Source organism: Molossus molossus, unplaced genomic scaffold, assembly GCF_014108415.1.
Source record: "Molossus molossus isolate mMolMol1 unplaced genomic scaffold, mMolMol1.p scaffold_m16_p_12, whole genome shotgun sequence".
Lineage (NCBI taxonomy): Eukaryota > Metazoa > Chordata > Mammalia > Chiroptera > Molossidae > Molossus > Molossus molossus.
In genome coordinates this window covers 17,352,548-17,640,905 of record NW_023425347.1, presented here as the reverse complement: position 1 = coordinate 17,640,905, position 288,358 = coordinate 17,352,548, and the positions used below count along the sequence as shown (strand labels likewise).

General features: G+C 42.3%; 2 protein-coding genes and 1 pseudogene across 2 annotated transcripts; 2 read left to right on the top strand and 1 right to left on the bottom strand.

Moving 5' to 3' along the window:
- The first annotated feature begins 29,266 nt into the window (after positions 1-29,266).
- Positions 29,267-30,980, top strand: LOC118626231 (annotated as a pseudogene).
- A 19,871-nt stretch (positions 30,981-50,851) lies between these two features.
- On the top strand, positions 50,852-70,501 carry NRSN1 (neurensin 1). The gene is made up of 4 exons (XM_036256562.1): positions 50,852-50,923; positions 52,635-52,707; positions 57,969-58,166; positions 68,887-70,501. Exons 3-4 carry the CDS (start codon positions 57,978-57,980, stop codon positions 69,283-69,285), a joined length of 588 nt encoding a protein of 195 aa, XP_036112455.1. The 5' UTR covers positions 50,852-50,923; positions 52,635-52,707; positions 57,969-57,977; the 3' UTR covers positions 69,286-70,501.
- A 20,886-nt stretch (positions 70,502-91,387) lies between these two features.
- Positions 91,388-259,033, bottom strand: DCDC2 (doublecortin domain containing 2). Its single transcript, XM_036257332.1, has 10 exons — positions 258,741-259,033; positions 254,329-254,383; positions 206,347-206,423; positions 206,084-206,215; positions 201,515-201,661; positions 199,865-199,919; positions 188,132-188,294; positions 112,441-112,541; positions 94,360-94,662; positions 91,388-91,492 (listed from the first exon to the last, which is right to left on the bottom strand). The coding sequence occupies exons 1-10, from the start codon at positions 259,031-259,033 to the stop codon at positions 91,388-91,390; spliced, it is 1,431 nt and encodes a 476-aa protein (XP_036113225.1).
- Positions 259,034-288,358: the final 29,325 nt, after the last annotated feature.

Sequence of the window (288,358 nt, the reverse complement as noted above, 5' to 3'; positions counted from 1 at the left end):
CTGATGATAATAATAGTAGCTAGCATACAGGGACTGCCTTTTATGTGGCTGATACTTTATTTTCTCCAATCCTTACGCATATTCTTGAGGCAGCTATTATTATACCCATTTCACAGTTAAGTTGACCAAGACTCAGAAGTTTAGAAACTTTCCCAAAATGACGGAGTGGTAAGGAGCAGAGCTGGATCTCAAACCAAGATGAACCCCAAAGCCCCCAGTATAATGCCTCCTCCGAAAGTCCTCAGATTGCTGCCAAGTCAGAGAAAAGGCAGCAACCTTGAACCTTGCCATTGGTGGCTGGGAAGATAGCAGAGCTCGGACCTTTCGTTCAAATCGTAGTAGTGCCGCTTGCAAGCTCCGTGAGACCTGAGCAAGTTAGTTACTAAACACATGGTCCCTATGTACAAAATTAAGGTGGTTCTTGAGAGAGTTATATAAGATTACATGCTGTAAGATCAACACCCAGCACAAAACAGATCCTGATTTAAAGCTGGTTGAATGATGAATCAAGGAAACCAAAAATAATATGCCAAGAACAGAATTTTCCAAGCTGATGCTTCCATTTCCAAAGAAAAGGATTCCTCTAGGATATCATTAACAGAAAAATATTTCTAATGTGCGTAAGTTTTAATTTAACTTACAAACACTAACTTTACACAGCTTCCCAGATACATTTATCTCATTAAAAGAGGCACACCAGAAGTCTAGTGATTGAGATACTACAGTCCCCTTACATCTCCTGATATTAAAAAGTGCTTTAAAATAAATCATTAGAAACTTTATAAGATTTAATTACTCTATTATTTACTATTCAAATCAATGATGGCTTACAAATGGTGTAGGTAGTCCAGGCCGATTTGGCTCAGCGGTTAGAGTGTCGGCCTGCGGTCCAGAGAGACCCGGGTTCGGTTCCCGCTAAGGGCACGTACCTCGGTTACAGTTTGTCCCCGGCCCTGACTGGGTTGTGCGCATTGCAACCATTTGATGTGTCCCTTTCACGTCGATGTTTCTCTCTCTTCTTACCCTCCCACTCTATCTGAACAAAAAAATGGAAAAATGTCCTCAGGTGAGGATTAAAAAAAAACAAAAATAACAAATGGTGTAGATATATGCCTATTATGTGCTAGGTATATTACATAAGTCTCACCAGGCAACTTTACTCATAAGCTTCACAAACACTACACTCTTGATAATTGCAGACCAATAGTCATCCAAATCCTAGAGGAACAATCGACCTACCTGCCGAGATTTCTTTCATCTATATTTATAGTAGCCATATATCCTGTTTTCCAGTGATTTCAAATATTCTCTCATTATCAGACTATGTCTTTCAGTTTTGAGTTTGGAAAACTTGTTTATGCTATCTTTAATTTAGAGTCAATTTAAAATATACATTTCTCTGAACAAGGAAGGGAGAGGGAAAGAGAAAGCGGGGAGAGAGAGGGAAAGAGAAAGAAAGGAAGGACAGAAGGAAGAAAGAAGAAGGAGGAGGGAGGGAGGAAGGAAGGAAAGAAGGAAGGGAGGAGGGAGGAAAGGAGGGAGGAACAGAGGGAGGAAGGGAGGGAGGGAAAGCCGTCCCTTTTGCCCACACGTGCTATGTGAGGCACACTCACTTGTCCAGGAGATTGACATGTCGGCCATAGGGGATTTATTTACAAGCAGGAACGACAGCCTTCTATGAGGCAAAATGTATGCATCCATCAAGTTTAGCAGTAAAGCCTCATCCATTACAGGTCTGTCTGCCCTACCACTGCCCACCTCCCCACCCCTGCTTTTTTATGTTATTCATGGTCCTTTGTAACACGAAAGCCACTGCTAGATGAGGTGTGAATTAATTTGGTTTTGCTTTATTTATTTATTTTTGCTTGTTTTTGGTAAGACTGCTTTTCCCTCCCTGACAAATTAATTACCCGTGGGTACCAGTGCTCACCATTTCAACATGCCAGCATAATAAATGAAGTGATAAAACACAAGGCTCTGACCTGGAGCCCAGGACAGAGAGCCTGCGGTGGCTGCTCTCCGACATTGTTTTCATCAGCATCAAGTACCACAGAGCACAAGCCCCGAGACTGCCAGCAGAATGGGATTTAATACTGCCATGTGGGAGGAAAAAGCCACAGGAGCAAAGAGCTATTAGAAAGAGAGGCCCCAAGTAACCGGGAGTCTCAGCCTGGAAAGTTCTCCAGGAGAGTTTTTAAAGGCAAAGGAGGAAGAGAGGAAGCTGAAGTAGTGGGATTCTGTTGCCATGGAGAAGCTCCCACCTTCCCTGGGGACAGAACAGGGTGCTGCTGCACCTGCACCGGGCGTTAGAGCTGGTTCTGGGTGCAGCAGCACCCTGTGTTATATTAGCACTTAGGGCTACAGTTTTTCATTATAATTGCAGGAGCTTTTTCCCAGCTGCCTTGCAATTTCTTCTTAATTGTTCCACCTAGATCTGAGCCTCCAGCTGGTTTTAAATGTCTCTAAGGGCAGGAGCCAAGGTGGCTGTTTCATTTGTAACTTTCTACAGTGCTGAGTAGCAAAATAACATTTGTATAATGTCTTACTGCGTACCGATGGCTTCTTGGGCATCAGCCCATGTGTTCTTACCCAGAACTCTAAGAGGTGATGACAGTGTTATAATAAATGGGTTATTATTTAACAGGAAAGGAATAAAGGGAAGACTAGATAATATAGGTATGCCATTGATACAACTTTGCCAGGAAACTGCAATTAACACTCTCCAAGTCTGTTTCTCACAGATCTACGGGGAAAAGGACTAGATAAAGGCAATTTGGACATATGCATGTCCAGTAACGTGTGGGTGACATGGGAAGATGCTTATCTGTCAATCACACCTGGAAACCGATAATTGGCCAGAATAGGCATGGCCACTGCAATGGCATGAGATCTGAATATTTAAATTCCCAAACAAAGAAAGCTCTCTCGGCTCTTGGCCCTCTCTCTGGCTGCTAATATCTAACTCCTGGCTTGCAGGGCTCTCATGCTCCTGCAGTGGCCCACGTGGTCCACGGCCATGTGGCCTGATGGGCTGCATCTAGCCTGATGCCTGCTGCTACACTGGACCCAGCTCCACCATGGAACGGAAACTCTGGACACTGGCCCTGCTTCTAGCTCTACTAAAGCCCCATCTGCCCCCTTTTCAGGACTGAACTAAAGGTACTAGGACTTTGCAACCCAAGGAATGTAAGTCCACAAAAACAAAGTCTTTTGCCTTGTCTTAATCTCCCATGCGAGACGTAGAAAATTCATTTTCTCAAGATACCACAAGAGCCCCACTCCCACTAGTGAGAGAGCTGCACCTCTCCAGTAGGAGTGGGAACTATTATTATCCTGAGTTTACATGGCCAGAGGTCAGCGCACACATGAATGTGGCTGCAATCTGTGGATGGGAAGGCCATTTTGTTAAAAGACTGCTTACTCTGTTACTTTTATATCCTGGATACCTGTAATATATGTATAGGAAATGAAAGGTGAGCTGTATACAAGATAAAGGTTTGATCATTTTAAATATAGAATTTAGTTTAGAAAACCTCTCAGGAGTATAAAAGAATATAACCAAAAAAAAAAAAAAAAATGAGATGATGTGAGATAGACTTTCATCTTCAATTAAATCAAGGCTGCCCTGGAAGAGGAATTTCGTATCTGTCAGCACAAGGGGTTCTGCAATCCTAGTAAATACCAAGCTCCATATATAACTGAATAAGTAATATGTTTCGTACATATATACCCATATGGTGAATGAGAAATCACGTTTCATTTAAGAATTGCTTTACTCACAGTAGTATTTTTAAATTATATGTACTCTCAAATGACAATTCCTAGAAGAATAACTGCTTTCCCATGAGGGCTGTCATATTTCAAAGGGGTCCTGATACAGTTGGTGTTCTCGCTGCCCAGGCACCAGTGTAAGATCTGGGAATGGACCCTGGGTTCCGAGCCCCTTGTGACTCTCAAGACACATGTGAGCAGGTCAGGTGGCTGATTGGAGTATGTACCATAAACATCACTTTACTCCTGACTGATGTCTGACCTCAATCAAAGCTCTCTTCAGATCTCATCTGTGCTATGTTCTAAAGAGACTTAATTCAGGAAAAAGGGCTCATCTAAGGAGAGAAATGGTTGAGAAAATGGCTCATCACCAGCTCTGTCACCTTCGCTTGTCCTGACTGTCCTGTTTGGAACTCCAGAAATGCTCTGGCAGAGATCAGAAACCAATCCTCGTCACCCTCATCAATTGCATCATGATTATCATCAATTCTCCCCAAATAATTCTATGCATGTAATGTAATTTCCATCAAAACCCAGTGTGTCTTCGCATAACATTCACACTGATCCCAGAATTCGTTTGGAAGAGCAAACGGATAGGAATAACCAAGATAATTTTATAAAAGTACATTGGGACCAACCTTCCCAGATGTCAAGACATATGAACAACTATAGAATTATATGGTATTGATGTAGAAATAAGCAGATTATTTGAAAAGAATAAAAAACTAAAATAGATCCATGTATATGTTGGAATTTAATATTTATAAAGGTGACACTGCACATCTATGAAGAACAGATTAGTCAACAAATGATACTAGAAATTATATACTTTCTTTTAAAACAAAAGAAAATTTGTTCATATGAAGATTCTCTATTGATTAAAGATGCAAATATTAAAAATATATGAAAGTGCCCAAAGAAAACATTAGAGAACATTTTTGTGACTTTGTGGGTAGGGAAAATTCTCCTTAATCAAGATGCAAAAGAGCAAATATCACCAAAAAAATAATAAATTTGGCTATATCAAAATTTAAAACTTATATTTATCAAAAGATAACATAAACAGAGTTGAAACATAAGGAAAAATTGAGAGAAAATATTTGCAACATAGAGAACAAAGGAACGTATCCCATGTCAATAAGAAAAAGTCAAACCAGTAGAAAAATGAGTAGCATTTATTATCAGACAATTCACAGAAAAGGAAATGTAAATGGCCAATAAATATATGAAAGAATAATTAACCACACTGGTAATTAGCACTTTAAAAGCACAAATGTTATACTTTTATTTTCACCCACAAGATTATAAAACATTTCAAAGTGTTGACAAGTTTGACAGAGGATAAGGAAAGAATTGCTCTCATGTGCTGTGGGTTAAAATGTACACTGGTGTAGCCATTGCACTGGTCACTGTGCAGAACTGGTTGAAGCAAAAAATGTATATACCTTATGATCTTACATATCTCATTCCTGACAGTTCCCTAGAGAAATATGTACTTACACAAGTGAGCAGTAAAGATGTTTGTTGCCACATTGCTGTGCAAGTGAAAAACTAGAAGTAACCTCCAAGTGGAATGGTCTTTAAAAATATGATGCACCCAACGGGGCAGCAGCACTCCCCAGCCGCCAGCGGCGGGACCTGGGGTTCCACAGAGGCCTGTGCTGTCCAGCAGCTCACAACATCAGTGGGAAGCCGGAGCCTGAGAGAGACTACTGCAATCCAGCTTCCCGCCCGCCGGACCTGCAGGGTGCGGGGGCACCAGAGAGGCCTGTGCAACCCAGCAGCCCATAACATAGGCATAGAGCTGGGTCTCCAAAGGGACTGTGCCATCCAGTTACTCAGGGGACCTGCAGGGTGCTGGGGCAACAGAGAGGCCAGTGCCACCCAGCTGCACACAAGATAGGCTTGGAGGATGTTAAAATGGAGGTGGAGTGAATGAAAGCTACACAGATGATCTCCCAGGTCAAATGGGAATTACACTAAAATAAAAACAAATCCTCAGAAAAAAGTACCATAAAAGCAGCAGGACAGGACCATATAACCAGGGACACTGGTAGGATCTGCCGAGGTGCAAGAGGATGGTGGGCTGGCAGCCCATGGACAGCAGCAGTCTTAGCTGTGAGCAGCGCCCTTGGGGAAAAAAGACCAAGCCCACTCCACAGCGCAGAGAGCCAGGACAGAGCACTAAAATAGCCACAGCCACTCACATGGGGGCTACCACAGAGGAAGGGAAGACTGGGCTGGAACTCTGTGGGGACACCCGGGATTTGGAGGGCACTCAGAGCTTTTGCTGAGTTGCAGCCACAAAGGACAGTGGCAGTGTGCTCCGTCCCAGAGCTGTGGGGAAAAGCAGCAGCCCCCCACCCCTCTGCCTTGGAGAGTCAGCCTTTCCCAGGTGAAGCAAAAAAATGCAAATTGAGGCTCATTAACAACCAGCATCTATCCCACCCTCTTATGCGGAACACCAGGGCTACATTCCAAGGCACTGAGTAACTGAGACTAATAGCCGCCAGGAAAAAGCTAGAGGAAACTGAACCTTTCCTGGGCTTGCAAACCTACCCAGGAAAGTAAGACTTGACAGTGGTGTTTAACGTGGGCCTGCCCAACCCTTCAAAACCCAGTACAGTGAGCCACAAACAGCAGAACACCAACACCCACAAGAAAAATTTGGCAGGCTCCAAAACACACTGAGATAACTAAAATGGTGAAACAAAGAAACAAATCCCAAATAAAAGAACAAGAGAACTCTGTCGAAGATGAGATCAATGAAATGCAGTTAAGCAAATTATCAGAGGTAGAGTTCAGAGCTATAATTTTGAGGAAGCTCAACAGCATGAGTAAGGACATCAGCACCATGAGTAAAGATATAGAAACATTGAAAACTAACCAGGTGTAAATGAAGACTGACATAGCAGAAATAAAGAACACATTGGAAGAACTAACCAGCAGAATAGAGTAAGCTAAGGACCAGATCAGTGAATTAGAAGACAGGGTAGAAAAAAATCAACCAATCAGAAAAACAAAATGAAAAAACAAGTAAAAAACAAGAAGATAGCTTAAGAGAACTGTGGGACAACTGGAAACATAATAACATTCACATCATAGGGATCCCTGAAGAGGAAGAAAATGGGCAAGGGTTAGAGAATATATTTGAAGAAATAGTGACAGAAAATTTTCCTAACTTGGTGAAGGAAGAAGGCATTCAAGTTCAAGAAGCACAGAGAGCCCCAAGTAAGAAGAACCCAAACAGGCCCACACCAAGACACATAGTAATTAAAATGCCAAAAGTTAAAGACAAAGAGAGAATCCTAAAGGCAGCAAGAGATAAGCAACAAGTTACCTACAAAGGAAACCCCATAAGGCTCTCAGCTGACTTCTCAACAGAAACACTACAGGCCAGAAGGGAGTAGCATGAAGTAATCAAGGTCATGAAAAACAAGGATCTGAATCTAAGACTACTCTACCCAGCAAAGCTATCATTCAAAATAGAAGGTCAAATAAAGAGCTTCCCAGACATAAATAGGCTAAGAGAATATATTAACACCAAACCAGCACTGCAAAATATGCTAAAAGGACTGCTGTAGTTAGTAGAAGAAATAGGAAGAAAAATATAACCAAACTAAACAAAAATGGCAATAAATAAGTACATATCAATCATCACCTTAAATGTGAATGGTTTGAATGCTCCGATGAAAAGACAGAGTAGCTGATTGAATAAGAAAGCATGACTTACATATATGTTGTTTACAAGAGACCCACCTCACAACAAAAGGCTCACATAGGTTTAAAGTGAAGGGATGGGAAAAAATCTTTCAAGCAAACGAAAAGCAAAAAAAAAACTGGGGTAGCAATACTCATATCTGATAAAGTAGATTTCAAAATGAAGACCATAACTAGAGACAAATAAGGCCACTATATAATATTGAAAGGATCTATTCAACAGGAAGATATAACCTTGGTAAACATATATGCACCCAATATAGAAGCACCAACATATATTAAAAATCTTCTGGAGGACTTCAAAGGAGAAATCAACAGCAATACAATCACAGCAGGGGACTTCAACACCCCGCTGACATCACTGGATAAATCCTCTACACAAAAAATTAACAAGGAAACACGGACTCTGAATGAAGCGCTAGATCAAATGGATTTAATAGATATCTACAGAGAATTACACCCCAAAACTGTAGAATTCATGTTCATCTCAAGTGCACATGGGACATTCTCAAAGATAGACCACATGTTAGGGCACAAACTAAGTCTCTGCAAGTTCAAGAACACTGAAATCATATCAAGCATCTTCTCAGATCACAATGGCATACAACTAGAAATCAATTGCAACAAGAATATGCGAAGACATTTGAAAACACGGAGGCTAAATAGCATGTTATTGAACAATGAATGGGTTACCGAGGAGATCAAGGAAGAAATTAAAAACTTCCTGGAAACCAATGAAAATGAACACACAACAACACAAAATCTATGGGGTATAGCGAAAGCAGTTCTGAGAGGGAAGTTCATAGCACTACAGACCCACCTCAAGAAACAATAAAAATTTCTAATAGATAGAAATGTATAGCAAAGGACCAGTAGCCTGGTCAGTGTGGCTCAGTGCTTGAGCATCGACCCATGTACCAAGAGGTCACTGGTTTGATTCCGCATCAGGACACATGCCCAGGTTGTGGGCCAGATCCCCAGTACGGGGCATGCAGGAGGCGGCCAATTGATGTTCTGTCTCAACGATGTTTCTATTTCTGTCTCCCTTTTCCTTCTTCTCTCTCTAAAATTAATAAAAATAAATAAAAAATATATATATATATAAAAACACCAATAAAGATACATCCAAAAATGTCAAGAGTAACTACCTCTCAGTGGGAGAGAATCAAGGGGTTAAGCATGATTGATAGTGGGGAGAATGAATAGCTTGAAGGGAACTTTGGCCTTAACTGTAATATTTCCATTTTCATTTTACAGGGACAATACATTTTTATATAATTAAAACGATCTAAGACTAAAACTATTACTTGGTATTTACTGAAATTTTATGGGTCATAAACTATGCAAAGTGCTTTATGTGAACTATTTTATCTCAAGCTCAAAAGAAGCCTATGTGTGTTATTACTCCCATTTTACAGGTGAGGAAGTTTAGCCCAACAGATAGTAAGTTATAGTTCTGACTGGCCTCACATTTTGCTGCCTTCTCTTGGAGTGAATTTGTGGGGTGCTTAGGGATGTCATGTCTCTTTGCCCATGAATAAGTCTTTCTCTAGAACAGAGGTCAGCAATTTGAATTGCTGGATCATAAAGTATGTACATATTCAGCTTCAACAGATTGGGTGAAATTGACCCCCAAAGTTGCTGTACTAGTTTACATTAAAGCTGTCAATTTTCAGAGGAGGGGACTCTGGACCAGGAATCAAAGGTTAGTCCTAACATCCCAGGTCACTGTCTCACCCACTATACTATATCTTATCACGGAACTTCCAGGCACAGACTGATGTTTCCCAAATGTTGCAGTTTATGGAGCCATGATTAACATCTGTGAAGGGAGAGTCAAAGGCCAAACAGTGTTAATTTTCCATTCAAAAGACCCTGCAGCTACTGGCAGTGGGTTCTAATTGGGGTTTCTATTGAAGAAATTATTTCCTCGGTGATTTATCACAAAGAAATGAGACAATGAAGTCTCATTTGGAAACACTAATGAATTATTTAGTGCAGGCCAAGCAAAAAGAAAACATGACCTGCGTTAGCCTTATCTAAGGTAGGAGAAGATATTTTTGAGGAAACAGACAAAAAAGAGTAGAGGATGTGGGTGAGTGGAGGGTTTCCTACTAAGACAGCTCTCGGCATGGTCTCCCTCATTCTCGTGGACTTCCCATCCCAGTCTGTTCTGTACCATCTCACAGGTAGATCTTGGTAAAGTTCCATTTGCTCAATCTTATCCCTGTTTTTCACTAACTCGGGGAATAAGGATAAGGTCCCTAGGATGGCATGGAACTCTCCTCCCACTGGTTCCTCCCTTTCTGATCCTTGTCTTCATCCTCCCACAGAAACGGGAGGTGGCTCAATTTCTGGCCTTCGCGACTGTCTTCTTAACGAGCCTACCCCACTGGTACTTAGCATCACATCACCTCTGCGCAAAGGGAGACTTAACTCAGGAAACTAGACCCAATTTGTCTTTAACAATGACCCAGGTATGTCCAAATCTAAACCCCAGCACATTCTCTATAGATTTCAGCTAAGTTTGGCAGCAGGGTCAATCGTGAACATGTTTTATTTCTGCTTGTGTGATGAAGAGAAAAATGTCACAATTTATAGCAGCTGTTTATGTCTGCAAAGGGAATGAATGTAAAGATATTTCTCTGCAGGCACACTTTCTGAAGTGGTGGTCTGCCACTAAAATGACTCACCAAAACAACACAAAGACGAACAACTATTTTGTAGCATCTACCAATCTCTGTGGTGTAAATATTCCTATGATGGCCAATTTCAAGCTACCAATAGGCCCCAAATTCCTGAATATTTAAACGATCAGCTCTTTCTAGCCAGCCCTAGTCAACTCCAGCATACAGCAGACTCTGATTGGATTCTTTGAATAGGGAAGTAAGTCCCAGAGGTAGAAAAACAAATAGCAATTGAATGAGTCTCTCTGTTCACTGAAGCTAGCAGCTGACTCAAGCAATTACAGCAGTAAGTAGAAAAGTCTGGGGAGGAGAGGCAGCCAAAGAGAAATGCCTGTGATGGTCTCCTCCACGAACTTTAAAAATCAGGCATGGTGTGTCCGTTTGATGTAAGTGATTTGCAATGTTATAATATAACTTCCCTAGATAACGCCGAAGCTTCAGGTAAAGTCAGGCTCTCTCTAGACTCTGTGGAGATAGTATCATTGGGAGCAAGAGCATGCCAGATGTTTCCAGCATAGAGCAGTATGAAGGGGAGAAAGAATAGCACACAGAGGGTTCTGGGGCTGAGACAATTTCAATAAACCGGATGAATTCAATAAAAGCAGATAAACAGTTAATAACTGCATTCATCCAGAACTGCCCCAGAGGGATTGGAAGCACCCTACCGCCAGAGGAGACAGGTTCAAGTGAATGCCCTTAAACCTTGAAAAGCCATGGTGACCCGCAGTGGACATCTGTATCACAGAGTCCAAGAAAATGGCATTCTTTCATGTTGCACCGTATGTATCATGTCAGACACAAAAAGCAAAGGAGGTGGTGGGGCAGACTGGAAGAGTCAACATGGCCACGTCAGCTGACATAAATCCAGCAGAGAATAAAGCTGGAAATAAACACAGGCATCATGAAGTTGCGTATGAGCAAAGACATTGGCCAAGAGGTGCAATGACAGATCTGACCCCAAGTCCAGGAGGCAAGCACAGATGAAGGAGGAAGAGGAGGGAAGCATTTTCCATATGGGAAAATAAAATTCTGTGTCCAAAATGTCAGTGCAGTCGAGCAGGAAGGAAAGTCAGTGAGCCCGAAATAGATGAACTTGTAGGGCCAGGGACGCAGCAGGAGCAGGAGGGGGAGGCTGGCATCCTAATAAATGGCTCAGGAGCTAAAGAGACAGCTTTCCCCAGGTGGCACTTGGGGACTTTGATTGCTGCTCACCGAGACAGCAGAGGATGCTCTCTGCCCACGCACAGTGCTCCCTCCTCCACGTGGGTGGGCAAAGGCCAGCCTGGGGCCTTGGTGGCTGGAAGGAGGCAGGATCCACAGTCTGCGGCTAAGGCTGTCAATCTCCTCTGGTGACTTTAATGGTCTCTCAGCTCGGCTCTCGGGTTACATGTCAACACTGTAGGCTACAAACTTCCTTGATTAAACTACAGGTGGACGACAAGCCATCATCTTTTGTCATTTTTTCCTTTCTGTGGGAAGCCAGTTCTCAAGAGGACGCTCCTGCCAGTGGCCCCGTCTAGTTCCTCCCCACGTAATGAGCCTGCTGACTCTCATGGGGGGACTCTTTCTCACCTTCGGAAACCATAAAGAAAAACACAATGTAACAGCTTTGGTGATGGGAAAGGAATATTTTACTGAACAATATGATCTGCAAAACAAAACCCAGGAAGCTTTACCGAACACCAAGTACCGGAGGAGGTCAGCTAGAGCCGCTATATTGTAGGCCGGGGACATCACCTCTGGCTGAGTCCTTTTGTCCCCTTTGCACAGAGAAGAATGCACTCTGGGACAATAGACTTAGGAGAGAACTGATGGTTTTGAAATACGAGCACATCTTTTCTCTCATGGGAATAAACTGTTTTGGTCCTCAGTGTTGCGCCACTCAGGAAAGAAGGAGCTTGGTGATTAGCCTGCTGTCTGCATGCTCAGAAGTTCTCACACAGGCAGATACACCCTGGAATTCACCTTGGAGGTTTTATGACATCTCACTCCGCTCTAAAGTTGTGATGCAGAGCTCAGGGATGGCGCCACGGGAGGCCTCCTGAGTCGACTGGCCAACTACCGCTGCTGAGGAAACTAGGCAAGAATCCGAAGGACCAAACCATCTTTCAAAGCCGACAGTCCCCCTCAGCTCACTGGCGCCCCCTAACTCTGACCCCAGTCCTCTCCAGAAGGTGTTCCTGCACCCAGGCTCACCCCTCCCCGACTTCAACATGGCAACACAAAGTGATCTTTTTTCAAGAACAAATTTATTTTGTTGCTCTATTTAAAGCTGTACAGAAGGTTCCACCCTGGCCAGTGTGGCTCAGCAGTTAGCGTCAGTCCATGGACCAAAGAGTCTCAGGCGATTCGACTCCTGGTCTAGGACACATACTTGGGTTGCAGGTTCAATTCCCAGCCCTGCTAGGGGTCGAGCAAGAGGCAACCAATCTATATGTCTCTCTCACATCGATGTTTCTCTCTCTCTCTCACCCACCCTTCCTCCCATTCTATCTATTAAAAAAAAAAAAAATCAATGAGAAATAATCTTGGGTGAGGATTAAAAATAAATAAAAATGACAATAAATTAAGTAAATAATGCCATACAGAAGTTTCCTATTGCTATTAAGATGCCTTAATAGCACGATTTGGCCTCTCCCTTTATCCTTCCATCCCTCTACACTGTCCTCGCCACCTCCCGCCCTGCGCCTGCCCTGTCTCTGTGCTCCAGCGACATGAACTTCAGGTCCCATAGAAACCTCCTCTCTCTCATCTCTGGACCTCACATTTGTTGTCCAGTCTGGCTGAGACCATGACCCCTTGCCCCCGTGCCTAACTAAGTCGGATTCACTCGTCCTAGTCAGATGTAGTTTACTCTGGAAAGCTTGTCTTCACTCCAAGGTCTGAGTGAGGGACTCCCAGCTCCGGCCAGCATCTGCCACAGCCCAAATCACCCATTCATTTGTCATGCTCTGATCACCCGTCTGCTGGCCATGGCCGCACTGTCCGACTCTGCAAAGCCAGGCACAGAGCTTGTCTGCTTCACAGATACATCTACGGCACCTAGCAGAAAGCCCGCACACAGTAGGTCTACAGTCGTTATTTACTGACTATATGGAAGAAAATAAGAAGCACTAAGTATAATGCACTATCCCAAGTAAAGTTTAAAAAAGACAGTGACACTTGTGTAAAACCTTAACATATTTTCTCAGTCTACCACAGATGTTTTAAATATTTTGCAAATGTCTCATAACTGATAATTAGGGGTTTGACAGACAAGGGTTTGTTCACGACCTCTGAGATTTCCATACGAAAAGGGCAAGGAGAGATGGAAGAAAGAGACAGGCCACTCCTCTCCAGATGGTAGGTGAGATAAGCAACGAAATCCACACACCTGATTTGTCTTGGGAGGCTGCAAGATGAGTAGATACAATCAACCCTTGATTTTTCCGCGCTCGATTTAACGGACAAAATTTCCGGTCCATATGTCACCTGTGAAAATTAACACCTTGTTGATTTAAAAATGCTTTTTCAAATTTATTTATTTATTTATTTATTTATTTATTTAATCCTTACCCGAGGACATTTTTGCATTTATCTTCAGATAGAGCGGGAGGGACAGAGGGGAGAAGAGAGAGAGAAACATTGACATGAGAGAGATACATTGACTGCCGGCCACCCACACAACCCCAACCCGGGCGGGATAAACTGCAACCGAGGTACATGCCCAGGAAACTGAACATGGGACTCTCTGGTCCACAGGCTGATGCTCCAACTGCTGAGCCAAACTGGCCAGGGCTAAAAATGCTTTTAACCAAGATTTTCTTATCATTAAACTGACAGGTTATTTTTTTGTTATTAATTCACTACTATTTTTAACAAATTTTAGTGAATAGGCCATATGTTGAAAAAAAAAAACACTGTAGTATTTTCACCAACATAAATAAACATTACATATCTACAATTACAGTCTACATATTTAAATCCAAGAGTCATCACTCATAGACAATGTTGGGTGAATAATTAGCACATGATCACAGCACATCACGAGTGGTAATTCGTTCTGTTGTTGTCTTTCTGCAGCAGTTTTTTGTTTGTTTGGTAATCCTTACTGAGGATATTTTTCCATTGATTTTTTTTTTTTTTTAGATAGAGTGGAAAGGAGAGAGGGAGGGAGAGAGAAACATCAATGTGAGAGAGACACTGATTGGTTGCCTCCTGCATGACTTCGACCAGGGCTGGGAATCGAACCTGCGACCCTTCAGTCCACCGGCCGACACTAACTGCTGAGCCAAACCAGCCAGGGCTCTGCAGCAGTTTTAATGCTTCCCTCCAGTGTTCCGATGTGCACTAAGCCAGCCACTCCCCACCTGTGTGCATTTGTTTACTCACAGTGACTGATGAATGCACTACACCTATTCAGTATACATTTATAATTACTGTAATACACAGAGAAAACTTTTATGTGAAATTAAACGTTTCATACATACTTAATTTTAATTACACAAACATGTCTACACAATAAATACAGATACACTAATTTGTCAAATTTTTAACATACACATTGGGAAAAACTACTTTATTATATAACGGACTTTTGGCTTTAACAGAAAGCCCCCGGTCCAAATTAGTCTGTTATGCCAAGGTTTTACTGTACTGTACCTGCCCCCCAGAAGCTTAAAAGTTTGATAGCCATATGGCTCCATGGTTGAGCATCGACCCATGCACCAAGAGGTCACTGGTTTGATTCCTAGTCAGAACGCATGCCCAGGTTGTGAACCCAATCCCTAGTGAGGGCATGCAGGAAGTGGCCAATTGATGTTCTCTCTCATCGATGTTTCTATCTCTCTCTCTCACTTCCTCTCTCTCTCAAATCAATAAAGGGAAAAAAATTATTTAAAAAAAAGTTTAGGTAGTGGCCTTACCTGAGTTCAGTCACATATACCATCCAGATGGTCACAATGCCACGTTGATCTCTCAGTCCCTTTGGAAACCTATTTGGCAGTTTCCAATAAAATTAAAAATACATTGACCAGCAAGTTCACTATAGTACCCCAAAGAAATGGAAATGTATGCAGATGTTTATAGCATTCCTACTCATAATAGCCCAAACTGGAAACAACCCAAATGTCCAACACCTGGAGAATAGATAAATAAGTTGTTGTCTATTCATATGATAGAATGCTACTCAGTAATTTAAAAGAATGGTCTGCTGACATATATGCAATAGTATAAATGAATGTCAAACTAGTATGTTGACTAAAAGAAACCAGACACAAATGAGCATATACTGTATCGTTCCATATACGAGATATACAAATACAGGAAAAACTCATGTATTGTGACATAAGTCAGAAAGGTGATCAAAGTAAACATTGTCTAGCCCTGGCCAGTTTGGCTCAGCGGTTGAGCATCGGCCTGAGGACCAGAGTCCCAGGTTCGTTTCCCACTAGGAGCACGTACCACCAAAAAAAAAAAGGAAAGAAAGTAAACATTGTCTAAAGGGTGCAGCAGGCTTTCAGTGGGCGATGGACATTTTACATGTTTTATTTGGGGTGGTAACTCTATAAGTGTATACAGTTGTTCAAATTGATCAGATTTAACTCTTAAGTTCATGAGTTTTATTTTATTTTATTTGTTGTTTATTTCTCAATTTAAAAAATAAGCCTTATTTGCCCATTTGGCAAAAGCAGCTTTGTTCATAGTTCCTAGACCTTCCCGGTCTGTATAACTTGACTACCTAGACGTACTTCCTTCTACACCCTTCATGTGCCCGGACCTCTAGAAGAGGAACTTCCAACCATCTCCAGCCTTTGAAGAGAGATATGGTGCTTGGAGAAAGCAAGTATCACTATCCCGCCTTACACTAGGAAACAGAAGTACAGTGGATTATGAAACTCTCCCAATATCTCGTAGCTGGTAAATGATAGAATCAATACTCAATATCCGACTATCTCTCTCTAAAGTTTATGGTCTTTTCAATACTCCTATGACATCTTCTGTATGGTAGATACTGCCTGAAAATGCAGTGCCGTGATTCTGCATGTGTATGCCAGACAGAGAGGGGTTCATGTCCCACAGACTTTCTCAGGGAAAGGGAGGGTAATGCCCATTAACAGGGAGTAAGGGAAGATCTAATCAAGAATAAGAAAAAACATATCCTTGAAATGTATCTAACAAATAAATTGTTTTTCATAAATATGTTTTTATTTATTTTTATTTTTTTGGAGAGGAAGAGAAAGGAAGGGAGAGAAAGTTAAAACATCAATGTGAGAGAGAAACTTCAATCGACCGCCTCCTGCACGCCCCCTACTGGGGATCAAGCCCAAAACCTGGGCATGTGCCCCGACAGGGAATCTAACCTGGACCTCTCAGTCCATGAGACTACACTCAATCCACTGAGCCATACTGGCCAGGCTTAGCAAACAAATTCTAACATCCAAAATATATAAAGATCCCCTACAATTCAGCAAAGAAAAATATTAACAATCTATAGAAAACAAAGGTGGAAAAATATGAAATGGTAGTTTGTGAAAGAAATAAAAAAGCCAAAAATCAATCTCAGTTTTGTTAACAAGAAACACAAAGTAAATAATGAAATATGAATTGTGTCCATACGTTTGTCAATGTCTTTAAAACTGATAATATCCTATGTTGACAAGAATGTGGGTTATTCATCTACACAATGAAAAATAGTATAGTTTGGTATAACCGTTTTGGAAGATTAGACAGTATCTTCTTTTGACAATTTGACAGTATCTATCAAAATATAAATCAGCCCTGGCTGGTTTGGCTCAGCAGTTAGTGTCAGCCTGTGGTTCTAAGGGTTGAGGGTCCGATTCCCAGTCAAGTGTGTGTACCTGGGTTGCAGATTCAAAATCCAGCCCCAGTCAGGGTCATGTGGCAGGCATCCAATTAATGTCTCTCTCTCACATAGATGTTTCTCTCTTTCCCTCTCCCTCCCTCCCTTCCACTTTAAACAAACAAACAAAAAAAATCAATGGAAAAATATCCTTGGGTGAGGATTAACAACAATATAGATATATACCATAAATACCCTTCTACACAGTTCCATTTTCATCTCACAGAAATGTAAACAGATTCACAAAGATACGTATACAAGGATTTTCATTAAAACACTGTTTGCAATGGGAACAATTACAATGCAAATGCCCATGAAGAGGGCACTGATGGAATAGGTAATGCTAAACCATGTGATAAAATATTACACAAATGTTAGAAAGAGTCACATGGTCTTAAAGTTGCAGAGAACGGGCAATACTTGGAAGGTTGCCCAAGATCAATAGCAAGTGGATAAAGCAAGCTGCACAAAATAGATAAAAAATGTTTCAATTTTTATTTTAAAGTGAAGTAGGCAGGAGCTAAACTATACCCTGGACAATGATTCCTGATTGACTAGACCTTCAGGGATTAAATAAGGTTATGTAGTTGAATGTAGTAAGAATTCAAATGCTGTTTGAATTTGAATTGTAAGCAACCAGCAAAGGGAAGAGATGTTGATTCTTGGCAGGAATCCTAGGAGTTGAGACTGGTCCCATCTTGATAACCCATTAAGGTATAAATGACAGCACTAGTTTTGATTTCTTTAGCACTTTAAAAATTATAAACTACTTTCACATATATTCTCTTTAGTATGCTCATCAATTTCTTGAGGTTGGCATTGTCATTCTCATATGGTGATGAGGAAATCTTCAGAAAGGTTAAAGGAATAAACCATGTCAACTTTAGAGAAATAGAGATCAAGTCTGATCAATTCCCCCACAATAACCCAGGCTCCTATCACGGTATATCACACACAAATGCACACACACACACACATGCACACACACACACATGCACAGTGCTCAAACATTTATTTAATATGGAAGGAAGGAGGGAGAGAGAGAGGGAAGGGAGGTGAGCAAATCACCCCCATGTCTTTGTTTGCAGACAGGATCTCTTTCCATTCAACTCCACCACCAGCAGGAGATAGGCCGATGGGAGATGATTAACAGAAACAGATCTCAAGAACGAAAACTAAAACACACAGCAGCCTCAACTCCACCTCCTCCAGCGGTGAAAGCCAAACCCTTCAAGTTAGACGCAGTGGCTCTGAGTGCCACTCGGGTACAGACGCACCAATGCCCACAGAGCCCTCAGTGCATCCCAGGAGAGTCCCGGGGGCACTGCAATTCCGTGGGTCCCTGCTCTCCTCCTCCTGATGTTTCCTGCATCAAAATATGGTGGAATGGGGCAGAAACCTGGCTTCATGTCTCTGTTCTAACCTTTATCCCTTTCATGGACTGAGGCAAGTCATGTAACTTCTCCAAGCTTCTTTCCTCGTCTGTAAAGTAGGGATGCTAAGGATTGCTCCACAGCGGGTTTATGAAAGAATAACGGGATGATGCAAGTAAAGTGCGGCATCTGCTATGTGCAAACACTCAACAGATGCTCATAGTTTCTAATTGTGACGTGGTAGGGTAAATATCAAAGAATGGCCACAGAAAATCTGCAGAGAGCACATTAAACAAAGATATATGTATGCAAATATGTGTGTGTACATTTGTGTGTGTGTGTGTGGCTAAGGAGAGCAGGGAGACGGGGTTCTGAGAAGTGGGTTCGTGTTTTGATAACAGGGCTATTTCAAAGAAGCTCTCTGGAGAGCGGGAGTCTCGCACTGTGTACTGCCCTTTTGGAAAACCATCAAGACAATTCCCAGGCCCAAACCAAAGACTGGTGTCAGCCCAGGTATCTCTCCCCTGCGTGAGCAGCTTTACTAACATCCTTTCATACACATGGGTAAGACGAGGAAACCTGTAAGAAGAATGCATTCTCATTGAGGGCTTGCTGATTCATCCTTCACCCCCACCCCCAAGTGCTGATGTTTTGCTACCTGATGATTGTAAGTAATGAGAATGGAGGAGAGGAAAAATGGCGGCGGAGTGAACGGAAGCTACACAGACCGTCTCCCAGAACCAAACGGGAATTACAACTATAACACAGACAAATCGAAGGGAAAAAGCAAAAGAAAAGCAGCTTGGAAGACCATATAACGAGGGACACTGACTCCATCCCGGTAGGCTTGCAAAGGCGCGAGACGGGGGCTGGGAGCCCATGGTCGGCAGCTCGGCAGCGGCCTTAGCTGGGAGCAGCACCCTCGGGTTACACTCCCAGGCGGCTCCACAGCGCAGAGCCGGACAGAGGCTGAAACAGCCACAGGCACTCACCTTGGGCTCCGGCAGAGGGAGGGCAGACTGGACTGGAGCTGTGTGGGGACACTCGGGATCTGGAGGGCGCTCAGAGCTTTGGCTGAGTGCAGCCACTCAGGACGGTGGCCACATTGCTCCTTCCCAGGGCTCTGAGAGAGGCAGCAGCCCCTCCCTCGGAGATCTAACCCCACCTTGTGGGCCACTGAAGTGCTAATTGAAGCTCACTAACGACCAGCATCTGCCCCACCCTTGGGAAATCCCCTTGTGCTAAGCACCTGAGGGAGCTTTTCAATCAACAGACAACCCAAAACTCATCAAGTAACCTAGACTGCTAGCCTCCAGGCAAAAAGCTAGAGGATAACAGTACCTTTCCTGGGCTGGCAACTTTAACAAGGAAAGTAAGACTTGACAGTGGTGTTAAACGTGGGTCCTCCCTCGCTCATCTAAACACAGGAGAGGGAGCCACAAACAGCAGAACACCAACACCCACAGGGAAAACTTGACAGGCTCCAAAGCCCACAGTGATAGCCAAAATGGTGAAACACAGAAACAGAAGCCAAATGAAAGAGCAAGAGACCTCCACAGAAGATGAGATCAATGTGGAGCAATTAGGCATGTTAACAGAGCTAGAATTCAGAGCCATGATCTTGAGGAAGCTGAACAGCATGAGTAAGGACATAGAGACACTGAAAATAAGCCAATTGGAAATTAAAAACCAACAAGAAGAGATAAAAAATGACATATCAGAAATGAAAAACACATTGGAAGGTTTAAAAAGCAGAGTAGAGGAAGCTGAGGACCGGATCAGTGAATTAGAAGACAGGGTAGAAAAAATCAACCAATCAGAAAAACAGAAGGAAAAAACTATTAAAAAACAGGAAGACAGCTTAAGAGAACTATGGGACAACTGGAAACGTAATAATATTCGCATCATAGGAGTCCCCGAAGAAGAAGAAAATGAGCAAGGGATAGAGAATATATTCAAAAAATAGTGAGAGAAAACTTCCCTAATTTGGTGAAGGAAGAAGGCATTCAAGTTCAAGAAGCACAGAGAGTCCCAAGTAAGAAGAACCCAAACAGGCCCACACCAAGACACATAGTAATTAAAATGCCACAAATTAAAGAAAAAGAGAGAATCCTAAAAGCAGCAAGAGATAAGCAACAGGTTACCTACAAAGGGAACCCCATAAGGCTCTCAGCTGACTTCTCACAAGAAACACTACAGGCCAGAAGAGAATGGCATGAAGTAATCAAGGTCATGAAGAACAAGCATCTGAATCCAAGACTACTCTACCCAGCAAGGCTATCATTCAAAATAGAAGATCAAATAAAGAGCTTCCCAGAAAAAAAAAAGGCTAAGGGAATACATTAGCACCAAACCAGCACTGCAAGATATGTTAAAAGGAGTGCTGTAATTAGCAGTAGAAATGGGAAGAAAAATAGAACCACACTAAACAAAAATGGCAATAAATAAGTACATATCAATAATCACCTTAAACGTAAATGGATTGAATGCTCCCATAAAAAGACACAGAGTAGCTGATTGGATAAGAAAGCAGGACTCATCTAAGTGTGGTTTATAAGAGACCCACCTTTCAACGAAAGACTCATATAGGTTGAAAGTGAAGGGATGGAAAAAAATTTTCCAAGCAAATGGAAAGCAAAAAAAAGCTGGGGTAGCAATTCTCATATCTGATAAAATAGATTTCAAAATGAAGACCATAACTAGAGACAAAGACGGCCACTACATAATTTTGAAAGGATCTATCCAACAGGAAGATATAACCTTGATAAACATATATGCACCCAATATAGGAGCACCAAAATATATTAAAAATCTTCTGGAGGACTTCCAAGGAGAAATCGACAACAATACAATCATAACAGGGGACTTTAACACCCCGTTGAAAGCACTGCATAGATCCTCTAGGCAAAAAATTAGCAAGGAAACAGAGACTCTAAATGAAGCACTAGACCAAATGGATTTAATAGATATCTACAGAGAATTACACCCCAAAACTACAGAACACACATTCTTCTCAAGAGCACATGGGACATTCTCAAAGATAGACCACATGATAGGACACAAACTAAATCTCTACAAGTTCAAGAAGATTGAAATCATATCAAGCATCTTCTCAGATCACAATGGCATACAACTAGAAATCAATTGCAACAAGAACATGCAAAGACATTTCAACACATGGAGGCTAAATAGCATGTCATTAAGCAATGAATGGGTCACCGAGGAGATCAAGGAAGAAATTAAAAACTTCCTGGAAACCAATGAAAATGAACACACAACAACACAAAATCTATGGGATGCAGCGAAAGCAGTTCTGAGAGGGAAGTTCATAGCACTACAGGCCTACCTCAAAAAACAAGAAAAATTTCTAATTGACTGTCTAACCTCACAACTTAAAGAATTAGAAAGCAAACAAAAAGAAAACCCCAGAGCAAGTAGAAGGAAGGAAATAGTAAAGATCAGACCAGAAATAAATGACATAGAGACCAAAAAAACAATTCAAAGGATCAATGAAACAAAGAGCTGGTTTTTTGAAAAGATAAACAAGATTGATGGATCCTTAGCTAGACTCACCAAGAAACAAAGAGAGAGAACCGAAATACACAAAATCAGAAACGAAAGAGGAGAAGTAACAACCAACACCACGGGAATACAAAAGATCATTAACAACTACTATGAACAACTATATGGCAACAATTCGACAATCTAGGCAAAATGGACAGATTTCTAGAAACACACAGTCTCCCAAAACTATTCCCGGAAGAGATAGAAAACTTGAACAGACCAATAACAACTAAGGAAATTGAAGAGGTAATCAAGATTCTCCCAGCAAACAAAAGCCCAGGCCCAGATGGCTTCACGGGGGAGTTTTACCGAACATTCAAAAAAGAACTAACACCCATTCTCCTTAAACTATTTCAAAAAATTCAAGAAGAAGGAAGACTTCCAAACACGTTCTATGAGGCCAGCATAATTCTAATTCCAAAACCAGAAAAAGACACTACGAAGAAAGAAAATTACAGGCCAATATCCCTGATGAACATAGACGCCAAAATCCTGAACAAAATATTAGCAAATCGGATCCAGAAATACATCAAAAATATTATTCACCATGACCAAGTGGGATTCATTCCAGGGATGCAAGGCTGGTACAATATTCGCAAATCAATAAACATGATACACCACATAAACAAAATGAAGAATAAAAACCACATGATCGCCCTGGCCGGTTTGGCTCAGCGGTTGGAGTGTCGGCCGGCGGTACAGAGAGACCCGGGTTTGGTTCCCGCTAAGGGCACGTACCTCGGTTGCAGTTTGTCCCCGGCCCTGGTTGGTCGTGCGGGTGGCAGCCACTCGATGTGTCCCGTCACATCGATGTTTCTCTCTCTCTCTCTTCCTCTCTCTCCCTCCCGCTCTATCTGAACAAAAAATGGAAAAATGTCCTCGGGTGAGGATAAAAAAAAACCCACAAAAACAAAAACAAAAAACCACATGATCATATCAATAGATGCTGAAAAAGCATTCTACAAAATCCAGCATCCATTTCTGATAAAAATGCTCAGCAATGTAGGAATAGAGGGATCATATCTCAACATAATAAAGGCCATATATGAAAGACCTACAGCCAACATCATACTCAATGGAGAGAAACTAAAAACATTTCCATTAAGAACAAGAACAAGACAGGGATGTCCACTTTCGCCACTCTTATTTAACATTGTACTGGAAGTCTTAGCCACAGCAATCAGACATGAAGAAAAAATAAAAGGGATCCAAATTGGAAAGGAGGAAGTGAAAGTGTCATTATTTGCAGATGACTTGATATTATACATAGAAAACCCTAAAGACTCCATCAAAAATCTACTAGACTTAATAAGTGAATTTGGCGAAGTAGCAGGATACAAAATTAACGTCAAGAAATCGACGGCATTCTTGTACACCAATGATGAACTCACAGAAAGAGAAACTGAAAAAACAATCCCATTTACCATCGCACCAAAAAAATTACGATACCTAGGAATAAACTTAACCGAAGAAGTAAAGGACCTATTTGCAGAAAACTACAGGTCATTGAAAAAAGAAATAGAGGAAGATATAAAAAAGTGGAAGCACATACCCTGTTCATGGTTTGGAAGAATTAATGTCATTAAAATGTCCATACTACCCAAAGCAATCTATAGATTCAATGCAATCCCCATCAAAATACCAACGACATATTTCATAGAACTAGAACAAAAGTTCATATGGAACCAAAAAAGACCCCGAATAGCCACAGCAATCTTGAAAAAGAAGAACAAAGTAGGTGAGATCACAATACCACATATCAGGTTATACTACAAAGCGACTGTAACCAAAACAGCCTGGTACTGGCACAAGAACAGGCATATAGACCAGTGGAACAGAACTGAAAACCCAGTAATGGACCCAAGGCAATACACTCAATTAATATTTGACAAAGGTGGCAAGAGCATACAGTGGAGTAAAGACAGCCTCTTTAATAAATGGTGTTGGGAAAATTGGACAGCTACATGCAAAAAAATGAAACTAGACCATCAACTTACACCATACACAAAAATAAACTCAAAATGGATAAAAGACTTAAATGTGACCCGTGAATCCATAAAAATTCTAGAAGAAAATGTAGGCAACAAAATTTTGGACATCATACGGAGCAGAATCTTCACTGATACATCACCTAAGGCAACAGAAATAAAGGAGAAAATGAACACATGGGACTACATCAAACTGAAAAGCTTCTGCACAGCAAAAGATACAATCATCAAAATGGAAAAGCAACCCACTGTATGGGAGAACATCATTGCCAATGATGTATCAGATAAGGGGTTAATTTCCAATATATATAGAGTGCTCCTACAACTCAACAAAAGGAAGACAAAGAACCCAATTAAAAAATGGGCAGAGGAGCTGAATAGACACCTCTCCAAACAGGACATACAAATGGCCAAAAGACATATGAAGAAATGCTCAACATCACTAATCATCAGAGAGATGCAAATTAAAACAACAATGAGGTATCACCTCACACCTGTCAGAATGGCCGCCATCAACAAATCATCAAACAACAAGTGTTGGCGAGGGTGTGGAGAAAAGGGGACTCTAATACACTGCTGGTGGGAATGCATACTGGTGCAGCCGCTATGGAAAACAATATGGTGCTACCTCAAAAAGTTAAAAATTGAACTTCCATTTGACCCAGTGATCCCACTGCTGGGAATATACTATAAGAAGCCTGAAACACCAATCAGGAAGAATATATGTACCCCCATGTTCATAGCAGCACTATTTACAATAGCTAAGATCTGGAAACCGCCCAAGTGTCCACCAGTATACGAATGGATAACAAAGCTGTGGTACATATACACAATGGAGTACTATGCAGCGGTAAGAAAGAAGGATCTCTTATCCTTTGAGACGACATGGAGGGACCTGGAAAGTATTATCCTAAGTGAAGGAAGCCAAGCAGAAAAAGACAAATACCACATGATCTCACTTATATACGGAATATAATGAACATAACAGTCTGAGGAATACAGGAGACCCAGAAACATGGAAGTAGGGTACAGACTGACATCCCTCAGAAGAGGGGGTAGGAGGGAGGGAAGAGATAAACCACAGAACTTATATGCATGTATGCATGACCAATGGACATGGACAACTAAGCTGGGGACGGGGCGGAGGTGGGGTGGGGTGGGGGGTGCCAATGGGGTAAAAAGGTAAAATATCTGTAACAAAAAAATAAAAAATTCATTAAAAAAAAAAAAAAAAGAAATGAGAATGATGCCACAATTTGAGTTCTTTCGCATCTCAGTCATATGTATGAATCAAGAGTCTATTCCAACACCGCACCGAGGTCCTTCACATTGGAGATGTCTCCTTTAGCGATTTCGCTCCGAGTCTATAATCACCGGGTGAATAAAAAGAAATAGCTTTCCTATCATCACTCTCAGGTCCCACCTGAGACTTCGCATTCCTGTTGTTGCGGGAGCAGCGCAGATCACAGGCGCTCAGCTGCGCTTCCCCCCGGCCGTGCAGAGCCTGGGCCGCGCTGCCTTTCTCCTCAAAACCATGGAACACGGCTCTTTAAAAATGTCTGGGAGTGGGTCCGGGGGAAAAAGAGGAAGAAAAGATTTTCCAGGACATTCCAGCATCTCTCCCCAATTCCACACCAGCCCTTGCTCAAAAGCTGAGCTTTTCCCCAGCAAAATGGCCCGGGCTTTTGGTTTCTTTCCCGAAGAGAGAGAAGAGCAGGGACGCACGCCAGCGGCCTGTCCGAGTTCGCCGAGCGCGCTGGGCAGGGCCGTGCTGCCGGGGGCTGCCCATGGCTGCCCGTGCTGCCCATTCTGCCCAGGAAGGGCTCCGCTTGGGCGCGCGGCCAGGAGCCCTGTGCCTGTTTGAAGGCGCCAAGGGCCTCGTCCGCGCACACGCAGGGACACAGAAAGCCACAGGGCTGCGTGGGGGGGGGGGGGGGGGGGAGGAACAGCTCCGAGCGTTGCTAAGGTGAAGGGAAACCCGGGTGGCCCCTTCCGGGGGTCTCTCCATGAGCGGTCTACTCACTGGGAGTCCCCCAGGAATATCCCCGACAGGCCCACACAAAAGGGTCTGGGTTCTGCAGACACAGGTAGATGATTGTTCTAATGCTGTGTGGAACAGGGAGCACAGCACCGCCCTGGCCCTTGAGGAGCTCCAAGCTCACAGGGGTGGGGAGCCTTCTTTCCGCCCAGGGCCGTTTGGATATTTATAACGTCATTAACAGGCCATACAAGAGTATCAACTTAAAAATTAGCCTGCTATGTTTGGTCAGGCTAATTTGGTGCGGCTTGTGATGGTAGCTGGAATTGATTTCGCAGGCCTTACACAGCCCTCGGGCCGGATGTTCCCCACCCCTGGAAGGTCTGCCCACATATCTGCTGCTCACCTGGTTTAGGCTGCTTTCCAATGGCCCAGAAGTGACAAAGCAGGTGCTGGCCTGAATTCTCAGGGCACAGGGGATGGAGTTGGCAGGGAGCACACAGAAGGGCTCCCCAGGGCTGGCAGCACCGACAAGGGGGACCATCTTCTTCCGGTTCTCTGAGGTAGAATGAACAGGGGAACAGAAAGTACCCTGCTGATGATGTTAACTCTACATTCTGTCCTAATTACTTACTATAAAACTGCTATACAAATGTCAGAGGCTTAGGGGATGGCCGGTTCGCAATATGAGCCTCTGCTCACCCCTGTGAACAGACATCAGCTCCCAGCCCTGTCCCTGAAGCCACTTCTCTGATTCAAAGTGTGATTGCTCAGCCAAGGAGGATTGTACCGAGGAATGCACATGCTATCCGTATAAAAATAAAAATATGCTCAGTTCTCCAAACTTGACCAAAACCAAGGGTCATCATATAACTTTTTTCAGTTTGGTAGCTATTTTACTTATGCTACGTCCATAAAATGGAATAGTATATAGCCAGTAAAAATCAAATTTAAAGAATGACAAAATATGATACTCTCTGCCATGTCTTGAATTGTGTTGCCCAAAAAAGATATGCTGAAATCTTAACCCTTAGTACATGTGAATGTGACCTTTTTGGAAATAAGGTCATTGTAGATAAATTAAGTTCAGATCAGTTCAATTAAGGTGGGTCCTCATCCAATATGACTGGTGTCCTTACAAGAAGAGGGAAATGCCAGTGAAGACAGAGACATGTGGGGAGGATGCCATGTGATGACAGAGGCAGAGACTGGAGAGGTTCAGCTGCAAGCCAAGGGACGTCAAGGACTGAAGGCCACCACCAGATGCCAGGAAGGGGCAAGGAAAGCTTATACTCCGAGTCACAGAGGGGACACGATCCTCCCACCACCTTGGACTTCTGGCCTACAAAATATAAGAAAATACATTTCTGTTATTTTAAGCTACCCAGTTTGTAGTACTTACAGAAGCCCTGAGAAATGTAGACAATGATCATATACTGTTAAAAAGAACACAAACTCTTACTGAGTACCTAGTGAGTTAATATTTTTCACCATATGTTTACTAGTCCTCTTCATTTCTTACATGAATGTTCTGTTCACACACTTTCAGGGAAAAAAAGTCTTGAAATTGAGAATTAGGCAGCACCCCAGCTCAGGGCTCTGGGTGCTCCAGGGATAACCACTTGGCCAACCCAAGTCTCTTTGCTCTACTCTGAGCTGGAACCCAGTGCTCTGAGGGTTAAAATCTGATCCCCTCTGTTGTTCCCTTCCAAGGTAGGGTCTGGCCACTGACTTAAGCTTTGCCTTTGGCATACAACATATTTATTGCAAAATTATTTAGCTTAAATAACTTTCCATGTTTTGAACACATTTCTTGTTCCAGAACTTACAGAATTAATACAAGTACAATAGCTTAGGAAAATTAAACATGTCATAAATTGCCTGATTGGCTCTTAACTGTTGTCGGGGTCCTTGCTGAACATTGTTGGATGTAAGCTGTGTCCAACTGGGCAGAATGTGTATTTCTTCCCTAACCCTTCCCTTCCTCATGCAAGCCCTCCTCAAACCCCCACACTGTGAAGTAGGAATGCATGGGCATGAGAATCTGCAGACTTGGTCTTTGTCTACAGCCCTGCTCTCCTTCCACAGCAAACCACAGCCTCTTTCCCTCGACAGAGGAAGCTGGCCACAGGGCCAGGCAGGTGATGAGGGGGCAGGGCATCGTTTTACAGGAGACACGTATATGGGTATGGATTTCCACACTAGACTAATAGATCGTGAATTCAGAGTCATGGTGTACTACTTATTTTTGTATTTTCCCAGCTTGTACCTAAAATGGTACATGCTCAATGTACTCTATGTTTCTTTGAAAAGGATTGTTGAGAGCTTAATCTGGACCTCTTCAGCCTGAGTGGGACAGGGTAGAGGGACATGTGCAAAGAGAGGCAGGAATAATACATATATCCTCATGGTGTAGTATTTGGAGTAGTTCAAAGAATGTCTCCCAGGTGAGGTGACCTTTGAATTGGGCCTCGCAAGATTACTATTGTTCTACCGAATGGAAAGTAGAAATGATACAGAGAGTAGCAGGAGATGGTATGCGAGCACGTTTTTGGAAAACTGTAATTTGCTTAGAGTGGCTGGAACATAAGGCAGAAAAAGAACCCTATGGATACTTGCAAGAAGTTGCAGTGTTTTTCTGTATTAACCCTTCATAAATAATGAGCATAATCATTTTACTGTGGTATGTCCCCTACTTTAACTCCAACCAGTCTTTCATTTAGCAAACATACTGAGCATCTGTAAAACTTGGGGCTCTTTGTTAGAATTCAGTATCTGGCTTTACAAATGTTTTGTAGATGTTTTATCTAGTTTGCCTTAGTACTGATCCTTATAAAACAAGCTAGACATTGCATCTTTAATTCCATAATATTGTCCCACAAAGTCTGCATAAATAGTTGATAGACACTGTTGTTTAATGAATGCTTTTGAAATGAGTTATGCTAACTTCAAGTGGAACCATAATAGAAAGAAGAGTGCTAATAGACAGAAAGAATAAATATTAACAAAGAAGACCTAGAAAGGAAAAAATATTAGTGCTAGGAAGGAAATAATTAGAACTAAGATTAAAGGAGTCCTTAGAGGATGTTGAAAAGCAAAGACTCTTAGGTATCGATGGGAAAAATCTTAGGTTTAGATGCATTTCTAAAAGCCACCATGTAAGGACACCCAAGTTAGGGAAAAGGATGCACAGGACTCTACCATTCTTTCTATTACCAAGGTTCTAGGAAGCACATAGCAATACTATTTTTACTCATCCTTGACTAACTAACTAGAGCACTATTAAATACCCCCAAATCTGTGGTCCTGATGCCCAAGTTCTGAGCCCCCTGGCAGAAGGCGAGATGGCAGTTCCAGCCGCTGGACTAACTCCTCAGTACTGGGCGAATTAGGTTAATAGAATTTCAAAGCATGAAAAAAATCATAATATCCTTTCTTCTCTATTTCCAAAATACAATGTCCAAGTTCTGGGCCAGAGGACACTGACTAGATTGTATTAGGTATCCACATTCGTTATTTCTGACAAGCCAAGTTAACCGCAGTTTCTAACTTGTGCAAATCAAACTGCTTCTCCAATTTGCTGCTCCCTGATAAGAGACACAATCTCTCAAAGTTCCATTTCTCCTTTATGGTCTTGGTGGTCATATGGGTGTCACAGTAGTGACATATAACTCTCATGTAATGTGTTTGTTGCATCATGTTTGAGTGGACCTTGGGCAAAAGATGACTAATGACGCCACCTCCTCCTTCTGTGAGGGGCAAATGAATCAGACACCACACCAGGAAGCAGTGGAAATATGAATCAGTGTCATACTTAAAGTTTACCTCTAAATAGTGATAAAATTGTGCAAAAGTTCCTCTAGGCATCATCATTGATTATCTCCTTTTTTAAATTGTGTCCCCATTAAACTTTAATGTCTTGACTCTTGTTGATTCTCCCCCAAACCTATTGAATTACTGCATATTATGAAATGGATTTTATATTTCACTGTCTGATTATTTTGGAGGACAGAGTACTCTATTAAGGCATTTGGACATCTGATGAAAAAGTAAACACCAAGCTTATGAATAAGATATGTCTCCATAGCAGCAATTTAAAACAGAGGAAGCCTTTGGCACTCATTCCTCCACAAAGGGGAGAAGCTGCTTAACACAGGGTCTACCGTTTTGCTACATGGACATTTTTAGGGCATTTGCATCCAGCTGGCAAAGCTGGAGCCAAGATAAGCTGAGGGGGAAAAAGCTATAGCACAGAAAACTGGCCTTTGAAATCTTAATGCAGAATAGGGATGCAGCCATGGAAGACCTCACTCCGTTAAAAGAGACCGCAGATAATAACTCTGAGTTCTCCACTCCAGTGTCTTCAGCAGAGAACACAGCTCATTCACGGTCTCTGTTTTCTTCAGCCATCCTAAAGGGCACGTAACATCATCCATCTCTTCCTTCACCAGCCACAGTGTCCTAACGCAATTCCCCTGACGCATCCACATATTCTTCGCTCTTTGACTATAGCAGTTATAACAAAGAGATGCTCAAAAATGCCGTGGGTGCTCAAAGACTTGGTTATTCAAAAAGAGTCTTACACATATAGAGACCCAATTACAGAGTTTCCTGGATGCTTATATGTAAATTTTGACTTTGCTGAGGCTCAGGAAAAGCAGAGAGAATGTGAATCTGTGCTTGTGAATGACTCCTTGGTGGCTTATCTTGAGGATTTTATTGAAAATGCCTGTCTCTTCATATTTGAGATTTTTTGTCACACATCCACCAGTGTATCAGCATTAACATGTTGGTAGATAAATTGAACATGACTCCAGAAGAACCTGAAAGGTGGATTGTAAATTTGACTAGAAATGCAAGACTGGATGTCAAGTTTGATTACAAATTAGGTCATGTGGTTATGGATAACAGCGCCATTTCATCCTATCAGCAAGTGATTGAAAAGACCCAAACCTTTCATTGGGAAGCCAGATGTTGGCCATGAATATTAAGAAGAAACTTAATCAGAAGAGTAGATCAAAAGCTCCTAACTGGGCAACTCACGACTCTGGCTTTTAGAGCTACCTCATTAATAGTATGGAGTAGTATAAGTAGACTAATATTGATACTGAGAGTGTTTATATTTGCCATTATAAAAAGGGGGAGAGGGGTTGTCCACCTTTAACCAGAATTTTTTTTCTGGTCCCATTGCTATTGTAGCCATTTTCTTTGATGCTCTCAGGCACTTTATCGACCAACACATATAAACAATTGCCAACCTCTCATGAAGAAATTAACTGATAAAACTATACACCAGAAGGTAGTACTCTGGAATACTTTAGAAAATAGATAAAAATTGGGAAGGGGCTTTTTTGAGCAATGAGCTTCCCTGGAGCCCAGGAACTCACAGCCAGTTCTGTGTCACACACAACGCCCTCCGCAGACATGACGTCACCCAGGCACACCTTCGTGGATCACCATCGACTTTTAATATGAGTCAATTGTCTATAAGTCAGCTCAGGACCTGCCAGCTTTTCTTATGGCTCAAAATTGAACACCTGAGTCTGGAATGATTTTAGAAACTGCCTAAGGCTATAAAAGTGAGCCTGAGAGATATGAACCTGGCCCAGGTTTCCCTTCATAATAAATCAGAAGGTTTCCAGGTTAGCAAAGGTTTAAAACAAAGGGAATCAACACTTTCTTTCCTTGCATCAAGCAATGGTGATAAGTGGAATCACTAGAGGACCTCGCTTTGACTCTATGCTTATATTTCCCCTCTCACTCCTGGTATGATGCCAGAGCTGTGACTTGAGTGACAGTGGAGGTGAATTAGGACAATACCCAAAGACTAGTCTAAGCATAAAGGTGGGCAGAGAATGGCAGCACAAAATCAGCTGAGTTGCTATGTCACTCCATTCAACCACAGAACCATTCGATACGCCATGCAGCAAATATGCACGTGATTAAACATTCCTGGTAATTAAAAAAATCCTGGTATGCGTGGATTTTTGGTGCACACCTCATTCCTCCGGAGGCCGGGCCAATCCAAAGTTTGGTGGCCTCAGCAGCCAGTGTGAGGTAAAGAATTCCTCACCAGGTCAGAGGAACTGAGATCTGTAGGTATATTGCCATTTACACAACATTCAACTTGATTGCAGTAGGAAGGCCAGGTCTGCACTCTTCTTTGTGACTCTAAGAGGAGTTTCATGTTTCATCAGTCACATCCTTCCTTTTTCTATTTCTTGCTATACTATCAAGGCTTCAGTGCAGCAGGCCTAGTTATTCCCTACCTCAGAAAGCAACCAAATGGGTTTTAGCTTTTTGAGAAACAACTAAAAAAACTCTTACCTGTATCTCATATCTATATCTATATCTATATCTATATCTATATCTATATCTATATCTATCTATACACACACACACACACATATATATATTTAAATTCTCACCCAGGGATATTTATTTATCTTCAGATAGAGTGGAAGGGAGGGAGGGGGCGAGAGAGAGAAAGAGAGAGAGAGACAGAGAGAGAAACATTGACATGAGAGAGACATATTGATTAGGTGCCTCCCACATGTCAGCAACCAGGGCCAGAGAACAAACTGCAACAGAGGTACATGTCCTTGAATGGAATCAAACCCATGACTCTTTGGTCTGCAGGCCGACACTCTAACCACTGAGCCAAACTCACCAGAGCAGTGTTTGAGAGATATTTTGCTCCTACTCCCAAACATCTTTTACACATTCATGCCTATACAGACTGCCATGCTTAGCCAATATATGCACATATTTATTGACTTCTATCCTTTACGCTGAAGCCATGATATAATGACGTCTCTGTAGTGACCACCACAAGGCATACCTGAAACCTGTATTGAAAACAATACAGAGTACCACATACACCAATCTATCCCACTTCATTCTCACATGATACCAACTGGTTATAAAAGTTTTTCCCTCCAGCCCTGGCCGGTTTGGCTCAGCGGTTAGAACGTTGGTCTGCGGTCCAGAGAGACCCGGGTTCGGTTCCCGCTAAGGGCATGTACCTTGGTTGCAGTTTGTCCCTGGCCCTGGTTGGGTCGTGCGGGTGGCAACCACTCGATGTGTCCCTTTCACATCGATGTTTCTTTCTCTCTCTCTCCCTCCCCACTCTATCTGAATAAAAAATGAAAAGATGTCCTCGGGTGAGGACGATAAAAAAAATAAAAAAAAAGTTTTTCCCTCCAAAGATTAGACATAAGATTAAATCTTAACACATCATATCTCTATTTTCATAAAAAACTTAAAATTTCAGAATGCATCAGTCATTATTATTACAAAGCAGGTATTGAGCGTGTGTTAGGAACAAATATTAGAAATACTTGAGAAGCTTCCAATCTAATTGGAGGAGGTAGGACATAAACAGAAAGAAAGAAAGAACCCAAGGTAAAAACTCATGTATTTCTAGAGCTATAGGGGTCCACAGTAGGTAATTCTCTAGTCCTATCTCTGAATGTCCTCCCTGTACTCATAAGTTTAAAAATCTCACTTATGTTTTAAGATCCAGTTCACTGGCCACATTTTTTGCAAAACCTTCCCAGATCCATCTGATTTATCCTCAAATCAGAAGTAATTTATCAGTTCTTTCAGCTCCCACAGCAGCTTATGTTTCCTAGGATACATTCTACCTTGTATCCTAATTATTTATGTGCATGTCTTATTTCCAGGGCCAGATGAGATCTGGGGAACCAAATCTATTTATCTTTGAATATGAACATCACCTAGAAAAAACATTGACCATAATAGGTAATAAATATTTGAGGATTTGATCATGTTTTATAACTGTCATTTGCTGGGCCATCCCTTGGAATCCCCTGGGTCCCTCATCTAGCAACTACAAAAGTGATAACCAGCAGAGCAGGGGTTCCAAGACGCTGCATCAGTTCGGCAGCTGACATTCATTTCGATTGTTCCACGCTCCTGCCAAACCAGGTATTAACATTGTAAATATCACCTGGCAGACAATACTTACTTGTAGGGCTCTGACAAGAAACAAATGTCTTACTATGCTTCCCGATACCTTGATGCTAATTTAGCATCTGATAAACTGCGTTCTATGGGAAAGAATTCAGAGTAATGAATTATCAGTAATTGGACTTTTAAAAACAAGTGGAACCAGACCTCCATGTTGAAGAATATGAAGAGATTGAACAAGCAGAGTTAGTTGGAGGAGGACACTCCAAGCATGAAAATGAACTCAAACAATGCTTTGGAAGCAGATCTTTGTTTTGATACATAATTCATTGTTGGCTACAGAATTTACAGAGCCTAGTGTAACAAAAAAATACAGAGCCTCTTGTCCAAAAAGCAGAAAAAGCTTTTTTTTTTGTAGTTTTTCTCCTGACCTCTCATGGTGTGTTTTTATTTGCTATTTAATGATGTACCCCACTGAGCCCAGGATATTCTCTAGAGGAATGCTGACCCTCACAGGTGTCCAAGGCTCTGCTCAGCACACAGGGTACCTGTGCCTGAACCTAGGCCTCCCTGTCTCCCCATCAAGCCCAGGGAAGGAACAGGGGAGCACGTGGCCAGGACTCTGTCCAGGAAAGGTGGGGAGACAGCAGGAGGTGGGAGCACTATAAGCCGAGACCCACTCCTGCTTCAGGTTATAGGTTGAAAGACCTTGGTCATGGCAGCAGATCCTGCGGTGACTGTATACCGGCTCCAGCCCCTCTTGGCTATGGTCCCCTGGAAAACACTGTCTTGGACAAGTACCCTCAAACAAGACAGCTTTTGTGAGGGCCCAGCAATGTTTAATTTACCTACTAGGCTTCATCTATAAAACACAAATTCAAAGATAAAATTATTGAGAATTTCAAGATAGCAACCATGGGGCATTAAACTCCAAGTGTGGGGCTAGCTGTCAAGCACAGAGCCCTGGGCCACTGCACTGGCTGCATGCCCTTGAAGCTGGAGCTGTATGTGTCCAGAAGTCTGGAAGCAAAAGGGCCAGATGGAAGTGTGGTCAGTGTAGGCAAGGGGGAGAATGGGGCAGCAGAGGACAGATAGAAGGCGTGGAGACAGCCACAAGCCATGCCATGCAAACCTAGCATAATTTCTGTATCTCACAAATCAGTTACTTTGGCTATCCAAACAAATTTAAGCAACAGAGGAACTGTCTTTTTGTTTTTTTGTTTTTGTTTTGTTTTGTTTTGTTTTTTTATTTATATAGAGAGGGAGGGAGAGAGAGGGAGAAACATCCACGTGAAAGGGACACATCGAGTGGCTGCCACCCACACAACCAACCAGGGCCGGGGACAAACTGCAACCGAGGTACGCGCCCTTAGCGGGAATCGAACCCGGGTCTCTCCGGACCGCAGGCCGATGCTCTAACCGCTGAGCCAAACCGGCCAGGGCTGTTTTGGTTTTTTTTTTGTTAATCCTCACCCAAGGATATTTTTTTCATTGGTTTTTAGAGAAAATGGAAGGGAGGGAAAGAGAGAGAGAGAAACATCAATTTGACAGAGATACATTGTTCTGCTGCCTCCTGCATGGGCCTCAACAGGGGCCGGGGATCAAACCTGCAACCCAGGTATGTGCCTTTTTTCTTTTTCTTGTGGTCCATGCCCCTAATGGGAATCAAACCCGGGACTCTCTGGTCCGCAGGCCAATGCACAACCCCTGAGCCAAACTGGACAGGGCCAGGTATATGCCCTTGACTGGGAATTGAACTTGAGACCCTTTAGTATGTGGGTCGACCTCTAACCACTGAACCACACCATCTAAAGTGCAATAGATAACATTTTTGTCTGTCTCTGTAGGATCATTTCTTCAACTTCTAAGAAACACTATGATAGGAACCCCATTACACCCACTACTGCCACCATCAACCCTGCCACCTGTGGTCCCATTGGCCTCTCTGCCGCTGCTGGAAGGACATCAGAATCATGGTGGCAAAAGACATTCCTCATTTCTTCCCCTTCACAAAAAAATTGTCATCCTTCCACAGGCAAAGGTGTCTTTGAGGGAAATATGAAATCCACTCCCTTATGCTAAGGGTTTTAAGAGAAACTTGCCTACCCATGCATTGGGTATTAGGCAGACAGGCATTGGCCACAGACTGAATCCTGCAGTTACCCATAAAATAGTTCTAGCTCCTCTCAACCCTGGTCCAAAAACCCTTGGAAAATATTATTGTAGATAATCATCCACGTATAAGAGAGCCTTTATGGAAATCCAGTTTTCCAGAGAAGATGTTCCAGAAGACCACTGGAGACAAATATGAACTTGGATGCATTGGAGTGTGTAGGTAGTAAAGACTGGAGAGATGACTGCTACTTCAAATGTGAAGAAAACAATGCAAAATTTCAAGGAGCATGAAAAAGTCAAAGTAAGGAAATTCAGTGATCTAGACAAAGCCACAGAAAGGTAATTCAACAAAATCAGGGAAGCAATATAGAAACAAAATGAGACTTTATAACAAAGAAATAGAAATAATTAAAAAGAACCAAACCGAAATTCTGGAGCTGAAGAATAAAATAAATTAAATAAGGAAGGTAATAGAGAGTATAATTGATTGAGAAAAAATAATCTGCAACATAAAAGATGGAATCTTTGAAAAAAATTATACTGTCAGAGGAGAACAAAGAAACAAGAATGAGAAAGTGTGAAGAATGCCTACCTGATCTATAGGAACCATCAAAGAAAACCATTTGTGAATTACTGGAGTTCTAGAAGAAGACTGGGAGAAGGGTGAACAGAGCTTATTTAATACTATCCGAGAACTTCCAAATACTAACAAATCTAAAGATAGTACAACAATATAATAATGGTAGGGAACTTCAATAACCTACTTTCAACAATGGATAGATCATCCAAATGGAATATCAATAAAGAGACAGTAGACTTGAACTATAATTTAGATCAAATGAACCTAAAAGAAATATACAAAATATGCCATCCAACAGCAGCCAACTGCACATTTTTCTCAAGTGCACATAGAACATTCTCCAGGATAGATCATATTTTAGGTCTCAAACAAATCCTAAAAATTTAAGAACACTGAAATCATACCAAGTATCTCTTCTGAACACAGTGGTATAAAACTAGAAATTAATAACAGGAAGACAGATGGAAAGTATGCAAATATGTGGGAATTAAATAACACATTTATGAACAACCAATAGGTCAAAGAAGAAATCGAAGGGAAATTTAAAAATATCTTGAAACAAATGAAAATGGAAACAAAACACACCAAAGCCTACAGATGCAGCAAAAACAATTCTAGAGGAGGAAGTTTATAGCAATAAACACTTACATTAGAAAAAAAGAAAAATATCAAACAACCTAACTTTACACCTCAAGGAACCAGAGGGGAAAAATAAGTTCAAAGTTTGCATAAGGAAGAAAATAGCAAAAATCAAAGCAGTAATAAGTGGAATAGTAACCAGAAAAAACAATAGAAAGATCAAACTAAGAGCTGATTTTTGAAAAAAATAATCAAAATTGACAAAACTTTAGCAACTTAGGAAAAAAAGAAAGAAGCCAAATAAAATCAGAAGTATAAAGAGGGACATTACAACTAATATCACAGAAACATAAAGAATCTTAAAAGACTACTATGAACGATTATAAGCCAAAAAATTAGAAAGACTGAAAGAAAAAGACAAATTCTTAGCAATATACAACCAAGACTGAATCATGAAGAAATAGAAAATCTGAAAAAATCAATATAAGGAAGTTGAATCAGAAATCAAAACTTCCTAACAAAGAAAATACCAGAACCAGATGGTTTCACTGGTGAAGTCTACCAAACATTTAAAGAATTAACACAAATCCTCAACTTTTTTCCAAAAATTAAACAGGAGAGAATACTCCCAATTTCATTTTATGAGGCCAACTTTACCCTGATACCTAAGCAAAATTAGGATAAGCAAGATAAAAAAAAATTATAGACCAACATCTCTGATGAATATACATAAAAAATCCTCAGCAAAATATTACCAAACCAGAATCAACAATACAGCAAAAGGATCATGCTAAATGAACAAGTGGTATTTATCTCTGGGATGCAAGGATAGTACAACATACATACATCAATAAATGTGATATGCCACATTACTACCATGAAAGATAAAAATCCATAACCATCTCAATAGGTAAAGAAAAAAACATTTAATAAAGTACAACATTCTTTCATAACAAGAATATTCAACAAATTGGGTATAGAAAAAACATACCTCAACATAATAAAGACCATCCAGGAAAAACCACAGATAACATCATACTCATTAGTGAAAGCTTAAAAGCTTTTCCTCTAAGATCCAGAATAAGAGAAAGGTGCCTACTTACCACTTCTGCTTAACATGGCACTAGAGTTTAGCCAGAGCAATCAGGAAAGAAAAATAAATAAAAGTCATCCAACTTGAAAAGAAAAAAGTAAAACTGTCTTTATTTTCAGATGATATGATCTCATATATAAAAAATCCTGAAGACTCCACCCAAAATAAATTTACTGAATTCAGTCAAGTTACAAAATATAAAATCAACATCAAATATTTGTTGTGTTTCTATACACTGGCAATAAAATATCAGAAATATAAAAATATCCCATTCATAATAACATCAAAAATAATAAAATATTTAGGAATAAATTTAACCCAGGAGTTAAAAGACCTATACACTGAAACCTATAAGTCTTTTTCTGTTGTTGTTAATCCTTACTCAAGGATATTTTTCCATTGATGTTTAGATAGAATGGAAGGGAGAGAGAGAGAGAGAGAGAGAGAAACATCGATGTGAGAGAGACCCATTGATTGGCTGCCTCCCGCACAACACTGACTGGGGCACAGGATCAAACCTGCAACCCAGGTATGTGCCTTTGGGAATCGAACCTGTGAACCTTTGGTCCACAGACCTACACTCTAACCACTGAGCCAAACTGGCCAGGCCAAAATCTGTAAGTCTTTGACAAAGGAAACTGAAGAAGACACAAACAAATGAAAAGATATCCCATGTTCATGGATTGGAAGAATTAATATTGTTAAAATGTTTGTGCTCTCCAAAGTATACTATAGATTCAATGCAACCCCTATCAAGATTCCAATGACATTTTTTACAGAAATTAAAAAAAAAAAAAAAATGCTAAAACTTTTATGGAACCACAGAATATCCCAAATAACCAAAGGAATCCTGAGAAAGAAAAACAAAGCTTGAGGCATCATACTTTCTGGTTTCAAACTATAATACAAAACTATAACAATCAAAACAGTATGATACTGGCATAAAAAGAGACACATAGACCAATGGAACCAAATTGAGAGCCCAAATAAAAACTCTCACAAATACAGTCAACTAATATTTCACAAGGGAGCAAAGAATACTCAGTGGAGAAGAAACAGTCTCTTCAATAAAGAGTGCTGGGAAAATTGGATATTCAGATGCAAAAGAATGAGACTGGAGCCCTGGCCGGTTTGGCTCAGCGGTTAGAGCATCCGCCTGCGGTCCGTAGAGACCCGAGTTCGGTTCCCGCTAAGGGCATGTACCTCGGTTGCAGTTTGTCCCCGGCCCTGGTTGGTCGTGCAGGTGGCAGCCACTTGATGTGTCCCTTTCACATCGATGTTTCCCTCTCTCTCTCTTCCTCTCTCTCCCTCCTACTCTGTCTGTACAAAAAATGGAAAAATGTCCTCAGATGAGGATTTTAAAAAAAAGTAGTTAAAAAAAAAAAAAAAGAATGAGACTGGAACCCCATCTTACACCAATTACAGAAATTAACTCAAAATGGATTAAAAATTTAAGCATAAGACCTGAAATCATAAATCTACTAGAAGAAAACTTCCTTGCCATTGGTCTTAGAAATGATTTTTTGGATATGACATCAAAAGTACAAGCAACCAAAGCAAAAATAAACAAATGGGACTACATTAACTTAAAAAGCCTCTGCACAGGAAAAGAGACAATTTAAAAAATAAAAATCAACTTATGAAAAATGAGAAAATATTTGTAAATCATATATCTGGTAAGGGGTAATATCCAAAATATATAAACAACTCTTACAACTAAATAGCAAAACAAATAATTCGATTTAAAAGATGAACAAAGGCCCTGGCCAGTTTGGCTCAGCGGTTAGAGTGTCGGCCTGCGGTCTGGAGAGACCTGGGTTCGGTTTCCGCTAAGGGCACATACTTCGGTTGCAGTTTGTCCCCAGCCCTGGTTGGTCGTGCGTGTGGCAGCCACTCAATGTGTCCCTTCACGTCGATGTTTCTCTCTCTCTCTCCCTTCCTCTCTCTCCCTCCCACTCTATCTGTACAAAAAATGAAAAAATGTCCTCGGGTGAGAAAAAAAAAAAAAAAAGATGAACAAAGAACCAAAGTAGAAAATTTTTTCTAAGGACTTGAAAATGTCTAACAGATACATGAAAAGGTGCTTAACGTCAGTAATCATCAGGGATATGCAAATCAAAATCACAATGAGATTATCTCACACTTGTTATAAAGAAAACAAGAGATAGAGAACAGGTGTTGGTACAATGTGGAAGAAAGGGAACCTTTGTGCACCCCTGGTGGGAATGTAAATTGGTGTACCCACTATGGAAAATAGTATGGAAGTTATTCAAAATATTAAAAGTAGTACTACTGCATAATCCAGACACTCCACTTCTGGGGTATATCCAAAGAAAATAAAAACAGTATCTCAAAGAGATATTTTTCACCTCAATGTTCATTGTAGCATTATTCACAATAGCCAATACTTGGAAACAACCTTAGTGTACATCAACAAATAAATGGATAAAGAAGATATGGCATGTATATAAGTCCTTACATACAATGGAGTATTATTCAGCCACAAGGAAGGAAGAAAATTCTGCCATTTGTCACAACATAGATGGACCTTGGGTGCCCTACGCTGAGTGAAAAAAGTTAGAGAAAGACAAATACTGTATGATCTCACTTACACGTGGAATCTAAAAAATTGAACTCATAGAAACAGAGAGAATAGTGGTTGCCAGGGTCTGGCAAAAGTTACAAACTTTCAGCCCTGGCCGGTTTGGCTCAGCGGTTAGAGCATCGGCCTGCGGTCCGGAGAGACCTGGGTTCGGTTCCCGCTAAGGGCACGTACCTCGGTTGCAGTTTGTCCCCAGCCCTGGTTGGTCGTGCGGGTGGCAGCCACTCGATGTGTCCCTTCACGTCGATGTTTCCCTCTCTCTCTCTTCCTCTCTCTCCCTCCCACTCTATCTGTACAAAAAAATGGGAAAATGTTCTCGGGTGAGGATAAAAAAAAAAAAAAAGTTACAAACTTTCAGTGATGAGATGAATAAGTTCTAATTTACAGTATGGTGATTCTAGTTAATAATATTGTATTATATACGTGACAGTTTCTGAGAGTAAATCTTAAATGTTTTCACCAGAAAAGAAACAGTAGGAAGGTGTTGGATAATACTATAGTGGTAATCATTTTGCAATATATGTGTATCAAATCAACATTGTACTCCTTAAACTTACACAATGTTATATGTCAATTATATCTCAATAAAACTGGAGACAAACACAGAAAAAAACTAGTATGCAGATGTACAACTCTGAGACCCTAGAGCAGCTCTTCAGGCTCTGAACATATATTTCCACTATAGTTCTAACCTATTCCTTCTCCATTCCCAAAGCCTTCTGTTACAAAAAAGGATCTGATTGACTCTTTTACCTGTAACTAAAGAGTGGCTAATATATTTCCTCTTCCAAAGAGAAACTTGTAGGAAGAAACTATTTTTTTTTTTTTTGTTTTTGTTTTTTTTTTATCCTCACCCGAGGACATTTTTCCATTTTTTGCTCAGGTAGAGTGGGAGGGAGAGAGAGGAACAGAGAGAGAGAGAGAAACATCGATGTGAAAGGGACACATCGAGTGGCTGCCACCCGCACAACCGACCAGGGCCGGGGACAAACTGCAACCGAGGTACGTGCCCTTAGCGGGAACCGAACCCGGGTCTCTCAGGACCGCAGGCTGACGCTCTAACCGCTGAGCCAAACCGGCCAGGGCGGAAGAAACTATTTTAAATTCCTAATATTTTCTTCTAGCAATGGATTTACAAGATCAGCAAAAGTCCTATTATTAGTGGGAGAGAAAGAAGTGCAGAAAAGCAAATACCTTTGGGTGAAGACCATGCCTGATACTTCCTCCAATCACCTGCTCTACCTGATCAAGGCTAAAGGCTGTCGCCTCTCATATCCACTGTACCCTCTGTCAGTACTAATCTGCAAAGCAAAGAAGATTCCCTGCAAAAGAGGAGGCTGAGCTTTACAGTGGCCCAAACAGAATTTCTCAGCCACAGTGTTTCAGAAAATGTGAAATTGGATCTTGATCATTGGGAACCTGCCATCATCATTAAGCAGAAAAAAGCAGACAGACATCTGTTCTGTCCGGGAACACAGAGAGCATACTAATTACAAGCTACTGCCTGGTAGAGAACACTGTAGCCTCATCTTGGACAGGCTGTCGGCCAGGAGGACAGAGGCCAACTGGACTACAGTCATCCCCGAAGCAATGTGGGCCACCATTGAAGGGTCTAGTGGTCGAGACTCTGCCTCTCATTAGCAAGTGAATGTTATATGATGCTCCTTCTCCATCTCTGTCACATCCTCCTCTTTCAGATCTTGAATTTCATGAACCAGTCTCTGAACTGAGCCTGCATGCTGAATTTTATTTTCAATTCCTAACCCTATCATAATACTCTCTTCTCTCCTTTTTCCAAAATTTTATCCATCTGGCAAGGAGCTCATCTCTAGATCCACATCATTCATTCACTAATTTGTTCATTCACCAAAAATGAGTACTTAATTTGTACAAAGTGACGTACTAGGCATTTGTGAACAAGAAGTGAACTGTGGGCAATTCCTTCTTTCTTGATGTTCACAAGTCTAGTAGAGGAGAGTAACTAGATACTCAAATAATGCCAATCCAAGGGGGGAAAAAAATAAAGTGGCAGGTAAGACAGGTAGAACTAGATGCTCTAGAAGTTCAAAATAAAGAACAATGAAGTATATTTAAAGAAAGCTTTATTGAAAAGTTAGTGGTCATGCTAGGACTTGAAGAATGGGCAGTATTCAGAGATAGACCTGTATCAGGGAAGATGCACAGAGAACCACCAAAGTAAATAAAGGGAAGGGGGAAATTTCAAGTGTGTTTGAAAAACACAGAATATACTCAGTATAATAAGAAATAAACTTTTAAGAAAAATCATGAAATATAAGACTACAAGGGCAGGTTGAGGCCTAATTGCAGTATCTCTTTGGAAAACAGCTCAGGAATCTACAACCTCTGCTGAACCCTCTTCTCTGTAACTTTCCATAATGTTTGTATGTTTGTTTGTTTTTTAATCCTCACCCGAGGATATTTTTCCATTGCTTTCTAGATAGAATGGAAGGGAGAGAGAGAGAAACATCAATGTGAGAGAGACATATGGATTGGTTGCCTCCCGCACAACCCCCATCGGGGCCATGGATCAAACCTGAAACCCATGTACATGTCCTTGACTGGGAATCAAACTTGAGACCCTTCAGTACACAGGTGGATGCTCTAACCACTGAGCAAAACCAGCCAGGGCCATAATTATTGTTTGTATCTCACTCTTTGTGCTCTGATAGACATTCAATAAATGTATGTTGAATAATGAATTAAGACATTCACTGGTTAAAGTCTCTGTGACCATACCCAGGGAAATTGTGCAGTATGTTCTAAATGAAAACTTATCTGTCTCAAGTGATCATCTTTGTTTCCTAATGTTTGCAAAACTGATAAATCTATGGTTTGTGAAAGGTGAGATAATGGTGATAATTTATATATTAAGGGTGTCTTGGGATGTGTAAATCATATCTTACTTTATCTCATTCAAATTACTTCAGATTGAGTGAGAAGCAAAGGCAGATGTGCTAGTGGAATTTGGTAGACCTGTGCTGCCCCCAGGCTCTTGGATAGGCATGTCCACTCCAGTGTCACCTCATGAGAAACTTCCACAGAGGCCAGTGATGACACAGGTGGGAAGTACACCTGGTAGAAGAAGAGATGAGGCAAATGGAGAGTGCTTGCAAAATTTGGAAGACTTGAGACTCCAAGATGAAACTTTCATAGACTCCCACAATATTAGCTTAGTAATAATAATAATAATGGTTATAATTTATTGATTATTTACTAGTTATAGTATTTATTTGTATTTGTTATAATAAATACTTTATACATATAACCACTTAATTCTCGTATCTACTATATGAAGTAGATATTATTATAACCATGTTAAAGATGAAGAAAACATGGTACAGGTTGGTAAAGAAACTTGACCAATTTAAAGAACGGAAATGGCAGAGCTAGGGTTAAAACCCAGGTCTGTCCAATTTCAAGCCTTATTTAAACTACTTTTCTGAACTAATGGATGATAGATTCTTCATGTGTTGTCAAAAGAGATGAAGGACACTTAGCAGAAACCAACAAGGTAGCCAGCAGGAAGTCAGCCCTGCTCTTCCTGAAGCCAATCTCTGCTAAAAGTATCACTAAGACCCCCACCCCACCCCTGATTTTTGCATGTGTGTTGATTCTTAGGGACTTTCAAGGATAAGAAAACATATTGGTCATGTCACAATCTAAGAATAAATAAATGTCTCACAGACTACACACTAAATATGAGAAGTTAACAAGAAACATGTCAAAACTTCCAAAAGATGCACTGGGAAAGGAATACTGGGAAAGGAGAAAAAAAAATGGTACCTACAGGCTTAAGTTGTGTTGAAAAGTACAATAGTCCTCCTTTCCCAATCTATGGTTTTGCTTTCTAGGTTTCAGTCATCTGTAGTTGACCACAGTCCAAAAATGTTTACTGAAAAATTCCAGAAATAGACAATTCAGAAGGTTTTGTTTTGTTTTGTTTTGTTTTGTTTTTTAGAGAGGAAGGAAGAGAGAGAGAGAGAAACATCAATGAGAGAACATTGATCGGCCACCCCCTGCCCACCCCCACTGGAGACCAGGTCCACAACCTGGGAATGTGCCCCGACCAGGAATCAAACCAGTGACCTCCCTATGCATGGGTCAATGCCCAACCAGTGAGCCACAACAGCTGGACAACAACTCAGGAGTTTTAAACTGTATACTGTTCTGCATAGTGTGACGGAATCTCATGCAGTCCCACCTGGATATGAATCATACCTTTGTCCAGTGTCTCCACACTGTAGATGCTCCTGCCTGTTCATCACTTAATAGCTGTCTTGGTTATCACATCAACTGCTTGTGCTCAAGTAACACTTATTTTACTTCATATTGCCCTGAAAGTTCAAGAGTAGCAATGCTGGCAATGTGAATATGCCTCAGGAAAGCTGTAACATGCTTCCTTTAAGTGAAAGGTAAAAGTTCTTGACTTAATAAGGATATTTAAAAATCCTGATTTAAAATGAAGGCCATAACTAGAGACAAAGAAGGCCACTACATAATATTAATAGGATCTATCCAACAGGAAGATATAACCTTGGTAAACATATATGCACCCAATATAGGAGCACCAAAATATACTAAATATCTTCTGGAGGACTTCAAAGGAGAAATAGACAGCAATACAATCATAGCAGGGGACTTCAACACCCCACTGACATCACTGGATAGATCCTCTAGACAAAAAATTAACAAGAAAACACAGACTCCAAATGAAGCACTAGATCAAATGGATTTAATGGATATCTACAGAGAATTACCCCCCAAAACTGCAGAATTCACATTCTTCTCAAGTGCACATAGGACATTCTCAAAGATAGACCTCATGTTAGAGCACAAACTAAGTCTCTACAAATTCAAGAAGATTGAAATCATATCAGGCATCTTCTCAGATCACAATGGCATGCAACTAGAAATCAATTGCAACAAGAACATGCAAAGACATTTGAAAACATGGAAGCTAAATAGCATGTTATTGAACAATGAATGAGTTACCATGGAGATCAAGAAAAATTAAAAACTTCCTGGAAACCAATGAAAATAAAGACACAACACAAAATCTATGGGATGCAGTGAAAGCACTTATGAGAGGGAAGTTCATAGCACTACAGGCCTACCTCAAGAACCAAGAAAAATTTCTAATAGAGTGTCTAACCTCACAACTTAAAGAACTAGAGAGCAAACAGAAAGAAAACCCCAGAGCAAGTAAAAGGAAGGAAATAGTAAAGATCAGACCAGAAATAAATGATATAGAGACCAAAAAAACAATTCAAAGTATCAATGAAACAAACAGCTGGTGCTTTGAAAAGATAAACAAGATTGATGGACCATTAGCTAGACTCACCAAGAAATAGAGAGAGAATCTAAATACACGAAATCAGAAATGAAAGAGGAGAAATAATAACTGACACCACTGAAATACAAAGGATTGTTAACAGATATTAGGAACAATTATACGGCAACAAATTCGACAATCTAAGCAAAATGGACAAATTTTTAGAAACACATAGGCTCCCAAAACTGAACCAAGAAGAGATAGAAAACTTGAACAGACCAATAACAACAAAAAAATTGAAGATGTGATCAAGACTCTCCCAGCAAACAAAATCCCAGGCCAGGACAGCTTCACGTGGGAATTTTACTGAACATTCAAAGAAGAACTAATACCCATTCTCCTCAAACTATTTCAAAAAATTCAAGAAGAAGGAAGACTTCCAAACTTGTTTGTTGAGGCCAGCATAATTCTAATTCCAAAACCAGAAAAAGACACTACAAAGAAGGAAAACTACAGACCAATATCCCTGATGAACATAGATGCAAAAATCCTGAACAAAATACTAGCAAATCAAATCCAGCAATACATCAAAAAAATTATTCACCATGACCAAGTGGGATTCATCCCAGGGTTGCAAGGCTGGTACAATATTCGCAAATCAATAAATGTGATTCATCACATAAGCAAAATGAAAGATAGAAATCATACGATCATATCAATAGATGCTGAAAAAGCATTCGACAAAATCTAGCATCCATTTCTGATTAAAATGCTCAGCAATCTGGGAATAGAGGGATCATATCTCAACATAATAAAGGCCATATATGAAAGACCTACAGCCAATATCATACTCAATGGGCAAAAATTAAAAGCATTTTCTTTAAGAATAGGAACAAGACAAGGATGCCCACTTTCACCACTCTTATTTAACATAGTACTGGAAGTTTTAGCCACAGCAATCAGACAGGAAGAGAAAATAAAAGGGATCCAAATGGAAAAGGAAGAAGTGAAACTGTCATCATTCGCAGATGACATGATACTATATGTAGAAAATCCCAACGACTCCATCAAAAATTTACTCAACTTAATAAATGAATTTGGTAAAGTAGCAGGATACAAAATTAACATCAAGAAATCGATGACATTCTTATACAACAACGATAAACTCACAGAAAGAGAAACTAAAAAAGCAATCCCATTTACCATTGCGGCAAAAAAATTAACATACCTAGGAATAGCCCTGGTCGGTTTAGCTCACCGGTTGGAGCATTAGCCTGTGGTCCGGAGAGACCCAGGATCGGTTCCTGCTAAGGGCATGTACCTCGATTGCAGTTTGTTCCCTGGCCCTGTATGTGTTGTGCGGGTGGAGACCACTCAATGTGTCCCTTTCACGTCGATGTTTCTCTCTCTCTCTCCCCCACTCTATATGAACAAAAAACAGAAAAATGTCCTTGGGTGAGGATAAAAATAATAATAAAATAAAATTAAAAAAAAGAAAGAAAAATTTTTTCAAAAAGATACCTAGGAATAAACTTAACCAAAGAAATAAAGGACCTATTTGCAGAAAACTACAGGTCATTGAAAAAAGAAATAGAGGACAATATAAAAAAGTGGAAGCACATATCTTGTTCATGGATTAGAAGAATTAACATCATTAAAATGTCCATATTACCTAAAGCAATCTATAGATTCAATGCAATCCCCATCAAAATACCAATGACATACTTCACAGAACTAGAACAAATACTTCAAAAGTTCATATGGAACCAAAAAAGACCTCGAATAGCCACAGCAATCTTGAAAAAGAAGAACAAAGTAGGAGGGATCACATTACCAGATTTCAGGTTATACTACAAAGCCACTGTAATCAAAACAGCCGGGTACTGGCACATGAACAGGCATATAGACCAGTGGAAACAAACAGAGGACCCAGAAATGGGCCCAAGGCAATATGCTTAATTAATATTTGACAAAGGGGGCAAGAGCATACAGTGGAATAAAGACAGCCTCTTTAATAAGTGGTGTTGGGAAAATTGGACAGCTACATGCAAAAAAATTAAACTAGACCATCAACTTACCCCATACACAAGAATAAACTCAAAATGGATAAAAGACTTAAATGTGACGAATCCATAAAAATCCTAGAAGAAAATGGAGGCAACAAAATTTCTGACATCATACGCAGCAGAATTTTCACTGATACATCACCTAAGGCTACAGAAACAAAGGAGAAAATGAACACATGGGACTACATCAAACTCAAAAGCCTCTGCACAGCAAAAGATACAATCATCAAAATGGAAAGGCAACCCACCGTATGGGAGAGCATAATTGCCAATGATATATCAGATAAGGGGTTAATTTCCAATATATAGAGAGTGCTCATACAGCTCAACAAAAGGAAAACGAAGAACCCAATTAAAAAATGGGCAGAGGAACTAAATAGACACCTCTCCAAACAGGACATACAAATGGCTAAGAGACATATGAAGAAATGCTCAACATCACTAATCATCAGAGAGATGCACATTAAAACAACAATGAGGTATCACCTCATACCTGTCAGAATGGCCACCATCATCAAATCATCAAAGAACAAGCGTTGGCGAGTGTGTAGAGAAAAGGGGACTCTAGTACACTGCTGGAGGGAATGCAGACTGGTGCAGCCACTATGGAATACACTATGGTGTTACCTCAAAAATTAAAAATTGAACTTGCGTTTGACCCAGTGATCCTACTTCTAGGAATATACCCTAAGAAGCCTGAAACACCAATCAGAAGAAATATATGTACCCCCATGTTTGTAGCATCACTGTTTACAATAGCTAAGATCTGGAAACAGCCCAAATGTTCATCAGTAAATGAATGGATAAAAACGTTGTAGTACATATACACAATGGAGTACTATGCAGCTGTAAGAAAGAAAGATCTCTTATCTTTTGAGACGACATGGAGACCTGAAAAGTATTATCCTAATCAAAACAAGCTAAACAGAGAAAGACAGGTATCATATGATCTCACTTATTTGTGGAATATAATGAACATAACAGTCTGAGGAATGGAGAAGTCCCAGAGACGTGGAAGTGGGGTACAGACTGACAATCCCCAGAAGAGGAGGTGGTGGGGGATAGATAAACCACAGAACTTATATGCATGTATGCATGAACAATGGACATGGACAACAAAGCTGGGGACAAGGCAGGGAGGAGAAGGTGGGGGGAATCTGTGGGGGGGAAAGGAGAAACATCTGTAACGAAAATAAATAATTAATTAATAAAAATCCTGATTTATAAATTACACTTTGTTACAAGTATGTATGTATGGAACAAAACTACATACAGGGTTCAGTACTATTTGTGGTATCAGGCAACTATTTGGGTTCTTGGACCATTATCCCATGGATGAGGGACTACTATAGTGCTGAAACTGGGGTAAGAGTTGTGAACTGGTGGAACAAAGACACAGCCATTCCTTGAAACGTTTGCTCAACGATTGCTTTGATCTGTCTACTATTTAATAAAAATAGTTATTTCTTTTGTGTTGTTTTTTAGGTGAGTATCACTTATACATTAAATCCCCTCCAGGAGATAACCCTATGTAGATTCCAGTCCACCTCTTCCATGCAGTAGTCGTGTAGCTTGGGACAAGTAACTGTAAGCTTGTAACATCATAGATAGAGGTCACTTCTCTCTGTACCTCAACCTCTTCATCTGTAAAATTGGGATAATGAAAACCACTTACCACTTAGAGCTGATGTGAGGATTTAATTACTTAATGTGAGTATAATTAAGGTATATGTAATGTACTTAAACAATTCCTGGTACATAGTAAGCCCTATGTAAATGTTAGGTGTTATTATTCTTCTATGTGTAGAATGGCTGTGCAAATATTAACTGCCTTAGGAATAATTTTCATTAAATGCCACTTACCAGCGGTCTGCAGAAAGTCTCGAGAAGCAAGAGTTAGTTATTGTGTTTATATACTGTCTTGCCCTCACCCACACAAATTTTCTGAGATATTCACCGGTACTTTTCTGGTGTGTTCGTGTGTGTGTGTGTGTGTGTGTGTGTGTGTGCGCGTGTGTTTTCTTGAATATCATCATTTAATCCATTTTCTTCACTGTTCTTCCATCTCACCCACTGAGACTTCCTGATGTTGGGGTCAGGGCCGAGATGAGGAACTGAAAGTGCCCAATGCTGTCAGAGGTGAGAAGGTTCTATCAGCGGGCAGCACTCTGGGAGCTAGAGAAACTCTTCACCTGTGTCTCAGAAACAGGGTGGGGAGAAGCTCTACACCTCCCAAAATGGAGTGGAGGTGGAAGAAGCAGACGTCTGCCTTCTCCATTCATTAAAAAATATGTGTGCACTAAGGGCTCTAGCCAGCCACTGTGCTGAGCAAGGCAGCAAAGCAGACAAGGTGCCCGGCCCCGACCCGTGGGGCTTCCTGAGGAACAGTGACCAGCCTTCCACGTGGCTGTCACTCTCCAGAGAGGCACAGGCTCCGTGCAGGTGGGAAGGAGGCCTGCAGGCAGCCTTGCTTGTGGCCCCGCCTGCTCACCCCTCGGAACCCGCCCACTCGCCGCGCGCCTGCACAGCTCGGATCCCGCCCCTTCCACAGCAGCGGCGGCGGCTGCGCGGGACTCGGATGCGCGGGCACGAGGGGCACCCAGCTGTCAATCACGCGCAGGCTCGAGTCGGTGCGGCGGGAGCGGCGGCGGCGGCGGCGGCGGCGGCGATGGGACCCCAGCGAGAGATCTGCGGCTAGAAGGCTGCACTTGCTCCACGGGTCAGGGGATTGGAGGGGGCAGGTAAAGCCCAGGGGTGCGGTGATCTATACTGGGTTTGTCTCTCCAGTTCTCCCTCTCCTCCCTTTCTCTTTCCTTTCTCTTTCCTCACGCACAAATATTCATATATTCATATTCTTTTCTGTCTGTCTCTCTGTCTCTCACATTTCTCATTCACGTTTATTATATGTGCACAAATCTCTACAAAAACCATGGTATTGAAATCCGTGAACAAATAAGGGTTTGCAAACTCCATGCTTTGACGGTTTGTGGTTTGTGTTATGTAAGGATTTCGAAGGCATACAGGGGAAACTTAAGAGTTTCTTTCCTGTGAGAGAAAAGTTGTATATTAGGTAAGAGTACATTTTATGTATTTGGAGTTTGGAAAGCTGGTTTGATTTGTTTTCCAGGCCAAATTTGCTCTCTTTGCTCCTTTGCCACGTCTAAAAATGTTTGAGTATTTTGATGTTATCTCAGGACCGACTTTTTGTGTGGTTAGAAAGGGACGTTGGGTGGGGGTCAGACCAAGGCTGGTGACCTCAGAAGAAAACAGAGCTGGAGTTAAACCGCTGTTGTTTGTTTGGTTCCTGGCTCAGTAGCAGAAATGTTTTCAGCACCTTGGAGAGCTCATTGGGCTCCAGGCCAGCCTTTGGTGAAGGGCAAGTGTGGAGACAATTCTTGCAAAGAAAATGGGGAGCAGGCGACAGATAAAGAGAGGTGGTTTAGTTGAGAGACACAGGCACAGATGAGAGAGGGGGTGGGTGGGGATAAGGGCAAAGGGGAGGGGAGGGGAGGGGAGGGGAGGGGAGGGGAGGGGAGGAGAGGGGAGGGGGGGGAGAGGATTGCTTATCCAGATTCAGGATACCCACAAAATAAAATTTTGGAGCAAAGACATGAATCTTGGAGAAGGTTTAGCTATGGTTCATATACATTGAACCTGCAAAATACTGAAAAAAAAATCAGTTCTCAACTAGACATATTCACCTGAAATCTGAGGTTCTCCTGTAAGTGGATGGGGAACTCTTTATCAGGAAGAATTCTTAATGACCTCTTGAAAATATTCCCCCAGTTATTATTTTATTTTACATGACTAGAGTAATGCAGGAAACCAATAGCTCAATTGCTGGTAATGACTTTTTAATTAAATCTTGCATGGCCACCTGGTTTTCTTAGTCAGATGAAAAGTAAAATGATCATGAGAGGAAGAAAATGGATATAGGAGTGAAAATCAACCTAATGGGTAAATCATCCAAAGAGCCTTAGTAGGTCTAAGTACATGTAAATAGATCAGAAAATGCAATGGCTATAAGATGTATTTATTTTATAATACAATGGAACAGGCACCAAATAAATTAATTCTGGATTATCTATTAAGCAAGTAATCTTTTTGCTTCGAAATTGTAAAATACAAATGGATCACTCTAATTGGTATTATTTACTGCATGGGATACAATTATATCACAATAAGAACAGTGTTTGCATAGTGTGTTATAGTTTCCAGAGCTCTTTTCACTTATGTTGTCTCGTTTACTCTATAAACTCTCATAAGAGCCCATTAAAAAGTTACAAAATGTACTTTTGTAAAAAACAAAAAAGGTATCTTCTCTTGAACAAGAAATTGTTTGTTAATGTTTTTGTTAACATTAAAATGATTGTTTATAACTTATAAGAATGGCTTATAAAATTTAGGTTTTTATCTAGATTACATTCTTCACAGATTTTTTTTCTCAACTAGGATTGAAGAATGTGCTGTTAAAAAGGAAGGTCAAAGAGCAAACAACTAAAAGAAAAAGAGGAGGACTTCAAAGGTAAGACTCAAGCCTTGTCCCATGTTGATTTATAAGCACCTTGTGATCTGCATGTAGACAAAGAAGACATTTAAAGAGACTATGAGTTCTTTTCATTTTAGTTTTGGACTTTTACACCTTTGTTAGAAATACATCCTGAAGGCATAAAGTAATAAGATAACTGCGTATCATTACTTTTCTTTTAAAAATTATATAGTGGCTGCATATCCACTGACTTAGAGGGTATACAAACTCAAATATAGAGCCACAATCTCTACCACTATTGCAGGGAAATAAAATACCTCTGAAATAATCTACAAACACATTTTCAAGTTCTAAAGCCATGCTTACATAATTCAAGAATGCCTGGTTTAAAAGTGAAAACGCTGTTAGCAGGCTTTCATATCTTCCTGCGTCCACTCTGAGTCTGAGTCTTTTAAGTGAATTGACCTTTGGGTTTGATGTTGGATAAATGGTCTAAATCAGCTATGCGCCTATACCTTACATCCCCAGCACTGTGAGAAAGTGGCTCTAATGGGAACTTCACTCTCATTATCTCAGTATGACTTTATGGGAGAGAAAGACAGTATGAAAATTGAATGATATTTCAAGTAGAATAAATAGAACAGGGACTGTGCCTGGATTCACAACTGACTCACACACAGAGCCATGGGAAAACACTCATCCTTTTTGTGCCTCAATTTTCTGTCAATCTTCTCTCAAGGAGACCATGAAGATAAATAATACAAAGTCTGTGATAGTCTTAGAGTTTTATGGGGAATAAATATTTATTTCTGTTTTCATGGACATGAACATTTTTTTAAGTAAAAAAGAAAAAATAACTGCATATGTTAGACAAATTTGCATTTCCAACAAATTGATACTGTAGTATATTGGCACACACAAAGATCAAAATATCACATGTATGGGTTTGTTTGCCAAATAGAGTAATTGTTCAAGGGATTCTCAGCATTTGTACTTCCTCTTGCTGCAAATGTCCCATTTTGGTGCTTGTTTTGTTGCAATTATTGACTTATGAGTATTTTTTCCTTCTAATCCAAGAATCTATTGAGAGCAGACTGTGCCCTGTTCATCTTTGTAACCATTATCTCACATAATCTGGCACATAATTAGGGCTTTAAAAACACTAAAAGAATAGAGAAATGAAAAAGAAAGGACCGACCACTGAGGCCATCACCCACACCAATCCATATTGAACTCTGTGCCCATAAGTTCCAACATGCTTGAGATCAAAGTGGTAACTGGACAGAAGTCCTTGCCTTTGTGAAGCTTACAGTCTGTCATGTACCTGGTCTATCTGACCATTCATAATGGAGTATATGATAGTAACAAATGCTATGAAAACAAACAAATTTGGAGGAGATAGAGAGTGGTAGAGGGCTGATATTTAACATGCAGATTGCAAAAAACCTCTCAGAAGAGTTTGAAAGGGGAGTTAAGGTATGATTTTTCTCCTTCTATGGGTCTCTGGGATATGATAGGCATGCTATGTTGATAAGAGTTGAATATCCATTTAATATATAGTTGTACATACAATTCAGATAGACTGACTGTAAAAGAAAAACATGGATGGATCCTAACTTATCAACACCTGGAATGTCCTTCAGGGAGAACAAAAGGAACTGCCTCTTCATTCATGACCCAGCAACCAGACACTCAGGTTGCTTGTGCTCCATCAAGATGGCTGCAGGAAAGATACAACAGGCTCCACAAGAAGTGTTTCTAAAATGAACATTCACAGAATTCATTTAAATATAATACTGGAAAATAGTTCCACTCACCTCTACTCCCAAATTATGTACTTCTTGGCACAACAAGGCTATCTTAGAAAGAAAAAAGGAGCCCTCCAGGATCTATCCCTTAACAAGAGTCATAGATTCAACATTACTGTTTTTGCTGTTGATACTACTATAGCTATTGAAATACAAATATCAGAATTCTCATGAAAGTTTCTCATTAAGTAAATGCTGAGCCAAGTTAAAAAGCCTTTGACATATCTTCCGTTTCTTCTCAACCCTAGTTTATTGTATAATAATTACTCATCTCTTAAAGTGACTTAATAATGTGACTTCTTGTATCCTCTTTATGATACTGGATGTGTTAATTAACCAAATAGATTCCAAATTACTGTAACATTTTCTATATTGGAACAAAAAGTTACTGGCTTCCCTGTGAGGAATATAATTGTTTGTTGAAATTTTATAGGTGCAAAATTCTCCTACTATTGTGTTATATTTTAAAATTCATGTTCTTCCAAGTGATTATTTTCCTCTAGGAGTATAGGAACTACTAATTTAGACCACATACATGATATTGAATTTAACTTATTAAACAACGAACACACAGCCATTCAGTCTACTTAATACCAACTAATCTTATTAGTAGCTTATATGTTCTTTTGAACTGAAGTTTCATACATACAATAATAAAGCAAAATTTGGGAAAATGACAATCAATCTGAGAGGGCTTAGGAGGAGGTGGGAAATTAGTAAACCCAGTTGTTTATCCAACAAAAATAATTGACTCAGTCTATGGATTCATGACCAAAGACTCCTGGACCTCTGTCTCAGGAAGCAATGAGAGGTTATGTGGTGCAACCATCTTATGTTAAGGTTGATAAAACCAGAGCCCAGAGAGGTTAATGAGCTTGCCTAAGATGTCATAACCAGTAAGTTGCAGATCAAGAACTAGCATGAGAGCTCATTTTCTGCTCTGTGTGGTTAGCACAGTACAGGTCATGTTCTTTCTTGGAGAGGGGGAATGACTCATTCGGATTCCATTTCTGGAATGTATCTAACAATCACTAAAACTCCATTCTGACTTAGAGTAGGTCCTTCCATCGCTCAGCCTCAAACACATGTGTTTTATGACACTTTCTGACTCTTATGATTTTACCCATATTGTGTTTACCAAAAGTTGGATTGCTGAGTCTCACCCCCTCAAGCAGGTAACCTGGTGTGCTGGAGATGACAGAGAATGTCACACGGTGCTCTCCTGCACGAAAGCTCAATTCTGAGAAAGAAGGACTTCAGCATCTAAGACAAATAAACCTTACTGTTTACTCCTGTCATACCCATTTTTGTTCTTTTTTATGTTAAACTCACTGATACTGTACAGAAAATCTGAAAATATATATATGAATGAGTTTGGTTCTGATTATCTAAATTTGTTATTCAGTCCATGTATTGTCATGTTTCATCTGCTCCCTGACTCATGGTTTAACCTTTAGCAGATGATTTTTCCATGCCTCAGTTTCTTCAATGACAAAGAAGAATTAGTAATAATAATCCTATGCCCTTTGACTGAAATTGTGTTTTAATGTTTTAAAAGAAAAGGGCCTTTAAAATTGTTCTACTTGCCTTGGCCAGTTTGGCTAGGCGGTTGAAGCGTCGGCCTGTGGACCAGAGAATCCCAGGTTTGGTTCCTGCTAGGGGCATAAAACAAACAAACAAAAAAATTGTTCTACTTATAGATCACTAGGAATAGGCCCTTATTAATTATCTTTACTGTGTAAACATTAAGTAAATGGTACTGAAGAAATTCTGGCATTTAAAATATGAAATCTAGGCTAACGAAAGAATTTGATCCATCAGACCTTGCTGTTTCAATGAGGCAAAGTACATTCTAAATTCTTGATTTTAATGTTTAAAAGTTAAAAAAAAAAAAATAACAAACCTGCCTGCCCTGCTCTCTCCTCCTGGGCGATTTCTTTAGATGGTAGCTATGCCTGAGGCAGAAAGAAGGCACAGTGGGCAATAAATGTAATATCAACCAACACTTAGAAGGATGAGGTTATTGGTCACCATCTTTAGCACCTGACTGCATCATTTTTCTAAGATCAGTACCATATTTTCCTGAATTTGACTATATTTTCTAACTAAAACCCATTTATGGCCAAGGGCCAACATTTACAAGATATTCTTATAGGTTTGCATTGTGGCCATGGGACAGGAAAGTGCTAAATATTCTTGGCTTCAACTTTCATTTTAACCCATGAGCCTATCCAACCATACTAAGTGGCTACACAGGGGTACCTGCTAGAAATTTAGATTCATTTTTACCTTGTAGATATATATAACTACTTGGTTTCTTGATAAGAAATTTTAAACATTTAATACACCCCACTATTAGCTCAAATTATAGCACAAGCCCTGAGAAAACCTGGTTAAATTGGGAAAATACCCTTCTTCTTTGTTTCTTGTTTTGTTATTTTGAGACTATGTCCACACAGGGAAAACCATCTAGAGGACAATTTAAAAATCCAAGCAATATTTCACGTCTTCAGCTACATTAATCTGCTTATGTGGGGATCAGAAAAACAAAGAATAAGCAAAAATAACTGAGAATTCTCTTACCAAAATTTCTATTCCTCAGTAATTATTATTATTATTATTATTATTATTTGCCATGGATTAATAATCAAATGCCTCTCTCTATGAGTAATGATTAGGTCAACCAAGAAGAAGACAGAGTCCCAAACCACCTATCCAGAATATAGCTTCATTTAACAATTCTCTGAATTCTTATTCATACTAGACACTTCATGGAAAATAATAAAAGGCTGGGTCTACTCTCTGCATTATGCCTTAGCATCCCACATGGACAGATATAACCACACATAATTACTGAACTACCTGATGTTGGAGTCAGTGAGGTGTAAATTATTGTCCAAATCATTTGTGATTAATAAAGCATGAAGCGTAGGTTACTGAGCGGCTTTTTAATAAAGCTTCTGTACAACTTGACACTTAGTTAAAATGTTAGAGTAAGATACGTTAGATCCAAAGGCAGAATTTCAAACAGCTAAGAGTAACACCATGTACTTGCCACAAGGGAACACTGAAGCATCTGAGCGGACAGCCCAAGACAAATCCCATCTGTAGAAAGTGAGTTCCTGCCGAATTCTTGACCTGTAATTATAAAGACTATTGGATTCCAAGAGATTAAAGATTACTTGTCAAGACAATGAAAATCTCAACTTCTTTGCTGCCATTTTTCATATGCTTCAGGCTTCATTTTTGCATAACTTATGTGAGCTGTGCTGTTATGTCTGGTTTTACTTATGGAAAACCAGTTCTAATCACTGAGTATTTAGGGAAAGTTTGTATTAAGCTTATAAGAAAGGCAGGTATTAAAAACTGTCTTTTCTCTTAAGAAAAGAGCTTTGTTCAAATAAGCTGACATTACTCAGCCATTAATATGCCTTTCGATCCTGAGGCCAGAGCCCACGGGGCTGACACACATGGATGTTGTCATTCCAGCTGGGAAGGATGAGTTCTTGCCGCAATGTCGGTGGGTCCAAGCAGGCACAGGCTGCTGCCGAGGGCGGGCACCAGCGCTACGGAGTTCGGTCTTACCTGCACCAGTTTTATGAGGACTGTACCACTTCCATCTGGGAGGACGAGGAAGATTTCCAGATCCAGAGATCACCTAACAGGTGGAGCTCCGTGTTCTGGAAGGTAAGTCGAGAGTGTGTGTTTAGCTTAGGAAATAGAATAGTTACTGGATAGCGTAAGTGCTACAGCGGTAGAGAATTGTAAGGTTAGGGACCCTGGGTGTGCATCCCTTCTGTGGATATTAAATGCAGTTTTCTTCCCTTAGGAAAGTAGAATATAAACCTTGAGATGGAGAAAGCCTCCAACAGTATTATCGTTGATTTTTAGGTTAAACATAACTAAGTACAATTGCCCTCATTAATTATTATTGTCATTGCCACTGTTATTAATGTGCTACTAAATTTACCAACTGTGAAGCCATCCGTAGGCAAAATGCTATATGCTTCTGTTATCCTTTACAGTCTTGGTAAGTATCATTTGACAAATTATAACAAGTTTAAAAAGAAATAATTGAGTATTGAGAGAGGGTTAATGCTGAGACGTTATAAAGTGGTCAGTACTCCAGCTCTAGTTCTACCAGATATGTGATCATGAGGCTCTCTGAGCTTCAACTTCCTCAGGTGAAGAATCCTCATTAGACAGTGTATTCAGTTATTCAACATATAGTTAGTGAGCACCTTATTCTGTGCCCAAAAGTGGCAAAATGCTGAAGATTAAAGTGGTAAACAGGAGAGGAAAAAGCCCTTGTCCTCAGAGAACTTATCTATCATGGTAAACAGACCATAAACAAATAAACCACATAATAGAATGTCAGGTAGCAATAAGTGCAATGAAGAGAAATAAATCAAGATAGGAGGATAGGGAGTGAGGGGGGACTGGTATTTAGATCTGCTGATCACAGAAAGGTTCTCAGAGGAGATATCTGAGCAAATAGGAGGATGAGTTAAGGGAGCAGACCATAAAATTGTCTAGTTGAAGGTCATTGCAGGCTGGGAAAATAGAAAATCCAAAAGCTCTGAAATGGGAACAACTTTGATGTGTTGACAAAATAGCGAGAGGTACAGTCTGATTGGAGTGGAATGAGGTGGGGGAAAGGAAAGGTGAAGGATTCAGAAAATAGCAAGGCGCAAATGACTTACGTAGAGCATTAGAGAGGATTGTGAGGACTCTGGCTCTTACCTCAAGGACATGAGAAGCCATGTGAACATTCTATGCAGAATTTTATATGACACTAATATGACATGATCCGATTAATAATTTAACAGGATAATTATGGCTACTGTACAGAAAATCAGTTACAGAAGGAAGGCAAAAGGTAGGAGCAGCTGGATTATTTAGGAGGCTATTAAATACCACAGCAAGAGATAATAGTGGCTTAAATTAAGGTGACGTTAGTGGAGATGGTGAGAAGTAGTCAAATTTAGCATAAAGTTTCAAGGCCAAGCTGTCAGGACATGCTGATGAAGTCGAAATGAGACAAAGTGGAGCCAAGCATGAGTCCAGGGCTTGCAGCCTGAGATGTTTAGTGAATGATGCCATCATTTACTGGGGTGGAGAACACACAGAGAGAAGTGGGATGGTTGATTCTGGCTGTGTTATATTGGTGATTCCTATCAGACATGCAAGTGGAAATCTCTAGTGGTAATTTAAATATATTGATCTGCAGCTCATGGATTGGGGGTCAGTAGTATACAGAATGTATATAAAGCACTAGACTAGATGAGATCACCTAGGAAGATAGTAGGGACGTAGAAAAGAAGGGTCATTGGGACATTCCAACATTTAGAATCAAGAAAAATCTGAGGATTTAGGAAGGGATGCTGGGAAGATGCAGCCTTGGATGGTGTCTCTGGTCCCCTCCAGCTCTGACAATCTGTGCCTCAGGGGTTTCTAATCAATGTGACTTAATCCCAAAAGATCTCAGAATTCTTGACATTGATAATGACATAAACTTGCAATTTGTTGGCAATAGTGCAACAAAAAACAATGCAGCCTAATGACTATGAACATGGATTCTGTTCTCAGACTGCATGGTTCAAATCTCTGCTCCTCCATTGAATAGCTCTGCAACTTAGGGCAAGTGGTTGACCTTAATGGGACTCTTGTGGTGATACTTATAGTACCAACTATAAGTATATAGTACCAACATTGTGACAACTAATAAGATAATATCTACAATCCTGGCCAGTGTGGCTCAGTTGGTTGAGCATCCTCCTGTGCACCAGGAGGTCACTGGTTAGATTCCCAGTTAGGGCACATGCTCAGGTTGCCGGCTCTATACCCAGTAGAGGGTATGCAGAAGACAATCAATCAATGTTCCTCTCTCTCGCTGATGTTTCTCTCTCTCTCCCTCTCCTTTTTTTTTTCCTCTAAAATAAATTTAAAAAAAAAACATATTTAAAAAGGATAATATTTACAAAGAGCTTTGGACAATGTCTGGTATGCACTTAATAAGCATTCAATGTAGTAGTTCCTATTACCAGATGCCAAATGGAACATAAAGTCCTGAAACAGAAATACACTTGGAAATCTAGTTAATGAACAAAGTGTTAAATAACATCGTTGTTAACATGTATTACCCAAGACCTGTGTGAATTCAAAATCTCACTAGGGTCATGTGCTCTGCATTAGAATTGGTCAAGCTATCATCCTTACCCTGTCACCTCCGATGAATCCTTACTGCCCTGGACCAGTGAAATGAATAGTCAACCTTGGCATATATTGTATTTACCCACATAAGTGGGTGGTTGCTTCAGTATGTGTCAAAAAACAAATATTTGCCTCACAGATCTGTTGTGCCAAGAGCCTAAAATGCCACGGACATACAGAATACTATCAGCATCTGTGTGGATCCAAAGCACTGGTGGTCATGTGATTTGTGATGCTGTAAATTCAGCAAATCGTAGAAAGGTATGGATTTGAAATGAAGAACTCACAGTATATCACCACCCCAGTATTCAGGTTTCTTTGTTCTCTCCCTTTATGTTATACAACCCAGATCCAAATGTATTTGTCCCTGTTGTGTTAGACGAACTGCAGAGAAGAAAAACAGGCAAAATCCATGGCTTCATAAAGATTATATTCAAGCAAAATCCCTACTTCAGACTCATATTTTAAACATTTACACTAGACTAGGTGTTCAGAGCCCTGTGATCAAAATGAATAACCTAAGAATCACTGTCTTAGAGACCTCACCTCTACCAAGGGAATAAACCAACCACTCTTGGCTTTCCTCCTCAGAAATTTTAGTGAATTAATTTCAGGAGGTTTATGAAGTGCTCTCTACCAAGACAGAGAAAGGCACTGGTTATACACCTATTTCTATTATGATTCTTTTTTAGTGTGCTTTTTTCTTCCATTTCAAATTGGATCTGTAGGTGGTGCAAGCCGTGGGCTTCCCCTTCCGCCTCTTCCACTATAGTGTCCTGTGGTCATGTTGGTGTCTCCCTGGGGACTCTGCCCTCCAGCCTGCCCCAGCAGTGGGCAGCATGGAGGGGCTTAATGTGAATATGCCCGAGAGAGAATCTTTGCTTTGTCGCGGGGATCTACGTAGCATCTCTCTTGCAGTGCTGTTCTTTCCACAAACGTTCAAATGTCCACTGTGCACAAGAATATGTGGTAGACTCTTGATTCTATTGTGAATAAGGTACCATTCTTCACCTGTGAATAAGATATAGCCTTGACTTAAAGGAGTTAACAGATAAAAAAAGGTAGACATATCCAGAGTGTTACAATCCTACGTGATCAATATTCTCCTAAACGTAGTCAAAGTAGTTACTGGAAGCACAGGGTGGGGAGAACCTGAGGAAGAAATAGTCCACAGAAGAGATCACCTGTGAACAAGCAGGGAGAGGGCACCCCACAGAAAGAGAGCATTGCCAAAGCTGAGTCACGAGAGAAGACGGCATGTGCAGGAGACTACAGACAGTTCAGTGTGGCTGGGGTGGAAGTTTACCGGTCAGAGCAAAGGGGTCAGGAGATGAATGTTGGGTGCATACAAGAGCCAGGTCACAGATGACTTTGAAGAGCTGTGAGACAGAAATTTCTCTAGAACCTTTCAGTTTGAGTATAGTGAGGGAACAATATAATAATCAGACTAGGCTTTCCTGGGGCGGTTGTGTAAACACACACAGGATCACACACCTTCTCTGTGCTCACATGTTCTGGATTACTGCATGGTGCCTCAGCCGCCACTAATATATCCCAGTGTCTGCAACTGCTGCCATAGCTAAAACGATGTGACATGGTCCTACCTACCATGCCACCCTCTGCTGCTGCCAAGGGAGACTTTCTCTTTCTTATCCTTGCACTAGAGATTCACAAAGGCCGTTGCCACTTGATTGTGCAGCAGACAGCCTCAGTACGGCAGGTGTGAACCAATGCGAGCAGGCTGCTCACTCCCAATCGTACTCTCCTTAGCTCAGGGTTATCATCCTTTTTACCTCCTCTCCTCAGCCATGAGAAACCACACAAGGGTGTCCAACAGCCATGTGCAGGAACGAGGCACGTGCCTCCTCCACAGACTTACTAAAAGCGGAAGTGACCCTGGTCCCTCCTTTTCTCTCAAGACCTTCCTCCTATCTGTCGGGATCTCTCCAGTTTCCCCCTAAGCTAAGCCAGAGTTTAAACCTACGTCTCAGAGTTCTCTCCAAAGTTTTGCTGGCTTTTGAGATGGTTTCATACTGGAAAAGAGAGGAACTATGGAAGCTTCTGAAGAGAGAATCCAAGTGGTATTCATTGTGTTTTTAAATGTTTTCTCAGATGGCACTTGAAAAATGTATGAAGAAGGATAGGACTAGCAACGGAGGCCGTCAGAATGCCATTGCGGTGATCGGGGCAAGATATAATAATGGTCTGCACCATTAGGGTAGCTGTGGTGAGGGAGAGGAGAGACGAGATTCAAGAGAGCTTTATGAGGTAGAATCGATAAGGTTTAATTTGCTGTTGACTCTGAATGTGAGGAAAGACTCAGTGAATTGGGTGGCTGGCAGGAACATAGATAGGAAAAATGGATGCAAGAAACAAGTACCACATTGAATATTTGAGTTTGATGAGCCTTCGCAACATCCTATTGTCCTCTCCACCCTGTGCTCCCAGGAACTACTGTGACTACTTGTAGGGGAGTGTTCCTCACAGGGGATTGTAACAATCCCCCTGTTGACTGTCTAGAGCCCAGGAGAAAGATTTGGGCTGTGGTTGGAGATTTGGAAGTCGTTGGTATATAGGTGGTAGTTGAAATGTCAGCCACAGATTAAACCCTAGAGAGAACACATTGAACAAAAAGTGTAAGTCAAGGGTGGAACCCTGAAGGACACCAATAATTAAGAACAGTATCTGGCAAAGCAAGTTGAGGGTGTGCTGTTAAAGACGTAGATGTGGGAAGAGAAGAGCATTGTATCAGGAATGACTATAGGTGTAAGTTTGGAGAAAGGGTGAGTGTTTCACATCAATGACCGTAGAACATTCTAATGAGATTAAAAGAGAAAAAGAAAAACCACATGGGATCGAAAATTAGGAGGTTGTTAGTGTCCTCGGAGAGAGCAATTCAGCGGAATCATGGAGGGCCAAGCTTGGCTGTCAAAAGTAGGAAAGATGCCCTGGCCAGTTTGGCACAGCGGTTAGAGCGTCAGCCTGCGGACTGGAGAGTCCTGGGTTTGGTTCCCGCTAAGGCACGTACCTCGGTTACACTTTGTGCTGGGCCCCAGTTGGGCCTGTGTGGGTGGCAACCAGTCAATGTGTCTCTCTCACATTGGTGTTTCTCTCTCTCTCTTCCCTACTTTCTCCTTCCCGCTCTGTCTGAAGATAAATGCAAAAATGGCCTCCGGTGAGGATTAAAAAAAAAAAAGTAGGAAAGACTCCAAGCAGAGGCTAGTGAGGAACACAGGGATCTAGAATATATATTGAAGATTGAAGCAACTGAATGTGTTCTTGTGTGAGAGGGACAGAGCCTCTGTAAGGCAGGAGAGCTAATGCAGAAAGATGGGCACCACTACCCAGATGAAGGGGGGCTGTGAACACTGTAGGAGGTAAGGCTTGTGAAAGGACCTAGATCATAGCCTAGTGTAGGTGTTTGACTTTGTAAAGCTCAATGTCCCTACAGGCAGGTCAGGCAAGAAGGTCGGGACATAAGCTAGAATCTGTCATCACTGCTGGCAAGTGACACCACTCATAACTCAGATCCTGCTACGGAGAGGTCAGCAGCAGCCCTGGGGGCTAATGAAGAAGAAAAGCCAGTCTTCACTCTTGATGTGCTGCCCCTGAATTACCTCTAACCCAGATGGCTCCTTTCACATTTAGCGCCATCCAGCATTTCCCCCCACACGCTGCTCTTCCCTGACACAGTAGTTCTTGCTTCCAACAGTCATTACTGCCTCCTCTCTGCCAGAACAGCTGCGTTGCTACTGCTGCCAATTCTGCTCACTGGAGTAAACTGCATTGCAGAACTCGTCAGCTCACGGAGACACAAGGAAGGGGATGTTGGTCAAAATAACAGCAGTCTGGCCTGTCGCCCCCGGCAGCAGAATTTCTGGATCCAAGTCCTCCTCCCTATCCAGTCCTCTTTTCCAACAGCAGGGTCTGGGTTTTCACACACACTCCCCACAATCAGAGGAGTCATCAGAAATTACCGCTCAAAGGCTGTCCTTGCTGCTGTCTTAAGCTTTGTCCCCGTCTGGGGAGGTCTTTCTCTCTCACTGTTGGGGTTGATCTAACCACCCCCAGCCCCAGGCTGCTCTGGTATGCCTGGGAGTGGTCATTGCAACTTTCCCAGCAGCTTTCAACTCTTCTACGTGGCCCTAAACAGGGCTGCTTTGCTCTCTTAGACCCTTACGAGATCTGCTGTGTGGCATTTTTTAAAACTCTAATTGAGCCCTTATCCTCTTAGACCTAGGACCACTTCAGCTTAGAGCTGTTCCACAGATAATTAGTACTGCATAGCATCAATCTCCAAATGTTTATTCTTTCCAGTATTCCAATATGGTACCAGAATTAAGCTGATGTACACCAACATCCCTCCTCACCTCCATTATATGCTCGGGGAAGTTAAGATGTAGGGAAGTTTGAACCCATCATTGCAACTTTTTTTGTTGTTATTCCTCATCTGAGGATATTTTTTCTATTGATTTTTAGAAAGAGTGGAAAGGAGGGAGGGAGAGAGAGGGCTAAAAAGAAAAACATCGATGTGAGAAACACATTGATTGGTCGCCTCCCACACGCAGCCTGACCGGTAATGGGGATCACACCTGCAACCCAGTTACGTGCCCTTGACTGGGAATCGAACCCAAGACCCTTCTGTGTGCAGGCCAGTGCTCTAACCACTGAACAAAACCAGCCAGGGCCCATTATTGCAACTTCGTGCCTACCATTCCAAGCTCTCTCTGATATGTTTGAACAGATTTTGGGTCTCTCTCTGGGCACATCTCTTGAAGATTCCAATTGGACTTATATTGATGGCACCTTATGAATCTTTGGAGGAGTTAGCTATTCATTGCATTGTGCTCCCATCTGCGGATGTCAGGCATCTTTCTGATACATGGATATAACAAGGAAAAGGGAGAAGGCTCAGGGAGGCCAGCCACTTTCAAGTTCTTGAAGTGAGCAGAAGTTCTGCCATCTACCAGTCATGGTTTGCCTTTTAGCTTCTTTCTCAGGGATGCTCCAAGAGTGAATTTTCGTCTATAAAGCACTGCTCAGTTGAGGAGCAGACTGCTCTGAGAATCCATCACCTGGCTTGTATTCAGCAGTCTGGTAGTTAGGTTAGTCAGTCAGGATATTTACTGAGCACAGGTTGGGAGAATTGCTGTGGAGAGACAACACAGAAGTATAAGAGGGAGAGCACTGGCCTCAGGTGCTCTTTGGAACCTCAGAAACTAAGATGGCTACATTTTTGCTGCCCTAAATTTTTGAGAATTAGTGCCAGTCCTTGAGGAGGGAGGTAATTTAGTGACATATGAAGCATGTCACCATGGATATTTAAGTTAATTTAGTTTGTGCTCTCAGAATTTCCCAATGTGAGTCATTTTCTAAAAGTTATTTTTAAATAATGGTTTTTCTTTGAAGGTGAATTTATTCACCACCATTTTTAGAACAGTGTGGAAAGCCATTTGAAATGTTATATTTTACAACCCAATTTTTTTGTGTGCTACTTATATCTTCTGGAGAATACTTTTTTAAAAGAAGAGTTTGTATTGACTTTTTTTGTTTTTCGGTTTCCTCACAATATTATATAATGGAATTTTATCCATCTATGGTAACAAAAACTGTTGCAATAAAAAGAAATAGCAGGTAATATACAAAACAGTAGCTGGTGAGGTATCATGGGAAAATAAAGGAGGTGGGGGCACTTAGAAGACCTGAGATAGAGTCCAGTCAAACCATTTGCTAACTATAGGACCTTGAACTATGTTTCTTCAACCCTATGAACAACGGTTGCTTATAGGTGAAACAGGAATAAAAATATCTACCTCTCATAAGGCTGGTGAGAATAAAGTGAAAAACACATCTAGCACTATGCTTAAGTCATAATAGATGCTCTCAACAAAAGGTCACTGCCACCAATCCATTGCCAACAAGAGTCCTCAATCTGAGGTGTGGTAAATGGAGAAACTGTATTCAGATCATTTGCAAACTGGAGAAATTCAGCCCCCAGGAGACACTGAAAGTCAGCTCCCCAGAGACAAAGGGAAGGCTGCCTTATATAGAAAAAAACATCCACCCTGGCCCCTGATTGGTCCATTTTTATGTAAATGAGGAATCCAAATTTGCCATTTGATTTGCCCAAATAGTACTGTTCTGATTGTCTGGAACTGCCTCTTCTGATTGGTCAGTAAATATGCAAATGAGAATATAGCTGTGCAGATCTGATTGGAAGAGGGGGGGGTCTCAGCTTACTGGTTGAAATATAATGCCAGAAACTCCTTTACAAGGGTCAGCTCACCCTGTGCAGGAGCACAATGCAGGTGGCTCACAGTTCAGCCTGTGCTTTCTCCTGAATCTCAGTGTGCCTGAAAGGCCTCAGCGAGCAAGGGCTGCTAGACTCTGATTATGAACTTGAGCCCAATTAAACACAAGGAGTTCTACTTGGCAGATAATATTTTTTCTTGAGGTTCACAATGTTCCTTTTTGTCCCTTTGTTAAGGTGATGGATTTGCAAATACATTTTTCTTCTATTATCTAAACCTTTATTAGTGTATTACCCTGGAATTTAATAAATAAATAAGTTAAGTAAACATACTTTAAATGTTCAAGATCAAATGGTATTATGCATTTGGTTATGTTTCCAACCTTGTTATTCTAATGAAAAGCAATTAGAAACAGGAGGAAATGGAAAATGTGTTTAAAAAATAAATAACTATATTAGCTGTTCTTTATTCTAAGTACTGAGCAATTGTGCAGTTGCCAATGTAGCATAATTTCACAAGAGGCACATTTCCAAATAATAACAGCTACTGATTACTTAGCCAGGCAAAGGGCTGTCTTTCATGAGGTCTCATTTAGTCCTCACAACAACTCTATGAGGTGGGTACTATTATCATTTATCATTTTATAGGTGGGGAAATTAACAAGAAGGACATTTAAGTAACTTTCCTTACATGAGTCAGTGCTAGTTGGCAGTGCTTGAGTCCAAACCTATGTCTGTTCATTCCACACCTCTGAGTTTAAACCATATTAAAACACCCCATGGTATATTACTTTCCATCCTCAGCATGTTACATTTGATTAGAACTTGAGCTGATGTGGTGCAGTTTCCATCTGCTACTCTAACACTTCTCAGCATCTGCACAAGACCAAGCAAATAGCTTCATGTTAGAGAAAACACTGGCCTGGAGTCAGATCTGTGGCTTCCAGCCCAGCCTCTGCAACTTGCTAGCTGTTCGTCCTGGGCCAGTGACCTACCATCTGCAAGGTTACAATTCCTCAGCTGCAAACTGTCTATTATGGTTCCTTCCCCACTTACTTGGGGAAGGGGTGAGCTGTCAGTTATAAAGACTGTCACTGTCTTCCAGCCAAAATCACCAGGACATACCTATATAGTGAATGAGTTCAGTCTATTACACATCTGTGAGAGAGTTCACACCATAAGGGCTCCTGGGGTAGTTCAGTGAAGGATATGAGGAAGGACACGTTACAGGACATGGGCTTTAGTTGGGTTATTTGGGAGAGAGTCTAAGGGAAGAGGAGTTCACCCTGGATTGTCGGGGCAATTCTATGATTGAATTTCTCAACGAATTTCATCTTTAGGGAAAATAGCATAGAGCGAGACTAAGGCTATAACTGGTAAAGAAGCAATAGTCATTCATATTGGCAGAGAGGAGAGGAGGTGTTGGGTATCTGCCGTTGTTTTCATATGTGCTTAGAGAAAACTGTGAAGCAGTCTTACTTCATCATGGGGGCAGAAGGCGCTTGTCTGATGATGCTCTGTTAGATTGATTGTGCTGACAGGAGAACAACATGGCCTCGCTGGGAGGTCCAGGCAGCTTCTAACACCAAGGCCCAGTGGATGGAGTCAGGCCAGCTCCTGGGTATCAGGGCTGCTTTTCTCTTCCTCAAGACCAAATGAGACAATGTAAGCCAGAGGGGGCTTTGTCAGCTGCAAAGCACGGTACACACCAAAAGCTCAAAGGAAAAATCAAGAGAGTCTGCAGTTTCTGGTTGGCTTTACTATCAGAAAGGTGCCCCTTTCACCTTGTTCTTTAACCAGAAAAGTATTTAGGTTCCTTATACATATTTGGGGTTGACTAGGAAAATGCACTCCCCGCAAAAACCAGCCCAGTCCTGGATGGAGGGCTCGGGGAGAGCTGAAGCACTGTGCTGATCTGTCTTGCTTCCTTGTGTCTTTCTCTAGGTTGGGCTTATCTCCGGCACAGTCTTTGTGATTCTCGGATTGACTGTTCTGGCGGTGGGCTTTCTTGTGCCCTCCAAAATCGAAGCCTTTGGCGAAGCCGATTTCATGGTAGTCGACACACACGCTGTCCAGTTCAATGGAGCCCTTGACATGTGCAAGCTGGCGGGAGCCGTGCTCTTCTGCACTGGGGGCATGTCCATGGCAGGGTGCCTGCTGATGTCAGTGTTTGCTAAAAGCTACTCCAAAGAAGAAAAATTCCTGCAGCAGAAGTTTAAAGAGCGAATCGCAGACATCAAGGCCCACGCCCAGCCCATTACAAAAGCTCCAGGCCCTGGGGAAACAAAGATACCAGTCACTTTGTCCAGGGTTCAAAATGTCCAGCCTGTTTTGGCAACCTGAACCATTCCCCACACCCATCCTCCCCTCTCTAAGTACAATGGAGCAGGACAACTTTTGAGGTTGCAAGGATTTGGTGTCGATTTGCCCCATGGCTGTGCGCGGCTGTGGACAGATAGGCCATGAGTTCATGCTCACTCAGCCCAGTGGCTCTGGTGAGGGTGGATGCCATGGGTGAAGCTGAGCACAGGCACCCAGCTGCTTAGAGGGTGCTTCTGTGTGCTCTCCGGGAGCCCTCCAAAACCCCCCTCCTAGATCGTGGCTTAGTGTCATTTTCCGTGTTATTGGAAAGCCCTGAACAGTTTAGACCAGCCTACCAATCGCTACCGTGGCCCGTTTTATTTTCTAATATTGTTTTTTCTAATCTTTGCTGTGTGGTGCTGCCTTCGTTCCTGTCTCATTACATGTAAGATATTGTCATGTATGTTCTTAGAAAACTCCAGTTTCCTGATTTTGACCCAAACATTAGTAATCTTTGAACTATATCTTAACACAAGATTCCTGAGATTGGATATATTTATCAGAATTCTTCACAAGTTCTTTCTGGTTTGTTTTGGTTTTTTTCACTTAAACTAAAATTGCCAACTCTAGAATCTTGGGAAAGAAGTTCATGTCGGGAGTGTCTATTTACACAAAGCCCAAAAGCACTTAATTAGAAGCCAAGAGTTCCTGCTACTAAATAGCTGTGTGATCTCGGGGAAATCACTGGCCTTCCCGGACATCACTTTCCCCGTCTACATAACGGGGTCCTGGACTGTGATGTCTGAGATTCCCTTTTTGCCATACGTCCTCGGGTCTCCCCACAAGTATATTTACGATGTCCTGTGGCTCGCACCACGCTAAGGCGAGGTTCTTTGAGGCTCGGGCTCCAGGAAAAGTCACCCGATCAGTGGCCTCCATCCACCTACCTTTAAATATCCAACCCCAGTAGTTTATACAAAGCTGCCATATTTTTATAAAGACTGAAGTAAGCCATCCTCAAATAAGAAACCACTGAATAGATATTAACCTTAAAGGGGGTTTCCTTTCTCCAATAAGACATTTTATTCTCCAGCAAGACAGTCATGTCCTCCCTCGGCACTTTTATGTGATCTGTGGATTTACATGGATGGAGGAACGTGGAAGATGGGAACTTGGTATTCATTCTCTCAGAATTTGTACCCCTGTGTGTTCTGTTCTCCCCCTTCCCCTTCCTTAACTGGATAAATAAAATGTGTGAACCAGCAGAACCTGAATTGCATTGTCATTCCTTCCGTGGGGCTATTTTCTCTCCAACATGTAATTTTCCGCTCAGAGGCTGAATGAGCTCTGTGTTCCCAGGCTAAACGGAGGAGTAAGGGAAGCAATCAGTGCTCTGTGCACACGGTTTATGTTGCCTCGTCTGGTCTAATGCACGGGGCACATCGGCCCTCAACAAGGATCACTGGCCAGATATGGGAGAAATCATTCAGCTTCCCCAGGTTCTCTATCTTCCTATGGAAATACCTCATTAATTTGATGCTTTGAAGCCTTCTACAAGGCCCCAAGCATCTGTTCCAGACAACAGCATTGGAAGCCTTCCATGCTTGCTTCTGTGTTGGATACCAATAAATCTCTAAAGATGAGACTGGACTTTTTTGTTTTTTGAGAGAGAGAGACATCGACTTATTGTTCCAGTTACGTATGCAGTCATTGGTCGATTCCTGTATGTGCCCTGACCAGGGATCAAAGCCACAACTTGGGCGCATCGGGATAATGCACTAACCGACTTACCCAGCCAGGGCGAGACTTGACTTTTAAAAGCCTCCAAAATGATAAATCATAGCTGTAGGCATGGGAGCTTTTAGGTAAAGGCAGGATAGCGGCCATTAAAAAGCAGCTCAAGCCCTGGCCAGTTTGGCTCAGCAGTTGAGCGTCGGCCTGCGGACCAGAGTGTCCTGGGTTCGGTTCCCGCTAGGGGCACATACCACAAAAATAAATAAATAAATTAATTAAATAATAAATAGCAGCTCAGTTCCTCAAAGCCCTGAAAGAAACCAAGATGGATAAAGTAGGAGCTGGGTCTGAAAGAGTAACTCAGCCCATCCTGTCTTTCCTGCCCTGCCCAGGCTTTCGGGGAGTGGGGACTTTTGGGGAGTAAGGAGGAGGGATTGAGGGATCTCTTAGGAAAGCAGGAGAGGTTCCATGGTATAGGAAATACACCCTGCGCTTTAAAAAAAAAAAAAAAAAATGCAGGCCCTGTGTAAACAGAGGGGAGGGAGAGCAGACTACAGACTTTTTGAAGTGATTTTCAGGCCGGGCTGGGGAGACATCAGTGGATGGCCAACCAGATGGTCTTAGAGCCTTGGCCTCAGCCTGTTTGCTTGCACTGAGCCAAGCTGTCCCTTCAATACTGAACTTCGAGCAAAGTGACATCGTATTCCTCTCGGTGGGGATAGCGGTGGGGGAGAAGGTGCTAAAACTGAGAAATGGGTCTGGCCTGGAGATCATGTAAGCAGAGGCATGGAGTTGGTAGAAACCTTGGTGATGTGGGCCCATCTCAGGCAGAAGCCCCCTCCTCCCATGTCAGCACTGACCCGGCACCCCTCTCTGCGTGGGCTTCCGGTGGCTGGCCCTACTGCTCAGAGGACAAGCCGCTACGTCTCACCGTGGCTCTGCATGCTAGAAAGCTTACCCTCATGTCTTTCCAAAATCTGCCTTTCTAACCCTTCTGCCCACTGGGCCAAGTTCTAGAATTCAAAGTTATCTACAACTCGAACACCTCTACCAAAGGACCACCTGACCCACCACCCACCCCAGGCTTTGCATTTTTCATTCAAATGGATTTTGATCCTTCACTCCCCTGACTGTCTTCTTCGGGGAGATGGTGCTATATGTTCTCAGTGTTCCTAATTGCCCATGCCGCCTATTAAATGGGGTCCCTAGAAGCTTTTAAATGCGCATAGGTTATAGCCCTGGCCAGTTTGGCTCAGCGGTTAGAGCGTCGGCCTGCGGTCCAGAGAGACCCGGGTTCGGTTCCCGCTAAGGGCAAGTACTTCGGTTGCAGTTTGTCCCCGGCCCTGGTTGGTCATGCGGGTGGCAGCCACTCGATGTGTCCCTTCACGTCGATGTTTCTCTCTCTCTCTCCCTCCCTCTCTCTCCCTCCCACTCTATCTGTACAAAAAAATGGAAAAATATCCTCGGGTGAGGATAAAAAATAAATAAATAAATAAATAAAATAAAATGTGTGTAGGTGTAGGTTATAGATTCCCTAACTCCATTGCCTTACGTATGCAATGCATAAGCACACAGGACCTCCAGCCAGAAACTTGACAGATGTGTGAGCGGCTCCTCAGTGCCCTTCCATGGCCTCCTGTGACCTGCTCGCACCCTCCCAATGTTATTCTGACACATGTGCCGGAACCTGCATTCTAGTCACACTCCACCACTCTCCGTGTCTACACTCACAAAGCTTGTTTTCCCAGCAATCATTTCTGCCCAATGTCTGGCTACTGAACTCTGCATTCAAGGCCACATCAAGAAATAATAGCAATAATAATGAGCTAATGTGCCTTGAATGGAAGGCACCATCAAAGCATTTAATGTATAGTTCATTCATTTAATCTTCATTGAAACCCTAGGAAGTTGGGGCTATTATCATATGCTCATTTTGCACAGGAGGAAACAGGCAAAGAGAAACACGTCCAAGGAGAAGCAGTAAGTGACGGAGTCAGGATTCAAATCTGAGCAGCCGGGCTCCACAGACAGCAGCCGTACTTCATTCAATATGCATCTCTGCCTCTAGAAAGGTCACCTTCTCTCCAAAGCGCTCCTCTCCTTCTCCCTCCCTCCCTCCCTCCCTCCCTCTCCCTCTCTCTCCATCTCCCAGTTCAGACTTAATGTCTCTTCCTCAAGTGCCAGCGGTTTGTACAAACACATTCTGTCGCACTTATCTCTCTTTATTGTAGTGATTTGTTTACACATCTGTTTCTTCCATTAGAAGCTAGACTATTAGCTGCTTGCATACAGGGAGCATGACTTAATGAGTGGTGAACCCTCAAGAGCAAATACAGAAGAGCTGTGAGTACTACTGTATGGTCATTGAAAACCATTATTGCATTTTTTTTTTTTTTTACCAAGAGCTAGGTGTTCTGCTGGACTATAGAAAACAAGAGATGCTTAATAGGGAGACTAAAAATTTTTCATATTTAATGTGTACGTGTGTGTGTGTGGACTAAGACTGAGAGCATAACTGTGGGTACCCCAGAGAAAAGCTTCCTCCTCAATCTAACATTGGGGTTTGGGGTCGCCTAGCCTAGCGGCTATCTTTCCATCACTCCATTTAAAAGCAGAACCCTCCAGCCGATGAGCCCTGCTCACTGGCCCAGAGCTAGTCTTACTTCTCGTTCCTGGGCGGACTGATGGACAAGCAGGACCTGCCCGGCTACGAGCAGAGACAACTGTCTCCAGCAGTCCTGAACGCACAGCTTGATCCTTCATCCTCAAATGGGAACGTACAACCGGAATCATCAGACGTCTGAGGAAAACCAGCCTCTTGAAAGTGGATAAACATAGAAAATAACAGACTCCATGGGAAATATAATTATTTCAGAAATCAAAGGATAACTCTAAAAAAATAGAATTAGTCTTCAAGAAATAATTGTATATATGATAAAAATAGAATATCATGAAAAGGAACATCAAATCATTTAAAAAATAATACATTCAGCCCTGGCCCATGGGCTCAGTGGTTAGAGCATCGGCCCACACACTGAAGGGTTGCAGGTTCGATTTGCTTCTTGGCCAAGGGCATATACCTGGGCTGCAGGTTCGATCCCCGGCCCAGGGCAGGGGCTTGTGGGAGACAACCAGTCAATGTATCTCTCTCTCTCCCCCCACCTCCACTCGCTCTAAAATACAATGGAAAAGAATATTCTTGGGTGAGGATTAACAAAACAAGCAAACAAACAAACAAACAAAACAAACACATTCATAAGGGAGTAAGTTGAAGGTATTTCCACAAAAGTAAAAACACCCCCATAAAAATAAAAATATGAGACAAAAAAGTAAAAGACAGAATCAATCAAAAAGATAACAGAAAAAAGTAGAGAAGAAATTATAAATAATAGAAGAAAATTTCTCAAGACTGTATCTTCATATTAAAAGTACCTGCTGAATATTCAGCAATGTGAATGCTTTAAAAGTCTTATTCAGCCCTGGCTGGTTTGGCTCAGCGGTTACAGCATCAGCCTGCGGTCCAGAGAGACCCAGGTTCGGTTCCCGTTAAGGGCACGTACCTTGGTTGCAGTTTGTCCCCGGCCCTGGTTGGGTCGTGTGGGTGGCAGCCACTTGATGTGTCCCTTTCACGTCGATGTTGCTCTCTCTCTCTCTCTTCCTCTCTCTCCCTCCTGCTCTATCTGAACAAAAAATAAAAAATTGTTCTCGAGTGAGGATAATATATATATATATATATACACACATATATATATGAAAGTCTTATTCAACAATATACAGATGATGTATTATAAAATTGTGCACTTGAAACCTATATAATTTTATTTACCAATGTCGGCCAATAAATTTAATAAAATTTTTTTAAAATCCTAATTTAAAAAGTTAGAAACAATCTTGTGAAATTTGAGAACACAAAAGGTAAAAAGGATCTTGCCCTGGCCAGTTTGGCTCAGTGGTTACAGCGTCGATCACGACCCACAGACTGAAGAGTTGTGGGTTTAATTCCGGTCAGGGGCACATACCTCAGTTTTGGTTCAGTCCCCAGCCCTGGTCGGGGTCATTCGGGAGGCAACCAGTCGATGTGTCTCTCTCACATCTATGTTTCTCTCTCCCTCTCTCTCCCCACCTCCCACTCTGTCTGAAAATAAATGACAAAATATCCTTGGGTGAGGATTTAAAAAAAAAAAAGATAAAAAGGATCCAAGAAGCTTCCAGAAAGAACAACCAACATGAACAAAGTGATAATACTTAGGCTGGGAAAAGAGAAAAGATGTGACTTCATGTAACTGATGGTAAGGTAACTTTTAGTCTATAGAAAATTGATATGTTCTTATCAAAAAGAAAAACAATAGAAATTCCAAAAACAAATGTTAAAATAAACTGCACACAGAAATCATGGTCCAAATATTAAGCATGGTTGTGGAATTATGGGGAGAATTGATAAGAGGATAAGAAAAAGGAAGCCGTTTGGAATTTGACCTTCTCGTTGGGCACAGTCCTTCTCTAGGAGAACAGGAGCTGGGCCCACAGAGGAAGAACTGAACCCTAGTGTCCCAGAAGCTCTGCAGAGACAAACGTTTTACAAAGCCAAAACCAACCTTATTTCTTTTCAACTTCTAAAATCAAACTGTGGGCAAAAGAAAAGTGTAAATAATGATTTTAAAATAGACTGCAACGCTGGACGGTTTTGCTCAGTGGTTAGAGTGTCAGCCCGTGGACCAGAGAGACCCGGGTTCGGGCACGTACCTTGGTTGCAGTTTGTCCCTGGCTCCGGTTGGGGTCATGTGGGTGGCAGCCAGTCAATGTGTCTCTCTCACATTGATGTTTCTCTCTCTTCCTCCCTCTCTCCCTCCCACTCTTTCTGAAGATAAATGCAGAAATGTCCTCAGGTGAGGATTTTAATAAAATAAATAAAGAATAAAAAAAATAGACTGCATATGTGATCAGTGGGAAGATATTAAAATAAAGGTAGAACTAGCAGAATTTGGAAAGCAGATGGGAAAAGATTAAGAGGAGATTTTGGTAGAGATACAAATACTCTCATCTAATTTAGTGAGGAGTCCAGAGCCATTGTCTCACATTTACGGGAAGAAAGAATGGCTTGGTTATAGTTTGCAGTTATAAAGATAACCCAAATGAAAGAACAAAAAATAAAACATTACACACTTTGGAAAGAAGTGGGGGGGGATGAGCTGTAGAGGAAGTAAATGAAATTCTCATCTTTCAGGGTAGGAAATCAGTCATTATTGTCTCAATTATAAATAAAGAAATAAGAAATAAGCATGCTATTTGGAGCTATGGAAGAAGCTACTGGAAGAGTTTCAAGTAGAAAACATTCAAGAGGTTTCTGTGCTCTGAGGGCTGCTGGGGGCGGCCAGAGGAGGCAGGATTGTGTGTGTTCACACAGTGCAGACAGGGACAGACTGAGTGTCTGATCCCATGGCCTTTACATAGACCTCAAGCAAATCACTGTTGAATTAGAGGCTTAGAAAACAGAAAAAAAAAAAAGGGAGCATCAAGGGATTTTGTTTACACAAAGGGGTTTATCCTACATTAAGATTCTGGGCAGCCCTCCCTGAGGACATGATATTTAAACTGTATCTTGAAATATGAGTAGAAGTTAAGCAGAGTGATCTGGCCTAGGGAGGAATTGGTTCCTCTGGGGGCGGGGGGGTTGGGGTGCGCAGTGGACGATGGGAAGAGAGAGAGAGGAGCTTTCAAGGCAGAGGCAAGAGCACAGACAACTCCCAGAGCGGGTGGGGGCATCGCCTTGAAAGGACTGTGTCAGTGCTTTGTCACTGAGGCACCCGAGCCCCGGGAGAGCAGGCATCTGTAATGACAAGGCCACCAAGCTCCAGTGTGATGCCTTCTAGGATTGTGCAAGAGGCCGGGCTGGAGGGTGAGGCTGAGTCATGGTGGAGGGTGAGATTTTCTGCAGAAGGCCAAGTTCAGGCCAGAGGAGAAGGCAGCTTGGGAACAGCAGAAGGCAGCTCAGAGCAGCCCCTGTGGGGAGAGCAGCAGGGAGCAGAGCCGAGGGCGGGGCCTGCTCTGGGCCCCAGGGCTCAAGGTGGCCTTGGCTCTCTCTCCAGGGTTCTGTCTCCAGTACATCACTGACTTCAGACTCTATTCCAGAGGAATTTCTCCCTTGTTACTTCCTTTGCCTTCTGATAAATGGAGATATCAGCAAGAAAGGCTGAGCTTGTAATTTCCATCTCTTACCCCTGGGCCAATTGACTATCTGCTCTTATGTGGGGGGAGGGGGAGGGGGGATAAAAGAGGAGAGGATCCAGACTCTGTTTTGCTCAAGAGTCTCCTTCTGGGGACAGTGCTGCATGAGGAGACGGAACTCAAGAAATGGAACAATGGCAAGAAAAGAACAGCAAGAGCTTACGCTTACTGAGAACTTCTCTTGCACACAATGTGATCCACATTGCCACGCAATTCTGCATTTAATGTAGTCTTGAAAGAATTCTAAGGGTGACTACTTTTGTTTTCTCCATTTAATAGATAAGGGAGCCTGGGCTCGGAAAAGATGTAGCCGGAAGTGATCAAACTAGCATTTCCACCCGGGTGGGCTGACCCTAAGATGCTGCTCCCGGTGAATAGATTCTTCTGGAAAGAAATGAGAAAGTAGCTGCATCTCATCTCTTTTCAAAACGTCCGAGATGAAACAGGTCCTTTATCACAGAGCCCTGCAGTTTTACAGAGCATAAAAAAGCCAGCAGGAAATATACACGTTACCACTACATGGGAATTCGGGCAAGTAATGAAGGTGAGACTCCCTGGTGCTGAGTGTACAAAAGATCAGGCCAGACTGCTATTTTGTTTTCCCAGAAATTTTATAATGGGCAAATGTGCTCATCAGTGAGGTCCTTGATGGGCGATACCATGCCTTACTCATATTTCTCCCCAACACTTAACACAGTATCTAGTTCATGGAGAAGCTCAATAAATACTTGCTGAAGCGAGGTGTTTTTGTTAAAAAAACTGCAATAATTTTTCCTACCAACCCAACCTCCTGGTGACCTCTACCACTTTGTATCATGTCGGTAAGAATCGTATTTCCCATGCAGCACCTGAGGGCCTTGCGTGCTTTGACCTATCATCCTAACATGCATTTATGGGAATTCCTGGAAGGTTTTAGGGCCTCGAAACCCATGGATGGCTTATACATTTTTTGAGCTTTATTTTTATTGTTGACACTATTACAGATGTCCCCATGCCCCCATCCTTTTGTCCACCTGCACCCAGCCCTGCCCCCTTCCCTCTGGCCATTACTGTGCTGTTGTCTGCGTCTATGGGTCGTGCGTATGTCCTTTAGCTCATCTCTTCACCTTCTTTTATCCAGTTCCCCTTACTTCCCTCCCCTCCAAAAGATATCAGTCTGGTCCATGTATCCATGCCTTCAGTTCTATTTTGTTTGTCAGTTTATTTTGTTCATTAGATTCCACATATTAGTGAGATTATATGTATTTATCTTTCTCTGACGGGCTTATTTCATTTAGCATAGTACTCTCCAGGCCCACCATGCTGTTGCTGATGTATTTCTTTTCTTTTTCCTTTTTTTTTTTTCCTTATCCTCATTGAGGACATTTTTGCACTTATCTTCAGATAGAGCAGGAGGGAGAGAGGGAGGAAGAGAGAGAGAGGAACATCCATGTGAGAGAGACATGATCCCAACAGGGGCCGGGGACAAACTGCAACTGAGGTACATGCCATCAGTGGGAACCGAACCTAGGACTCTCTGGTCCGCGGGTGGACGCTCTAACCACTGAGCCAAACCAGCCAGGGCAGCTGGTGCATTTCTGACTGTGGGAGCATGGCCCAGCTGAGGGGCGGCAGAGCCCTGCATGCACTCTCTCAGACTCTACCCATTCACATCTCGGCACATTGTAAAACTTTGGCCAAATCGTTACAACTCTCTGTGCCTCAGTTTCCTCAGCTATAGAGAATTATAACAGCATGTACCTACCAGGGTTGCCAAAGAGGATTAAATGAGTTAATGCATCTAAAGCACTTGGAAGAGTGACTTATGCAGAGCTGGCCCTTAATAAATGGCAGTTATTACCTGGGGTGAGGCTCATTTAAAATGCACCCATTTAAGGCTCCGGTGAGGGCATAAGTCTCCCAGTTGCCTGTGTACACATTTTCTGTCAACCCTCCAGTTACCCCTACTGACGGGTCTGAAGTGATTTGGAACCCGCCAGACAGGGCAGTGACCTTTTCAACATCAAGTTAATTAAAGCTGGTGAGTAGCTAGAGTGTAATGTTTCATGTCTTTCCATGTAGTTCAGTGAGAAAGATTTATTAACTCATTAAAATGTCTTGTTAGTTATTTTCAGCTACTCAGAATGACTGCTACTTCCAGCCAGTGACTTCTCCCAGAAAAGACCGAGAACAGAATCTGACTTTATTGACTTCTTAGGCTGGCATTTGCGTCACTAGGTCATGTTGCTCCAACATCAGGATAACAAGCTTAAACAAGTGTGATGGTTTGATTAAAACTCACCTACCTCGGGTGACATGCAAAAGGCTGTGGACATGTCGTGACAAGGTCATGTCCGGCGGCATCAGATCCTGCTTCTCCTTGCTATAGAGTGCCCCTGGCTCAGCTGGCGGAGCACGCCATTCCCAGGAGCCGGCTCTCTGCAATGGGCTGACCATGCTCCCTGCAGAACAACTGATCGAGCCCAACCCTCGGTACTCCACCTCTCCACGTGGCCCGTCAAACTGTGCTTTTTCCCTAACACACAACCTCAGCCACTTCTTCATCAGCTTCACCCTATTCCTTCAATCGAGTTGCAAATGTGTAGTCTCTCTGTAGAAGCTCACTTTTTTGAAGAGACCAGAAATGCTACCCAAGATGCAATTCCCCAAATGTCCTTCTCACCCCCATCCTGCAAAATGTGCTTCACTCTAGTGTGCAATAAAAAATCCACACTTATATTGCTGGTCTATATGTGCGCACTCTCTATTCTTTCCAGTTTTTCGGGTTAGATCTTTGAAGCAGGAGAACATTGACAATGTCAACTGGGAAGGTTGAATCCAGACTCTCTGTTGTACCAGTTGCGTGCATTTGAGCAGATGATGGTCTCATGTACTTCAATGAAAGGGAAGTAATAATAGTACCTTTTTCATATGGCTGTTATGAGAATTAAGAAAAAAACAACAACAACAAAACCCCAAGGTGCTTAGGACAGCATCCATCAATAGTTAAGGATCAAGTTAATACTGACATTTTCGATCTTGCAGTTGTCGTTGTTACAAGCTGCTAGTGGACAGGGGCCCAATCACTTCCTCACAGTGCCCAGCAGAGCCTGATATTTAATAAAATTCTTCTGATAATGGCTGTTGATGAGAATAAAAATGAGGGGCAAAATGCTAAATAAGGTCTAGGTTTTTAATAACGTGGGCAAAAATGATTTCCTGAGCAACCAAATTTCTGAATGTGCTTCCACCATCATTCTCAGGCTTCCTATTTATTATGACAATTTCCTGCTTTCAAATATTGAACACTAAACAGGAAATTAGTTTGAGGATGATGGTCTCCAGCCAGAGAGAGGAAAGCAATTTCCGTGGCAAGTAACCAAATACTCTTCCTAGGAAATTTTCTTCAGAAAATGAATATAATGAACAACCACCTCGAAACAATCTCAGCGGACTTAAAAATTTCACTCTTAGAAATTAAGGGCAAAGTTGCATTTCCTTGTCTGAATAGCCCAAATCATCACCATTGATTTTATTTGATTTTCTAGCTGGAGATTGCCTTTCAGAGACACAAAGAAGAAGCTGAGAGCGGGGGGCTCTCTGGTGACCTCCTCACTGTGAGCAGCCACTGAAGGGTACGGGAGCAGACAGGTAGGGAGGCAGAGCCTGGAGGCAGTGTACTGTACATTGCAGAGAGCTCAATAAGTATTTCATTAAATATAAAGATGATAATTTTTAAAACTTCACACACTGTGATGCCCAAACAGGTGTCTGGTTACCCACTAGTATTTCACAGAAAACCTAATGCTGACTACTTCAAAGATAACCATGTTGCATAATAGAAACTTTCCAATATACATTCACACCATCTGTGACTATTCCATTGGGATTGGAACTAACAGTAATTAAGGCTCCAAGGTAAATACAAAGACAAAACCCTCAAAATCCACATGTATACAGCTTGTGAGTTCAATATTTTAAAGCTTACCAAAAACCAATGCTCAGATAATAAAGCATCAATCAATAGAGCTTGTTGATCCATCCCTCTCTCACACTCCACAGGCTGTACACCATCAGCACCATCAGCACCATCTCCCCTTCTTTACATGACACATCCTGAAAATTAATCAGCCACTTTGGTAACAGACAAAGGTTTTGAGCCTCCTCCGTCCAAGGTATTATAGGTATAGACGAATTGAGCTTTGGGGAGTATTTTTGTCAATAATGGAAAAGTACCAAAAGAATCAATTCTGGCTCAAAGGTGGATAGTAAAGAAGCAATAAGCAGCCAGGGAATATTGGCAGGTATTTCAAAAGAAGATGCCAAAAAGCAAGTCAGAAAGCTAATAACCATAATATCTAACAGCTGCGTTGTGCTTGCTTAGGGCTGAGTGCTGTGACTGCCTCCTCTCTTTAAATCCTTCAGGTCCACAAAGTAGCTACTATTATTTTCTACTTTGCAGAAGTGTTCATGAGCTTGATTCTGGTAGGTATCGCTCTCTCTCTCTCTCTCTCTCTCTCTCTATATATATATATATATATACATATATATATATATATATATCTCAAATCATCATATTGCACACCTTAAATATATATCATTTTCATTTGTCAACCGTACCCCAATAAAGCTGACTGGTGTTCATTAGAAGCTCTACTTGGTTTTTCAGTTTGTTCTTTTGTCTATTACAAGGTCCTGTTCTTTTATTATGTTTGCTCTCATTTTGATAAGTTATATAATTTTGAACATTTAAATTTAAATAATTGACTATGAACTCGTAAGACGTGAAAGTTATGATTTCTACTTCCTTGGGTGTCTATTTCCCCGCTTGTGTCTGCTGACTTGACCTCACGAGGGTCCTTGTGTGCCTTGTGCATCATTTTTGAGAGCTGTTTGTGGATTATCTTGCGTGATACGATTATACTCCAAGATGTGGATGCATCTCTGGAGAGGTTTTACAGTTCCTTTCCCACTACCCTAGAGGTTTCATGGTTCTTCTGTGTACATCTTTATTTTAGGAGTTCCATACTACTGGGGTAGTAAAAATTTGAGACCTCGTGAATGTTGCAAGATTGGATTTTTATTTTGTGTAGAATTTTTTTTTCCCACCAAGAAGCTAGGATGGGTACCAAAAGGTCCATGCTATTTGTAGAAGCCTATGAGCATAGTCCTCTAAGAATGTAAGAATAGTTTAACATTAGGGAAAAAAGAATGTAATTCACATTTACGAACCTAAAGAAAATAATAATAAAAACCTTAATGAATTCAGAGTCATTCATTCTTTCAGAATTTTTAAATAAAACACCTCTTAGAAAACTGAGAATAAAAGAGAAATTTGACCTGATATAAACTGTCTACCAAAAACATAAGCAAGCATTACACTTAATGTTAAATACTGGAAGCATTCTGTTAATGTCAGGAGAAGACAAAAATATGTGCTACTGCTTTCATACAATGTGTTCTAGCTAGTTCAATAAGGTAAGAAGGAGAAAAAAAAGATTTTAAGGTGGGAACAGAAAAAAAAATGATTTTTTCAGATAATATAGTTTTCATAAAAATATTACAGAAATGAACAAACCACTTCCAATAACAGTTCAGCAAGATGCTGAATAGAAAACCAATTTATAGAAAACAATGATATTCCTAGATATCATTAATAATTGAAAAATGATTTTAAAAATTATTCCATCCACAATAGCCACAGAACTGTATGATATCTAGAAGTAAATGTAATAAAAGATGTTCAAGACCCTTACAATAAAAATTATACAAATTTTGGAAGGACTTTTAAGAATGGATAAATGGATGTTTCAAATTTATAGATAGGATATCTTAATATTATAAAGACCTATGCAGTTCTAATCAAAATCACAACAGGTTTTTTCACAGAACCTGACAAGATGATCTTATATTTTTATGGAAGAGTAAACAAAGAAGATATTTTTTAATTGAATAGGGAGTTTCACTCACCCAGACATCATTTACTATAAAGATACAATCGTTGAAAATTTAGTCAGGTTTTAGCATAGGGAGCCCAGGAAAACAAAAGGGAAACAGGGCTTCAGGCCAGACCAGAGAATCTATGGATAAACTCTCTTCTGGAGACTATTTTTAAGAAATATGTCTTTATTGATTTTGAGAGAGAGGGGAAGGGAGAGATCGAAACATCCATCAGCTGCCTCCTGAACGCCCCCTACTGGGAATCGAGCCCAAAACCCGGGCATGTGCCCTGACCAGGAATTAAACTGGAACCTCTCAGTCCATAGGAGGACGCTCAGTCCACTGAACCATGCCTGCTGGGCTCTCTTCCTCTTCTTGTAAAGGACACGGGTCCTATAGAATGAGGGCCCTACCCTTATGACTTCACTTAACTGTAATTACCTCCATAAAGGCCCTATCTCCAAATACAGTTACATTGGGGATTGAGTGCTTCAACATACAAATTTGGGGGAACATAATTCAGTCCATAACAGGAATGTCCTCCGATCTTGAGCCAAGAATTTCCCTAAAGCACATGAGAACTTGATTTAATTCTGACTACAGATCAATGGGGGAAAGATAGCATATTCAACAAATGCTGCTAAAACAGTTTGTTATTCATATGAAAAAGTGTAAGAAAATCAGGTCCCTAACTCCAGTGCACACAAAATACATGCCTGGCAGATAAGTCCTAAATGGGAAAAGCAAAACTTAAAAAAAAATTGGAAACTATTAAAGAATGTAATTGACATCAAGTTTCAGACAAATTTTTTTCTTTTAATCCTTACGCAAGTATATTTTTCTATTTATTTTCAGATAGAATGGAGGGAGGGAGAGAGAAATATTGATATGAGAGAGACACATCAACTGGCTGCCTCCCCCATGACTCCGACCAGGGCCAGGGACAAACCACAACCAAGGTATGGGCCCTTGACCGGAATTGAACCCTTGATCCATTGGTCCATGGGCCACACTCTAACCACTGAGCCAAACCAGCCAGGGCTAGACAAAAAAATTTTAAGTAAACCACAAAAGCCCATAAACTATTTTTTAAAAGATTAGCCTATTTGACTATATCAATATGAAAACTTTTCTCTAAGCTAATATCATTTTTAGAAAAGCAAACCAGGTAAACCATAAGCTGGCAGAGATATCTGTAAAAGCACATCACCAGCTACAGTTATAAAGGCTATATAAAGAAGCCCTTCAAAGCAGTTACAAAAAGCCCAAAACCTAGCAGAAAAATGAGATAAGCATGTGAATTAATGAAGAGGAACCCTCATGGCCAATAAACAAGACCAGGAAAATGCCTATTAATACACAGTGAACTAACATTTCTAAGCCTTAGTTAAACAAACAACATAAAATTTAATGACTGACTCAACAAAAAGAGAATGGCAATACTTAAGCATGACTCCCAGGTTTCTAGCCGGGCAGTTAAGATGCATCATTAACCAGGATAAGCAATGAAAGAATAGAAACATATTATCAACAAAATAGAACAAGAGTTGGAGGTAACTAAGGGATGTCCAGCTGAGAGTTGTACACCCAGGTCTGGAGCTCCCAGGGAGAAGTTTGGCCCAGGGATACAGATCTGGGAGTCACGAGCACACAGGTAGTTGTTAAGGTCATGACTGTGTTTGAGATTGTTCACGGAGATGGGAGAGGATTGTAGCCAAAAAGAACAAATACACTGAAATTAATGGGAGATGCCTTATCAATGTTTTGGTTTTTGGGGGTTTTTTTAATGTTTTTTTTTGCATTTTAAACCATTTTTGTTATTACTAAACCAATGCATTTGAAGTGCAGACCATCCCTGCATCCGTTGTCTCTTTAATGGAAGATGAGTTGGTGGGGGCATTTGAGAGACCTGTGCAACCAGATTAAGGTCCCACTGGAGGAAACAAAACACTTGGAAACCTGCAGAACTGTGTGTTTATTTTCCTAAACAAGAATTTTATAACCAATGCATGCTAGCCATTTTACCATATCTTGGAGAAATTGCCTTCCTGGTTGATTGTGGGAAGTTTCTAATGTTGATTAGCTATGTAGTCTAAAGAGATTTGACTCTGGCAGATCCTCCACTGCAGAGGTTTGCTCTTTTACTCTACCTAACAAAGACGGGGGTCAGCGGCACAAGGGGTGCCGCACCGTCTTCTCTTCAGGTAGGGTCCCCAATCACACGTATTTTGTTATTACATATCAAGAAGGCAAAATGCAGATCTGCTGTAGCCTGGAGAAGTTCACAGAGAAAAACCTGGTTTTTAAGGCAGATTTCACGTCTCCTGAGTGACCGTCCTCAAAGCTGCCGAATGGCCCAGCAGCGTTTGGCACACATTCCAAGTCCCAAGGTTCACTGCAGCCTTAGCTGGGACTCACCTCAGAACCTGCCTTTATTTAAAAGTTCGATTATCATGGAATTTTTAGAATTAAAACTGTTTTATGGGTTTGGTTTGGTTTTTAATTCTCACCCAAGGATATGTTTTCTTGATTATTTAGAGAGAGGGGAGAGAAGAGAGAGAGAGATCCATGTGAGAGAGAAACATTGATAGGTTGCTTCCCACATGTGCCCTCACCAGGGCTTGAACCCTCAACCTGGGTAAGTGCCCTGACCGGGAATGGAACCCACAACTTTCTGGTATAGGGGATGATGCTCCAACCAACCGAGCCACACCAGTCAGGGCTAAAATCGATTTGTCTAAAAATAATGCAAAATGCTTGTGCTTAACGGCTTTTGTTTCTTAAACATGAAGGAAAAAGAGCAAAACTATGTTACTTCAGTAGAAATTAAATCAGTGAATAGTCCATACACTGAGGCAGGAACTGTAAGTGTATTCCTACAGCTCTATCTATACATAATGTATAGTGTGTGTGATTTATTCCTTGCTTTTAAAGATAGCTTTGTTTACCATAACAAAATCTCTGGACCTGTGTTTCTCTAATATCATCTCATAAAAGAAAAAATAAACAATATATTTTCTAAAAATATACCTAAAATTTTTACCTACTAAACATGTATGTGAAGATATAAAAATTGTTTTCTTTATATAATGAATTTTAATATTCATGTCAAATAGAAACAAGAATTTTTTCATGTGCTAAATTTCTACATGGTTTAAGTCAAAAAGTCTATCGTGTTTGTGAAAAAGGTCATGCAAAGAATTAATACATAAACTATTAGCAACATGACATCATAAACGAACAATAAACCACCCACACACAATTTAATTATAAAAACACACAGATCTATTCACTAATAACAAACATACGGTGAATTTTCTGGTTTAGAGTGAGCACTGAGAGAGAAGTAAAAACCCCAGTGCTCAAAATTTGATCAAAACAAATAATTTTCCCGACAAAGAACAGTTCTAAATATCAATCATATAAAAATGATGAGCCCGACCTCATCTTTACTTCCATTGATAATCACACATTATCATTGTACATATTAAAGATTTAAAGCATAAGAAAAACATTGAAGCAAAAACACAAAAGAGACTTCCTCTGAACTTCTAAGGCTGACGACAGCCATTCCCTCCTCCCATAGGCCACTGCACTGTGACCCAGGTCACTCAATTACACCACAGATCATTCATTTGGTACCATTCATGGATTTCAACTACACTGTTGTTGGCTTAGGTCAATGGAGCTAGCTCCGTTAGTCACCTGCTGATTTGGCAGATGCTTTATGGCTATCCAGATGTTGTGACATTCTGTCCTGATTCCCCATATCCTACAAGATGCTATACCTCTTCGTAAATAATATTTTTCTTCCTGATCAACTTGTGGGGACACACTTTCATTCTCTATCCAAGCCACTTAGCCTTCATGGTAGGAAATACCACCGATGTCATGTGGTAAGAGCAAAAATCAGACCCTTCTATATACCAGAATATTTTCTGAAAAGCTAAAGTCTTATAGTATTTACTGAAAAAGGAATATTTAATAACGAGAACTGTATGTGCTCATTGCATCAGAATGACAGACTAACCTTTTTAAAAAACACGTCCATTCCAGGACCTCACTTCATGTAAGGAGGCTACAAAGTTCTGCACGGACTTCGACATGAGTGCGCCAGTGGACACGTGGGGACCAGTTTTACTCTGTTTGTAGTGACCCTGGCTGCTCGTTCCCAAAAAGAGCCCTCTATCCACGCACACTCACAAGTAGTATAACCTTCTGAGAGAGCTGGTGTTGGTATAAAATGTTCTGCACCTAAAGTATATGGTACTTGAGACTGACAACAAAGAACTAAACTATATATCGTGGCTATTTCAGGAAGGAATATTTCATATCTTTGTCCCTCCCTACAATAAATTTTCCATTAAAATGCTGCTAGCTTTCTTATTTTGGGAAGAATGTTCAATCTCTTCAAGTCTTTGGGAACCAAGTCTAAAAGCACCGTGACATACATCATTTCTGAGCGTTTCCTTCCCACACACTTTTATGCACTGCTTCTCTCCGTGGAGAACAGCGGTGCCTGCGGGGTCCTGCCCGCCGTCTTGCAGCATGTGAGTGTGTCTGTGCACGTGTCTGCTATGCGTGTGTGTGCACGTTTGCTATGCGTGTGTGCACGTGTTTGCTATGTGTGTGTGCACGTGTTTGCTATGTGTGTGTGCACGTTTGCTATGCGTGTGTGCACGTGTTTGCTATGCGTGTGTGTGCATGTGTTTGCTATGCGTGTGTGTGCACGTTTGCTATGCATGTGTGCACGTGTTTGCTATGCGTGTGTGTGCAAGTGTTTGCTATGTGTGTGTGTGTTTGCTATGCGTGTGTACGCATCTATACTGCGTAGCCTATTTCTATTCAGATTGGCACCAGTTCCGACGTGATGCTTTCCGTTTGGCAACTAACCTAATCTACTTTCTGAAACTTTGTTTTTTTGCTACATCGAGCTAATTGTGTAGGAGAGCCAGTGAACAAGTTCAAGACCCACTCCTGCTCTTCTGCAGCCTCAACTTCAGAACACCAATGTTTCCTAGGTGAACTAACTCCATCTTTTATGAAGAAGGGAGGTTGTTTAGTGAGATTTTTGAGGGTGTGGTTTATGAGCTGTCAGCTGGTGCAGTATGAACAGTTTCATATTAGTCCGGCTCCACAACCGTGAGCCTGCAGAGACAGCTGATTGACTCCAAGCCACACATACACTCATAGGCTAGTTCTGTCTTTATAGACGACAGTGGGAACTAACGCTCAGAATAAAGCAATGCGTGGAGTATCATAATCTTTCTACGAGTCTGGTATTCGAATATTCTCCAAAAACATAACCAAAAAATGTTTTAATAAATAAAGTCACCCTATGGCCATAGAAAAAAATAATGAATAAAATGTTACCTTGCCTGGCCAGTGTGGCTCAGTGGACTGAGTGTCGTCCCATGGACTGAGAGGTCCCGGTTCAATTCCTGGTCAGGGCACATGCCCGGGTTTTGGGCTCAATTCCCAGAAGAAGGTAAGCAGGAGGCAGCTGATTGATGTTTCTCTTTCACATCCATGTTTCTATCTCTCTCTCCCTTCTCCTCTCTCTCTCTAAAACATCAATTAAAAAAAAAAAAGTTATTTTATGGTCTAAAAGTCCATGAACTTTCAGTACTTATTTTAACAGATGGTAAAACATCCTTAGCATGAAAATGACTTTAGTTAATATCAACTTTATTCGATCTGCAAAACTCCTAATGTTCCAATTCAACTAACAAACCACTTGTTTACAAACATCATAAAACCAAGTTAAGAGTTCCATAAAATTAAAAGTATGGAATCTATCATTAAACCTAGCATATAAAGCATTCTACTGGGTATCACATAAAAGCTACATGAGTTTCATAGCGCTCTCTCTATAAAACAGTAACTGCTGCCTAACCAAGGCCTCCACTGATCACTCATGCAATGGTCTCAGCTCTGTCGGCGAGTCTCACTTTGTGGAGCTACTCCGCCACCACGGCACCATGCCCCCACACACAGCAAATGTCCACCTCTGGCAGGAGAATTAACTTCCATTATTTATGTTAAAGTCATCTCCGAATAGATGTCCACAAGTTTCATTCTCTGTGAATGATTTCTTCCTTGGTGAGATAGCATATTTCATTCTTTTTTTTTTTTTTTTAAGTGATTAGTTGTTGTTCATCCCTTTAGTTAGATCACAATTATCATGTCAACAGGTGGTAAAATCTGCACATACAAGAGAAGTATCACAGCCCCATTTTTCAATTTTTTGATACAGTTATTATGGCCTATTGCCTTCTTGAAATATATTTTTAAAAAATACCAAACTTTGTTTTTGATGTTAATAGCATTGTTTTCCATTTGGATGATTCTAAAAAGTTCCTGAAAATCTATGCTTAATAGTATGAAGAAGAAAAGGAGAAAAAAGAGACACAGAATATCTTTATTAAAGAAGGAAAAGAGAGAAAAACTCATTAAAGGAAAAGAGAATCACCTTGATAATTAGTTATAATTTCTTATATTTAATCCCTTATTTTTATAAATGATTTAAAATCATTAACCCCAGGCCCAGTAATAGTGTGGGAACTTAACATTAAAAAACCAGGTAGTTTATTTCCCTAGCAACACAAAATTGTTGCCTGTAGTCTATGGTGTTTTTATTATCCCATCTGAAAAATTCACCTACTAGTAGACAGCACAATCTAGATTTTAAACTAGAAATAAAGCACCTCATTTATAATTCATCCTCCCAGATTAATATACTCTTATATCATTATCTCTTTCCAATACTGTTACATAATGGTCTCTGCTTATACTTCCTATTTGTGGAAAGTATTAAAATAGCTGCTAGAAAAAATACATCCATTTCCTATAGCATTTTTAAGTACTTTATATAATTATGATTCCAAATGATTGGTTATAAAACCTGGAGGGGAAAAAATATTTTAAACTTATGATTAATAATGAATTCTTTGAAAGCACTATCTCTTCAAATTTTAAATGTATAATTTCTATATAACAAAAATATTATTTAATATTAGAAAAATATATTCTATATTTAACGGCATCATCTCTTGAGAATTTAGAAAACTACTACAATTATGATTTTCCCCATGTACATCTAACAAGGTAACTGTGAGTAAATTTAATCAGCCCACAAACTAGTAATTGGGAACTGGTTTCATTATGATAATTTTAAAACATTTTTCAACAATTTCTATCAGATAACTTCTAATTATATAGAAAAGAATCTGCTAGAAAGTCTAAATATAACTGGACTGAAAATAAATATCTGTTGATATCCTCAGGGACAAAATATGACAAGGCAAATCCTAACAGAAATAAAGCAAAAAGCAACTTAAATTAAGCAGTGACTCTTCATAAGCCTACATTTTTCTTTTGTAAAAAAAAGGGAGGGGGAATCCAATTTTTAGAACAGCCAATATTGAGTTTCCTAACAGGAGGAAGAAGAGAGGTGTATTATTGGGAAAGACAGACCGGGTCAGGAAAAATCCATAGAGTACCAGAATTTGCAAACCATCCATCCAGGCTCAGTAATATAATTGGATGTTCTTTTATAATTCCTTCCTGAGTATATGTCATGAGAGCCCCAAGGATTAAAACCTGAAGCTCTTAAGGGAGGAACATGACACTATTAATCACTACTACACTGAATGAATACTTCCTCCTTCCAAAATGAATGCCTTGCCTTCCTTTTGGTTCTTTTAAGGTGGGTTTTGGCTAAGGAGGAAGAAAAAATGGAAAGCCAACAGGTGATAGAAACATTTCAATCTAGGGCCATCCCCAAATTATCTCTGAAACTAAATTATAATTTGCTTATTCAAGAGTTTATTGCTTTAAAAAATAGTACACACTTTCTTTCCTATTACTATTTAAAATTCTATGCCTCTTTAGATAAGTGCTCTAGCATAAGCTGCCAACTAACAATCTCACTTCTAACTTTTTTGGAAAGCATATAACAGGAGTAATTCCATTCTTTTTCACCCTTTACAAAAACAAGTGCCCAACTGCCTTCCAGTTCGAATTCCCCTCTATCCCTTCTATTTTTCTAAATGACATCTAAAAACATATCCCATAAGAAGTCACTCTCCTTCAGTAGCTATTCAGAGTTATCTGGCCTTGCCAGTCAGTCTCTAGTTTTAAAATTCAGTAGGTAGTTTACAACCATATTGTCACATTATGTTTAGCAATAACTATATACTTATTATTCAAGTATTATAACCCTTCATTTTTCTTATAATCAATACACTCTCTTTGTTAAAGTCATCTATGCTACGACAGCATAGTCCTTGCTTTGTTCATTGTCATCATTTTCTTGTGGACCAGTGATTTTTACTTCTGGCCTTGGTGGTCTTTGAAGGTCTAAGTCAGCCTGGAGGAAAAGAGATCAAAACAAGATATTTAGCTCTTTAGTTACAAAGGTATTAAAACGTATGAGGGAAAAATGACTCATCATTCCATTTAACCATGTGAATATTCAACTGAGAACCGTTCCGTGGGCCTCTCTGTTGTTCAGCCTATTGTCACCCAGAGGACGCACCAGCGGAACACCCCTTGTGCGGAAGCCCTGTCTGGGACCATAGTCCACTCTGTGCTTTATTTCTTGTGAGAGACTTATTCCTTGCACTGCAGGCTTTATTTTTCTTGATGTTTCTCTTTATTTTCCTTTGAGCTTTTCTTTTCGACAGCATATTTATACTTTTCATTTTAACGTTTTCAGAGAAAAATGTAGCAATTCTACCCTCATGTCACATTAATCGAGTCCCACACTTGCTGTTCGTCTATTAGTTTTCTGCTAGAATTCACAGATTCTTTGTGACCATGGTACCAAGGAGCACCAAGTGTCTGACAGATAAGAGCTGGGCAGGAAATGAAAACAGGCAGCATCTCCTGTAGCAGCCCCTGCTGCTGCCCCTTGGACGTCTCATATGCTAATGACATCGGCTCATTCACACTCTGTCTTTCCCCACTGGACTGAAAACCAAGAGGGTGAGATGACAATTAGTTTGTTCTCAAACTCTGCTCCACGGGGTCCTGGAGGCTCCAGCGCCCCCGCCATGGCCACCAGGACTAGCTCCAGGTACCCTCTCCTACAGGCCGTGATTAATGCTCTTTAAAAAAAAAAATGACTGAAACTATCTCTTATTTCACATTTTTATCTCATGAAGTGTCTCAAATAGCATCTTGAACACGGTACAAGCTCAGCAAATGTCCGTTGGTTACTGTGCATTTCTCATGTATTTCCTGCTGTTTCCTATAATCATTTCACACTTTGCCTAAGAACTGTTAAGTGGAACAAAATGTTACATGGTAAGCTGAACTTTTAGTCATTTTGTAAGTAAGGAATCCTTTTGAAAAAGTTAATTATTAATGTACAATTTATAATTCATGTAAGTCTGGGTTTTCATATCATTGGTATGCTTAAAATGTACCTATACTAATAAACAGAATAAAGACAAAATATATGATCATTATAAGAGAGATGAGTCAAATAAGGCTGACTTGTAGGAAACTGTTCTGTCTCAGGCATTTGTATTGTCCTTAAAATCCCTAACTAGTCACATATTAGGCACTTGTTCATTTGGTTCCCAGTACATACCCTCAATATATACCATTAACACGTGTACTTCAAATGATATAACCTTGATCTTGACTGATATCCAGTTCCTGTGAGAGACCTGTTTTTAAAAGTTAAATTTATGGGATGGAAGGACAGGCAATCTGTTTACTCCTATAAAAACCTATTTGGGTTATAACATTAAATGAAGCTAGACCACTGGAAAAATGCGTACTTGGATTTTACTATCTAGGTCCCACATAGAATTTATACTTTGATTTTATGCTATAAACATCCATCAAAGGCCACTATAATAACAAAGAGGTTCACGGCACTGAGGACAGTCTGCATTATTGTGCTTCCTATAATGAGTCCCTAGACAAGAGACTTTGCTTCCCTTGAGAAACATAGTGTGTGTGTGTGTGTGTGTGTGTGTGTGTGCGCGCCTTCCCTGAGAAATTTCCTTATGAAGATAAAGGGAATCGTGCAATTGGCTGAATTTTTTTTTTTTTTTTTCAATTTAGCTACAAACAACTTCGGAATAGAAATGTTAGCTACATTTTAATAACCATGTAGAACTACATATGGGAAATTCTTACAGAATAGGGCCACGATTACCTCATGCTGAGAAAAGATGAGAGTCACATTGCATACTTTCCTTTAGATGTTAAGAATATTTTTGTATAAGCCATACGGTGGATTATAGATAACTCTGTACTCTTTCCTGAAATCTGGCCATAAAAACGTTTTGCATTTTACCATTACTAAACTTGGTCTCCCCAAGAAAGATCAAACAGATGAATCACTAACAAGTAATCAAGAAGACCCATTCATCACACTGGGTTGTCAGGGATGGAGACCCAGGCCCTGGTCAGAGGTCACAGCCTGGAGGGAGGAGGGCCTGAGCTCATGGCCCAACAGGAAGGAAGGGCACATGCAGACGGTGGCAGTGCTGCGGGATACACTGGCCTCCTACACTGAGACTCAACTCCAGCCTGCTCATTAGCATCTAACTTAATCCCATCAAATGTGATCCACCCTACGGGAGAATGAAAGGACCTGAGAACATCCTGCTCCAGGGCTGTGGTGGGAAAACAGGCCCGGAAGGAAGGAGGCTTCAACCCACATGCCTCTGGTCACTGTGTAATGAAAAGAACTATATATTGTTAAGTGCCTGGAATATTGTGCGCTTAACTCAATTAATCCATTTAAAGTGGACTACACAAACTAAAGTTTAATATTTCTAGGGAGCAAAGATGTCACCCATAACAGAGATGATGTTCTTTAAATCATGTCTATGTCTCACTGGTCTTGATATTTAACTCATTTGTACCTCTTACTTATATCTCTCTCTTCTGTTGTATATCTTCCTAGGTGCCTCTGTAAAAAAATTTTTTGTAGGATAAGGCAGGAAATGGATGGATGGATAGATGGATGGATGGATGGATGGATGGATGGATGGATGGATGGATGGATGACAAGAAGGACAGACATGTCAGATAGGTGGTTGACAGCCCTTCTTAACTTATTGAAATAATACTGGATCCTTCCCTATTCAACAAGTGGTTTCAATGCAAGTCCTACGTGCTTAAATAACTACCTAAGTGTGCATGTGCACACCACATGTGCGTGCCCCAACATACACAAACACACACACACATAAGCAAAAGCAGTAGAAATACCTCCTCTGGCTCACTGCCAGCTCCTGGAGACTGCATGTCCTCTTCCACTGCCTCCTGAAGCTCCTCATCGACCTGGCCCAGTTCCTCACCGTTTTCTTCATCGGTGCCGCCATTCACACGGGGGGGACCTCCCTGCCCCTCCCTGCGGCCCAGCGTCTCCTCGGCTTGCTGGGAGGCCGCTGTGGTCTCTCCACCTCCTTCCTTGTCAACTTCCCCATTCGGTCCTGAAAACTCTTCCTTGTCTTCTGCACCCTTGTTTCCTTTCTCTCCGTCTTCTTCCTCATCCACGATTTCTGCTGGCCTCTGATGGATAAAAAGGAATAATGGGTAACAGTAAGAAGTGTAACAGATATTTTCTGTACGTTACAATAATTAATAATCATTACGTTACAGTCAAGTAAAAGTTCCTTACATTTGCATAGTACTTTACTGTAAGGAACATGTTAACCTTTACTGACCGCCTGCTGAATGCCCCTCTTCACAGGTATCTTCTCATTCAATCCTCCTGACAGGCCTGTGAGGTTGGTATTATTCCTGTTTCACAGGTAGGAAAACTAAGGTACAGTGAGATCAAATATCTAGCCCAAGTTCCACTGCTTATAAATGGAAGAGCCAGAATTGAATCTAAGCATGTGACTCTAGACCAATGCTCTTCATCCCCATGGTGGAGAGGGAACTACACTACAGGTCCTTGGCCAAGGTCTAGTGCAGTGTCTGGGAAATCCTTTGTGGAGAGAGATCATCCTCACCAAGAGCACCTGGTGTGCATTTACATCGCCAAATACAAACAGGGCGATGCGACGGTGAGGGCCCTGAAATGTGAGCCCACCAGGTTTTCTAACGCCAGGTGTAGATAGCTCCCTACACAACGCCCAACGAGTTGACAGTATGCCTCCAAGTACCAAACTATTGGACTTTCTATAAAAGCAACAAATGCCCAAGTATTTTATAAGGTCTAATTAGGCATGTTCACTGTTATTTGGATACGTGTAAGTCTGCCTTCAAAGAAAGCAGGAGGCCAAACTCTAGAGCCGCGACTTTGGAGACAGAAAGGTTCAGAGACAAGTCCTGGTCAGGCACTTACTGGCTTTACCTAACTTCTGTGAGTTTCAGATTCCCACTTGTAAGATGGAAATACAATAAAACTTCCATGGGGACCAAATGAAATAAGTTATATACCATGCCTGGCACATCACAAATCCTAAAAAAACCCACAAAACATTAAAATCCCTTCCATTTGTTATAAATCATTCTTTTCTGGAGCTATCATATTTCTGGATTGCCCCCAATAACATAATAGTGATTTATTTTTTTTTTTAAATAGTGATTTTTTTTTTTTTTTAAGAATAGGTAGAAAAAACATGGAATGCTAGGACCTCAGACCTGCCTCATTCTAGCTGTCTGACACTGGACACGGCGCTTAGTCCTCTGACACAATTAACCCTGACCTCCCTTCCAGCTGGAAGTCCATTCTCCTCCCACCGACCAAGCACTGCTATGGGGCCATTAATGGTCTTAACAGCTTACATAACGAGTTTACGAAGCTCTCTGTTTCTGAAGTGAAGATGGATGTGAGGAGGAGCAGACTACAAGTCCAGAGTAAAATTCCACACTACATTATTTTGAAAAGGCAAGAGCTGAACCACGAATTCCTGTATTCGGTCAAAAATAAAGCCTCAGATTTGATGACATGATGTCAAAGATGCACTTTTAAAAATTAAGGGAGAGAAATAGTTGTTTTTAAGTTATTCCAGAAAACATAGCATTTGCCGTCATGAGGATTAACGAACAGTACAGTGAGGCTGCATCTTCCACATTTTCATTCAGATGCTTGTCCAACAGTGTGGGTAGGGCCCCAGCTGGGCCTGAGGGTGCTGCCCAGGGCGAGGCCCTGGGAAAGGCCACATGCTGGGCAGAAACCAAGGTGGCTGGGGAGTAACCTGACGGGCGGCACTGAGAGGCAAGAAGTTTGTAAACTAGAACTCACAGTGCTTACTAAGGATGTCTGGGTTTTATGTATAAAGATGAGAACAACCTCTAAGTTCCAAAAGAGAAAACAGCATGTGCCCACCTCCACACCCATGTCCCACCCTCTCTCTATGGAGCGGACATGGCGAAGCCTAGAGGCAGACACACTTGAAGTGATGAGCAGAGGAGAGCTTGGCCAAGAAAAGGCACCGTCATGCACAGAACTGGGGAAATGTCCGGGGTCAAGCACGATGTTTATGCATCACTGAGGGGCAAAGGCTTCTGGGGGTAGGAAAGGAGCCACCACTGGGACGTTGGAGTCGAGGGCTTTCCCCGGAAGACACTAGGTTAGGGTGAGGACCCTAGACGGAGGAGGGCTGGAGTGAGGAACCAGCCAGAGAAACTGGGGCGGGGGGGGGGGGGCTCTACTCACAGGTCAGAGGTGGCCAGGAAAAGGCCCAGAGACAGCATGTTCCCTTCCTGGGGGCCCTGAGAGATTTAGGGGGATTCTCACCACGGGACCCTAACAGACATTTAAGGGGTTCTTGTCATGACTTGAGCAACTGCACCTAGAGCAGTGGTGTGTGGCACGCAGCACTCAGGCTGCTGGGCGCTCAGACACCTGCGCAGCGGGGCTCAGGGCAGCGGGGCTCAGGGCAGCAGGGCTCAGGGCAGCGGGGCTCAGGGCAGCGCTGTGGTGCGCGCAGGAGAGGGGCCGCGAGAGCACGTGGCAGGAAGGGACATGCACGCAGGGCGCGGTCGTCTGCTGCCTGACCTCACGTGGCTGGTCACTGGGACGTCCCAAACCTGGTGTGAAGGGTGTTTTGTGGGTGAAGAGAACAGACAAGAAGCACAGCCATCACCTGTCTGCGCCAAAGGTCGTGCTCAGTGCTTCTGCGTTCGTCACTTCATGTAACCTCTACAGTAACCCTACTAAGCACACTTCCTATACCCAGGTTACTATGAAGACAATGAGGAATCATTCAGCATTTCCAGTATCCCTCATGGGGAGAAGCAGGGCTAGGATCTGACCCCAAGGCGATTCTGCCCCACAGTTCTGGTATGTATTCTCCCTTAAACAAATCATGTCAGATGATGCTACTTCACCTGGTCGCCACTGCAAACACACGCAGGTATCCCTGCAACGGTCAGAAATACGACATCTGCAGTAGGCAACACTGCTTTTACTGTTTCAAGAATTGCTGACCTGAGCCCTGGCTAGTTTGGCTCGGCTGTAGAGTGTCAGCCCATGGACCAATGAGTCCTGGGTTCAATTCCAGCCAAGGTCACTTACCTCAGTTGCGGTCCGTCCCCGGCCCTGGTTGGGGTCGTGCCATAGGCAACCAGTCGATGTGTCTCTCTCACGTCAATGTTTCTCTCTTTCTCTCCTGCTCTCTCCCTCCCACTTTATCTGAAGATAAAGATAAAAATATCCTTGGGTGAGGATTAAAAAAAAAAAGAATTGCTGACCTGAGAACAAAACATTTCTAGATTTCTGTTAAAGACTTGTGGTATGATCCAGGGAGGGGAAACTCTAAAGTTTGTTAGGCAAAGTACCTGAAGTAGGACATTTTTTAAAAATCCAGAAATACTACAGCACTAGTGGCCAGTAAGAGATTTATCTTTAAATTATCACTGAGAATTAGATCATTGTAAATCACTCTCCTAAAACTGTTATAATCTTTATCGTGTCTAAACTTCTCTATTCAGAGCAACTTTTGGTTTTGATTTGAAGAGAAGTTAAATACATTTTCTTATTAAAATATTCAATAATAATAATAGGGAAAAAAGCCTCCAAATTACTGTGATCATTAAGGAATCTGGAAATGTTCCTTGACTCCCTGGGAACAAATTACTTGCTAAAGTCTGTTAAGGTCACTACTTTCTGTCTAAATGGGAAATATTCTTCTCTCCTTTCTTGACACCTGGATTTATACCTATAAGTTGCAAAACGATTATCTGTTGGTTTTTAGTTTTGTATTTCCCATCTTATCACTTTCTTCACTCCCAATTACCAAACACACATTTTTTTTTTTTCCTCCATTTAATGCAAGGGTTGGTAAATACCCTATCTCTTTTAAGGGGAAGCAGACACCAAGCCCCAAATTCAGGCTCTGTTCTCTTCGCTATTATTACCACTGCCACTAACAAGCAGGATTTTGCTTTCATCTCATTATTTCCATCAGACTTTGCCAGCACAGCTATTTCAGTAGTCATCAAATGAATCCACATCTGGTTAGCTCAGCTTTAAGAAATGCAAGATTATCGTGCTGAAATACCAATTTGATCAACTTAAATACAACAGTAACATTAGTTAAAAGGCTTATCATCCTTTAAAATATCCTGAGTGTAAAACAAAATTTCTTATTACTATGACTCTGCAATTCAGGGCAAAAAAAAAAAAAATGCTGCTATGACAGATCTGTAATGAATAAATGAAAAGCAATATGCTTTTTGGTGTAATCTCCTTTGAAGTAGGCATTAAATTATTGAAGATGTTTCCAGTGTATACATCAATCAAACCATCCCCAGAAGGAACCCTGGTTCTTCACCCATGCACACACATATAGATAAAATCTATACCACTGTGGGGGCCTGCAAAGAAGAAAAGGAGCCCTCCTTCTACAAGAGGGTGGGAGTCCCTGGTGGGAGGGAGCTATTCTTTAGGACAAAGAGAACCGCAAGAGGCAAAGTGAGGGAGTTGCACCCTTCTTCAATCCCCTTCCCTCCTTCTCTTGCTAATCAAACGCCACTGAAGAGGAGCCTGGTGCCTCTCCCACAACCCAGAACTCACATCCAGCCCCACTAAGGAGAATGCACCCAGGCGAACGGGGTTCTTTGGAGACCACCAGCAGGACGACGCTTCTCTCCTCTCATAGCCAGAGCTGCTCCGTCCTGAGGGTTGGGCCATGAGCTAGAAGAGCTATATGCAAAGCCAGACATGGACAGTCACATACCGTATGATGTAATATGTATAAAACAGTCAGACTAGGTAGAGCTACACAGACAAAAAAGCAGATCAGTGGTTGCCGGGCTTAGGGGAGAGAGAAGAATGGGGAATGACTGCTTAATAGGCATGAAGTTTCCCTTTGGGTGATGAAAATGTTTTGGAATTAGATAGAGGTAATACTTGTACAACATTGTGAGTGTACTACATGTCACAGAATTGTATATTTAAAAATAATGAATGGTTCATGTTATGTTATGAGAATCTTCCTTTTTTTTTTTACAAAATCTCTATAAACCCAAACTCTTGACCACCAGATACTCATCTACCTGGCCACCTCTCTGTGTCTACCAAGACACCCAAAGATGTGCCACTTAACTTTAGGTACCAACCTCAGGCTATTTACCTGCTTTACCCCACAATTTGCCTATTGGCAGCCACCTCCCTTGCCCAGGTATATAAAGCTTCCCTTCACAACACCTGGTGACTCTCGGTAGTAGGTCAATGGTGGTGTTGAATGAATGAGAAGGTTGAATGAATACACTAACAGAGAAATCTGAGAATAGCAGCTTACTTAGAATTGAAATATAGAAAGTGACAGAAAAATACTTATTAGACAGACACATTCTATTTTAATAATGCGTTTCCACTCCCACTAGCCCTACCCCAAAAAAAACCTTTCTAACTATTTAGAAACTATTTAATTTCTCCCAAATCCCCCAGTAGTCCCCAGCTTCTTCCCATTCAGCTGAACCTGCCTGAGTGCCCGGCAAAGTGGTGACAGTCACAGTGGGACAGACATCAGTATTAGCTCATCAAGCAAGAGGTGTCATGTGCACCGCAGCCCATGCTCCACCCCACCTCATAGACCCTTACAAATATTCTGATAATGTTAACAGTTTAGAGAAAAGTAGACACAATAACCAGTTTGGGAATGTGAGGAGAAAGGAGCGGGGGTACCGAAGGAAAAGGTAAGAGTGAGAAAATATAAATTCCGTTTGAGGAAGTGAAGAAGGAGGAAGAGAAACAAGAAGGAAAAAACCTTTTCCAACACCAATTGCACTGACCACCTGCGACAGTAAAGGGAGAGCCCCCATGCTTGACTTCACCTCCCCTCCCCCAGAAGCCAGTTCGCACGAGATCCCAAGAGATTGTGTTCATACTCGAGGAAGATCCCTGGGAGGGGGAGGTGCTCTGGAGAAGATTTATGTCTTCTGGAAATGCAAAATATACACTGTGCAGGATGAGGCACCTATGGTTTGGTGGATGAGCTACAGCTTCAGGTCAGAGAATTCACCTCCCCTGGCTGGTCTCAGAGCCCCTTTGGAATTTGAAGGTGATAATAGTGACCTCACAGGGCCCAAATGAAACCATACACATAAATGACCATCGCAAACCGAACAAGCTTTTCTGTGTGTGTGTGTTTGTGTGTGTATTTATTATTGTCATTCCATTTTTCTTGCTATTGAATGGAAGGAGAGGCTGTCTGATAAAATATTATAATACAGTAATTACACTAGTAAAATAGTAAAATAGTGGGCCACTTAGAGCACTATCCCTTCTAAATTTCATGAAAACAAACAAAAAAGGTATCAAGACACGTACCCATGGCCTTGCCCTCATCAGGTAACAGTTAAAAGGCAGGCCATGCTTCTGGTCCATTAGATGGGTAGGTGTTATTTACATAAACTAATCATCAAAACTAATCACCACTGGTCTTATTTATGTTTATTCTTGGCTTCTGAGTTCCCTGGCATGCACTTTTCACAACAAATTAGCCATCCAATAGCTTTCTTTGTTGTTTCTGAACTGCTATCCACTCTTCAAAGTAACAAGTGTGCCAGAAGAGACACCAAACAAGGGTGCGTTATATAAATTAGCACATGGGCTTAAGTAACACACAGCTGTCTCCGCTCGGGATGAAGGGCGGGCGACGGCCAGTAGGGGTCTAATCATGTCAGACATTTACGTAGCATATTATGCTTCCGCAGGCACTTTCCTGCCCGTTTTCTCATTAGACCTTCCAGTAGGGCCGGCATGATGATCCCCACTGTTCAGAGTAGGAACCTGAGCCTGAAGAGAAGTCAAGCAACTTGCCAAGGGGTACATGACCGGTGGCTGACAACATCTTTCATTTACATCATAGAAAATAAAAAATAAAAGTTCCAAGTGAAAGACAGTTTTCCTAGGAGTAGTTTATAATCTTGTCACCATGGAAACCAGTCACCTCACTGGCCCCACCCCTAATGTATCAGTAATGGACTAATGAGGCAGAGGGTCCAGCTGGGCTGAGCTGGGTTCCATGTCTCGGCTTCTCCCCTTTCTACGAATCACTGATCACTTTTCATACAGACATAGACTTTAAAGCTGACTCTGTGCTCTGAATAATACCTTTTGGTTTATTAGGCAGCATCAAATGAGAAACAACCATTTTTCTCATGATTTAGGGCTGAATTGTGTCCCCTCAAAATTTGTGTGTTGAAGTCCTAACTCCAGTAAGTACTTCAGAATGTGACTTCAAAGAGGTAATTAAGTTACAAATGAGGTCATTGGAGTGGGCCCCAATACGGTATGACTGACATCCTTGCAAGAAAAAGAGATTAGCCCTGGCCAGTATGGCTCAGCAGTTGGAGCGTTGGCCCACAGACCAGAGAGTCCCAGGTTCAGTTCCCGCTAAGGGCACATACCTCGGTTGCAGTTTGTCCCCGGCCCCAGCTGGGGTCATGTGGATGGCAACCACTCAATGTCTCTGTCTCACATCTCTCTCTCTTCCCCCCACCTCTCCCTCCTGTTCTATCTGAAGATAAATGCAAAAATATTCTTGGGTGAGGATAAAAAAAAAAGAGAGAGAGAGAGATTTAGGCCCTGGCCAGTTTGTCTTCACAGTTAGAGCATTGGCCCTGAAGGGTCACGGGTTCGATTCAGGTCAAGGGCACATACCTGGGTTGCAGGTTCAATCCCCCGCCCTGGTAGGGGTCGTGCAGGAGGCAACCAATCAATGTCTCTCTCTCACATCGATGTTTCTCTCTCTCTCCCTCCCTTCCATTCTCTCTAAAATTCAATGGAAAAATATACTTGGGTGAAGATGAACAAAAAAAAAAAAGAGAGAGAGAGATTAGGACACAGGTGTGCACAGAGTAAAGACTACAAGAAGACACAGGAAGACGCCATCTGTATGCCAGAGAGAGATGTTAGAACACACCCACCCAGACATCTTATCTCAGACTTCCAGCCTCCAGAACAATGAGAAAACAAATTCCCACTGTTTAAGCCACTCAGTCGGTGGCGTTTTGTTATGGCAGGCCTTCAGACACCACTGCCTTCTGTCTCCCCGCACACATTCCCATTTATGTGCATACCTTGTCCTCTCCCTGTCCATCTTTCCTCCACCCCTCGAAAAGCCCCTTGGCACAGTCTAGGGCAATCAGGATCCTCATAAAGGGAAGAAGGCTGGCTGGATGCGGCCAAGCAAGGGGGCCAAGCCCGGCCCTTCCTCCCAGAGAGAGTACCGTGGGGAGAGGCAGGGCGAGGGCATGTCCTCTGTGACAGAAGCTGAGAGAGTCCTGGCCACCCCCTGCACCACGCTACAGTACTCATTCTGCTGCTGATACTTTGCCCGGAATGCTCTCCTCCCCGCTGTGGGATGGATGCACCTTCCCTTCTCCAGGAGCCTTCCTGGCTCCCTCCACCCAGTGTGCCCTGCTCACACCTGTCACATTCCTTCAGTCCACTCTCATCACAGTGTGCGGTTCTTTAGGTGTGACATGAAAATAGTGAACATGAATTACTATCAAGTAGACACCTCAAACAATGTTTGGAATAATTATGGAATAATGGGGAAATATCAGCCTTGGTTCTATGGAAGTTTTTAGACAGAAGAGCTCTTTTTATTTATTTTTTAATGTTCTCACTGATTTTAGAGAGGGAGGGAAGGAGAGGGAGAGAGGAAGAACGATGTGAGAGAGAAACATCGATCGACTGCCTCCTGCCCGCCCCCTACTAGGGATCAAGCCCACAATCTAGGCATGTGCCCTGACTGGGAATCGGACCGGCAACTTTTCAGTGCATGGGACAACGCTCAACCCACTGAGCCACACCAGCCATGACACAAGACATGAGTTCTTTCTTATTCATCTCCATGTCCATCACCATGGTAACCATAATATTGTATCATTAGCTGTCTTAAGTAAAACATGAATGTGCCTCCCCCAGATAAAAGCCAGCATCACAAGTGCCCTCCGGAAGGCTGGACGGTAACGACAGGCTCACATCTATTGCACACTCTCCAGTAGCTGGTGTTATGCTCGATGAACCTCATATGCATAATCATATTTAAACTAATCTCACAATTACTTGAGGTAAACACTGTTATTATCCAAATTTGCAGATTAAAAAAAAAAAGCATGGAGATTTAGGTAAACTTGTCCAAAATGCCACAGACTTGTCCAAAATTGACAGAAGAATAGGAACTCCTTTTTGACCACCAGATTATAACTATTTCCCCAAGATAATGTATAAAGCAACACCTCAAACTCATTATGATGCGAAATCCTAGTTCTCCCAGCCTAGTGTCCTCACAGCCGGTGCTTCTCCAGCACCTGGGGTCTTGCTAAATGCAGATTCCAGGGCGGCAGTTCTGAGACCGCGTCTCTAACGGATCCCCAGAAGACCACGGTTAAGCCTCGAAGTCACATGTGAAACAAGAGGGTCATAAACATACCACTTCAAAATAAAAAATAAAAGCACTTTTCATTAAAATTTCTAAATGTAGTAATGCCTTAAATGATCTCTCTTTAAATCAAGGTTGTATTTTTATCTTGAAAAAGATCAGTTGTGCTGAAAGCTGGGAGAAAACGGGACTGAGTGCTGACAGAACGATGTTTGGGCCAGCGAGACAGGGCTCCTGTATCTGCTCTGAGTCCATCACCACTGCCACTGTTTATGAAGAGCCACGTTATAGAACAGAAAGAACAGAAACACGTCCTGGCAAGGGCGTCAGTCAGTGAAGGTATTTTTACCTATGCTTAAACTCTTCTGCCCTGACTCGTCAAATTTTGGTCAGTTCGTGACTAACATTTACAGCGAACCACTTTTCAGCCAAAATGTGTTTCTCCGAAGGGTATACCTATCCTGAAATTTGAGGAGCAGCTCGTGCCCATGGGTCAGTATAGAATACTACATTCTGTAGAAAGCACAGTTCTCGTGTCTCAGCGCAGTCGAGAAAGGGTGCTCATTCTACTGTCCTAGCAAAGCAGTGGTGACTCCAGCCCACAGCCTGTCTCACGTCAAGAACATCAGAGCACAACCAGACTAACAGACACGTTACAATTGTACACGTTACGTGTGCAATGACAGATAATGCACACCTTTACACGCAGAGGTTTTGATAAGACCTCTGGTGAGGTCTTTTCCCTTTCGAGAGTTTTCTGTTTCAAAAACCACATTATTTATCATAAGCTATGGCTGTTAGTATTTATTAGAAAAGTGACAGCAGAGTTTCTCTTTGACATGACACCACCGTTAGCATTTCAGGTGCCTATGCCTGTTTTGCCTACATGTGTATCTTTCTTATCTTGTGAGGAACATTCTGAGAAAATGGTTGATTTGTGTGGCAAGTCAGGAAAGGTCTGGTAGCTATTATCGCTGGCTACTTCCTCGCAGGGACGGCTCAGGAGACACCAGAAGTATTCAGGTTTTCTACAGAACATGCATGTAATTACTGAGATTAACTCAGGGGTTCTGAGTGATAAGAGAAAAGAAGATAGAATATGGAAATCACATGGAAATGAGCCACAAAATATCAAAAGCATCAAAATACTTGAAGACACTTTCACAGACAGATGGAGCTGCTCAACTGATTTGCACATGAATCTCACACCTATGACCGTAACAGCAGCCCCAAAAATTAAAAATGGAAAAGACACAAACACGCACTACAGCAATGTCCCACCCACGTTAAGGGAAATGCTAACGAGTCTTACATTCACGTCAGAATTCCCTGAGGAATCTATTTTAATATCGAAGACCTCTGCTATCTGAGATAACAGCACGGTGAAACTTTCCAGTCCAGATATTCCGCCGAACCACCCTCCCTCCCCACCCCTTCCACACCCACCAGGTCTTCCTCCTGAAATATACTAGGCCTGGAAATTGGAAATCAGAACAGCAACAACAACAACAAAATTTAAAAATAAAACAAAGAAAAGACTATTCAGATGTCCACTTCTCCGTGTAACATTTGCTGCACCCGAAATTGGGGAAGAGTGGAAATTTGTTACAGGGTTTGGGTAGAAAGTGTTGACGTGAATCTTACGGCAGAGTCAGGCATATAGACGTTGAAAGCACAGGAGTAGCTGCACTTGTTTTATATTTCTGTCCCTATGGAAACTGAAGTCATCTCCTACCCAATTCCAGCGAGGTGGTTTGAAATGATCAGTTTCCATCTTTCATGACAGCACAGCACTGCTTCCTGCTTCGAGCCGTCGGAGGCTTTGCTTTCACAGGGGGGAGGCTCATGTACAGTTTGAAGGACAAAGACCTACAGAAGCACGGATGTGACCCCACGGAGCCCTGGCCGGCTGCCTGCCGAGCGCTGGCTCACCCAGGCCCACCCAGGCCCACTCGCTCCACGAGCCTGCAACACCCTACGGGAAGAGACGATACCCACAACTTACAGCGAGGGAATATTTAGTCATCATTAGGAAAAAATCCCCCATTAAGTTTTCTCACGTTAGAAGCAAACACTGACTTTCTCTCACTTACATCAGAAATCCCTGAAGGCTGCCCTTGAATGTTTCACACCAACGTCTATCAATTAAACACAAACCTGCAATCACGGTGTCACCACAAGCCTGGATGATGTGCGCGGAAATTGAGAAGCCAGATCTCCCTCACCTTCACTCGCCCCGAGTGTGCGATGCCTAAAGCAACAAGCGGGGCTATGAGCCACGGAAGGGCAGGGACTTGGAAGAAAACAGTGGTGAAAACACTGTGCATTATTCCTTTCAGTTCAGGGAAGGCAGTCCGGTCCGAGTGGCCCTCTGCACAGACGGAATGTGTGGCTGTTTGGGGGATAAGAAGTTCCCAGTCTTCCCACTTCTCTTCCGGGAAGTGATCAGGAGGAGGACCAGAGCGGGAGCCAGGGGCCCTGGGCTCCCTTGTAGACTCCCACCCACGCTGTGCCGTGGTGGGAAGCTGGCTTTCCCCACCAGGGGGCGTTGTTCCTTCAGTGGCAAAATAAGCTATTTGAACCAGCTTCTGGTTCTATGTATTTCCTTGCCTATGGAAAAGTAACACACACAAGCTCTCCATTTAGTTTGCCTTTCATAAGAGAAGCTGTAAGTGACCGCCGACGCTCTGTAAGCGCCAGGTGGAGTGAGGGACGAGACCTGGGCGTGGAGGACAAAGCTAGGTCAATGGGCATATGTGGACTTTGAACCTCCTGTTTCTGGTCACGGCCTCTAGGCTGCAGGTTTTAGAAAAGAGCGTTGTGTTCTCTAGTGTAGACCAGGAATCGCAAACTCAGATGCCCCCAAGGGCTGGGAAAATAACATACAGGTGAATTCAGGACAGGGGTTCGGTAACGGGGAGTGCTGCGGCCCGCGGTGAACTGAGGAGCGCGCGGCTGCTGGAGCGATGCGGGTATGGCAGACCCGTGTCAGCCAGAGAAGACCCGCACGGCGGTCTGGTCACGGGCTGCCCGTGTGCCATCCCTCGTGAAGGCTCCACAGAGATGAATTCGCATGGAAGTGATTTCTGGTTCAACACAGAAGATTGAACAAATGTGTTTTCTTCTCACTCCATTCTGATACTAAATTCTGACACTGAAAGTTTACCAATAAAATGGTAAAAACCAATCATCCTCCAGAGAAATGCCCCCAACTCCATGAGCCCGGTCTCTGCACACAGTGTCCCTATTGTCTCAGTCTAAAATCTAACCAGGTGTGCATCTCAAATTTATATCATGTTACATATCAAAAATATTTAAAAAGAAAAAAAAAAAAAAAAAACCTAACCAGGCAGGCAAGGAAAGCCTCTGACATAGAGACAGAGATCAAAACACAGAAAGAAAAAGAAACTCAGAAGAAACAAAAATAGTGTAAAAAGAGAAAGTTTAAAATAATAGATCAGTCCTTGCAAAGATAACGCATGATATCATATCCATAAAACAGGAACAGGACGCTATAAAAAGGAACATTCAGAGACTATGAAAGAGCCTTTACAAATTAAAAATATGATGCCTGGAACGAAATCAACAGATGGAAGAAAGACACTGAGGCATTTTTATTTAAAAAAAAAAAAAAAAAAAGTTGAGAAAACAGGACAAAAATCCAAAGAGAAGGAAAAAGTAAGAGAAGCAAGTACAGGACAAATATAGAAGGGCCTATGTCCAAACACTTGTTGTCCCAGGAAGAAAAGAGAGAAATGAAGAGAAGAAAGTTATCCAAGAATGGAGGTCTTGACATGGAGGGGAGGAGGGGAGGAGGGGAGGGAGCAACGCACGGCTTAGAAATGCAGCGGTGTCTTCTGTGAGGAACAGCGACTCCTTCCACAGGTCACCTCCATGGAGAAGGCACCCCCCCCCCCCCGGGAGAAGTGCAGCAGGAGGTCACCATTTTTGTTACCATCCATGTTGCACTGGTTGACTTTTAAATAATTATATGTGCAATTTGATTAAGAATTTTTAAATAAATAATTAAGAAAATAATATATATCACATCCTACAATTAAAAAAAAAAAAAGCAAGAACCTATCACTGCTCCAGGGCTCATGATGCTGGCTTAAATGTTACTTAATGAAACTATTTAGCATAAAAACATTTTATAATTCTCATTACTTTACTCCTCAAAATCAACTATAAACTGATGGGGAATGCTATAAAACAGTTCAAAACTACTCTAAAGATACTGTCCCCACCTTGTGCTCTCTTCCGTCAAATGGAACAAAATCTAAAACATAATTGCTTATTTTCCTATTTTATAGGTATTCATTGGTCTGTGTTTCTGTGTTTCCTTCCTAATCCTCACTTATTAGGAGCAGTTTACGCAAATATAATGGAACAGGCCCATTTCTTGCCTCCTTAGCTTGCAAAAGTATCATTTTATAAATAGAGTTTATTGTCACGGGAGTCATCGATGCCAGGGTACAGCCACAGGTATTAATTGGGCACCTGTTCCTCTGCGCGTGGACAACCAGACTGATTTGGAATGTGCATGGTACTCTAATAAGAGTACCAGATTCTCATTAGACCTAAACTCTCCCCTAAGAAAAGATATTTGTTCCGGCTTTCCTGGATACATAAAAGAATGGGACATTCTTCAGTTTCCCACGAGTTTGGAAGTATCATTAATTTGTCTCTAAAAAATGAAGAGAGTCTGGACCTTGGGACAGAGTTCAGACTCTTTCCTGACTGCAATTTATCCACGATGCCCCATCACACACACACACACACACACACACACACACACACACACACACACGGACACATGCTAGTTGATGCCCGCAGAGGCTATTAAGGACTGAAACGTCTGAAATTTTACCCTACTTGCCAGCTAATACACGAGCCTGTCACATCATGGATTCTGGCAGGAGACATGAGACTCTTGGGTCAGAGACAGATGACTTGACTGCTTACAGCAATCTCAGTAGCTGGAGTATCACTGCTTGTACTCACTCCCCAAGGCCCCGTTGCCCAGGACAATGTGAAGGGGGCTAGGTGATACCCACAGTAGCCTGCATTTCAGGGGAAGAGCCCTAAGCTTAGAGAAGTCAAATCTCTATTTCTAAATATTTTATTGTGGTAAAATATACATAACATAACATTTGCCATTTTAACTAGTTTTGAGTATACAATTCAACGGCACCAAATCTACAGTGGATGGTAAACCTGCCTGACTTTTGCACCATATGGAGACATTATCTTTATTATACTAGACAATAACAAATCTTGCCTTTACTCCACAGCAGGGTTTCTGAATCTCAGCCCTACTGACACTTTGGACTGGATAACCGTGTGTCTGTGTGAGGGCTGTCAGGTACCAAGATATTTTAGCAGCATCCCTGACTGCTACCAACTAGATTTCTTCAGCTCTGACAATAAAACATGTCCCCAGGAATTGCCAAAATTGCCTCCAGTTGAGAATGACTGCTTCCAAGAAAGTCACAATCCGTTTTTTAATCCTGTTCACAATACAAACCCCCTTAAAAAGACAGTCCAGTGCCTCCACCCACAAGATGCGCAGACACACAAGAGCTCGAGAGAGCATTGTCTCCCAACAGAGGTCTTGCTATTTACCTCTAAAACTTGATCCGCTTTTCAGGCACAGATAAATTACTTGGGCAATTTCCACATGATATTTACACACACACACACACACACACACACACACACCTTTCTTCATGAACCTTTGACTAAAGTTAAAACATGAAGCATTATAGGAACGCGACTGAAAGAAGCTAACTAGGAATGGCCCCAAAGGGCGTGTGTGTAAGTAGCATTTATAGCTGAGCCAAGCTGAAGGATGACCACGTTTCCTTTCTGATGTAAGCATTTTTTTGATCCCTGGGTTAATAACAGTTTCTTGGTTGGTTTGTTTGCATTTCCTGTTCTTCCTCCAGATCACGCCTGTACTTCGAAGTTAGATAGATCTGCATTCAAATCCCAACTCCTGTATTTGACGGTATAGTCTTGGACAAGTGATTCCACCTATGTGAGTTCACTTTCTTCCTCTATATAAAGTGGAAATAATAAAACCTATCTCACAGGGTTATCATCACAACTGTGAGAGATAAGAGGGCCTACCACAGTGCCAGGCACGCCGGGCACATCCTCAGAGTTGTCCTTACTATAATAAAGATTACTATAATGGATCTTTACACTAATTTCTCCACACTCTCACTTGGTTTTGACAATATTTATCACGTAGCTGCTTGAGACATAGAGTGAAAGGTCACCAGATCACAGAGAGAATGGCTCTGAGCCCTGACCTAACAAGCAGTTCATGCCAACCACATGAGCTAGACAATCTCAGCGCTATCACTCACAGGGTCAAAGAAGAGGAAAAGTCTGCTCTTTTGCTACCTGGTCTTATTTCCTTCAAACTGACATCAATTAGTTGGTATTGCTCAGCTTTTACCAATCTGTCTAGTCAGTCTCTCTTGTGTACTTGTGTTTTAATAAGTTGGCACTCTCCAGTTTAGTAAGAAATCAAGCTCTGAATACACTTACCTGGGGCTGCTCGGGTGCCATCAGTGAGCCATGCCCCCTGCTAGCCACCCTTCCTTGTGATAATCAAACTTATAAGTAAAGAAATACCTATCACAGATTTCATAACTCATTAAGTAATTAACAGAGAGATTTCTCTTTTGGAAATAACGTTATGAGTTTTTCATCGTGATATTTGGCATTTTGACTTTGGAATATAAATTAGTGTTCGTTTCGGCAGCTATTAGGTGTTGTATACTCATGATGATTACTCTTCTTTGTCTTATAATATTTAATTACAGTTTCACAGAAGACTTAAAATTCCATTTAAACTCAGGGGAAAAAATACTCACAACTGGAGTTTATGAAATATTATTAGCTGTAGCTAATCCCGGGTGATAAATTGGATTGCTGAAACCTGTGATTTTTTAACACACCAGGCTTTTCGCCGGGCAGGTGACGCTCACAGAAATGCCTGAGCGACTGTCGAGCCACTGAGAAGACGTCTACGGGTGTGCTGGCTTGTGAAATTTGCTTTTTGAAAAGAAAATAGCACATAATAGTCAGAGGACAAGTGGCAATTCCTAGTGACTTCTCCTCTCCTTCCCTTGAGCCTGGGATTATGATTTCCCTTCCTCACCTAAATTCCCATCCTCCACTCAGACATGTAAGAAACCTGGCTGAACTATCTTAGAAAGTCTAACTGATTTATTTCTGGCATCGTTTAACCAGAATTAACAATGCTTAACCCCTTCTGTAAGCACATGTGTATGAACACACACATACACACACACACTCACAATACAGTGTTCCACTGGCCTAAGAAATAAAATCAATACACACAGAGCAAGTATTTGAGCTGCATCTATACAAGCAATTGCTTTATAACAAAAATTCCAACCACAACAACCTCAAGGACCTTAGAGGAGAAAATATCATGGTATTTTAAAAACAAAACAGTCGAGGTTACTTGAAGAGTTTTGGGTTGTCAGCTGATTGAAAAACTCCCTCAGGTGCTCAGTATAAGGGGATTTCCCGAGGCTGGGGCAGGTGGTGGTTGTTAATGAGCCTCAATTAGCAGCACTATTTAAAATAGTTAAGATCTGGAAACAGCCCAAGTGTCCATCAGTAGACGAATGGATAAAAAAGCAGTGGTACATATACACGATGGAGTACTATGCAGCTGTAAGAAAGAAAGATCTCTTATCCTTTGAGACGACATGGAAGAACCTGGAAAGTATTATCCTAAGTGAAAGAAGCCAAGCAGAAAAAGACAAATACCACATGATCTCACTTATATATGGAATATAATGAACATAACAGTCTGAGGAATATGGTAGACCCAGAAACATGGAAGTAGGTCACAGACTGACATCCCTCAGAAGAGGGGGTGGGGGGTGGGAAGAGATAAACCACAGAACTTATATGCATAACCAATGGACATGGACAACAAAGCCTGGGACGGGGTGTGGGGAATGGGGAGGGGGATGCCAATGGGGTAAAAAAGGAGAAACATCTGTAACAAAAAAAAAATTAAATTAAAAAAAACAAAAACAAAATAAAACAAAACAGAACTCTGCTCTTCTAACTGGAGGACTGTTTTTGTAGATTAAACCCCAAGCCAATATTCTTAGTCTTCTGTGTCAAGCTTTCTCTGTCTATATATCTCATACCTAACTCCAATCCACCCGATTCTTCAATGTTGTTTATTCAAGGTATACCATTTTCAATAATAACACTACTACTGCTGCTACTACTACTACTACTAATAATAATAATAATAAACAACTCCATCCAAATGGCTATGCTTTGTGAGAATACTAGGAAAACTGAAGGTGTTTTGTTTTGTTTTTAAGGTTTTCAGGCACACCACACCTGGGAAGGTTTAACTAACATATGCAAAACTTGAAATAAAAAGAGGAGCAATTGGTTTATATGCATATTTTACAGGCACTGCGATTACCTGATCGACTGGAACCTCGACCTGAGTATCTTCATCTTCTTGAACTTCTGCCGCCCCCCGCGTTTCAGATCTCTCTGCTCCAGCTTTGAAAATGCCTTCATCTATTATGTGAGACAAACACACAGTGAAATGAAAATCCAATTGTGACATCATGTGGCTAATGTAGAAATTACAATCAAATACCTGACGAAGATTGTTTTTCAATAGGTATGCTGGTTCCCTATGTATTGGTAGAATCTTTATAGCCCCCCGCCCCCCAAAAGAGTTGTCTCCATTTCCACTGCAAAAAGGTTTATTGCCAGAACAAGGCTGACCCAGCAGATGCAAGATCTATCCGACTCCTCCTCAGACAGTGGCTCCGATTTAATAACACAACACTAGAAAGGTATTTAGATGGGAAGAATTTCGCCACTGATTATCTCTGTTCTCCCCTACTATCCATGAAACAGTGATGATGCTTAGTGCTTTAAAATACTACTTTCATGATTTTTTCTTTCTCAAGAGAATGCTGTGCACCGAGTATAATATACTGGAATAATTCTCTCTGTTCAGAATAACATAAAATATTTTTACTGCAACAGAAGCATAGAGCTGACTCCGCATCGCACACAAATCAATCTTTTATCTTGAAGATTTCCACAATCTAGTTCTTAAAATCTCTAACTATAAAATCTCTAAGACTTTAGGTTAAGCTCCCTTGACTTGTTTTCCTATGGAAGCAATAATAGCTATTTTCCATATTTGAAGTTGTTTTAATGTCTTATCCCTCTGTCTTCTGTTCTCCAGGCCAAGGAATCAAAGAAATCCCAGAACCATGGGTCATTCTGTCTGCCTACGGGCCTCAAGACAGATGTGTGCTTCAGTCACTCCCACAGATGTTTGCCCTGTCCGAGATTTAAGGATCTCCGGGGATGGAGAGTTCATCTCCTTCTTGGTCATCTATTACGCTACTTGTTACCCCTGCAGTCTAGAAAATAAGTTTTTATCTTTTGTCGTAAAACCTCCCCTATTTCTCTAAAGAATGCTTATTTCCCAGAGCTCAATTATTTAACACATTTCACATAATAATACTGCACGTTGTTAAAGAATGAAATCATATGTAATTAAATGTAAAATATATTTTTACACTGTTGAAGACCAATTATTTGTAAGACACAATGTGACACTCTGAGATATGAGTGTTCCCTGAAGTCACTTACACACCAGTGAGTAAACAGAGATATAACCACAGCAAAGTACTGTAACAGGTCAGCCCTGTGGAGGCTGAGAACATACAGCCAGGTGGGGGTGGGAGGGAGGGAGGCAAAACCAAACTCAGCTCCTTTTTGTTTCTCCTAAAGAAACCATTTTCCTCTTTAATTACTTTGGGTTGTTGTTGTTGTTTGTAACTTGTCTGGATGATGACCTCTCTCTTCTCCTTTTTAAAACTGGGGATAGTAGAGCTGATAGCACCGCTGGTCTACATGTTAAACTAATTCACAGGGACTGGTTCATTTTGAAGATTATCTACACCAGTCATTTGATCCCAGACTGGGTTTTCCTATCCTCCAACAAAATATTTTCACCTTCTCATACCTTCCATCAGGTCTTGCATCCTTAAGCAAAACAAAGCAATTTTTCATTCACTAGATTGTCTCAGTTAAATCACCCTACGTGTATATGTAAACTGCAAGTATACGTACATAACAGGATCCGCTACAAAACTGTTACCAGATGATGACTTCAGCGCTGGCGGTTATTTTGGGTTATCTCTACAACTACCTCCCACCCCAAGGATGAGGCCCATGCAGTACGTCCAAGGATTATGTCCTGACTCTTTTGCTTCTTACAGCTGAGGACATGGATACAAATGAAACCGCAGCCAAACGCTCAGCGATACCAGGAGAGAGAACACAGCAGGTGAGACAGAGGACGACGTGGTGGTGTCCTCACACGTGCACGCCTGGAGTAAGTGCAGAGCACGGTCAGTCACACACTCAGCAAAGCCAGGGAGGGGCACTCCCAGGGGCTAGTAAACCAATGTTCAATCACTGCGTCCTGAAGGAGGAACGTGAAAGGGAGGAGCCCAAGTCTGTAGAGTAGGAATCAAAGGGATAGAGTAAACAGATATATGTCTCTCCATCAACTTCTGGAACTTGGAACTCACAGAAATAATAACAGAAAAAATAAAAAATAAAGTCTGCTCTATTCACACATGGAGTTCATAACTCTGAGGATGTGCAGAGGCAGAATAAACTAATTTCCGAAAAGGGTTACACAATTTATTACCTGTTACCTCAAAAATGGTTTAAAAAGGACAGTTAGGTATGTTTGACATTCATTTCTACTTTCTGAATCAAGATAACAATCCCACTCATCGCCAAATGCCCCTTGAGGTAACCATTGGGGGTGGATGTTGGATCCAGTAGACTACAGCTGGGACCTCGTACATCACTTTTTTGGATGACATTTTTGCATCCAAGTGCTGCACTTGCTTTCAAAGAGACTACGAAGAGAAACCCACAGATACAAAATAAATATATTCTTAAATACACTAAATGAAATGTTTAAACTGTATCCAAGCAGTGCTAAGAATGGCATGCAGATGTGTTTGAGAATAAACATTTCACCAGAAAAGAAGAATAAGACTGATAATCACAGTAAAATAGAATTGGAAGGGCACTGGGATGGAAAACTGCAACCATAAGGACATCAACAGCAGAGAGAGATCAGCAAAGCCCAGCACTGTGTACACAGCGGAGATCAAAGGGGCTGGCAGAGGTGTGGGGGAGGGTTCCACTCTTCAGTGAGCTGAGATGTGGGAACCACCTTCTTCAGCAGAACAGAGACAGAGATGGGGTCAGAAAGACAGTCACAGGAATAAACAGTGAGGAAAAAAGGAAGAACAGCTAGAAAGTTACTTTGTGATAGAAGAAAGCCTATTAGGATTTGAACTTTTAATTATAAATGCTATATAAGTTTAAAAACAGAGTAATAGGAATGCCCAGGGGAAATATTTTAATAGCATTTTTTATTATAAACTGTTTATATAATATATATGCATTTTCGAAAACTTGAAAGATGAAGAAAATAAACATCCTTCTAATCTCGTGACCCAGAAATAACCACTTATATTTTAACAACTGACAGATATTTTCTTTCTCTCTCTCTCTCTCCCCAACACACACACACACACACACACACACACACACACATTCATAAAACCAGGACCATTTTGTATATATAATTTTAAATGTTTTTTTCACTTTAAAATCATACTGTGAACATTTCCCATGTTAAACAATATTACGTTCACACATAATTAATTGCTGTGTGTGGTACCACACTGTAATTAATGAACGATACCAAACAATAAAAAAAATACCAGGTTGTAAATTATTAGGGTAGACTTTATTCATTCGATCGACTGGTAAGCATAGTGGGTCCTTAAACAACATCGCTTCATTCAATGTCATTTTGTTACAATGCTGATGAGGAGAAAAACGTCATTCCCAGCCGGGGCTCCTGTCTGTGTGTAGTGTGCACATTCACTCCATGCCTGCGTAGCTTTGCTCCAGGGCTGTTTCCGCCACATCCCAAAGATGCACCTGTGGGATTCCTGGGCGTCTACACGGCCCTGGTCCCTGGGTGTATCTCCGTGGCCCTGGATGGAAGCGTGGCCTGCCTGCCGGGAGAGGGTCTGGACACCCTCAGCCCTGACCCGGAATCAGTGCGGTGGAAAACAATGACCTGACTTGTTGTCACTCATCTTTCATAAAAGTACGTAGAGTTCACATTTATTTCAATGTTTAATATTAGAAGTGTTTTGGGTCTTCATTTAGAAGTTTGGTGATTTTCTTTAAAATCCTTACCTGAGGATACTTTTTCACTGATTTTTTTTTTTTTTTTTTTAGATAGAGTGGAAAGGAGGGAGGGCAGGCAGGGGAGAGAGAGGAGGAGGGGAGAGGGAGGGGGAGAGGGAGGGAGGGGAGGGAGGGAGGGGCAGAGAGAGAGTAACATCCATATGAGAGAGAGATACTGATTGATTGCCTCCAGCAGGACCCCAGCCAGGGCCAGGTACCAAACCTGCAACCTTGCAGCCCACAGGTGGATATTCTAATCACTGAGCCAAACTGGCCAGGGCGTGAAGTTTGGTGATGTTTTTGTGACCAGAAATATGCCATAGGATCCTAACTCTTGTTTCTATCGGTTGAGACAATGGTAAAATTGGTTTCATCGTATGTTGTTTTGCTTAAACTTGCAGGTTCCAATAACCTATGGATGTAACAGAGGGTTTACTGTATATATGTAATGCTCCAATGTATAAAAACCACTTTGGAGGACCAGAAAGGGCTGAAGCTTACAGGCCAGCATCTTGAATTAAGATCACAGAGGCATGCACAATTTATCTTTCCACATACATAGCCTATGGCTTCTTTCCTGCCTTATTTATGAGTCCTGTTTCCCAAGAGTAAGCATGGTCCATGGAACACATAAAGTCTTCAATAAATGCTTATTGAAATGAGCCAAGAGACAAGTCCTGGTTTAATCTCTTTCTCACATACCCTTCCTGCTCTATGCCTCTACAACCCTGCACCGCACACACCCTGCCAGCATTTCATTCTGCCGTCCATAACCTTCCTCTGGGCACGCTGACAATTCACTCATAAATCCTCAGTCTCTTCACCGACGCTCCTTCTACCTCTTCCTAAAGGAAGCTTCGTGAGCCCTGCTTTCTCTCCGTCCTGTATCCTATCCTCTCAGTAATTTCAGTGCCCGCACGATAAGCTGTTCTACCCCGCTGACAACCCCATCATCTCTAACTCAGCACGCAGCCTTCCCGCCACATGGAGAGACTTCAGTCACAGCCCAGGTGCAGTCACGAGCAAAGAGCGTGTAGGGCGCAGCACTGCTGCGTTAGTTCACGTCTCAGGCCTTTGCCCTCAATGTTCAGTTTTCTGCTTTCGCCCTTGTGCCTGTGCAGCTGACAGCTGGAATCTTACTCATGGTTCAAACCCTGTTCAGCTCTACAAAATCACCTGGGGCCTGGCCGGTGTGGCTCAGTGGATTGAGCACTGTCCTGTGGACTGAGGTCCCGGTTCGATTCCCGCTCAGGGCACATGCCCAGGTTGTGGGCTCCATCCCCAGTAGGGGGCGTGCAGGAGGCGGCCGATTGATGCTTCTCTCTCACATGGATGTTTCTATCTCTCTCTCTCTCTAAAAAAATTAATAAAAACATCTTTTTAAAAAAACACCTGGGATATCCCCTCATTCCACAACTAAACAGAACCATTAGCTTTCCCTACGTATGACTTCCTATCACACATACTTTTTTTCAATCCTCACCCGAAAATAAGCTTATTGATTTAAGAGAGAGAGAGAGACATCGATCAGTTGCCTCCCCTACGTGCCCAGACAGGGGGACAAACTGCAGCCTTTCGGCGTATGGAACAACGCTCCAAGCAGCTGAGCCACAGTGGCCAGGGCACACATGCTTCTTCCATTCGTGAATGACACTTCCTTTTAATGATTTCTTGGACCAGTCCTGCCCCCGTCAAGCACAGACTACTGTGTCAGTCTTCTCCAGGACCGCGCCATGGTGTACAACTTCAGCCACAAAACCAGTTTTGAAAAGATGTGTTAAAAACCTCACACACACTGACATACAAAACACTATATAAAACACCAAATTTTTGGCACTGTCTAAAAGCATTATTTGTGACAGACCTTGTATGTGTATATACTTCATCCAGGGCCAAGATCAGTGAGCCAATGTGAATGTTCAAAAGTATGTGAACATTCAACATGAACGTTCGAAGGCAGGCCTTAACACCACAAAATTAACATTACTTAACACCAAAGAACCGCCAACAAGGTTAAACTACAATGGAAAAGACTTCGAATGATCCATTAGGAGTCTGTTCCCCTTCTGTCAGTGCCGCAGTAAGAAGCAACTGAAGACACACTCCAAGGAAGAAGGCAAAGATAAAACATAAAAAATTTAAAACCCCTATTTGCAAGGATAGATCCACAAGACCTTTGCAAAAAAAAAAAAAAAAAAATATATATATATATATATATATATATATATATATATATATATATTAAGTTTTCCATCAAGGGCAATATTATTCAAGCACTTCAAAACCTTACCACTTTCCCTTTGCCATTACCGCTAACAAACCTGCACAGTAAGCGGGTGAATTTAGACCATAATGGAAATTGTTACGGGCACTAGTTGTAGTTATTGCTATCGCTACCTCAGACATCCTAACCACAACTAAATAAGGGTAGTGCCTCCAGTGGGACATAGAATTCCTTTCAGCACCACCGTCGCCACTCCTCATAAGGACTAATCTAACTTCTGCAGCAGCTCCCCATAAGGACTGCTCTTGTCAAAAGCATCAGTGACACAGTGGTCATCTTTATGCTCAATTTCACTCAATCTCTCAGTAGCTTTTAATACAGGCACCCCGCCCCACCCCCGCCCTGTGTGTACATTTCTGTCTGTCTGTCCATTTCACTCTCCTGGTTTGAACAGTATCACCAGCTGCTGCTTCTCAGTCTCCTTGGCCAACCCATCCTCCTCTGTTCAACTTCTAAGCATTGGACCACTCCAGAGATGCATCGTGGGCCTATTTCTCTATTCATGCACTCTTCTTAGATAGTCTCATCACATCATGGTTTGAACACCATCAATATGCCAATCATGCTCTAATCAATATCAGCCTCTTCACAGATCCCAAAGGTTAGACATGCAATTGCCTAACTTGACATTTCACCTTGGATGTCTAATGGGCCTTTCAACCTCAACATGGTCAAAAGAGAACTTTGGTTCTTCACCCTAAGCCTCATCCTCTACATTCCCCATCCCAGGAAATGGCACCACCACTCAATCTCAAAATCTGGGAATTATCCTTATTTCCATCTTGTTCTCACTCCTCATAGACATTCCATAGCTGTCTTGTCCAATCAGTCTGTTTAAATATATCCCAAATCTGTAAATATCATTTCCATCTCCTCTATTAACTTGGTCTAATCACCATTATCTATTGGATGCTCAGTTGCAACAGCTTACAAATCAATGTCTCACTGCCATTCTTTTTTTTTTTTTGGTACGTGCACCTAGCGGGAACTGAACCCAGGACTCTGATCCGCAGGCCGGCGCTCCAACCACTGAGCCAAACCGGCCAGGGCTCACTGCCACTCTTGCTATCCTGCAAGTCATCCTCTATATAACAGCCAAGTGAACCTAATATACTTTAAAAATTATTGAGAAACTCTCTAATGTCATTCCTCATGTATAAAATCCAAGTTCCTTCCTGTGGCTTAAGAGATGTGATCTGGCAATTAAGTCCCTCTTGGACCACATTTCATTACAGCCTCTGTTGGGCCATTAAACTCCAGCTACATTCTGTTCTCCATCGGGGAATTCATTCCTGTCTTATGGCTTTATACTTCTTACACCCTCTGCCTGGGATGTTCTCCCCCTCTCTCGTTTTCCCCACACGTGATTGGCTGCTCCTCGTCATTCGGATCTCAGGAAGCCCTCCTGGTTCCAATGCCAGCAGCCACCCAGTCATTCACATGGCTGTGTTTTAATTCTCTCCCTAGCATTTCTCATTAGCTGCTATTTTTCTCGTTGACTTGATGTTTCAGTGCCTGTTAGTCTCCAGCCAAGTGCAGCTTCGTGAGCATGCAGCATGCCCGTGTTGGGGAATGGAGCTCAACACATAGGTGTTCAAAGGGTGTCTGTGGAAAGAACGACGAGCAGACACTCAAAAATATCTGCTGCAGTGAAGTCAATGTCAAGCGCATAGAATTTAAAAGCCACTGGCCCAGTCCATTCTTTGTGTTGTTATGGGGGTTTGGCCCCCGTCTGGCCATACTTGGCAGAATGACATTTGGATGTGCAGGGGGCAGTAAGAGAGTGGACGAGAAAGAAGACTGGAGGACAACCTACACAGCAATCAACAAATTGCACTGTGTGTGGTGGGTAAAGTAGCAACCCTCCCTCAAAGATGTCTGCGCCCTACTCCCGGAAACTGTGAATATGTTCTATTGCATGGCAGAGGCGAATTCAGGTTGCAGATGGAACTAGGGTTGCTAATGAACCGATCTTGAGATGAGGAGATCATCCTGGATTGCCCGTGTGGACCCAGGGTGATCACAAAGGTCCTTAGAAGCGCGAGGGAGAGGCAGGAGGATCAGTGTCAGGGATGCACGGAGAGGAGGACTTGGCCGGCCGCTTGACAGGAGGAGGCCATACACCGGAGAATGGCAGACAACCTCTATGGACTAGAAATAGGCAAGGATACCAATGTTCCCCTTAGAGACTCTGGGAGGAACTCAATCCCATGAGCTGCTTACAGCTCAGCGGGGACCACTGTGGAATGCTGAGCTCCAGAACAGTAAGATCATACACTTGTGTGCTGTTGTAAGCCATCGAGTTTGTGGTAATTTGTTGTAGCAGCAAGAAGAAACATCATGTGTCCAAAAAATATGCTCTACAAAGAATACTGGGGGCAGCAGCCACTGCAAATCTTTCTGACTCCTGAAGCTATCCCTGCTGGGCAAGGGCAGATGGCTGGGCACCCTTTGCTCCCTTCTCCTGGGAGTCTGCTGCCTTTTGTTTTCCTTCTCTGTCGTTACTTGTCTTTTTCACTCCCCGACAAGGCACAAACTCCATCCCCACTCCCAGGACCCACATGTCTGCCTGAAGAAAAGGGATTCGATTTTTTTAAAAAAATCTTCCCCTACTCTAAAACCTTTGTAATAAAAGCTATTCACTAACAAACTCAAGAGCAAAAATAAATTTGATACACAATACTGCTCATTCAATTACTACACTGAGGATCAAATCCAATGCTTGGATGCACACTGCAACCAAATTCAGCTCAAATCTCCTCTCTTTGAATCATGAATAGATACTTTAGAGTATATTACCGAGCAAACAATAACAAACACTCCAGTGTAAAGGAAAACGCTCCTCAGGTATTTCTCACTGATCCCTACGAATCTCACTGCCCAGAGCCTGAAAGCAGAGCAGCCCAGGCTGGGCCGTCCTGTCACTGCTGTGAGGTCCTGCTGCCTACGAGTCTGTTTCCCCTGCAGAAAGGGGGGGCAAATGCTTGCACCTTCTTAGCTTTTCTGCAACTAGAACCACTGAAATGAAAGCATGTCCTGGTTTCAATGCATCTGCATTATAGCTTAGTAACATTATAATACTTCGATGTTCTCAACTAGGAAAGTTACCAGGCCTGGCTGGTTTGGCTCAGCAGTTAGTGCATCAGCCCATGGACCAAAGGGTCGTGGGTTTTATTCCTGGTCAAGGCCCCTGTTGGGGTCGTGCAGGAGGCAACCAATCGATGTGTCTCTCTCGCATCAATATTTCTCCCTCCCTCCCTCCTTTCCACTCTATCTAAAAATCGATGGAAAAATATCATCTGGTAAGGATTAACCAAAAAAAGAGAACTTACCAAATGATTAATGAATGATAGATTCATGTAATTGATAATAATCAGTTATTTAGGTCTAATAATCTTGTTTAAAGAACACTTTTTTACCATAATTATTAAAAATTATTTTTAAGTATTATTATAAACCATATTTTAATATGTTCAGCATTTTAAACTGGTTGAAACTTATCAGGATAAATAAGATGAAAAATAACAATATAATACCCAGTTCTGAATACTTTATGGAAATAGCTATTTATATACCTATTAAGTGTAAACAAGAAAGTTTAGAGTGACTATTAACATTTCACTATGGTTTACTATTGTGACTGCCTGATAAACATGTCAAATTAAAAAACAAAATGTTAAATTTTAAAAGCAGTTCATTAAGCCCAGTGGATTACTGAGAAAAATGAGGGAAAGGAGGAGTTTGTGGCTTCCAGTATATAGGATAAAAAATACTCTAAGAAGAAAAAACATTTAGAGCCATTTACAAGGAAATCACGCCCTCTTTATAAGTGTCACACATGTTACAGAGGCAGAATTAAAACTGGTAAAAATGTAACATGAAAATGGTTTTCATTAGCTAATGTTAAGGTAAACTACGTTCATATGTGAAATACAGTGAATTTCCAATGTATATCTCTTCACAGATACCGACTGTGTCATCACATCTCACGGAAGGGTTTAGGGAGCCCCCCGGAGAGCTGAGCCCACCGGAAGCAGGCTTTGCGAAGCTTAGCGCCGGCGAGGCAGCGAGGAAACGTGGATGCACATGTAATGACACTTCCTCGTGGGGGTGTCAGCCAACCCTCCTCGGAGCCGAGCCACAACGCGTACGACATCCTCTCACACTCCTCCTCTCAACTCAAGTCTATTATCATTAGGAGAATGAAAACTGATCAAATAACAGCTAATGTTCTGAGCGCGTCTTAGTACAGCAATATAACCCAAATGTTTTTTAATCACTAATTTTCTCCATATGTTTCATTATGGCCCATAAATGCAAATGGGAACTCTTTATAGAAACAAAAATATCACAAGTGATTTTTTTGGCAATTTAGAATATTACATGAGAATAACTTTATCTATACTCTTACAGAGGCTGAGTTTTCTCTCAGTTTGAAATATTTGGCTTCTTTCTGTTTCTTGACTCCCACTCTAGGGTATCAAATATCATCTGTTATGCAATTGCTATTTAAATTTGACTGTGATCTCACTTATTTATGGAATATAATGAGCAGTATAATCTGATGATCAAAATTGATCTAGAGACATGGAAGTAGGGAGCCGACTGACAAGCCTCAGAGGGAAGGGGGAGGGGAAGGGAAGAGATAAACCAAAGAACTTATAAGCATATATGCACAACCAATGGACACAGAGAATAGTGTGGGGAAGGCCGAGGGGTGGGGGGGGAGCAGGGAGGAGGAAATAACGGGGGGGGGGATTTGTAACACTTTCAACAATAAAAATAAAAATAAAAAAATAAAAATAAATAGTCCGGCCAGTGTGGCTCAGTGGCTGATCACTGATCCATGCACCAAGAGGTGCCAGTTTGATTCCCAGTCAAGACACATGCCCAGTCTGTGGGCCAGATCCCCAGTGGAAGGCATGAAGGAGGTGGCCAATGAATGTTCTCCCTCATCAATGTTTCTAGCTCTCTCTCCCTCTCACTTCCTCTCTCTCTAAAATCAATAAGGAAAAAAAAATTAAAAATAAATAAATTTGACTACTAACTGTTTGCATATACTTGATCTTAACCACCATGGCTCTTCCACCTTGACTTTAAATGGGTGTAACAAATTTTCTAAGTGTAGACACAAAACATAAGTAGGATTATTATCACTGATTTCCCCAGATCACAGGTAATTTTGCTATTGTTCCTATATTTCTATTTTAATCTTTTTAGACACAGATATTTTAGATTCCCATCAAAATCAGAAATGTTCAGAGTACCAAGAATAAAGCACACATTTATTTATTTAATGTAGAATTCATGACTTTAAACTATTTATAACCTACATACATTTTGGTATTATTTCCAAAGTTTATATTAGATAGATGGGACTGAGAATAATAAAGCACCTCTGAGTATGTTTACCTAAACCAACAAATATATAGCTTTACTTTTTCATTTCTAAATTTGTAACCTTATAAAAATTATATGGCAAATTATTTTTTGTTCATCAGAATAATTGAATGGTTCCTCTTTGTACCCCAGTGACTTGGAGTTATTTAATAAGTGGCCTATGATGAATGACTCCTGTTCTTAATTCTGGCTGATCCAACCATCTCCAAATGATCTGTGTTTCTTATTCCAGTCTATAAAAGAGCTAGCCACACTTCAAATACTTCTCTACTCTAGAAAATGTATCATGGTTAAAAAAAAAAGGAGTACTTGAATAGAACAGAAATACACAGCACTCTTAAATTCTTCAATTCTTTGTTCATTTATGTATGTGTGAGTATTTACTGAGCCCCCTGGTGCTGGATACCAGCTATGGATAGATGAATAAGGCGCTGGCCTCAAGATGCTAACTGTCTGCTGGGAATATACATGGAAAAGTCAACAGCACAGAATGGTAAGTATAACAAGTGCTTACTGGCTGTCAAAAGTGCATAAGAGCCCTGGCCGGTTTTGCTCAGTGGTTAGAGCTTCAGCCTGGGGACCAAAGAGTCACAGGTTCAATTCCAATCAAAAGCAATTACCTCGGTTGCAGTTTGGTCCCTGGCCCTGGTCAGGGTGATGCGGGAGGCAGCCAATCGATGTGTGTGTCTCTCTCTCACACCGATGATCCTCTCTCTCTCCTTACCACTCTATCTCAAAATCAATGGAAAAATATTCTCAGGTAAGGATTGAAAAAAAGAGTGCATAGGAAAGGGTATGGAGGAGGGGGCGGGAGTCAAAGACAGCTTCTGGGAAACAGAGGCTACAAATTCAAGACAAACAGAATGAGTCACGGAAGAGGAGAGGGAAGATGTTCTGGACAGGGAGACTGGTGTACGCAGAGACTTGGAGGCACGGAAATGCATGAAGTGTGTCAGAACCGCAGGCGAGAAGCATGGCTGCGGCAGGGCTGCAGGGCTGGGGACCGGTAGGTGAGGAGGGGAGCGATTCAGACCACCTTGTCTGACAGGACCAGAAATCTGAACTGATCCGGAAGATAATGAAGAGCAAGTGAAGGACTTTTAAGTTAGAAGCAGGGCACACAGGACTGGGGGAGCGTCCCGGAAACAGGGGTGAGGACTGGAGGGGGCGACGTGGACGGTATCACTGGAGGCTCTCGAGGACCACACTGCTGAGGGGGAGATACCAGGTCAGAGTGAGAGGACCAGCTGAGCTTGGTAAAAGGAAGCCCGAAATGCGGGTCAGGCTGAAGCGACAGTAGGCTAGCGGCCTGAGAACTCAGAGCACTGGAACGGGAAAGAGCACAGAAAGCTGGGCCGTGAGATCCTGGAGCACAGGGATTTGTGGAAGTGGGGCAGGCACCGCTCTGTTTGATTTCAGTGCTAGACATGCACGTCCTGAATGAAAGTGCTGACAGCAGGACGGACAGAAGGACACACAGGAGAGAACTCCACAAATGCCTGGATGTGGGAGGTAAGAGAGATGAACACATTGATGGCGACCTCTTAAGTTCATGGTTTGGGTGTCTAAGTGGTTAGTAGTGTTATTTGCTAACACAAGGGACAGAAGAGAATAGGGGTGGTAAGAAGAAAAACTATGCATTTTGATATTTATTGGTTTGAGGTCACCTGGGAGCACCATGATAGAAATGTCAGGAAAGTAGTTGGAAAGTAAGTGTGTTCACTAGGGTGATGTTCTAGGATGAGGACACAGATTTGGGAACCATCAGAATACAGCTGGAAGATCAAGTCATGGGTCTGGAGGAGAACTAGAATGAGAATAGGAGATAGTTTGGGACAGAACTCTAGGAAACAACATTTAATAGATGAGCAGAAGAGAAGCCAAGATTGAAAAGAAACAATAAGAGGTACAAGAAAAATAAGAGTGTGTGCTATCCAGGAAGGCGTGGCCAAGGTGACAGTCAACAATAAAGGGGTAATCAGTATGAAAAAGTGTCTCTAGCTTTGACGTCCCAATGATCTGGTCAACTAGGTGAGGGCAATTTTAATAAAGCGTGAAAATCAGATTATATTGGGGTGTGACAGACAAACATACAGACCACTCTTTCAGGATGACTGGCTGCAAAGTGGAGAAGAGAGACCACAGCTCTAAAAAAAGTCAGAGGCCTGAGGCCATGGAGTTTGTAAGGGGTAAAAGGCAGTTAAATCCCATCTCTTCTGATTCTGACCACCAATGAATTTGTCATAGATGTCAGTAGTCTAGAACTGTTGCTTAACTTATCCCTAATGCACAAACAAGTGTGTCTAAGGAAATCCTAGCATTCTTGTGGAAACTCAAACGACTCCTATTCACTCATGGTAAGTTAAACCAAAACAGGTCATCTTCATCTTCATGATACCAATATAACTAGAACTGTATTTCATAAAAATACCAATCATTCTTGCTACACAGACATTTATTGGAGTTTGAACTTCAGCTAAAATACTCAAATGGATTACAACACGGTAATCTGGCTGCTGGAAGAAAGAGGCTGGGAGGAGGTAAGGCAAGAAGGAGAGAAACCTACACAGCAGTGCCCATCTCAGAAAACAAGGCTCCTTCGACTTGTCCATCTGAGTTAAATAATTCTCCATAGTATGGTCATTAATGATCATTTCAGTCAGCCCTGGCCAGTTTGGCTCAGTGTTAGAGTGTCGGCCCACGGACCAAAGAGTCGCGGGTTCGATTCTGGACAAGAGTACATACCTTGCTTGAAGTTTGGTCCCTGGCCCTGGTCGGGTCATGCAGGAGGCAACCAATCGATGTGTCTCTCTCACATCGATGTTTCTCTCTCTCTCCCCCTGCCCACCCCCTCCTTCTGAAGATAAATGGAAAAGTATCCTTGGGTGAGGATTTTAAATAAATAAATAAATAAATAAATAAATAAAATAATTTCAGACAAAAAATAGTAACAGGCTCCTTAGTTTCAGAAGACTCCTAAGAATTCATGTGAGGAATCTAATAAAGCAGAGGATAAAGAGAAATCAGTACTGTAAATTTTTAGTCTATCTGCAGTTGATAAACTTGAGATGGAAGACTAAACTAATTCTCTAAATACCTGTTTTCAAATTATATACAGACTATACATAAAGGATTAAATACCTAGCTCAAATGTGAATATAAAAATGAACTGAAAATGCATTTTCAAAACTTGGTTATTAATCCTAATTATTACTTAATTACAGCTTTGGTACACTAATGCTCCAACATTAACTTTCAGCTATTAGCAATAATATGCTGTAAAATAATATGCTTAACAAATGCCAATATTACTGTAAGTATAAAGCAAGAGTTACCACTTTCGAAGCTCATCTACTGGTGAGACAGGTGTTTGTGATTCTATGAACCGTGGTCCTCACTCAGGGTAACGTGACATGCTGTGCCAATGTGAAAATCAGTCCCAATCAGGCATCCTGAATGAAGGGAGTGAAATGTTTTTCATCTAATCTAATTTGCACAGGAGATATGCCTGAATTGTTCATTAAATCTGCTTGAGGGTTTTCAATTTAACTGTTTTAGCATTTTACAGATTAGTATGCTTCTATTTGCTTTAGACAATCAAAGTGAGATCTCTTGAATGCTTAGCATTTCAGGCGTTTATACAGGCTCCACAGTACTTTTTACAGAGGATGATACATTTTTATCACAGTTGATGTCTTGCTAAATATATAACTTGGGTTTGATTGGAGGCCAGGCTTCAATGTTAACATAAAGTAGAAGCTACAATGTACTCACTTTAGCCTGTCTTCTTTGACTATGCATGAATCCTACAATTTAAGGAACTGCTGTCAATAATGGCAGATAAAAATAAATATTTTCATCTGCAATATCTACTATGTTCCAAATTTTATTTAAAATAGCCTGAGAGTCCTGGCCAGTTTGGCTCAGCAGTTAGAGCATTGGCCCACAGAACAAAGGGTTGTGGGTTCAATTCCCAGCTCTGGTTGGAGTCGTGTGGGAGGCAACCAGTCGATGAGTCTCTTTCACATCAATGTCTCTCTCTCTCTTCCTCCTCCTTCTTTTCTACTCTATCTAAAATTCAATGGAAATATATCCTCGGGTGAGAATTAACAAAAATAAATTAATTAAAATAGCCTGAGATAAACCCATTTAAATGATCCTATTGAACCCCATTTTAAGATGATCATCTAATCACAAATCAGCAATTGATACAGATATTCAGATACAAATGTCCATGTATCAATTTAGTGAAAAAGTTGAGAGAATCAAGTAAACGTAAAATGCCAAACCATCAGTGCAAAAAGATCTCAGTAGCTTCATTGGATGATGAGAAATATGCAAATTAGCTACAAAAAAAGTACTATTTATTATGAAACTATCAAGGGACAAAATTCAAGCCAATCAAGACAAATCAGCCAACACTTACCCCAACAACAGGTATTAACTGAGATCCCACCAGATTCTGGGCTCTTTGCATTTAGTGTTATAACTTAAGGAGTTAGTCTGTACCTATAACAAAAGTCTACGTATGCTGTGTTTTTGTAAAGACAGAAAACATTCTCCTCTAGCATTTTAACCTATGGTTAAAATAATATTATTATGTCATCTAAAAATCTCCTTCCCAAAGGAGTAATGCTGGCTCCTGAAGCTCAAAAAAATGGTATCTTCCAGAGATCCCTGTTTCTTTCTTAACTGATGGCTGGGAAATACTAATAATCGACTTGTGTTGATCTAGGGAAGGGGAGCAGAAATCATCTTAATTGGATTTTTCGTTAAACTAAAAATTTTAAGTATTTTCATGATATTAAGTTTGATACAAATTAACTTCCATTTGGGCATTATAATAATTCACATACTTCTAGTCAAGATAAAACACAAGTATTGGTAAACCTAAGAAAATATATTGTTTAGAGTCAGTGGAAATGCTCACTGTTCAGTGAAGAAATATTTTTTCTTCAGCATTTACCTAGAGCGAGATGCAATTAATGATAATAGTAACAATATTAATATCAATGATGATTAGCTAATACTTACTGGGTACTTATTATATGACAAACCTCAATCTAAGCTGATTACATGTGTTAACTCATTTAATGCCCATAACAATTTTATGAAGTGATTACGACTACCAGCATTTACATATGAAAAGCAGAAGCGTTCTAATGGTCCCAGGCAGGGTGGTGGGAACAGGATTCAGAAATAGCAATCTGACTCTAGTGTCCAGATTTTTAATGGCTTTACCATGTTCCTAATGGCAGGGTCCCTAACCTGCCAGTCATGACCCATTAGTAAACTATGACATCAATGTAATGGGTTGTTGCATCGAGTGTTTTTTGAATAAAACATAAGAAAACAGAAAATATTTCCTGGCGCCAGAGTCAGCTTGCTGGGCATGTGACCTGGGAGGCCGCACAGGCCCCATTCTCTGAAGGGCCCCCTACTTGACTTAATGCTCAGCTGTTACCATCTTGAAATTCTTAATAATTGTGTCTTTGAGCCTGTGTTCTGTGAGGGAAGTCCCCCGAGACAATGGAGCATGTTCATGAGGAGAGGCCATGCACACAATAAGCATGGCCGTGGTCCCTTGTCCCCGTTCACATCTAGTGTCCGCAACGTCCCATGAGTACAGAATTCAGGGTGACCCACAATGCACAGTCTGTTGAGACTTAACGTGAGGACAAGCTGAGCATGTTACGTCAGCATCTGAGTGAGGGACAGGAGGGTTGCTGGCTGCCCCTTAGAGACCACACTTTCTTTGAAAGCCAGAACTTGCTTCCAAGAAAGGAAGAAGGCATTGGCCTTCTGAGAAACAAGAAAGACCAAGGATAACCCTGTACTTGCTCTCACTCCTATCACCTCTCTGCAATAGTCGATCACTCCTGACAATGAGGAGGGGAACATAAGGCAACCCACGACTGGCTCCTCCTCTCCTCAGCTCCCTGACCCGTCGGTAGCCTAAAGTAGAGGATGTTGGTAGAATGTATGTGTATGAAGAAGTGAAATAAATAGCTGAGATTGTTTTAGACAGTGTTTCCACTTTTCTGATAAGAAAAAGTGGACATACAGGTATGAGCTAGGATACACAAATGGTGTGATTTTGGTGGTTCCATGTGTGAGTTAAATGCCCTTATAATTTGCATTTAAACCTGGCATTGCACAATATAAAGATGTTAACGTTTAACTTTTCTTTACTTAGAATGATGATAATAGCAAATAAAGAAACACAAGTCAAGAAAGAGAGAAACCATGGAAGAAAGAAAAGAGTATATATTTAAATGCCTTTAACAGCTCTTTCCCCTGTTCTTTGCTCAAAAGGTTTCACCTCTTCATTTTGCACAGGACCCTACAAGTTGTGTAGTCAGCCCTGTGTAGTACACACAGTAAGACTGACTGTTGTGTCACAAACCTTTTATCTCATGAAACAAATGTACACCAGCATATGTAGGGATATTGAGTCATGATGTAAATTTTTCCATTCTATGGGTCACAGAAAGTAAAAACCACTTCATTACGCCAGAGAAAATAAGAAGCATGAGAACCCTCTCTCCTTGCCACCCTGAAAGAGAATTCACTAAAAGGGCAACAGTTACCTGAATTCCTGTTCCCTGTTACGTCCTAAATGCCAGACTGTCATCTTCTGACCTAACTTCAACTTTCCGACGCATCCCCCCTCTCTGCAGGGAGACACCTCCACCCCAGAGGAACTGGCTGGCTGGCTCTCACTTCCCTGTCCCTTCCCTCCCCTGACTCCTCCTCACCTCTGTGCCTCTCTCATCAAGCGACCTCACAGCGATGGTGCCTGTCCATCCTTCCCTCAAGATGCAACTCAGGACACCTGACGTGGCTGGGCTCCACACGGCTCTCGGTATGGAGTCACGGAGGGAGAGGGACCGAGTGTTGTTGAATGCCTACTATGTGCTGAGTACTATGCTAAGCACATTCTCGCAATACCATATGAAGTAGGTATTTTTATCCTACTTTAAGAATAAAGAACCTGAGGTTTAAATCAGTTGCCTAAGGTTGCACAGAGCTGGGACCAAGGCCGAGTTTCTCCCTTTACGGTGCCTTATAAATGACTCCCACCTCGGAAGAAAGAACCCTGGAGAAAGCAGCACCACACTTAAGGCCATCAGACCAAAGCTGCACACGTGTTTGAAGAGTCACGGGGGATATCTATTTTACTTTAGAGTTTTCAGGCTGCCTTCTACGTTATGGATGAGAAGAAGTAAATTCAAAAGTTATATGTAAAAAGATCAGACCTGGTAGGGAGGGGGAGGGGCATGTGAGTAAATAGTAGTAGTTTTGAGATCATTTTGGAGAAATAAATGAGAAAAACAAAGAGAACACTCTTAAAAATAACTCAAAAGTTTAGGACAGTGTAAGAAATCAAACTTTGCAGGAACAATAGAGAGCAGAGAGCTATCGATGAAAACAGTGATTGGCAATCAATTCAGGCCCAGAACACAAGGCATGAGTTTGAGCCTGGTGTTTGCCTTGGACGGAGCTGGAGACAGAAAAATTTCTGCCTGCTTTTTGTTTAATGAATGGAAAGCTGAGAACTCTATGAGTTTTTCTTTAAAAATTGTAACTTATTATTGAATCTCCCAACCATCTTTTAGGATAATCCTTCTTCCAGATGAAGTAAAAGTATATTTTTCCTAACTTAGGGTTTAACTGTTAAAATTCTTCCATAAAAGGCATAATTGCCTAAATAACCACAGGTTTAATACCTGATTATATCAGAAATCCCAATGGAAATAAAAATGCTAATTTGGGATATGAGTGTAACATGCACTAACACGTAGTAGAAACCATCCATAACAATTTTATTCTTAGCTCAAAAGTGAAAAGCAAGGTAGTTAAGTCCAGGGGAAGAAAATTCTAAAAAACCATCTGTTTTCCTTAGATGATCCTAAAGCTTACATATATTCTTTTTCATTGAAAGAAATAATGAGTTGAGCTACATATGCAATAATAGTATATCCCTAAGGTAGTAGAATAAAGTAGAAAACAAAATAAAACCAATCAAAACATTGAATAACTATTTAAAAAGTGAAGTCACTGAGTTCCATCATAAAGTTATTTTTATTTCTAATCATATTTGCTTATTTGAATATATTTTCCTTTTGGGGGGAGCAAAAGCTGAACTTCTATGGAAAGAGGACTGATTAAAGTATATATTTTCATATGGGTGTGTGTGTATAAAAAAATCAATATATACCTTTTCAAAGAGTCAGTGTCCAAATGAGTTTAACAAACATTAATGAATTCCACAGCTGGGTTTAAATGGGATCTGGCAAAACCCTATCAAAAAACTTTCAGAAAAGCTTTTAAGTAAAGAGGGAGCTCATAATATTGAAATTGTGTCAAAGTGAATTGAGTTCATTACAGATGCTATTCTAAGAACATTCACACAGTCCAATTTATATTTAAATGTATTACATGTTTTTAAACACATTTTATGCTGTATATTTTATAACTAGATGATAAAACCATATACAATGATGTCACATGGTCACAAAAGAAGCCACGGTTGACATTTCTGCACATTTGTGAGCCAACGCAGGAGCACGACATTGCTCCTGCCGAACTCCACAGCCACCACACTATCTTTTGTGTATCAAGTATTTTCTCTCACTTTTCCAATTTATCTATTTTATAAAGTTCATGCAGGTTGTAACAACTTTACCTTAACTTTGAAAAGGCCTTTGAATTGTCAGAGAAGGTACACACTGGCAAATTAATAACTAAAGAAATAAATGCATAAAGACTTTTTTACATTAAATAAACAGTCCAAGTAAATGTTTTGCACATCTGACATACGTCCTGGGATTTACGAGCTTGCAAAAAGCAGCTATAAATTGCATTGCACAGGGATGGTGCCAGCCAAGCTGTTTATAAATTACCCTGGGTCTGAGGGCTTGCGGCTAGCAATGGTTGCCACACTTGCCTAGGTAACCACCAAACTGGCACTTACAGAGTAAACCAAAATTGACAAAGAGAAAATGGTTAAGACTAGTGTTTATTTGAAATAGTTTAAGAGGAAAAATTACTTAAATTCATTGTACTAAGCTTTTCCATCAGTGAGAAATATGTGAGAAGTTGTTTTACCTAAAGCGTCAAAGACCCTGACCTTCCTCTTACTAAGTAAGGTTGAGACAATCTGGAGCATCTGCAGATGTTCGCCCAGCATGAAGAACGTTAACTCTCTCGGGAAAGAGTAAAGAAAGGGTGTGAGGAGGCTTCTCCCCGACTGGCGGAGGCGGCCGGGAACTGGCATTAACAGCGTTCACTGGACACGGGTTCCACATCCAGCTTCGCAGTCCACAGGCCCCTCCATTGGTCTGTCTGTTCATTCAGTCACTTGTTGTCTGAGTACCAACTCTATACCCACCCCTGCAGCTGCTCTTTAGGTGAACCCCTCAAGAAAATGGCAATGTACCCGAGTCAGGACACCAGGTGCTCCAGAGGTCTGATGGGCACCTGCTTAGGGTATGATGGTGCACGGAGGATGAGAGAGTAGTTGATGCCCAAGGTGGGAGGCCTGGAGGAAATGAGGCCCGAGCTTGTGTGAGAGAAAGAGCAGCATGAGCAAGGCCATGCCACCTGCCAAGCCCCCGGGGCCAGGTTCACCCGAGGAGCTCCAGAGGATGCCTCTGGGTGATGTTCCAGCAGAGAGGGGTTGAGAGGTGAGCGATGCGATGTGCAGGGGGAGCTGGGGGCAGCCAGTGGAAGCAGCTTCGTCAGCCAAGTGAAGGGGGTTAGTCCTTTAGAGGGGAACCTCTGGCAGGTTTTTAGACAGAGGAGGAACATGCCGAGGTTTGAGTTTTAGAAAGACACTCTGGAAGCAGTTCATATTTGAGCTGTACTAAGAAAAAGAGTACGGAGGAGAGGCCTGGAGGTGTATCGGAGTGTTAACCTGGGATTTCTGGGACAAACCCTGAGACGTTAACATATAACGGGAGGCAGAATAAGTAAGAGGGGTGAATGAGGAAGGCTGAAAGACAACGAGAGGAAGAGGGAGAAACAAAGAGGGCTGTCAAAATGACCAACACAGAAATGTTTTTAAAAGTGATCAGAATTAAATAACAACAACATTTTACTGTGCTTGCTTTGTACCAGGCACTCTGCGTATGTTAACTCAATTAATATTCACGGGGCTGTAATGATGATAATAACACTATTACTCACTTTATAATTGAGGAAATCAAGGCAGAGATCATTTAGGTAACTTGTCAAAGATTACGTAAGGGTCTAGGGGCAGAACCACCTCCACGGGGCAATGAGGCCAAGTAAGATGAAGCTGTTAGGACACCCTGGATTTGAGCTTCGGGAAGTCAAGGACAGTGTCCGGTAGCACCTTCCCTGGAGAGTTGAGGGCTGACGAATGACTTTAATATACTGAAGCAGGGGTTGCAGGTGAACAGTCAGAGATCGAGGGCAAAGTACTCTTACAGGAAGCAATGAGATCTGCGTCTTTACTAATATGACCTGCTCGGTTGTCTTTGGCAAAGCATTTGGTGAATGTGTGTGTGAGTGTGGAAGCACATGTACACATCTGTACCCACACAGGTGAATGAGACCATGTGAGGCCGTCCTAGGAACACTGCCTGGGGATGACAGGGAGCCACTCACGACACCTGACTCTTCCCTCGGCCTCTCTCCTCCAGGAGGCCTGTCTGGCCTCTCAGGCTGGTTTCGGCATCTCTCTCCCGTGAGCCCACAGCGCCCGGCTCGCCTCTATCGTGGGCAGCACCCACCACCCAGACTGCACACCAGTTAGCCCATCAGACTGCGAGCGCCCAGAGGGAAGAGACCACATCTCGTTCATCTTTGTATCCTTAGCACCTAGAGGAGTTCTCTGGGGGTTTCACCTGCCATGCGCTTTAGAAACACTCTCCTCAGAGCTCTGAAGGAGCAGGCACGGGGAGCGCTGGGAAAGAAACATTTCTGCTAAGTAATCACTCCCCCTTCCACACTCAGGTCTCCTCCAACGTGCGGATCCCTCCCAGGTTTTTAAAAGTGGTTGCTGAGTCTGTGCACCAGTAAAAATGTACAAATGTACAGCTGCTGTGACTCTCTGGGTGCTTTATTTATTTATTTATTTATTTATTTATTTATTTATTTATTTAAAAAACGGAACTAAAGGTTAGCAACATTTCAATTACACATACAAGACAATTGTGTTTTCAGGAATTCTTGACCATCTGCTACCTGTGGAACAAGTTTTGTGTGTGACTGATTTGGAACAGGCAGTAGTGAGAAACAAATAAATAAGTCTGTCCCTGACAAGGAAAATCACATGAGTTGACTGAATAAATACACACACATGAATGTATGGATGGATGGATGGATGGATAGATAGATAGATAGATAGATAGATAGATAGATAGATAGATAGATAGATAGATAGAAAAGATAGATAGGTAGATGATAAAGACATACCCATATAAAGATGGATAGCAAGTTCCCAGAAGAGCTCTAAAAAGTGAGTGTTAACATGTTTACTAAGTCAGTTAACTACACTGAATATTCTAACTGGCTCCCCTTCATAACCAGCCCCCAACACAGTGAGGCAGCTGGTTTGACTCTTCATGTAAACGGTATGGAACCTCCAGCTCTGGCAAGGCCATGATTTCCTTACGCTCCATACACGACACAAAGAGTCTTAGCTCGGAGTGTTGCCTATACCATTACAGGCACACACACGCGTGTACACAAGAATACCCATGAAGCTTCAGCTCTTTGGAAGGTCCGCTTTTCTTTTTTCAGTTTGACTACCTAACTTAACCCAAATGAACATTCCCAAAATATCCCGGCAACTGACTTCATGCTTCATGATCCCACTAATACCAGAGCGGTAAAAGCAGCACATTCCACCAAGTGATGCTGCAGCCAAGTCTCCATGCACACCTCACTGTGGAACGTCACACCTGGTATCTCAGCCCTGACTGTCTCCTACTGTTCCACTGTCTCGTGCTCATAGTCTTAAACATTAGTCAACAAGTGTTTATTCTTTGACACATGTGTGCTCAGCACTGGATAAGGATAAAAGAAGTTTAACAAGTAATATTTTCCCAATAGTGGATTTGTATTCTAATTGAAAGCAAATATCCATTGATTCACACTTTCATGGATACTCACCCCACCCTCCTTGATCCAGGTAGGATGCTAGCATTCAGGATATGAGATGACAAAAGACACAGAACCTTGCTTCAAATATATCATGTTCACAATAAATAACATTTATATAATTGATTCCACAATGAAGGACTATAAAAGGGTTAATGGTACCCTGAAAGGAAAAGTGATCACTTTCTGCCTGAGAGCTCAATGGAGATTTCACAAAGAAACTGAAACCTGAGCGGCTCTTGCAATACAGCCCCAGCCCAGCGGCGGGACCACCCCCCGAGGAAGACTAGAGCAGGCCTGATAAGAGGAGGACCCGCGCTGACGAACAAGAAGCCACCAAAGTTTCTCAGACAGAGTCATGGTCATATTTCTGTTTCAGATCACAATTTGTGACTGTCACGAATAGACTGAAGGGAAACATGGCAGCAAGCTGAGAACCCGAGGTAGGACCGCTCCCAGGCAGGGAGGACATGACCATGGGAGATGGCAGCTGGGTCTGGAGGTAGAAATGGCCACAGTGATGTGCTCTGGTGGGATGCAGCAGGGACGAAACACAGATGAAGGGTGACTCTGAGGGTTCGCACTTAGGCATCTGAGTGGCGTGTGCCAGGAAGACGTCATTGGAGGAGAGCCACGAAGAATGGGTTTGGTGCCGAATCTTGGAGGTTTTAAACTCCTGTGACATCAGACAAGGTGGGCAGGAGGTGGTGGGGGTGCAGGACTGGTGTTTCAGGGAGACGGACGCCAGAGATACAGAAGGGGGCACCTGTGACGTAACTCTGAGGGACACTACCCTTTGAGAAGGGGGCAGACCTTCCCTCTCAGATGGAGAAGGAACAGAACGGTAGAGGGGAAAGAAGCTGTCAGAAATATCTCGATATACATGGGGGGGGCATGCAGAAGGTGGGCGGGAAACCACTGAAAACCAGGGCGATGTGCTGCTTTGGTAAAGCAGTCAGGAGCACGAGCACGTTTTTGAAAACCAACCTCCATACATGACACCAGATTTGTGACTCAGTGTGAGTGGCTCAGAATAGAGACGGTAAGGACCACAACGTTTCCTCGGCCCCTGTACTCCCTCGGGGCTTCAGGTGGGTGTGGAAAGGGGAAATGGAGAGCAGGGCTGTCCAGGCAGCATTGAAACCAGGAAGAGAGCACTGGAGCGCCAGGGAGCATCAAGGGACCTCACTAAAGAGACCGATTTCTTGGGTTCTGTTGATGGGTAGTGGGGGATGAAGCAGGGCCCATCCAAAGGGCCACTGTATAGAGGCTTGAGAGTCCAGCAGAGACACTGGACCCATAATGTGCCATGGTACCCATGTGCCAGGACTTCCCTGCTCTACACTGATAACTGACCACAACATCCCCCAAATTATTCTGGCAACTCTTCATATATATATTGATGAATTGATTCTTTATTGATTTTAGAGGAGAGAGATAGAAACATCAAGAAGAGAGAGCATCAATTCGCCACCTCCTGCATGCCCCCCACTGGGGATCAGGCCCATAACCCAGGCATGTGCCCTGACCGGGAATTGATCCAGCGACCTCTTGGTGCACGGGTCGGAGCCACACCGGCGGGCTATTCTGGCAACTCCTTTCCTACTAGCTCCTGCCCTGACGACTGGCTGGGCAGGAAGACAGAGTGACAGGAGAGCTGGCCTGCCGGGTGCACTGTCCCTACCTGCTGCCAACACCCCGCCCGCCCATGTTTCAGCTGACCCTGCCTGCCCAGTGTTCCCAGCCGACTGCCCCCGGATTCACGTGGCACACAGAAGGGGGCATGTCAGAGACACCCAGCAGCTCTCCCCTCAGAACGTCTCATCACTCTGACTATCCGGTGGGAAGGAAGAGATGAAAGACCCGGACCTGCTCACTCCTTTCCACCTGCTGGAAGGTGGCGCTTCTCACACCTGCTGATCCCACCTTGAAAGAGCCCTGGGAGGCCAGAAAGAACACGGTCCCCCCCCCCCCCCCGCCTTCCTTCTCTTCTGTGGTTCCTGCGAGCGCACCCATGTTTAATTCACAGGTGGAATGTTGGCAAGCTTCGATCACCTTCCTTCACAATTTCTACCCAACACACATAGCAGCAGATTACATGTGAATTATCATGATTTCCAATAACTGAACCCAATGAGCAGAAAAGGGTCTAGCCCTTAAATAATTAGGTTAAAATCACTTCTGGCTTCTTTTTGGAATCTGGAAGGTGCTTCCCGCTGTAGACAGGAACAAAAGGTTACAGTAAATTTGAAGAAATGTCTGCACCCAGCTTGCAGAAATTTACACGTTGGCTTTTTAAATGAAGGCACTTTTTATAGCATTAATTGGAGATTTTTAAGCAGCAGGTGGTGGGATTTCATTTTATTTTGTAAGGAAAAGTCTAACGGTTGTCAAATGGCCTGGGTAGAGGCAAATTATTTTCCGTTTTTTCCCAAGCTCTCTGAAATGAAGCTTTTACTGCCTGCCGCGTAATGGCCTTCTTTTGCCATGTAAATGTGGGATCAATCTAGTTTTAAGCAGAAAGATTTTTCTAATGCGTTTTCGGTATTTTTCAAGCTGTGACACAGATGATAGAAATTCTTATAAAAATGTGAATTACAGGAAATTCATATTTATAAGCTTCGGCGAGTAATTTTAGAGTGCTGACTTTTAAACATCTGCTAATGAAGAATTCCAAGAGAAGCTCTGCGCACTCATTTCCAGCACTTCGCATTCGGGCCTCCTCCCTGAGCCCGGCCAGGCTGGAGGCTGCCCAGCCAGCGGGGCTCATTCTGTGCGGGTCTGGTCACTGTCCCGGAGTACGGGGAGACTCGGGGCAGACGCAGCCACGGGGTGGCTGGAGCCGTGGATCCCCGGAGACAGGTCTGCCTCCCTAACAGTTCCACAGGGGCCACTGCTGGGCTTGGCGATCACAGACTTGCCCTGGGAGAACACTGGGAATCACAGCATCGGAAAATGGACATGTGCTCCAACTGCTGCTATAACAAATTACCACCAACTTGGTGGCTAAAAGCAACATGGGTTTTTGTTTTGTTTTCATGTTGAAGATCTGGCGTCAGAGTCTGAGATGCACGTCACTGGGCTGAAAGTAGGGTGTGGGCAAAGCTGCCTTCCTTTCTGCGGGCTCCCCGGAGAACCCAACGCCGCGCCTTTTCCAGCCCCTAAAAGCCATCTACGTTCCGTGGCTCGTGGGGTCCTGTCTCCAAAGCCGGCAACGGCCTGTCATTGAGTCTTTCTCACAATGTCGTCTCTCTAATTTTGACTCTTGTGCCTCCTGAGCCTACCTAAAGGACATATATGATTACACTGGACCCACTGATGTAATTCAGAACCATCTCCTAGTTCAAGGTCAGCTAATTAGCAAACACAGTTCCCTCTTGACTGCTAACATATTCACAGACCCTGGGGATCAGGATGTGGACCTTTGGGGGCCATTATTCAGCCAACCACACACCCAATACATCTTTCAGAATAAAAGTGCAAAAGGCTTTCGAGACATGTTTGAAGTAAATTAGTCAGTCAAATGGAAAACTCAGTCTAGTCGGCGGGAGCTGTTCCTTCAGAATGCTCACATTCTAATATGATTTTTAAAAAATCCCACTTATCATCATGTCTTCAAGCAGCCTACAAATGAAGGTGAATGACAAATGCTTCTCTCCTAGACTATTTCGCAAGAATGTCCTTCAGAACCAAACCACCACAGAGTCCCCCTGTCCACACTAATAACTGATGAACCTCAGGACTGGAGGAGAAGGCAGAGGCTGCTGATCACAAACCCCACGGCTGGCCAGCCCCCCATCAGGACGCGCTCCCTTTGCAAAGCCCATGGTTTGGCTACCGCGTCCCTCTGCCTGGACCCAGCCGGCTGCTCAGACCACACTCTCTCTCTTTCCCTGGACCAGGTTTAGCACTTTTCACTGAACCCCTAAGTCCCAAAAAGCAAACAAACCTCCCTGTGAGAGCCTTTTAAGGGGTTTTACTGTTAGGAACACTTGAGAAAATAGTTCGTGTGTTTTTTGGGTTTTTTTTTTTTTCATTTTTTACATTAATTCAAAAATATTTATTGAGCACCTGCTCTGTGACAGTCTTTGACCTAAGCACTGGGATGGGGAAGTGACCATAAGCTCACATCTTTGGCCTCTTGGAGGTTGGCGGCAGGAGGGACAATGGAGAGAGAGACAATAAGCATAGTGAGCAAGACTATATCATACAAGTCGTAGAAAGAGAGTGCAATTTTATCCTCGCCCGAGGATATTTTTCCATTTTTTGCACAGATAGAGTAGGAGGGAGAGAGAGGAAAAGAGAGAGAGAGAGAGAAACATCGACGTGAAAGGGACACATCGAGTGGCTGCCACCCGCACTACCAACCAGGGCCGTGGACAAACTGCAACCGAGGTACATGCCCTTAGCGGGAACCAAACCGGGGTCTCTCCGGAACGCAGGCAGACGCTCTAACCGCTGAGCCAAACCGGCCAGGGCAAGAGAGTGCAATTTTAAATAGAGTGGAAAGGATGGGTCTCATTGAAAAAAAAATAACATGTAAATAAAAGCTTGAAAAGCACGAGGAATGGATACATGAAGGAGGAATGTTCCCGGCAGAGGGAATGGACGGTGCAAAGCTCCTGAGGAGGGAGCACAGACAAGCAGTTACAAGTGCTAGGGGTTATAAATGTTGCACTACAAAAGCTACCCCTGAAACTCATCTGCATGCAAAAACACAAGATCTGATCTTTCCAAAACAAAAAAAGCAAAATTCTCGCCCTGGCCAGTTTGGCTCAGCGGTTAAAGCATCAGCCTGCGGTCCAGAGAGACCCGGGTTCGGTTTCCGCTAAGGGCACGTACTTCGGTTGCAGTTTGTCCTCGGCCCTAGTTGGGTCGTGCAGGTGGCAACCACTCGATGTGTCCCTTTCATGTCGATGTTTCTCTCTCTGCCTCTCTCTCCCTCTCACTCTAACTGAACAAAATAAAAACAAAACAAAAAAATGTCCTCAGGTGAGGATTAAAAAAAAAAAAGCAAAATTCTCTTCTACAACTGTCTTCATTTTTTACCGTAAGACTCTATCTGCTTTATTCTTTTAATCATCCAACATTCTCCACTCGATAAGAGTAGGGGGCCAGCACCAGGGACCTACGAGAAACTGGAACAGAAGTGACACAGAAAAGAGGGGCTGATGGAAGACACGCTGCCTGACCCCTACCTGCCTTCCATTCGGGCAGAATTCCAAATGCAGGAGCGGGAACCGCGAGAAGGCATGTGCTCAGGGCCCCGCTCGCCCTCCCCCTCATTTCCTGCACAGCTTCCCTGCTACCTGACCTGGCCTCGCTTCTGTACCTGTTTCCTGGATGGCTGTCTGTCTCCTTCATGAGAATGTTCCCTCCCTCAGAGCAGGAATCTTGCCTGACTTGCTCGCCCCAAATCACCAGGAAGACTTGGGCTCCGTCTAGCCCTCGGTACCACTGTATGTGGGATACCCTTTCTGAGACCAGGCCAGGAGTCCGTGAGGAAGGAAAAGATGCCATGCCCGAAGCTGATTCTTTCTCTGAAAAATGCTGCAGTTTCTACAGGCGAGGAGAGTTTAGCTTTAAAAGAGCACGCACCTGTTTCCTGACATACTCCTTTCTAGACAGCACAGACCTGGGTCTGTTGGAGCAAAGAAACAACCCTCCCCCAGCCCCCACCACCACACTACCAAGCCTCCACCTTTTGTCAGTACTTGGGGAGACCGTTATCTGAGGAGAGTGCTATACTGCTCACTCAAATGGAAAGGGTTTGAGAGAAGGAGGGAAGGAACAGCAGGAGGGATTGAAAAAACACAACTGTAATTATTTATGTGATGAAAAGGTTCTTCTCAGGATGCTGTGCAGAGACACGATGTGATGGAACTATTCCCATCGCATTAATAATAATAATAAAAAGGGCCTTCACCTCCCATGACAAGAAGCTGCAAATCTAAATAATTTTATCTTCCCTTCTAAATATTTCCCAGGATACAACAGTAGCGAGATCTCAGGCAGAGAGAAATTATTCACTGAGAACATTAAAATATGCCCTTTCAAAAACAACTCTGAGATAATATTTGTTATGTGACTTTGGTAATTATACACATATAGAGATATAGATACAGATATATAGATATACAGATATATATTTATATATACAGATACATATACACACATACATTTCTAAAATGTTCAATTTTGTTGATGGAACATTTTAAACTTTATACAGCAATTTTATCTACTTAACAAATATAAAATGATACATGTTTCTGCCACATCAGAACTAGTAATACCCATGCAGTGAAGCAGTACATGTAAAAATGTATCTATTTAAAATGTCACGAAATCAAAAGACCCCTTCTCAATTAACCAGGCACAGAAATATCTTAACTATTCTCTTACAGTAGAATAAATACTTATACATTAAGTTTTCAAACACCTAAGCGATGAAAGTGTATCCCTCCCCTACAAACAAGAAGGTGCCTTCTGGTTTAAGTGAGCACACGGTTGCCGTTGTATTTCAGAACTTTGTTTTCTGTACGAGTTCACAAAGTCAACTCAATCAGCATGTCCAGGCACTAAACAAACGCACAAATACTATGGTGTAAGCCAGGCGGCCATCAAAATTAATTAGATCATTACATTTTAGAGCCTCAGAGGACTCTGGAAAGCAAATGGTTCAACCCTTTCATTTTCCAGTCGAGAACAGAGTTGTTGAGTAATTTGCCCAAGGCACGACTAGACCTATATTTCTCACATAGGCAATGCCCTTTAATTTGCTACATCTGACTGGTAGACAAAATATTATTTGGGGGATCTGACCATGGGAAATCAATTCGTAGGCTGCTTTAGCAACCATGAAATTGTCTCTATAGCTTAACACAGTGCCTTCTGGAGAGCTGGTGCTCAATCAACGGGTGCTAAATGGGAAAGACAAAGGAATAAATCAATGAATGCATGAATGGATGAATGAGTGAAGGGCTTGGAAAACATATATTTGCTTCAAATTATACTTCCTTCTGGCCATGAGAAAACCTAGCAGATGTTTCGTTCTGCATCTGCGTAGGAGCAACCTGGAAGACAGCTCCCCAGTCCGCAGTACATTACAGCATGCCCGTCTTGGGAAGCATGTGATGGTGGTCCCCATGCCGAATTCTTCTTTCTTTTTCTATTTTATTGTGTTTCCAAATGGACGTATACTCAGTAGACAAGGTGTCCTGATTACAATGCTATCAGACTTGGTGAGAAAGTTCTGATAAAATCTCCCACCCCTATGTCCAAATGTTAAGTAATTTGTAAATTTAGGTATACTGTTATGTCTATCTCTAGAATAACCCTACTAGCCCCACAATTAGCTCAGCATAAATGAAGGGAGGTTCTGTTTCCTACACCTTTGCCTGATGCCCTTAATAAATAGGTAATAATTTTGATAAGTCAAGTCTCTGCCCGTTCCTATGTGGGGTGGCTGGTGGTTTGCTGTTTTGTTTGTTTAAATCACCACCATTTCACAGAAATGCCAAACCCCTATTACCCATGCCATTGTTCCAGATACTTGACTGCTTGTTGAAGTCACTGTCCCCTATGCCCTGCATGTGTCCTTCCCCGAGGAGATTATGAAGAGTTTGGTGTCAGGAGGCACATCTCACAACATCACAGCGTGTAGTCCGTACATTCGGATTCAACTGGTTAAAGCTGCTGGACAGAAGGAACCATGTGAAAGTGCTTTCCGGTCAGGCCAGTTTGATTAGAAACCCGCTCCTTTCACAGTTGTCTGTGTGCATTTACGAAAGGACACGGTAAAGAAAAGAAGTCCAAAATAAGTTCACTTAGCACGTCATTAGGGAGAAAATGTCTTTCTTTTTTTAAAAAACAAGGATGTTAGTTTGAGAAATGAAGAAAACATCAAACATAGAATAGTTGCATTTCAACACAACAGTTAACGGATTCACTAGTGCACATATATTTGCGTATGTGATGGTAAAATTGGGCTGGGAAATAAGATAATTATGTGCACTTAAGTAGGTTCGTTCACCTATTATTTTACTCACCAAGTATTTACTGAGAGTCCACAAAAGGCCAGATTTAATGAAAATTGTAGCAAAATGTGGGAGCCATGGACCTGCCTTTACGTGGCCCACTATCTAGTAAGAGATGAACGTGAAATGTTGACAGTGTACTGCACCAAGACATCGCCGTGATGACGAATAGCCAGATGTAGGTGGGAGCAGGAGTCGGGCCCCAGGAGAAGGTCTGAGAACACCTTAGGGGAAGCACACACCTAAGCTGAATCTTAAGACAAATAAGTGTTGACAAAAAAGAAGTTTAGATGGCAGCATGAGTGGGGAGAATTTCAGACAAAGAAGACTGTAAAAACCAAGAGATAATATGGAGCATGGAGGAAACTACAAGCCATTTGAGGTGAAAGCATCAAGCCCAGCTCAGGAAGTGTTGAAAGATGATGCAGTCAGATCAGAACTTGAAGCTGTGTTGAAGACCTTTAGCTTTGTCCGGTAGGACAGGCGGCCGCTGGAGGACCTGAATCATGTCAATCACACATAGTCAAATCAGACAGATGACATGAGAAATGAGTGCAGAACAAAATTCAAGAAGAAGAGATCTATGAGGAGGTTACTGTGTCTTGTCGAGAGCACAGGAGAACCTCAGCGAGGGCTGCCGTAGAGAGACTAGAACCAGGAGACATTCCGGACATTTATTAAGCAGAATCACCAGGTGGTGAGCAGCTGGGACTATGTGGCAAGGGGAAGAAAAACATCGAATCTGTGCCTAGATTTCACATCGGTAGATAATGAGACAGTGACTCAAACAGAAAGTTTGAGGGTGGAAGGTGGTTAGGTTAGTTTTAGAAATGTGGGGTACAAGGATTTTTAATCCCCCAAAATGCTCATCAGTGTCCAAGTGTCAGTTTGAAGAACAGTCTCTCTCACTGACCTCTATTTAAGTCAATAAGCTTATAAAGTACCTGACTACCAACCACACAGATAGCATACTGCCAAATATCTAAATTATGGTAAGATTTAAAAAAAGATAAGCCCTGGTCGGTTTGGCTCAGCAGTAGAGCATCCACCCGTGGACCAATGAGTCGCGGGTTTGATTCTGGTCAAGGGCACGTACCTTGGTTGCGGTTTGTCCCCAGCCCTGGTCGGGTTGTACAGGAGGCAAACAATGTGGCTCTATCACATTGATGTTTCTCTGTCTCTTTCTTTCCCTCCCTCTTACTCTATCTGATAATAAGTAGAAAAATATCCTCAGGTGAGAAAAAAATAAAAATAAGAAAAATAAAAAAGATAAATGAGTAACAAAATAAAATCAAGACCCAACATAATCCTGACAGTATGAAATATAGATCAACAAAGTTAAATTTAATAAGAAAACATGAAAAATCCTGCATTACAGGATGGCAAGATGGGACTTAACAGCTGCTCATATAAAAATAAATGGAAATTTAGCAGCACGTAAACTTGATGAAACCTCCACTGAGGCTGAAAGCCTGAGACTCCATTCATAGAAAACACACTCTGTTTTCAGATGCAGGCTGGCCACGAGCCCTCCAAGTTCCAGCCAGATGTTTCACTGGCCACACGGGGTAGGAGGAGGGAAAAGCATGGGCAGGTATGCTGAAGCCACCTATCCAGAAAATTCCCTTCGACCAGAAAATATCTCCCTTTATTTAAATAGACAAAGTGGATTTGTGGAAAATGTCCTTGAACTAAAGGTTTCTACTTCCTTAACCACAGGTTGTGCTCCGTGGGTATAATCATCCCATATTCAAGTCTGCACTAGTCACACCAAATCCTGGATGTTTGTGTTCGGTTCCAGGCATCATAGTTAGGTGGCCGCTGAAACGCCCACAAGTTTACAGGTAGCATGTAACCAGGAAGGGGGAATCCAGCCATCCTTCTCACTGAGGAATGGTTGAAAGAATTGGGCATGTCTTAGCTGGGGAAAGTCTAAACTAAATATCAACACCTGACTCCAAGAATTTAAAGGGCTATCAAATAGAAGAGTCATGTTCTCCACACAGTCTTTCTGATGGCTTCACCAGGAGCAAGGAGTGGATGGAGATTACCGGGAAGGAGACTACGGGCTAACACAGGAACGGACTGAACCCATTTGGAGTAACAGAAATGGTTGCTCTGACAGGATATGAGCTCCCTGGAGGTGTGCAGGCAATTCTACCTGCTAGAGAAAAGTCTGTTAGCTTTGACAGCTTTGTTTTGTACCTCTAGAATAAAAGACAAGCATAATCCAACCATGTTCTTGTCTGGTGCCTGAATTGCAGTAGACTGCTGTACTTCCCAAATTCATTCATTCAGCAAGTCCCAAGCATTCATGTCAAAACATAAACATTTTCAAACATGAATATGATAGGGTCCCAGCCTTTATGTAGCTCACAGTCCAGAGGAGGAGGCAGATTTGCGAACAAATTCTTACAGCACATGCTACAGTACAAACCTGAAGAAGGAATAACATGAACAGCACTCCCTTCAGGCCAAGAGGAAGAGGGACAGGATGCTACCCTCCTGCTAGACTCCTGTCCCTTTAGCAACGTGTTTACCAGCACCATTATCTTATTTTCAACCCTAGGTGGATCTCCTAGGTCAAGGTCTTTTCTCATTTTGCTTTGTAAATCTATTCCCTCTAGCCGTTGTAGGCATACATTGGAATGGCTGCCTGATTGAGACAATCCTCTCTTCTTCTCATAACAAACATTACCCCTCTAAACACTGAGGTGGCCATGTGTGCAATAAGGAAAATGAAGCCCAGTGCCGGAAGAACTAGATCTGAAAGACACAAACAGAATAGTGTGGATGTCTGTGTCCCTGGTTCTGGTTCCTGAGGACCCTGGGTTTGCCCTAGTTTTATTTTCTATCTTCACCCAAGGACTTTTATTTTTTTATTATTATTTATTTTTTTCATTTATCTTCAAATAGAAGGGGAGGAAGAGAGAGAGAGAAAGAAACATTGGTGTGAGAGGGATACATTGACTAGTTGCCACGCACACGACCCCAACCAGGCCCAGGATGAACCACCACTGAGGTATGTGCCCTTAGTGGGAACTGAACCCGGGACTCTCTGGTCCACAGGCCGACACTTTAACTGCGGAGCTAAACCGGCCAAGGCTGCTCTAGTCTTTAAAGTTCTTTTTTTCAATTCTGTAAATTATCTATTTAAGTATTCACAGTCACTTTCAACAAAAATATACATATAATGATATCACTCTATTAAAAAATAACTTAGAAAATAACATGGCAATCTAAGCTGGTGTGAGACGTGTCAAAGACAGAAACAAAAAAGAGGTGATGTGTTTTCATGCGTTCAACTCAGAACAGTTTGAGCACCAACAATGTGACAAGCCAGTTTGCAAACCAGCAAGGACAGGTGGGTATAATATAAAAGCACACAGATTTGAATATAGATAAAATGTAATTAAAATATGCATAAGGATCATACATGGCATTATTTACAGGTTAAAACGTCAAAATATTTTAGAACCAATGAACAGTGGCACTGACCAGTTAGAAAACCATACACAACGAGTGTGGTTGGCCACAGTGATAAGTACCAGCTAAAAGTCAGCCCTGATTATATTCGGAGTATTCTTTTAGTTCACCCTAATAATTAATGATCACCTTTGGATCCCTAGTGGCTTTAAGGTGCTACCTCAGAAAGCAGGAAGAGGTCAGAGGTGACAATTAGATAAGAAGTTGATACCAGGTTTTCTGGTCCCAGGCATCAGGCAGTTTATCTCCTGCTGAATAAACTGTAAAGTTTCCTCCATGGGCATTTTGGGCTAAATATGAAATTGGTGGACTTTTACAAAGTCAACAAGGTAAGCACAGACCTATGTGGCCATATTGCTTTTCAAGCTATTTCCCCTAGCTAATTTACACAATGGTCCTAGGAGTGGAAAATCACGAACGCTATTATTTTGATTAACAGGCATTTTGGAATAAAAGGCTGACAGACTAAGGAACTAGTCGATTTCAAAATGAAACCAACCCAAAGAGGCTAATTTGTGCTCTCCCATGGCACAGGCTGGACTGACGGAATATGTTTACCGGCATCATGCTGTGGGCAGACACCACACACAGCCCAGGCGGCGGAGTACCCAATAAAGCCAGGAAGACACAGAATCGATCCCTGCTGCAGCTGAGAGTTTAGGGTATTCGTAACGCTTCCCCGGCCCAAACACAGCAGGAGCAACTTCAATACAATTAAGGGAATGGGAAGGAAATTGAATATGATAACAAGATAATGGGCTCCTGCATATGCACAACTATTTGAAGTTGGAATGTCTGTTCACAAAGTGCCTGATATTGGTATCAAGACAACCAGTAACAATGAAAGTAATTGGTAAATGTTTCCTCCCGTGAAGTCATTTTCTGCTAGTTGTGGGATTCCAGGACTTGTCAATCCCTGGAGTCGGGTACAGGCGGAGGCTTTACCACTGGATCATAAGACCCGTGACCTTCAGCCAGCTGACGATCCATGATAGCCATGCACATGGTACGATTCGCCAGGACAAACATTTAAAGGAAAAATCAAGGCTCGTGGGTTTTCCTCTGCAGTTCTCCCACACACCTTTCCACGATGATGAACTGAGTCCTAACTTCTACAACGCTGCATTTTCTACAGGGAGCCTCCAGGAGCACAGGACATTGGCACAACTATAATTCATGTCATCGTACCCTGAAACTTGACCTTGTCTTAAGACGCGGTCTCATTCACAGGTCGCAATAAAAAATACAATCACCAGCTTTCTTTGTATTTTTATGGGAAGGTTTCAATTAAAAAAAAAAATCAAAATTAAAAGATTTGGAGAAAACACAAGCAGTGGACAGTATTTTTAAAATACATATATAGTTGTGAAATTTAAAATAATTTCTAAAATATTCCTTAACTAAAAAAAAAACTCTAGAGCAAATAAAACCAAAAGACAATTTTTCCATATTCATGAAAAGTTCACTTGGGAGAATATTTATATATCTTTTGGCTGTGATTTTAAAGACTTACAAAGTACTTGGAGAGTAATTTCCAAAGAGTATATTTAAATAGGCCACCCTCCCCCCAGTCCCTCAAACCCGGGACTGTTTACTTTCTGTCTAGGTTTTAATGCCTTATTCCTAGAAGGCAGTAGGATATATGAGGTGTACTCATGTGAATGAAGCGAATTAATAGTTTGTTATTTAGCGGCACCCATTATCACCCATAAAGTAAAAACGGACTGCTCAGTCCCTGGGCCCTTGGAGTTCCACGCGTGGCTTTCTTTCCCAGCTTCCTGTCATCCCACCTCATCCCACGCACTCTACTGGCCACACCTAGCTCACTGTTCCCCCAGGCTCGGAGCCAGGACACAGGCTGGTTCTCTGGCTGGAACACCTGCCTCAGCCCCAGAGCCTTCCCCAGTCTTTCCCCACCGTCACCCACCCCAGGCAGGGCCACACCTCTGTCACGGCACTGAACACAGCCCAGCAGCCACTTCTAATTGCTCACAGAAGACCCTGAGCTCCCCCTGAGAACAGGCACTTTGTCCACTCAGCACAGAGCCTGACAAGGGCAGGCAGCCCATACACTGAATGAATGAATGAATGAATGAAGGAAGGAAGGAAGGAAGGAAGGAAGGAAGAATGAATGAATGATTGAATGAATGTATTCCACTGAAAAGGCATTGGACACTTCCAACCAAGTCAGCACGGGAGTCTATCCTCTGAGGTACCTCCTCTGTCCAAACACATAGCAATGAAAAAGAAAGCAGAAGAGAAAAAGCGAAAAGGCCTAACCAGATTTAGAAACAGGCTAAACCACTCACTGATCAAAAAGAGAATGGGGCCCCATTGGGTGACGGTCATCCTGTGAACCGAAAGAGTGTTGGAGTAGGTACAGAAGGCAACCGATTGAGGTTCCGTCTCTCATCATCATTTCTCTCTCCTCCCTTCCTGCCTCTCTCCGCCTGCAACTCTGTAAAGGGCACATTGGTTTAGTACCAGGAATGGGACAGGAATGAAGGCTCCATGACGAGAAGATGTGGAGTTAGTAGTGGAAGTAGTGGAATGCGCCGTGAGCAATGTCACCTGCACTCGGACCTGTGAAAAGGTAGAGTAAGAATTCCATCATCCTTCTGGACAGGGATCAGCTGTGAGGACCAATAAGCTCACTTCAACTGGTAAATCTCCCCATGCTCCCCCCCACCCATTATTACATTTGGTTGTCTTTACTACAAACAGTTTACATTTTATTTCCAAGAGTTGGTTTAATTGGGATCAAACCTTTGGTTAGTAAATGAATGTGTCTGTGCTAAAAACCAAACAAACAAAATCAGAATGGAGAATCAAAGTGGTGAGTGAGGCTGAAACTCTGGGCTTCCGAGTTCCTCGTCTAGTTAGAGGGAAAGAGACTACTGTAGGAGCTCCCCACGTTCAGGGTAACGGCATCAGCCCACGGCATGGAACCAGAACCAGGCCTAGCATGAGGCTGTACCTTTAGGGTGTCAAACGAACTACATTTCATCCATGTTCTTCCACCACCTAGCTGCGTGACTCTGGGCAAGTTACCAAACCTACGTGTGCCTCAGTTTTCTCATTTGTCAGATGAGGTGAACCAAGAGTCCTACCTCATGGGGTTGTTAGGACTAAATAAGTTAACATACTTAAAATGCACAGAATAATAATACCCAGCACTTTATAAGCGTGGGCTATTATATTATTATACTACTATTGTTTTTATTATTGTTATCATTGTTGAAAGAATGAATAGCAAAAAAATAAAAATAAATAAAAATAAAAACAACTTGCTGTCAGGGGCTGCAGCTTCTGTGGGTCTGAGGACTAGTTTGGGAAGAAAGCCCAGGCACAGCCTGTGACCATAGCTGAACTGCGTGGTCACTGATCTGTGACTGATTCCACCATGCACTGGAGGTCCCGTGTGGCAGGAACCCTAACTTCTGAGTAAGTCCTGGCCTAATAAACAGAGAGAAGCAGCCCAAAAGCCACGGGAATGGGAGTGGAGGGGGCTGAGGGGGCAGTGAAGAAAGGTCAGGAGAAGGAGGAGAGAAGCAGACAAACGAGAGCAGAGAGATAAAACCCACGGCCTGCTTTATAATCTGAGCTCATGTGTACTTCCGCCGCAGTCCTGTTTTCCATTTCACTGACACCCACAAGGGACGTTAATGCTGGTTCTCCCTGCAGCCGCCGGCTGGAGAGAACTCCGCTTCCCATGGCATGGTATTGCTAACCATCAAAATCGACTCTGCTTCGGATATCTCTCAAGGAAAATTCAGAAAGGGTGACCTTCTGAGTTTGCTTCTAAAAGTCCAGATGAAAATACAAGTACAGAATGATTTGAAACCAAAACTCCTAATCAAGACTTCTCTGAAAACAGAAGTATGTGAGGTAGGTTGAAAAATGAGTCAGGAGAGGTGGGAAAAGGATAGAAAACTTATCCACTGAAAAGTTACCTGTGATGAGTAGAACCACCCTGACCCTTCACCAGACTGCCTGAGACCCTCTCCTTCGCTTGCTCGGCCTGAGGCAATGTCCCGTGATCAATGTGGACAACGGAGTCTGTGTCCGGAGGGTGAGGGCGGAGCTGCCCTATGCACAGTGTGAAGCTGGTTTCCCCTGCCCTCTGCTTCCCTTCTATGCCCCCTCCTCCTTTTCCTCCCTTCCCCACCCTGCAGACCATGTTCCGCGCCCCCTTCCCCAGCTCCCATCAGTCCTTGCTAGTGTTCCTTGTCCAAACTCCGACAGAATCCCTCAGTGCAGACGCATGTCGCTGAAACTTAAAGTGACCAGATGCACTGAGGTGACACAAGTTCTCTCCTTCCATGTGCAGGCGAAGTCGCACATAAATGTGAATGCAGACGTTGTATTCACGGCTGAGCTCACAAGAAAGGGCAGTCTGCAGGTACTGTGAATAAAAGTGTGCGTCTCAGAGCTTCGGGGGAAGATGGACAGATTCCGCTCCAGAGGCTGGGAGCTAGAAATGCAACGTGTCCACAACATGAAGCGCTGGAAGCGAGACCACCGCACAAAACCGGGACCACTGCGGGGCTTCCCAATCTGGGGAAGGCGGACTTTAAAACTGGGCTGGATGCCCTGGCCGGTTTGGCTCAGCGGTTAGAGCGTTGGCCTGCGGTCCGGAGAGACCAGGGTTCGGTTCCCGCTAAGGGCACGTACTTCAGTTGCAGTTTGTCCCCGGCCCTGGTTGGTCGTGCGGGTGGTAGCCACTCGATGTGTCCCTTCACGTCGATGTTTCTCACTCTCTCTCCCTTCCTCTCTCTCCCTCTCACTCTATCTGTACAAAAAATAAAAATAAAAAAATATCCTCGGGTGAGGATAAAAAAAAAAACTGGGCTGGATGAGGAAGCAGCAAGAAAGCCTGGCATCTCCCTGGGGTCCTTGAGAAATCAAAGCTCAGCCATGTACCAGGCAAAAGGCTATAAGATCTAAGTTTATACTACTTGGGTAGTGAAGAAATCTCCAGCCAAGAAATTATCGTTACTACTGGCCCCAAAGCAGGGAAAGGCCCGTGGCCTAAGCAGAAGCAAACGCAAACACTCTGGAGGGCTGCTTCCTCCACCCTAGGCACACTGGACTGTCTTAGCAAATCGAACCCTGTGAAGATGAGCTCACCAGGGAAACATACAAATGTAGTGCAGAAACTAACCCCATGAGGGACAGTCAGTAGGCAAAATAAAGAGAATTAGCACCCCCAAGTGCAGGAGATAAGAAAAACAATTTTAAAAGAGATTATGTAAAAGCACATTAATTTGCATTATCACCAACAGTGCACCACAGTTCCCTTTTCTTCGTCCTCCCAAATACTAACTCTTGTCTTTTTTATGATAGTCATTCTCACAATAGGAGGTGATATCTGATTTGTGGTTTCAACTTGCATTTCCCTAACAATTAATTAGTAATGTTAAAGATCTTTTCATACGCCTGTTCTCCATCTTTGGAGATGTCATCTTTGAAAAAATGTCCATTCAAATCCTCTGCCTATTTTTTTAAATCTGATTTTTTTGTGTTGTTGAGATGCATGAGGTATGGCGATGGATAGAAACTAGACTTTTGGTGGTGAGCACAATGTACAGATGTTGAATTATGATGTTATACACCTGAAACGTATATAATTTTATAAACCAATATTAACTCAATAAAATAAATAAAAAATAAAATTACATTAAAATGATTAGATAAATAAAATAGAATAGAAACAATGCTGGAAAAAAAGAACAATATAAACAAAAACTGGAAGATTAGGCAGAGGGTCAAACAGAACTTGTAGCAATAAAAAACAATGTCGTTGAAATTAAAAACTCAATGGAAAGATTAAATATCAAATAGATTATACAGACTATCCCAGCTGGAGAGAGTATTAGTGATCTGAAAGACAGATCTAAGGAAATCACCAGAATGCAACATACAAAACAGTAAAAATCATGAGAGATCAAATTCCATCTAGCCAAATTCTAAGAAAGCAAGTTGAATATTTTTCCATAAAATAATTATAAATCATAAAATGATATAATGTTTATTCTCCAGGGATTATTTGTATTTCTTTTAAAAATTTGTTCTTCTAAATCACTAGATTTTTAGTGGTGAAATGTTAAAGAATATAAATTATCTAACCCATTTAAATTTTATGTTATCTTATGGACATTCATTTAAGGAACCTGACTATAAGATCTGTCTTAGATAACGACAATAGTCTTAACTTGGCAAGTGAGAGAAAACCAGCTTTTTGTTTTTGTTCTTAATTAACTCTTGGCTTTCCTATATCCATATACATGTTTTCTCTGGCTTTGCTCCATGAAGCATATATACTGATGTGAAGAGGAACTGTTGTGAAATGAGTCCCATTTTCTCACTAATTATCATTATAAAATCAGAAGTGTATACCCATCATAAAAAATAACCTCAAGAGAAATGAAAACACCTTGTAAAACAGCTTATTGAGGTTCAGGCTGGTCTTAAGATACATAAAGGGAGGCAAGTATGTTTTGAAGAATGTTAAGAAAACCACACAAAAAACCTTTTCCAGCCGGTGCCTGTTACGTAAAATTCCACTAAGTTATCCTAGAAAATGCTCGTGATTCTGGGAGAGCCAAACAATAACACATTATTATTATTATTTGTAACCCAATGTGGCTGAGCTTACTGTAGTCTTTTCAACGTGTCAGTTTATTGGGGAGGGGAAGGAACAAGAAACAGCTTGAGGCTCCAGTCACCCAATGATGGGTATACTAAAGATGGATATACTAAAGATGGGTATACTAAAGATGGGTATACTAAAGATGGGTATACTAAAGATGGATATGCCAAAGCAGGGAAAGGTACTGAGAGAAGGAAAGGAGAACGCTCCAAACTTTCCACATAAAACTCCGTTCAGTTACTCACAGTTACTCACAAACATGCTGAGCTCTCTTCAACTTAAATAAGGTCTGATTCCATACCACTATCACACACAAAAAGCAACTGATTTAAAGAAGACGCGTTGGGGCCACAGAGTGAGCTGTGTTGAAATTCGGCTATGTCCCTTCATAGCCGTGTAATCTTAATGTGTGCTTTACCCTCTCTTCAGCTCAGTTTCTGCACTGGTTGATTGGAAACAAAATACATTCAGATATTGTGGGTATTCGATAAAATCATGTTGTAAAGTGCTTGGTACAACAACAGGACTAAGTAGCTGCTCAAAAACTACAGTCACCCTTGATACTGCCAGATGTGGTACCCTGCAGCTCGGGGGAGCAGGACTTCGGATGCAAACACCCCGAAACCTGGAATTTCACACACAGGCATGTGGTCTGAACATCTTCAAGTCTCCAATTCCTTCTCTGTAAAACAGAGAGAGTAGCTGCCTCATGTTATGAAAATTAAATTATAAAGCATGTATAAAGAGCTTAGTATAGTGCCCGGCACACAGGAAGCCCTTAATCAATGGTAGGTATTATTATTATTTTTAGGCACAGTTTGGTCAAACCAGTTTAACTGGCACAGTAAGTGTGAACAGTAAGACACTAAAAGGCAAAATTTAATTCGTTATTCCCTTGAGGGCAGAAACATCTGTCTGCTTCATGGCAGACGCTCCACATGTTGATGGCTAGCTCATATAAGAGATGCACTGCCCCTCATGTAAAAGACACAATGGCCTGGCCAGGCTGCTAGGTTGTTTGGGGCATCGCCCCATCAACCAAAAGGCTGCAGGCTCGCTCCCCAGTCAGGGCACATAAGGGAGGCAACTGATCGATGTTTCTCTCACATTGATGTTTCTTCTCTCTCTACCTCTCTTTCTAAAATACATTTTTTTAAAAACATATCCTCTGGTGAGGATTAAAAAAAGAAAACGACAACAAAAATGACTGCAAACATTCCCAAAGTATGAGCTTCTGCATAAATGTTAAATTAAAATGGAAGCTCAACAGGGAATAACTACTAAGATGTTTGAAAATATAAAGCATCTGTCGTCACATTATGCCAATTAACCTAATGCCCTCACTCCTTTTAAAACTGTCACTGCCGGTTACCGACGCGCCATCCGGTGAAAAGTTTTAGTTTCATGTATTGCATTTATTCATTTTCGGTATTTGTTTTTAGAAATGAAATCGAAATAGAAAGATGTAAAGTGAAGTGACCATAATCTCAACAGTTCCTTCTACTTCTGTTTCCGTTTTTCTTGTTCAGTATATTAAAACTCAGGCCTACAATAAGCCATTCACTCTGAAGTGACTCACTTAAGAATACTTGGTGACTCCCTAAACAAAGGAATTAGCAGAGTGAAAGGCTCTGCTTTATGATTCTATTGAAAAGAAAGTTAACGTGAGCTGATTGCTTTCAACTCTACCATAATTAAAAATATATTACAATCACAGCTTCATGGAGATGAGTTTGAGTTGCTAAAACCTATTTAACTAGTATAAATTGCTAAAATTCTACTTAGGAATCTGATAGCTTGAGTTCCATGTAGGAAGACAATTCTCTATTCACTAAGACACTTTCTTTTTATTCAACTGAAAAATTCAATAGAGCTTCACTTCGCGAACGTTCCCCTAGCAAAGCCTGGCTTTGCCCACAGCTGGGCCGTGCGACTCACACAGCGTTTCCTGAAGGAGTCATTTCAGAAGTGGATGCGTGCCTATATATTTTAGGTTTCTATCTTCATTACACCCCTGTGTGTGCTTTATCCAAACCTAAATAAACCCAACCAAAAGTGTAAAATTAAAAAACAAAATTGTAAAGGGATGGAGAGAGAGAAGAGACTGCATGGTGGTTTTGAAGACCACATTCCTCAGGAATACTGTCCCCTTGGCTCAGCGCCTGAGGAGCGTCAACACTGCACATGGACTTGTTGAGTGCGTGACGATCCCGTCCCTCCCGGACCCTATTTCCCTTTGTCTGTGCTGCCCTTCAGGTTCAGTATTCTTTGAACTGGAAAGCCAGGGGTTAGAGGTCTTCGCCAGTTTCAGGGCGGGATGGAGGAGCACAGCCTAACAGGGTGGGATATGATATACCGGAGAGGAAAGAGAACTTTCCCTCCACACACTGTGGCTTAGAGACTGAGATGTGTAAAATAAACTGAAAAAAAATTTAACAGGAAGAAAGGTCTCTTTCGTATGGACATGAGAGCTTCACAGAAAAGGAGTGAAAACCCAGAGACGTGGTTAGGGTGAGGGGTTTATACGCTATTTTAACGAAGGGCGATAAATTAGGGAGAGGTAACTAATGAAGGAAAAGGAGGCTCTGGGGTGGTAAATTGTGAGATGGTAAATACACGAGGAAAACGAAATAAGGGTTCTTTAGGAAGGTTTATTTATGTCGTCTTAAGGTAGTGTCTTCTCCAGTGACAGGGGCCCTCTCTGGTGACTAGGAGCGGTTCTTCCCCTGGTATGGGAAAAGGAGACACCTTTACAGATGGAAACGTATGTTCTGCTTTTAGGCAGAAAGGGAGACGACAGCCAGTTCCTCCGATGGCTACTGTTTCTCAATGGCCGTTAGCTTGAAATAATTCCCGTGCCAAGGTGGCATGTTTGGGGGTGGCATATTCTGACCCCCTTCACTCACTTTAAGAATGGCTGAGGTGTAGCAATGAGCAAAGATAATAGCAGGCTCATTCATTTACAGTGATCTATGCATTAAGCACAGCTATAATTTGAGAGGCTTAATTAGTAGGCTTAAGTCCTTTGTGATTGGTCGGTTGTCACCCCAGTTCCTGGCAGCCTTCCTCCCTCTCCCATCCTCTTCACCGTGTCTGATAACCTCTCACCTCGGGGTGGGGGGGCGAGCTGGGGACGAGTGGTGGAAGTCTACGACTGGCCAAAAGGACCTTCAGGCAAGTTGGAATCCATCAGGCCGGAGGTGAGTGCAAACAGTAACCAAACGTGAAGAGGCCGACTCAGATGTCAAGTCCAGGTTACAAGGCCAAGGGGTGAAGAGAGCTAAGGGTGGGCTAAGGTCCGCTGCCAGTAATTATGAATGATTCATGTATAGCACCAGGGAGGCCCCACTGTGCTCAAAGGGCAAGGACTAAAGGCACACTATAGAGCTAACAATTTTGCAAATATTATATACTTCTTCCTTCGGGCAATAAGAAAATATGTCCTGAACGTACATATATTCTACACATTCAATTTTTTTAAAAAGCATATTGCATCTTCTAGTGCTATCAGGCAAAAGTTATTGCTGGTACAATCATAATATGCACAATTTGCATACACAAATATATATAAAATATGTGAATAATTCTAAAGGAAACGACCGCTTTAGAAAAAAATGGATATAATACAAATTATTCTGAAAAATGTCATTTCCCAACTTACATCCCAATCCTTACACCTATCCTATTAATTCAGCACTTAAACACACACACACAGAAAGTATAAATCATACTCCTAAAGCACTACCACACCAGGTACCAAAATCACACAGCGTGATGATGCATAATTATGGCACTTTCAAACAGCATTCGAGAGCGTGTCACCAGCGATGAAAAATGTAATTTATTTCTACTGACAGATATTAATTGCTCTGTGCTACAAAATTTTTGAACCATTACTGATAAGCAAAAATGGTAATAAACGCCTCAAAAACAACTGCAAGGAAAGAGCTATGGTTCTCATCACAAAAACTCCCATAGCACAAGGAAAGGCAATTTCTCAAAGAGGACATCTATTATTAAAATCCTGAAATTGTTGCCATGACACAGTAGGAGCCGCCTCAGATGTGAAGCCACTTCCAGCATGTCTACAGTGTTATTAATCTCGGGTGGCACTGGCTAATTGGAGTTTAGAAGTTTGCCGTTTCCTCAGCACGTCGTCTTTGTTAAGCGAAACCTGGACGGCTGCCGGGAACCGTCAAAGGAAGCGTGCACGCGGAAGAGATGATTCCTTTAATCCTGAGCCCCAGACGGCCAGATGCATTTCACATGCCCTTTAGGAGGGCTGTGCTTCTGCCTTGTTACTAGTAATGTGACTATGTACGGTTCATTGCTTTTGATCCGTTACTTCAGAGATTATGGAATTTGGACAACAATGTTAGGTTACGTTGGTTTCCACAGCTGATGTGGCTAAACGTTACGTTATCACAAATCTCATGAAACCCTGCAGTTGTGGAGAGAAGTCCAGGTGAGCACCTTCCATCTGCCGGCATCACCACCTCCCCAAACCCGTCAGCGTCCACACTCTCTCCACTCGAGCCGCCGGAGCGAACCCTCACCTGCACAGCACCGCTTCCAAGTCTCTGTCTTGGGCACCACTCTGCCGCCTTGGGCCGAAATTCTGCTCCGCATCCTCACGGCCCGATTTCTGCCAATGGCACCGCCAGTCTTTTAAAAACCGAGGCTGGATCTCTTGAGTTGGCACAGAATCCACTGTATCCTTTCCCTTAAGATTCCTCATTCAACTGTTACCAGTGTTTGACTGACATAATCTCAAATCACACGATTTCTGGACGACTCCTGACCCCACTCTTACACAACTGTCAGGTCATTCTTCCGAGAGCGCTAGTTCCACCACATCAGACCACTGTGCACATACTCGTAACTGCCTGTCCTGGACTCTGCAGCAGCAGGACAATTTGTAAGGGCATTGGCTTGACATTTAAGGCCCTTTATGGTCTGAGCACAGCCCACCTCTACGGACCAGGCAGCTATCACTTTGCTCCTGGCGTCCCCTCTAGCTGGTGTGATCCAGGAAATGCAGAGGAGGTAAGCTCTCTTGCCACTGGATTTTCACTCAGGCACACTCCCTGCAACTCGCATCGCTGTTCTCCCAGTTTTTTATTTCAGATCAAATATCAGGTTTTCTACAAAACCATTTCATCCCACGGTGACTGCCTTCTTCCTGCTACACTCATATGGTTGGTATTACGTACTTCCTTGTATTGCGGGGGTCCTGATTCCAGCCAGATCGCAAGCCCCCTAAGGGCATGGACTACATAAAATACTCTTAGAATCCCATAACGTGTGCCCAGTGCGCTCCTGCTCACCGCTACCTGGCCAGTGCCTATGAGAAATAGAGTAAAAGAAAGGGAACAGCCCTGGCCACTTTGGCTCAGCGGTTAGAGCACCGGCCTGCGGTCCAGAGAGACCCGGGTTCAGTTCCCACTAAGGGCATGTTCCTCGGTTGCAGTTTGTCCCCGGCCCTGGTAGGTCGTACAGGTGGCGGCCACTCGATGTGTCCCTTTCGCATCGATGTTTCTCTCTTTCTCTCTTCCTCTCTCTCCCTCCCACTCTTATGAACAAGAAATGGAAAAATGTCCTCGGGTAAGGATAACAAAAAAATAGAAAGGAAGGAAGGAAGGGAGGGAGGGAGGGAGGGAGGGAGGGAGGGAGGGAGGAAGGAAGGGAGGAAGGAAGGAAGGAAAGGGAGCGTGCCATGCTGGCCTGCTGAGCAAAGCCACAGACCCAGGGGATAAGGACAGTGACTGAAACCAGAATGGTAAGCAGAAGACAGGTCAAAGCCAAAAGAAACCATGTGAAAATGTATTCAAACTCAGGTACAACTAGACTACAAGAAGAAGCCATGGTAAAAGCAAATAAGAGAGCAGGGATTTATTTAATCAGCAAAAAAAGGGGTATAATGGTGATCATTACACGAACAGTGAATCATATTGTACACCTGCAACTAGTATAATGTTAAATACTGATTATACTTTCATTTTTTTTTTTAATGAGAAAGAAAATGAAAAGCAAATGGTAAGGCAGGATCAGTCTGGAGTTATTCCAAAGCCAAAGTGCAAAACGAAGAAACCTGACCTGAGGAACACAGGACATAGCTCTCAGCAGTGGCTTTTCAAGTACCTCTGGGATTGTCCTCAAGTTCAGCCCTGTGCTGAGCCATTAAGTAAGTCTCAACAATTTTAAAAGACTGAAATTATTTAAGTATGTTCTTTGACTACGTTAGAATCAAGCTAGAAATTTTTTTTTAAAAAAAGGATACTAGAAAATCCCCAAAATTACTGTTTTTAAAATAAGTAATGTAATTTTAAATAACCTGGGTCAAAAATATAATGACAATAAAAATGTTTGAATATTTTGTGTAAATGCTGAAGTTGGATATAACTGTAGAGAGAAAAATAGAGAAAAATCAAAAAAATCCAAGTTGGATATTTTAAAAGACTAATAAAATTGATGAACCATTAGTAAGACTAATTTTAAAAACAGAAAATGAGATTTTCCAATACAGGAAAATAAAAACTAGTATATTAATTTAGGTCCTATAGATGTGGTTTTTTGGGGGGAGAAAAAATTTATATAAATTTTTATTGAATCTGTAGATTACTATGGAAAAAATATCTTTCAAACATTGAATTTTTATATCCATTAACACAATCTATCTTTCCATACATTTGGTTCTCTTTTTATTTCCTTAATAATATTTCACTTTAGAGTGTTTATAAAACTGATTTTAGAATTATTACAAAGTACTAGTGTTTTTCTTTTATAATCATAGAAATTATTTCATTTAAGCATTACTAAGTTTACTTATAAATCTTTTTTCTTGGCATAGCTCATAATCTGGGACTGCACACGGGCCAGTGAGGGTAGGAGATTTTTAAAAATATACCTTTATTATTGAAAGTATTACAGATGCCCCCCCCCTTCTTTCTCCCCAATTGACCTCCTCCTCCTCACTCCTATAAAAAAGAAGGCTCTCTTACCATTTGAGACAGCATGGAGGGACTTAGAGAGCATTATGCTAAGCAAAATAAGCCAGTCAGAGAAAAACAGTATCACATGATCTCACTTATATGTGGAATCTAATGAACAAAATAAAATGATGAACAAAACAGATCCAGAGACATGGAAGCAGGGAACAGACTGATGAACCTATAGATGATTTTCTAAACAGGATATAAGGCATAACTTACCTCAAGAAATTTTTAAATTCAAGTGAAATAAACTTTTAAAAGATGCTGAACCTCAAATTAAAACTCCACATAAAGAAAACTGCAGGTATAAGTGACTGCAGCCATGAGATATTGAAAGAAGGAAACATCAGCGCCCACAGGGATTTGCTACAGAAACACAAAGCTAGTCCGGTTCCCAAAACCAATGAATTCATCACATTCTAAGAAAAAAATTGTAAAAATCATCTCAACAGATACAGAAAAGCCACTTAAATATGATTCAAAACCCGCTGCAATTTAAAACATATTAGCAAACAGAAAAAGGAAACTTTCCCGAGAGTTGGTGTCAGAATTGACTTGAATTGTAAGACACGGAGTGGGTGCAGAGAGTTGGAAAATGGTACTTCAGGAAGGAAAAATCCTCATGCCGGTAACACTCTGTTCCTTGACCTGGTTGCTGGTGACATATCTACTCACTCTGTGAGGATTCAAGATGTCGTGTCCACTCAGGTTCTGAGCACACTTCTGTATGGATGTCCTATGCCAGTAAAAAGCTCATTTAAAAAGATGTGCTGGTGTGCGTGTGTGCATGCACGCGTGTGTACGTGTGTGTGCGTGCACGTGTGTGTGCAATCATTCACCCTATGGCAAATAATTGGATGTTCAGGTAAAAAGAAGAATCTCCAAAAACTGGGATATTTCTGCTAGTTAGAGTCAAAGAGAATGGAGCACAAGAACAAAATGAACAGAGCAGAGTGAGTGGCCTGAGTCTGTGGGTGAACAGAAGCGGAATCCATTAGGAGGCTGAGGACTGGGCCTCTGTAAAATTTTGGGTGTTTTTTTGGGAGGGGCGCACAATTTAAAGTTATCCACTACCAATTAATGTGAGGAATTAGAAAGGTAAATAATCTCTAGTCCAAAGTGGCTTTTACATTCTTTAATAATGGAAAATCTAATACCATGTAGACAGCTCTACACAAAGAACAATTTCACATTATAAATTGAGGAAAATCCATCAACTCGGTTTGGTTTTAATACCTTCCATTTCTCAGTGGTGCCTTCCTCAGGCTGCTATCTTAGCAGCACAACACGCCAATTCAAGGGACATTCGACCACGTTTGGTGGTTGTTGTGTTTACATTACAAGAGTAGTTGTGTGGTTTCCCTACATAGGGCCAGGTATAGCACCTCAGCTCTAACACTGATTTCTTTTTTTTTTTTTTTTTATCCTCACCCGAGGATATTTTTCTATTTTTTGTTCAGGTAGAGTGGGAGTGAGAGAGAGGAACAGAGAGAGAGGGAGAAACATCGATGTGAAAGGAACACATCGAGTGGCTGCCACCCGCATGACCGACCAGGGCCGGGGACAAACTGCAACCGAGGTACGAGGTACGTGCCCTTAGCAGGAACCAAACCCGGGTCTCTCTGGACCGCAGGCCGATGCTGTAACCACTGAGCCAAACCAGCCAGGGCTCTAACACTGATTTCTTAAGTCAAGTAAGCCGCCTCGTCTCCAACCTTCTCCTTGAATTTGAATAAAATGTCTCTGTTTACATGGAAATATATCTACTTGCCTCAAGTCTGCGGCAAGCAGAGATCCTGTTAATGCCTATGCCACTGGGAGATGCTTGATTAGCAAATCTGATTTAATCAAGCTAACGTTGATTAAGAAATATCATCATAAATAATTGCAATGACTAAATTCAAATAAAAGCACAGCAAAAAATAATCATACACTGTTTGGAAAAATTCAGTCGTTCTTTCTTTAAACTTTATAGAGAGCTAACAGCACGCTAGAAACAAAGCCAGATGATGGGCCTATAGCAGTAACTGAGGTGACAGTAAGAGGAGCCCTGGCTCTCCAACTGCTCGGGAGCCAGTGGAGAACTGCAAGAGAACAAGACACACTATTGTAAAGTCCGGGGCTGCTATGGAGACAGAGAGTCAGGATGGTTTACCAAGCATATGACGCCACCGTGAGCCTCAAAGAGAACAAAGTTGATAGGGACTGAGAGGGTATTCTAGGCACGTGGAAATGGACATGGAAAAGGCTCATGCAATCGGGAAACTCTAAAATATTCTGTAGGCTATATATGTGCATGCAGGAGGCTGGCGGAAGATGAGGATGGACAGAAAGGCCATGAGAGGAAGAAACTCCTGAATGGATTGTACTGGAAGAGTGTTTCGTTCTGAGAGCACTACTCTGGCAGAGCTGTGAAGGACAGACTGCGAGGCGCTCCGGAGACCATCCACAAGACTGCAGTATAGTCTGTGGGAAAACAACAGAGCTTAGCCCTGGCCGGTTTGGTTCAGCGGTTGGAGTGTCGGCCTGCGGTCCTGAGAGACCCGGATTCGGTTCCCGCTAAGGGCGCGTACCTCGGTTGCGGTTTGTCCCCAGCCCTGGTTGGTTGTGCAGGTGGCAGCCACTCGATGTGTTTCTTTCACATCGATGTTTTTCTCTCTCTCTGTTCCTCTCTCTCTCTCCCACTCTACCTGAACAAAAAATGGAAAAATGTCCTCGGGTGAGGATAAAAAAAAAAAAAAAAAAAAGAAAACAGCAGAGCTTAAATCAAGAAGGGGAGGAGGGCCATATTCAAGAGACTGAGAAGGTAAAATCCATGCAAATTAGCTCTGATTGGTGTGAAGAATGAGAAACATAAAAAGTTTAGGCTGACTCCAAATTTAATAGGATTAAAGGGATAGAAGAGATGGGAGCAACCCAACTGCCTACTAATAGAGGAGTGGATAAAAAAGCTGTGGAACATAAATACAATGGAGTATTACTCGGCCACAAAAAAGAATGAAATCTTACCATTTGAGACAGCATGGATGGACCTAGAAGGTATTATGCTAAGTGAAATAAGTCAGACAGAGAAAAACAAATACCATATTATTTCACTTATATGTGGAGTTTAAAGAGCAAAATAAATGAACAAACAAAACAGAAACAGACTCATGTCCCAATTTATCACTATGAACTGACAGAAACTGCACGCTCCCTCTGACCCCTTCCACCTGCATGGGGTCCAGCTCGATGGTACCGAGACAGGGAATATGTGAGTAAATCTATGCATATAGAGACAATTTGGGGCTTGGAGAATCTTTTTTTTTTTTTTTTTTTTTTTACCATGGGAATGTAGGATGCCTGTGAGAAATCAAGGTAGAAATTTCAAGTAGTCAGAAATATGGGCCCTAATCTAAGCAAAGTGGTTGAGCCTGCAAACAAATTCTGATGCCATGTCTACAATTGTGGCTGATGAGAATGTAAGGGCCTTTGAGTCAGGGATCCAGAATTATAAACAATGAAAGCCTATTATTTTGGGGGAAAGTCAGATTTTTTGTTGTTTTTATGGGCAATGGCCTTTGGTGTCAACAGTGATGCTCACTGTCACTATTACAATTTTTAACAATGGGAAATTTTGAGCTAATCTGAGAAAGAGTATAAAAATGACCTAAGATTAAACTATCGAAGAAAAGCTTTCCCACCACCAAAAAAAGAAAAATCACAGTAATTCTCCACTGTCCAATAACCAAATTTCTGAACAATCCCTCTCCTTCCCTGCTCATATTAAATTATTATTCTACTTTGGAGTATTAATTAACATTTAAGTACTCTGGGTGTAAAATGCATTCGAGAGTTAAATGCTAAATAGTCCTGGTTTTCCTTTTATATTTTTTTTTCCTCCGGATTGTATACCCAGAACTTCCTCTCCTAAATAAACATCCATTCACAGTCTCAGCAGTCAAACTGAACCTCTCTCCCCTCTTGAGGTCTTTACATGTCCTCTATTCTGCCACTTGCCATATCCTACCTTAACCCAGAGGCACCTTTGAGTCCCCAACTCAATTTTAATCTTCATGAGAAGAAAACCACATTCCCCCCACAACTTGTGCCTGTCCCCCAAGAGCATCTTCCATGCTGACAGTGGCATGCTGTGGAGCAAGGCGGTGCATGGAGACCGATCGGAAGCTCACTAGAATGAAAGAGAAGGCATGGTTCTGGGTATTTTTAGCTTTAAAAAAATGTTATTAGAAGGATCCTGGCCGGTGTGGCTCACTGCACTGAGTGTCGTCCCATGGACCGTGATCCCAGTTTGATTCCCGGTCGAAGCACATGCCTGGGTCGTGGGCTCGATCCCCAGGAGGGGGCGTGAAGGAGGCACAGTCGATGTTTCTCTCTCTCATCAGTGTTTCTCTCTTTCTGTCTCTCCTTTCCTCTCTCTTTAAAAAAAAATCAATAAAAACATTTTTTAAAATTTTATTAGAAGGAATGACTTTGTTTTCCCAGCTGACCTCTTTCTTCTCTATCTCCTCCTCCTTTCTAACCTTACTGACTATTCTAGAGAACCAAGAATTAATAATGGGTAGCCTCCCTCCCATCTCCAGGCTCCCCAATTCCAGGTACTCAAGTACCTCCTTTCTGGCTTGGATACCAGTCCAGAGTAATTCATATCTCCTTACATAGATACTGTTATCAGCCAATGGCCCCTTTAGGCACTTTCTCCTTTGTTTAAAAAAAAAAAAAGTATTTTCTCATTCGTTTTCATTAATGTTCCATTATTATAAAAATGCTAAATAATTGTGCTTCTAAAATGGTAACCTCAGGGTGAACCTAGGAATAAAGCCTAAAGAGAATTTGATTATTCTCCCAACTAATTTCTAAAAATTTAACAGGAAACCTGCCTCACACGTGAAAAACTGCCTTATATTCATCGGTCTATTAAAGAAACTTTGTATTCCTTTGTCCCTTCTGTCGGAGACTTGCTCAGAAAATAAAAATTCCTGAGGGGTGGACTCACCCATCTGAACATCACCGAGTGCCGGACTAACGAGATCTGCTGTAGGTAGCAGCCCTTACCAAACCAACATGCAATAAATCCCAAACCTGCGGGCACTGCGGCGCCAGAGAAAGCGGGCAGTCCGTGTGTCCGTCATGGTGTTCACTGGTTCCAGTAAGGTTTGTCCCGGCTGGCTGCCCACCGTGTCTCCCAGAACAATGACAACCCACACCACTTATTCCAAAATTAGACAAGATTACTGAGAACTCTGGTACCAGTGGCGGGTGATATTCTTTTATTTAATGAAGAAACACAGCCGCTGCCCCCCTTTGCTCCTATAGACGTCTGTGCCTTCCTACCCCAAACTCCCGAGTGTCTCCCTGCTGAGGACTTTCTCCGGCCACAGAAGCATGTTCAGCTTTGGTGTGAGACAGGCCACACTTCCGGGAAATTAACATGCCAAGAACAACTTTCGGCCAGTGAAACACAGGAGTTGGTGAAGAGGGAGCCCAGTTCCCTCACTGCTGCGTGGGGCGAGTCTGAGGAGGGTTTTGTGCGCGTGCAGGGTTCCCGTAGGATTAAGCCCCAGTTGCCCAAGGCCCCCCTATGTCACAATACCCCTCTTATTAGCTAGTCCCCCTTCCATGTCTTCCCTGCCCAGGCTTTCTGGGATCTACTTGAACTACATGCACCTGTTTCCTTTTCTCAGACCCAAACCTAATTAAGCAAAGCTTTGGGGAAACTCAAACTGAGATGAACAGGAACCAGAGTATGAGAGAGCTTCTTAACAGGAACAAATAAAGTAAAAAGGCAGTGAAGTAAATCTGAGTGAAAGTATTGTCAACTGCCTGGCTCAGTGGTTGAGCAAAGACCCATGCACCAAGAGGTCACCAGTTCGATTCCCAGTCAGGGCACATGCCCAGGTTGTGGACCTTATCCCCAGTGAGGGGCATGCAGGTGGCGGCCAATCGATGTTCTCTCTCGTCCATGTTTCTATCTCTCCCCCTCTCCCTCCCTCTCTCCAATATTAATAGAGAAAAAAAGAAAAGAAAAGTATTTCCAACCAAGAAATTTACATCCACCCAAACTAAAAATGAAATGTGAGAGTACGATGAAGACATTTTCATACGTGCTGAAAGTTTGGACTTGTCCATAGTTTCTGGCACACAGCTCCTAAAACCCTTGTAACTTCCCAAGTGGTAGAGAGAAATGGGAGAATTTCTTGTTACAATATTTGGTCTCTTGTCCTCAAATAACTCAGTAACTCAGATAACTCCAGTTCCTGAAGTAGCTCCAGAGCTAAGGGGCGAGGGGTGTCTTATTGTTCATTACAAGCCCTTTCAACCACATCTGAGTTTATGCAAATAAGCTGACTTTTAGAAAGTTCCCAAGGATGGGGGCTGGTTGCCAAGGGAGCTAACCACCTGATTAGAGGATCAAACCTTTCAGCGCACCCCCTACCCCTACTTCTGGGGAGGGGAGAGAGGCTGGAGGTTGAGTTAATCACTAATGACCAATGATTGAATCAGTCTCGCCTACATGATGAAACCTCTATTTTATAAAATAGCTATGCGAAGGGGGTTGGAGTGCTCCCAGGCTGGTGAGCACACGGCAGTCCTGGAAGGACGTGGAGGCTGCACGCCATCCCTCCGCACCTGCCTGCGCATCTCCTCCATCTGCTGCCAGTCATCTGGCGAGTGAACCGTTTTCCTGGGTTCTATGAGCTGCTCTGGCAAACTGTCGAATCCAAGTAGGGGGTCCTGGGAACCTGACTTACAACCGGTCAAAGCGCAGGAAACAACCTGGACTTGACTGACACAGAGGGGAGGGGTGAGAACCTTGTGAGACCGAGCCCTTCACCTCTGGGGTCTCCGCAAACCCAGGTAGAAAGTGCCCGACCTGCATTAAATTGTAGGATATCCAGCTGTTATCCGCAAAAATCGCACAACGGCTCGGTGTGGGGAAAACAATCCACATGTCAGAAGTGTTCTGGTGAGTTTTGAGAGTAGAGGGAAAGAGATTTTCTCTTCGCGGAGTCTCATCTACCCTTTCTCAGAAAACGAGAGGTGGGTTCTGCCAAAATGGAGTCAATCAAGACAAAAGGAGGCCTGAGACCCCCGCACTGAGATCCACGCGGAAGACAAGCACAAGGGATCCCGCACAAGGGCGCAGGGAACCTGGGACCGCCGGCGCCGAGGCCTGGGAAGCAGCCCTGCAGACTGAGCCTGACAGGTGAGGGCTCCGAGGGAGAGTTCGAGAAAAACAACAAATGAGACTGGCAGGTGACTCAGTGAGTGTGTCTACGTATTTTGTGAAGGGGCGACATCCACACTCCCTTTTCCAGCCTCTGCTCCTCCAGATGGCCTTCAGAAAGATCCCTTTCTGAGGTGTTTTTAAGCAAGAGCTTGATTTGGCCATTCGCCAAGAACGGAACCCAGAGTTTAAAATGTCCGACACTGGCCGAGTGGTCTCCATGTAGAAAGGCGATTACAGGAGCACACGGTGCTGAATAGGTCAGGGTAAGAGCGGCGGCAGCAGGGGAACTTCTGGTCCAGACGGCGGGTAGGTAAACGTGGTATCACCTCCTCCGACAACCATCAAAATTACAACAAAACTACAACACAACCATCATTCAGAACCATCTGAAATCGAGCTGAATGGAAGTCCTACAACTACGGAATTAAAGCAGCAGCCACATCGAGACTGGTAGGAGGGGTGGAGGTGGACAGGCTGGTCCCACACCCACGTGTGGCGGATAAAAATCAGGAGGACACCTCGGCTGGTTAGGTCCTTCCTGAGGACTTAGGGGTCTTCATCCTACACCAAGAGTCCAGCTCAGGGTTCCGATGCCCGGAAGAGAAGTCCCCATCACTTCTGCTGTAAAACCAGCGGGAACTGAGGCTGAGGGAGGCTGCAGCTGCGGGAGTCCCAGGCGGCTCCTCTTAAAGGGCCTGTGCATGGACTTACTCGGACTCACTCCTTCTGGGCTCCAGCATCAGAAAGGCAGCTTAAGGGGTGCCAGAAACATACAGGGAAGAACTGAGCTGTTTGGCCTCAGGATGAGGGCTACAGAGATAGCTTTCTCCTGGACAGACGTGCTGGCAGAGGCTGATGGTGCTCTGGTGAGCCCTTCCCTGGGGCTGCAGACAGCTGCCATATCTGGGACTCCAGCAACCTGGCTCACACTGTTTGTCCCGCCCTGGGAATTCCCTAAGGCCTTGCCCCACCCAACTTTCAGGCCCACCCAAGCTGTTTCCAAAGGCTTTACCAAAGCATTGGCCTGTCCTGGATCTTGCTTCAGAGTTTCCAAAAATCTCTCAAGCAAGCAGCATCTGATCTCACAGAGCCCCATGCCTCTCGTTAAGTGGCCCCAGGCCTGGCACTAGAAGCAGCCAGCCTTGGTTCACAATGTGACTTTTCCTGGGCATCTCCAAGCTCAGCACAAGAAGCAGCCATCTGCAGATCACTTTTTAGCTTATGTCTGGTGGCCCCAGATAGAACACAGGCAGTGGCTGACCTTGCCCCAGAGCCAGCACACCCAGCGGACAGCTTCGGACCACATCGAAACACCACCACCCAAGCACCTACACAAGTGACACACTCAAGGAGTGGACTCAGTGGGTGCCAGAGCCCTGCTGAAGTAAGTCTTGCTCTGTGGGGGGGTGGGGAGCCCTATATCGCTGATCCTCCAAGGTAGTCAGAGGTCAGTGGTCAGTGGGCACAGCCAATCCTTTCAGTTGATCAGCCTGAGTAAATCCCTCAGGCCAACACCACTCAAGACTCAATTACAACAGAAGGATGTACAGTCCACACTAGGGGTGCACCTCGAGGGTCCAGCTGGGGTGATCAGGGAGGCTGTGCCACTGGATCCTACAGGACACTTACAATAATAGGCCACCCTATGAAGCCTAGGAGACATAGCAACTCTACCTAATATATAGAAACAATCACAGGATAGCAGCCAAAACGAGGAGACAAAGAAACATGTCCCAAATGAAAGAACAAAACTCCAGGAAAAGAATGGAAATGGAGATAAACAATCAATCAGATGCAGAGTTCAAAACACATGTTGTAAGGTTGCTCAAAAAACTTGGTGAAACATTCAAGGAACTTAGTGAGACCGCCAAGAAACTTAGTGAGTACATCAACAACACAAAAAAAGACCAGTCAGAAATGAAGAATTCACTAACTGAAATAAAGAATAATTTACAGAGAATCAATAGTAGAGTAGGTAAGGCCAAGAAGTACACCATCGATTTGGAATATAAGGAAGCAAAAACACCCAATCAAAACAGCAAAAAGAAAAAAGAATCCAAAAAAATGAGGATAGTATAAGGAGCCTCTGGGACAACTTCAAGCATGCCAACATTTGCATCATAGGGGTGCCAGAAGGAGAAGAGAGAGAACAAGAAATTGAAATCCCATTTGAAACAATAATGACAGAAAACTTCCCTAACTTGGTGAAGGAAACAGACATACAAGTCCAGGAAGCACAGAGAGTCTCAAACAACATGAACCCAAGGAAGTCCACACCACGATACATTATCATCAAAATGCCAAAGGTTAAATACAAAGAAAATCTGAAAAGCAGCAAGAGAAAAGCAGTTTATTACCTACAAAGGAGCTCTCATAAGATTGTCATCTGATTTCTCAAAAGAAACTTTGCAGGCCAGAAAGGAGTGGCAAGAGATATTCAAGGTGATGAAAAGCAAGGACCATCAACCAAGATTACTCTATCCTGCAAAGCTATCATTTAGAATCGATGGACATATCAAGAGTTTCCCAGACAAGAAAAAGTAAAGGAGTTCATCACCACCAAAGCAGTATTATATGAAATGTTGAAGGGTCTTCTTGAAGGAGAAGAACCAAAATATGAACAATAAAATGGCAATTAATACATATCTATCAACAATTGGATCTACAAACAAAATGAGCAAGCAGAACAGAAACAGATTCATAGATACAGAGAACTTTTTGTTGCTTGCCAGATGGGCGGGTGCTGGGGGGGGATGGGTGAAAAAGATGAAGGAATTAAGAAGTACGAATTGGTTGTTAGACTGATGAACCTCGAAGGGAAGGAGGGAGGGAGGGCGGGATGAGATAAACCCTCTCTTCTATGCATATATGTACAACCAATGGACACCGACAATAGTGTGCAGAAGGCAGGAGGGGGTGGGATTGGGGAGGAGGGGATCAATGGGGAAAAATGTGTGTGGGGGGGGGACATCTCTAATACATTCAACAATAAAGATGAGCTAAAAAAAAAAAAGTGGCGGCAGTGTGTTAGAGGGTGTGATTGAAAGGGGTAGAGGCCGCATACACAGTGGACAGGGCACCACATCTCAGGAAGGGGTCAGGGAGGAAGAGATTTCCTCACCTTGACCCTGGATCCACCATCTTACTCAGTAAGGGTATTTACTATACCTTCTCTCCCACTGCCTTGAAACCTTCTTAAACCGTTTGTCACCAGCAAGGGAACCAAATCTGGTGAGGCAGGGACAGAACAAGCAGTCGCCTTGCCTCTGCCGTAATGGCTCAATGAGGGCTTCTTAGAGCATGCTGTCAATTTTATTTTTTCATCACAGAATGAACATGATCATTGGTGCCTACGGGCACACACGATGTGAATTCTGATACTGTTTGCTGATCACGGGGACAGCAGACTAGCACGCTGAGAGCCAGGATGTGAGTTCGCGTCGACCCAGACGGCAGCCCCCACAGACTGACTGCCTGGTCACACGCGAACCTCTCAACCCTTCAGTGCTTTCGCTCCTTATCAGTCAAGTTAGGGTGACGATCACAATACGACTCCTGCAGCACAGGGCTGATAGGAAGATGAATGAGATGGTAGACCTCGGTGCTCAGTGTAATCCCTAGCACACAGTCAAGGCTCGGAACCTGTGAGATGCGTCTGGTACCTGCTGCTCAGGTCAGAACCACACGAAAAGAAGGTGTCTCATTTCACTGTCATCAGACATTCCCCCATGCCCTACAACCTTAATGTGTGGGAACACTGCCTGTCTGCGTGCCCCATGCTTCTCAAACGGTGCTCCTGAGATCAATAATCCCGCCACGTACTCCTGGTAGCAGGGACCCAGGGTCTGAAAAGCATGGACTATTTCCCTAAGAAATGCACTGAGAAATCTGGTAGCAAGAAAAACAGCTTAACTTGGCATAAACCAACATTTCCCACATTTATATTTGAGCACGGAGCTCTTATTACAAGAAACACCCATCAGAAGCCCGTTGAACTACGGTCCCATGGCCCCCGCCTCGGGAAATGGCAGTAGGTTCCCTGAGTAGGAGCCTCCACCTTGGGTCCCTCAAAAGCTCTGTGCAGCCCCGAGGCGCCATGGGGCAGTGCAGGGCTCTGGGCTGCCAGCCTAGGCTTTAGGAGTCGTCCTCAATGATTTGGGGTGAAGGTGCCCTGTTTTTCAGTATGCCACAGCACCCTCCAAAAAATGACCCCAGTTTTGTGCTGCTACCCTGACCATTAAGCGAAACCAAACCCGGGAGAAAGCCAGCTGCCATCATCCATCCGAAGGTGGCAGACGCCTTCTCTCACGCTATGCGCAGCAGAGGGGCCTGTCAGCTGCCGACTTCCCAGTGAAAAGTGGTTTTTATTATGTCATTTCATAGGGAATGAAACCTTGCCCAACTTCACAGAAACAATTTGGTTATTATCCTCCAATTGCATAAAGTAAGAATAAATGGATAGCTTTAGACCTGCAAAGCTCAAAAGCACTTTATAGATATTTTCTCTTTATCTTTATCCCCGTTGTGATAGAATACGGCATGCTGATTTGCAATAAAGGTTATATCTTATTTCAAAAACAACTAGGGTAACTGAGAAGAACAAAAATAAAGTTCCCACATAAAATAGGTCACAGTCTACAAAGGAGGCCCAGCATGTCACATGGGTGGGGAAATACCCCTCCCTGTGTTTAGTGTGAAGAAGTGTTCATTCAGTAATTGTCCCAGACACCACGCAAAACACAGCTAAGCAAATTGGCCTTGTTCTCTGGTTCTATGCCGATACTTTCCACACAAACAAAACTGATACAGAGGCCCAGGAGATGACTTACTACCAAGAAGGGAAAACGTACCAAAGCTAACAACATAAACACGTGTTGGCATTTATGGGTAGTGAATGGAGTATGGTCGTTGAAATGGGAAAGAAATTACTTCTACTTCATTGAGGAAAATTCCCTGATAGAGATAAAATTCTGGCCATTGGAAGAAAATGTTAAGTGCTGAGCAGCTAGTGCAAAGCAGAAAGGATGGAGTTGCCCTGGTGACTGGCAAGGTGTGTGGTAAGCACTCAGTAGACGTCTATGGAAGAAACAGGAGCAGTATTCTAGGAAAGGGGGTGAAGATTCGTGAAACATGAGAAGGAAATCGGATGCAGAGAAAGGCTTGGGTTACAAGAGTTTAAGTCCTAAGATAGTCAAGTAACTGTAAAAATATATGTATAGTATTTGGTCATTTCATAAATAAACTAGAGGTCAGCCTCAAAAATATTCACCTTCTACAAGGTTCCCAAACACTGAAAAAGTGGATCTAAATGCTGAAGACTTAGCCTCAGTCCTGGCCTGGTCTGTGTGGGAGCAGGGAAGGCCCTGTAGTATCCTACACTGCCGCAGAAGACAGCTCCTTGTAGGAATAACTCACTCCTACGCCTTACAAAACAGAAAAAGCTCAACTCAATCACCCCATTTGCAAAGGGAATACTAAATACTGAAAAGTGGAAGAGAAGGAAACAGGAACCCCTCACAATGCCTCAGGTAGGCCTCAGGTGCACTGTGATACCTCCACACTTGGCACTGAAGGGAGACAGGTCAGAGCCCACCACAGGAAGGCCCCTCTCCCCGACTCTCGGGCATCAGCGCCCTACACATAGCACATGTGTGTGCCCACTTCCTGGCAGCTTTCAGTCAGAGCGGCGACGTCCAGAAATCACCAGCCATCGATATACCCTTTGACTCCGCGAAAGCTGGTGTCTCTTTTTCCTCTATTTGTAAAACTAGGAAAATGTTCTTTACCTAATTCTGAGGACTTGCAGATAAAGCTGGTAAAATATCAGATTAAAATCCAAAGTTGAGATGTTGTTCTAAAACATGGGCATCAGAATTTGTACCAGTACTCAGTGTTTGACATTCGTAGTCCTTCATTTCGATTGTCACCACAAATGTAGGCATAATGGACCTGCGCGCGCGCGCGCACACACACACACACACACACACACACACACACACAGGCTGAGTGCTGCTCTGAGCAGGATTCTCTGCTCTGCGTCTCCCCCGTGAATGACAGCTGAGGAGCCTCTGATACTCTAATGGACCAGGTGCCCATCCTGGTTTTATTTTACCACAGGGATAGCAGAAGAAAGAGGAAGTTGGGGAGGGAGGAAGAGTAATCAATCCCCTGGCTACTTCTTCCTCCTCCCTCCACCCCGTGACCCCCATGACCAGCCTCTCACAGACATTCCTGACATCAGACCCTCCCCAATCCAGCCACCGTCTGGGCCCTGCCTCAGATCCCAAGACGAAATGCCCAGCCAGAGTAACCAATGTTAGTTTCCTCCTGAAAAGTAGATGAAACGCCCTTCCGTCTTCGCTGTGTCAGAAACTCACCATTGGTATGGATCCATGTTTTCTCTATACTAAGCTGTAGAAAACGTCAGTGATAACTTTGGGGGCAGGATCAAGAAAATGCTATGAAAGCTGTCTGGGTCCTCGATGGGCCAAGAAGGGAAGAGTCCATGCTCAGAAGTAATGAATTGCATCTATAAAAAGAGTAGGTGGCAAACCAAAGCCTAAAACTGGGGGGAAAAGCAAAGATGAGACAAGCCCAACATTATGCTCTTGCAGAAGGTCAACTAACAGAAGAACCTGGGCCCAGACCTCAGTGTCCTCACCCCCGTAATTCTGGGTCTGGCCCCTTAACCTTCACATTCTTCCTGAAACCCAGACCCAGTGGGACCCCTCACCTCCTGGCCGGATCTACACCAGTCATTTGACCTGAGGCAGGTGCGCATCCTTTGGCAGCCAGGTAACGTGAGCTCCCGGCATTCTGAAACGGAACTTCCAGTTAACTTTCCCATGAGAAGCATCCTTGCACACTGCAGGTACCTTACTGGGCATCATGAGTCCAGTGCAAGAATTAAAATGCATTATGGATTATATAGAGCTTTATGGGGCTGCTTGTATGGCAAATATCATGTGAGTACCAAAATACCTATTTAAAATAAATTTCTAAAATAAAATTTTCCAAAGATTTGGAAATATCTATGTAATTCAACAGCTCACAGATGTCTCCTTTTGAAAATAAAAAGTATCTTCATATCCCAAGCATAGGCTACGTTAAAAAATAGACCCCAAAAGAAATTTACTGCAGAGGCCTCAACCCTGTATCAGTGGTTTAAAAAAATTTTTTAATGTTTTTCTCACAGTACTTCTCCATCCAGTGTACAAAGTGGGTAAGAGGGCAGAATATGCAAAGAATATTTTCTAAAAAAGGTTAGTGTCATTCTCCTCTTAAACTGAGATGAACACCTTAGTGGTGTTCAGCCAGCCTTTAATTTTTTAATCTCCCAGCACTCAAGTGAAAAGCAAAGTATACATCCCTAATCTTATTATCATCAGTGGGATTGGAATACCATAATAAAACTTCAACAAACGACTAAAACTCCTTGCTGTACCAGAATTGTGTACAGTACGTGATTCCAACAAGGGTCGCTGAGGCATGGAAAAATGCTTGGTTTACAAATTTTTAACATACTAATACTACATTTGACCCATATCCCACAATAAACATGGTCATCGTGATGGGAAGTTACAGTCAACAGAGGAATAGAAAACCTGGATTTCTCTGTCCGAGGGTGAGTGTAGTGACAACAGACAACAGACGTCAATAAGTCATAAATCTTACGTTAGCTTGTTAAACAGAACCAGGCCCTGCCTTGTGAAGTCACCTTTCGCCTTCTCATATACTTTCTTCCAGGACAAGATCCCCGTCAGAGGGTGAGCTTTGGGAGAGCACATTGGCAAAATGTGCCGCCTGTTTTCATCTTCAGATCCCTGTGACTGTGATCCATGCAAGGGCCTGAGCCGGTTCACCAGCTGAACCGAAGAAGCTCAAGTTTCAGTGCCCCGTGATCTGACTCTGAGGACGGATTGCAGTGATGCTTCATGCTTGAGGCGATGCAGCCAGCCATGGGCAGGCTGTAGCTATTAGAAAATTCAAGAGCATGACTGCTCAAGGGCAGTCACCCAGCAAGGTCATAATATTCCAACATCCTTTCCAGGCACCTGCTCCCTATCATTCATCGGGAGTCTAAACCGCACAAGTTCCTTGGGAACTATCAGAGACGATGCTGGGAATAAGCCAGGCACTGCATCAAGAAGGTACTAGTGTGTGCATGTGCACCAAAGCACCCCCACACACTCAGAGAAGCACATCCTTCGAAAGAAAACAAGTCTTTGTTTTGCTTACATTTTAATACTCTGATTTAATTCCATATCAACCATAGCTGTACAGACCAGGCTATTTTCTATGCAGTTTTTACAATATTTCTAAGGATCCCTAAATTCACTACACTCCCTGTGTTCTAAGCATACTAAAAACATTAATTTTTTCACATAGAAAATATTTAGAATATCAATGAATATAATCAATTCCCAAATACTACTTCAAAACAATTATCATCACTACTTTGCTCACAGTGGAGAGTGTAGCTAGTTAACAGCCTCTAAAACACATCCCAAGGCACAGCAACTCAAGTGGAAGTGGAAGGAAAACATACACTGGCCAGTTAAGCTGGTATTTAAATGCAGCACTAAAAATGCATTTCACACCCAACTTCATCAATCACAGACCAATCTTACTTTGCATCTTGGCTACCAAAAGAAAATGGGATTTGTCTCCCTGAAGAAATATGTCACTGCTTTGCTTGAATTATTAAGCTTTACTATTACAGAGAGAAACAGTCAGGGGGAGAAAAAGAAAAAAGAAAAAGAAATAAAATTAGACCCAGGTTGCCATCTACAGACTGACATCAGCGCTGCTCATTCATACAGCATTGCATATGGGGTATCAGTGAACGGCAGTAAAGAAAAGGGCAGGTTTATGACTACATTCTTCATTATATAAATATTTAGAAAGCCTACAAAAAAATGTAAAAGCCTACAAAAATTAAGAAAGTCTTTTTTTTATTTTCCTAATTAACTTGAGAACAGTATACAGATAAACAGCTCGGAGTCAAAAATGTGCACGATTTAACATATCCTATGAAGAAATCATAGACATCCATCCTGACTCTAAAATTTAACACTGTGAAATAAAACTGAATAGGCTACTTAATTCCAAATTAAAAATATTTTAAGCAGAACAAACTGCTTCATCTCTCAAATCAAATTATTGCATTTTTAATTCAATATTTATATACATTGTGAAATGATCACCACAATAAATCTAGATAACATCTGTCCCCGCACATAATTATGAAAATGTTTTCTTGTGATGAAAACTTTTGAGATCTAGTGTCTCAGCAACTTTCAAATATGCAATACGGTATTAAATTCTACATTTTTTACTCATTCTCTTGACTCACCACACCCCGTCCCTTTCACTGTACTTCAAGTCATTATTGCTTTTACTTTTCTAAAGAAGGAAAGCTTCTTGAAATAGGAATATCCAAAAGCATATGCTTGGCTCTAATTACTAAAATAGATGATATTAAAGCAAAAAGCAACTGTCATAATAAATATGAAGGCTAAATTAAGAAAAATATATATATATAGAGAGAGAGACTTTTGCTATTATAACCTGGAAAATTTCTATAGTCAAAGACATCTGGAGAGAGATCTGATAAGGAGAAATAACACAGTTTTCAAAAGTATAGATTTAAGCTAATATCCTTACTCAATAAACGATGATTTAATCTAATGAACTGGACAAACATTTTTATTTCATTTTCTCTGGAAAAAATTTTTCAGAATCCAAGATTCATTTTCCAGATCGTATGTTCTCTTTATCAAGATAAAAAGATACAAGGTGCTTCATCCAAACTGTTATATGTGCTTCTGGATCAGTGGTATAAGCCGCTTGGCCTCTCCCTTTGAAGGTTCAATAATTTAAATAGCTATAATTCAACAGAGGATTCCCTGCTCAATGCACAAACACGTCTGAGATCTGCACACTGAAACACCTAAAGGTGGGCAAGTGGGAGTGAACCTGGGAGGCGAAAAGGGAGGAAAACTAAGAGGAGCCACACAGACCAGAGGCAGCCCTGCAGCTCGGACCCCACAGCAGGGCTCAGCAGGAAGAGGGCAGGAGTCAGGTTGTGGCTGGCACTCCTGCCGGCTGGGAGTAGCAACGAGATTCAGTGAGCATTCCTGCAGGAGCGGGCTGTCCAAGCTGCAGCGGAACCCACTGTCCTGGGCAGGGGCACAGCACAGTGGTGCCGACGCACTTGTCTGGAGGTCAGCAGTCCAGACAGAGAAGCAAAGCCACAGAGCTTGGCCACCCCTTAACCACCCAGGACTCACCTCCTTTCGCCCCTGATGCACATTATCTGCAAATGCATACTACAGAATCACTTTGTCCCTGAGTGACAGGTGTACTCTGTGACCAGTCCCAGGTCTTGGTGGGGCACGGGGGGGACACTGCAGAGGTCCACCGGTCACCCAGGAGGGCAAAGCAACAGAAGAGGTGGCCAGGTCCCCACAGCTCAACCCAACCCCCCCCCCACTGCACTGGGATTTTGCAGTGGAGCCACATCGCCCACCACATTCCCCTGCAGGGTTAGTCCCCTGAGACCAGGGTGACCAGATCACAAGAGAGGAACCCACCTTCCCAGGGAGTACTGGCCATTTTCCACTACCCCAAGGAGATCTGAAAAGACAGAGAAGTGCAAGAGAGTTAAAAAAACAAAACAAACCCTTGTGATTGAGCGCCACCTACTGGAAAACAATAGAAAGACTTTTTATCTATGGAGAGAAATGCCACTCATACATAGATGCTGAGACAGAGAAGGAATCCATCAAATACCATGAATAATCAAGGTAATGAGGCAGCTCAGAAAGTAAATGAAAATCTCCCGTAAACAAACTTAAACACATGGAAATATGTGACTTAAACGACAGAGAATTAAAAATTGCAGTTCTGAAAAAACTCAACAAGACGCAAGAAAACACAGGCAATTTTTTGAGCTCAGAGAAAAGAAAATAGAGTACTTTACCTAAGAGACTGAAACTTTAAAAAAGAACCAAACAGAAATTCTGGATATAAAGAACTCAATAAAAGAGATCAAGAATGAACTCGTGAGCAAAGAAAATAGAGCTGCCCAGATGGAGGAAAGAATTAGCAATATCAGAGATAGAAACCCAAATGTGATACAGAGAGAATAAGAGAGAAACTTGAGCATTATAAAAAAATGAAAGAACTCTACAAGAGTTCTTTGATTCCATCAGAAAAAGCAATGTAAGAACACTGGGCATACCAGAAGGAGAGAGGGAGAAAGGAATGGAGAACCTATTCGAACAAATAGTTGGTGAGACCTTACCAAGCCTATGGGCAGAGCTAGATCCTCGAAGCCAAGAAGCAATGGAATACCTAATTACTTCATTCCAAAAAGGTTTTCTCCAAGGCACACTGCATTAAAACTGTCAAAAATTAATGACAAAAAAAAAGAATACTCAAGGCAGCCAGGGAAGAAGAAAGTAACCTATAAAGGAAAGCCTGTAAGGTTATCATCGAACTTCTCAGCAGAAACTCTACAAGCTAAAAGAGAGTGGAACCAAAGATTTAAACTACAGAAAGAGAGGATTTACCAACCAAGAATAATATATCCAGCAAAGTTATCCTTTATATATGAAGGAGAAATACTTTTCCAGAACTATACAGAAACTAAGGGAATTTATTACCAAAAGACCTCTATTACAAGAAATACTCAAGGGGGTTATTCTACCTGCAACAAAGAACAAAGGGTTGCAAAACTACAAGTAAGCCCTGGCTGGTTCGGTTCAGCAGTTAAGAGTGTCAGCCTGTGGACCAAAGGATTGCGGTTCAATTCCTGTTCAAGGGCCATACCTGGGTTGCAGGTTTGATCTCCTGCCCTGGTGGGAATTGTGCAGGAGGCAACCAATCAATGTATCTCTCTCACATCAATCTCTCTCTCCCCCCCCCCTCGTCCTCTCTCTCCCTCTCTTCTACTCTATCTAAAATAAATAAATGGAAAAATATCGAGTGAGAATTAACAAAAAAATAAAACAACAACAAATAAGATCACCAACAAACTTACAGCATAAACAGGGATAATTTTCAACAATAAAAACATAAAAAGGGAGGGGGTGAAGGTCTGATTTTACAAAGGAAGATGAAGAGCAGATGCATTCAAAAGAAAAAAGGACTAGTGTATATATGAAACTTTCTTTTTCATAAACCTAATGGTAACCATACACCAAAAAACCCAAAACTGACACACATAACTTAATAAAAGAAGAAAAAAGTATGGAAAACCAACAAAACAGCACACAGACACACACACACACACACACACACACACACAAAGGAGGCACAGACCTACCAGAAAACAAACGATAAAATGGCTATAAGAAATGTTCATACATCAATAATCACCTTAAATGTATACTGAGTTCTCCAATTAAAAGGCACAGAGTACTAGATTGGATCAAAAACAAAATCCAACCATATTCTGCCTTTAGGAGACGCATCTAAACTGCAAAGACAAAGATCAACTCAAAGTGAAAAAATTGAAAATGAATCTCCAAGCAAATAGCATCCACAGAAAAACAGGTGTAGCCATACTTTTGTCTGACAAAATAGATTTCAAGGTAACAAGAGACAAAGATGAACATTTTATTATTTTATGTTTATTTTTATTTTTTATTGATGTTTTAGAGAGAGAAAAAAGGAGAGAGAGAGATAAAAACATCGATAAGAAAAAAACATTGATCAGCTGCCTCCTGCATGCTCCCTACTGGGGATCAAGCCCACACCCAGGCATATGCCCTGACAGGGAATTGAACTGGGACCTCTCAGCCTACAGGACAATACTCAATCCACTGAGCCACACCAGCCAGACAAGATGGACATTTTATAATGATAAAGGGGACACTACATCAAGAAGACATAACACTTCTCAACATATATACACCCAATCAGGAAGCACCAAAATATATAAAGCAACTAATAGCAGAAATAAAGGAAGAAACTGACAAAAACACAATCAAAGTAGCAACCTAAACACTCCATTGACAGCTCTAGATAGATCATCCAAACAGAAAATCAGTAAAGAAATATCGGCCTTAAATGACACATGAGACCAAATGTACATAATTGACATTTACAGAGCCTTTCATCCCAGAACATCAGATTATACATTCTTCTCCAGTACACATGGAACACTCTCAAGGATAGACCATACACTGAGTCACAAAAATAGCCTCAACAAATCCAAGAAGATTGAAATCATATCAAGCATATTCTCTGACATTGCTTTGAAATTAGAAATCAACTGCAAAAAGGAAAAAAAGAAACCCACAAATATGTGGAGATGAAATAGCATACTACTAAAAAAAATGACTGGATCAAAGAAGAAATAAAAGCTGAGGTCAAAAGAGGATAACAAATGAGAATAACAAAATGACATATCAAAATGTCTGGGATGCAGCAAAATCAGTAATAAGAGAGAATTTTATATCATTGCAGGCCTATCTCAAGAAACAAGAAAAATCTCAAGTAAACAACCTAACATTACATCTTAAAGAACTAGAAAAAGAAGAACAAAATCAATCCCCCAAAGTCAGTAGAAAGAAATAATAAAAATTAGCACAGAACTGAATAAAATAAAGAACAAAAAGACTATATAAAAAATTAATATAACAAAGAGTTGGTTCTTTGAAAAGATTAACAAATTGACAAACCCCTGGCTAGGCTCACTAAGGAAAAAAGAAAAAAAGCTTATATAAACAAAATCAGAAGTGAAAGAGAAGTTACCAGACATCACAAATATACAAAGGATCATACTAGAATACTATGAAAGACAAATTCAACAACCCAGAATAAGTGGATAAATTCCTGGAAATATATAATCTTCCTAGACTGAATCATGAAGAAGTGGAAAATCTAAGTTGCTGTCAACAAAGAAGAAATTGAAATAACTATTAAAAACCTCCCCAAAAATAAAAGTACAGGAAGGAAGAGATGGCTTCACTAGTGAATTCTACCAGTCATTGAAGATTTGATATCTATCCTTCTCAAATTTCTCCAAAAAACTGAAGAGGCAATGATTCCAAACACATTTTATGAGCTCAAAACAACCGTGATAACCAAAACTTGGCAAGGAAAACACAAAAAAAGAAAACTACAGACCAATGTTTCTGATAAATACAGATGCAAAAATCCTAAACAAAATACTACCAAATCAAATACAACAATGCATTGTAAAAAATAATACATCATGCCGTGGCTGGTTTGGCTCAGCAGTTAGAGCATCAGCCTGCAGACCAAAGAGTCATGGATTTGATTCCAGTCAAGGACACATACCTCAGTTGTGGTTCAATGCCCGGCCCTGGTTAGGGTCATGCACGAGGCAATCAATCGATGTGCCTCTCTCACATTGATATTTCTCTCTCTCTCTCTCTCTCTCTCTCTCTCTCTCTCTCTCTCTCTCACACACACACACACACACACACACACACCCCTTCCTCCTCCTCACTCTGTCTGAAAATCAATGGAAAAATAGTCTCAGGTAAGGATTAAAAAAATAATACATCAGGATCAAATGGAGTTCATTCCAGGGCACAAGGATGGTTAAACATAAACAAATCAATCAATATAATATAGCATATGAACAAAACAAAGGGTAAAAATCATCTGAGCTTATCAATAGATGCAGAAAAAGCATCTGATCAGATACAACATCATTCATGATTAAAATACTCAATAAATGTTTATAGAAAAAAATTACCTCAACATAATAAAGATGACATATGACAACCTTCAGCTGATAGTATATCCAATGGTGAAAAACTGAAACTTTTTCCTCTAAAAACAAGGATGTCCACTCTCATAATTCTTATTCAATCATCATAGTTCTGGATGTCCTAGCCAGAGCAATAAGGCAAAAGAAAAAAATAAAAGGCATCCAAATTGGAAATGAAGAAGTAAAAGTGTCACTTTTTGCAGATAATATGATTCTATACATAAAAATCCCTAAAGATTCCTCCAAAAAAACTATTAGAAACAATAAACTAATACAGTAATGTTGCAGGATACAAGATCAATATACAAAAATCTACTAAATTCCTATATACTAAAGATGAAATTTCAGAAAAAGAAATTTAAAAAAGCAATTATTTTGCAATTACAACAAAAAGAATAAAATACCAAGGAATAAATTCAACAAAGGATGTGAAGGACCGATATAGTGAAAACTATAAAGCATTATTAAAAGAGATCGAAAAAGAAACAATGAAATGGAAAGATATTCCATGTTCATGGATTGGAAAAATCAACATAGTTAAAATGTCATATTACCTAAATATACAGATTTAATGTAATTTCCATAAAAATCCCAATGTTTTTGTTTTTTTTTAATGGAACAAAAAAATGTGAGATTTGTATGGAACCACAAAAGACCTCAAATAGCCAAAGTAATGCTGATTTAAAATGAATGAAGTCAGAAGCATCACCCTATCTGACTTCAAATTATACTACAGAGCAACAGTAATCAAAACAGCATGGTATTGGCAGAAAAACAGACACACAGACTAATGGAACAGAACTGAGAGCCCAAAAGTAAAATGACATATATGTGGGCAAAAAATTTTAACAAAGGAGCCAAAAACACACAATGGAGAAAAACAAGCACCTTCAATAAATGGTGCTAGGAAAATTGGAGAGCCACATGCAAAAGAATAAAACTAGACTACAGTTTGTCCCCATGGAAAAAAAAGTTATTTCAAAATGGGCCAAAGACCTAAATATAAGATCTGAAACAATAAATTACATAGATAAAAACATAGGTACTAAACTCATGGACCTTGATCTTACAGAAGATTTTACAAATTTGACTCCAAAGGCAAGGGAAGTAAAGGCAAAAATAAATGAGTGGAACTGTATCAAACTAAAAAGCTTCTGCACTCCACTAACAAAACAAAAAAGTAATCAACCAAATGGGAAATAATATTTGCAAACAACAGCTCTGACAAGGGGTTAATATCCAAAACATATAAAGTACTCATACAACTCGACAGCAAAGAAATAAACAATCCAAATTAATAAACGAGCAGAGGACCTGAACAAACACTTCCCCCATGAAGACATACAAATGGCCAACAAACATATGAAAAGACACTCAACTTCACTCATTATTGGAAACGCAAACCAAAACTACAATGAGATACCACCTAACACCTGTTAGAATGGCTGTTATCAACAAGACAGGTGAGAACAAGTGTTGGAGAGGTTGTGGAGAAAAAGGAACCCTCATTCACTGCTGGTGAGAATGTAAACTGGTACAGCCACTATGGAAACCAGTGTTTGTCCCCATGGTGAGTCCTCAGAAAATTAAGAGTAGATTTACCTATGAAGCTCTTCTGGGTATTTCCTCAAAAACATTTATTCACAAAGATATACAGTGGTCAAGTCATGTAAACCATCACAGTGTCCCCTTCAATAGTGGACTGAATGGAGAAGATGTGGTATATATACATGATGGAATACTATCCAGTCATAAGAAAAGATGGAATACTACCATTTGCAACAACATGGATAGACCTTGAGAATATCACGCTAAGAGACATAAGTTAGTCAGAAAAAAGCTAAAATCCATATGATGTCACACATATGTAGGATATAAAATTGAAACTCTTAAACACGGGCAAAAGTATGGTGGTTGCCAGAAGGAAGGGTGTGGGGGGACTAGTAAAGGTAAAGAGAGTCAAATACATGGTGATGGAAGATGGTCTGACTTTGGGTGGTGGGCACGCAATGCAATATGCAGATCATGTATCACAGAAATGTACACAGGAAACCTATATGATCTTATTAACCAATGTCACCCAATACATTTAATTTAAAAATTCAGTCCCCAAAACCTTTATTTGAAAGACACCAGCAGTGGTTCTATGTAAACAGGAGATACAGCAGTTTAAAATCCCATAATCTGCACTTTATAAAACCGCATTGGAAAATATACATTTTAAAATGGGCAATTTTAAAGCAACTGCAGGATTCTCTAAAGACAAGGAAAGAAGCGCTGAGTGCTTCTAGCCTTTCTTAGCACTTTCAAAATATGACTTGCTTCAATGTTCAACATATTTTTGTTATTTTCATCCACGGAGATACAATTTCTGTTGAAAATTATTTGTGGATTTCCACAAAAGCAAAAATACTGAGCATTCAACTTTTTAATAAAGGTTGTGTTCCCAAGTCTCTGCAAATGAGATACCTGACCAGATGGTGGTTCCCCTTCTTCTGAGGGATGACTACTAAATCTAGAGACTTTTAAAACCATATCGGAAGAAGGAGTTGGGATTTTTCATAAACTAATAAGAGCCTCACAGAAAATAAGCAAGTAACATTTTATTTAAAAGCCTTTAATAAAAAATAATTCATGAAAAGTTTTAAGTGGGTCCTGTTCCTTAGTGAGTTCTGAAGTATTACAAAAATCCTGGCCGGTGTGGCTCAGTGGATTGAGCATCGTCCCATGGACTCAGAGGTCCAGTCTGATTCCCGGTAAAGGCACATGCCTGGGTTGCATGCTCGACCCCAGTAGGGGGCGTGCAGGAGGCAGCCGATCAATGTATCTCTCTCATATTGATGTTTGTATCTCTCTTCCTTCCTCACTCTCTAAAAAATAAATAAAAACGTATTTTTAAAAAATAAAATAAAGTATTACAAAGACTTCTCTATTTTGTAACTCCCACCATTCATTCCTCAATATTTGTTAAGTGACTCATATCTATCAGATATGAGCAAGTTGCTGGGGATTTAAAAAAAAGGTAAGACATAGCCCATGGCCTCGGGGACTTAGTACTATCTAGTATATATTGACTAAATTTTTTTTTTTAATCCTCACCCAAGGACATTTTTCCATTTTTTGTTCAGATAGAGTGGAAGGGAAAGAGAGGAAGAGAGAGAAAAAAAAAAACATCGACATGAAAGGGACACATCAAGTGGCTGCCTCCCACACGACCCAACCAGGGTCGGGGACAAACTGCAACCGAGGTACATGCCCTTAGCGGGAACTGAACGTGGGTCTCTCTGGACCGCAGGCTGATGCTCTAACTGCTGAGCCAAACCGGCCAGGGCTAAACTAAATATTTTTAATGCTCAAGGCATGGCATGTTCCTCCAGGCTAGCATTTTTCTTTGGTGTCTGCCGTACAACAAGGATTAAATTAGAATTCATGGACTGGATTTCACCCTAGCCCCCCTGTTCCATGGTCACTAAAAAGCATTTCACAAACTTAAAGATAAGCAAAACTTTAAAGGTAAATCTTAATATGAACCCACAGTTTTCAGATGGCTAACGGGGCGCAGAAATGTTCAGTGACTTGCCCAGGGTCGAGAGCACAACGGGGGCAAGAATCAAGAACGCTCAGCTCCCAGCTCCTCTCCATCATTCAATCTTTGAAAAGGCAAATCCCTCCACTCTTTCTTCTCTATGTAATTACCTTGTTCATTTAGCCTGTCCTTTCAACTTGGACTCAACACAGCTTTCTTCTAACTCTTCACTCATCCGGGCAGTGTCCTCTAAACTCTTGCACGGTTTCATGCTCTCTCTTCGACTGTGAAGCCCACCTCAGCTATCATTCTAACGTGAACCTTCATAGAGAGTCTGAGACGCGCTGGAGCTCCCAGGCAAGGAAATGGAGCTTTCGCCAGGATCTGAAACCTTATCCCATCTGTGCTCTTCCTAGACGCCCCAGGACGTCCCCCTGCGGAGTGTGTGAGTGGTCCCAGGAAGGAGGAGGAGCCGTCACTCTAACTGGCGGTGTCCCAGAAGCCCCTCTGCCCACACATCGCTTCACGGGGAGGTGCTCCCCCACGGAGAACACGTTTGGGGTGAAACCGTAAAGAGCCTGTCTTCACAAAAATCGAATGGGAAAATCCGCAATTCTTGTGGCATATGTCCTTAGTTCAGCACACTTTTATCCCGAAATCTTGTACTAATACACTTTTTTTTTTTTTAAGTAGTTAGACCAACTCTCACCTGGTAATGCAAGATGCCTAATTTTGGTACATACTGTTTACTGGTTTCGTTTTGTGTGTGTTTAGTATTCTCTTGGACATCGGCAAAATTAGAAAAACTTTTTTTGGAAAAGTGATCTAAGACTACAAGGTAATTCATAATGAATGTGGACAAGGGTTGTAGACACACAAATAACAGAGAGCAATGTCAGTAGCAGATGGTAAAATTGTTAATCAAGCACTATCGGTAGAAGCACAGGACGGTCACATTTACTTTGTTTTGTAAGATCACCACTAGAAATATTTTATTTCAAAACACGTGTCTTTGTAGCACAACCTCTAACTACAAAAGAAAATTAATCATGGAAAACAACATCTCTCTCTTTTCTTTTTTTTTTTTTGTTGTTGTACACACCCCTAGTGGGAACCGAACCCGGGACTCTCTGATCCACAGGCCAATGCTCAACCGCTGAGCCAAACTGGCCATGGCAAAAACAGCATTTCTTATGCACAGAGTCTTCTGTGAAAAAAACTCTCACATATGATAATTAGGAGTATCTTTTGTGTGTCCAAGGAAACAAATGGATTTTTTTAAGAATTAAAATTGTATCACAGCCTAAAGATAATAATAATAATAATCGATAACAACAATATAATAACAACAAACTTACCACTGTTTGGAATTGCTTGTGATGAATTCTTTAACTTTAGATTTTGTTTCCCTTTTGCGGGTTTTTCTAAATTCACATCTTCTTTTTTCCCTTTCCTCTTTGGGGGCTGAGGAGATGAATTGTCACTGGATCCTATGGTTGACTTAGACTGGCGATCATTTCCCTAAGTGGCAAAAGATTAGACCCTTGTTACTGGCTAATGAACTCCCAGAGTGACTCCTAGTCAGATACAAGTCATTAACTAGGCCTTGGGTAAATAGAGCAGGGGCCGGACATGGGAGTACTGTGCTGATTCTGCTTCTGTTCATTTTAATACCAACAATTAACTCTTCCTAGAGGTAGAGGAAGGGTCTAGAAGAAGAAGAATGAAAATAATAATCGTTGATTAGTTAATATTGTCATGTATTCTATTAAATTATGCCACTCAATCTGTATACCCCTGCGAGACAGGTACTGTTATCACCCCATTGTAAAGAGGGAAAAAGGAAGCTTGGAGAGTGAGCCTTGTCCAAGGTCACATAGCCAGCCAAGAGCAGAGCAGGCCCTCTGCCAACCATACCCTCCCCTCCGGTGCTTTCTGAAGAATCAGCAGCTGTCTGTTGAATGAGGGATAGTGGCAGTCCTCAGTATAATTAGTTAATCATGAAACACCTTCCTCACTAGTTGTCATTGTAAATGCATAGCTATCATCATTCAAACAGAAATGCACTGTGCCTGTAGAAATCTCCAGTATTTCCTCCTCTGTCGGTGAGTGCAATGGCCTCTGTGAATCGCAGATCCAGAGCCACACAGACCGTGGAAGCTCCAGACCACACGTCCACACTGCTGCAAGGTAGCACCAGTGATCACACCTTTGGCAGTTGCTTCTAGTCCCTGCATACTTCTTGAAGATTTTGCATCTGCAAAGCGGGCTCCTCAGCAGGAAGGTGAGGTCGACTTTCCGTGGCTCCTGTCACTGGCCCAGGCGTGGCTCCTGTGAAGCCACATAACAGCCACTACAGTGGCGGCCACTGCAAGTGCTTAAGGAACAGCTGTGCTGATCTCAGCTACCGCTTGGCTTTGCTACAGTGAGGAACTTCCTCCTAACAAGACGGCCTTGGCTCTCAGACACTCAGGTGTTACACTTACCTGAGTGTGTAAGGTGTGAAGCTGCAGGTAATGGGAAAAATGTGGGTTTCAGAAACCTGAAATACCTGACTCAGAGCCACTGCTCTGCCACTAAGCACCTCTAGGGTAGCTCCCACCTTGTTTGGGCCCCTCTCCTCATTAGTTAAAAGGAGTCAATGTACCTGCCTCAAGGTCTATAATGAGAATGAAATGGTAATGTTTATAAAGTAACTGGTACAGTGCCTGACATATAGTACTTGTTCAGTGAGTACCAGAGTACTTTCTATAAGAGCAAAGGGATCATGTGTTTCTTAAAATCATATCAAATACACCATATTGGGTGCAATTTTTCTGCAATATCTGCACTATGCTAGTGTCTGAAAAAATGTAGTAATATTAAATAAACAAATCTGCCTAGAAACCTATTACAACTGCTCACTTTAAACATTTATATATTCAGTCACTTAGAAGCATTTAAACAGTTTTAGCCATCACCCAATTAAGAACAGCAAAATTCACAGCCTTACAAATGAAGTTATTTATGCTATTTTGTCACAGCCTACAAGAAAATGAATTATGCATAGATTTATTAACAGTATGAAAACTTGTCCAAATCTATAACACTTTTTTGCGTAATTTAATTTCCTATTCCAACTGCAATTTAAAAATACAGTTTCCATTTAATTACTGCATTAACTGCTACCAGAGTTGTTTTTTTCTTTTTTTTTTTCTTTTCTTCAATGATTCTTTCCTGCAAAGCCATAAACCGCCTGGCAGAAGAAATAGATAATATGATTATAGTGGAGATTCCAAAATTATCAGGCAGGTCTCATATTCCCCCCTATTTTCTTTTTTGTTGTTTTTTGTTTGTTTGTTTGTTTTTTGGTTCATACTGAGCTTTTTTTTTAATGTATTACAGATGTCCCCCTTTTCTTCCCTCCTCCCCAATCCCACCCCCTTCTTCCTTCCCCACACTATTGTCGGTGTCCATTGGTTATACATATATGCACAGAAGTTCTTTGGTTTATCTCATCCCGCCCTCTTCCCTTTGAGGTTCATCAGCCTAACAACCAATTTGTACTTCTTAATTCCTTCATCTTCTTCACCATTCCCCAGCCCCCTCCCATCTGGCAAGCAACAAAAAGTTCTCTGTATCTATAAATCTGTTTCTGTTCTGCTTGCTCGTTTTGTTTGTAGATTCAATTGTTGATAGGTATGTATTAATTGCCATTTTATTGTTCATATTTTGGTTCTTCTTCTTCAAGAAGACCCTTCAACATCTCATATAATACTGATTTGGCGGTGATGAACTCCTTTAGCTTTTTATTTTCTGGGAAACTCTTGGTATGTCCATTGATTCTAAATGATGCTTTGCAGGATAGAGTAATCTTGGTTGATGGTCCTTGCTTTTCATCACCTTGAATATCTCTTGCCACTCCTTTCTGGCCTGCAAAGTTTCTTTTGAGAAATCAGATGACAATCTTATGAGAGCTCCTTTGTAGGTAATAAACTGCTTTTCTCTTGCTGCTTTTAAGATTCTCTTTGTATTTAACCTTTGGCATTTTGAGGATGCTGTGTCTTGGTGTGGACCTCCTTGAGTTCATCTTGTTTGGGACTCTCTGTGCTTCCTGGACTTGTATGTCTGTTTTCTTCACCAAGTTAGGGAAGTTTTCTGTCATTGTTGTTTCAAACAGGTTTTCAATTTCTTGTCCTCTCTCTTCTCTTTCTGGCACTCCCATGATGTGACTGTTGGCATGCTTGAAGTTGTCCCAGAGGCTCCTTCCACTATCCTCATTGATTTGGAATCTTTTTTCTTTTTGTTGTTCTGCTTGGGTGTTTTTGCTTTCTTATATTCCAAATCGATGGTTTGCTTCTTGGCTTTACCTAGTCTACTATTGATTCCCTATAAATTATTCATTTTAGTTAGTGCATTCTTCATTTCTGACTGGTGTTTTTTTGTGTTGTTGATGTACTCAATAAGTTCCTTGGAGGTCTCCTTAAGTTCCTTGAATGTCTTACCAAGTTTTTTGAGCAACCTTATAACCTGTGTTTTGAACTCTGCATCTGATTGATTGCTTGCCTCCATTTCCATTCTTTTCCTGGAGTTTTGTTCTTTTCTTTCATTTGGGACATGTTTCTTTGTCTCCTCAGTTTGGCTGCTTCCCTGTAATTGTTTCTATGTATTAGGTAGAGTTGCTATGTCTCCTAGGCTTCATAGGGTGGCCCATTGCTGTCCTGCAGGATCCAGTGGCACAGCCTCCCTGATCACCCCAGCTGACCCTCGAGGTGCACCCCTAGTGTGGACTGTACACCCTTCTGCTGTAATTGAGTCTTGATTGCTGTTGGCAGGTCACTGGGAAAGATTTACTCAGGCTGATCAGCTACAGGGACTGGCTATGCCCAATGACCACTGGCCTCTGACTACCTTGGAGGATCAGCAGTATAGGGGCCCACCACACAGAGCAAGACTTACTTCAGCAGGGCTCTGGTACCCACTGAGTCTACTCATTGAGTGTGTCACTTGTGTAGGTGGTTGGGTGGTGGTGTTTTGATGTGGTCTGAAGCTGTCTACCAGGTGTGCTGGCCCTGGAGCAATGTCAGCCACTGCCTGTGTTCTATCCAGGGCCACCCAGCATATGCTACAAAGTGATCCGCAGATGGCTGCTTCTTGTGCTGGGCTTGGAGGTGTCCAGGAAAAGCCAAATTTTGAACCAAGGCTAGCTGCTTCTAGTGCCAGGCCTAGGGCCACTTAATGAGAGGTATGGGGTCAATGAGACCAGATGCTGCTTATTTGAGAGATTTTAGGAAACTGAAGCAGGATCCAAGACAGGCCAATCCTATGGTAAAGCCTTTGGAAACAGCTTGGGTGGGCCTGACAGTTGGGTGGGGCGGGGCCTCAGGGGATCACCAGGGCGGGGCCAACAGTGTGAGCCAGGTTACTAGAGTCCCAGATATGGTGGCCATCTGCTGCCGCAGGGAAGGGTTCACCAAAGGAATATCAGCCTCCGCCAGCACCTCTGTCCAGGAGAAAGCTGACCCTCCAGCCCTCATCCTGAGGCCAAACAGCTCAGTTCTTCTCTGGTGCCCCTCAAGCTGCCTCCCGTCTGAGCTTAGAGGGAGCAAGTCCAAGTAAGTCCGTACGCAGGCCCTGTAAGAGGAACTGCCTGGGGCTCCAGCAGCCTCAGCCTCCCTCAGCCTCAGTTGCCACTGGTTTTTCCAGCCAGAAGTTATGGGGATTCTCTTCCTGGCACTGGAACCCTGAGCAGGGCACCTGGTGTGTGAGGGGGACACCCTCAGTCCTCAGGGAGGACCTTCCCAGCCGAGGTGTCCTCCTGATTTTTATCTGCCACACATGGGTGTGGGACTAGCCCATCCGCCTCCTACCAGTCTCAATGCAGCTTCTTTAATTCCGTAGTTGCAGGACTTCCATTCAGCACGATTTCAGGCGGTTCTGAATGATGGTTGTGTTGTAGTTTTGTTGTGACTTTGATGGTTGTGGGAGGAGGCAATACCGCGTTTATCTACCCACCATCTTGACCAGAAGTCTCTCCGGTCTATTTTCATCTGTGTCTATCCATCCCCACATTTTAAAACTTTAAAAGCCTTGAATGAAAGGAGTAAATCTTCCAGCAAGCCTGTTGCAATGTTCAGAGATGCTGAGGAAGTTTCAAGAACTAAAATAAAACCTCATGAATGAGAAACTTTGGATCTCGGCACAATAGTCTTTACAGCTCTCTGGGGAAAGTCTTATTCACAAAAGGAGTATAAAAGGGAGAAGCAGAAGCCCCACCCGGGAGGAAGGCCTTGGGATTCATATAGTTATAAAAACTCTCTTGTTGAATGTTCGAGAAGTTCTGATTTACTACATTTCAGGCAGGTGATTGTGGAGCAAGACTAGTCGATTCCAGTAACTATGTCCAGTATGGCGCTGGTAACTGTTACTCATGCATTCAATTACTGACTAAGGACATCACCAGGCACGCTGTAGGAACTAACCTCGAGAGCAAGAGAAGAATTGTTTTGTAATTAGAATACTGAAAATAAAAGATTTTCCTTTAAAAAAAAATGTTGATTCGTCCAAAATATTAATATAAAACAAATATATATAAGAAATTAGATAGATAGATAGATAGATAGATAGATAGATAGATAGATATATAGAAAAGGACAAAAGAATGAAGAGGGGGTTTTCTCCTTTCCTTTGGGGCTTCCGCACGTGCCTGACACCTGGGACACACAGAGAGCCATTACTATTCGGGAGCACAGTGAATTGGGGACATTTGCCATCTCATACAGCTATGCCAGCGATAAAACAATGTCATTAAGCATATCTTATGTGCTAAATACCCATTAACACAAATATTTACCAAAGTTATAGACAGGTATCATTGTTCTCACTTTACAGAGGAAGGAATTCACTGTCTCGAGATTACCCAGCTCTGATTTTTCTGCTGCACTGCAGCTTCCTGACGCCAGGGTACTAGAAACAGCCGTTATTGGTATGGTTTCCTGAAAAGTCACCCAGACGTGACAAAACACGGCTTTATCCCAAAGTGGAAAGAATCAAGCAGTAGCTAATTTTGCAGCATGTCCCGTGTAAAAACTCCACCCCAGTGATACCTAAACCACTGCCCTGCCTTTTGCCTCACACACATCTCAGCTTATCTGACAGGACAGCAAACCTCTAGCCCAAACAAGCAAAAAACTCAGAAGACTCCTTCTATCCCCCTCACCCTACTGAAACTGGGATGTTTAAATAGTTCCCAAGTCAATTTCCAACAGGATCCAATCAACTCAGGTTTATTTCATTACCACAAAAGCCCATTTCCGGGCCCCTCAAAAACATGTCCTAAAACATCACGTTTAAAATAATTCTGTGAGGGTTTTGCCTATTGGAGCAGCCTTCACGCTGGGGGGGGACCTGAAGAGCCGGAACTGGGTGTGACTCTGGGTGGCGCTGCTCTCCCTGCGTGTCTGCTGACAGCAAGCATTAGAGGCCCTTCCATCCTCAACCGACTCCGTTTCTCCACCAGGTAAATGAGTCTAGGGAGCATGCGGCATTTTTCTTGCTTCACAGTGACTTTAGGTATGTGGATAATCATGTGGGGTTTTTGAACCAAAACCTGAACAATTACAGTATTTGAATCTGTGAATTATTGATCAACAGATGTATTAGCCCTATGGCAATAAGAACGACAGAAGACAATCTGATGTAATCATTGTCCTTAACTTTCAAATGCTTCTCTGATTCTGCACCTCTCCACTAGAGGGTGCTTTGATTCTGCGTGGAGTGACCTCGAAGCTGGAGAGCAGCCTTTGGCTGAGGGGTTTCTTCTTCAAAATTTGTAAAACTTGAGACAATTCACTTATATCTTCCTTCTGTTTTCAAGGTTTGAATCACAACTTAAAAATATTCACAACTGCCCCAGCCGGGTGGCTCAGTTGGCTGGAGTGTCATCCCATACACCAAAAGGTGGCGGGTTCGATTCCCGGTCAGGGCACATGCTAGGTTACAAGTTCAATCGTATGGGAGGCAACTGATCTCTCTCTCATTCTCTCTCTCTCTCTCTCTCTCTCTCTCCCCCCCTCCCCCCTTCTTCTCTCTCTAATCAATAAAAACATATCCTTAGGTGAGGATTAATAATAAAAATAAAATAACAATAGTCACAATTTGCTCATTTCTGTGACTTCCCTAGCACCCACAGTCTGTATCAGGGTGGCTTCTGGTCTTGTCCTGCTTTGCACAGGGCATTCCTTGGCTGACCTGAAAGGGTCTGCGTGACCCCAAGAACCCCTCATTCCCCACACTGCCTACCACAAAGGTGGGACTCCACTGGCCAGGTCACTGATGTACCAGCAGGGCCCACGCGCAGACTGTGGCGCTCGCTGTCCCTCTCCCTCGCTCTCCCTCTCGCTTGCCCGCCCTCCCTCTCACCTCTCTCTCGCTCTCTCCCTCTCTCAGTTCTATCAGGCCCTGCCCACAACGCCTTCATTATGCAGCAGAGCGATTCCCAGAAAGCTGTGTGGAAAAATGAATTCCTAAAACCCCTTCTGTGTCCCTTTGATTTGCATCATGAGTTCAGGCTGCTTTCCCCACTGATTTGGCCACGGCTCCCCAAGTCTGAGGTCAGCTTTCCCACAGTCCCGTTCCCTCAGCCCCCAACTCCATGCCAAGCAGTTAATGATCTTAAACACGTACATTCTCCAGGGAACCAATCAATTTTTTTTTTAAAAAAAAGGAGTAAATTAATCCTCCTGTTAAAATCGAGTGTGCGACTTCTGGATTCTGATCTACGATGTTCTCTCTGTGCGGCTCCCTCACTGCCCGTCAGGCACACGTCCCCCAACAGGCCGTGGACCCTGCCGTGCGCCAGGTGGGGTGCTACCCTGCTCAAACCAGACCTCCTAAAAGAGGCCTCCCGGCCCGCCAGGGTGACATAGCGCCCTCTCTCACCTTCTCTTCCCATATCCTGACGCATTTTTCATCAAGCTTCTCACTAACTAATACTAAACATATCGTGTATTCGTTTGCCCTTCTCCTCCTCCAGAACGTCAGCTCCATCCACTTAGTGTTTTCTAAGGAAGCTCTGCCTCCCCCTCCACCAAGCACTACAGCGCGCCCAGGACTAAGATGTGCTCAGGCAGGGCGGGGATGCACCAGCAATGACCACAGGGCATGCGATGCTCTCAGAGCAGAAGTATCATACAGTCATCTCCCGCCTGCCACCTGCCCAGTCACCTGCCTCACATGCCTGGACTCCAGCCGCCCCACAGCCTCCTGCTGCTCTTCCCGCCCCAACTCACCTCCCGGTGGGCACCAGAGCCGGCATGATCTTGCCAGGATGTAAATCAAATGGTATCACTCTCTTCTTCCAACCCTCAAACGGAGTCCCATCAAGGAATGAAACCCAAACTCCTCACATGGCCTCAGGACCAGGCACTGTCTGCCCGATTTAATCCCAGACCATGCTCACGTGCCAAGCTCTTACCAAGGGCTTTTATGATTTTTTTCCTCTGCCATGGAGGCTCTTTTCTCTTGTATGACTGGCTCCATCATCAAACCTCAGCCTCAGAGAACTTCACAGTAGGCGCCCTGCCATATTTTATTTTACACGTTACACTTACACCATCTGAAAGTATGTATATACTTGCATAGAGGCTGACTGTTTAACCCATTCTTCTCCTCCGCTCGCCCCCCACACAGGCACTAGAGTGAAAGTTCCATCAGGTCTGACATCTGTTTATCTGTTCACCGCTATATGCCAGGTGCTTGGAGGAGTTCCTGGCACTTAGTAAGTGCTCAATTAATATGTGTTGGGTGGATGGCTGAATGAGCTGATGACTGAATAGCCAAACACACAGCCTGCTTTGGGAGAAAGAGAAGCAAACTCTGTTACCATTTTTTTCTAAGTTGGAGCATGAGAATATAATTCTGAGTCTGCTTTCCATGAGATGGAAATCGTCTGTCATTAACGGTCACGTACTCAAAGAGGCCTTTCCTGACACACCCACCTAAGGTAGTTCTCCTTTGATGGTCTCTCATAGTGCTCTGTATATCTCTTTCATTTTCATCATACTTTGTGATTATATATGGATTTATGGGATCGTTTGTGTAACCTTTGTCTCCCCAAGCAGACCATGAACAAAGAGAAAGCACCATGTCTCTTTGCTCATCAGTATCTCTCTGGGGCTTAGTTCCATGCCAGATACACGGAAAACTCCATCAAGCATTATCAGATGACCCGGGATTCATTGCACAGATTCTGAATTGCACATGAGTGCCTCCTGCACGTGCATTTTATTTATTTATTTATTTATTTATTTTATTATTATTTTTTTTTATCCTCACCCGAGGATATTTTTGCATTTTTTTGTTCAGACAGAGCAGGAGGGAGAGAGAGGAACAGAGAGAGAGAGAAACATCAGTGTGAAGGGACACATCGAGTGGTTGCCACCCGCACGACCAACCAGGGCCGGGGACAAACTGCAACCGAGGTACGTGCCCTTAGCGGGAACCAAACCCGGGTCTCTCTGTACCGCAGGCCGACGCTCTAACCACTGAGCCAAACCGGCCAGGGCTGCACGTGTATTTTAAAGCAGGAAACATATTACATATTCTTAATTTTAAAAACTTAGACATTCCAAATTATAGAATAGTACGCACATACTTCCAAAGTTCATTAATTGTGAATGCAACAAGTTGAGTCATGATCTTGGTTCTGACATCAACTTTCCCTGTGACCTAAAGTCACTTATTCAACAACACTGGGTCTCTGTTTAATCATCCCTCTTCCAGCAGTACTGCGAGAACCAACGAGCTCATATTTGCCTGATACACAGAAGAAATTCTGCTTCAAGGTCCTGAAGAAGAACAAGAAGGCAAATTTTCCAAACTAAATGCATAGGTTTAGTTAGCCTTATAGTGCCTAACATATACTTTTCAGCTACTGGGATATTCTGGGTCTGCTTTCTCTCTACACCCGTGATATCAGTTGCCTCACGCCTGGGCCCCCCATGGTTCCCACCACACTGTCTCCAGGCTCCATTCACCCATCCTCTCACTCAATAGCATGAGGAGACCTGCTCCGTGCCGGGCTGTGCTGAGCACTAGAAAGGAACATGACAATGACAGGTATCTGCTCCTCAGCTACTGCCATTATGTGGAGGAATTTGCAAATCTACATCTGATGTCCTCTCAGGCCTCAGACACCACCGTTTATAATAGCTTGCTGAACACCTTCTACTAGATTTCATGATGACACTTCTAACTTACATGTTTGAAATTAAGCAGGTCATTATTTCCTCTGCCTTCTTCTTGGCCATAGTACTACCATATTCTCAGGCATCTAAGCTCACAGACTTGCAGTTATCTTTGGCTCCAACCTCTCCAATAACCCTATGTACCCAATCACCAAGCAAGTCTTTCATTTTTTCATGAACAGGAATCAACTCCCACTGCCTCTACCACCTACCCAGTCTAGACTCTTATCACCTTACACCAGGGCCATTGCTTGTAACTGCTGCATAATTGACATCTCATCTCTGGCCTCTCGCCATGTTAAGTCTTTCTCCACAAAAAAGACTTGGCTTTCCTAGGATGGATTTGGATTAACATACTCACCCCGCAGAAGACCTCATGAGCTGCCCACTACTCAAAGATAAAGACTAGACTCTTCATTCTGACATTCCAAGTCATCTAACAATGCCATCACCTACCATTTCGGGTGCATCACCATGACACCCCTTCTGTTCCAGTCATTGAGCAGCTCATTGTCCCCTGGGGTCCTCCAGGCAAGCCATCTGGATGCAATCCCTCCCTTGCCATTTGTTCAACAGAAGACTCTGGATGTGGTACTCCTACAGTCCGCTCCCTTTTCTCATGTTTAAATACAGCAATAATAGTACCTGTCTCGTGGGGTGAAGAGGAAGTAAATCAGGTCTGTGACGACACTGTCATGGTGTTGAGCCCTCGGGTGTTCACTAAATATTAGCCAGCATTATTGCTCCTCCAAGGCCCCTTTCCTCACACCGGCCCTTGTGTCCGAAGCCCCTCTCCCCTCGTTGACCTTTGCCCGAATCTTAAACAGTCCTCTCAAAGGCGCAGCTCAGATTCAACTTTCTCCATGTACTTCGACCAATGCACACTGATTCCTTCTGTCTCTCTCATGTTTACCAATGAGATTGTAAATGTCTTGAGGTCAAGTGCTTTGTCAGAAGTTGTATGAGTCCCTCAGTGAATGAGTGAGTAATAAATGTCTGTTGTGTGTTATGCTGAGTTCAGCCCTACTTCTTCAGGAGAAATTTTCTTTGTTTTTCAAGAGTTTCAGGGGATAGAACCAAAAGGATGGAAGAGCTATCTAAATCACCACTAGGGGACAGTGTCATTACCAAACAGCCACTTATCTCACAAAACATCATAAGAAGAAGTTTGCTCAGTTAATTCACAGAAGGGAAATGTCAAATCAGTCCTGATCATTACTGGTCGGGAAATTCAATCAAAAGGGTACAAAGAGAAGCCTCGGCTAGGAAAAAAATCTGTCAAAGCAATACTGCAGCATCACATAAAACTCATCTTCATGAGGGAGTACAGACAAAAAACCACGAAGAAGTTAAGAAATTACCTACTAATGCTTGTCACAGTTCCCACATAACAGGTATTTAATAAACGTCTGCTGAATTAAAAAATGAATGAATGAACGATGAATGAAAAAATTCTGATAGGGAATAAATATTTGGAATGATTCTCAATCTTTTAAAGAACTATATTTGAGAATTGCCTTTTTTTTACAAAACCTTTTTAGTCTTTGTCAGAGATAGGACCCACCAATGTGACCTACCCCAGCATTTCTTCTAGTTTTATATATGATTGCCCAGATTTCAACTGTGATATAAATTGTATCAGGTCTGTACACAAGGAAAAAGATACCTGTTTTGAAATCTATATGTATTTTTTAAATGTTAGTTCTCTTTTAAGACCTTAATTGCACAATTAATGTTCTAGTGTTGTTTCACATAATTACTTATATACCAGCTAAGTTTCATTCAAATTTAATTGAAACCCAAAGACAGTCTCTCTGTATTGCACAGAAATATAGGAAATTAATGAGTAAACTATCTGATACTTACACTCCCTTTGCTCTTTCTGGATCCCACAATAGGAGGCAGTGAAGAAGTTTTCTGACTGTGGAAACAAATTGCAATTTCGAAATATGAGTGTTATTTATAAATAACATATAACGCAAGACAGTTGTCATCAAAGCTTGTCGTCCCAACCTGGAAGTCAACTGCTTACTGACATTGTTTCACAAAAGCAATATATACTCCCTGGTTTCACCAAGACCACCATAAAACTTCAAAAATTCCACTCCAAAGATGTCTGATGTTTTCCTGTATATTGCTGCAATTGATACTTAAAACAAACTTTTAGTACCACCTTATATTTTTTCATAGCATTTTCATTTAATTCCCAAAATTTTCTATATGAATTTCAAAAAACAAAAAATCATTTCTCAAGCCAAGTAATGATTTTGCCAAATTGAGCTTAAAACAATAAATTTCTCTCTCTCTTTTTAATGTCTATGCCGTCTACCTCTGACCGAAGCTCAGAACAGTGGCACACGGACATGGGTGTTCAGGGAGCTTCTAAACCAGTCATTCTCATCAAAGAACAAAAACTCCCTTCAGCTATAGGAATGCTGTTTCGCAGATGTCTATATTATTAGGAAAAGACCTATTCCGGAACCCAACTGAACCTCTCTGTAGATAAGAGGATACACAGACAAATGTAAGTCTTACTAATTTGCCTGAGTAAGGCCACCATGAGTTCGAGTATTCTCACTTCCATCAATTACACCTAAAGCCAACAGCAGACCAACCCAGTGTTGCTTAGCAGACTGTGCAAAGATCTGATTTCATGGATGGGTAGGGATGGTTGGCAATAAGTCTGCTGGTCAACAATTCTATAGGGCTGGAAAACCATGCGCTCTTGCATACTCCACACACCACGCCTGAAATTTCATATCATCTAATACTTATCTTAGAAGCTAGCCTCTCCATCAGACTTCACAAACTGTGAATGAATGGACAACATATTGGTGACATTCTGCTCTCTCTACAAGTATCATCCACCGTAACAGAGAACCACCACAAAAATTCCGTTTCCAATGGCAAAGTAGCCACGGAATATCTATAAGTCGCAGCAGAGGTGGGTGCGGGGCACCTTGAGCAAGCCGAGGGATGGGCCGCCGCAGGTCAAGGGCCAGGGCTGTCATGCCTCTGTGGTCCAGCTACTCAGCGAAATAAGGCAGCTGTCACCAATACAGGACATTTCATAGAGAAAAAAGGTGCACAGTGCATTATGTGTAATTAAAATTGTAATCTATAAAAGTTTGCATGTATTAACTATAAAAGCAGTCATTCTACAGCCCTCGGACCAAAGAGTAGCGGGTTCGATTCTAGTCAAGGGCACATACATGGGTTGCAGTTTGCTCCCGGCCTTGGTCAGGGTCGTGATATGAGGCAACCAATCGATGTGTCTCTCTCACATCGATGTTTCTCTCTCTCTCTACCCCTCCCTCCCTCTCTGTCTGCAAATAAATGGAAAAATATCCTCAGGTGAGGATTAAAAAAAAAAAAAAAAAAGTCAATGTATATCGTACATGCTTTCCAGTCTAACTAATAAACAATATTATATAAAATATACCAGTGGTCAGCAAAAGACTCAATGCTCTTTCAAGTGATAAGTAAAATGAGAAGTGAATGAGGATAAAAACTTACCCGTAAGACCTTCTCATTGTTGACTTGTCAAAAAGTAATTCACTGTAAGGCAATTTCTTAAATTTATCTCTGCCAACAGCCACATAAAACTGCCCATTCTCCAACTCTGTCCCGCTTTCAACCAGTTTTCCTTCTAAAGTATAAAGTCTGCCAAAACAAGAACGCCAACAATTACAATTTTAACAAGCAACGAAAGAACTGCTTAGAATTACGAAGTAAATAAAAACACTCTGTTCTTAATTTGGTCCGTCTGTTACTATCCCAATTATTGAATTACAAATGCCTCCAAGTCATTAGAGTCAACTGAATGCCAACATTCGAGTGCAAACGCAGTTGCTCTCTAGCTGTACAGTGTTTCATCCCAATGCACTTGACACTCTAACATGCTGTCCTATGGCTGCCATATTAAGATGTTAAAGGGAAAGATTTAACCTGTGAGGAATGCAGTGCCTTAAATAAAGCTCAGCTTCGGTGGAGGTTTTGATTGTTCTATTTATATTTTGTAAGTACTTTCAGAATTTATGTTCTTAATTTACTTATCAGATTGAAATGCCTCCTGAAGCATTCTGTATAGGAGCAGCCATCAGGCAAAATATTACATCCAAACATAGGAAACTCGGTCAGAAAACAAGAGGTGAGAGGTCAGGAGGTGAAAGAACCCATTGCCAGTATTAATGATGCAGAACTGCCCAACATTCCTTGCTTCTTTCTTTTTTTTCTTTTCCCCTGCCTTCCCTCATCTTCCCAGAATGGATTTCACAAGAACCTCCGTTTACTGTAAAACCACTCCTGCAAACTACCATGAATATGTTACTTATTAAAAGAACAGTGATAATTTTGTAGACCATTTAAAATGTCCAGATAATTTCTTTAAAGAACAGGAGAAAAATAAAACAGACTATTAGAAAACTACACATAAAGACAATGCATATATTTGAAGGTTATAAACAAGAGCAACTAGAAAGATTTCAAGATAATCATTCAAAAATTCTCAGACTTCTTATATTAAAAAGGTTAGTGACATTTGCAAAGGAAATAAGTCCCTCGACCTGTCTGCTTGTTTACTGATTATGTAAACGGCCATATCCTATGGAGCCAGGAACTACAAAGAAAACAGCCACCCAAATCCCTAGACTGTGTTTGTGTTGAGTTAGTATAAAGATGCCAAAGTCTCTTCTTTTATAACATTGTACTGCTATCCCTACAAGTCTAAATGTCAACACTTCCCCCAGAGTTCCGGTTTTCCTGCTTGACCTAGACCAGGGTTTCTGAACACTGCTGACATTTTGGACCGGACTGTCCTCTGTTGGAGAGGTGGGGAGGTTGTCCTGGGAACTGTAGGTAACAGCACCCTTGGCTTCTACCGGCCAGGTGCTAGTAGTAGCCACCTGATCCCCGGCTGCGACTATCAGAAGTGACTCTGGACACTGCTGAATGTCCTCAAGGGGCAAAACTGCCCCTGCTTGAGAAGTACTAGCTTAGACCCAGATATTCTTCTTTCATTTTCCTTCAAAATAGGAAAAGCTGAATCAGTAATTAACTTTTATAGCTAGAAATTACAAGGCATGCAGCATAGTTGTGGACCTGGAAATAGCCAATATTTGACTGGTTTCCTCTGCAGGTGGAAAAAGGATACTGAATAAATCTTAGGCGGTGATTTCGCCCTTTCTTTTTTATATATATTTTTTCCTTATTGATTTTAGAGAGGGAGAGAGAGATAGAAACATCCATGAGGGAGAACATCGATTGGCTGCTTCCTGCATGCCTCCCACTGGGGATTTGGCCCACAACCTGGGCATGTGCCCTGACTGGGAGTTGAACCAGCAACATCTTGGTGCATGGGTTGATGCTCAACCACTGAGCCACCCTGGCCTTATGCCCTTTCTTTATGTGACTCTTGTTGACCTGCTTTTTTCCTTTGTTACAAAATACAAGAAATCTAATTAGGAAGTTGAACGAATTTTTATGGAATGCTTTTAACATATAAATATGCTAATATGCAGGGAGGAGCCAACCGTAAGATATTTTAATGTGCCATTAAAGAAAAATGGGCATAGCCCAAGTGAACAGCAACAAAATCTCACTCTATCTGGCATTATATTAAGAATAAACATTTTCTAAGTATTCATGTGTTTGGGGAACATATAACTATATTTTCTTTTCTGTATTTGTATTTACATAAATTTTATTTCCATGAATGAATTTGTTCATATCAATATATGTATGAATGGGTGTATCCTGGGCATGCAAATGTGTGTACATAACTTTTTGTACTTTATATTTTTTATTTATTGGGTTTACATTTATGTGTATATCAAGAGACACACTACATCTAATAAAAATCAATATATAACAATTGAGATCTACCTTCACTCCTGATCCCAAAATAAACTCCAGAATGATCAAAGTTTCGAATGAAATTTTAAAGTACAAAAATATATATATATATATATATTTATAATCTTGGAGTGAGAAAGGCCTAAACTAGTCATAAAACTTAATGATCATTAAGAAGAGATTGGAAATTCAACTGTATCAAAATTCAACACATCTGTATGCAAAAAGAAACATAAAGAGTATTCAAAATATAAGCTGGAAATATATTTAAAACTCATGAGAAAGGGCCAATGTCCCTAATATGTAAAGAGTGCCTACAAATCAATAAAACAAATATGCAAAGGCCATGACAGATAGTTCATATATAATAGAAGATAAATATGTGGCAGTTATTTAAAGAATAACTTAGTAATTAACAGGGCAGTCTCTGGAGCTATGCTACCCACTAACTTGGTTGAAACCAGTCCTGCTGACCACATTCTACACAATCTTGAGCAAGTAACTTTCCCCCTCTGTGTCTCATGTTTCATTACAAGAGAATAACAAAACTACTTACCTTACAGGATTGCTAAATTATGCTAACAATGTAAAGCACTTGGAATAATGCACAGCACAAAAGAAATGCTCAATAGATGTCGTTATTGTATGTTAAATAAACAAAAATCAACAAACAGTGAAAAACTACTTTTACCTAACATGAATAAAAAGACAAAGCATTAATTTCACAGCAGGGAGGAGAGTATGAAAAACGAGCACTTTGAATGAGGGTGCAAGTTTGTGCAGACGCTCTGGAAGACAGTGGGCAGTATCTATCCAAATGTAGAATACGTTTACCACCAGACACAATAATTCCCCTTCTAGACTTTAGTCTTCTGATAAACCCTACTCATATGCAAAGACATGAACATGTAATAGTGAAAGACTGGATGATTTTAGTTTCCATCAAGAGTAGACTATTAAAATAGATTAGGGCACACTCACAAAAATGCAATATTTTGTAGTCATCAAAAAAATAATAAGATAGAGCTATCTGTGCTAATAAAAATCTCCAAGATTTGTTGTTACAGTAACAAAAAAAAAAAGGTATATTTATATATTCACTCATGTGTGCATTGTGTTCCCATCTGTGTGTTTAAAAAATAAAAGATACGTGGTCTTCTGTATGCATAGACTATTTCTGGAATAATGCGGAAAAGGGCTGGAAAGAGGGGCTGGGGAGCCTGAAGGGAGAGAAATCGTTTTCTTTTATATCTTTTGTCCTGTTTAAAAATTTCTTTACCACATGCAATATATTACTTTTAATTATATTTACATATTAAATATATATTCATATATACCTAATTATATTTAAAATCCAAAAAGCTATGCAACTATCTGTATATGCACAATAAACTGAAAGATATAATATGCAATCATTTGAGACCTTATTATATGTGTCTATAGATAGATAAGATCTTGAAAACCAGAGTATATTTTACCAGTGGAGTATGTTAGAGAGACTGTATAAAGACAAGATTCAAGCACTACCAGAAAACTCTTGATTAGATTTCAAGTATTTGTGTATCACATATTTTATATATATATATATATATATATATATATATATATATATATATATCATTAATATATTCTGTACTTGAATATATTATTTGTAACCCTCCTACCTTAAAAAAAAAAAAGTCAGCCTCCATCAAGGGTAATTTCATAGGCTTCCCGATTTAAAAGCCATGATTTTAATCTTCACTTAAATTTCAGAACGAGAAAAATGCTTTTGCTCTCTCAAGTTTAGGCAACCCCAATTCATCGTCCTCTCTAACCTGCCTCTTCCTTAAATCCACTCACAGCTCCTGATGTCTGATTTTGTTATGCTAGGCAAATAAATAGGTCCTGAATAAAAGGACAGTTCATTAAGAACCAAGAAGCTGGCTCACTCACAAAAAGCTCTCAACAAAAACAATGTTGCCTATTTACTCTAAGAATAAAAATAGTATTTGTTGACGTGCTACTATGTGTCAAGAACTTTTTAAGTTCCTATGTGCGTTACCGTATTCCTTAAAACGATCCAATAAGGTAAGTACTATTATAGACCCATTTTACAGATAATAAAGCTGAGACATAGAGAGCCTAACTGGTGAGCCAACATCTAAATTTGGGACCAGTGACTTGAGCACCTCCTGGGAATATTTTCAACAGCTCTGACAGCCATCCACTCCCAAGATTATTTTCACATACCTGTGAACAGCCCCACTCCTCAGAGTTATTTTTTCCGTGACCATCTGTAGCACATGGTCCCACTGATTCAAGGCTTTCCTAGGGATGAGGAGGCGAGACGCTGGGCTCATGAGGTCTCCATTTGCAATCAAGCTGGACAAAGAGCAAAGCCCGTGAGCCACACCGTTCGAAACACCAGTGCCGCTAAAAGCACAACGCAAACCCCAAACCTAAAGGAAACCACCGGCCAATTTCAATTTGAACTGTAAAGGCCTCCAACTCACAAGATCGTACAGGGTTCCTGAAGCGGTTTTCTAAATCGAGCTGACACGTTGATCCTGCTGTGGATTACTGGTTTTACCTTTAAAAGCAAAAATAAATGAATGAATGAATGAATGAATGAACGAACAAACAAAACAAATTACTGAGCTTATGTTAATTTTGGTTTTGTATTGAGGAAAACCTACAGGTTTCCAGGGAACTGGCTGAGACCTGTAGTGCCTGTGTTAAAAATCTTGCTTTTCCCCAATTCTATAAGCACTCTGGGCTCACCCTCTCTCAATATTATGTGGAAAATGTCTGCTCATGATTTATGCCAACAGAGAAACTGTTGGGCTGTTATGAGAATTTCAAGGCAACTTTTTAAAACAGTGCTTTCTGTTAAACAACAATAAAAGAATCCTATCTAATACTGAACTCTGAAGTTCCCCCTCCAGCCACACATCCTGTCTTGTCACCTCTCCTCACCCACCTCATGTCACCTACTCCCTGAATCTAGACCCCCATATATTCTTCACCCCCTCCTAATTTCTTAAGACTAACTCTGTCACTTTCTCTCAAATTTGCTTCCTCCCCTACCCATCAGCCGCCGCGAACAAGTGCCCTCAATTCCTGCACTCCTTGCGCCTGGGGGGCCTGGTCATCTTTCCACCTCCTTTGCCTCTAGAGTCCTGCCTCTGTCATGGCGGCAGGAATATTACTCAGTCATGAGGAGAACCACGTGGCCCCCTGGCGCCCTCGCCTGTGACTACAAAGCTTTTGCCTCAGCCAGACCCCTCCTCCTCCGGAGTCGATTACTTCTTACGTTTCCCACAGTGGGGAATCCAAATCCCTCCCTCTCGTCCCAAACCCTAAACTCCCACTGCAGACACACTCACGCTCAGCAGATCATTTCCTTCCAAACTTCAAGAAGGGAGGCTGACAGGCCTGCAGCCGCAGCCTCTGTGTCCCGCCATCCCACCCCACCTGCACCTGCACCGCTGCCGCTTTTTCTGCCTGTCTCAGAGGAAGGGTCTTCCTCCCTTCACAAAGCTAACCCCCTCTGGATTTTGTCCCCTGCCACCTCTATTTATTGCATTAATTATCCAGGCCCCTTCCCCCACATCTGGTGTCTTCAATTTCTCCCGTGGTCCTTTGGCCCTGTCACGCACTGTCCCGTCCCTATCTGTCCTCCTCATCCTTCATAGCCTTCCTTCTCCTGCCCCTTCCTCTCCTCTGCCTTCTACTACCTGGTTTCCATCCCTGCCCCTGCAAGATAATGCCCAACTCCTGAGCACAGCCTACAAGAGCCCCCCTGACAACCTCTGCTTACTCATTTTCCTCACTTCCCACCCATGCTCCCTCCATGCAGACCCTTGGTGCTGCACTGTTGTCGAAGGAGCCTGCTCCCCTCCATTCCCCACACCCCCCGTGCATCCACCTCCACTGCCTCTGTTCCTCTCGCCCTCTGCCTGCAATGCCCCCTCACCTCTCCCTTTCTGGGCCCGGCTCCGCTGCCACTGGGCTTCCTCTTTTCATTCCTCAGTAGCTACCGCTAGTATAGTGTGGGTGACAGCACTTTTGTTCTTAGGGCTTTTTCTCCCATTCGAAAAGAAACTTATAAGCAAAGGGAACTGATGAATAAAAAGAGCTAACATTTATTGCACTATATTTAATGGAAAGCCCTGTACTAAGTAATTTACATGCAATATACATAATTTAATCATCAAAGCTATGTCTTAAAGTACTATTATTATCGCTCCATTTTAAAAATGAAGAAACTAGAGCTCAATTAATTAATTTGTCTAAAATCACACATAATAAGGGGCTGAACTGTTAATGAACTCATAGCTATGAACCTCTATCTGTCATACACTTTACCAGTTATGTTAGAGATCAAATATTAACCCTACATAATGTATAGGACTCTCTCCTTTGTCAAAATATGCCATTTTGAGGAACAGAGAGCATGACCTTTTCTGACTCTCACTGGTGACTAAAAAAATCCTCGAAATGCCTGCTAGTTGTATAATAAATGTTTGTTAAAAATTAATTAAAAGATACTCCGATCTAAGGCACATGAATTAATGAAACAGAACAGACAGCCCAGAAATAAACCCACACACATATGGTCAATTAATTTGCAGAAAGGAGCCAAGAATATATGTACAATGGGGACAGGACAGTCTTTTCATGCAACGTAAACAGCCATGTGTGCAAAAGAATGAAACAGGACCCCTATCTTACACCACACACAAGCGTCTATTCAGAACGGGCTAAAGTCTTAAATATAAGACCTAAGACCATAACTCCTGAAAGAAAACACAGGGGGTTAGCTCCTTAACGAGAGGCAACAAGTGTTGGTGAGGATGTGGAGAAAAGTAAATCCTAGTGCACTGTTGATAGAAATGTAAATTGGTTCAGCCACTATGGAGGTGCCTCAAAAAGGTAAAACTAGAACTACCACATGATCCAGTTTTCCCACTTCTGGGTATGTATTCAGTGGAAATGGAAACCGGATATCTGGAGAGAGATCTGCACGCCCATGTTCACTGCAGCATTATTCACACTGGCCGAGACATGGAAACCATTTCAGTGTTTGGGGATGAAAAATGGACAAAGAAAATGCAATACCACACACGCACACACGCACACACACACACACACACGCACACGCACACAGTGGAATATTATTCAGTCATGAGGAAGAAGGAAATCCTGCCACTTGTGACAATATAGGTGGACCTTGGGGGCATTATTCTAAATGAAATAAACCAGACAAAGAGAGACAAATACTGCATGATACCACTTATACATAGAATTTTTTTAAAAAAAGAAACAGTCAAACTCACAGAAACAGTAGAAAAGTGGATGCCAAGGGGAGGGCAGGGTGGGGAAAACGGGGAGAGTAAAAGGATACAAACATTCAGCTATAAGATGAATGAGGTCTGAGAATTCAACATACAACCAGCAAGGAAAAAGATACTCCAATACTGAATAAAACATGTATGAATCAATCATCATAATTTTACATTTTAAGCCTAGAGATTCTTGGACATAAACTAACATTTACAGTGCTGTTGACTTTTTTTATTTTTTTAAGGATGTCTAGCCCAGTTGGTGTGGCTCAATGGTTGAGCATTGACCCATGCACCAAGAGGTCACCAGTTCGATTCCCAGTCAGGGCACATGCCCAGGTTGTGGCCCAATCCCCAGTGGGGGGCATGCAGGAGGCGGCCAATTGATGTTCTCTCATCGATGTTTCTATCTCTCTCTCCCTCTCCCTTCCTCTCTCTCTAAAAAATCAATAAAGAAAAAAAATAAAAGGATGTCTAATGGGTAGACATCTATTAGACACCTAAACAAAATCCACACGGTAAAATGGGGCCTACGGTGGGAAGGTGCCCTTCTTACTCCTGCTCCCCAACCACTAAGTTGCAACCAGAGTTATTCATATGAACAGTCTAGACATACATACGCATGTTATCTTACATACATATAATTTGTAAACATAAGCGATATCCTGCTTTACCCCTTCTTCTGCACCTTTCTCTTTCATTTAATAATTTGTCATGGAGGCTGTTCCACTTGGTACTTAGGGTAAGGGCTGCTCCATTCTTTATGACAGCCGTGTATATCCACTCCACGAACATGCCACGGTTTAGTTAACCTGTCCCTTAATGATAGTTTCCAAACTTTGTTTCCATGCTCTTGCTATTGCAAATGGTTCCATGATGTGTTTTCTTACAAGGACTTATTAGCACCAATGTGTAAGTATATCTGTAGAACAAACTATTAAAATCGAGAATCTGCTGAATAAATGATAACGTTTTTTGTTTTATGGAATGTCTTGCAGGCTTACTCCTGATTGATCTCAAGAGTCCCTTGATTTATTTAGTTCACACTGTAGCATAAGAAAATAAATCAATTTACAAGGAATGCTGTTATGAGGCCAGGTGTGGTTTGCAGCGCCTTTAGGTGACTACCAATCCCTCTCCCGTCGATCAGATTGCTTACTCGTGAGGCTCAGCATGTTTCCCCGCGAATAAGCCTCTGCCCGTGAGGCCAGGCCTTTCTGACCCGCTGCCTGTGCGAACAGTGTCTTCCGCCTGGAGTCCCCACACTTGGTGAGCACAGCTACACCGCCTCCCTGGCGCGTGCGGGAAGCCGCGGCCACGGCCCTGCTCCTCTGCTGCCCCTCCCTGCCTTGATATTTCCTAGCACCATCATCTGACACAGTGTACATTTATTTGGTTTTTATTTTATTGTACTATCCCTATTTTTACTTACTTTTTTTGCTGTGGTTAATCCTCGCCCAAGGATATTTTTCCATTGATTTTCAAGAGAGAATAGAAGGGAGCGAGGGAGGGAGAGAAACATCAATGTGAGAGAGACACACTGATTGGTTGCCTCCTTCATGACCCCGACTGAGGCCGGGGATCAAACATGCAACCCAGGTACATGCCAACAACTGACCAGAATAGAACCCGCAACCCTTTGGTCCGAGGGCTGACACTCTAACCACTGAGCAAAACCAGCCAGGGCCCTAATGTTACTTTTTAGTTGCTTTCAATATTAACTAGTAATGTACTGAGCACATACTACATACTGTTTTAAATGTTTCAAAAGTCTTGCCTACCAACCTTGATTGTTTAATACCTTGTTGGATTGTTAATTCAAGATGAAGATGAATAAGTTACATAAATAAATAAGTTTAAAACTTCCACTGAGTTGGCTAAAATATGCTACTCTTCTTCAGGGAATACAGATTTATAATATACAGAATTTCATAACTACATATTATTTTTTAAATAATTATATAACTTTATTCTGACTTTATTAAGTTCTTGCTTGATTTAAAGCAAACCATCAGCTTCAACAAGTTGTTTTCTTCATTTTCTTCAAAAATATTTCCCAAAGTTCATGATTAACCAGCTGACTTGAAGATTAATCTTAAATATATAATTCTGAGTCATTATAGTTAAAATAACTGAATTAGTCTATTTTCAGATGTACTGATAAAATAATTTTAAGAAGTATCCAAGTAATATTTTTGAATTAGAAAACAAATTGCAAGACCACTGTATAAGAGAACTAAAACTTTTTAGAATATAATACCATTTCTCCTTTAAAATGTATTTTTCTACTTGGCATTTTAAATAATAAAAAAATTAAGCAAAATATACTGTATATAAGGGAGCTTGTCCAGAGCACTTATTAGAGATTAAGTATTGGTCAGTTGGTGCTAATCTAGACCTATCATGGCTTTAGATGATGGGAAACATAATAAACTAGGATAAATATGTGTTTTAAATTTATAAATTTTCTTAGTAACCCATATACGTTTCCTTAACCTTTGAAAATAAATAGTATTTGAAATATGAGAATCATGTTAAGTGTCAACGCACCTACTTACAGGGGGACAGACACATAGGGCTGGACTATGAGGTACCCCCACTCAGACCCCTGAGTGCCAGGAATGGCTCTTACTGGTGAGCAAGCTGACCAGTGTTAGCTGTGAAGTCAGTGGCCATGAGAATATATCAATGCAAAACTCAAACTTGGGACCCTGCAGACTTATCCTGCCATTTCGTGTTGTCAGTTGGTGAGGGAATCACCACAAGCAAAAGCAGGACATGTTTATAGCTAACTTCTGCCTTGAGTCTGCACTAGGCCAACATTATCTTAGAAAACCCAGTTTATTTGGATGAGAAGTAGGTTAGCCCACTGAACCAGAGAGAGAAGTCATTTCTTGAGTAAGATAAACAGACAGAGAGATGACAGACGATAGATTGATAGATAGATAGATGATAGATAGATAGATAGATAGATAGATAGATAGATAGATAGATAGATAGATAGATAGATAGACAGACAGACTAAATATTTGGCTAACATGGTTCTTGGAAGTATTTCCAAAGTCAAAGCTAGCAAAACTTAACCATGTTCTCTCGGCTAGAATGGGGTAAGTGCATATCTTTGGTAACAAATCACACGTGCTTTCCAGTATATCACTCTGTCTCTTGTATCTTCGTTAGACTGTATTTATGTCACAAATGGTCATTCCAAAATGAAAAACAAGCAAACAAAACCACCAATGCTTCATGTGAAACTGATTAGTCTAAGTATGTAATTTACCTTAAGTTCACAAATTCCACATGACACATAGCAGGACATCACGGCAGCTGGGTAAAATTCAAGACAAAATATGCATGACTCAAAAGTATGAATTTATTTGCCCTGGCCCAGTGACTCAATTGGTTGGAGCATCATCCCGTACACCAAAAAGTTGCAGGTTCGATTTCTGGTCAGGGCACATACCAAGGTCGTGAGTTTGATCCCCAGTAGGGGTGAATATAGAAGGCAACTGATCGATGTTTCTCTCTCACATCAATGTTTCCCTTTCTCTCTCTCTCTCTGCCTTCCTCTCTCTCTAAAATCAATTTTTAAAAAATACCTTCAGTTGAGAATTTTTTTAAAAAAAGAATCCATTTATTATTAAAAAAAAAAACTCAATGAAACTAAAATCGTTGCTGTGAAAACATTTATGTGGAATAATAAGATCAAAATCTACAAACTGGGTAACTGATTAAAGGTCAAAATTCTAAATTCCAGAACTAATTGCCAGTTCAATGCCTCACACCTCATTTTCTTGATCAGCAAAAATAGGGATAATCCAACTAAAGTAGCCCAAAGGGATAGTCCATGAACTAATTAATGAAGTGGCCATGTAAGCCCCTGGGACTGTTAGGCTGCACGCTTCAGAGAATCCATCTGCCTCCAATCTCAGTCACACCACCTCCAGAAACCCTGAGCCAAGAAAACCAAACTCAGTCTAAGGGCCTGAGGAAATGATGGTGCTAAATCAGCACCGCCAAAAACGCTAATGACCACTGACCACTTGTCAAAACTGAAACAATTTAAAAACTCCAATCTAAAACATATATAAAAACTCACTTTCAAAGCATATCAGGATTTTGTGACTGTCCATAAGATAGACTTAAACAGTAAGGAAAAGGTTAAGTACTAAAATTATTTATTTGAAAACTATAGGCCAATCTATACAATGATGAATTGACTCTATTTTCCTTATTCTATGGATTTAAGAAAAAGTGAGTTCTCAAAATGGGCATCTTTGAGGAAACTTTGTTACTACTTTAAAAAGACAGCACATAGCATGGAAAAGAAGAACAAAGTCCTTTACAAAATATTTAATCAATTTCACCTGGACAGTGTGGCGCAGTGGTTGAGCATCAACCCATGCATCAAGAGGTTGCCAGTTCGATTCCCGGTCAGGGCACACGCCCAGGTTGTGGGCCCAATCCCCAGTGGGGGGACCTGATCCCCAAAAGGGGGGGGTGACATGCAGGAGGTAGCCAATCGGATCATGCAGGCGGCAGTCAATCAGTGTTCTTTCTCACCGATGTTTCTATCTCTCTCTCTCTCTCTAAAAAGCAATAAAGAAAAAAATTTTTTTTTTGGTACGTGCCCCTAGCGGGAACCGAACCCGAGACTCTCTGGTCTGCAGGCCAACACTCCAACCGCTGAGCCGAACCGGCCAGGGCAAAGATTATATTTCTATCACTAAATATTTCAGTGTTTTTCTTTCCATTTGCAAGTATACTAAGAGATATACAACCTTCTGGAGGCAGAAGGTTGTAGGAGACTATTGTTCCCAACAAAATTGAGCTTAAGATGCAAAGAAGTCTAAATGAACTAAATTCCAGAGAGTCAAATGAGCCCTTTCTGAGTGAGCGGAAACCTATGGCTGCTTTCATATGGGGGGGGGGGGGAGTGCACAGCAGACAGAGGAACAAGCCTTCCCGTAAGTGTATCAGCTGGCATGACAGAGACTCCCAAGAGCAAGTCTACACTGCCCGCCAATTCCTCCCCTTGGGCCATCTTTAAGTGCACAGAAGTGTCACAAAGCTAAGAGCAGAGTAAAAGAGCAGGAAAAGAAAGCCCATGGTGTGGAAATCTGGGGGGTGGGGCTGGGAGAGAAAGAGAGACAGAGACAGAGAGATCTCTCCAGAATTGCACCAGGATTAAACCTAAAGCCCTGCTGGAGACGGGCAGGCTCTGACTTCACCCACGAAACGTCTGAGGCCACTGGTGAACTGAAACTAAGCTGCAACTCATTCTACACCCACCTCAACCATGGATTACACTGAGATCAGCTCCTCACACTAGCAGCTCAACAGAAAAAGGGGGGTGTTTTTTCCTGTGGGTTAATATCACCTACTTTCAATTTCTACAAATTTTATACAAAATTATCAGTATACAATAAAACATGTAAATAAAGAGGACAATATGACCCATTATCAAGAGGAAAATAATAAAGTCAAACTCAAAAATGATTACGATGTTGAAATTAGCAAAATATGATTTTTAAATTATTATTATAAATATGTGAAAGAAATCAGTAGAAAGGGTAGACAAAATAGATGAAAGATCGGAAATTTTAGCCCAGAACTTGAAACTATAAAAAAAGAACCCAATGAAAACTCTAGAACTAAATACCAGAGTATGTGAAATGAAGAATTCATTCCATGGGCTTAATAGCAGATTAAACACAAAAGAAAGGATGGGTCAACTCAAAGACAAAGATTATCCAAGGTAAAGCACAAAAAAGTAAGAACTGGTCAGAGCATCAGAGCTATGTAAAACAAATGATCTAGCATGAATAACTGGAGAGAGGAGAGAAAGAATGAGTCAAAAGAAGTCTTTACTGAGAAAATGGCCAAAAGTTTTCCAAAACTGATGAAAGGCATCAATTCACAGAACCAAAAATTTCAGTAAACCACAATCAGGATAAATACAAAAAGAACCACACCTAGTCACACTACAAGTCAAACTGCAATCAGAGACAATATACACATTTAATTCAGAGGACTATTAATAAGAATTATGACTGGCTTCTCTTAGAAACAGTGTAAACCAGAAAACAATGTAAGGATACGTTTAAAGTACTGAAAGAAAATATTAACCTGGAGTTCTATACCCTGAGAAAATAACTTTCCAAATGGGAGGTAAAATAAAAAGGTTTTTTCAGACAGACAAAAGCCAAGAGAATTTTGTGAGCGGGCTCGCACTAACAAAAAAATGTAAAGAAAGCTCTTCAGACTAAAGGGAAGTCATATAAAATGAATGTCTGGATCTGCACAAAATAATAAAAGATATTGAAAGAATATATGTAAGTAATTTTAAAGAATTAGATTTTTTTAATCTTAAAAATTACTTTGAAGCAAAAAGAATAGTAATGACTTATAAGGTTTGTAACATGTAGAGGCAAAATATTTAACAAGAATCCAAAGGTACAAGTGAAGGTAAATGAGATTATACTGTAGTTAAGTTCTTCATTGTTCATGAACTGGTAAAATATTACTTGAAGGCAACCTAAAATAAATTAAGGACACACACGGTAAACTCTAGAGTAATCATTGAAAAAATCATGAAGAGGCATAGCTATAAAGCCAACAGAAAGATAAAACAGAATAATTTTCAAAACATTCCATGAATCTAAAGAAGGCGGGGCAAAAGGAACAAAAACCAAATGTGAGATGGAACAAACAAACAAACAATAATATGGTAGACTCAAAACAAATCATGCCAGCCCAGCAGTGTGGCTCAGTTGGCTGGGCATCATCTCATGCACTGAGAAGTTGCTGGTTCAATTCACAGTCAGGGCACATGCCAAGTTGCAGACTCAATCCCCAGTAGGGGGGCATGCATGAGGCAGCCAATGGATGTTTCTCTCTCATCAATATTTCTATCTCTTTCTCCCTCTCCCTAAAAAAAAAAAAAGAAAAAAAAAAAAAAATCAATAAAGACATATATTTTTTTAAATCATGCCAGTAATTTAGTAAATGTAAATAAATTTAAAAAAAACTTCAATTAAAGGAGAGAGATGGTCAGATTGAATAAAGAAACAAGATCTAACTATATACTGTTTACAAAAGATACACTTGAAATAAAATGACATGAGTAGATTGAAAGTAAAAGGATGGGAAATATACCATGCAAATATTAATCAAGAAATTCAGATTTTGCCCTGGCTGGTTTGGCTCAGCGGTTAGAGCGTCAGCCTGTGGACCAGAGAGACCCGGGTTCAGTTCCCGCTAAGGGCACGTACCTCGGTTGCAGTTTGTCCCCGGCTCCAATTGGGGTCATGTGGGTGGCAACCATTCCTTGTGTCTCTCTCACATCGATGTTTCTCCTTCTCTCTCTTCCTCCCTCTGTCCCTCCCGCTCTATCTGAAGATAAATGCAAAAATGTCCTCAGGTGAGGATTAAAAAAATAAAATTCAGATTTTTGATCAATTCAAGATTACAAGAGATATATAATGCCCATTTGCTCTATTAATTTTCACAACAGATTTATATTAAAGTGTTTTTTAAACAAATGTATATTTTAAATTTGGATATTTCTTACAAAATATATCCTATACAATATCTGACATACTAAAATATCTTTCTTTCTAGTATTGTGCTCTTTTGGACTAAGAATATTAAGTTCCAGAAATGTTCATCTGAAATAGTATAGCTCCCAGATGTTTTGGATATATGACCTTCTATGAGATGGAATTAAAAACAAACAAGGAATGTAACTAGAAACTCCACTGCAGTTCGGCAATGTGTTGTCTGAACTCCACCCTTCTGTGCCCATTCTGTTTCCTACATTAAGGATTCCTCTTTTGCCCAACTCTAAATGTTGATTCTTCACCCAGGGTTCCATCTCTTCCCCTTTCTCTTTGTAACACAAACAAACTCTCTCCCTGGGCAAATTTATCCAACCCAATGTCATTTATTATCAATGTCATTTTGCTAATAGTGATCAAATCTCTATCTTGAGTCAGATCTTTCTCCTGACATCAAACCTGTATAACCAACTGGATATGTCTAATTCTTTACAACTGTTAAAAGACAGTTAAGACAAAGATTTTAAAATCTTTTGTATCTAAACACTCATCAATTCAGCAGTCATTATAATACCAGAATTTTTTTTTTGTATTATTAAATTTTCATGAATCTCCTGTGATTTCTAAAGCAGTTGAAAAAAATTAACACAAGATACATCATTACTCTTACATCCAGACAACGATGAAGCCCAATAGCTTCTCCCTCCTAAAAACGGCTTCATCTCTCTCCTCCTCTCCACACCATGGCCCAGGTCAGGGTCCTCATGCATCCTGACAGGAGCTACATCCAGCATGGTCTAACCAGTATTTCTACCTCCGGCATCTTTCCTCTTTCATCTGCCTGCTTCCGAAGTACCTTCCAGGAGCACAGATGCAAACACGTGACTTCCCTATGCAAACACCTTCCAAGCTGCCACTGCCTTCGTGTAAAGTCGTCCTGTCTTAGAACTGAGTGTTTGAGATCAGATTCGAATTCATCCTACTACAATCTGACCTCACTTCTGACGATTCTACCCTTAACTCTTCATCAGCTGGACGTCACTCTTTCCTCAGAAATTCCCTGTTTTGTCTGAGTAGCTAACATTTTTCATAGGTATAACATATTGCCCTTATATTATCAGTATTCATGTGGACCACCTCTCTTTTTTGTTATTTGAGTAAAGAGCCTCATCTATAACTCAAAGACCCATTCATGGTGCTTTAGACATTGAATTCACTCAGTGAATGCTTTAACTAAACAAAGTTAGAACCCGTTTTTTGAACATATACCATGCCCAGAACAGTAACAGATACTTTTCATATGTTCCTTTGACTTTCATAACATCTTTCTAAGAGCTATTTTCAAATAGGTTTACAATTGTAAAACACATCAGAATTTATAAAATGTTTTTGTTTATACTGACATTTGTTTCTCTAAGTAACATTGTGAGGTTAGTAGTACTCCAGCTGTATAGATAGGAAAGGACAAGACTCTCTACCCCTCAAGGGCGTACAATAAGCAAAGAAGCAGTCACTTGAATCCACTTCTTCTGATTCCCAGTCCAGGGTTCATTCCTACTGTTAATGTTGCTCGAGACAGAAACTGGCTACTAGAAGCAGTAGATAGATATTTGCAGTCATTTAAATAGGATATTTCTTGAATCACACAGCAATAAAGATATGCAAACATGTATATATTGGCATATCTAGACCGCCCTCTTACTCAGTGGTCTCAGTATCTCTTCAAGACTACTCCAGTTTCGCTCCCCTTGGCTAGTACCTGTCAAATACGATTTACACGATTATATCAGCCTAATTTATGGAACCCCAACTGCATAAAAAACGGAATCCTTTAAACTGCCAAACTCCTAGGAATTCCAGAAAGGCATGGGGGCAAAATCAGTCCAGCCACTTAAATATTTTGGAGAATATTTTCATCAGCATGTTATATAATAATAAAAAATTCCGAACACTCAAACTTCAACCAGAAACTAGTTATAAACGATGTCTCTAATTATAATGAGCAAGCTATTTAGAACATTCCCAGAAGGGTCCAATTAGTTTCTCTGAGCTGATGAAACTTCTGTTCCTGGGTCCCCTGCAGGTCCCCATGTTTGCTGTACCCAGTCCAGGGCCTGATTCCCTGAGGAAGGGTTAGGAGTCACCTGCTGGGTGTGGATTTTCATCTCTTATTCAGAGAGTTATTTTTCTGCAGATAATGGATACATTAGCATCAGTCTGCCGGTTTGTCTTTTGAACTATTCTCTAAATTAAAACAAGAAAACAATTCAAAACAAACGTTGACTGTAGGCTCATCAGTTGTAACAAATGTACCGCGCAGGTAGAAGGTGATGCTAACGGAGGAGGCTGTGCATGTAGGGGCGTACGTGGGGAATCTCTACCCCCCTCTCAATTTCGCTGTGAACCTAAAACGCTAAAAAATAATGCCTACTAAAAAAAAGTGACCCCCCCCAAAATAAGACACCCATGATAATATCTTTCTTTAAAAGTCTTAATTTTAAGCATATATTTAAGTAAAATGTCCATATTGCTAAATCTTCTTCTCTTAAAAAAAAAATCTATTTTCATAAATTTTGAACCATCAAATCAATTTTCCAACATACCACAGATTTTTCAACTATTGACGTTCTGGTTTAATTCTCTGTTTATTGTACTTTGTGGACTATTTCTTAAAATCGGATACTCCTAAGCATTCTGAATATGTAATATTAAACCTCCTATTTACGAACTCTTTTCTGAAGTAATTATTTACAATGGCCACTTTATCTTATAGGAAAACCGGACAGGACTTGAGTCATGTGCGAGGCATTTGTAAGTGAAGCCCGTATGAGTTTCCGTAATGCTACACTAAGAGAATAATGTGACCCCCATTAAGTTAAAAAATAACCCATTAACCCAGGAGAATTCTTAGGAGAAATTACGGGAACTACCACTAACCAAGCATTAAAAAATAGTGTTTTTAATTGTCTCTCTTCTTTTGTATTCCTTCTTCACTCACTAGCTATATTTACTTTTCACCACTGTCATTTTTGTTTGTTTTGTTTTCCCAAACAGGATTCTGGTTACCAAACCAATCTAGGCAATGGAATGTAACATTTCCACTAAAAATGCAGAGCAGCAGGAAGCGTATAATAACAATGCAAGATGAAAGTCAGCAATGTTGAGTATGCAGGGGCCGGCCATGTGGGTGGAATGCGGCTTCCACCTGCATTTCAATAAGTCATTTAGTCCCCAGGACTCCCACTGAAGAATGTGCCAACTGTACATGATCTACATTCAGAGAACACTATTAACCCACTGACTGATAGCAAGGGAAGTGCCACTAACATGTTTAGCAGCTACAGTTTTTCACCCCCGTTGTACTGGCTCAGTGCCCCATGCTCAGGGCTCAGCACTGCAGGGGGCAGACAGGGCCTCCCCTCTCGTGAGCTTGCGCGGGGTGGAATGCAGAGAGAGAGGCAGTAAAGGAGTCCGGGGATGAATAAGCATCACCCCGTGCTCTGCACTGGAGTCCGCTTCAAGCCCTAGAAGCTCAGCACCTCACTGGTACCCGAGGCAAGGCGCTCCATCAACCTGCGCCGTCTTGTCTACGAAGCTGTAGGATGAGGGGGCTGCATTTTGATCATCTCTAAATCCCCTTCAAGTTCTCACATTCTCCCCAAATATTAAAATGTTATTAAAATACAACTTACCTTGAAAAAAATAAAATAAAAGGTTTTTTAATTAAACTGTGAAAAATATGACCTTGCTAACCCGAAGTGTCAGAGAATTGCTAATTGGATCTCTAGGACTTGGAACAAAACATCATTATGCACACCAAATAGAATCTGATACACATATCCTCTCATAACTGTTATAAAATATGTAAAACTGAGTAGGTTAAGTAGGTTTTTGATAAAATCGTTTATAAACTTCAGTTTCAACTTCTGACTAGATACCACATAAACAACCATATGCTTCCCAAGGCAAATATGATAGTAATTGAATTTGAATGAGCAAGAGTCAGTGTTTCGAGAGAGTCCTGAAGGTGGGAAATGCTCCCTAACACGGCTGCTGTCCTTTCTGCTGTTCACTGCGGTCCAGTGACATCACTGACTCGCACTGTTCTGTGCGGTTTACAGGTAACTCCCACAGAACACAGACTTGACCCAAACTATCTGTTGTTCCAGTGCTACGTGCATGAGACCCTTTAAAAGAAAAGTATTTTTCTTGGACTAGGACAGCAACCTAAATTTTAAAATGCAGGCATGTTTCCCCTTCCATTCAATCCAGCCTCAAAAGTTCACGTCCTCTCTTCCCAGTTTTGTGTAATTGCTATACTTCTCTAGTACAAATACTGATGAAACACGCTTTGTCTTCCAGGAATAAGCTTTAAGGACAGGGTCGCAGGCTATAAAATAATACATATCTACCTGTGCTTTTCTTTCAAATACCCCGCTCCATAAACCATCCCAGAAAATTCATGTTTCTGTAGCTCCTTGGCAAGCACATTCTAATGAAGGAACCTCCCGGAATCAAGTCACCCACACCAACCACCAGCCATGACTGCCGCAGTTGAGGACACGTGAAGCCCCCCATGCCGAGAAGAGAGAAAGCTATCCGTGGGTGATACTCTCCTTCCAAAGGAAAAGACAAGTCTTAAGAGGCACCCCACATTCTAGAATCTGAAGCTACCTGCAGTAAAATCATCTGAACTTCTCATTATCTACTCTCGGCACAGAGGGTTCATTCATTCAGTGATGCCTATCACTTGTCACCATTATCTCCTATGTGCCAGGCACTGCGTAAGTGTTGAATGCTCATTGGTAAATGGGTCAAGATCCCTGCCCTCATGAAGCCCACAGAATAGTAGAGGGGGTCAGTAACAAACAAAAAATAAGAAATTAAACCAAACATATACACAACCACAAATTATGAAAAGGGCTCTGGAGAAAATGCACCAGTCGTGAGATGTGACAGATGTGCAAAATCGGTCAAGAAAGCAAGCTGAGCACGCTTAGAAACAAAAAGGAGGCTGGAGTACCCGGAGTGCAGTAGGTAAGAGGAGGGGAGGACTAGCTGGCAGGCGCAGTGCAGGGCCTCGTAAGCCAAGGGAAGAAGGCTGGGTTTTAGTCTAAATGCAATTAGACTTCACTGCAGATACTATCAAAGGTCATTCTGGCTTCTTGCTATACGGAGACTAGATTGGAGAAAGCAAGACTGGAAGCAAGAAAACCAAAAATAAAGCTGTTGAGTTACACAAGTGAGAGATGGTGGTGGATTTTCCTGGGGGATTACTAAGGAGAAAGAGAAAAGTAGGTAGATCTAAAATATATATTAGAGGTAGAAATGAGAACTTGCTGGAAGAAGCATCTGCATAGGGAGCTTGAGCAGTCGGATACACAAGCTGCTACTTAAGAGACAGAAGAAAAATGTGTGATGGCTGCAGAATCAAGAGTTTAGTTTGGACGTTGCATTTGAGATGCCTACGAGGCCTCCAAATAGAGAGGCCATCCATGTAGGCAGCCTGGAGCTCATAGAACAAGTCAGGGCGAGAGATACAAAGCTTGAGGTGATCAGCATATAGATGGTGTGTGAAGCCACGAGACTGAATGAACTTACTAAGGATGGGAGTTGAAAGCAAAAACAGGGGCTCAGGACCAAGCCTTGAAGTTGGACAACACCAGAGAAAATTCCAAAGGAGATGGAAGAAACATGGACAGAGAAGTAACCAAAAGAGTGCAATGTTCCAGAAGCTATGAGAGAAGGGGCAGCTGCTAGAAAACAGATTGTGAGGATAGGAAGATGCCCGCTGCGTTGGTCAACACAGACACCCTTGGAGAGCTTGACAGAGCATTTTAAGAGGAATGCAGGAGCTGAACCCTACTGAAGCATCTTGAGGACTTGAAAGGGAAGTAAAGAAGTGGAGAAGACTCTTTCTGCTTAGCATTATTCATCTCTGTAGGAAACGCAGAACAAGTTTAGGATAAGCTTCCTCCCATGTACATGTAAACACCGGGACATGTAGGATACATCTAGAACAGGGAGAAAGGATTTCCAGCCTTCCTGGAAGCAGAGAAGCAGCAGCTAAACTCCAGAAGCTAAGCAAGGGCAGAACTTTGAGGTCGCATAATTACCTGTGTCACATGCACGGGGTCATAGGTGAGGAGTGGAACCCAACCAGGAGAGGACCCACATCCAACTTTTTTGACCAGGAGAGCACAGAGTGGCTTGGCTGGGCAAAGAGGAGGGAAGAAGGAGCCCATGAAAAGCAAACCAGCACACCTGCACCAGGGAGGAAGCTGGACATCCACTATAACTGGCACCCTGGAAGAGCCATACTGCATCGCTACCCTACTCTTCTGTTCCTGGAGAGAGTGCTTGAGCCATTTCCAACCAAGAAGAGAAGCACATGCCAAAACGGTACCAGATGCAAAGGCTTTAAGAAAACCCAAACTTCAACACATTCTTGAGAATAATCGAAAACATTCCTCCAATGCTAGAAAATCTGGGGCAAAATGACATGACTGATAACATTTTAAATTAATATAATAGTTTCTCAAAACCCTGTGGCACTATGGACCTGAAAGCATGAAATGTGCTCTGTTTGCCCTTTGACTCTCACCACTTTGTCCTGATAAAACAATTCAGAAGTACAGACAACTACATACATAAAGATGCCGACTAGAATGTTATATAGAGAAAACAAGGGAAATTACCTAAATATAATTGTACTAAGTAACTTACAACATCGGCTCAGTAAAACAGTATACATTACTATCAAAAATGACAACAAAGATTACATAAATTTGAAAAATGAGTAATAATATAAGTGAAATATAGTGAAAAACTTTGCATAAAGTCTATATTCTATGATAACAACTCTGTAGATATGTGTGTGTGTGTATATATATATATATATATATATATATATGTAATTTCAGAAATTTGACTAAATAGAAAATAAAAATTTCTACATATATACGTACAGAAAGACAGGCATATATGGAGGAAACCTGGAAAAAAATTTACAAAATGAGAATACAATAAATATCCATGAGTCTATACTGACATAAATAAATGATTGAATAAATAAATGAAGAGAAAGGACAAGTCTACACATCAGAATTCCAACCAATAAATGTAGAGGGAGCAATGGAAACAAAATCATCGATAAACAAACACCACAGTAAAAATGTTTATGGGCAAGATCCATCCATGGATGATAAAATATGTGGGTGAAACACTGAATGGTGAGGATTCGTATATTTGCATAGTCTCAAATTCTCTCCCCACGAGACACTTATTAATTACAAAGAAAAAAACAGTAACTTTGCAGTAAAGAAGCCTGGCATTCACCACTTTAACCAACCCATCCAAGCTAATATCTCCCGTAAGAGGGAATATCAACCTCGTGTCCTCTAAGGACAAACACAAATTAAGAGAATCAAGTCTCCCTGATGAAGATAAGAGATTCCCCCACCCACCTTTTTCTCAGAGCATTTACTTTAGAAAACTGGCAATCCTAGTGAGCACTTTCTCCTCCCTTTGAAATGTACTTAAAATCTTTTTTGAAGATTAGATACCCTTTTGTCAACTTTATGACCCAGCAATGTCTTTCTCAAGGACCTAGGATGAAACATCAAGGGAAATAGCACCCCTATTTCCACGGAAGCCTGACTTCAGTGGACACCTTGCTCCAAATTGCAAAACTACTTTCTGTCATAAAGCTCAGAGTAGTTTATCTTCTGGATAAAGTCGGTTAGCTAACCATCACAGATGGTCACCCCAACTACCAGGTGAATATCGGATGAACTATGCCAACCGGTGCTGTCAAACCCTCTACTTGAGGAGCAGTTATTGTTTATCTTGAAAACGTGGTTGTAGTGGGTTGTATGTGAGTGGCTACAGGAAGAATGGGATTTCTTTCCCTCTTTGCAGTCTCTTAGTTCATTGGCTATGATGTGTATCAAATTCTGGTTTAACCCTTATCTGATAATAAAAGTGGTTGCTTTTCTTATTCAATAACAGAAGTGCTTTCTTTCTCTATTACCTTTGTGGATTGAGAAATGGTTTTGTTTTCAATTATATTTCCCCAAAGTACCCTCTGATATGATGGACTGAGCAGGGCACAACATCATTTTCCTGTATTCTTGCCCCAAATTAAACCACCTCAATCCAACCGCAAGAAAATATTAGACAAACCCATATTGAAGGACCTTCTGCAAAATAACTGAACTTCAAAATTCTCAAGGTCATGAAAAACTGGGAAACAGTAACATAAGTAGAAACTAAGGCCACACAACTAGATGCAGTGTGAGAACCTGGATTGGATTCTGGATCAGAAAAGAAGACATTAGTGGAAAAACTGGCAAAATTTGAATTAGTTCTGTAAAGTATGTAAGGAACTAAAGTATATAAGGAATTATATATAAGTATATAAGGAATTCCCTGTTCTATTTGGCACTTTTATCTCAAATTATTTCAAAATAAAAAGTTAAACAAAGGTAATGTGTACCATAAACTAAACATATAACTAAACATCCGATACTCAGGAGCCTCCCTTGTCCTGTCTTCACCTCCCCTCGCCGTGTCTCCCAATAATTAGCCACAACCAACTCTCCACTTAAAGTGTAATGAAGACAATATGTCCTGGAACACCCAACAATAGTTTTCATTTGTCACTAGAATACATTTAAACACTTGTGTCATGTGACTGAATTTGGCTTTGGGTTTAGTTTCAAAGAAACTTGACCCTAGAGCTTCTCGAAGCTGAGAGACAGGTTGAAAGGACAACAAAAAAAAGTCAAGCTAAATTTGACACTAAACTATTTCTTGAGCCACTGTAACAGAGAAGAAGGCACAGTTATCTCCTGAGGATCAGTCATGGGTTTTGTTATTAATATGCAAAAGAGGGGGGGTCTTTTTTCACATACCAGGGTTACTAGCTCAGAACAATGAGAAACAAGGGTGTGCTGTTGATCAGTGAGCCCTAGCTTAATTTGGGAAAATACTTGCATTCCCTTGGGGCAGAACTGGGTCAAAACACCTCACCTCCACACCAGAACTACACTATCCAGGAGGTCAAAGCACATGATGTAGATAAAGAAGAATGTTCAAGGTTCAGTGAGGTTTTTTTTTTATTTTCCCTTAATTAAAAGCATAAGAAAATCTCAAAAAGTAACAACAGTTCCAGACCATCAATGGCACAGTGACCCTCCTTATGTAATTAGCCCACCGTTAGCTTATCTCCAGCCTGCCCCCAATGAGAACAGAAAATGAAGGAGAGTGCAACTCTTTTAAGGAAAACTGCAAGAAGAATTTCAGTCTGTGTTTGGCCCATTAAGGCCTCAGACCTGGGGGAGAAAACAAGTTTGATACTGTGTGTCTCACTTGTAATTGTTCGCAAGAACACCAGAGTTTGTTTCCTCTTTTTGTCCCAACTTTTTCCATTCTGCTTCGTTTTCTATCTGGATTGCTTGGGTGTATAGTTGGCTGGAGCCTTGGCACTTTGGTATCTAAAATATTTCAACGAAATCAAAGACAATGCAAGAGAGAAAAGACTTCACATCAAACCGCAACGAAGGCCAAGTTCATCTTACTCCCCATCTGCCTGTTGCAGGTTAAGCCTTGGAATCAGGTCTCTGAAGTGAACCTCGCTTCTTGGAATAGTCCCAACCCAGAATCTTCAGAGCCACCTGGTCCAAACTCAAATACTCCATCTAGGAGTGAGGGGGCGAGACGGCCACTTCCTCACATTCTGCCCCCACCCTTTTTTTCTCCAAGTTGCAGGCCACCATCCTTAATTACTCGGTGAACAGCATCTACATTAGTAAGTAATAAATCATAAAGTGCTCCTGACAATAGGAAAAGCAGCACAGAAGGTAGGTTATGATGTCCTACGGAGGAACTCTGAAAGTCTTAAAGCCTCAACAACTCTCCACCTTGGAAGGACAGCCCAGACCATGGCTCCCATCTGAAAGGCAGTTGGGCTGTTTGCCCCCTACTGTGAGAGACAAGATGTCCCTCACATTGTAACCTAATGTATGCACACATGCACACACACACACAGCCTTGCAAGTTGCCTAGCATAAACTAACTTTCATTTAGAATTCACAGCTTTGCTTAGATTACCAGTGAACCCAGTTAGAGCACCCTAAATATATTTGGCATAACCACATCCTGTAATTTGCTGCGAGTTTAACAAAGGGGCTGAGACTTAACTGAACTTTATTTCATACCTATACCATCCCTGCCTTTTCAGGGAGCCACCCAGGATGATCCGCAGACCCAGGGGCCTGATCCAGCTCAAACCTTTTTGGGCTGGACAAGGGGCCAGGGGGATCTTCTACTGACCTCCTCATGAACTTTTCTCATTCTACCCTCATTATGATACAAAAATCTCTTCCCAGGGGTGAAGAATTTCTACCATTTTTAAATATGCAATGTATGTATAGGCATGTTTTCAAACTGAGCGAACAGGAATGTCCCCACCTATAGATGTAATTACAAAGCTCACCTTGTTCTTTATGCATGATTTCTCTGAATAAAAAAATGACTCAGCCCTGGCCGGTTTGGCTCAGCGGTTAGAGCGTCAGCCTGCGGTCCTGAGAGACCCGGGTTCGGTTCCTGCTAAGGGTGCGTACCTCGGTTGCAGTTTGTCCCCGGCCCTGGTTGGGTTGTGCGGGTGGCAGCCACTCAATGTGTTCCTTTCACATCGATGTTTCTCTCTCTCTCTCTGTTCCTCTCTCTCCCTCCCACTCTACCTGAACAAAAAATGGAAAAATGACCTCGGGTGAGGATAAAAAAAAAAAAAAAATGACTCAATCTTTTGATTGGGGACACACTACTTTGGGGAAAGGACCCTCCTACCCTCCCTACCCCAGCACCGCCCCTCTGTGTCTCCTTGCCTGCTGGCATGCAATACAGTATGTTCCTTCTTATAAAATCTTCTTGAAGTTGTCTTTTTGGCTGGCAACTACCGAGTAGCAATTCAGTCCGGTAATAATGTCCTGAAGACACCACCAGGGAGTTCTGGTAGCTTCATCTCTATAAGGTGGTTGCCCAAAGAATGAATAAAAAATTTCAGTTACAGTAGCACCACGTTCTAGTCCAGAGGTTTTCAACAAATGTGTTCCACAAAATGTTCTGTAGTTCCAATGTATGCTTAGCAGTTGGAGTGGATTTTTATTATTTTTAAGAATAAATGACTAGAGAAAATCCAGAATGTTTCTCTTACTCCATCCCTCTCTTCCTTGTCATCACACTCACATCTCAGCCTAAAGTAGGGTGTGTTCCTCAGCATGACAGCAAGGCCTGTTTACGAAAAACAAACACGTACCTGTAAATGCGAGATGAAGTACATTTATTTTACCACATCTCTGACTTTTTAATTAAGAAGAGTTAAAACTGTTCTTCAGTCTCATAACCTCCTTATTCTTACTACCATAATATTTGACTGGACATTTTTTCAGGCCTCCCCTACCCTGTTGAATCTCAAAACAAAAGCTAGTATAACTGTTTTATTATTGCCATCATATATGGGAATACAGAATTTGATCAAGTTTCAAACAACGTTCCAAAACAAGGAAGGAAGGAAGGATTTCTGCTCTGCTCAGCTGAGGTCATTAAAGAAGCATGTGTACTTATGCATTATTTTCCATTTTGTTGGTAAGCATCCCTACACAAAATGTCCAGTTCTCCCTGATGATGGAGAAGAGGAGGGATATGGCTAATCGAAGTGCAGGCTAATCCAAAAGTCACTTAAAATTGAAATTCACTAAATCAGCCCTTTTCATTTTGCCAATATATTTACAATCTCCCTTTCTGCATCAAGCTCATGCCAAAATGGGTCTTCAGAGTTAGAACACATCAACCAACCAAAGGACATCCTCTCATAGTTCCCAGAACAGTAAAAAATCTATCCAAAATTTAATGTTTACTAGAAACAATCCTTAAAATTGAAAATTGCACAGAGATGATTAAGAACAGGCTGTCATACATTCTAGCTATAAAGAAAAGAGATATAAAAAAGAAGCCAAGCCCTGGCCAGATTGGCTCAGTGGTTAGAGCGTCGGCCCATGGACCAGAGAGCCCAGGGTTCAGTCCCCACTAAGGGCATGTACCTCGGTTTCAGTTTGTCACTGGCCCCAGTTGGGGTCGTGTGGGTGGCAACCAGTCAATGTGTCTCTCTCACATCAATGTTTCTCTTTCTCTCCCTTCCCCCCTCTCTCCCTCCGGCTCTATCTGAAGATAAATGCAAAAATGTCCTCAGGTGAGGATAAAAAAAGAAAAAGAAGCCAAAGTTTATCTAGCAGAAGAAATAAAAACCCACTATCATGCATATCAATAAAAACCAAGAATAATAAAAACAAACAATAATGCATGAAGAACTTTCACTTACATCCTCATTTAACCGGTACCATGCTGTACTCTCTTAATAGTATTTGTTGACCACTGTCTCCCCAGACAGACGGTTCACTGTGTGAATCCAGGGACTATTTTTACCATGTCATCTCTCCTCCAGTGTAGCCCAGTGCCCAGCACATCACGAGCAACCACAGCAAGCATCTGTGGAGTCCTCCGTACACCCATGAACGAGTCAGTCGAGGCTCCTGGAGTATCAGAATTTAGAATGAACTGGACCAGCATGTGTTTGATGAGTGGAGTTGAATGAATGCAAGGAACCCTATATGTTAGGACAGGTATTATCATAACCAATTCATAGTCAGGAAACTGAGTCTATAAGTCAACACAGCCCAGGAATTTTTTTTTTTTTTTTTGGTACGTGCTCCTAGCAGGAACCGAACCTGAGACTCTCTGGTCCACAGGCCGACACGCCAACCGCTGAGCCAAACTGGCCAAGGCTGCCCAGGATCTTTTACTATAAATTCTGAGCTCTTTCTACTTTACATAAGCATTTTGTTTTCATTTCTATGGACACCTTCTTTATTCAACTGCTTACTTGAAAGTCATCTCTTTAAATATCTTCAGGGTCTTCAGAAACTGGCCGCAAGTGATGTGTCTGAATTTCACATACATAATTAGTTTTCACTGTAGCGATTCACTTTCAATCAATCTATTAACACTATAATAAACCTATAATGAAGTATTAGGATGTTACTAGTAAACAAAATGAATCTTTAAATAAAAGAATTTGTTAAAGCCTAGCTGGTGTGCTGATTACGCTTTCCCCTTGCATTTATTACTTTCTGCTTAATACATACTTTGCTTGATTTGTACTTTAATGCCCAACATTTTTTACTCCCCAACAGATGACTAAAATGGCAAGCACAAGGAAATGAGATCTAGATTAATATTCTTCCATTTTCAAGGAAGAAAGTATACACTACTTTCTGATGAAGTATACAGCCCCTGACAATGAACAAGAAGAGTCTGTGTGTCAAAGTGGTCTATAAATGTCATTTGTACAAGAACCAAAGAGGGATACTTATTTCAAGAGTATACATCTCCTCCATGCACACAGAAACCCGACAAGCTAAGGTCACAGAGTAATCTCCTGCCCCTCGGCAATGCGTTGTCAACAACTGAAGATTTCTTTTTTTTTTTTTAATCCTCACCCGAGGATATTTTTTTCCATTTATCTTTAGATAGAGTGGAAGGGATTGGGGGGAGAGAAACATCGATTGGTTGCTTCCCACAGGACCCTGACCAGGGCCGGGAGGAAATGCAACTGAGGTACGTGCCCTTGGCTGAAATTGAACCTGCGACTCTTTGGTCCGCGGGCCGATCTCTAACCGCTGAGCCAAACTGGCCAGGGCTCAACAACTGAAGATTTCAAAGTGGAGCCCTCTGTACATTTATCCTTACAGGTTGTTAGATCTCCAGGTAATAAAGAGTTTAGATTCCTGTAAAATACGCTGAAAGTGGTATTTGAACTGGCTGTGCTTTGGAGACCTGACTATGCATGGAGTGCTTGTGAATTCAACTCACTGGGGCCCAACGTACATAAGTATCTTCGGGCAGAGGGAGAAGAGCTGAGAATCACTGCTTTGGGGACTTGTCAGAGTCAAAGTGTATTTCTGTCAAGCTCACTGCCCATGGCCTATTATAAGCCTAAGGTCTGTTGCCCAAACTAGTGGCCAGCTCACCTATGACACTTTATGCTTCTAGGCCCTTACTAATGGCCTTCTCACCGCATCCTCAGTAAACTTACTGAACTACTGATTTTCCAAGACCCAGCTCCTCCCTGATCCCCTCGGCACACTCATTATCGCTGGGCCTGAGCACTCGGCGCCGTGCACACCACACCGTGGTTACGTGCACACATCCATCACTCCGGCCAGACAACAAGCGGGGCTCCGGAAGCAGGAGCCATACGCTTCTCACTTTCACCCCAATCATCCAGGTCAGGATCTGACACATGGCAGACAGTCACTGAGTATTTCTTGATAATCCAGTGACAAGAGAGATACAACGTTTTACCAGTTTCCAATGAGAAAACTGTACCTTAGGTCTCAAAATGGGGATTAAAACTCAGGCCTGTCTGGCTCCAAAACTCATGTTCTTTGCACTGTGCCATGTCATCTCTCAATGAAACAGGGCTCAACGGAAGCCGCCAACAAAAGCAGATGGGCACTCCCTACCGATGGAAACATATAAATGAAGGTTTGGAAAGATCATTCAGGCTAATTAAGCTTTGTTACCCAGAATGTATATAGATATATAGTAAGCAAGGAGACATCTACAAAATGAAAAAATAACACATTTAAAGGAGAAAGTTTACCCTCACTGCCTTTGCACATCAGACAGACTTTTTGAAAAGCCTTTATCAAGTTTGTCTGCTTGTCTTCCTGAGCATACAGTTACATATTAAGAAGAAAAACAAGTTCAATAAAATCTTTTATCAACTTAGGTTTATTGAAGGATTAGTTGGGAAAATTACCACTGCATTTCACTCCTCATTTTTACCCTGCAGCCTCAAAATTAAAAATGTAAGGTAAGGCCCAGCCAGTGTGGCTCAGTGGATTGGGCATCATCCCATGGACTGAGAGGTCCCGGTTCCATTCCCAGTCAGGGCCTGTGCCCAGATGGCAGGCTTGATCCCCAGTAGGGGGCGTGCAGAGGCAGCTGATCCATGTTTCTCTCTCACATCGATGTTTCTCTCTCTCTCTCCCTTTCTCTCTCTCTAAAAAAAAAAAAAAAAATCACTAAAAACATGCCCCGGCTGGTTTGGCTCAGCGGTTAGAGCGTCAGCCTGCAAACCAAAGAGCTGCGGATTTGATTCCAGTCAATGGCATGTACCTCAGTTGTGGTTCAGTCCCCAGCCCTGCTCAGGGTCGTGCGGGAGGCAACCAGTTGATGTGTCCCTCTCACAACTCTTTGGTTTGATTCCAGTCAATGGCATGTACCCCACTCTATCTGAAGATAAATGGAAAAATATCCTCGGGTGAGGATTTAAAAAAAAATCAATAAATACATATTTTTTACAAAGAATAGCTATTAATAGCTAATTCTTAAAAAAAAAAGAAGAAGAAGAAGAAGAAGAAGAAGAAGTAAGGTAAGGAAGAATGGCAATATCTCGGAACTAAGAATACTGTGGAGACCAACACTGAGGCAAAACCTAATCTTAGCCATGTGACATTGCAAACAGTGGGACTGCACGGGGTCCCTTCTGTCACATCTGGTCACCCCAGATGTGGGTCAGCCTGTTCCCAAGATGAATCCATGTTTTACCAGAGGCCTAGCTACTATGTGCCTTCATTTCCTTCAATACAAATGATTTAAGTGATCCATGAGGTGATACAAAGTCAGTGCCACAGGAAACAGTGTCTTCCTTGCAGAATTTTCTGTCCCATCAGCATGGAATCGATCATGCAGAAACAAATGAATACAGTGAGGAAAGGGCTTGTGTTCCAGCTCCCATGCCGTTTCCCTTCCATTTAATTGTAGTACTTCCATGATGTGAAATACTAAAATGCACACACACACACACACACCACATTTCTTTAATAAAGCCAGTCTCTTACACTTTCTTTGATATGGAGGGGGGGAAAAGAAAAAAATCCCAGCTACTTAAATCTTCAAATGAAAAAGAATGTTGCTTCATCCAGTGTTAGTTCCTACTAAAATCTTCTTTGGTGACCCATTACCAGGGACCGTGTAATTACTATTTTTTTAAAGTTCCACTAAAATATACTTCAGAATTACTGTACCCCAATTAGCAATAACCATAAACTAGAAGCCAATTTTGTTCACTAGGGCTATCTAGTCAATTCCTGGCTGATCCCTCCTGGTATTGCTTTCATTACGAGCACTCAGAAGAATAACTGTTTGGATGGCTTGTTGTTGCAATTAGGTTTCTAGGTTACCAACTACCAAACAGCCCTGCGCTAAAAGTAACTTCCAGACACACTGTTCCAAAGACCTGCCATAGGCATCAAGAGATAAACTGCAATCTTCACACCCACGGGGAGCAGAATAATAAATGACAGGAAAGGGTCACCCTGTGTAAATAGTATTGGTTGGGCAACCTTGCACAGAAGTCATTCTGTCTGGCTTCAAAACGGGAGGAATTTGGCCTCTTCAACTATCTGAAAACTTGGCCTTTTAAAACGGACCACCACGAAGAACACTAAAGAATTTTTATTATGTAAATTTGCTTTGCTAATGTGGAAGGCAGGTTACCTTCTTGATTCAACACTGGTCCATCTCTTTCTAGATTCCTGTGGGCAGACAGGATCCCACAGCTCAAGAGGGATGAAGAGGATTTGGAAGGAAAGAGTGGAGAGCCCCGGCCGCTGAGGGGCAGGGAAGTACGACCCACAAGGAATGATGCTGTAGGTCGACACCAGTCTGAGCAAGAGACGGCTAGGCTGTGGTTTAATATATATTTGTCTACCCTGTGATGAACTCTTCCATAGCACAGAGGTGCCCCGGTGTGTTTCCAAAAGGCTTAAAGTGCAGTATTAGAAACTAGATATTTTCATAATTAAAGAGATTTACAATGAAAAGTATTGGACCATTTTCCCTCCTCTGCAAATACAGTAATTGAGAGAAAAGAAATATTGAAACAAAAGGCAAAAATTGGATGCTCACTCCTTGCCCTTTCCAGTTTGAGAAAGATACATATTGGCACATATCCGCTTGCCTTCTTGTGTTCCCAGCTCTCCGAGGTGTCTCCTTTCTTTCACTCAAACAGCTGCTGCAATCTCACCCATTCTATAACTCCTTCCTCTCTAACTGAAGGCTGGGGGAGAGTCCTCTCTGGTGACACGTAATTCCCACAGCTCTCCCTTCACTCCCCGCCTTACAGTGTGCATCGAGCCACTGCTTCTACACAGTGCTGGGAAATCAGCCTCAGTCTCAGTGCAGTGTTTGTACTGTCTCAGACTTTTACCCGCACTCCCTCCCGGTCTTACATGACAGCTTGCACGTGACCGCCGCTCTCTCCTTGACAAGCAGCCTCGCACCTCGGCGAGGACTCAGACGTCGCAAGAAAGCAGACGCCCTCCTGCCATGCAAACGATTTGATACAAACAGCTTTATGTTCTCATTCTCTGTGATGTTTTCATTAATTGATTTAAGTAACAATTGGCAGGTATCTGCTTCTGAAAAGGAAAATGTACTTCAGATCAATTAGGAAAAAATCCTTATGTGGTTTAAATAACAGGTGGAACTGATACATTCTTATCTGCATTGGCAGTTCTAATAAATATATGAAAACCTTTAATTTTCATTAACTTCGAAATCATATACATCATCTACTCTGTTTGAAGGAAACAGAAATTACTTTTGCCAAATTGCTAATGAAAAAGATGTAAATGTGACCTAATAAAAGAAATCAAAGCACAGAAGTTATTAAATAATTATACTTAGAATTAATCTCTCTTATTCTTACATCTAGATACCATATATATTTGGATGTACCAAAAACAGATATATTTAGAAATATCTAAATGCTTTTCTATGTTTTGTCATAATGATATAAAATCACTTCTTTCCTAGAATCTTGCCACTCCTCCCGGGGAGGGGAGTTTATTCCCGCCGACAGCCAGGGCGGATCGGAATGACAGCCAGGGCCCAGGGCGGAGTCGGAATGCCAGCCAGGGCCCAGGGCAGAGTCGGAATGACAGCCAGGGCCCAGGGCGGAGTCGGAATGACATCCAGGGCCCAGGGCGGATCGGAATGCCAGGAAGAATGGGGAGCAGCAGGAGTGAGGCTGCAGGACTTCAGTGCCTGTTCTCCCTCTTGTCTTCTCTCCCTCTCCGCACCTGACCTGGAGCCCCACCACCACTCTGTGAAGAAACCCAGTCTAGCCCACAAGGAGAGGCCACATGGATAAGAGCAGGTGCGGAGGAACTGAGCCCAGCTACAGCCACCGCTCGCCACCACTCACGTGAGTGAAAAAGCCTTTCGTGGTCCCAGCATCCGGCCTGCAAGTGCTCAGCAAGGGCTCCAGACTTCGTGAGGCAGAGAAACACCATGTCTGCCAGACCCTCCCTGCGCTCCTGGCACACAGGGTCCATGAGCAAAATAAATCACTGGCTTATGGCACTAAGTGTTGAAACAATTTATTATGCAGACTTAATCACTGGGAAACCTTATTTTAAAACACAAAGCCTAAAAAAATGTTAACATAAAGGTAACAGTGGTATGTAAAGTAAAAACTGAGTATAGTAATTTTCCTGTAACAGAAAAGCAGCACGATTACAATTTATTTATTATTCACTTCTTTTTAATTCTGTGTGCCAGACACTGTGTTTGATGCTGGGGAGGTGGGTTGGTACAAATGTGGGTATAAACAGGCATGATACCTGACCTCTTGGAGCTTACAATACAAGGAGAGAAATAGAATTCAATCAATTGTTCAAACCCACAAAGGTATATTCAGCTGTAACAAGTGGTACGAAGCAGAAAGGCCCAATGCCAACCAACACTGGGGGAATTTGAACTAATTAGAAAAATCAGAGAGGAACACTTCCCTGATGAAATGACACTTGAGCAGGGTTAAGTATGAGCCAAAGAGATAAAGGGGGAACAGATCCACAGAACAGAGATGCACAAAGACCCTGAGATAGAGGTAGGCTGGTACATACTATGGACCCAAGGAAAGCAAGTAGTCACTGAACGTCACTTCCATTGCACGCTATTCTTCCAGGAGGTCCAAAATCCCACCCAGGTTCATGGGAAGAAAAAACAGACTCTACCTCTTGATAAGTAATGTCATGGTCAGCGAAAAAGCAGCCAAAGGAAGGATTAGAAGAATGGATCTGGAATAATATGAAGGCACAAGAACATAAAAGTATCTTTCAGACTTTAATTGACCATCGTGAGAGTAAGGAATATATCTACATTGTAAACTAATGCGCACGCACACACACACACACACACACACACACACTAAATCAAAGTCAGTTTCACAAAACTGCACTCACACCTCACTACCGATAGTGCAATCTGACATCATCTATTTTATTTATTTATATAAATATATAATATGTAAATCAAATTATATATATGTATATGTATATATATGTAATATGTGTGTGTGTGTGTATGTAAATCACAATTAAATTGATTTTCAGTGTACTAAAGGGTCATGCCCTAGAGTTTGATGTAAAGCCTTGTAGGGTCACTGAAGAATTTTACATTTTGTTTCCAGAAACAGAAAACAGTAGGGAGAAGAAACAGAATGGGTATCGGGTACCAGGTGGGAGACTGTTGTGGTGAATCAGGCAAGATAGATACGATAGCAGCTTGAATTCCGATGGTAGTGGTGGTAGAGGTGGAGAGAAATGGATGAACTGCAGATACTCAGGAGTTAAAACTGATGGGAGTGATCAATTAAACCCTAAGGATGAGGGATTTTCTTTTTCTTTTTTTTTTTTTTTTTTTTTTTTGACTCTCAAAACTAGCTGGACATCAGTACCTTTCTGGGGAAGAGATAAAGGACAGAAACCAAGTATGGAGCAGTTCTTACAAACAAAACTGGCTTGTTTACAGTTACTGCTCATTGGGGTATGGAATCTGCACCATGTTCAGCGGAATCTTTTTTTAAATCATTCCACAGTCTCTGGTTACGTATTCACATACGTCTTTACTTGAGACAAACACTGGATGCGGCATCATTATTTTTTTACCATATGGGTGTCCTTACTAGTGAGTCTGGACACAATACACTATCTTGAGGAGCTAAGAGTAACCCTAACTCTTTGCTTAGCTAGTTGATTAAAACTGGGACTTAGTGGTGGGCCCTCATTAAATGAAATTAAGACCCCAAATTCAGAGCAGTTTGGCACACTGTGGCCCACGGGCAAATACTGCCTGTGTTCTGCGTTACGGGAACAGCCGTCACCATTCACTCGCTAACTGTCAGTAGCTGCTTTCATTGTCCAGCAGAGCTGAGCAATACAACAGTCACTAGATGGCCTGTACAGCCTACAGTATTACTGTCTGGTCCTTTAGAAGTTAGTTGACTTGGAGGAAGGGGTCCAAAGATTTTAGATAGAAATTAGAGCCGATTTTTCATGAGCGCTCTACCCACTAATTTCCTCTCGGCGTGGCCCGTGTGGGTGTCCCAAGGGGGATCCTAACCCCCTTCAGGAGGCCCTGAGAAGCGCACTGGTGAGGATGCTGTTCCGAGGACTCTCAGTGTTTCAGCAGCTGTTTTCTCCACCAGGCATGCGAACGCAAGACGCCGCATTTGAAACATGCTCTCTGGTTTCAACGGGGTGTCAGGATTCTGGGGCGGCAGAAGGAGAACTAGCACTTCTTCCCCCAAACCAAAGCAGGCGCGGCGACCACAGGAGGCAGCAGCCACCGTGGTAACTACAATGAACTGATCCGCAAGGAACTGTGATGCCAACTGTACGATCGTGGTATTCCTAAGATTATAAGCACTGCACAGCCCACTACTTGATTAAATTACCAAACCCCACAGTCAGTTACCAGACCTAACAGCCCCTGGTACCAGGAGGGCTGGTACTTTTGCCAAAGGATCCTACAATATCACAAGTAAATGCTTGTAGGTATGTTCAAATCTCTTCACCGAGACCTGCAACCATTCACCCGGGGACAGCGTGCCCTGGGGGGAGTGAGACACTCGGCTCATTGAGGACTGAACAGACATTGCTTCTTAGATACAAAGTCTCACCTAGACTGTGGCTTCCACCCACAGGTGTGTACTTCTTAGAGAGAAGCTCTGGCACCTGTGAACTGAGGTATGTACAAAATATTCACAACAACAGGACAGAAAAAGGAAGGGGAGGGATGACTAGAACTCATCCGAATGTCGCCCACGGAAGATAGACGAAGAGCGTCACACGCAAAGTGGAACGCAGCGCTGCAAGGAGGATGGAAGAAATGCAGCTCCCACCGGAGCCAAAGAGCACGTTGTAGAAGGACCACGCACAGTCACAAACTTAGCTGTCTATTGTTTAGGGTTGTGGAGTAAAAGTATAAAAAAGGCAAAGGAATAAATATAAAAGTCAAGGCTGTGTTTACACATTGGGAAGAATCAGGCAGTGAGTCTGCGGAGAGACACAAGGAGCCCTAACTGTATTGTTCTGTTCTATTTCTGAAGCTGAATGTGGTACAAAGATGTCGATTTTATTGTTCTAAAACCTGGAGGTATAGTTTCTCTTTTTTACATAATACATAATAATAATTTTTTAAAAATAATAAACTTATGGAAGACATCAGGAATCCTATGTAGAGAACACTATTAAGAGCTCAGATCCCTCCAGAATAAATATCTGAGCCACCACACCCGTTAAGAATCCTGAACAGCCCTGGCTGGTTTGGCTCAGTGGTTGGAGCGTCGGTCTGCGGACCAGAGAGTTCCGGGTTCGGTTCCCGCTAGGGGCATATACAAAAAAAAAGAATCCTGAACAGATGAAGTACTAATCAAAGAAAGTGAGAACACAGCAGAAAAGAAAATCATGAATACTATCTCCGGTCGCATGACCCTTACTTCTTTATTTGTGGGGTCATGTAAATAGTGGATATGGTGTCTGTAACTAACATCCTTTCTTCCCTCTCCCTTTACCCCATGACGTCCATGAGGTAATAATAGTTACATTTACACTTTAGCATATAGGTTGCAAAATACTGAGATGGGACAACAGAAGAACTAGAAAAAGAACAGACATCGGCCCTGGCCAGTTTGTCTCAGCAGTTACGGCATAAGAGCTCAGACTGGAGGGACACAGGTTTAATTCCCGGTCAAGGGCATGTACCTGGGTTGCAGGTTTGATCTCTGGCCCTGCTCGAGGTCATGCAGAAGACAACCAATATGTGTCTCTCTCACATTAATGTTTCTCTCTCTCTCCCTCCCTCCTTTCCACTTTAAAAATCAGTGGGAAAATATCCTCAGGTAAGGATTAACAACAAAAAGAAAGAAACAGGCTTAGGTCAGAGGTTCTGACTGAGCACACGGTGCAGTGGCTAAGGAGAATGTGAGTAGCTTCCTTTAGAAGACGACAGGTATGTTTTCAGAGCTATGAGAAACATCAGCATCGATTTTGGCAGAAACAAAGTATGTGCTGATGTTGGACCATCAAGGGAAGTGTATAGTAGACATCTGTCATATTTTGGCTTGCTAGCATCTGAATGCAGTTTCCACTTGAATAGAGTTCCCACCACAAGATACATGGAGGGAAGCAGATCTCACCACCACCCACGGAAGATAAAAACGCCAATGTTCACCTTTGTAGCCCTGTTACAGTTAAGCCTTCAGAACAGGACCTTTGCTTGGCTCAGTAGTCCCATCCAGGGCTTCTGCACCAGCACTAGTCATACAACAGAGCAGAGAAGGTAAAAGCAATGCCCTCTAGGGCAACAAAGTCCAATTTCTACCCATAGTGCTTGCGGCATCCACTGTGAAAAGTCTGGGGCAGCAGCCTGAGAAACCCAATGTCTCCACTGTTGGACGGTGGGACACACCGTCCTTAAGGACATCGTGTGGTCTGCGTGCCGGCTGCCTCAGCTCCCCTGTAACTGCACCTTCTCCGGGCTCTACCAGAGGTTTTAAACAATTTCCAACATATTTTCAAAACTCCCTTTTCTGCTAAAACAAGACACAGACATTTTCTTTGGGTTACTGAAAACATACTGGCTAATTCACATGTGAACTGTTCACTCCCTCTGTATGTCAGTCTTTGTGGAACTATGTAAATCCACGATAGTTGAAGAACAACGGCAAGATTCAGTCACACGTGGAAGTTTATTGCATGCTATTCTATTTACTAACATATTTCCTCATTTATGTAATACTAATCTCAACCATTTATCAAACATCTCCTCCTAGGGCACTCCAGCCGGGAGAGCGAAGCATCACCTCGTGTCTATAGAGGGTCCTGTGGTGGCACAGGCCCTCACGTGTGCATGTTCTCCTGGGCCGGAGCCTGTGAACGCATGCACCGTGATGCTCCACTTCACTCACCAGCTGCTCGGGTCACCTGGCTCTTAGCAGCAGCAGCAGCAGCAGCGTAATTTCCATTTACTTCGCTCTAACTGGACGTCAGGCACAGTGCTAGGGGCTTAGAACGTGTCTTGATGTTTCTAATCTTCACAACAATTGTTTAAAGAAGGTATTATCATTTCCATGTTTGAGATGAAGAAAACGAGACCCATAGAGATCAAGGGACTTATTCCTTGAGATCTTGGTGCAAAAAATGCAGTTTGTCCCCGACATGTGATGCCTGCCTTGTTCCCTTTCTCCAATCCTGCAAGTTGCTTTGTTTGCCTGGGAACTTGGTGTATGTTACTCAAAAATCTGGTTGGAATAACTAAAGAAACCAAGTGGTCCTTGGACAGTGAACATGATAAAAAAATTTTTGAAATCATGCATGATTCTGGAATATCTCTTTCTCTAAGCTCTTCACACTCTACAGTAAACATCCATGTAAAAATATTTTTGGTTTCCTGGGGGAGCACTTTTATAAGCAGACATGCCAAAACCATTTCAAGTGCTGTATTGAAAACATCCAGCATAAATATCCCGTCCTACAGGGAACAGTAGCAAAGGCAAAAAAAAGTAAATTGAGAATCATATAACTAAAAAACTCTCTAGGCAAAATTTTGTGATTATTGATAACTTATTAAAGAAGAAAATTAAGAAAAGTATGCCCCTGAGCTGGGTTCACATCCTAATTTTATACATATCATCATTAAATCAAAATACAATTACTAAACCCCTTCACCTCCAAATGCCCTTTCAAGAACAAGAAGACACTAAACAATCAACTTTATTTAATTCTGTTAACTTAGTAGGAAATGTTTCCCTCTACACTAACACACATATTAACATATTAACACACAGTCCCTCTTGACTACAAGTTCTGCTGGACCATATCCTCGTCCCCAACTTCCTCTTCCCTAAAATGGGAATAATAACCATCCAACTTCATAAGGTTGCTGTGAGGGTTAAATTAGATAATCTTTGTAGTGTCTAGAACACTATCAAGCACACAGTAAACACACACACTCACAGTGAGCTCTGGTTTTGTACATCTTCCAACAACATTTGGGTTGGCTCGATGTTCAAACAGTTAACACCTCACATATTTCTGACTGTCACTGTTATCAAAACACATTTCCCCCTGTCTCATCCATCCAGTGGTCCAGGCCAGAAATCCAAGGATCACCCAACTACTCACTCTTCATCACGCTCACATTCAGCCAAGCACTAAGTCCTCCCTCTCAGATCTGATCCTTCTACCATCTCCACAGCCTCCCCCATCACGAATACTGCATTAACCTCCATTAAGTGATCTGCTGGCCTCCAACTCCACTCTGGCAGTAGGATAACCACATCCATCCATTGCTGAAACTTCTTAAATAACTTCCAAGTGGGCCCAGCAGGTGTAGCTCAGTGGATTGAGCACTATCTCATGGGCTGAGAGGCTCCGGTTCGATTCCCGGTCAGGGAACATGCCTGGGTTTCGGGCTCGGTCCCCCGTAAGGGCCGTGCAGGAGGCAGATGATCGATGTTTCTCTCTCACATTGATGTTTCTATCTCTCTCTCCCTTCCTCTCTCTCTCTAAAAAAAATCAATAAAACTTATTTTATTAAAAGAATAACTTCCAGCCCTGGCCGGTTTGGCTCAGCGGTTAGAGCGTCGGCCTGCGGTCCGGAGAGACCCGGGTTCGGTTCCCGCTAAGGGCATGTACCTTGGTTGCAGTTTATCCCCGGCCCTGGTTGGTCGTGCGGGTGGCAGCCACTCGATGTGTCCCTTTCACGTCGATGTTTCTCTCGCTCTCTCTCTTCCTCTCTCTCCCTCCCACTCTATCTGTACCAAAAATGGAAAAATGTCCTCAGATGAGGATTAAAAAAAAAAAAAAGAATAACTTCCAATTTGTTTTAAGAGAAAGTCAAAACCCTTTATGGCTTGGTCCTTTCTACTTCCCATCTCTCACATATCTCCACCCATACATCCATCCCAACACCTTCCATGATTCAGCCAAACAAAACGTGTGTACATTTTTCAAATGTGCCATGTGCCCGCTCATTTGCACACATTCACACATGCTGTTCCCTTTGCCTGGAACACGCTTCCTCCCCCTGTTGGCCTGGCTGACATCTACTCATGCCCTCTAAGTCTTCACTGAAAATGTCATTTCTCCCAGGAAGTTTGTGAGGATTCCCCTGGCTTATGGAAGTGCCCCCTAGCACCTGGGCTTCTGTACTCTCCCATGCAGCAGGCTTCGTGATAATGGTGTGTTTGCTGATATGTCTGCTCCACTAGACAACAACCTTCATGAAGGGGAGACTCTGCCTGGCTTCCTCTCCACTGTAAATCCAAACAGCATGATGCCTGGAACATAAATAGGGACTTAAAGTATTTTTTATTGAAAGAATTTGTGATATTATTTTTTTAGTACCAAAAAGTAAATACCATACACTTGTGATTAGTGTCATTCCCTTGAGCTCAAGCCCAAACGCATACTACAAAGAAGCCTAGAATAACAGCAGAGGCATAGAGTGATTCATCTCCAGACTGCCTTTCCCAAGACCCTGCAAAGTCATCTTCTGTAACCCATTAGAATCACTGGGAGGCTGCCATTGTGATTTTATAATTAGACTGATCACATGGTGTCCAGAACACACAGCTAAACAAACACTGTTACAGATTAAAATGCAGAAGTCTAACCAAGATTGTCTTTCTATGAATGAATGAATTTTTTAATAAGCATTAGACAGGTCCTCTTGACATCACATTTGATGCACAGGACTCTCCTACTAACTTGATATCATAACACAGAGCATATTCCTAAATAGATGGAGAATTATAATTTGAATATGGATAAATATAAGTGAACGAGGGAAGTGGGAAAAGGGAAGAGTTTAGGAATAAATAAGAGTCACAAAGCAAAAATGCTGAAAATTCCCAGAGACAAATCTCATTGCTGCACTTCATTATATGCACACATGGTTGTATTTAGATTGACTAACAGGTGAGAACAGCCAGACAACGTTAATCAATACTATTGATACAATAATTGAAACAAGAATAACAAAAGAATAGCAATCTGATTAGGAGAAGTGCCAGCCAGGAGAAAGGTAATTTAATCCAATTTCCATATACCACTTGACTAAATTAAATACCAGCCAATTGAGCATTCATGAGAAACAACCTATACAGTTGCAAAAGCCATACTAAAATAATCTCTTTGCAATAGTATGTGTGTGTATATATATATATATATATATATATATATATATATAATTTTTTAAATGACATATCAAAACATTTTTTAAATCCAGCTTTTGAAAACCAGCTGTGGAAAATTCCATAGTAGCTAATGCGAAACTAGTAGTACTGAAAAACAAATTATTTGTTCACGTCTAGGAACACAGGTTGTGGATGTGGAGTTTTATCAATTAGCATATAATTTACAAAATACAACTTGGGTAATATTAGATGATTTGTTTTATAACAATTTCTATACATTAAGTTGTACAATTTGAAATGGCAAAGATGGCCATGGAGGTCCATAAATCTCTGAAACTGAAAAATACTTACTGCTAGAAGGTGAGGAAAACACACACACAAAGCAGCACAGACTGCCTTTAGACATTTCCTAGAGAGAAATGTTCGTTAAACATTAGACATTGCAGATATAGCAAGTCAATTTAGTTTTCTCTTTCCCACAATCCCTCACCATTTAGTTTTGCCCCCAGCTAACAGGTGGGCTGAAGTCAACCTTATTTCAACAAACCAAATATCCAAACTATGTAATCATGGATGACATCTGAGCTCGATCTGGCTGGCTGCTTAAAAAGGAGTCTTTCACAATGACAAATGGGAATTTTCATTGTTGACCAAGCTCAACACTGGGGCACACCACCTTCATACTTCATACTGAAACCATCCAAAGGCAAATAAATAGCCCTACCTAAAAAAATAATAAAAAAGCTCCATCCATCCGTTTTGAAGTTCACTGAAATATGTATTATTTCCATATGACTATCCAATGTTTTTCCAGTATGGTGCTAGATGAAAGTTGCATTACACATACCCTCTTGCGCATGCCTTAACCAACACCACACTTGAAAGGACAGCTGGATGCTGGGGGCCGGTCTGGGGCCAGAGGCTGAGTGCCGTGGGTCTAAGCCCCAGTCCTTGGGAGGCACAGTGTTCTCACGCTGCTCCTCCACCAGAAAGCCCAGGACTCAGTGCTGCTCTTTACTACTCTGGATCTTTGAAACAAAGTTAGACATTTAGGAGTAAACACAAAACACAATCACACACACACACACACACACACACACACACACACATACACACAGAATTTGCTCTAACTTAGAGTGAAATAGAATTTAAACTGCCTAAACTGACGAGTTCCTATATTCTAATAAAGACTCGATGCCTTAGCACCGATGAATTTATGTGCTTGTTTCTTACTAATGATTCCTCTGAGTTCCACTTCTCTTACCGCTGAACACACCCCTGGCTTGGATTTTCTTTTCTGGGTGTACCATGTGTGGGGAAAAACCAAAACATCTCTTTGGATGGTTGCTGTGTCTGCAGAGGATGCTCAGCTACCTTTAGGTCTAAATACAAGAGCCACATTCCAGAACAGGGATATCCTCCAAACCCTTCACTTTCATGCTGTTGCTTCAGAAATTTTTTAAAAATATTCTGACTAGAAGTGTCAGCAAATCACAGCACTACGTGCTCATTCCTTACATTGACGAACTCCCTGAAACCTGAGGCATCATGCCGGAAGGGACCAAGGTGGACTGCTCCCCCGTTTCCTCCCACACACTGGCTTCTCCATGGAGGAGGGAGGCAACCTGGGCAGTGGTCCTTCTGGGCTTCCCAGGAAGGTTCTAACAGCAAGCTAAGCCACCAAACCTTAGACTAGAGGGTATATATTAAGTCGAATCTCAATTCATCCCCACCATCTTGGTACACAACTGAATTATGCAAGTCAGAAAAATGTATTTATATGTTAAAATAGATAGAAGATGTGATACTTTCTGTCTGGGAGGGTTTAGTAGTCTTCACCAGTTTGGTTGTTTTTAAAGGTTTTCTTTCAATCTGATCTAAATTGTTCAACCTCAACACCACAGCTTAATTTTGTTTCTCCCTTTTGGGTACCCAGCAGTGACAGAGAAGAACTGGTCACCGCATCCTTTATAAACATTGAAGCTAATTATCAATTAGGTCCAATTAAATCACCTCCTTCCCTTGCATTAACAATCTCTGGTATTATCATTTTATTCTTTTTCTTATAGCTTTTCTTTTTTTTTAATCCTTGCCTGATCATATGTTTTTATTGATTTTAGAGAGAGAGGAAAGGGGAAGAAAGAGAGAGAGAAACATCAATTGGTTGCCTCCTGTATGCACCCCAACCAGGAATTAAACCTAAAACCTAGGTATGTGCCCTGACTGGAAATCGAACCCACGACCTTTTGGTGTACAGGACAACACTCCAACCAACCGAGCCACCTGGCCAGGGCTCATAGCTTTACTTTTAAAGCTTTTTTCAGAGTCTTCCTACAATTACCTTGTAATGTCTGATTCGCACGCGGTGTCTTTTTACATCATTACAACTGAAATCTAGCCCACTGCCTGGCATTCAGCAGGCTCTTAAACAGACTTGATCCGATGTGAAACTGTATATGAGCAATGCGCAGGAAATGGTTGAGCACAGTCTGTCTTCCTCGGCTGCGCTTTGCTGTGCCTGTGGCCACGTTTCCCTATTATTCCTGCCGTGTGGAAATAATCACACTTCCATGCTGAAGCGTCCTTTGACCCCAGAAAACTCCATAAGCTCCTTCTATTATCCCAAAACGTGAACTGAAGTCGTGATTTTCTGGTAAGTAGGTGCACAAGTATCCACCAATCAAAAGCTTGGTGAACTTTGGCAGAACTTAAAATCATAATACTACATATTCCTAAAATTTCATCTTTTATGTCTCTGAATCTCATACAGAATAGGAACAAGAAGGTCTTCTCTGTTCAGTAGATGTTGCTGCTGGAGTCGCCAAAAGAACCTTATTTTAGAGGGGACTTAATTGAAATTTCTTATTCAGTATAGTCTGATACTTCAGTTAAGTGGCATTTTCAAGCACATACATTTTTTTTATCAGATACTTTTCTATTTTTTCTTAAAAGGTTGATAATTATTTGCTGAATGTTTATTAAATGTATGTCTTTGTTTAGAACAGCTCACTACTATAAAGAAAAAATGATAATGCTCAAATTGGCATGTCTTCCAATTTCACAGACATTCAATTTCCTAAAATCACGTCTAGATACCAAACAGAGAATGGAAGATATTTGGAACAAATGCCATGATACATGTTCATGCACAAACTAAAATAAGCAAACTTTTAGCCTTTTATCAGTGCTAGTTAGGGTTATTAGTGGATATTTTTCATTAGACCAATGTTTTCCAGGTTGATATAAACACCATTCTCACTTTCTTTTTTTAATTTATCTTTATTGTTGATAAGTATTACAGATGTCCTCCCTTTCCCCCCCCACTGACCTTATCTCACTCACACACACACACACACACACAGTTCAATACTGAGAAGAAGGTTAAACAAAAAAGTATGAAAGAGCCCTGGGCGGTTTGCTCAATGGTTAGAGCATCGACCCACAGACCAGAGTCCTGTGTTCAGTTCCCACTAAGAGCACGTACCTCAGTTGCAGTTTGTTCCCACCCCAGTTGGGGTCGTGTGGGTGGCAAGCACTCGATGTGTGTCTCTCACATTCATGTTTCTCTCTCTCTCTTCCTCCTTCTCTCCCTCCTGTTCTGTCTGAGAAAAAATGCAAAAATGTCTTCAGGTGAGGATAAAAAGAAAAAAGTGGGAAAGAAAACTGAAATGTAGCCAGTTGTCTTTCACAGAACACTCTGTCTTCATAGAGCCTTGGCAGAGTCATTCTCAGCTCAGCATCGTCAGGACCAGTGATGTGAACTGGCCCCTTAAAGAATGCTTCCTACTGACCAGTTACATTAGAGAGGTGGGGGAAGGTGGAAAATGAAAAGGTGGAGAGAGGCTTCGATTATTGCTGGAAGAACTCGCAAAAGTAGGTTTTATTTTCTTTGATTTTTCGATAAATTACCAAACCTGACTCACATAACCTGGAAATCTTTTCCCAAGTTAAAGAAAGGCATATTTAGGGGCTTAACTATTTAACAGTTCCCCCTTTGAACCCAGAATTCCCAGGCGAAAGATCAGTGAGTTAAGCCACACACCCCATGCCCTCCTGCAGTGAGGTTAATAATTAACACCCAATTTAACGTCTAGAATCCCATTCCCAACCAGAGGCCTTTAAGTAGCACATCTCGCACGCACGCTTTAGTAGAGAGTAGGCCTGATGACGGGCTGAGACGGGAAGTTTTAACAATGATATTCAAAACCTTACGGACACTTACTGGAGTGACCAACCTGAAGCACAACCCACGTTCCCACAGTCGTTCAGACAAGACAATGGTTTGAGGTTTTAAAAACTCTCTCCCTCTCTCTGCTCTTCTCCAAGGCGTGTCTGTAGTGTCCCAACCCACCGAGGAGAAACAACATGTATCCAATTCTCAGTAAATGAAAATCTGAAATGAGAGCAGTATTCAGGAGGGTTCAACATGACGGCTTCTCCGACACGGAGGCATCCTCGCCTGGAGAAGGCGAGCACCGGGGGCTCCCTCAGACGTCAAGTTTCAGGTTCGTCCCCCAGGCAGCGCTTCCCGAGCCACAGAGGCCACGCTTACCGTGGGCGGGTCACTGGGAACGAGGTGGCGCGACCTTCTGCTCTCTCTTCTCGCCTATCGTGCTCATGACTGGCATGTTTAAATACAAATGCGAGGAAAGGGGTAAAGGGCATTGAAACAACTCTAACTCTCCAAATCCCTCTTCTGCTGACCGTGAGAATACAGAATAGGAAGATTCAATGAACAAAATAAAGCTCTGAATTGTTCGGTATTAGAAATCAACTGGAACTTTAGGTGGGGTGGGGTGGGGGAGGGGCAGAAAAGAGCTGGACAGAAGGAGAAAAGGGGCCAAGAAACAGGCCAAAAGCTGAAGACTGAATTGTCCTACGGACCAAGGTGTTTTTAAAAATGAGAAAGTCTGATACTAAGTTTCAAGTTGCAGACACCTCTGCACAACCCACAAACCCTATTCCGATTTGACAAATCACTGGCAAGTCTCACCACACACAAACTTGTATGGGTGGTGTGTTTGTGTGGACATCAGCGGAAAGTTTACTTCCGAGTTGATGGGGACTTACATAGACAGAACCTGTGGGGGAACATGACAGTCCACAAATTCAACGAATACTTTAGAAACAGAAACTCCTGAGAGGTGAGCATGAGATGATAATCCCTGCAGGAATTCACAGAAATACTGGGGGAAATGTTGCACATTCCAAAGGTTAGGTAATGCGGGTTCAAGCTCATTTTATCCTGGTCATAAGGAGATGGACCACCCCAGCTGTCCATTCGGGTTACAGTTAGTTTAGGTGTTTATAAGTCCAGGAAAATGGAACTGATTTTCCAGGAATCAGGTGTTTATTTCTCCTCAAAAATTAGTCCTATTATTCCGGGACCCATTAATAGTCAAGTTCAAAAGCTGTTTGGCCCTCAAAATATAGCTCTTCAATCAAAGAAGTCTACTTTATACCAAGTTCTGCAACAGAGCTCAATGTTGGTTGAGTTAAAATCAAAGCACGGCAGGCAAGGAAGACTCAAGAGCATGTGCTCCACGAGGTCAGGGCCATGTGGTGTGGTTCCCACGTGACGGGCACAATGCCCGGAATATAACAGGCACACAAGAAATCCTTGTTGAGTGACCAGCAATCATTTAATATAGCTCCAAATTCTACTAATGTGACAGCAAATGTATCACACAAAGGCTTAAGTACAACTAATTTTATCCCTGAAACAACATCTAATCAGGTAGTGGCCATGACAACTTTTGAGATACTTGAGACACCCCACCCATAGGAGAAATGCAGAATCATCAGGCAGGCAAACAGATGTCTCCCTTAACTGTGTGACAAGGAACATTCAAAACTAGAGAACCAATGATCACCAGCCTGGTAATGCGAGGTACCATGCAGAATTAGCAGGTCTCCTAGAGACTCACAATCTAACAGGCAGTGCTGATGCATATCTTAACACCTGGTCATCCCTTCTGAAGACCACCAGGAACAGGAGCAAACCTGCAGTCAACACAATCAGATCTGGCTGCCTGGTACAGCAAGGGGTGGCACAGGGAGAAGCCACAGGACCCTGAGAAGAGGGAGGCGGGGACCACCTTCAGTAAGGTTTGGGTTCTCCCTGAAGGAGGCCGAGGTGCTGAAGAGAAGCAGAGGTCAGTCCTGGGCTGATGGCAGATTTTGAGGTGAGATCAGGAGAAGCAGGAATTAACTAGGGGTTTTTATGAAGCGAGGGCAGTTCAGCGATGAAAGAGCCCCAGTAAAAGAGGGGTGCCGCAAAGCAGGGGTGGGAGTGTCAGCTGTAAGAAAGCCACAATCACTTCAATAGGGGCCTGTCACCTGTCACAGCTGCCGTGCGACTGGAGCAGCACTGCGCTCCGCGGACGGCGCTGGCTGGCTCCGTGTCCAGCGCCCACACCTGACGGACGGCGGGACAGCCTTTGTCTTTCCTTCCAGGCCCCTTTTTACTCTTTTTACCCTTTCGACTCGTTCACACATATAAGTACTGAATAATCCCCCTTAATCAAGTTGCAGAAAGGAACATTCTCACAACTTTGAAGGAAACAGGCCAAAAATAAAGGATTCTGTTCTATTTCAAACCATTTCAAACTGGCTGAACACACCCCTAATCCCAACTGCACCTTCTCAGTCCTCTGAGAACACCTCGCGCCCAGCGCCGGTGCCCTGTGACAGCTGTTACACAGCATCGTGGTAACAGAGAATGATAGTTGGTCGATTTCTATCTCCTCCCCTGGACTCTGGAACAGCAGAACCGTGGAGGAATCCCTTCACCCCCAGCCCAGTTCCCGGCACGTCGTAAGTTTGCTCGCTTGTCCCCTCTGTACACAGTGTGTGCTGAGGCTTCTTACACAACAAAGCAGATTTTGCACTGCTAAAGAATATCATCATCTGAAGGATTTACTCCATGATGAGACAGGGAGCCAGGAATGACCGGCGGGACCTACGAATCTAGATCAGGAAAGAAGGAAGCTCCCATTTCACGAGTTCACAAAGGGCTTTGTTGCAACAGGATAATGTTAAAAGCACATCGAATGGAAGCTCATTGCAAACTGAACTGAATCCCTGCCCTGAGTCACTTACTATGTGGTACTAGAGGTCTCCTCACCAAGACGCCCCGTTCCCGGACGGCAGACGTCTGCACGTCTTGTACATTTGTGCTCCAGCATCTGCCCAGCGATGCTAAGCAGTACAGGCATCAATCACATGGAAGCACAGATAAGGTAGGAAAACAAAAAGAAAGGAGACCAAAAATCACAGTCAAACTAAAAGGTAGGAGCACAGCCCGGCTGCTAAGGACGAGGGAGGTGCCCCCATGTGCCTATCAGAGGCTCCCCGTGAGAAGGACAGGCCCCCCGCAGACTGCTTCCATTAAAGAGGAAAGAGAGAAGGGGGTGACTTGGAACATGGAAGCAGAGCTGAGGTCTGAAATTGGGCTGAGAGGAGGGCGACGAGCTGGCAAAGAGGGGACAGGGAAGACAGACAGAGGGGTGAGCTTCCAAAGGCAGAAGCTGAGGCCAACACCTCTGTTAAAGCCACAGTGATGCCGCAGTGTGGAGAGAGGCGAGGGGAGTCTGCCCTGAGCACGCGGTGCTGCCTGACTTCAGAGCCGCGCAAACCACCGACCACCTTTCATTTGTCTTATTCCCGTCTCTCTTCCTTCTCCTCCTTGTGGCCACTCCTTCCCTTTCCTCCTGCTGCCAGAAATGCTGGCCAAATAAGACCAGGTGCTGCTTCTAGGTTGGCAGGAGAACCCTCTTAGTGTCCTGCCCTTCCCCGCCCTAATGACACACCCAGGAGCAGGAAGAGGCATAGCACCGGCTGTCCTTTTAGTGCCTCTTCCAAGCTGCGCTTCATGGGACAGAAAAGCAATGACAGGAACCACAAAAGACCTTCCCATGTCAAGGTGACATACACATTCCAGGGACCGTGACCTGAAGTAGGTAAGTGGGTACCATCATGTCTAAATTATTAACTATCTAAACAGCAAGCAGAATGCAGGGCGCACCTGGGTGAGGGTGCTCTGGGGGGAGAGGGAATGCCGCGAACGCCCCGTCCTCACTGGCTGCATCACCGGTCCCACCTGAAAACAGCCACCGCTGGGACCCAGTGCCACACGTTGTAGGGAACCCCATCCAACTCCAAAGGCCTTTCCACAGTAACACGTTCTGGGAATAATCAGAATGAATGTGCTTTAAGCAGTTAGGATAACTGAATCATGCGCACCGCCGTGGTGGCTTGAAAACTCAAACAGTATTAAATTAGCTCAGATTTGCGAGAAATGCCCCTAACTTTGATGAGTAATTTTCCTCACCCTTCGTACTGAAACATCTTTGAATAAACACTGTTTGTGCTACTATGGCATTTAAACAACTCCAGCTCTCCAAATCCACGGCTCATGTTCTACACCCACTTCAAAGGTAATTCTGTGAATCCTTCCCTGTAGCTGGGAGCAAAATGTTATCTTACTGCAAAGAATAGTGGTCTTCCACAGCACTTAGCAAGGGGTGCAGTCTTTCCTCAGCAGACACAAATGTTGACAGAACATCATCATCTTAAATTAAAAAAAAAAGAAAGAAAGAAAGAATCTATAATTTTGTGGAAGTCTAGTGCTGACCAAGTCTGTTCTCAAGTTTCGAACACAGATATCCCTCTAACTTAAAAACTTACTGAATTCTAAAGGTTGGATTGAAAACAAGTTGTGGAAAATAGAGAGGTATTTCTCCACAGTAAGAGTTACACACACAATAGTTCGTTTCTCAGAGCATTCCACAAACGCCCTTTTTATTTGTGCTCTACCTAAAACAGCAGTAACAATACTATAAAGTCAACAGTTAAAGTGACAGCTCTATGAGAAAACGAAGTCAGAGCTCCCTTGCGGGATGCCAGGAACCCCCAACTCTCCCTTTCAGGCAATGACAGTCAGGGCCCCCCTTGCTGGAGCAGGCGGGGTCATGGTGTGGCCTTTGGGAGGGGAGGCTGCACTGAGCAGCAGAACGGAAGGCCGAGTGCGGGCAGTGAGCCCACTGCTCATCCAGGCTGGGAGGAAAGTTGGGGCAGACAGCAGCGGCCAGAGGGCTCTGGGGAGCAAACGGGAGCACGGGCTTGGCCAGGTGAGGGGAGGTGCTGAAGAACGTGAACAAGCGGAGTTCCCCACCTCTTCCTATTCCCTTTGCATCCCCCAATTTTTTCTACTTCTTTCTTTTTCTGCCCCTTGGAAAGTTTAAGGGGAAGGACGGAGGAGACATGAGAAGCTACAGCAGAGGCGGTGCCATAAGAGGAAAAGAGAAGGAAGGGAACTGCCAGGAAGAAATCAAGTGGAAGAGATACCACCTTCCGGCTGGAGGAAAGTGCTGGGGTTCTCACCAGAAGACGTATGTTCATGAAGCGGAAGCTTCTCTGTGTGGCTCATGCACAGGCCCAAAGTAGAGAGAAAACAATAGCTACTACTCCAAAGTGGAAGAACATTTAGCAAATTAAATTAAATTGAGTCCTGGTGAATGCTTCCACTGGTACGCATACTCTTTAAAAACAAAGTATATTCAAAAAATGTATGGCACACCTATTGCGCTTGGCCAGGCACCGTCGCCTCACCAGGGGCCGGAATACAGAGTAAGTATATGTTCGCATTCCGGAGGAAGTGACACATCTCAGATCCCACTGCAGAAATTCGGGTACAGTCACCAATTTCATGCGAGGTAGCCTACCTCAAACAGTTGCGCATACTTCAAACAAAATTATATCCAGAACTAATTCATTCATCTGCCTTTTTTTTTTTTTTTACTCCTTGCTACAGATTTTAACTGGTGCTCATTCTTTAGCGGCAATGTGAGCACAACATAAAAAAACCATACACCTTTGTCTACTTGAAATCGAAAGCTTATCACTTGCACTAACAAGCAGTTTGGCACACACACACTAAGAACCTAATTTACGAACAAGAATATTATTTTAAACAATGTCTGGGATTACCACCTCTTTCCACAAATTACTTGAATAATGAAATGAGCCTCACTTTCTTCAAACATTGCACAATTAGAATTTTTGCTTGTGTAGCTTTCTTTTTTTCTAGAGAAACCAATTTGGTCCTGTTGGGTACAAAAAGGATGAAGAGAAGAAATGGCAAGAGTCTCTCTGGGGCTCTGCACTAAAAATGAGAAAAAACTCCTCTTTCTATCAACCATTCCTCCCCTGGCCGAGCACATCCTTGGGGTCAAAATGGGAAGAGGCGAACTCTGGGCTGGTGAACAGAGTCCCAGTCTGGGTTTAACTATAATTTTCCCTATTTCACTGGGACATTTAAGGTGGTTGGCTTAACTTTGTTTTAATCTATTTTCATCCACACACTAAAGAGTACGTCCTACGGAGTATCTGAAAATGCCACTAGGGGTTCAGAAGCTATACAGAAAGTAGTACTCTCAATATCTATCTTACAAGACTCATTTCCATTTTCCATGTAAGCTTCTGCTTACGCCAGAGTGAACTTTCATGCAGGTTAAAATGGAGGTGTTTTCCTGACATCATGGAGAATCCAGCAGTGTCATTGGAAAGCCTTAGGGCAGCCCAGGCGATCATGGCGACGTCAAGGGGCTGTCAGGAGCGATTCAGGACAGGGGGTACAGTTTTGGTAAAGACTGGTATCACAGTGCTCAGAATCTCTTCTCACTTGGTAGGAAAATCTGCATGGATTTCAACCAGATAACAGGTGGCTAGAAATGGAGAAATAAGAATGTGTTGTGTCTAATCCTACATGTTTAGTATACTTCTCAGTTTCTTCATTTCTGATAATGCTCCAGAGAAAGAGTGATCTTTACCTTAAAATATATAATGTCCCATCTGTACACATCAAACAACTCATCTGTCATGATTAGAATGTCATCTAAATCTCTACACGCAGCATAAGAAACACAAAAACGGCCCTGTTATTTACTTGAACCTTCAAAACTATATTTGTTTTACCTCTGTATTAACAACTTCCATTGGTCTTTTCTTGATTTCTCCAATGTCCAAGTAACTGCAGGGGGAAAAACAAACAAACAATAAGGGTTTCCTTTATTTGTATTTGAGTCAGTTGTATAATTTCTTTTTGAAAATTATTAAACAGTAAAGCAAGCCATGGGAAATACTCAAGCGTAAAGCAAAAATCAATAGCTACTAATGAAAAGCAATTACAGTCATAGAAATGCTTTCAGCATCACCAACCAGAGCTGACATGTCTACACTACACTTCAATATAACTGAAGTCTTGGAAATACATACTTCAATTGGGGAACATGTTTCCCCCATAATGGTTACCTACTTACTATCCATGGTATTTCTCAGAGCAATTTAGATATAAAGAGTGGTTTGTGTGTAAAGCTGCTTAGAAGTTCCATTAATCACAGACTTTAGGTGCTAAGAAATACTGAGAATGTGCTTTAGAGTAACAACTGTGAAAGGCTGGGGACCCTTTTTCCCTATGAGAGTACTTTAATGATACAGAAATGCTCAGCTACGTGGGATAGTGTAGAAATTGATTCAACTGACAGACAGATGGGTGGACAACTTACCCTCTGGAGTCCCCTATTCTTCCATTATAATTTGTGATAGATACTAACGAGTGATCATCTTTAGCTGTAGCATAAGCACAACCTGAAAACTGTATACCTTTGTCGACCTCAAGCATATCTGGTTCCACTGTGCTTCATACATAGAAGGTGCTAAATAAATGCTTTAATGTCAAAATGAGTATATATCTAGCATTTAATGTATAACCTTAGACCGAAAGGTAGATCGGTAGATTTTCTACCTCAACTACCATAATTGCTGAGTTGCCAATAAAAAGTTTGTATTAGAATTAATTTTGGCTATGCTTCATTACTGTTGTTTGCTCTTTTGGATGGAATGGTTTGGTTAATCTATACCTCTGGAAATTATTATATACTTTCTTCACATAATAGTATTTACATAAGGCAGTGCAAATACTCTCTGTGTTTAGCAATAAATGGCTCTTCTAAAAATCTGCAGGGACTGATTCCTGACATTAAAACAAAGTTCTGTCATGTACAGGAAAGTGATCTCGGATACAGATAAATCTAGTAGAGTCAACTTCCAAAAATAGACAGGGAAAATATCAATCTCTAGAATTCTGTACTATAAAACAAAGGTTAAATAGCTACCTGAAGTTTCATTATGGTTCCTAAAATATTAGAAAAAAAGTCTGAGTAAAAGAATACAAGAAGAAAGTTGATCATTTTCCTTTGAAAAATAGTTTTCAACCTTTGCTGTCTTCCCCAACATCACTTAGGCTCTGATTGACATGAATTACCCTCGACATCTTTGACCTTTCTTTCGCTCTGCCAGGTGATTCATTGGTTATATAAACTTACAATTGCTAAGATTCAAATGAATTTCAGCATTTAAATCTTCTTGGCTTCCATTAGTATAACCATAGATACTACTACTTTAACCCAGATAAATAAACTGTTCATCTATCAGCATGGAAAACTAATCATGGACACAGTCATAACAAGCTCAGTGTGTGTGTGTGTGTGTGTGTGTGTGTGTGTGTGTGTGTGTGAATTAAAAGCAAAATAGCCATGCAAATCTCATATATAAAGAGTGATGTTGAAGTGCACCTTCTATTTGGTTTGAAACTGTACCTGTTTTTATCTTTTGAGCTGGTAGAATATGAATTACTAAAGTGATTCTACAATTTTGAGCCGTTAGTAGATTCTGAAGCAGATTTCCATTCCCATGAAATTGCTTTATATGGGAATTATTTAATGAAAATAAAGTATATGATAAAAGAAACTGAATATAATGATGTTTTACATTTATGTAACATTCTGGTGTTTAGAAAACACATTCGCATCCATAGCATTTACTTTTTATCACAACCCTGTGAGGTAGAAATTAATATGTTCCTTTCTGTATTAGGAAACTGACCAGTTGAGTCAAGTAGCTGGTCAAGGAGCTAATAAACAGCTCAGTCTCAAGTCTCCTGATTGTCAGTTTTAAGTTCGAAGTTTCTCTGAAACACACAGTTTAAACTCTACCTACGATACCCACACACACCAGAAATAATCTCTGTCAACTCTGAACTCCCACGGAATTTTGCTTTTCTAAGTGCACTTATTCCCTTGTACTGTACACTGAACTATTGGTGTGCATGTAGTCTCTCTCCTGTTAGAGTGTAAACTGCTAAAAATAAAAAAGACAAGGATCCATGTATTTAGTTCTTTTCTACTAAGTTAGGCAAATAATACCCAAGCAGGTTTCAGGGAAGGGAAAACCAAATCCAAATGTACTTTCACCTCCCATAAAAAGAAAAACAAAAGCAGAACACCTAGAACTCAATTTAAACTTAGGAAAGGAAGAATGACATCAGACAACTTTAGTGGTATTCGGGAAAACATTTCTATACAGTTAAAATCAGAAAGAAAGATCTCTTGTCCTTTGAGACTACATGGAGGGACCTGGAGAGTATCATCCTGAGTGAGGCAAGCCAGACAGAGAAGGACAAGTATCATATGATCTCACTTATTTGTGGAATATAATGAACATAACAGTCTGAGGAATGGGGTAGTCCCAGAGACATGGAGGTGGGGTACAGACTGACAATCCCCAGAAGAGGGGATGGTGGGGGAGAGATAAACCACAGAACTTATATGCACGTATGCATGAACAGTGGACATGGACAACAAACTGGGGACAGGGCGGGGAGGGAGGGGGAGGGGGGAATCAGTTGGGGGGAAAGGAGAAACATCTGTAACAAAAATTAATTAATAAAAAAGAAAAAAATTCATTCTTATTATGTATATGTTATACAAAAAATAAATAAATAAAAAGTAATGAAGCAAAAAAAAGAATTCACAAGCACAGCTTTTATGGTAAAAAAATGTTTTTTCTATCCTGAGGCCCAAACTGAATTTCACTTAAAATTAAAAACTATGGAATATAGAGTTTCTATTCCATCCAGTTATTCCATTCCTAGGTATATACCCAAGAGACATGAAAATGCATATGATTGTTCTTAGCAGCATTATTCATAATAGCCAAAAGTGAAACACTCCAAACACCTGTCAACTGATTAATGGACAAATACAATGTGGTATAGTCATACCATGGGATACTGTTCAATGATTAAAAAAAAATGAAGTACTGATACATACAACATGGATGAGCTTTGAAAACATCATGCTAAGTGAAAGAATCCACAAATACAAAGGGCTACATGTATCATATGATTCCATATACATGACAGCTCCAGAAAAGACAAATCCATGGAGACACAGAGTAGCTTAGTTGTCACCAGAGGATGGGGAGAAGGGGAAATTAGGAGGTACAGGGTTTCTTTTTGGAGTGATGGAAATGTACTAACATTACTTTGTGGTGATGGCTGCACAACTCCGTGAATATAATAAGACCCACTGAAATGGGTGAGGTTTACTTACGTGAACTGTATCTCCATAAAGCTGTAAAAGGAAAGCCACCTGTGGAATATTAAATTGTACCTACAGTACCCACACACACCAGAAATAATCTGTCAACGCTGAACTCCCACATAACTGTTTTTCTAACTGCACTTATTCCTTCCTTTGTACTGTACATTGAATTATTGGTGTGCATGTAGTCTCTCCTGTTAGACTGTAAACTGCTAAAAAAAAAAAAAAAAAAAGACAAAGAATCATGTCTTGTTCATCTCTGTCCCCCTCACAGACCAAAACACAATTTGCTAATTCACTGAGTGAGCTCCTTGCCAGGAACTGGGGATGAGCAGCAATAAGGACCCCTGTCCTTGAGGGTCTGGCCATCAGGTACTCAGAGACAGACTGTGGACCAATACAGCAAGGCAATCAACTTTTCCAAGAATTATGCAAATAGCATAAACATACAGGGTGGGGGGTGGACAGTCACGGGGGGGGGGGGGGGATCAGTTCTACTTGGAATGAAAGGTTGAAAGAATTTCAACAGGATGGGGGTGGGGGGAATGCAGAGAGCAATTTCTTTCCTCTGGTGATTGTCTAGCATCCAGTACTTTAAAATGATTTTAACAAAAAAGACAGGTTCCAAGGAAAAGGGGGGTGGGGAGGAAAGAGAAAAACAACAACAGAAAATGCTCACGTAACCTTTGGTCACTTTTATTTTTAAGATTCCTGTTCCTTACACATAAGCTTTAAGATTGTTCCTACCGCTGCCCAAGTGAAATTGCTTCTCCAGTCATGCTTTCGGCCTCCAACCCCAACTTCCGTGGGAACTTTGAGAGGCACCAACCCGCAGAGCCACGGCCCCTCGACCCACTGAGTTTTGGGTGAAGCGTGAGTCATTCCTTTCCCGGTGCCAACCCCACACCCTCGCGCACCCAGAAATGGTGGGACCGACGGACTCACTTGAGTTTCTTGAAGGCTTCCTGGCCCCCAGCCACGTAGTTGCCCCCGCTCTGGATCTGGTCTAGCTTGCGGATGCGGTGCCCGGTCCGTGGGGTGTAGAGATTCCTGACGGCCCCAAAGGGCGCCTGGACGCCGCCCGTCACCTCCTTCAGGAAGATGTCGAAGCTGGAAACCTTCTTCTCGTGGATGACGACGCGGCGCCCCGCGAAGAAGGGGTCCCCGTTGCGGTACACCAGCACGCTCTTGACCACCGGCTGGGCGCGGTGGCTGGCCCTGGCACCGCTGCCGCTCATCCTCTCGCCACGCCGCCGGCTGGCGCTCAGCGGTCCCGGGCCCCGCGGCCTCACCGCACTCGCCGCGTCAGCCGCTGCAAGGACGGCAAACAGACCGCGTCAAAGGCAGCAACGGCCCAGCGCCCGGCGTGCGCCCCGCGAGGACCCCACGAGCGGCCGCGCTCCCCGCGCCCCGTCTCCTACTTCACGGTCCTGGCGGCCAATCAGCGTGCGCCGTGCGCGCCGCACCTGTTCTCACGCGCCCCGCAGAGCCCAGGTGTGACCACCAGGGACAGAGCCGCGTGGGCGCAGGAAGCAGAGGTGGGGACACACTTGCTATAAAGATGAAACTTAATTTCTCCCGTCATGTTTGCGCTATTCTCTACAAACAGCTTGATTTTCTTCTTGCTCCCTCACCTCTCAAGCTCCTGCTTGCTCTCAGATGAAAGCAATTACGATTCTGGCTGGAATTGACCAGATTTTTCTTTGCCCAAAAATGAACGACAAAGGTGCGTTGAGAGACGGAGGAGACTGGGGAGCCCAGGACCCGCCGCCCCTCCCCGAGGCCGGCGCCCCGCGGCAAGCTCCCCGGGCACCTTCTGAACACCGAGGGCGGCGCGCGCACGAGAACGGGGGGGCAGGACTGTGGGGGTCCCTACTGACGTTCGGGGGCCCGTGGGGGAAGGGCACCGAGCGGGGCGGGGGCTCCGCTGACTCCGCGGCGACCTCAGAGGCGCTGTGCGCGGGTCACGCTGCTCCTGCTGCTGCCTTCGCCTCCCAGGGCCCGCTCACCCCCTGGGACCCGAGTTGTTAGTTCCCGCCGTTTCCATAGCAACTGCAGCCGCGCACGCGGGGAGCAGCTTTAGTGATCTGGGCCTGGGTGTGCCCTGGGTTTTGCAGAGGCCTGAGCCAGAGGCGCAAAAGAAATAGAGAGATTGGGGTCAAAGGGAAGCCTGGTGGTATCCTATACATGGACACCTATCATGCCAGGCACTGTGCTAGGTAGGAGTTGGGGGAACAGTGGTGAAGAGAATAACCTACAGTATTTTGAGTGCCTACGACATGCCTAGCTTCATGTTCAAGAAGGCTGCATGGCTACATAGCTTTCTGTGTCCAACAGCCCACATCCACGCCGTTTGTGTGGATTAGATCAGTATATAGGTAAAAGAGGGAAGAGGAGCTTTGTCCAGCTCACTCTGGGACAAACACTGTGAGATCAAGAAGATTCTTTTTAAAAAACAAATCTTCCAGCTCATCTCTGCCAGTGTTCCATTTATTCCTAAAACCTTGCTACTGAATGTCATGTGCAAATTTGATTATTGGGTGTTCCTAATTCATCATATAGGAATAAAATAATCTATGTAGTAACTACCACTAATTGAATACGTACCATGTGCCAGGCATTGTTAGGCACTTCATGTAGATTACCTAATTTAATGTTTTCAATACTCTTCAGAGGTAAATATTATTCTTTTTCTCAAATGAGGAAACAGATGTAGAGAAACCAAAGACACATACCTCAGGCGAGAGCAAAAATTCAGACCCAGTCCTCCGATTCCAGAACCACCTTAACCACATGTAATACCGAACTGAAAGGGGAGCATGTGGGACATCGCAATCTGAGCAGAAACATTTTTATTCAATGTCACTTAACATATTAATGCCTTGCAAGGTAACAGTTTTCAAAAGAAGCGCAAAGAGAAGGGAGCATTACAGAGGGAAAATAGAAGAAGGAAATTTTGTGATCTGGTTGTGAAGAATACACGGGTTGAGGGGGTAGGTAGGGAATATCTGCAAAAGCACTACCAAGTAGGTGAGCGAGACAGAATACCTGTTCTGAGGGATGGAAGGCTATTGTGGTTAGTCAGTTCCAGATTCTACCGCGATAAATGAATTTCCGCGAAGTAGGATTCTTTTTTTTTTTTTTTATCCTCACCCGAGGATATTTTTCCATTTTTTGTACAGATAGAGTGGGAGGGAGAGAGAGGAAGGAGAGAGAGAGAGAGAAACATCGATGTGAAGGGACACATCGAGTGGCTGCCACCCGCACAACCAACCAGGGCTGGGGACAAACTGCAACCGAGGTACATGCCCTTAGCCGGAACCAAACCCGGGTCTCTCCGGACCGCAGGCTGACGCTCTAACCGCTGAGCCAAACTGGCCAGGGCGAAGTAGGATTCTTTATATACAGTCTTTCCTCCCCATTTCACGCTTGGACTTTCCGGGCTTCACTGTGTTGTGGTTTAAAACTCCCTAACACCTACATCAGCCCAGTGCAAAATGAAAACACGTGGCCCCTTGTTTGGAAATTAAGAATTTTAAGATGGCAAGAGCAGAGCATGAAATCTAGCACCTATTCCTTCTTCACATCACCAGTCCATGAAGCCACTCCACATCTATGTTCTAACTTCCACAACAGTATTTCCAGCCCAGATTTGTCTCCTGAGCCCAGGCCCGTTTATCCACTTGCCTCTTAGACAGTGATGTGGTGATAAATGTTTAATGCTTTTAAGGTAATGTATTTAATTCTACATTTATACAACTTAATTTTTAATAAAGATCATGTTTAAAATTCCTAGAAATGTAACAACTCACAAGGCACTCCAAGGAGGTTGTCAGGCCTGACCAAGAAGAGCTGAGGTGTACTGAGAAGCCTTTTTTTTTTTTTTTTTTTTAATCCTCACCCGAGGACATTTTTCCATTTTTTGTTCAGATAGAAGTGGGAGGGAGAGAGAGGAAGAGAGAGGGAGAGAGAAACATCGATGTGAAAGGGACACGTCAAGTGGCTGCCACCCGCACGACCAACCAGGGCCATGGACAAACTGCAACTGAGGCACGCGCCCCTAGCGGGAACCAAACCCGGGTCTCTCTGGACCGCAGGCCGATGCTCCAACCGCTGAGCCAAACCGGACAGGGCGAGAAGCCTTTTCAAATAGATGCTGGAAGACCTTTGAGAACATATATAAAGTGAATGAGTGGCGAGAGAGAGTTTTGTTTTCAAGGTTCTTCCTAAGTGTGTGAAAAGCATGGAGAGTGAGAGAAAGCAAAAGAGGCTTCTAAAAGAAGATTTATTGTGTGTTAAAAATAATACCATAAAGATATTTGCCATTTCCTCAAAAGCCTAAGTAAATCTCTAAAGTGCTTCCAATTATATTTTTCTTCCAGATAATTTCTTTAACCTAATTCTGCGCTGAACGCAGACCACATTGCACCCTGGATTTATAAGGGTTCTTCAGCCATTCACCAAATTCTATCAAGTCCACTTCTCAAATGTTTATTGAATCTATCTTTAATCTTCAAATTCATTTCCACTTCCTAAATTCATCATCCCCTAAAAGGTCACCCTCTCTCCAGTTTGACTTCCCTATTATCCATTCTCCACAAAACAGCCAGCCTGAGAGACTGGTGAAAACCACAAGTGTATTTGAGTCACTTTGCAGCTTACAACTCTTCAGAGCCTTACCGTTTTTCCTGAGACAAAATCCAACACCATCAACACTGATTACAAAGCCCGGGTCTGCTGCTCGTATGGCTGTAATTCCCATTGCTCCTCACGTGACTCTTCCTTTGGCTTTTCAAAGACAAGATTTCTCCTTCCACTTTCTTGAATATCCCCTTGGACGCGCTTTATGGCCCCTTCTCCCCCTTTGGCTTTCTTGTGGTTCCTTCCAAATAATACTTCGAGCCCCAAACTTCAATGTCATTTCCCAAGGAAAGCTTCCTATCTCCTCCCCAGATCAGACTAGGCCTGCACATGTTATATGTTTTTCCTCCATAGTTCTTATTCATTGTAATTACAACGTTTTGTATAATTATGTTTAATTGTCTTTGTATCCTTAAATGTTATCTTTGTAGAATTATATATTTAGGTATAAATTTCCCAAAAGAAAGGACTGTGGCTGTTTTATTCATCCACGGATCTCCAGTGCCTAGTAAAGAGGCTGGTCTATTGTAAGTACTGAATAATTATTTAATGAGTGAATGATTGCAAAATATATTGTTTCATCATTGAGATAAACTTCAAAAAAGTTAAAAACTGCTCCTCTCAATGGAAGCATATTTTCAGATTAGCAAATAAAAAAATGTTACAGCTAAAGAGATTATGAAACAGATTGCTTAGCCTTAGACAGAAAATGCACAGTCAAGAGCAGAGCAGTCCCCCACAGGAGAGCGGGCTCTCTCTCAGGCACGTGGTTGCCATACTCTTCCAAGGCGATCCAGTATTTATGAATGAGAGATATAGTCTGCTAGTGTCTCCTTGAAGAGGGCCATTGCCTTTACCACTGGTGCTCATGTCTCCATCTCAGAAAGGGTGAGAACTTCCGCTTCCTGACACCTTGTTTCCTGGATGCACACTTGGACACGGGTGACCGTTTCTGACGCCCTGAGTGCCCCTTGTGAGGTTAACACACTGCACCTGGTAATGGCTAACCTTCATATCCATGAACTGGGTTGCCTTCCCCAGTTGGCTGTATTAAAGTGCTTAAAAGTGATTGTCAGAGGGGCCATTCTCATCGCCGATACACAACCAAATCATGTAGATTCTACCTGCTTGCCCTGTCTGAAAGCTCTTCCTTGCAGCGATGGGGAACATCTGGTCCTCGGGCCGTATGAGGCCCGCAAAATCAGTGCCAACTACCATCACACGCCTCATCAAATCAGCCTGACAAATATAGCCCAACTGATATTATAACTATCCAAATAGCCGTTGGCAGAAAAAAGGTTCCCCACCCGATAGCGCTTAGTGAAAATGGTGTTCTGTACATTGCCACACAACTAAGAAGTTAAGAATAATAAAGACTAACAGTTTCCTGCTTTAATTGATTTATTGTCATTTGGAGTATGAGATGAGTAATCACAATCTCCTAAAACAATAAACACTAACCTACTTTTATTTTCATATTGCTTTCTGTCCTAAAGCAAGTCCCAAAGAAATCTATAGCTAATGATCTTTAAAGTCTACATAAACCACCGTGGCCAGTTTGGTTCAGCGGTTGGAGTGTCAGCCTGCGGTCCACAGAGACCCAGGTTTGGTTCCCGCTAAGGGCATGTACCTTGGCTGCAGTTTGTCCCCGGCCCTGGTTGAGTCGTGTGGGTGGCGGCCACTCTATATGTCCCTTTCACATCGATGTTTCTCTCTCTCCCTCTCTCTCCTTCCTGCTCTATCTGAATAAAAAATGGAAAAATGTCCTCGGGTGAGGATAAAAAACAAACAAACAAAAACAAAAAATTCTACATAAACCAAATATCACATTTCTCTAAGTTACTATTTTCTTCCTTTGAAAAGCACATACATACAATCTTATGTTGAGAGATTTGATGTCAGTGAAGAAATTGGCAGTTCACTAGGGCGTGATGGAAAGGCCAATAAAATGGCAAGTTTTGAAGCAGAGAGAAGGGAAGTTGAGAGAATCCAGAGGGCTTCTATTTTCTCTGTGTTGCAGGAGGAAATATTATCTTGTCTGGATCTTCCAGCTCTTAGTGTCATGGTAAAGGCAGGTGCTTAATAAATATTTGTTAAATGAGTTAATCTGAAAGTGAAGGCTGGTATGAATCCGAAAGAAGGGAGGCAGCTTGAGGAGAGTTGATGTGCCTAGCATCGTTTTAGATGCTATTATGCAATACACGTGTTCATGTGTGGTTTCTGCCTTTAGTGATCCTTTAAAAAGAACCCCATTTCCAACAACGTACTGAGCTAAATATCCTGAATCACTCTCCTTCTAAAACAATTTTTTTAATGCTAGAATTTTTTTAAGTGTTCAAAAAAAATTTTTACATGCATTGTCAATTTGGCAAGAATGAAAAGAACCCAGAGAAGCCAAAAGCTGAGTGAAAACAGAAACCTTGGGAGGTGAGCAAGCACTGAAATCAGCTCTCACCCTACACATACCTGCCCCTGCTCTGGTGACCTGGAGCTGTCGTTCTGGTGGCTGCACAGGGAGGTAGGCATAGGAGAGAAGTCTCGGTCCTTCCCAAGATGGACAATAAGAGGAGGCCCTCATGTGAATTTGGAATTCAGAAAGTTACATAAAAAGGATACATTGGTGCTAAAGGGAGAGGTGGGTAGGCGGGATCAAGGAATTTCCCCCTGATAATTCATAGATATAACAGTTCACTCCTGGGTAGTGATAGAACCTAATTGCTCTAAAAAGCTGTGAAGCAGAGAATTGAATTTAAAGTGATTCTGGGCTGGGAACACTCTCAAATGGCTGAGAAAGTCAGCACTAAAACTCAAGAGACAGGAAAAAAAAAAAAAACCTGTAAAGATTTAAAATACTGGAATTTATCCAGTAAGAGGCTAAAATACTGGAACATTAATACCATGAAATGTCATTCACTCATTACAAATACTAATGCATCTACAACATGGGTAAGACAACACTATGCTAAGAGAAGCCAGCCAGATGCAGAAGGTCACACACCATATTGTATGATTCTGTTGATATAAAATGTCCAGAACAGGCAAATCCATAGAGACATAAAGTTGATAAGTGGTGACTAGAGAATGGGGGAAGGGAGATTTGGAAGGTAACGGGGGTGTTTTGGGGGTGATGGAAATGTTTGGGAATTAGATAGTAGTGATGATTGCATAATATTGTGAGTATACTGAAAACCACTGAATTGTACATGTTTTCGTATTACTGTTAATATTTTATACCCTTCGCATACATTTAAAATACTATTGTTATATATTCAGAATCTAGTAATAATAATTTTTTTTTCAAAACAGTTGAGATGAATAAGTTTATTCTTATTTAGAAGGAAGGAAGGGAGGAAGAGAAGGGAAAATGGGGGGGGGGGTAGAAAGGAGAAAGGGAGGAAAAGGGGGACAGGGAGAGGAACCACCAGGAATGTATGAGAAAGATTCTAGGTGCTTGTGGGCATTCAGCAAGAAAAAGTTAACAGGAGCAATGGCAATCAGGGAAGGCCACCCAGAGGAGGTGAGTCTTCAAATAGGCCTTGAAGAATTGATTGGATGTGATGCAGTGAAGAGGTGGAGAGAAAACAAAAGGAGTCCTTGTGAGGAAAAGATGAGCAAAGACAGTATGAAGGACTGAAACTGGGAAGACTCCCAAAGGCAAATAGCCGACTCTCTTGGGCCTGCTCAGTAGGCCTTTGTCTATCGGGGAACCGGTGCTGAAGTCCCGTGATGCCGCATGGCAGGGGCCCAGGACAAGTCAGCAAGGTTTGTAGTGACCCAGCCTGTAGTGACCAGTGTCACCTCTGAGGAGTTGAAAGGAAGACCCTGACCCTCACGCCCTCATGAGCTCCTTGAGTCCCTTGACCATCTTGGGAAACCCAGGTTTGATGCTCCTGCTCTCTCAGAAATGCCCCACAGTGATTGGAGAAACCCCTCCTCTTCCTCTTCTAGGACTTAATCATGTGGACTCTGGAATTCCTGAGCACAGGGCACCTGGGCTGCCCACTGCCTTCTCCTCTCCGAGATCCGCACCTGGGCTGGGATTTCCCCGAAGCTCCCGTCCCTGTGGAGTGAGGTTACAAACCCTGGAAACCACATGCCCAGAGCCCCAGGAGAGTGTGCAGCGATCTGGGGACGTGATTGTGCCCACGAGGGATCTGCAGAGGGTCCCGTCCGCAGAGCGCCCTGTGAGATGGGGTCACTCCCATGACCGCCCTCCAGTTGGGCTCCAGCATCACCCCTGGGTGGATGGACCTAGCCAGCCAGGGGTGGGTTCAGTGTAAAATCCCATTCCTTACCTCTTTGGGGGGCAAGGGCAGCTCTAGAGGCAGATGAAACATATAATATAAAGATAAAAATACTGCGCGCGCTCTCCGCGTGGAACGCCTAGGTGATGGGTTGTTGATAGTTGGGGCTTTCTTGTCACTCAGATCTCAGCCAAATGTCCATCTCATCAGAAAGACCTTCTCACAACACCACGTAAGGTGTCCCCTAGTCACAGTCTGTCCCCATGTAAAATGTCCCCTCGTCACCGTCCATCACAACAGCCTGTTCTATTTCCTGTTTATAGCACTTGCCACTCTACAGTCACTGCTCCATCCGAAGTGCTGAGAGCAGTGCCTGGCGCGTGGCGGGTCCTGGTGAGTGAAGGAATACCAGGTCTGTGTGTGGTAAAAGGGGAGACTGGAAAAAAGCAGGGGAGAAAAGAAGGGAGGGGGGAGGAGGCGAAGGAAGGCTGCCCCGTCTGAGTCTCAGCCCTGGGTCTGGGCTCTGCGTCCCTGGTCGGGATTCACCTTCATCTGCGCGTCTGCCAGGCTGTTAGCTGAGCCCACCAGGAATGTGTTTCTGTGCAAAACCGAGGCATCTCCTGGGGAAAAGAATTCTCATCCTGGAATAAAAGGAAGGAAGAGAAGTAAACTCGGTCCCAGTAACACAGCCTAGATGGAGAAGGGCAAGCAGAAGCTCAGCTCTCATCTGTCCGCTTCCCATCCCCCTGGAGCCGTTCTGAGGAGTTCGACGCAGCTACAAGGAAGAGCCGAAGGGAATATTTCGCTGAGTTGTCCGCAGCATGGAGCACAGACAGCCCCTCTTTCACCCCCTGTGGGCTCTGTGAGAGGCGAGAGAAGGGACGAGGCATTCTGGTCAGTCACCTTGGCAGTGCGTCCCTAGGCCTGGAGACCCGCACGTGGCATCCGTGGCAGTGGTGTCTGGCCAGAGACCGCGTCATCCAACGGTGACAAAGACGCCCAGGTGTGGGCACCTGGCTTCACAGGCAGTAGAGGTCTCAGGAGGAAACAGCATGGAGAGGAGCTAGCACGGGGGCTAGAAGCTGTGCAGAGTTAAGGGTCCACTCCCTGGGAAGGCATCAGATACCTGGGGGGACCTTGAGGAGAGTGGTTATGGGACACGCGTGTACTTTTCCTAGGTAGCAGGAGCCTGCCAAGCTGTTCCTCACCAGTTCTGATCAGGTTACCCCCTGGCCAGACACGGTCTGGGCAAAGGGCTTTGAGCTGTGAGGGCGGGGGGGGGGGGGGATGAGTCTTGTAAGAGTGAAAAGGACAAGTTAGTGACTCTTTTAAATATCAGTGTGGGTTTCTAAAGTTGAGAAACAACTCAGCACTGGAGAGTTTCACCCAGAGAGGCTGAGGTGCAGCCTCTTCAGGATTCTTCCCGGACACACTGCTGGAGCGGCCACGCCACGGGTATGATTAATGAGATCCTTGGACCAAGAAGGCCACTTGGAAACTACGGAAATCCTCAGAGGGACTCGTCAAAGCCCTGTGCCTTCTGGAGGCATTTAACTAGCCCCCTGGAGGACTCCCTGTCTCTAGACAATTATTTCACAGCCAGGAAGAAAAAAATTGCCTGAGGTTTTCAATGAGAGTCAAATTCACTGGAGTCAATAAACATGTCAGATGATCCGTGGGGCTTGCACAGGTCAGTTAGGCACAAAGCTTTAATCTTGAAAGGCTGCTCTTTCCTTCACTAGGGAGCCTACAGGTGTGACCAGAAATCCTGTACTCCAGATGACAAAGAACCCAGCCTCTGAAACTGACTTGCTCCATGTTCCTCGGTAAGAACGGACTTTTATTACAGGAGAGAAATTAAGAAACTGCTGCCTGGAGAGAGACTTTAAGATGCATGCATATACATTGCACTGCATTCATCAAATTATTTAACCCTTTTGACTTAGAAAGATTTGCATCTATTTCACAGGGATGCTCTCAACATTGATTTTTAACTTGCTTCACTGAATGTTTCAATGTGCTTCAAAACAGACTGTTTATGTTGTTTTATTTAGAGGTGAAACATGTGACCTGGTTTTGAATCTTGGCTCCATCACCTAATACGTGTTACTTAACTTTTCTAAACCTGCCTCGTTTATAAATTGAGCAACAACCCTATTTGCATAGGCTTGAAAGAGATAATGAATATAAAGTGCTCTGAGGGTTCCTGGCACATAGTAGGCACCAAGTAAATATTATCTCTCTCTTTTTTTTTAAGGTGAATCATTCTTCTTATGCAGGTGTGTGTGGCCAATTCCCAGTGACACATACAAATGTGTCAGACTCGTAGGATACAACAAAGCAGAGAGAACAACCCTGTCTTGGTTTAGCCTTGAAGCCAGCTGCTTCCTGAGATGGACAGACACTGTCAGTGAGCAGCCCAGATCCTCTCGGATCCCTGGGACCCTGTGTGTCCCACCCCTGGCTTCTGTGTGACTCTTCTTCATAGGCAGCCTCCAGGTACTGGAACAGCATGATCTGACCTGGAAGAGAGCAAAGAATACCTGAGAAAGCATTTCCCTCCTGCCTCCTACACCTACACCACCCATGTGGAATCAATTGTTGCTGCCCTTGGTGGCATGTTGTCTGAGATCATACCCTTACCTGGCTTCTTATCAGTTACCCTGAAAACACATCTGTTATGAGTCACTGTATCCCAACCTACGACCTTACCAATTCTTCCAACCTGTTCTCTTATTCTGACTCTTTAACCTCCAGCACTGGATCTTAGCTGCCTCCCCAGTTCATTCTTTTGTTCGTTCGTTCATTCATTCATTCATTCATCATCAAATACTAGCTCAGAACCTACTCTGGGCAAAGCACTATTTATACTGTAGAGCTAACATTCTGCCCTTTGTCCACCCATTTCTACCTTGTTTCCCTCTTTTGTAGCTCCCAACACTTAACTGTATATCTTTAAAGGAAGGGAGAAAGGGAGAGGAGGAGAAGAAAGAAAAGGAGGGGGCCCGGCCAGTGTGGCTCAGTAGATTGAGCATCGTTCCATGGACTGAGAGGTCCTGGTTGGATTCTTGGTCAGGGCACATGTCCGGTTTGTGGGCTCCATCCCCAGTAGGGGGCATGTAGGAGGCAGCTGCTCGATGTTTCTATCTCTCTCTCCCTTCCTCTCTCTAAAAAAAATCAATAAAAACATGAAAAAGAAAAAGAAGGGAAGAAAGGTTTGTTGTTAACTGAGTTGAAGCAAGAGATCTTAGGAACACACACACACACACACACACACACACACACACACCATCAGCATCTCCCTCACCCTCAGGCCTGTGGTAAACTGCAAGCTAGGACCAGGACGTGGTCAATTTCTCTTCAGTTGCTAGACTTACCTAATCCAACACTCAGTCCTTTAGGCCCTAAAACAAAGTTTATCTTTGCACCTCCCCACATCTCAATTTTCTGTCCTGCTTTCACTTAGAGGAGTAGTCTCTTTATCATCTTCTAACCACCACCAAAATGATATTTTTGACACAAAGTCCTGCGGAGATATAATAAAGTTTCTGGGTTCCCCTGAGATTACTGTAGAAAATTTGAAGTGCCCTTCATTATGCTAAGTGAAATAAGTCAGACAAAGATGAATACCAAATAATCTCACTTATATATGGAATCTAAAAACAAAACAAAACACCAAGCTTATAGATATAGAGAACATACTGGTGATTACCAGAGGTGGGGGTGGTGAAATGGATAAAGGTGGTCAAAAGGTACGAACTTCCAGTCATAAAATAAATGTCATGGGATGTAATGGACAGTGTGATAACTACACGTAACACAAGTGCATTGCATAATCAAAAGTTGCTAAGAGAGAAGATCTTTGAAATTCTCACAAGGAAAATAAATTTTTGTGTGCAATTATATAGGGTGACAGATGTTAGAGTTTTGTGACGATCATTGCACAACGTATACAAATATTGAATCATTATTTTGTATACCTGAAATTAATATAATGTCATATATGTATGTATGTATATATATATATATATATATATATATAGAGAGAGAGAGAGAGAGAGAGAGAGAGATTGCCCTGGCCTATTATTTCAGAAACTCACATCTCCCAAGGGGGGGGGGGACAGATTTAAAAAAAGAATTCTTTATTAATGGTGGTTGCAAATGAACACCATTCTGTAAATAAATTCTCATTTGTCAGCATAAAAAATATTGCTTTGTAGCTCCATTATATTGCCATTTTTGAGTAGAGTATCCACTGTAATTTGGGGTTTAAAGTTTCCAAAGAAACACGTTTCCAGGTCCTAACACATGACGCATAATACCAGCATGTTGGCCCTGGCCGGTTTGGCTCAGTGGTTAGAGCGTCGGCCTGCGGTCCTGAGAGACCCGGGTTCGGTTCCCGCTAAGGGCATGTACCTCGGTTGCAGTTTGTCCCCGGCCCTGGTCGGTTGTGCGGGTGGCAGCCACTCGATGTGTTCCTTTCACATCGATGTTTCTCTCTCTCTCTGTTCCTCTCTCCCTCCCACTCTACCTGAACAAAAATGGAAAAATGTCCTCCGGTGAGGATAAAAAAAACAAAACAAAAAACCAGCATGTTGTTCATCTGATCATGAGTTGTCCATTGAGCTCAATGTGTCTTGGAAAGGGCTGGCAGGAAATTAGCCATAATAACTACTATGCGGCCCTGGCCCGTGTTGCTCAGTTGGTTGGGTGTCATCCTGTGCACCAAAAGGTCCTAGTTCGAGTCCTGGTCAGGGCACGTGCCTAGGTTGTGGGCTCAATCCCCGGTAGGGGGCATGCCGGAGGCGGCCGATTGATGTTTCACTCTCACATCAATGTTTCTCTCTCTCTCCCTCTCCCTTCCTCTCTGTAAAAATCACCTTTAAAATTTTAAAAATAATAACTACTGTGTGCCTGGCAAAGACTATGCTAAGTATTTTTTATGTGTTTTGAATCAAGGAATGTAGTGATCAGAGGAGTGGGCTTGAATTCTGGTTCTGCTCACTGGGCATGTCACTAACCTTCTCTGTGCTGACAGTCTTCTCATGGACAACATGGTAGAGGAATAGTATTACCTGCTTCATGGTTTGTACTGAGGACTACGTGAGATAATACACGTAGCGCATTTAGTACAGCTAATTATAATCTAGTGCTTATTATTGCTTGAAAAAGTATCTATTAGTTCTTTTTCTAATTGTCATAGCTTTAAAAAATCTTCAAATTCAAGTTTCTTATATTACAAACATCTTTTTTCTGTATAATCATAAGAAAAAAGTATAATAAATACATGATGGTAATGTTCTGAGGCTAAAATATTTAGCCCATAACATAGATAAAATAAGATATAATTACGGTTTTTTTATTTTATTTTTTTCTTTATTGATTTTAGACAGAGAGAAGGGAGAAGGAGAGAGAGACAGAAACATCTATGAGAGAGAACATCGATTGGCTGCCTCCTGCATGCCCCCTACTGGGGATTTGGCCCACAAGCTGGGCATGTGCCCTGACCCTGACTGGGAATCAAATCAGTGACCTCTTGATTCATGGGTCGATGCTCAACCACTAAGCCTTGCTGGCTGGGCCATATATTTACATTTTAAAAGAGTTTTTAAAGTGAGAAATTGCTGTGGAGAGACTTACTATTTGTAGAATATTTATATGTCATTTGTATTAGTTCACTAGGACTGCCATAAAAGTATACCACAGAAAACAAACAACAGAAATGTATTGTCTCACAGTTCTGGAGGCTGGAGATCCTAGATCAGGGTGTCGGTAGGGTTGGTTTCTTCTGAGGCCCCTCTTGTGCAGCTATCTTTTCCCTGTGTTCTCACATAGTCTTCCGCCTGCACCTGTCTGTGTCCTAATCTCCTCTTCTTACAAGGACACCCGTCATATTGGATTAGGGCCCACCCTAATAATCTCATTCGACTTAATTACCTCTTTAAAGACCTATCTCTAAGTATAGTCACATTTGAAGGTAAAGGGCCTCAGCACTTCAACATACAAATTTTGAGGGGTACACAATTCAGCTCATAATATCCACTATTGAGGAGAAAGCTGGTAGTAAATGAAAGCACACTGACCATCAAATGTCCAAAAGAGCCTTTAAATGCATGAGTTAACAGAGCAGGAAGTGGCAGGAGCTGGGCCCACAGTGAGTCTGAACTCATTCACCGAGTGATTCTGAACTCATTCACCGAAGCCATTAACCGCCTGTTCACTCTGATTTGCTTCAGTGGATCTACAATGTATTCATCATCTGTATCATCAGCTTGTTTGGTTCTTACACACTCTAGTTTCTGAAAAGCAAGAAACAAAGTACTACATTATCTTACAGAAAACCAGAACCCCTGTGAGACTTAATTTTAATAAGTGAGGACTAGAGCACAGAGCTCGGCTTTTTACATGGCGTCTGCCTTCGTGGGAGGCTAAGAAGCTGCTAGGACGTCTCTACTTGCCCCCAGGACAGCTGGAAGTGGATGGAATATTGAAACTTTTCACTGAGTGACTCCACGTATGCCCCATTTCCTGTCTCTCACAATGAGTTTGTTGTGATGCCATGATTCCTTGAACAGAAAAGCTACTTAGACAAAGCAATTTCTCCTGCATGGTGACTTACCAGTCCAGCTATGGGGAGAAATGACTTTCTCAGAACTAGACAATCTAAGCTGAAAATCCTCTCAACCCTTCAGGCAAGTCTCCATCCCCTTCATTTACGATTAAATTATTTTTGTCAGTCTCAACAAAAGCAAGACTTTCTTAGATCCCGGGTTAAGATTGTCACTCTTTTTTTGGCTTGACACTACAAACTGGCAAAGACTTTAGGAAGAGTTTTGCTATGCTAAAATAAGTTCTGTTTTTCTGTCTCTCAGCTCTCAATTATTTATTTGCATAATCATTAAGTACTTATAAATATCTATTTGTGTAAGTCAGGAGTGTTTATAAAAACAAATCAAGACAAAGCTTAGTAAGCAGTTAATGCCTTGCTCCCTGCACCCAAGGAATTCAAGATACTCTGGGTCCATAATGTGACTTGCTGCCCATCCAAATTATTATCAGATTTCATTAAAGTAAAAATGAGAGTGATGTCTATCTAAGGTTGCAGATCTTTCTGTTGGTAAACTGTGCTCATTCTTTTTGTTGTTGTTGTTCAGATAGAGTGGGAGGGAGAGAGAGGAAGAGAGAGAGAGAGAAACATCCACGTGAAAGGGACACATCGAGTAGCTCCCACCCACACGACCCACAACCAGGGCCAGAGACAAACTGCAACCGAGGTACGTGCCCTTAGCGGGAACCGAACCCGGGTGTCTCTGGACCGCAGGCCGACGCTCTAACCGCTGAGCCAAATCGGCCAGGGCTGTGCTCATCCTTTTTTGATTCACATGTGGAGCAGCAGAACAATGCAATGAAACTGGACTTGGGCCCGTCTCCAATATTCCAGAAGCTTCTTTCATATGTTCACACTACCAAAAGGCTGCATTTCTCCACGAACCTTAATTCTACACAACCTCAGAGCAACATTTTCTTTTCTTTCTTTTTTTTTAATTCCAAAATTCAGGTCACTATCCATGAACACCAAGTGTGCTTGGGCGGCTGTGACTGGCCCCATCAGCACCGAGAGGCTTCTGCTGGGAGAAGGCTAGCTGCCCAGTGGGGACCATCAATTTTTTAGTGTTTGGAAGGATTTTCCTTAGTTCACTAACAATGGCTGAGGATGAACAGCACTATTTCTTAGTATCTGGGAGGTTTTTGTTTTGTTTGTTTATTCTAAGGTAAAATGTCTAAGCCACAGTGAATTATAATAAATAGAAGACTTGATAAAAGAAAACTACCCCCTGCTGTGAACAACTAAGAGAGAAGTTAACCATTACCAAATAACAATTTTGCGGGCAATTATGTCACTGATACAGAAGTTATTGGTTAACTGCAGTCCAGTTTCTGGATTAATGGAAAGAGTTCCTTTAGTGAACTCTCATGTTCTAATGTCATTCAAAGTTTGGAAATTCTAATTTAAAATATTTTTTTCGAGCTTATCAGATCATGACTCGCATAGGAGTTAGCAACCCTAATTAAGGCCAGATCCCTAATACTTTCTATTCATGTATATTGATTTCTAACTTAATGATACACTAACTACAGAAGTGTCAATAATTGCACAACGTAACATTTTTCACCCCTCAGTTATATGACCCACTTTATCATTTCCCAATGACATTTTCAGATGTTTCAGGAAAACCACACTGGGTATGGGTTTGAAAAGCTCTTTTAAAAACCTCTATGTGAACAAACGAAGAGGCTTTAAGAACATTTAAGTCCAAATGCCCTGACTGATTTTTCCCATGAGTAATTGTAACCTGAAAGAGACAAATGACAAAAGAAGTGAATATCAGGAATTTGCTCAGGCCCCACGGAGGAGGACAGAAAGGAAGAAACAAAACACCCCATTACATTTACCCACAATGCACTGTTTTTCCATAACCAATGGACACAGATAACAGCGCAGTGAAGGTGGCCGGGTGAGCAGGGAGGAGGGTGTCAATGGGGGAAAAAAGGACGGACATCTGTAATACTTTCAACAATAAATAGGAAAGATAAAATAAATCTCTGAAATCAGGATGTGCCTTACAGTCAAAAACATCTTACACGTGTCCTTGACCAGGTGGTGTGTTTCATGAGCAGGTGAGAAGCACCTGGCCACATCTTAAACATCGCCACACTTGAGCCAGGACTGAGCGTGGTGAGTGCCTCGCACGTGAAGTTTCACTGACTTCTGAAGTAAACGTTTTTAAGATTGCACCATGACTGAGCATTGAAACAAAGATACGTTTTAGGTACATCTTACCCAATATCTTGTCTACATTTTCCCATTTATGTACAAAATTGTGACATGATAAAAACCTGTGTCTAAATACGTCTAAGAGAGCACTTTCCACAAGTTTAAAATTTATGTTATGAGAAAGCATCGTGTCATCATTTATTTCTATTTCTTTTCTTCATTAAGAGTACATAAAACAATGGTGCGTTTGTAATCAGAGGTATCTTAGATTGGAAGACGCAGTGTCCCCCAGCTGGTAGGGTCGGTACTCATAAACCTGTCCTACAGAGTTACACCTACAGCTGAACGCCCCACCTGATCTTCCCTGACAAGCCTACGCCCCAGCTGCCACCATCATCTCCCACCTCCAAAACCAGTTTCCCAGTAAAGGAGAAGGCCAAGCCAGAGGCTGCTTCACGGGACGCAGCCATCATCTCTTCTCATCAGCCAACCTTGACCATGAGAGAGTATGGAAATCAAAAGTAAGTTTACTTGGTGTAAAACCTAGTGCTAGGATATTAAGCAACAAGCAATTACATTTAGATTGCCAAAGATTCATTTAGTGTTTCAGAAAAGAATAATAGAGTGCAGAAACATTCCCAATAAGAAGGGTTGAAACAAAAACGGAGTCCAGCTGACCACCCATCAGCTCGTGCGGAACCCGTTCCCTGCACGTTCTGATAAGCTTCGCCTATGCCGTCCTGTATAATCATTTGGATCCTGTGAGAGCCTCCTTAGACTTTAGGGTTATGTTAAAGATGTGTGGATGCATCTCTATTCGTTCCAAAGCTTCTTCAAAGTTTGGTAAACCCGAGAACGTCTAGAGCATTTCTAAATGATTCATATTTGAACATGACTTCCCACTGTGTTGGCAGAGAAAGTAGAAAACGCAGCGGCTTAGTCTGAGAAAGACAAGTATCATGTATGATCTTATTTGTGGAATCTAATGAACAAAATAAGCTGATGAACAAAATAGATCCTGAGACAAGGAAGTAGGAAACAGACTGACAAACCTCAGAGGGAAGGGGAAGGGAAAGGGGAAGGGGAAGGGGAAGGGGAAGGGGAAGGGGAAGGGGAAGGGGAAGGGGAAGGGGAAGGGGAAGGGGAAGGGGAAGGGAGGTGGTGGAGGAGATAAAACAAAGAACTTATATGCATAACCAATGGACACAGACAATAGTGTGGTGAAGGTGGCGGTGGGGAGAGGCACCAGGGGCAGGGAGGGGTGATGGAGAACAGAGGGTCAAAAAGGAGGGACATCTGTAATACTTTCAACAATAAAGATAAATTTTAAAAAAGGAAGAAAGAAAATACAGTGGCTTATGCTAGGACAGGCTGGGTTTCTTGGTTTTGATATTTAAAAAATTTTTTAGAGAGAGAGAGGAGGGGCAAGGGAGAGAGAGAGAAACATCGATGAGAGAGAGAAGCTTCAACATAGATTGGCTGCCTCCTGCACGTGCCCTACCAGGGATTGAGCCTGAAACCTGGGCGTGTGCCCTGATTGGGAATTGAACCAACAACCTCTTGGTACATAGGTCAACGCTCAACTACTGAGCCACACCAGTCGGCCACGGGCTGGGTTTTTAAAGAGTAACAAATAGCACACCATGTCATATATGGTTTTATTCTATTTACCTCTATCTCCCACAGTCTAAATTACTTTAAAGTTAATTTTCATCCACTTTGCTATATCATTCTCAGCTGTTGCCTAGAGCCAATTCAAGCACATTACAGGAAGACGTGCGTGCACATTAATGTTTAAAGCATTCAGATGCACACTTTTGAAGGCCATCTTCACAAGCCAAAATTTTAAACATTTTGACAGACACTAAATATTTATCAAAAGATAAAATTCTGACTTATATTTAACACCATCTCAATCTATCTGTATATAGTAGATAAAGGTGGAACTGTTCCCATTGTCAAATGTCAACATACAGCATGTGTTTCTTCAAAGGAGAGGGTGTTAGTTTTAATGCCTTTATGCTGAGTTCTTTAAAACAACTGTGTAGTGCAGCAATATTTCTTCTACAGGTGCAATCCTAAACTACTGATTGCAAAAATTACAACTACAAAAACAAATGCAGTAACAGGTGGGCATGAGCTCAGATTATAAGAATGGAGATGTGGCTAGATTCTTAATGCATAATCTAGTTGTGATGGTTTATTTTATGTGTCAATTTGACTGCGCCACAGAGTACCCAGATTACATGCTATTTCTGGGTGACTGTGAGGGTGTTTCCAGTTGAAAATTGCATTTGAATCGGTGGACTCAGTAAATTGTCCTCAATGTGGGTGGACATCGTCTAATCATTTGAGGGCCTGATTATAAAAAATGGCAGCAAAGGAACAAAGAAACTAACAGAACAAACTCATAGATACAGACAATAGAATGGTGGTTACCAGAGGGGAAGGAGGTGGAGGAAAGGCGACTTGGGTTGAGGGGAGGGTCAAATGTATGGTAACGGAAGGAAACTAGACTTTGGGTGGTGAGCACGCAATAGAGTATACAGATGTCGAATTATAATATTGTACACCTGAAACGTATATAATGTTATTAGCCAATGTTACCTCGATAAATTTAATTTTTTCTAAGGCAGAGGAGCTCACCACTTTTTGTTTCTGCCTCACTGATGAGCAGGAACATCTCCCCTCCCCTCCTGCCCTCAGACTGGCATCCACACCGTTGACCCCTGGTGCTCAGACTCGGACCGAATCGTGCCATGAGCTCTCCTGGGTCTGCAGATGGCAGACCTCGGGACTTCTCACCCTCCACAACTCGTGATAAATCTCCTTTTCTCCTACTGCTCTGTTTCTGTGGAAAATCCTGATTAATGTACCAGCTGTGTTTCTGAATTCTAGATTCGAAATTCCCTGCCCCATTTAACTCTAAGAAGCGTGTATTAAGATAGTTAATTAATAAATAGGCAAGACTGGGAACAGTGCTCCCTCCTGTGGCCAAATTTCTTGAAAATTTTCAACCACAGGAAAGCTATCTCTTGCACCCCCGAGTGGATCATGGACCCAGACTCCATGGCAAGAGAAGCCCACTTGCCACTGTGGGTATTGTGTGTAAACAGGAACATGATTTTAGAAGCTGGGGTTTCCGTTCCAGGTAATGGACACAAATAAATCGGGACACATGTTTAAGTCATAAAAACATGAAGAAAACTAAGAAGTAACTCAGTGCTGGAGTCTGGTAACATTAGATTTTCACTTTTCAATACCTACCATGTGTAAAGAAAATTCTATCAACATTTAAAGGGGCATATCATCTAAAGCACCGGTTCTCAAGCTGTGGGTCACGACCCCTTTGGGGGTTGAATGACCCTTTCATAGGGGTTGCCTAAGACATAACAGTAGCAAAATTACAGTGATGAAGTAGCAACAAAAATAATTTTATGGTTGGGGGTCACCACAACATGAGGAACTGTATTAAAGGGTTGTGGCATTAGGAAGGTTGTGAACCACTGATCTAAAGGGAAAAATGGTTTTGGGGGTTGTGGATTCTTCTTACAAATACAGTAGTTTTCAACCTGGAGTGATTTTTACTCCCCAGAAGGCAGCCGTGACATCTGGAGACAGTTTTGGTTGTCACTACTTGGGGAAAGGGTGTTACTGGGACCTAGAAGGTAGAGGTCAGGGATGTTGCTAACCATCCTTCAATGTACAGGGCAGCCCCCACCCCCAACCACTAATGATCTGGTCCAACGTATCAATAGAGCTGAGGTTGAAAACCCCTGATATAAGACTATTCTATCACCATTTGCATTCACAGACAATATGTAAACCTTCAACTTGTAAATAGTACTTACTAAATGCAAAACCAAATACATTTTGCTAAAAATTCCAGTAATAAAGTAAAAAATTCAGGAAGGATGATTCTTAACTCAATCTCAAATCTGACTACGTTCTTTCAGATTGTATACTTTGTTGTATAATGTGGTATATTTACAATGTTGAGTCATTGTTTTCAAAATAGAGACTATATTTGGGTGTTTTGGTTGAGAGCCACCACGAGATATAAATTCAGATATTTTTGTCCCTTGGGGAACTATACAAAGAGTGAAGTTGTTTAAATTAAGTCCAGGTGGTCTGGCACGTTCTCATAGAAAAGCATGCCTGCTGGTGACAGGTACGTTGAAAGCAAGAGAGAGAGAGAAGAGCCCTGGCCGGTTTGGCTCAGCGGTTAGAGCATCAGCCTGCTGTCCAGAGAGACCCAGGTTCAATTCCAGCTAACGGCATGTACCTCGGTTGCAGTTTGTCCCCGGCCCTGGTTGGTTGTGTGGGTGGCAGCCACTCGATGTGTCCCTTTCATGTCGATGTTTCTCTCTCTCTCTTCCTCTCTCTCCCTCCTACTCTATCTGTGCAAAAGATGGAAAAATGTCCTCGGGTGAGGATAAAAAAAAAAATAAAAATAAACAAGAGAGAGACAAGAGATTGTGACAGGGTCATCCTCTGCAAACCAAAGAAAAGCAATTCTTTTAGGACCAGGATCCCCAGCCTGGGATCCTTGAATCCTTAAGTTCTGTGACAATAAGGGAGAGTCGGAAAACTATTTTCAACATTTTAGAGATGATCTAATAACAAGTGAACACTTATCTATAAGAAAATTCATTAGACGCGCTAAAATGAAAAACTCAGTGTGTAGACACTTATTCTATATCAGATCATTTCATCTGATGTAATATTGTAGGAATTTCAGGATCTTTTGGGGAAAAAGTAATACAGAGTCCTTTGTGGTTAATAGAAGTTGGAAACTACTGCCCTGAGCAATCCTAGCAATTGAAAAGAAAAAATATAAGAAAGTGAAATCAAAATACAATATTGCACCAACTTTTTCCCCCAACTTATTGTTTACTGCACTTAGTACAATACTTGGTATATAGTGATAAACTCAATACATAGTCTAGTGCAGCCAGAACTGTAAACGCAGTAGGAGCTGATGACGGCGGTGAGACAGCCCCAGGGCAGATGCTGGAGGGACGGCGGGCCGGACCTCCAGCTCCATCTCGGAGAGTCCTCCCCACATCACCCTGAGGACCTCCATTTTGCTAAGGAGACCTATGGGTTGTTGCCTCGTGGAGCTTAATGGAAATTGGAGCTCTGTCTGGGTCTGGGCCTGGGTGCCCCACGTTCCCCTTCGCCCTGCATCCCTTTGCACTCCTGCGCAGCCTCACCTCTGTCTCCACGTTGTCTCTGGTGGCTCGAGGTGCGGATGGGGAGCTGCAGTGGCCTGGGGCTGGTGGGCGGAAGCTGACTGAGGGTGCAGAGCTGACCCCAGGCCCCTTGGTCCCCCGGGGCCAGGAGAGAGGAGGATGTGGTCAAGAGGCTGGGAAGCCCCGTACCCCGTCCTAGGGATTAAAAAAGAAATCAGAGCTATAGTAACTTCTAGTCCACTCATCATCAGTACTGCTCCACCCCAGTCAAAAGCAGTGTGCTTTCGGGGTAACTGCACTATTTTATTTGGGGTCACTCCTGTTTAGGATAGCACAAACTAAGCATAGACAAAGAACCCAACCCCTCAGTGTTCTTTGCTGGCCCGTCCCCCACCCTCCAGGGCTGGCTGGTTGTCATGGGGACTGTAATCTGGTCCCTGTTCTCCTCTCTCTCATGCTCCTGCACCCCACAGCCTCACTTATTACTGATATCACAAAAACCCACATTTATATATCTGGCCTAGACTTCCTTCCAAGCTCCAGCCAATATATCTCACTGTTTATTCAGTTGGATAATTATTTGGCAAACTCAAACTCAACAGGTCCAAAAGAAAATCTCCCACGATCCCCTTCACTACCTCTTCCTCCGGGTTTCCCTGACTCAGCACATTGTACCTCACGTCACAGTTTCCCTTCTCTCAGAATCGTGGGTTTTGTCTGCACCTTTTGATATTGAATGAACAGTGTCCCAAGACTCATTTGTTGAAGTCCAAACCCCCTGTACCTCAGAGTGTGACTATATAGGGTGGAGCAAACGTAGGTTTGCAGTTGTTGGTATGGAGACTAATACAATAATTAATAAATAATAATACAGCCCTGGCCTATTTAGCTCAGTGGTTGCAGTGTCAGCCTGCGGACCAAGGAGTCGCGGGTTCCATTCGGGTCAAGGGCACGTACCTCGGATGCAGTTGGTCCCCAGCCCTGGTCGGGGTCGTGCTGGAGGCAGCCAATATGTGTCTCTCTCACATCGATGCTTCTCTCTCTCTCTCCCTCCCTCCCTCCATTCCAATCTAACTGAAGATAACTGGAAACATATCCTCGGGTGAGGATTAAAAAACAGAAATAATAACACAACAGTAAGTTCTGTGTTTACTCACACCTGTAAACTACGTTGGCCCCACCCTGTATTTGGATATGGGATCTTTAAAACAGGACTTAAGCTTAAAATGAAGTCATTCGAGTGAGCCCTAAGCCAAGCTAACAGGTGTCCTCATAAGAAGAGAAGAGGAGACCATGCAGAGTAACACCAGGGACGTGCGTACAGAAAACAGGTCGTGTGAGAGAGCACAGCAAACCAAGGAGAGAGGCCTTAGGAGAAACCTAACCTGCCAACACCTTGACCTTGGCTTCTAGCCTCCAGAACTGTGAGAAAAACATTGCTGGGTTATTCCTGGTCAGGGCACATGCCTAGGTTTCAGGTTTGATCCCCTGTCAGGGTGCGTATGGGAGGCAACCGATTGATGTTCCTCTCTCACATCAGTGTTTCTTTCTCTTCCTCCCTTCCTCTTTCTTTACAAAGAAATTCTTTCCCCTGATTTAAAACCCTTTAATAGTCTCCCCATTTCTCAAAGGATGAAGTCAAAACTCCTAAATTTGGCTGCCCGTCTAGCTTCTGCCTACCCCTCTGGCCTCACTGAGAATCACCTCGGACCGAGCCAGCCCCAATAGTTCTCCCAATGACCCAAATCACTAGTCTTCTCACACGTTTTTTCCTTTGTTGGAGATTTTTCTTAGCCCCTCATCTTCATTTGGCTGATGCTTCTGCACCCTTCTGGTCTCAGCCAGGTGGTCTCTGCCGAAGAAGGTCTCTCCCTGACCTCCGTGTCGGTTCACCTCTTAGAAGTCCTCAAAAGATCCTGCACTGGCCTTCCATAGTACTCTTCACAAGTGAAATTAATCAATTATACGTATCATCATGTTTTTAATGTCTGTCTCTGATATGTAAGCTGCTTGATGCTAAGTATTACTTCTCTCTCTTTTGTATTCCTAGAGCCAGATACAGTGCCTGGCACACATCTGTTGAATAAATGAAGACTGACCAGAACACCCGATTACTTTCAAGCGATGCATCTGAGGCTCCAAAGGAAGACAATTTCCTTCTCTGAAAGGCCCAACATACTCTGGGATGAAGATTTTATTTGAATTCTGGGACCAAATATTCAAGAACCCTAAAAGTCAGAACTTACAGCAAGTTACGCTAGAGGAAAACGTGAAACTAGAATATGTCTTATTTGCTTGGGATCTGTATCACTGCATTTTCGGACACTGACAAATAATTTTGTACCTTAAATGACTGAAGATTATACACCATCTGCTAAAGGCAGAGGGGAGCTTGGCTGGGATAAGAGGTTTGAGGATGTCAGTAAAGTCCTAATGGAGGTATTGGGAGAAATAAGAGGGGAATGAGAGAGAACAAGGCAGTACTGAGGGCAGAGCTGGCCACACATTGTGTGGGCCCCAGTCGAGGAGAATTTCAGCTACATGGAGGTAGTATATGGATCTCCCAGGGCTGCCTTAACACAGTACCACAAACTGGGTGGCTTCAACAACAGAACGTTACTCCTTTGCAGTTGTGGAAGCTAGAAGACCAAAATCAAGATGTCAGCAAGATCATGCTCCCCCAAAAGGCTCCCGGGGAAAATCCTTCTTTTGGCTTCTGGTGGCTCTTCTGTTCCTTGGCTTGTGGCCTCATGCCCACCTCCACCTCCATCTTCACATAGTGTTCTTCCATTTGGGTCTGGGTCCAAATCTCCCTCTCCTCCCCCTGATAAAGAAATTAATCAGTGCATTTAGGGTATACCTTAAATCTAGGATGATTTCATCTTGAGATCCTTAGCCAGTTAAATCTGCAAAGACTCTACTTCCAAAGAAAGTCATACTCTGTGGTTATGGTGAACATAAACTCGGGGGCCACTATTCAACTCACTACGAACAGGGGTTTTGTTTCATTCATTCCTCTGTCCCTAGAAACTACAATAATACTCAGCACATAGTTTATGCTCAATACATATTTGTGAAGTAAATGACTGCATTAATAAATAAATAAAAGATGTGCAAAAGAACTGAGGGTGCTGAGGCACACAGGTGTTCCACCAAGACAGGGTATCAGCACCACGGCCAGTTACCGGGGCCTCCTCTGATGCACGCTCCAAAGAGAATCACCAGAGAAGCCATTACACAACTCTTGCGCATCTCACATGAGTGGAAGATATAAAGGCCCGCAGGAGTGAAGGCGCAGGGGGTACTGTATGAAGATCTGGACAAGGCTCTGCTGTGGGAATCCCACCGACCACCATGACCATCAGGAGACAGCCTAGTGAGAGGAACTTCCTACGTCCACTCTAAGAGTTCGACGGCGTCGGCGTCGCAGGCTCACACCTGAGCGAGGGGTAGCAGCTCTGTGCCAGAGAAGTACCTGCACTCCCTCAAAGGTGCATGAATCCTGGGGTGCAGATGTGACCATAGGGATATCGGTCTGGGGTTGTTTTTAAAAGGAGACTGCCCAAAAGAGCAATGTGTCAAGAAAGGAACCTGGTTATTTGAAGCTAAAGGGGGATGAATCTGAATGTTTTCAGGAGGGTCACTGCCCACATCAAAGGAATGGCAACTAGGTGGGTATAAGTTGGGGGCACAAGTGGATGAGGGAGTTGGTGGATGGGGAGGAAGGTCATCTGAGAACCCGTGAAATGCCCACAATGAAGTCAGTTTTAAAATCTGCCCTTCCTCTAGAGAGCATGATACCATCTTTCAAAAAAAACAAAAACAAAAACACAATTGGTTTATTCTTACTTTGCTTCACTGTCCTAAGAGAGTCAGAGAGCAGCCATGGAGTGAGAAGGCAGAAGAGGGCTGGGGAGGCTGCCCGCCATCCCTGCCCACACCCATAATTCCACTTGCCCAGGCCCAACAAGGAGAGCGGTACCAAGTCTTTCCTTTGAATGAAGATTGAAGTGGCCATTGGTGTGTTGGGTCTGATACTGCAAATTACTAAACTGAAATGAGCATATGGAGTGTGTGTTTTAAATTACTGAATCGAGACCAGAGTGAACACAGGACTGAGAGACCAGAAAAGTCATGGAATCTGCCCAAGTTTTCAAGAGGCAAGAGAAGGACTGGCTGCCCTCAACAGGATTAAAGGACAAATTTCAGTAGAGTGGCTTCTGTGATGACACCCCATGAGCGCTACATGTTCCAAGTACTAGTCATAGTGGCTTCAGACGATCAGTTACATAGTCCAGGGTGTGCAGAGAAGGATGAGCATCCAGAAGGGGTCTGATGGGGGAATACAATGGTTGTGGGTATAAAACTTCCAGGAGGCTGTGGTCGGAGTCAGTCACAGGAATAACATTTCTGAGGTAGAAGGGTTCTGGGGGAGAATGCGATCCAGAGTGTGAGGCTGGGATTGAGTAACCAGCGTGCTTTAGACCTCGACAGGTAAGGAAGAGATTAAGTAACGTTAAGGTTAAATTGGTATTCAGGGGCAGCCTTCTCTGTGAAGGCTGTCACACTGTGAAGCCTTCTCTCTGTCTGCTAGCCTCCTAATCCATCCGCAGTCCCAACACCCTGCAGAGAAATGGCTCTCTCTGCTTTCCTTAGCTCTGTGTTCACACACAGTGATTGAATGGAGACCTGTGTCTGCCTTGCATTTCTACTGTGGCAGGGTTAAGTCTGTTCACTCACACTTTAAAATATGCATATATCTCACATTTAATCCAATCTAGGGCTCCCGATACAATATATAGATGATGTATTATAGAATTGTACACTTTAAACCTATATAATTTTATTAACCAACATCACCCCAATAAATTCAATAATTTTTTTTTTAAAGAGCCAACTTAGGTTGCCTTCAGGAGACCCATCTCAGTCGCAAAGACAAACATAGGCTCAAAGTGAAGGCACGCAGAGAAAAAAGCCCCTCAATAAGCGTGGAACTTACTGGAATATTTACCTTTTTAGGGTCTTGTCCTGCCCTACAAGAGGGCCCCTTCTCCTGGGAAATTCTCGCCACACACATTGCCAAAGCTATTGTAACCAAAGAGTAGTCTCCCTGTGGCTTCCAGCTGCCACCAAGGAGCCCGTGATGAACATCTGGCAAAATGTGACCCCGTGGTGTGTGAGAGCCTGGGAACTGGTCTTCCAGTCCCTGGTGTTGACATAAAGTGGAACCAGGTAAAAACAGACCTTCCCAGCATCACTGCATTTCTCTCCCTCAGCAATAAGGGCAGCTGGGACGCGGCTGTTACTCTAATACTTGTTTTAACAGGTTAGGTGGTGAGAACATTTCTAAAACTCTGAAATGGGTATCTCAGTTTTCTCACCTCCATGCTTCTCACCTTTGTCTCCAAGAGTCCTGTTGTTTTTGCTTCTCAGCCCAAGTCCATCAGGACAACCCAATTCCCCCATGAGGTTCTTGTTTCATTTAAGCATACCAGGGTTATGCCACCTCTTTTTCTGAGTGTTCATCTATCCATCCATCCCCTTCTTCCTTCTCTTCCCTCCTCTCTTCCTTCTTTTTTTAAAATGATTTTTATTAATTTTTTAGGGAGAGGGAGACAGAGAAACATCCAAACATCAATTGGCTGCCTCCTGCATGCCCCCTGCTGGGGATCAAGCCTGAAACCCAGACCAAAAATCAAACCGGCAACCTCTCAGTGCCCGGGACAATGCCCCACCAACTGAGCCACACCGCCAGGGCTCCTCCCGTCCCTCTTTCTCCCCTAAGTTTCCTTCCTTCCATCCTTCCATCCTTCCTTCTTTCCCTCTTTCCTTTCCTCTCCTCCGGTCTTCCCTCCCTTCTCTCTCCTTTCTGTCTTACAGAGAACTCTGACCCTCATGGGTGAGGCAACACAGTTTACATGTACCAAAATGCTGTTCATAATAGGTATGAAAGTGGTGCTTTGAAATAAGTGCTTAAAATACATAAAATAAAAAATCTCAGAAATCCTACTGGACAAGAGCATCTTGTAATTCACAGTCACTTTTATCCAGTTTTATAATGAATGTGGAGTATTTGAAATTTCAGCTCAAATTTTCAGTTCCATTAATATGCATTGACAGCCTCTAGGTCCACACAGAGCTCAAGTTGGAAGAGGCGAGTCCGGTCTCAAGACGGAGGAAAAAATGCTGTCCCGTCACCCCAGTCTCACTCCAGCCATCACCACCGCCACCTGGGGGGCAGGACAGCCATGGTCCAAAGGAAAACTTTAAAAAAATATATGCACTGTCAGGCCTGGTACCAAGACTAAGTCTGTGTCTTCCCATAACACAATCTTCGTGTTGCAAGTTTCCTGCCATGTAATGTACAGAATGCCGATGGACTCGTTCCAGGGAAGAGGGTATAGCATGCTATTCAGTGAAATACCATATTGATACCCTATGTTCCAAAGGTACATTGTCCCAAAGTCAAATATGTTTTAGATATTCTGCACTCATCAATAATTTAGAAATCAAAATAATAGTCTTTGAATGCCCAGTGTGTGCCAGAGACTGTTTCTGGGGTACATAAAGATGTCCCTGCGTCCCTGCCCTCGGGGAACTCGGCCTAGAAAACAAGCAAGAGGTACAAGCTGCAGACCTGGGAAGGAGGCTCTCTGCTCCTCCCACTCCCCCAGCACCTCCTCAGCCGGTCACATTCCAGGGAAAATAGGTCACGTTTGCTGTTGGACAGGTCACTCACCCCTTCCTTACAGCCTGTGGGTGTGGGTGTGACTGTGCCCACACAGCTGGCAGAGTAGGCTGACCCAGCCCCAGCATCCTCCTCCAACCTGGAGTTTGCTAAGATTCTGATGGGGTTGGGACTGGGAGGAAAGGGGTCCTTGGAAAGCTTGTGGGGAGAAGTGGGAGGTTTTCTTTGGGCCTGGGAGTGGGGGGTTTGGGTAATCCTGAGTCCCTGGCATACTACTACTTTAAACCATCAACACTTGGTTGTAATTTCAAACACAAAACTGCCATTCTGTGTGATAGGTGATTCAGTAGGTGTGTATACCAGGTATGGTGTGGCTACCAAGGAGGTCACTGCAAGCAATGCTGGGAGAGATTTTAACAAAATGCAAGGTGGGAGAGGACACTACAAAGGTAAGTAGAGGCAGAGATGGTCCAGACTTTGAGAGATTCTGTTCTATATCTTCTGCAAGCATAAATAAAGGATGGTACTCTCTATCTGAAACCAGTTATCCTTGCTTATAATTCTGGCCCCTTGCCCCAAACCTCCTTTGTCCAGGCCTAACCCAGGACAGCACCATTAATAATAATCCTGCCCAGCATGTCATCAAGGTCAGGGCATCACAAAACCAGGAAGCCAAACAACAGAGGCAGAAAAAACACTCCCTGCTCTATTTTAAATATCTGTGGTTGAAAATGTTGGAGAAGATACCGAAAGCCAATCAGCTAAGAAAGGCCTCTCATTATTCAAATTTAATATAGTAAGGAAAATGCAGGCATATTGAAGCTTTCAGATTTATTTTGCAAATAACACACAATTTTAAAGCAGTCTCCAGCTCTGTGCCACCTTTCAAATGGTTCATAATTTTTCAGGCGGTGATGAGCCAGCTACAAATCCTTTCCCCAGACAGCTCTTAGGCTGAGTTTGGTGGTGATGTACTAGGTTTGAACCGTGAGGGGATAGGGAAGATCATTAAATAACAT

Bases quoted from the DNA above. Each gene is read 5' to 3' on its own strand.
- NRSN1 (XM_036256562.1), top strand. From the start codon at position 57,978: ATGAGTTCTTGCCGCAATGTCGGTGGGTCCAAGCAGGCACAGGCTGCT. The intron at 58,167-68,886 runs GTAAGTCGAGAG...GTCTTTCTCTAG, and splicing joins GGAGCTCCGTGTTCTGGAAG to GTTGGGCTTATCTCCGGCAC.
- DCDC2 (XM_036257332.1), bottom strand. From the start codon at position 259,033: ATGAGCGGCAGCGGTGCCAGGGCCAGCCACCGCGCCCAGCCGGTGGTC. The intron at 188,295-199,864 runs GTAAGTATCAGA...TTTGCCACTTAG, and splicing joins CCAGAAAGAGCAAAGGGAGT to GGAAATGATCGCCAGTCTAA. The intron at 94,663-112,440 runs GTAATCGCAGTG...TTTATCCATCAG, and splicing joins TCGAGGTTCCAGTCGATCAG to AGGCCAGCAGAAATCGTGGA.